The 229289-nt window shown below is 38.9% G+C and overlaps 4 protein-coding genes across 9 annotated transcripts; 1 reads left to right on the plus strand and 3 right to left on the minus strand.

Annotated features, from left to right (window-relative positions):
• Positions 1 to 2210: 2210 nt before the first annotated feature.
• On the minus strand, positions 2211 to 23851 carry PSMA6 (proteasome 20S subunit alpha 6). Of its 2 annotated transcripts, none has more exons than XM_082839188.1 (7): positions 23702 to 23851; positions 9943 to 10037; positions 9400 to 9481; positions 8514 to 8669; positions 5858 to 6036; positions 4488 to 4582; positions 2211 to 2430 (listed from the first exon to the last, which is right to left on the minus strand). In XM_082839188.1, exons 1-7 carry the CDS (start codon positions 23775 to 23777, stop codon positions 2373 to 2375), a joined length of 741 nt encoding a protein of 246 aa, XP_082695314.1. In that variant the 5' UTR covers positions 23778 to 23851; the 3' UTR covers positions 2211 to 2372. The 2 variants fall into 2 exon arrangements, with proteins under 2 accessions (XP_082695314.1, XP_082695315.1); XM_082839189.1 differs by lacking the exon at positions 23702 to 23851 and adding an exon at positions 23444 to 23685.
• Positions 23852 to 40126: 16275 nt separating this feature from the next.
• On the minus strand, positions 40127 to 168443 carry PRORP (protein only RNase P catalytic subunit). The gene is made up of 8 exons (XM_082844645.1): positions 168238 to 168443; positions 166191 to 167472; positions 164421 to 164468; positions 163804 to 163936; positions 113821 to 113928; positions 44471 to 44619; positions 41576 to 41771; positions 40127 to 40381 (listed from the first exon to the last, which is right to left on the minus strand). The coding sequence occupies exons 2-8, from the start codon at positions 167177 to 167179 to the stop codon at positions 40250 to 40252; spliced, it is 1755 nt and encodes a 584-aa protein (XP_082700771.1). The 5' UTR covers positions 167180 to 167472; positions 168238 to 168443; the 3' UTR covers positions 40127 to 40249.
• Positions 168444 to 168487: 44 nt separating this feature from the next.
• On the plus strand, positions 168488 to 194308 carry PPP2R3C (protein phosphatase 2 regulatory subunit B''gamma). 2 transcript variants are annotated; one of them, XM_082844659.1, is made up of 13 exons: positions 168488 to 168613; positions 175056 to 175183; positions 177986 to 178090; positions 179034 to 179146; positions 179556 to 179653; positions 180845 to 180915; positions 183982 to 184114; positions 185322 to 185377; positions 185455 to 185530; positions 186321 to 186457; positions 189265 to 189402; positions 191604 to 191663; positions 193491 to 194307. In XM_082844659.1, exons 1-13 carry the CDS (start codon positions 168556 to 168558, stop codon positions 193677 to 193679), a joined length of 1362 nt encoding a protein of 453 aa, XP_082700785.1. In that variant the 5' UTR covers positions 168488 to 168555; the 3' UTR covers positions 193680 to 194307. The 2 variants fall into 2 exon arrangements, with proteins under 2 accessions (XP_082700785.1, XP_082700786.1); XM_082844660.1 differs by lacking the exon at positions 175056 to 175183 and having other exon boundaries at positions 168550 to 168613; positions 193491 to 194308.
• FAM177A1 (family with sequence similarity 177 member A1) lies at positions 192762 to 221356 on the minus strand. 4 transcript variants are annotated; one of them, XM_082844689.1, is made up of 6 exons: positions 221091 to 221289; positions 214825 to 214998; positions 199445 to 199511; positions 198246 to 198343; positions 196155 to 196387; positions 192762 to 193351 (listed from the first exon to the last, which is right to left on the minus strand). In XM_082844689.1, exons 1-5 carry the CDS (start codon positions 221253 to 221255, stop codon positions 196181 to 196183), a joined length of 711 nt encoding a protein of 236 aa, XP_082700815.1. In that variant the 5' UTR covers positions 221256 to 221289; the 3' UTR covers positions 192762 to 193351; positions 196155 to 196180. The 4 variants fall into 4 exon arrangements, with proteins under 4 accessions (XP_082700815.1, XP_082700816.1, XP_082700814.1 ...); XM_082844690.1 differs by lacking the exon at positions 192762 to 193351 and adding an exon at positions 221312 to 221356 and having other exon boundaries at positions 194476 to 196387; positions 221091 to 221214; XM_082844688.1 differs by lacking the exon at positions 192762 to 193351 and adding an exon at positions 194476 to 195501.
• Between the last annotated feature and the right edge of the window lie 7933 nt (positions 221357 to 229289).

Genomic DNA, 229289 nt, shown 5'->3' on the forward strand with positions numbered 1-229289 from the left:
AAGTGTATAAAGAAAAAAATTAAATGTGCTCAAAACTCCACCATAAATAACCAAAATAATTTCCACAAGAAATAATCACTGTTCACATTCTGTTGTTTTCCTTCTACTGCTTCCTTTCTGCCAGTGGTTCTTTATTGGGAAACAGACTTCTTTGAATATCTGATGAAAGCTACGGGTCTCTCCCAGAAAATTAAGACATGCACTAATCTTTGAAGTTTCAGAGTTTTTAGGGGCCTCTATGGCCCATCCCAGAAATGCCCCACAAAAGGCTGTGACACTTATCCACCAGCTCTGGTTGACATTATTTACACCACACTTTCAGGTGCGTTAGGCTTGCACAGACTGAGCAGGCTTTCCTGGCTTTAGAGAAGGCCTGGGACTTCAAAGAAGCAGAGAAATGTACGAATTAGTTGGATATCCCAGAATGTAAAATAAATGGAGGTTAACAGTCATCCTGGGTTCGCTCCTTGTTTCAGTGGAAGTGCCATTATGGTGTTAGCTGTTAAGACTTGTTTCTTATATTTTGGAAATGTAATAGATGGTTGGAACATATTTAACCTTAGCATTTCTGACTCTTTAAGGGAGACCTTGAAGATCCTTAATGTAATAATTTGGTTGTGGCACAAATCTGAAGGTTGGATTTGGGGCTAGTGAGGGAGCTGAGTACCTGGTTTGCTGTTCACATATGATCTAAATGGTACAAAGCTGTTTCTTCGTGTGGGTACCAAGAGAAAGAGAGCCATGTGTCTACCCACAGGGCTTCGCATTCACGAATGTCTCGACATATCCCTCTGAATGTCAGTATTCAACTATGTATTTCTTGCTAGGAGTTTATCAAAATTCCCTTTGGGTAAAGATATTTAAAATTTTAAGATATTTTTCTTAGCATTTGTATAAGATTTCCATGTTAAGTGTTAGCGATCCCAGACTGTGTTAAAAACAGAATTAGAGCATTTAATGTTCGCATACTTAAATGAATCTCTTCTATTTCTTCCAGTTCTTTTAAGCATAAAATAACCAATTTAACATACTTACTCAAAACCCTCAATTCAGCTAGATTTTGCTTTATTATGTAAAAACTTATTTTCCTAACAAATGAGAAAATTTTCATTTTCTATCACTAGAAGATATTTTCTTATAGAAAAATCCAGTTATTTGCTAGTCTCTCACCACTTCATGCAGAGCCCCCTTTCAAAATGAGAGCAGCACCTTTATAGAACCTAATGGATTTGGATGGGTAAGCCCAGGGCAGCAGCCCCTGAATCGGAAGAACACTGCTTCCCTTTTAGGACACTTTACAACTCATGACTCAGCTCTGAAGAGGATGTGGTCGGTGAAGTTTCCTGCTTCTAGTGGTCCCAAGTTCACATGGCCTCCCCTTTTGCGGGCCTGGTGGCTGCAGAAACAAGGGCAGCGGACTCCAGGGACTGGCATTAAACCAGCAGCCATGCTCACCTGCATGAGGTAACACCAACAGCACCAGTCTCACCCAGTGCAAATGAAATGTATTGGCCTTAGACATTCCAAGATTTTTGGATCCTCCGTAACTATTAGTGGCTGAGGTCACCAGGGAACTACTCTGGGAAGTTTAAAACCTTAATTCTACACATTAAAAAAAAAAGATTATTCAGAATATAGTTTACTCTTCTTTTTCCCCTAATGTTGTTTATGGTGGTATCTCTACTTTACTATAGGCCAATTCCTTAAAGTCTGCTTTAAATAGTTAATCTCAAGGCAGCATAGAAAATATACATATTCTACAACTTTTCTAACCCTATTGTTTCCCAAAGGTAACTACAATTTCTGCTCTTAAAAATATTCGTTCTTATTGAGTATAGATTAAATGTGTATCTCAACTACTGAAGATCAATAATGCTAATCATTTTACTATAGTTAAAACCTCCAATGCAACTTGGAGTCCAGGTTCAGGAATGAATGAAGAATTGTAAAATAAAGGCCTTGCCTCACATGCCCACTTACTATAGTCAGAGCAAGTTTTGAAACCAGAGTTTTAGTTTGCAATTTATTATGCCATATAGCTATAGCTTAAATTTCTGGCTAGTAAGTTCCTTAAGCCAAAGAAACTTGGATCTCTCAACAAAATGAATAAAGCTACAATGTGAAGATAGTGAAAATTTATTTAACTGTCTGCATGTACCAAAGACTTAATAGTTAAAATTGGAGGTAAAAAAGACAGGATGCGATTATTTTCCAAAAGCACTGTTTTTATTTATACAGAGTCCTAACCACTTCAGTGGCAGGAGGAGTGGGAGAGGTTCCTTTTTCAATTCAGGGGCCCCCATAATGTTGGTCTGTTGTTACGAAACACACAGGCAAGTGGCGTCATGGATTTGGTAAACTAACTACAATGTTTAGTCTCTCTCTGCTAGAGCAACAAGGTGAGCATCAATCTCTGCTTCTGTAAGAATCCTGGAAGGCAAAGGGAAAAAAACCCCACAACTATTTACTTTTTGAAAACTTTTTATTATGCAAAATTCAAAAAACACACAAAAGTAGGATAGTAATGAACTCCTGTGTACCTATCACCCAATTTCAACAGTTATCAATTTATAGCTAATCTTTTAAAAATCAATACACCCACCACTCATCCCTTCAGATTATTTTGAAGGAACTCCCAGACATCATATCAACTTCATCTATAAACACTAATGTTTACCTCTTTGACATCAGATCTAGAATTAGGTCTTTTGAAAGAAAAACCCTTTTGGTTGCAATTATGATAGCAAATATTTAAATTAAATATAAAACTAAACTATACATAAAGTATTCTATTATAGCTCCTATGTCAAAATGCTTTTACACCTACTATAACTCAAGTTTATATCAGCCAAGAGACAAGAAGGCACTCCATGTTGAACATGTTATTTTCTAAATGATGTTTGCCCCAAAGAAATAAAAACTGCTTGGCAATCTTTAATGTGACCCATTACTGGTGAACTTTTTTTTTTTTTTTGCAGTACGCGGGTCTCTCTCACTGTTGTGGCCTCTCCCGTTGCAGAGGACAGGCTCCGGATGCACAGGTTCCGGAGGCACAAGCTCAGCGGCCATGGCTCACGGACCCAGCCGCTCCGCGGCACGTGGGATCCTCCGGGACCGGGCACAAACCCGTGTCCCCTGCATTGGCAGGCGGACTCTCAACCACCGCGCCACCAGGGAAGCCCTACTGGTGAACTTTTAAAAGTGAAATTTGTCAAAGTGACATTTTTGAGTGCAAACTGGGGCAATGTAATTAATTTATACAGTTGTGTATACTTATGTTATACATTCTAGTTATTATTTAAGTATACTTACCATCACAGAATTTATAAATGATACAAGAGTTTTTCTGAAGACATACGATCTTTGGTTTCTTACTTATTTAACTTATTTAAAGATTTTAAAGGTTATAGGAGGGTCTCAGAATAGAAAATAAGAACTATTTGTAGATCCTTTAGAGAGATTGCTCCTGCTGGAATTTTACTGCTTTAAGAAAAAAAAAAAAAAAAAAGGCAACCTTTTCTAAGGGGGACAGAAGGGAATTCATTTCTGTTTTTTAAAAAAATTCTATAAATTTTTCTTAAATTTTTCATGTTTATATCACTTGCCTACAGGCAACAAAAAGAACAAATTAGAAAAGAAAAATGTACTAACATAACTCTTCAAGGTCTGGTTAAGCTTAGTTTACTACCTTTTTTTTCCCCACCCCTAACAATGACAATTGTGTCTTTATAACTGTGACCTAAGAGTAAATACACACCGTAGTCAACATGCGTTCCAGCAGGTTCCCTGAATCTGTGGATTTAACTGAAGCATTTTTTACTATTCATGAGAGTATCCAGGTTCATGGTAAAAGTCAATCACCACACAGGGCTGCTGGGAGGATTAAGTGAACTGATATATGTTAAGCACCCAGTATAGATTTGACTCATGGAAGCTGTGAAGTTGATTTGTGGGAGTTAGTCACTTAGTGAGTAAGAACAGACAAGGATCCAGCATCTGCAATTCAATTAGCTGTATGCAAAATTCAGGGGTTTCAAAGATATCCAAATAGGGTCTGAGGTACATCAGTATTTCATACTGCTCTTCAAAGCTCCACTTAAATAACCACTAAATAATAAAAGCTCCATCTGAAAACTACTAGTTTGGGAGCTGAATTTCTATTGGCCTTAAGCTAAAAAACACACACAAACACTTATGCTCAGTTTACTTCTCAGATAAAGGAGGTTATTTTACATCACCTCTGGTATTAGATATAAAATAAATGAAATGAGAAGAAAAGCAGTTTATGTCTGTCTTAAGGAGACACCCAGTAAGTTTTAAAACAGATCTCTCAGGTGCTGAAAAAAAAAACAAACCTAACTCTAGTTCAAAAAAATTCTTTCCTCAAGTTACAGGACAAATGAACCAACACACCTCCACCTTTCTAGACTAGAATTTATCACTTGGCAAACTTCTTTAAGTACCTGGCCGACAATAAAATAACTCACCTGAATTTAGGATTTTCAACTGTAACTACTCCAACTTCTATTTCTGAAGGTTTGAAATCAATTGATAGAACAGTAGACAGGCATGTAATTGCAGTCTGAAAAAAAGTATCAACATTAAAATAATATAGTATTTTTCGGAGATTCCAAGATTTTTCTCATTCCAAACTTACTCAAGTCATGAGTTAACCACAAGCTATTCACTTTTGCTCCATGTTTGAGGTGATGTAGTTCTACAGCCACACAGATTGCTTAATTCTAACATGTTGCCTGCCAATGACAAGAAACTTGTTTATACCAAGTCGAACTATAAACTAAAGGGCTCCAACAACAAAAATAGGGTGATTTACACAAAAGTCTGTTTGCCTGGTGATCACTACATGCCAAACAATGCTTATTAGCACTTGGAGTGAGATGGGGAGAGGATAAAGATGAAGGATAGTCTTCTTTCAAGGAATTTACAGTAATAACAATTTAGGAATGTTTTAAGTGGCTTTGTACCCGATGTGATTAATTACTTATGTAACTATGAATTGCAATTAAAAAAAAAAGGAAAAACCTTTAAGAAACATTTGAACAGTGCCTCCCAGATGAGAACTAGCTTATTTCCTGTTAGTGTATGATAATACTGCCAACCAAACACAAAGGTATTAGATGGTAATTCTTCCTTTCTTGTTTATCAGAATCATGTTGTTAGTCTTTAGAATTGCTGTATCCCTGACCCTCCTTTCCACAATCCACTAAAATTCTGTTTTTAACTTCTTGGCAGTAAATAAGAAACTTCTTTAGTCTAAGGTTACTAAATATTTGTGTAAGAATTTTGTCTTGTCCTGTCAATTTAAAACTTCCCAATCATAATGAACAATCCCCTCAAGAACCCTGCATAAAAGAGCTCTACTTCTGTGTCCCAGATATAATTTCTCTGCCAAGTCATCCTGTGAGCATATTCTTTTACTGTGAAGATGTCTGCTTCCTTGAAAATTTGGTGTGTGGCTGCTTTTCCTTTAGGACCATAAGAGCAGCATTACTGACTCAACTTTTTCACTTCTGCTTCCAGTTAGCGTAAGCCTAATTTGAATCACAACCATGCAGGTCTTTGGACCTGGTCTTGACTCCTATTCTTAGTTATAGTTTCCCATTTTATATGTGTTTTGTTGAAAGCAGTTTCAAATACATTATGAAATGAGATGGGGAATTAGATGAATAAAAGCAGTCCTCACTGTTCCCATGTGACATCGATTTTACTATTAACCTGACAAATTTGTATATCATGACATAACCCAGGAACAGCCTATACAGATTGTCAATTCTGCAATGATCCTCATTATTCTATATAGCATAAAAAAAAGGTCAGTTCCTTTCGGCTAACTTACTTCCACTGTCTGTTCAAATGTCCAATCAAATTTCTTCTTCACTTTTTTTTCAAGGAAGCTGGTTGACTCGGTTTGTTTAACTCCTGCTGCAGTGGCTTTAAACCCACAGTAGTAACCTGCAGGATCACACTTGTACACCTGAGGGCCTTGTTCTTCATCTATACCGATTAAAATCATACCTAAACAGAAAGACAGACCCTCATTAAATATCTTATGTCTTTATACAACAAGATTTCTTCTCTCTTGGTATTGCCACATAGCTGTTGTTAATCATTACTCTGGCCGTCTATTTTAAGATTTTTTTTTTTTCCTGACAACAGTTTTAATGGGTGACAGTAAATGCTCAATAAACGTGGAAATTAAATGATGTTACAGAAAAGGCAACTCATGAAAGCAAAGAAAATCAGGTTAGCCAATTCCACCATTCTTTTAAAAATATTTTTTAAAGGATGTGTTTTGTTTTAAGAAAACTAATAAAACATAGGTTATCACCACAGATAAATAAGGTAACAAATTTCTATTATCCAAAAGGTTTTATCACGGATTTTTTAAAGGTGTTAATGATCACAAATGTAATTTACAATTTTCTAATCCTTGCTATTACCCAAAGCATGTTCCTTTGAACCCTAATCCCTCAAGACGTTAACTGGTCAAATAAATTTGGAAAATATACTTTTCACATATTTCTTTTAGAAAAAATAATATACAAAAGCATATTAAATGTTCTAAAATCTTCTGCTGTAGGTTGACCTACTTTAGCTCAGTAGTTCTTCAGTTTATTTGACCAAGAAATACTTTTTCTTGTATAATTATGTTATTATAATGACATACAATTAAAATAAACAACCACCACCAAACTTCTTTCTACTCAGCAGAGTAGGTAACAAAGTATTTAAAGAATGGCTTAACCCCATTTGAACCTTTTTTATAGTGTCTTCTTACAAGATTTGGTATTATTCAATGACTCTATTCACATTTATAGATGTTTTATAGAGTAATGAGGAATTTTGAAGCTTATTTTATTGATAAACACTATGACAGTGATCAGCTATCCATTTTATTCTAATGTTATGTTACCCTGTAATTTTCTTTACATTTTATACTTGAGCTGTGATACAAAGTACAAGGGCACCACCAAAGAGAGATCCACTTACTTCTCTGGGGGGGAAAAAAAGAAACACTTCTTTACTTCAGGGTCTTGCAAAACGAGCAGGTTTAACAGATAAGGAAATGAAGGGCAATCAAGGCAAAAGGAACATGCACAAAGGTACATGAAAGGTCAGGGCACACCCAAGGAATGACAAAAGATCCATGTATTACAGGAGCTTCAGGTGAAAGAGAAAGCAGAGCTTCAGGTCCAAGAGGCAACTTGGGAGTAAACTGTAAGGGGCCTTGCACATCGTATTAACAACAAAACAACAAAATTTGATTTTAGTATGATAACTCATGTAGGAATATGGAACAGACTAGGAAAGAGTAAGGAGGAAGAAAGGCAGTAAATTAGGTGGCAGAGGCAAAAGACAATGAAAAAGTGACAGAGGAGATGGAAGGGACATATTCTAAGGTAAAGCTTGATGACTAAACAGATGACCAGGGAAGGTGAGATGGGGGTAGAACAGAAGTTGAGGATGAGAGTAGGAAAAGAGCAACGATTTCAAGTTTGAAGTATCTGTGGGACATGAAGGAAGAGACTGGGCTAAAGCTAATGAGGGAGTGACTGGCATACAGGTAGTAAACGAAGCCATCAAAGTGGATGAGATCACCCAGAAGAACAAAGAGGAGAGAAGGACCAAGGAGAGAAACCCGATGAGCAACAACATTTAAGGGACCAGCAGAAGACGATAAGCTAAGGAAACTGAGGAGAAGAGTATCATTGAAGAAATCAAGGGAGAATTTTTAAGTGACAGGTCAAAAATAGGGTCAGATGCTAAAGAAAAATCATTACACTGACTGCTTTAATTCTCATAAATGAATGACACAATGTCAGGAACAAACGTTGAATTTTTCAGGCTAATTTATTACATTAAATCTCAGATCAGTAAAGCTTATTCCTCTCCCAATAAAATTTTACTTGTTTTTTTTTTTTTGCAGTACACGGGCCTCTCCCATTGCGGAGCACAGGCTCCAGACGCGCAGGCTCAGCGGCCATGGGTCACAGGCCCAGCCGCTCCGCGGCATGTGGGATCTTCCCAGACCGGGGCATGAACCGGCGTCCCCCGCATCAGCAGGCAGACTCCTAACCACTGCGCCACCAGGGAAGCCCTACTTGTTTTTTAAAGAAGAAATTTATTCTAAATACATGAATCACAGGCATATATGTGTGAGCCTGATTCTTTAGGGTGGTCCAAAGAAACAACTACATTGTTAAGATGCCTAATTTAAGCGTTTCCATCAAACTAGTAATCTAGAATTGCAGTAGAACCTCCATTACAAAAGCCTAATAGCATCTAAAGTTTAAAGGTAGTGCCTAAAATACTGTTGTGAAACCTATCCTTCCATCACTGATTTATTATAAAGATTTCCTCACCTTTTATAACTTCCAAACCACATGTTCCAAACCCAAGTGTTACTGAAATAACTTTCTTTATGCATGTTTGCTAAAAAAAAAAAAAATCATAATTCATCAATTATTTGGGAGACTTCTTTGCATACTTACAACAACCAAGAGGCCTCATTTCAGCATTCTGTGTGTAGACCTGAGAAATATCAGCAATTCTTTTACACAGCATGTCCACAGGAATCTCATAACCATACTTGTATTTCCAATTAGCTGCTTCATAGCGTGCCCTCTGTACCTGGGATCTGCTGTCAGCTTAGAGCATAAAAAACAAAGGTTTACTTCTTTAGAAGGAAAGAATGAACCTCAATTCAGGTAATTTTTCCCAATATATACATATATCTCCATTATGACTTAAGGAAAACAGAAGTGGTCCACTATGGCTTTTCCTCCCATCAACGTATAATGAATGACTCAGCAATAAGTATGTGACAAAAAAGGAAAAAAGTTTAAAAAATGAAGTTCTATATCCAGCACTGCACTTTTATGCTGAGCCCTTCATCAGCTGTCAAAATAGTTTCTAAAAGTGTCTAATAACTCCCCAAAGACCAGGTTTTAAGGAAAGAAAATAATATTTCTCTCAATCTTTTTTTGGTGGGCTTGAGTTTTCCCTTGATTTCAGAAAATAAAAACCCAATGTTATTTTTATAATCCTCACCTCCTTCTAACCAGTGTCACTACCACCAGGTTTGAGATATACTGACTTATGTCCCCTTAAATTACTAACCATATCTGAAATAAATCATCTATGAGAGGGACCTCAGCTCAGTTTCCCTGACTGTAGCATAGAGGTCTAATTCTATTATACTTATGGTTTCAAAAAAGCTCACAATACTCCGAAGATATTGATACTAGCCTTGGAAGACTGCAAATCTACTCATATCACCTGAAAATCAGATACTAAAGGAAGCCTTTTAAAATTAATACAAAACTCAAAAATAATCTGAAGAAAATAAAAAATCTAAGTAGGTATTAAGTCAATCACCTGTCATTCCTGTCATCACGCAGCCGATGTTTTCGGTTATCTTGAATAAGTGAGTCACTGTGCTGGAATCCAATAATTTGTCCTAATGAACAAAATAAATCAAGATAATTTTAAAAATCACACGTCTCTGTGTAGTGACAAAAAAATATTATGGAATGATAACAATGAACTATATAATAAATGTCTTCTGCTCATTTTACAGTTAAAAGCAATAAAAAATGGGGGCAGGGGCACAACTCTGTTTTCCTTTTTCAGATGATATGTTTCCTGTGGGCAAGAATTATAGCTCACCAAAGTGTGTTTTGAGGTCCCTGAAAACAAAAGACCTAGAAATCCCACTGTGCTTATAATCATACCACAAAGTTCAACTTGTCAATTCTGTCTACTCAGTTAAATTGTCAATTCTTCTTGGATGACAGACAGGAAAGCAGGGTCAAAGTAAAAACAATGTTAACATATATAATAATATACCCTTGTACAAACTCATGAAACATTCTTGCATTATATTCTGCAACAATTGGCTATCTTGGCAGTACTACTTACAGGTACTTTCTTCTGTGTGACAATTACTGCACAGTCTTTCCCTCTGACAGCTACTGATGTAAGGCCACCTTGGTTAATAGCCTTAAAAGCATATTCTGGAAAATAGAACAGTTTTTTTTAAGAAGTGAAATAAATGATCATAGATTCATACAATGGAATAACAAATAGTTATTAAAAATAAAGAGCTTTATGAACTAACATGGAATGCCATCCAATAAATGCAAAGTCAAAATAATAATGATAATAATAAATCGTAATTAAACCAACTCCACTTCTTTCCATTTTGATCATTTTCATCAGGTACAAATACCAAATTTCCAATAAACATTTAATTAAGTTTTATTATATCAAATCTTTATCAATTACGTTTTATCATTTAAAAAGTTTGTTTTGTAGCCATTATTTCTACCAAGTCTGGTTTCCCTGGGTCAAATTTAGGTGATCTAAATTTTCTCAAGATTTACTATTTCTGTTAACTTTTGGTCAATAACTAATTGACTGTATGCAGTTTTAACTGCTGTTAGATTACTTTGCCTTTTTTTCCCCCCCTACCAAATTGAAATCTTCTGGATCATGTTATTTGCAATTTTCATGTTACCTACACTATAGGATTCTTTAGTTTATCTATAACAAACTTCAGCTTGTGCACTTCTCTAGCTGCTGTCAAATCATTCCCATGTTAAAACAGTTGAACTGAAGTGGTTTATAAAAACAAACTACTATGGCACCATGTGGTTTAGCTGATAATGACTGCCTGTGGAGAGTAGAATTACAGATGAGACTATCCCTTTCTACGCTGTATATTTCTGTAATATTTAAACTTAATATAAACATATATTTTGTAATTTGGAAAAGAGCAACAAAAATCAATATATGCTCACTGTAGAAAATATAAAGGATAATGTAAAAGAAAAAAATTACTCACTACTCCAATTGTTATCTACATTTGATGCATAATAGATGCTTTTACTCTGTGCGCCAGGTCTGAGGCCTGGTCTTATTTGGTTCAAAAAGCCACTGGTGATGAAGATCATCTGAGGAAGATACTACCTATGACACCAAAGAATTTCCTTTAATAGGAGCTGTGATAAAAATCCTTTGCCAAATATTTCTAAGTGGCCACATATTGAAGAGAACAAGAGTAAAAAGACTCTAGAAAAATCACCTCAAAGAAAATCCTCAGATCTAACTTACATTTAACTAGCTAATTACAACAGCTTGTTTTTACCATCCCATTACACCACAAACAACTTCTAAAATATAATGTTTCATAATGCTTCTCAGTTCTGTTTCTCATATGGTCAATAAAGCCTCTACCAGATCAACCCTCCACAGGTAAACTATAAACTCTAGACAAAACTACCCAAAGACACCAGAAAGAGGCCAAAAGAGGCAGATTCCAAAGAGGGAGGCAACGCTTGAAGATGGCAATGGACTGGGGCGAGCTCCCCATTTTCATGACTTAAGCTTGCATGCAGGTCCCAGTCAGGGGTAAACACCCACAGAAAACTCCGTCCTTTTGGCCTGAAGAGCTGGGGAACAACTTGGGGAAGTAACCACAGCTGCTGGAAAATAAGGAAGAGAAAGGAGAAAGCCAGAGAGGGAGAGCCCCAGCTTCTACGTTGCCCAAATCTCTAGCTGATTCCATAACCACATACGCAAAAGACAGACTCCAAGCAGCCTAGCTAGGATAAAAGAATTGAGATTTAAGCTGCCACCCAAATTAATCGCCTGCTAGAACAAATTAGCGCTCTTTGGAGGAATATAACAGAATCTAGTCTTCACAACCTAACATTCACAAATGCCCAGGATATAATCCAGAATTACTCAACATACCAAAAAAGAAACCAAACCAAACCAAACAAAACATAGTTAAACATGATCTACTTAGAAGAGACCAACCCTGAGATGACCCAGATGTTGTATTAGCAGGCAAAGTTATTAAAACTATGTTCAATGACATAATGAAAAATATTCAAGATGAAATAAGAAATCTAAGTAAATTACAAAAGAACCAAATAGAAATTACAAAACTGAAAAATACAATATCTGAAATTTAAAAATTCACCAAGTGAACTTAACTGCAGAATGGAGATACATGAAAATGAGTCAAACTATCCCTCTTTTTTTTTTTTTGGCCATGCTGCATGGCATGCAGGATCTTAGTTCCCAGACCAGGAATTGAACCTGAGCCCCCTGCAGTGGAAGCACAGAGTCCTAACCACTGGACCACCAGGGAATTCCCTATCCAATTTTAAACAAGAGAAAACAGATTTAACAAGTCTGTGGGTCAACATCAAAAGGTATAATGTGTGTAACTGGAGTCCCATACGGACAGGAAAGCACGAGAACCCCCCCCCCACCAAAAAAAAATCTTTAGAAATAATGGCTAAAATGCTCCAAATTTGGCAAAAGACATAAAATTTCATACTGAAGAACCAGCAAACTCCAAGCAGGATAAATACAAAGAAAACCACACCTGTGCACTCATTATAGTCAAATTCCTGAAAACCAAAAGCAGAGAAAATTTTGAAAAACAGAGAAAAAGAACAAATTATACACAAGAGAACAATGATTTGAATTCCATGATTGCACCTGAAGACAGTGGAACATCCTTAACGTGTGGAAAGAAAAATCATCAATTCAGAATTCTATATCCAACAAAAACATCCTTCAAGAATGAAAGTAAAATAAACATACTTTCAGACTTGCAACAAAAACACTAAAAGAAGCTCTTCGAGCTAAAGGAAAATGATACCAAAAGAAAACTCCAATCTTTAGAAATGAGGAACATCAAAAAATGGTAAATATCTGGATAAATATAAAAGAGTATTTTATTCTCTTTAATTCTTTAAAAATAACTAACAAGGGCTTCCCTGGTGGCACAGTGGTTAAGAATCCACCTGCCAATGCAGGAGACACGGGTTCAAGCCCTGGTCGGGGAAGATCCCACATGCTGCGGAGCAACTAAGCCCGTGCACCACAACTACTGAGGCTGTGCTCTAGAGCCCACAAGCCACAACTACTGAGCCCGCATGCCACAACTACTGAAGCCCATGTGCCTAGAGCCCATGCTCTGCAACAAGAGAAACCACCGCAATGAGAAGCCCACACACTGCAATGAAGAGTAGCCCCCACTTGCCCCAACTAGAGAAAAGCCCTCGCGCAGCAATGAAGACCCAACACAGCCAAAAATAAATAAATAAATAGATTTATTTAATTTATATATATATAAATACTTAACAAAAGTTACATTTGTGGAGTTTTTGAAATATGTACATGTATTACTTATAAAAAAGAAAGGGAGTAAATGGACTTTCAATGTTTCAAGGCTTGCACATTTTATGTGAAATGAGAAATATTAACTGGGAGAAGTTAAGCATGTATATTATATTCCTTAGAACAACACTAAAGGATGCTAAGAAGTAGCCAAAAGGCTAATAGATTAAAATGAAATTCTAAAAACTGTTCAAATAATTGAAAAGGAGGCAAGGGAGGAGGTACTGGGGAACAAATAAACAAACAAACAAAACAAAGACAAACAGAAATAAAATAGTAAATTTAAATCTAACCATGTCAACAACTGCATTAAATGCTAATGGATGAGGGGACTTCCCTGGTGGCGCAGTGGTTAAGAATCTGCCTGCCAATGCAGGGGACACGGGTTCAAGCCCTGGTCCAGGAAGATCCCACATGCCGTGGAGCAACTAAGCCCGTGCGCCACAACTACTGAGCCCACATGCCACAACTACTGAAGCCCGTGCGCCTAGAGGCCATGCTCCGCAACAAGAAAAGCCACCACAATGAGAAGCCTGCACACCGCAACAACGAATAGCCCCCACTCGCCCTAACTAGAGAAAGCCCACGCGCAGCAACAAAGACCCAATGCAGTCATAAATAAATAAATAAACAAATAAATGCTAATGGATGAAATACTCCAATTGAAAGAAACTGACAGATGTAGAGAACAAATGTACGGACACCAAGCAGGAAAAGCGGAGCGGGGGAGTGGTGGTGGTGGGATGAACTGGGAGATTGGGATTGACATACATACACTATTATGTATAAAACAGGTAACTAATAAGAACCTGCTGTATAAAAAATACATGAATACATAAAATTCAAATAAAAAAATTTTAAGATTAAAAAAAGCAGAAACTGTCAGAATGGATAGAAAAGCAAGACTCAAATATATGCTGCCTACTGGAGACACACTTTAATAAATGGATGAAAAAACGTATACCACGTAAAAGTAAACATCAGAAAGTTGGAGGGACTATATTAATATCAGATAAAGTAGACTTCAAGACAGAGTATAATCAGAAATAAAGAGGAACATTTCAAAATGATAGAAGAATCAATTCATAAGAAGACATAACACTCATAAATGTATACACACCTTTTAAGACTACTTCAAAATACATGAAAGGAAGATTGACCAAATTAAAAAAAGAAATGGACAATCACACCCAGTTAAAGGTTTTAACACTGGCACTCAGCAACCGCTAGAAACAAACACCAAAAAAGTAGACATACATGATATGAACTACACCATCAACCACCCTGACCTAGGTGTTTTCTGTAGAATACTACTGGCAATAACTGAAAAATATACAGGCACATGGTATTAACAGTACATGGTACATTTACCAAGACAGACCATATGTTAGGCCATAAAACAAGTCTCAATTTTTAAAGTGCTGAAATCCCTATACTTAGGGAAAATTTTAAATTTGAAAATTTAAAACCACACTTCTAAATAATCCATGCATCAAAGAAGTAATCACCAGGGACATTTTAAAATATTTTGAACTGAATGGTAATAAAAATGTATCAAAACTTGTAGGATGCAGCAAAAGTGTTCAGAAGGAATTTTACTGCTATGGTGGACAGATCCTAAGGTGGCCTCCCCTCCACAATACCTGCCTCCTGGTATTCACATCTCTGTGTAATCCCCTCCCCTGAGTGTGGGCAAGATCTCTTAACTTCCTTCTAACAAACTAAATATGGCAAAGGTGATGGGATGGTACTCTACTGATTACATTATATAGACTCCACCTTGCTAGCAGACTCACTCTTGAGATTCTTCCTGCTGGCATGATAAGTAGCTATGGGGCAAGAACCACCGGTGGCCTCTGGTGAACAGCCAGAAGGTAGTTGGGGCCCTCAGTCCTACACTGCAAACCTAAGTTTCCACTTTAAGAAGCTAGAAAAGGGCAAAGTAAACCCAGATTAGAAGAAAAGAAATAATAAAGATCAGAAATCAATGAAATAGACAAAAAAGAGAACATGAGCAAAGTCAAAAATTGATTCTTTGAACAAAAAACAATAAACCAATGGGACTTCCCTGGCAGTCCAGTGGTTAAGACTCTGCACTCCCAATGCAGAGGGCATGGGTTCAATCCCTGGTCAGGGAACTAAGATCTCACATATCACAAGATGCGGCCAAACCAAAAACCAAAAAAACCAACAAAATTATAAGCCTTTTGGTATGTTGAAAAATGGTCCCCAAATGATATCCACGTCCTAATCCCTGGAACCTGCAAATACTACCATATATAGCCAAGAAAAAAAAAAAAAAGAGAGAGAGAGAGAGAGAGAGAGAAATCTTTGCACATGTGATTAAGTTAATCTTGAGATGGGGAGATTATCCTGGTGGGCCCTAAATGCATTTCTATTAAGAGACAGAGGGAAACTTTATACACACAGAGGAGAAGGTGCTATGAAGAGGGAGCAGACAGATTTGAAAATGCTGGTCTTGAAGATCAGAGTGATGCAGCCACAAGCCAAGAAATGCTGGCAGCCTCTTGAAGTGGACGAGACAAGGAATGCATTCTTCCCTAGAGCCTCCAGAGAAAGCATGGCCCTGCTTGACAGCTAGATGTTGGTCTGGTGATACAGATTTCAGACTTCGGGCCTCCAGAACTGTGAGAGAATAAATTCTGTTGTGTTAAGCCTCCAAGTTTGTGGTGATTTGTTACAGCAGCCACAGGAAACTCATACAAACCTCTAGCCAGACTAACTAAGAAAATAAGAGAATACAAATGACCAGTTACCAGGAATAAAAGAAGAGTTATCACTATACATATTATAGAGATAAAGAAACATTAGGGACAATCACTTCTATACAGATATATATTTGGGTCACCATCCTTGATCTCACCTGATTTCAGTTCCACATTTTCAACTCCTTGCTGTGTTATTACCTGATTGTTCGGAACACAATTCTGGCCTAAAAAGTATTCCATCTATGGTTATACAGGGCTATTAGTTTGCAATTTTTACCATCTCTCCTCTTACACTGTACTTTTTGCTTAGAGACCTTGACCCTTCCCACACCCATGTCTGCTGCTTCAGGTCCTCTCTGGACTGCCCTATCACTCTTACTTCCTTCCACCTAGCCAATGCCTGCCCTTCCCCTCAAGCCTCTTCCATTTCCCATGGACACTTTCTCTGATTGTCCCAGAAGGGACTCTTCAACCCTTTCTCTGAATTCCCATAGTATTTCCTATCTCACCAGTAATTTTAGCATTTTCAAATGTGTATTTCCCCCTCCACCACCAAAATGGATAGTCAAAGAAAGCAGGAACCAAGGAATTTTAAAATTACACTTGCAACCAGTAGACACTAAGTCAAAGGTTGGCCATGGACCCAATCCAGCTTACTCAAACTGGTTTAGAATACACAGTTTTCTAGAAAGATTTTGATTAACTAAAAGTCTGATAAAATAAAATCAGGGTTTAGTTTTTCTTAGAAAAAAAAAATTCTGGTATCTTTTGACCCTCATTCCCACATAGCAACTGTCCTGCAGAGGAAAAATCATCTAGGGCTGGCATGTGTTTTGCAGTTTTTCACAGTTCCCATCACTCCTCCTCCTATCTCACCAGCCGGTTTCACTCATATGCATTACTTATCTGGTCTGCTTAAATAATGCAAAAGATAAAAGGCCACAAAAGAAAGAGCTACAGCCCTCACCATACAATAAAATTTTGTCCCACAAAAAAAAAATTTTTTTTACACATAGAAAATGTTTCTGAATAGACAATGTGCCTATGAATTAGCCAGGATTCATTAAAGGAGTCCTAGTCCTCTCTCCCTCTCTGTATAGAGTAGTGCTGTCCAGCAGAACTTTCTGTGATGATGGCAGTGTTCTACATTTGCACTGTCCAATATAATAGCCATTAGCCACATGTGGCTACTGAGCACTTGAAATATGGCTAGTGCAATGAAGGAACTGAATTTTTAATTTAATTTAAAGTTCTTAGTTAAGAATATCATTCCTGGGACTTCCCTGGTGGCGCAGTGGTTAATCCACCTGCCAATGCAGGGGACACAGGTTCGGGCCCTGGTCCGGGAAGATCACACGTGCCGCGGAGCAACTAAGCCCGTGCGCCACAACTGCTGAGCCTACGTTCTGGAGCCCGTGAGCCACAACTACTGAGCCTGCGTGCTGCAACTACCGAAGCCCATGTGGCCAAGAGCCTGTGCTCCGCAACAAGAGAAGCCACCGCACTGAGTAGCCCGCGCACTGCAACGAAGACCCAACACAGCCAAATCAATCAATCAATCAATCAATCAATCAATCCTGCTCTTCATCTCCTACTTTCTAGTCTCCTTCACTGCTTCCATCTCTCCAGCTGACTCCTTAAATACTGGTATCCCCCAGAATTCTATCATTTCTCCCTATCACTAGATGATTTTATCCTATATAATCACCACTAACTATGTCATCTTTAGCTCTGAACCCACATTTGCAAATGCCTATTTCTCCCACAGGCATGGCTGAAATTAAACTCCTCTTCTCTATAAACCTCCTTCTTTTTTTATAGTCCTTATCTCAAATTACTAACCACTCAAGTTTTCAAGCTGGGTACCATTTCTGACTCTTCACTTCTGTCTCATCAGAGAAATGTCCACTCGTATCTAGGATTTGCTTTAAAACAGTCCAGCAGAGATGGGAAAAGTATATGGGAAAACAAGATTGATAAAATGCTGACAACCGCTGAAGCGGGATTATGGATACATGTGGGTCATTTTATTATTCTACCTACTTTGGTTTGAAATTTTCCATAATAAAATTTTTAAAAATAAAACTCAAGGGATTCCCTGGTGGCGCAGTGGTTGAGAGTCCGCCTGCCAATGCAGGGGACACGGGTTCGTGCCCCGGTCCGGGAAGATCCCACATGCCGCAGAGTGGCTGGGCCTGTGAGCCATGGCCACTGAGCCTGCGCGTCCGGAGCCTGTGCTCTGCAACGGGAGAGGCCACAACAGTGAGAGGCCCGTGTACCGCAAAAAAAATAAAAATAAAAAAATAAAACTCAAGAATCTCCCCTTCTCCAGCCTTTCTCTCTCAATACCTTATTTCACTCATTAGGGCTTATATGGATTACTGAACAAGCCTCTCCAAAGTGGTCTTCCTGTCATCTGTCCCCTTCTACTCTAGTTCTACACTCAACTCTTCTATTTTACTTAATAATTTTGTCGTTCTTAAAGATTTCTGCCGGCTATGTCCAAAACCTATGGGACAAAGTCCAAACTCTAGAATGGCATCCAAATCTCTTCAAAATTTTGCTACAATCTACTCTTCCAGTTATCACTGTCTGCTCCAACCACACTGACTGACCAATACACTGGTCTCCCTGAATTTCCTTATCTAATCTCCATGTAGATCAATTTATATTCTCTGAGGAAACTTTCCTGGCTCTCCCTGTGAGTGTCACTTCCAAAAGTACCCTTTTTTGCACAGATATTTTAGTACTTACCATGGTGCACTGCACTGTAATTTTCAATAAAATTTTGTGTAAATGAATCCCCATTACAACACTATCACCAGCATAAAATAAGTAAGCTACAAAAACACATATTGTACAGCACAGGGAATATAGCCAATATTTTATAATAACTATAAATGGGGTATAACCTTTAAAAATTGTGAATTACCATGCTGTACACCTGAAACTTATATGATATTGTTCGCCAACTATACCTCAATTTAAAAAAATTTTTAATTAAAACAATTTTAATTTAAATAATACCACCATAAAATATGTATGTTACAATAATTTCCACAAAAATGGAAACTGCCAAGTAAAGAATCTAGAGACAATAACTAAAAGGTATCTTCTAAAGAAACACTGGGAGAGTAAAAAGTAATGTCACAGTTTATAGCAGAGGTGAGCATGAAGCCCAATTAAGAGAAAATAGTTCATAGGCAGCATTTAAAAGGCATGTTTAGTTTTTAAAAGTCAGAATTCACATGTCAGAAATAATAATTAAACACTTTATCTCCATTACTAAAGATTTGTGTTTTTGGATAAAATTTCAGAAACTTACAAAACTAGCAAGCACTGTTATGTTAATCTCAGTAATCTGTTATTGAATGTCCAAGATTATGCAGGAAAATGACAGCCCATTTCTCATTTTTTAAATGGGAAAAACTATAATGAATTTATTATTTTAAATGGGAAAGATTATAATGGATTTAAGTTACATATTAAATTTCTTAATTAGTAACTTAAATACATAGTATATTACCTATTATATATGTATTAGATTGAACCACACGAAAGAGCTATTTTTATAGGTAAAAACCAGTCAAACACCAGCAGTTTCACAAGGTTCAACCTAACAACAAACAGGTTAGAATGAAAACTGCTTCCTTGATTACAAATAAAATGGTTAGTAAACAGTTGTTTGTATATAGAGACCTCTTTTCCACAGTAATCTCTTACACACTCTGCTTCCTCCTCTACAATCTTCCTCAACACTTTCCCAACTTTTCCAGGACTCCGTATAACACTAGGAAAAAACAGGGGCTAAATAAAAGGTACTGTGACAAAATGTTCAGGACAAGCACACAATGCCTGACAATGGCTCACAGTATGAGCTGCTCAGTGTGATGCTAGCGACAACAGCGATGCACATCCCATTTATGGACGCTCATTTCGAAGCATCTACAGGTGATTCTGAAATTCTGCCAATTATAGGAACGTAACTCAAGATTTATCCCACCCATAATTTTGTCTAAAATGCTGAACTGAGATGGAAACTAAATTTCTGGTGCTCAGCATGATGTAGGGTATACGGAAATAGAAACAGAAATGTTGTACACATGAAACTTAATGTTATAAGCCAATGTTATCCCAATAAAACACAAATCTAAAATTAAAAAAAAAAAAGAGAGAATGCAGCCCTAATGACACCTTAATTTTCAGCCTATGTGACCCTAAGCCTACCAGACTTCTAACTTACAACACTGGGAAAAAAATAAATAGACATTTAAAAACAAACAAAAACCTGTACTGAATTTTGGAAAATATGATTTTTTCCCATATAAACATGGGCTGGAAAAATAATGTATGGTCCATACATTCTTCAAAGTTTGGTTATCAAAAAAATAAGAGATATTCTACTGGGGAAAGGCAGGTATTCTGCAGGATACGTCTACATTCAATTTGAATGCTGTATGACTAGAAACTTTTTGTTAAGATTTTTTGAAACTGCCATTCTGTCTTTCCCTAACCTTGTAACTTAAGCAGGAAGTGTGTCATTTCACAGTGTCTCCAAATATTACACTCCTTAAAATGGTGATGTTCAAGCAGATGGGGTCATTAGAAATCTTGGCGTTTGTGTGTGTGTCGGGGGAGGAGGATATGAGGTTGAAAACATAGCAGTGTTTGATCCCATTATTTTTGTGTAGTTTTAATATGTATGTATTTATGAATATATATACACGTATGTATACATATACACATTTAATTTCAAATCAGATTCAAGAGGTCATGAGAATTCTGGGTTGAGAAACACTACTTTAAAACAAGAATTTTTTTTAACAGCAAAAGAAGCAAACAGTAAGTACTCCTCAATCCATTTATTTGTGAAACTCCTGATTCCATTTTTATCAGCCACTTGTTTCTTCCTGACAGTATCCCTCACAGAAACATTTTACTGAGCACTTACTATGTGACAGACACAGTACTTTACATCTATTAGCTCATTAAATCCTTAGAGACTTATAAGGTAAGTGGAATTATTATCTCTATTTTACATATGTATAAAGTTTTCCTAGTTGGTGTGGAGCAAGGACTCCCCAGGAATCCTGGCTTCAGTACACAGTACCACTTCCAGATTAGCAAACTGTCCTCTCCAGTCTGTCTCTACCAGACCATTTCTTTCCTTTCCTTATCAGCATGCTCCCTTCTTAGAAGCAACCAAGCAGTGCTCACTTTCATCTGGGAGGCAATTCAAGTGACTGCTCCTACCTCCCTTGCCAGGCATATCCAGCAAAAGACCTGCAAGCAGAAGAGAGGCCTGAAAGTAGTCAGGCTTATGGGCCTTCGTTTCCCCACTGATAAGTGCTCTGTATATAGCGCTACAGGTTTTCTACACACACACACACACACACACACACACACACACACACACACACACACACACACACACACACACACACACACACACACACCCTACCCCTAGAATACATTCATTGAGAGAAAATTTTCAAGGCACAGGTAACAATCAAAAATCTTTCTCTCTACTCCTTGGGAACAAACACTGCCAACAGTTTGTTTATGATTATAGTTAGCATTGTAACTTTAAATTTATACCTCTATTTTTTAAAATTTATCAACGTTAGACTACATTTATCTTTTGAACCCCAACTATGGAAGATGAGGAGCATACTCGCCTTTCCATTCCCTTGTCATCTCTCCATTTTTCTTATATTATTTTTCCACTGTTATGGTTAACAATTGCACTTTATAATTCTTATACGTTTTGTCTTTGGCAGATTCTAAAGTTTATAAACTAATAAACAGTACTTACAACATTATGACAATGTACATATATTTCACTAGAGAATCAAGCATGGATGGACAATGAAAGAAGAAAATAGAGCTACTAATTTAATAGACCAAAAATAAAATAAGCCAAAGAATCAAAGAAAAAATAACATTTACTAAGGACTTAATACTGTGCTAAGCACTCTACATGTATCATTTTATTTAATCCTCAAAACAACCATATAAGGAAGGAATTATTAGGCCAACTTTGCAAACAGAAACTAAGGCTAAAGTTATATCACTTGCCCAGGTGAGCTAGTATGGAGGAGAGCAGGAATTTGAATCCAGGTATGGCTCCAGGGCCTGAACTCTTCACCACTACACTGCTTGCTCCTACTAACTATTCTTTCACTTTCCTTTTCCTAGCAATGTCTAATTAGTGCCCTGCTTAGCAGAGGGAGTGTGTTATACAACAAGACAGAGCTTAAAATTATTCTGTCTAGATATTTAACTTGTTTTGAACTACATGCTCTATTCTGAATCTTTTAAAACCATTAAAATGACACTATATTCAGCCTCTCTACTCACCAAATCTGGGAAGCGTTAAAGCCTACGCTTTATGGCTAGATTTCACAATATAGTATACAAAAGCAAAGTGTAGGTCTAAGTGACTTTTCCTGTTTGCATATTAAAAACCATGAAATAGAACATTCAAAGCATAGTCTAACATAGAAAAAAATCTTTAAAACTCAGGAATGAAACTTTAAAAATGAAACTTCCTTGAAGATACAGTTATCATCTCTCTGTTCTATCTTAGGTCATATTTTTCAATTGGGGATGAGTTAAGGGGTTACTGAATTAACCAATATGATGTTGTTTCTTGCTACGTTATATCCAGTATAGAGCCATACAGTAGACTGCTTTCATTCCAAGTTATCTTTATTTCTAAAATTTACAGGTGAAGAGAACCTCATTTATAGGCCAACTCTCTCCTTATGATTTCCAAGCACAGACGATTTTATCACTGTCCTCGCCAAGGCACTGAGGTACTAAATTCACTCAAAAATGAAACCATCACCGGCCAGTTGTAAATCAGGTTCTCCTGATACTGAATTCTCCAGGGCAAGGGGTTAAGGGTCCGGGGTTATAATCATTCCCTAAACCCTGACACCTTTTCGATCCAACAAAATATATTACTATACTGAATAACTGTAACTACTTTAGGGTTTATTTCCGTTGAAGCTGTTCAGGAAACAGCTAGTTCACCATACATCATCTACAATTCAGAACCAGCTTTTAAACTATAGTAGCATTCAAACAGATGTGGGTCAAGAGAAGTGCTAGTTTCAAGAGCAGCTCTAGAACTGACAGCCACTCATCCTGTCCACCAGTTTTTCCAAGATGTCCTGAACTCTGTAGGTATTTGTAATTTGGCGCTTTTTATTTTTCTTTTTATCCGTTTGTTTACGTATCTGTCACTCCCTTTAAGCTGTGAGTTTCAGTATAGGTGAGGGTGTGACATCTTTGCATCCCCCAGGACCAGCACAGCGTCTGGCACACAGAAGGCTCTGAATGCCTACGCGGAGTTAACCACAGGACCAGGAAGTCCATGCTGCAAACAAAGGAAAACGGAGGGGCGACGTTTTAATTGGAAGGTCAAGGAACCAATTACCCATCAGAAGATTACAGACGTTGGGCCCACTCACGTCAAACAGCCCTACCTTCCTCAACGCTTTACAGTGTCCAGGCAGTGCGGCCGCTTGCCCTGGAGAGCCCGAGGCCTTCAGCCTTCGGGCTCCCATCTCTGCCTGCAGATATCGGTGGGAACATCACGGGACTCGACCTGGCCTCGGCCCTCCTCCCGTCCCAGCTCCGGCCATGCTTCAGCCCGGGACTAAACTCCGGCCGCGGCTTCCTGCTCTAGGCCGTACCATGACAGAGCAATTCGAGTGGGCCAAAGGCAAACCCGGTTCACTCACCTACTTGGTAGAGCCGGCCCTCGGGGGAAAAAATGGTAATGTGGCGGTCAAAACCAGCGCTGGAGCCACGGGACATGGTGCACCACTACTCCAAGCACAATCCTGGGGCCCCGTAGCTCCCGCACCAGGTGTACAAGCCCCTCCGGACGTTGCAGCGACTGCTTCCGGGGCACTGGCGGGCTTCATCCGTTCTTGCGCCCCGAAGTCACGATTCTAGCGTCAGTTCCCGCGCGCCTGAGAACTCCAAGGCCCCGCCCCTGGTGGAGGGTGGGGAGAGCGGACCAAAGGCTTTCGATGTGCGTATGCGCCAGCCCCGTGTGTGGGCGGCTTTAAAATGGTTGGTGAAGTAAGTTCTCGTTGAGGCGGCTTATAGAGCTTTCATCTAGAGAATGAATTGACTATAGCAAGAACAAAAAAGCTTTCCGGGGCCAGGAGTAGTGAGTTGCCTGTCTGTGGGATCGCGTATTTAACAAGTCTCTCGTTAGTTTTGGCACCTGTATATCCAGCCTGGCTCTGGCTTGCTGGCGTTCTTCTAACCTCTTTACCCAGACACTTTCCTTCCTGCTACTAGAGGGAGAAATAAATGGATTGCAGCTGCTCCTGCAGCAGCCGTTAATTTCAGGTATAGAAGGGAGCGGGTTCTGCTAGCCACTCCAGAGCAGAGTTTTCTGGCCAGGCAAGATCTTCCTTTGGCCAACAGCCCCCGACAGTTTTGTCTTAAAAGTGGAACTGGGGTTGAAATATAGGTATAATACAGGAATCAGTAGCCTTGATTGATAATGAACAAGAACCGAAGGGAAAGGCTCATAGCAGGCCGGCGTTAGATGAACTAATGAGAATAATACCCAAGCAGGCGAGGTAGCTCCGGAGAACAGCAGGTGGCTTTTGGAACTGTAAAATGTGCCTATTTTGACCTACCTCAAGGCACGCTCCTATTTAGTGAATATAAAATGCAAAACAGATATTAAGCTAGTGTCGCCCGCCCCCTCTGCCCAGTAGTTTGTGCGCCAGGAAGGCCAGGTATACCAAGATTTCTGGCACTTCCATACCAGCTGTAATGAATACTGAAGTAGGGATTCTTACCTCTTTAATGTATTTTCTCTTAAACTCACTTTCCATTTAAAAGAAAAAATTTGGTAAGAGTTTGTTATGGAAGTTCCGATTTCTCAAGAGTGTTTTTTAAAAAATAAACTTCTATTTCATTACTGAAAAAGAAAATTCAAAACTGAAACTCGATTAAGAAAATACTAAGTGCAGACATCATCTCTGGCACACGGGGTACTTTCCAGCTCTGGCTGATTCCCAAGTGTACTGATAAAAGTTGTCCCTTGCTTCTGGTTTAGGTCCCTATCCTCAGCACCAACTCCTCCTGACCTTTTGAGTACTTTTTTTTTCCTCAGACACTGAGCAAGCCTCCTAAACTGTAACTCCTACAGTTTACCTGAAGAGTCATAGATAAAATGAGTTCTCTGTAAGGCTGCTTGGAGGGTGAACTCATTCAACAGCACCCTCTATGCTGATATTTCCTCAAAACTAGGTCTCTAGCTGGATCCTTCTCTGGTGCTGAGTCTTCTCTAATCGCATATATGACATTTTTCACATTGAGACACATGGTACCTCAAAACCCAGCATGTTTAAAACAGAACACCTGGGGCTTCCCTGGTGACGCAGTGGTTAAGAATCCGCCTGTCTGTGCAGGGGACACAGGTTCGAGCCCTGGTCTGGGAAGATCCCACATGCCGCGGAGCAGCTAAGCCCGTGCACCACAACTGCTGAAGCCCGCGCGCCTAGACACCGAGCTCCGCACCAAGAGAAGCCACCACAATGAGAAGCCCGTGCACCACAACGAAGAGTAGCCCCTGCTCGCCGCAACTGGAGAAAGCCCGCGCGCAGCAACGAAGACCCAACTCAGCCAAAAATCAATCAATAAAATAAAACAGAATACCTCATTCCATCTCTTTTCTCCCAAGACAGTTCCTGTCCCTCATACCACACTTTCCAAGTCCTCAGAGCCAAAACCTTGCAGCAGCCTTCAGTTCCCCAAAACTTCCTATTCTTTCCCCATGTAGTCTTTTTTGTAACACAAGCTTTTTAAAAATTATTATTTATTATTATATTTTTGGCTGCACAGTAGCATCTCTTCCTGTTGATCCACATTCTTGGAATCATTTTCTTGAGCAAGATCTCACTGGGTTGCTTCTCTGCCCAGATTTCTTTGAGCTCCTGAATCAAAATCAGCCTTGAGCTTAGCTGACCTTGTACCTATCTTTTCAGCCTTGTCTTCCACTTCATCCTCCTATTTCCATTGCAGGGCTACATTCCACAGCACAGCTTTGAGAAGCACTACCTGATATCCTCCTCAGGCTCTCCCCTTCCCCCGCACTCCTGTGCCTCCTGTAAGGACACTCATTCCCATCTCGTCATCTAAGAAGCTCAGGTCCACCAATCTGACTCTTTGCCCCTATATGCCTAGTGCGTACAACTTGAATCTTTTATTAGCCTGAACCAAATGAAATGACCATTTCTGTAGGTCAAAAGCGTCAAACATTGGTAATCATATGGTTTACCTTAAAGAGTTGTGTGTAGGGGCTTCACTAAAGACTGACAGGGCAGAGCCTGAATACTTTTTATCTCTGTATTCTCTACCACCCCTGGCGTGGGGCTTGGCTCATAAAAGTTCAGTAACTGACTGTCAAGTTGAACTAAAAACTGTAGAAAGACAGGGAACAATTGAGAAATGCTTTCATAGCTGCCTTTCCTTCCCACGTAGACACAACCCGCTGTGAAGCACCCCTGGGTGTTCCCTGCCATGCAATGATGAGATATTTAAAATCACATACACTTCAGGCTGTGAAAATTATTTCACACATTCAAACAAATTCTGATCCTCCGTTGAGGTTGCATTTAAGCTGGGCCCTAAAAGAGGCATAGGATTTTGGATGGCATATACACATTAATACCCTAAAGGATACTTCCTGGAAGGAGCCGACCTCATTTTCAATACAACACAAACTGAAAGCTAGAATTAGAACATCAGGCTCCTTGAGGGCAGTGGCCACATCTGTTTTGCTCCCCGGTGTACCCTCAGTGCCAAACAGTACCTAGCATGAAGGAGGTGCTCCGATCATTCACTGAATATGCATTCTCACTGTTTGGGTTTTCTACTATGTTGACCTGTTTTTATTTGAAGAGATTTGTGAATAAGTGAAAAATACAAATCTCAAAACCTAAAAGGCTAGAGATTTTATATTAGAATTTGAGGTTTTTCCACAAGGCCAATGGATTCCTCCGGGAAATCTTTCAGAAAGACGAACCCCTTGCTGATTCCATTGCTAAGGGAAATCCCCAGGAAGCAGACTTCACGAATATGTGCCTTGGGTACCAAGCAGCAGCTAATCTACTCACCCAGGTGGACTTCCCCCTGGGTTGGGGAGCTTTCACAGAAGTCTGGGGACCAGTGCTCCTGCAGCTTTACCACAAGCCTATGGGGGCAGACTTGCTGTGTCTGTATGGAAAATTTGACCTTCCTCTCTGTTGGGCCACCAAGTTAGACTTTCTGAAATGACTCTCTGGTTTTTTGAAAACTTTTAGAGATGACTTGACATCTCGTGAGTCTTGGAAAATCTCCTGGGGGCCTCCATTTGACAAGGCCCACATTCTCCCCTGGGGGTGGAGGTAGGTGGAAGGTAGGGGTTACCCACAAGGCAAAGGTAAAAACTGGCAGTGTAGATTCCCAGTGACTGCAGACATGCTGAATCACATGGTGTTTAAAGGCAAGATAAGAATTTAGCCCTTAGCTTAAGACGCTCTGCTGGTGGTTTCAGTGAGCCAGGGAATATAAAACTGAAGCTTATCTGTGTTTCCATGTGATATTAGCAGGTGTTGAAACAGTGGTAATAGAGTATCTTAGGAGAGTTAGGATTCCCTGATGTCAAGGGGCCCCAGAGGTCAACTGTGGCCACAACAGAGCTAGGGATGTGGCAGTTCTGTGTGGACAGTAGAAGGGAGGTAGCTCCCTGGTCAGACTTTGAGCCATCAGGTGCCTCCTCAGGGGACTGAGGGCAAGAACCTAGTTCCATTCGTATTTCTCCCTATCTGTATCTTTCTCATACCAATAGAAACCCTAAAGCTCTTCCTGTACCCCAGTAGCTATGGTTGGCTACCTAGGAGTTGTCAATCTGTTTGAGTCTCGGGGAAAAAGAAAAGGGTGATTTCTTTGTACTCCAGTTCTATAATTTATGGGCAAAGGAGAGGGACAAATGGGGCATCAAACATGGTGTGGGAAGTGCTACCGTGACATATGAGGTACTTGGTTATGCTTCTACTCAAAAGCTCTTCAAACCATATTCCAATAAGGCAACACTCCCCAGCGCTCTCTCCCACAACACCTAATGTGGTTCTCTCACCCTCCAATACCAATGGTGGGTTCAATATGGTGTCTATCAACATAGCAGTCATACAGCTATCATTTCCCTGCTACTCCATCCTTTCCTTTCCAGTCAATATAATTCTGTGTCTGGATTCTGTCAGTCATCTCCAATAATGATAATGCTGTCCTTTGATTTGAAAGGGAATAAACTTGTAGCAGCTCAACCCAGAGGACATTTAACTAAATCTCTCCAGGAACCACTTCTAGAGAGCCAAAACCTTTAGCTTTCAGGTCACTCTTGATTTTTAGCTATAACAACTTCAGTATAAAGTTGTTATACCTAAAACAACTCTTACAACTTTTGATGTTTCTCTTGTTTTCCCAAACTCCCCCTTAAATGAAAACCCAATGCTTGACTGATGACTGAGCTCTTGTTTCTGAAAGCCAAGGACTTTGAGAAACACTAAGAATTCTCATGGGTCTCCCCAGAATACTGGAAGAAGCATTGGAAGACCCCAGCTGGCTTGGGCTTAACCGTTGGTGGTTTTTAACATACAACTTCCCCTTAAGCATGATAACACAGGAAGCCTTTCATAGCTTGAGAGAACAGCAAATGTTCCAGTGAAAAATAAGATGGGGAAGGGAGGGGTCTGAGTCCTGAACATGGTCAGGCTTTGCTTTGAGTGTCAGAAGCACTGGATTTGAATCTGAGCCTTGTCAGTGATCAACTGGTGGCCACCACCTCGGTTTCTTCTCTCAAACAGGTGAGCACGCTGTACCCACCTTAAAGGCATGGAGGAAAAAAATATTAAGCACAATGAAAATAAGTCACCTACTAATAGACTTTAACTCAGCTTCTCTCTTTGTGAAAGGAGGGGACACTGGTGAATAAAGCCTGGATCGTTGGCTATTTTGTTTTGATCTATCCCTAGTACAGAAGGAAGCCAAGTACTGCACCAGCCTGTACTGCACTCTGCTATTGTTCAGAAGTGAAACTCATTCTGTTTTCTTAACTTAGAAAGCAGCCAATTCTTACTCACCCTATCCTGCATACATGCAGCCTCACTCATGACTGTGGACGGGGATGGGAATCGTAAGCATCAATAAATTCACTGAGGGCTTCCCTGGTGGTGCAGTGGTTGAGAGTCTGCCTGCCGATGCAGGGGACCCGGTTTCTTGCCCTGGTCCGGGAAGATCCCACATGCCGCGGAGTGGCTGGGCCCGTGAGCCATGGCCACTGAGCCTGCGCGTCCGGAGCCTGTGCTCCGCAACAGGAGAGGCCACAACAGTGAGAGGCCCGCATACCGCCAAAAAAAAAAAAAAAAAAAGTTCACTGAGATTTTCACACCCATGGTGTATCCCCACATCTTGGTGTCTTTATGAATGTTATTTGACTTTATTCACTCTGCTCACTACCCCCAATCTCACCCCACACCCATTTCAGCCCCCTAATCGGGTGGGGAAAGGGTGGTGCAGAAGTTGGTCAGGCACCGAGAGGATGAGTCAAGAACAGAGAGGAAATAAGACTCAACAGCCTTCCTTTCAGCCTGGAGACACTTCCTCTTCCTTGAGGTTTCCTAATTGGCTTCCTCTAATTCCTGTTTTCTTACCGCAAAATTAAGTCATCTCTGGTGCTCAGAGGAGCCAAGTTCTCTTGAGACAACTGGGGGAGAGAGCAAGTGAATGAGGTGTCTGATCATTATAACCAATATTTTCAGGCACTAATTGAGAAACTAGTTCTTGAGAACCCAGGTATTGATGGGAAAGCAAGAGAGTGCTCCAGTGTTATGTTCTACTTGCTTTGAAAGTACTTGATAAACCTCAACTGAGATCCGTGAATTTCACCCAGTGTGCAATTCATCCACCGTGGTGAAACAAAGGCAATTTCAAAAATCAACCATAGACAACAGACTAAAACATTTTCAATATTAAAAACTCTGCAATGATGTCTTGCAGGTGCAGAGCAAATTTTATTCCAGTTTTCATGGTCCATGTACAAAATAGATGCCTAATAAATAAATAGTTAATTCATTTAAGACGCGGGGAGGGGTTTAAATGGTATAATTAAAGAGGGTGGCATTGAGAAGTTATCATTATTTCTTGAGGGTCAGTTGAAGCATCAGACACCAAAGAGTATGTTCCTGAGCCGGCACACACACAAAATACCAAGGAGCAAGAGGGGAATTCACTCAAAGGAGAAGTGGGAATCAGAGGTAAAAATCAGGAAGACATTTTCAAACAACTTCTCCAAAATAATTCAACAAATGTTTATCGAGCCTCTTCTAGGGGTAAGCCAGCTGGGCTGGCTGCTCTGGAGACACACAGATGAACCAGACGGAGAAGAAATTTCAGTGGGGAAGAAAAATGAAACCCAAATGAGAGCAATACTAACACGAAGCAGCACATGATATGTAAGGCAGTGTCCAACAAAGCGCTGCAGATGGGAAATGACTTTGGCCAAAGGGAATGCAAGCCACCTGCTGAAAGAAATATATCCGAGCTCAACTTGGGAGGAGAAGCACTCTGACAGGTGTGTTCGCTATTAGGAACAGTGTGAGTGGCACCATGATGCAACATGGACTCGGGGTGGCAAGAACAGAGAAGCAGAGGAAGAAAAAAAGAGCCTGTGTTTAGGTTACGGCAGTGGCTTAGCTTGACTAGGACACAAAAATGTTCTGGAGTACAAATGCAGGGAGGAGGCCTTGAATGCCAAGGAAAGGAACTTCTGCTCTGGTTGGAAGGCAGTGGGGAGACATTTGACATTTTTGAGTAAGGGAAATGGCATGATTAGAATTATGCTCTCAGAAGATAAACTTGGTGGCAGTATTTATGATGAACTGTAGACGGGGATATCAATCAAGAGGCCATTGCTAATAGAACCAGTGACTGTTTGTGAAGGCCTGAACTGGGGTAGTAGTTACAGAAACGGAAAGGAAAGAAGGTGCCAGAGACTTTTTAATAGCTCTCCGCCCATTATAAAAAGTGATACACTATTCATAGCAATTACTATTTGTAATAGGCAAAAACTAGAAGCTATCCAAATGCCCATCAACAGTAGAATGGATAAATTGTGGTATATTCACACTATAGAACATCACATAATAATGAAAATGAATGATACAATTACATGTGACAACAGAGATGAACCTCCCACAATATTGAATGAAAGAAGCCAGCCACGAAAGAGCAGAGCCTGACTGATTCCATTTACATAAAGCACAAAAACAGGCAAAAGGAATCTATACTGTTGGAAGACTGGACAGTGGTTACCTTTGTGGAGGCAAGAAATGATGGAAGTGAGCGCAAGGGGGCATCTGGGTTCTGGTAACAAGCGTGATGAACAGACTGTGATAAAACTACAATCTGACTTTTGTTCTCCCACTCTTCCTTTCATTTTTCCTGCCTCTAGATGAAAACTCGGGTATGCTCCCTTACTTTTCCATTCCTCTTAGATAATATGCAGTGCTACGGTTACTTTAACAAATGCAGTATCGATTCAGAAATTAGAATATCCAGTTCTATACCAATAGATTCCAAACAGCACTGCATCATTTGTATTCTGTCAGCTTAGGTCGGCTTCGCACTAAATCTTCCAGTGGAAAGGGGTGGGGGCATGGTTGACTTGTCCTCCCTAATCACTCCTGGCTCAGCTCCACCCCGACCTCCTTCACACCCTCCACATGCCCCGCCCCAGCCAAGGTGGAGGATGGGCAGTGGAGGATGGGTAAGGGTGGGTGGCTCAATGCTTTCTAGGCCAAGCAGATGTTTATAGCTGGAGTCTCTGGTGAGCCTGACAGATGGTTAAAGCTGATCCTTCTCCGCTTGGCCACTCTTCTAAGGCTCTTCAGTGGTTCTCTGCTGAGCCCATCAGTTTTTATATGTAGGTGGCCACTTGCACTCCTTCTTCAACCCCTGGCCATCCCGAAGTTCCCCTCCAGCCCAAGACAGCCTAAGGCAACTCTCTTCCCACCTATCTGGCCCCCATCAGGAAACCTGCAGTGCCAGGCAAGTCCAAGGCAGTAGCCCTCTCTGGCTCGTTTCCAATGTCTCTTGTCAGCCCTGCTGTCATCCTGCAGCTTTTGCAGAGTCAGGCCCATCCACAGAGGCTTCAGCTTTCTCTGAAGTCCTGGGTTCCCCAGACTGCAAGAGGAGCTCCAAGTATTCCTACTGAGGCATCTTTCCCGGGGTCCTGGGGTCAGAGGGTACCTAAGGAACCAGGAGCCTGGCCACAGCTCTCTACAAGGAAACATCTTTATCTTTTTCCTTCCTCTGACTCTTTGATATCTTTGGCCTGGTTAAGGGGCCGGGAGTTGTGAGGCAGATTCTCCTTTATTCTTTTTGTAAATTCTGCATATGTACTGTCTGCCCCACACTCACCTGGGAATCTTGGTTATCTACTATATTTGTGCCTCAGTGGAAACTGAGGCAGAAAGAGTCCTATTCTAACATCCTATTACACATGTAACAATTCAGATTGTGCAGAAGATGAAGACAACTAAAAATCAACCACAATCCCAGCATGCAGAGATACCTATTAACATTTTGGAATCAACAAAATATTATTTCTTTCAGATACTTTTCTCCAAATGTCTCTTTCCTTCCTTCCTTCCTATTTAAAACATGGGATCATATTAAACATACTATTTTGTAGATGTTTTGTCATTTAACCCATGCCAACACACAAAGTATCATTTTAATCACTGTAACGTTTAAAATTATATTTATTTCTTCCCTCCCTTGTTTTGAACATTTCGTTATTTCCAATTTTGTTATTATTATCAATAACATTATTATGAAGAATATCTTCATGTACAAATTTTTTAAAAAAGGATTATTTCCTTTGGAAAGGTAGTTAAGAGTTGAATAATTAGACTACGACAGACATTTTGAAGATGGAGTCAACACAATTTGCTAATTGATTAGGTATGTAAGTAGGGGGAAATGAGCAGGAAAAAATAACATAAAGTAAGGCAGGAGGTCACTCTGTTGGGGTGAAGATGAATTGTTTTCACTGTGGTTGAGTAGAAATGCTCAGCTGCAAATGTAGAATTGGAAAGAAAGCAGGGCTAGAGATGGCTCCTTCCTCTGAGAAGTTTGGCTGTTAAATTATCCCTAGGGAAGCACAGTTTTGTCAGGCTAGAAGCCAAAAGTATTGTAGTTAGATGGGGGAATGAGCCCATGGAAAGAGATTACCTGAGAAAACAACTTCTCAAGTTAGCAAGAAAGGATAGTATGGAGGCAGTAGAAAAAGTAACCTAGAAGAGGGAGAAAAGGGTGAGGAAAGAAAGTTGCTAGAAAGGGCAAAAATTGCTGAAGAGTCTCTTAACAGATGGCTTTTAGTTCCTGCTTAAGTCATCTGCTGAGAGTGAGAGTGGCCAGGTTATGATTCAGGACCTAGAATCATGAGTGTTGTACTATTATTATTATTTTTAAATAACCTTGGAGCTCATTTGAGACTGCTCAAAATACTACTCAAAAATATGGTCTGCAGCCTTGGCATCACCAGGCACACCAGACCTGAATCAGAATCAGCACTTTAAACGAGATCCCATGTCCATTAGAGTTTGAGAAGTACGCTGGCACCCTCTTCCCCACTGAAAAGGAAATGGAGGCTGCAGGAGATGAGCTCTTTTCAAGTTAAGATGGCAAAAGTTGGGAGAGCTCCTTCGGGGAATTAACAGGGAGTTCACTGAAAGGTGAAACAAAGGACCTTCAAATGGGAATGAAGTACTAGTAGCATAATTTCGTGACTTTTCTAGCAATACTATGCGATAGGAGAGGAGAAAGTGGAATGGTATGGGGCTACCCAAAGTTTGGTTTAGAATTGATAAGATGGGTACCACAGGAGGTGAAATGAATGAAAGAATCTGAAGTATTACTGAAGTCATCCATGAAATGAGTGGTTTGAGGATGGAGTGGGGTGAGTAACAAGGCAAGCAAAGCCAGATGCAGATGGATAAGAGAGGCCTCTAGGTGAGGAAGGAATGGGCCTAAGAACAGATCTAGGAACTGGTGGTCGGGATGAAGGAGTGGAGCAGGTTAAGGAGGTTGTAGGCAAAATGAAGAGCTCCAAAGTCTGATATCCTGAAAGTGGAGCACTTTTAAGTAGTTTAAAAGATCCAGGTTGGCATCTCACAGGGGGCCGAAAATCATCAGAGTTTAAGTGGATAAGAAACAATGAGACCAGAATATGGATGGTGTTGAAATCTCTGGGGATAGTGGCAGTGGGAGTGGGAAGGAAAAAAATAATCTACTGACATTCATAAAGCACAAACTGTTCAGTACTGATTTCCTCACAGAAACCTCCCTTGCTGTATCAAAGAACAAAAAGAGCCAGATGATTTACTTAAAAAAATAAAAAGCTCCCTATCTGTGTCAAGCAGCAAAACTTCCTCAGGCTTTCTCTTCAAATACTTGGTCTGACCAGAGTTTATTTCTTTAGGAGTTGGAGATCAGAGGGCCTAACTTGGAAAAGACCCATTTCTTCAAGGATTTGAGAACTCCTGCCAGAAGAGGGCTGAGTGCCAAAGGACACGATCCTTAATTTGAGCCAGTAGCTATCATCAGGGTGACAGCTTCCTGGAACACAAATTTCCTTCTGAACACAGGAAACCTGGAGGAATAGTTTGTGAGTATACAACCATGCAAATAGTATTTTATGGTATACAGCAATGCCCTAGCTTAACCTGACTGCCTCGTTTTATGAAGTTATATTATGATGTTCAGAGTACATGAGGAAGAAGTGACAGAAGACTATGAGAACAAGGAAAAGTTTCATTTTCTGTCAGGTGGGAAAAAACCTTATTACAAAAGAGCTTATAGAGAATGAGTGATCCTTAAAAAATTATATATACATGTGTGTATATATATATATGAAAGGCATATATGTGTATAAAAACTTAATAGCATTAGACTACTCAGCTTTGGAGCAGAGGATAAAAATATTCAGCTTTGGATTCTAGGACAAGGTCACTGAAAAGGGGAAGAAAATACAAGAATGATTTATTTTTAAAGAATTAGTAATACAGTACATCTTAAGCAATGAGTCTAGGTGAGGGACTTACCTTTCAGACAACCTGCCATAACCACTTCCAAAGGAACCTGTTTCATGGAGGTGGAGGCCCCATATTATCCTCCCAGGCCGGATGCCACTCTGCCCCAGAGAGCCAAATGAGAAGCAGAATTGTCAGGGAATTCCGGACACTGACATTCTTTGTTCTGATGCAGTCATAGAAAGCACAAAAAATCTGTTTTAATAATGGACTTTCATAAACAACAAGGACCTACTGTATAGCACAGGGAACTATATTCAGTATCTTGTAATGACCTATAATGGAAAAGAATCTAAAAAAGAATATATATATATATATATATCTGAATTACTTTGCTGTACACCTGAATCATTGTAATTCAACTATACTTCTATTTAAAAAATTTTTAATACATAAAAATTAGAAAAAAAGAAAAAACACGGACTTTCAATATTTAGATGTGAACTAAACTTGATACTTAGTAATGTTCTAACCCAGCTGAGACTGATACGGCAATCTGAACTGGTCTCCTTAAAATGAATTTATGTCTCTACCATATTAGAAATTGTGATTTCTCAAGTATTTGCTTCTTGGGCTGAATTTTAACTAACATCAAAGAGACTAATGAGGTAATCATTTAAATATGGATGAAATTAATTCTACACCAACTTTCTTGTCAGAAGCTACCAGAAACCCTTCACATAACACTGCTATTTATAATAAATTATCATGGTTATTTTAATAACTTAATCCATTTGATAACAGTGTACTTCTGAGAGTACTCTGGTAGCAAAACAATTTTTAGCTGTTATCAGTGACTAGATAATTGTCTTCCTGTTTATTTCAATTCCTGGTTGAAGGCAAGTTGTATATGTATAGTCTCTGGAAGCATCTGTCAGATCAAGTATTGCCAACAGAGACAAAACTTGGGGAGAAAAGTCCTCAGGGAATCTTTTTAAAAAAAATTTATTTATTTTACTTTTATTTATTTTTGGCTGCATTGGGTCTTTTGTTGCTGTGCGCAGTCTTTCTCTAGTTGCCGTGAGCGGGGGCTACTCTTCGTTGCAGTGCGCAGGCTTCTCATTGCGGTGGCTTATCTTGTTGCGGAGCACAGGCTCTAGGCGCGTGGGTTTCAGTGGTTATGGCACACGGGCTCAGTAGTTGTGGCACACGGGCTCAGTAGTTGTGGCTCGCAGGTTTAATTGCTCTGCAGCATGTGGGATCTTCCCGGACCAGGGCTCGAAACCGTGTCCTCTGCATTGGCAGGCGGATTCTTAACCACTGCGCCACCAGGGAGGCTGCCCTCAGGGAATCTTGAAACACCATAACAGAAACATGATAAGAGAAAATTAAAGATTATTTCTCAAGATTTACTGCATTTACTTACTCATTGGTGTTCGCGTCTCCCGTTTTTTGTTTTTGTTTTTTTTAGTTTTGTGGCATTTATTTTCATTACATACAGAGAGAATATTCTCACCATCTCCCATATTTTCTTTCATCCTGCTGGTTTGAATGGCTTCCTCTAAGTAGGTCTCTGAATGGAACTTCCTTCATTTATATCACATGGACTCAAGCTTGTCATTGGCTGGGATAAGGCAGGGAACGTTTGGTCTCTCTCCTCCACCCCCACACCCCACCTCCTGCCCAGGTGCCTTTTACTCACATCCTTTCTTTTTTTATTTTATTTATTTATTTATTTATTTTTGGCTGCACTGGGTCTTCGTTGCTGCACACAGGCTCTTCGTTGCAGTTGCAGGCTTCTCATTGCGGTGGCTTATCTCGTTGCGGAGCATAGGCTCTAGGCGCGCGGGCTTCAGTAGTTGTGGAGCACAGGCTTAGTTGCTCCGTGGCATGTAGGATCTTCCCAGACCAGGGATCGAACCCGTGTCCCCTGCACTGGCAGGTGGATTCTTAACCACTGTGCCACCAGGGAAGTCCCTTAGATCCTTTCTTATCCTTGTTCCCCTCCAGCCTCCTGTAGGGCTGTGGGCTTTAGAGATGCCTCATTTCCCACTACCCCTCATTTCCCAGCTAATTCCCACCTAGGGTTGCCGGATGTAGCAAATAAAAATATAGGAGGCCCTGTTAATTGTGAATTTTAGATAGGCAGTGAATATTTTTAGTGTAAGTATATCCCTGCAATACTTGCGACGTGCTTATATAAAAAATTGTCATTTATCTGAAATTCAAATTTATTTGGGAGACCGTATTTTATCTGGCAACCCTACTGTCACCCTGGGGTTATAGGAGGCTCCAGCAGCTGCCTTGTCCCACTTACTAAGAACTCTTAGTTCTGCTTAAGTCCCAGCCCTGAAAGAACCCAAATCCAAATCCCACAATTTCATCAGAGTGGTCTATGTTCCTCCACTCCCAGTCATTCCCACAAGGATTCCCTTAGATGTTTCTCACTCTAGAAATTTCAAGTTGCTGAAGGATGGGCAAAGTACCTGATCTACACTTCATTTAGCTTTGCCCTCAAGTATCCCGAATAATTTTGATTTTTAGCAAAGATAAGACTCACCATGATAGGCCAGAATTCAGGTGCCTACATAACATACCCTTCCTTTCCATGCCTGCTCTAGAATGAAGCTATCAGGGAAAAAGAAATCTAATGTGAACACATATGCATTTTATAGCAACTTAGGACAGTTTTTTTAAAAAGCAAGAAACCTGCTAAAGGAACAGGGAAGCAGTAATTATATTCAAGTGCAAACTTGAAGAGAAAAATTCATTTAATGTGAAGAACAAGGCACCTGAGGTGAGGTAGTCCCAGCGGAGCCCTGGGAGAATGAGCTCAGGCTTCTCCTTCGTGATTTTCTCTTTACTGGGTCTGAGAACAGCAGGAGGAAAAGAGAGTATAAATTCAGGAGCATGCCAGAGGGAAGCACAAAGCATTTTAGACACACTTTTCAGTGGCAGAGTCAGTGCCCTTTCAAAGCTTTCATTGTTCATGGCTGGCCAACTTTAAAGATACTCTCAATCCAGGGCACAGGTTTTTAAAGAATTCCTTCTTCCCACTGTGTCTGGGACCTTGAATTAGACAGGTAGCTTTTGTCTCACTCAGGTGATCAGAATACAAAAGGCAGCCTAAGTGTTGGGTACCAGCTGCCTCCATTCAGAGAATCCCTGAACTCTCCAAGGTCCCGTGTCAGTGCCATTGATTCTGAGCGCCCTAGAATTGCCCTGCTCCCGGACAAGTGACAGATGCACCTCAATTTACCTCAAGCAGAAATTAGGGTTTTGTTTTGGAATGGTATTAAAGAGTTCAAAAATAATGTAGTTTCTCTAACCCAATTTTCTACCCTGATGAGCCACCATGGAAACGTGGGCCCTTGAAGAGGTCATCCTGCCTGTTCCCTTCCTCTCATTCTCCCCACTTTCTCTTATGTGGCTAACAAAGTTTCTAAATCTACATACCAGATGCTCTACCATTCAGTCTATCTGAGTTTTTATGAACTACTCTAGTCTAAGTTACAGTGTACAGTAGAAGAAAGACTATTTGACTTGAGAATCAGAAGAGCTGGGTTATGGTTGAAATGTCTCTACTAACTAGCTGTGGGATCCAAGGGAGCCATTGCATCTTCCTGGATCTATTCCTGCTCTATAAAATGCGACTGTTGGACTTTATGTTCTTCAAGGTTCACTCCTGCTCTGAAGTTCTACGATTTTTTTTGTATCCTCTCCCATCTCTAGAGCAACTTGTGAGGAATTTGCATTAAGCTTTTAGACAAGCTTATTTAACAAATGCTTTCTTTCCTAATTTTCTTAAAACTAGGGTAGTTTCTTAAAAAAAGTTTAGCTCGCTGCAAGCACAGTGTTCTAAGTAGGTAGTTCATGAAATCTAGAAAATAAACAGGTTGGATTTATGAGAGCTTTCCGATTCTCAGCATCTTTCAATGCCCTCAATTTATCAGGCACTTGTCTGGAGAGCCCCTTCCTCTAGGGGGCAGCAGTGTTGACTCCAACAATGGGGTAAGGAGGTAAAACAGCCCCTCCTCTGTTTTTCCTGGATTGTCTCTCTGTGCATAATACACACCTTACTTATATCCATGTACATTGTTTGATATAAATGAAGTCATTGTTTTTTCATGTAAATAACTTTTATGCTAACATACTTTTTTCAGTTACGTTGTTGTAAATGCATCAATTTTAAGTGTTTAGTGTGATGAATTTGACTAACACATACATACACCTATGTCAGCACCACTCAGAACTTTCCATCACCCCCACAAAATTCTCTTGTGCCCTTTTCCTCAGGCAACTAGTATTCTGATTTTTATCACCATAGACTGGTTTTGTCTGCTCTTGAATATCAAATTGTATAGTACGTATGAGTAAGGAAAGAACTGTTATGAAGTGTTACAGACACGAATATTTTCAGCTAAAATCAAGGGAGTAAAACAGAGAGGCAACAACTTACTCACTTTGGTAAAGTAAGTCAAACTTGATAAAATGAAAATAATCTATATACTTCAGAAAGCCCTCATACCAAGTGATGGAATTAATAGTGTTCACAAAATGTTGAATTAGTCTGGAAAAGGCATTATAGGATGAAGAAGAAACATTCATAATCTAAAGAGAAGGAATTGCCCCCTTTCCTCCAACCCAAATCATTGGGTGATAAGTAGAAGTTGCTAATACACCTCTGACATCTGGGCCAGCTCATCAGAGAGGACCACAAGTGATTCAGTGTCGGAAGGAGATAACATGAGAGGATGAGATGATATCAGAAATGGAGAAAGGGTTTACAAACAACCCAGAGCCCAGGGCCAGATGGATTGGTTCTGCTATTGGTGGACCTGGAAGGGTAGCAAAATGGATACCAGAAGACCCTGTTGCCCAAGTAAGCGGAATAGCTGGCTCAATAGGAGAAAGGTAGGTATCACTCTGCACCAAGTTCCCCAACTTTGGATAAGCCTCAAATCCTAACAAATGTTAGGGGAAAAAATGCAACCGGTTATGAAAAGATATATCTTATTTAATTAAAAAATCAATTTATTGATATGCAAACCAACTGGACCAAACAGGACAAACTGGATCAGACAGGACAGAAGCAATGCTCTAAACAAGCATCAACCATCAACTTAAGAGCTCTGATGTCAACCAGGAGGACACCCAAACACAAGTTTAGCATGGGGGTAAGAGTCTTTATGTCTTCCGGTGAAGGCAAAGCCATTTGGTTGGCACTTCGTAGGAATATCTTTCCACCACGTCGTCATCATAAGGTATGTGCCACGAGTCTCCCGTTGTTTGCACCACGGTGTCATAGATGAGAATATGCTGTTGAATTTAAAAGGGAACCACACATTGAGAACAACACTAAAGGAATACCTAGCCATTTCCCTTTCTCTTCTGACAGCTTCTCAGTTTGCTTCAGAGATGTATTCTCTGTCTTACTTAACAATGGATTTTGAAAGAGCAGCTAATTCTGTGAAGATGAATGCCGGGCGTGGGGGGCCGTAGGGGGTGGGATAAATTAGGAGTTGGGATTGACACATACACACTACTATATGTAAAACAGGTAAACAACAAGGACCTACGGTATAGCACAGGGAACTACACTCAATATTTTGTAATAACCTATAATGGAAAAGAATCTGAAAAAGAATATATATATATATATATATATGTGTGTGTGTGTATACACACACACATATATGTATAACTGAATCACTTTGCTGTACGCTCGAAACTAACAGAACTGTTAGTGACTGTATCTCTGTGGTAATTTGATACCATATTTCCTATAAATGTTGTTTTACATATTTTTTGACCACTGGACCATATTTATCATTGGCTAGTGTATTTTTCTGTAGTAACTCGCCTTTAGATTTTCTCCCTTTGCTTTCACACAGGAGGAATCCTTGTACTTACAGGTATTTAAACTAGAATCAAAAAAGAACTCAATTGAGACTGTGCCACAGCAGTGGATTAAACAGGAAAAAGGAGTTATTTAGCAGAAATAGAAGTTATGATGAACCATAAGGAATAAGGAATTTTGAGCTATTGCAAATAAACAGGAGAATAAAAAACACATATGAGGATTTGTAATTGATGACATAACTCATGTCACAACTGATGACATTCCAGGTGTTTTCAATATGTCAATTAACGTGGGGTTGGCCTATGAAAACTTTGCTCTGGCAGACTCTGTGTTTCTAGGATCTGGGTAATTCCAAATACCAAACTAAAGCTGAGAAAAATAAAACATTGAGGGACTTCCCGGGTGGTCCAGTGGTTAAGACTCTGTGCTCCCAATGCATGGGGCCTGGGTTCGATCCCTGGTCAGGGAACTAGATCCTGCATGCATGCCGCAACTAAGACCCAGTGCAGCCAAATACATCAATCAATCAATCAATCAATATTTAAAAGTAAAATAAAACATTGAGAACTAGTTGCAACATTCTTTGACTATGCCGCATTCTTACTATCTACTTGGCTCTGCTGACATTACGTAGAGAACAGGTAACATACCTGAAATGTTATTTTTGATCCCGGATGCCTACTAACAATTGCCAGCTGATGTCCCTGCTGCCACTTAAAGAACAGGCGTTGGGTCTTGGCATCAGGCAGACAGGCCTTGTGGTCCCGCATCAGATCTTTTGTGATAAATTTGCAGTGGTCCCCCGAGTGCAGTGTGGCATACAGAAGGAATGGATCGTCCTCTGAGCTGAGTCAGGCATAAGAAAGAACACAGTCAAGCACACGCCCAAAGAGGCAAAGAATAGCATTCTTCACCATGCTGTTTTCTTACTCACTTTCCTCAGAAGTGTTCTGCTTTCCTAACTGACATGATCTCAGTGATACGTAAGAGCCGCCTGCAAGTCCTAGCTGGTAGACAACACTATCTAGAACACAGATGGAAGGCTAAGGGGAAAGGAATGCTAATGCTAGGGATTCTTAGCAGCTCAACTGGGCTCTTCCACTAGAATGGAGGACTCTAACAGTAATTCTCTCTTCATACTCAAAAGCTGGGTCTCTGTGTTCCCAGGGTGTGTTTCCTATCTGCTTCATCCACCACAGAGCACACCTTTCCCCATCTCCTTTCCTCACCCAAATTCATAATACTAACAGGGCAGGATGACAATTTCTTGCAAAAGTAAGGGGCTGACCTCAAAGCGGAAACTGGCTATCCCCAAGCAGCTTCTGGGTAGTCATCCTGATCAGCACCCAAAGGCACCTCCAACTTGAGAAGAGGCAGGAGCACAAAGCCGCCAATGGGCCCTCAACATCAGCGCTGACCACTTGAATACATGTGCTGTAGAAACAGTGGTGGCTACCTTGGCTCAGGAGATTTGGACAGCAACATGTGATAAGCCCTATGCCTTGATCCAAATGACCCGAAGTGGACCCTTTAAAGTTTACCTTATACTGACGTATTTCAAGTGAAATGATAAAACAACTGGGATCTGTCTGAAAAATCTCCAGGAAAAAGAGAGAGGAAAAGAAAAGAGAAAACATGTGGAAGTTGTATGGAGCAAGGTTAACAAATGATGTTGACTGTTGGAGCGGGGCGACAGCCACGTGGGGATTCACTATACTGCTCTCTCTACCGTGTGGTTGAACAGGCTTCTTCGGCACATTAATGGAAAACAGAGTTAATGTTACAAATGTAAATACTCAAATCCAAAGCCATAGAATGTCCCTGAGTCAATCTTTACAACTGGGTTGGGAACTTCAGTGTATGCAATAAATACAGGCTCCAAACCAAACATGAGACCAATTTCCAACAGGCTTCTTGGTTATAACACTGCATTTATCCAGTTCTTCCACCTAAGAAGAATAATGATGATGGTGACAGCAACAAACATACACACCTGCCATGTACTTGGTGCTGTATGATTTGCAAGTTATCTTCTCATTAATCCTCATGAGGGTTGCATATGAAGAAAAGAAAACAGAGAGAAGGGAAACGCCTTCCCAGACAGGAAGCGGCAGGGCCATGATTTAAACCTGGGTGGATTCATTCCCAAGCCTGAGCTCTTAAGGTTTACCCAGTATTGCCTAAGGTGACTGCATGAAGAGCATTATTATTGTCTTATAGTCCTGGAGAGATGGAAGCACCCCCCTCCCATGAATAAATAAAAGGGCTTAGCTAAAGAAAAATGGGATTTGGTTTGGGATCTGAAGCAGGGGTTAGCTTCCAGCTTTGTGCACTGAATGCCATTTGACCTTTCTTTTCGGGGGAGGAGGGGAACGCGCTGTGCAGCCTGCAGGATTCTTAGTTCCCCGACCAGGGATTGAACCTGGGCCACGGCAGTGAGTGCCGAGTCCTACCCAATGGACTGCCAGGGAATTCCCCCATTTGACCTTTTTAAGAAGAAATGATTTGGGGAATACTGACAAACCTTGAAGTTATAACATTCAATCTAATGAAACCTAGACTTGGGGCTGAGGTGCGCTCATTATCCGTGCAAAGTCGGAAGTAAACCTTTGTCGGCATGAACAGTGTGAAAACCTAAACGCATGCTGAAAGTTAATACGTGCTGTTGTGGATCTGTGCTCCTTCCGATCAGCTGCTTTTTCATACTCTGTGGACACTGTATATTTTGTCGCTGACCATGTTTTCCATGTTCCTTTGGCTTCCTGGGAAGCTGTAGCTCATAGCAACATTCCCTTTACATTGAGAATAAAATCCAGAGCCCACGAGGAACTCTGCAATGTGGTCCCTGCCTTTTCTCGGACCTCAGAACTGACTACCTTCCCTCTTGCTGCCCCCAGCCCATCCACACTGGCCTGCCAGCCTTCCTCATTCCTGCCTCAAGCCCTTTTCAACACTTGCTGTTCCCTCTGCCTGGTAGCTTCTTCCCACCACCCTTCGCCCTTTCTCAAATGACTCACTCGTTCCCTTCAGATCTGCCCCCTCCCAAAGGCTTTTTCCACTCCCCTCTGACCTATCCCCGACCTAGTCCCCTTCCAGCTCCTTACTCTGCTTCATGGTCTTCACAGTTTTAATCACTGCCTGGAATTACATTACCTGTTTATTTGTTTACTGTTAAGTCACAAGAGGGCAGGGACTTGGTCTTGTTCACTGCTGTTTCTCCAAGAACACAGAAGGTGCTCGTATTTGTAAAATATTTGTTAAATGATCTATTTAGGAATGTATGGCATGCATTCTGTGTACTAATCTCATTTTGGGCTTTAATTTATTTCTCCTTTAACCAGATTTCCTCATCTATTTAAGTTTATCCTGTTGTAAAAACTATATTTTTGTAAGCTGTCTTAATTTTTTTTTTTTTTGGAATGAGGCTGAATATATATACATACATACATACGTACACACACATGCACTTTTAAAAATGGCAAAAAATTGGTAACAAGCAGATGACTGAAGCCTAGTGTAACTCACTTAATAACTTCAATACCTACATGTTGTCAGCAAAAAAGAAGCTGGCTTGCTTTTGCACCTTTTCCATATCATCCTTCCTCCACCGGGAATTCTGCTTTAACATATGCTTCCGGCCCAGGACCAGCACGTGAAGATTCTGCTTGGCTAGTTGAGAGACCACATCTAAGAGCTAAAAAACACAAAGCCAGTCCCCAAGAGGGTCAAGGGAAGAATCTCAAGTAAGGGGATTGATTCTTGCAGATGGTAATCTCAATGGTCAAATAGTCTTTTCCGGTAAGAGGTGAGAAAACATTCCTTAAAATAACAGTCCATCTTTGCAAATAAGCATGAGGAAAATGCTCCCTTGTCACAACTTAATGTCTAACACCTGCCCACCGGCCAGGCTACACTGGATACCTGGGGAGGTTTCTAAGCATAGACCGTGTTCCCTAGAGTCCATGGGGATAGAGGCAGGGGGACTAAGAAGGATGGGGTTTGGTTCCTACACACTCCCAACCTTGTTTCAACCCAAACAGCTCAGCTTTTGTATACAGTATTTATATATTGGTATTCTGCATAGGTTTTCATTTGAGTAAAGGGTTCTACTTTTTTTTTTTAAGTTTGTAAATGGCCAGAATACCGACTTTTCAGTCAACTTTTCCATGTCATGACTCTGCTGAGACTGCTACCTTTCACTGAAATCCCTTTTTCCCCCCAAAGGTCTGTCAATTTCCATTCTCTAGCTTATTTTCCACTCAGTGAATCTACTCCCCATTCTCTCCACTTTCCACATGTCTTGTGCGCACATGAACTCCTCTCAAAAGTTTACACTGGGATTTTTAGTAAATCTAGTACTTTGGTGAGCTTGCTTACATTCATTATTTCATAAGGAAAAGTCCATAGATTACTTTTATGTACAACCTATTACACTAAGCTATTAATGGATATTACTAAGTATAATATGTAAAAGCTAATGAAAAACTATAACTTAAGTTATATAATAGTGTATCAGAAGTATAAAAGTTCTGTAATTTATAAAAACTGTTGGGCTGGGACTTCCCTGGTGGTGCAGTGGATAAGAATCTGCCTGCCAGTGCAGGGGACACTGGTTCGATCCCTGGTCTGGGAAGATCCCACATGCTGCGGAGCAACGAAGCCCATGTGCCACAACTACTGAGCCCACGCACCACAACTACTGAAGCCCGTGTACCCTAGAGCCCATGCTCTGCAACAAGAGAAGCCACCGCAATGAGAAACCTACACACCACAACCAAGAGTAGCCCCTACTCGCCGCAACTAGAGAAAGCCCGTGTGCATCAACGAAGACACAACGCAGCCAAAAGTAAATAAAATTAAAAAAATTTTTTTATTAAAAAAAAAACAACTGCTGGGCCTACGAAAATCACCAGTTGAAAGTCACTGAAGAAATCCTTAATTTTCTTGGGTCTTGGTTAGAAAAGGCATTTTCTCTAGTCTAGCTTCCCCTTACTCATAAATTTCTTCCCATGTAGACTTTCAGGATATTATTTAAAATTCTCTGATCAATAAAATTTCATTTATTTATTTGGTCAGTTGTCAAATATTGCTTGAGTACCTGTTATGTCTAATACACATGCAGACTCCTGTTAGCCTAATAATGAATTAACAAGGGCTGAATTTTTAAATTACTGTTTAATGCTTTGGATTTATGTATTTTTTTTGCCCATCCAACTCCATTACTAATCTTATTATTTTAGGAAACAGTAGTGAGTTTTATTATCATGAATTCTTAGTTCTAGAATTAAAGGACAGAATAGACACAAGTTGGCCATTGAATGTGAGCTGATACTCAAGCAGAGAAGTGTATCAAGACCAGTGTGAGGACTCTGACCCAAAGCTTTATGACCAGTAAAATAAAATTCTTCCCTTCAAAGCTATGAATAATGGCTTCTGTGTTCATTCAACAGTTATTTCCCAGGCCTCTCTATGTATAAGGCACATGGTAGGTATCACAGCTTACAAAATTTTGAAAGACATGGCCCCTGCCTTTAGTGAGGGAGTGCCTAATAATTTTCTTACCCAACTGTCAAGCCTGGGAAGATGGCTCTACATATACTGGATGGTTAATGAACATTTTCTGATTAGCTGAAGAATATGCCTACCTCTATTTTTAATCTATCATAAAAGTAGCTCATTATTGAAAACTTGAAAAATATAGACAAGAAGGTGAAAGAAGAAATCACTCATACCTCACTACCCAAAGACTGCTAACATGTTTTTGCCAGTCTATTTATTCTATGCATTTTTACATAATCTTATAAGCCACTATTTTAAAAGTTGGGTTAGTAATTAAAAGTAAACATCTTCACTAAAAAACTTCGGTTCATGGATTCAAACACCCCAAAAGACATTGAGAGTACATCTCCTTCAAAGTGCATTTATAACATTCCTTTATTAAAGCTATGCTGAGATTACAGATTATTTTCAACGAGCCCAGATACAAAATGACAACTGGATTCATTAAGAGGAATGACGATTGCTTTCTAAAAATTCCTATATGAATTCCCACAAAGTTATTGTAAAGATACAAAAAAAAATCAAACAAAACCAATTTTTGATACTGATTCCATGCATTTGAGAAGACATGGCTTAAAGAAAAACACAATTGGGTCTTCACATCTATACCTTGGTTTAGATAAATAGCCTTGAGTTTACTAATATTAAGTTAAATGTAGGGGCCCAAGGACCAGCAGAAAAGGCTTACCCTGAGCTACTCTGAGGCACCATCTTGTGGCTGAGAGGTCTCTACTAGTAGCAGCTCTCTGAGAATGATACAAACAAGGGAGAATAAAGACACAGGAAAGAAAGATGAGTGTATGGAATAGAGGCACTTGCCTGAAATTCTGTGGACAATCTAGCTATGAGCCTACTTCCTCTGGGGTAAATTCCAAGGCTGGGTCCAGTGGGCTGGGTCAGAGTCATAGGTATACTCAGAATAGTAAAGAAAAAGTAAATTCACCTTAATTCTATGTTAGATAAAAAATAAAATGGGGAGAAATTTCCACTTCTGGGAAGATGGAGTGGATGTACTTTTCCCTATTTCTTCCACCACGTACAACTAAAACCCCAGATGTTATATATAAAACAAACGTAAGACTTTGAAAAGTAGAGACAAAAAGGTAGACTGGCTAGGGACCTTGGGACATGAGGAATGACATGTTGGTGTTGCTTGGATTTCCTTTTTGCCTCATATATCCTATACTTGGAGATCAAGAAGGCAGCAACCTGGAAATGCCAATGGATGCAGACAAAAAAAAGACCAACAAAGGCCAGTTCTCACTAGCCAAAGGACCAGAAAAGACGCAGTCTAGCAACACAGAAAACCTGCTGGAGTGATAACACCAGGAGACTGTAATGTTATATGTGTGTGTGTGTGTGTGTATACACATGTAGTACCTAGAGCAACCATTAAAAATGCTATACAGGGGCTTCCCTGGTGGCGCAGTGGTTGAGAGTCCACCTGCCGATGCAGGGGACACGGGTTTGCGCCCCGGTCCGGGAAGATCCCACATGCCGCGCAGCGGCTGGGCCCGTGAGCCATGGCCGCTGAGCCTGAGCGTCTGGAGCCTGTGCTCCGCAACGGGAAAGGCCATAACAGTGAGAGGCCCTACCGCAAAAAAAAAAAAAAGCTATACAAAGAGTATACTCAAAAACATGATTAAAAAACAAAACAAAATACCCACTATAGACACATAAAAATGGAATTCTAAAAAAAGTTAAAGTAGCCCATAGGAAGGCAGGAAAAATAAAACAGAAACAGAAAACAGAGATGATAGAAAACAAAAAATAAAATGGCAGGCATAAGCCCTAACGTATCAATAATAACATAAAATATAAAGGGTTTTAATACATCAATTAAAAGACAGAGCACATACCAGAATTTTATTCCTTTTTAAGCCTGAATAGTATTCCATTGTGTGTATATACAACATTTTGTTTATCTATTCATGTCGATGGATATTTGGGTTGTTTCCAAAACCCTCCTTCCTGAACTTATCCTGTAATGAATATTCCTATATACGAGGCATATTGATTATAGCTATCTTGCTGGAAGAACTGGCATAGAACTTCTAATGTCTGTAGACATCAAATCCCAAAGACTTTAGAGTTTTGAAGATCTACAGTCCACACAACTCAGGAAATGTCAGAGACTGCAGAGGGGGAGGTAAAAAGTTAAGAATAGGGAGAGGAAGTTACACTTGCTATTTAGGATTACTCAGAAAAGCTCTTGCTCTCATTGGCCTCTCCCACCTCTCAGGCAGCTTTTCTATTTCCTGAGCATCCCTATGCACTTATTTCTACCACATGTAGCTCTGCCAATTGTATTTTTACCCTAAGCTCAGGAACTACCTTTCAGAAGTTTTACACCAAAAGTAAGTCACTTATGATTAATGTCACTTATGAATTAAAAAAAAACAACAACCCTCTTATGTATTCCTACCAGACACAAAACAAATTAGAATAGAAGCCAAACCAGAAAATGTTTGCACCAAATATTAAGCTGCAATTTGTTTTTACTCTTCTGGTTTTTGGAGAATCATCCTTTAGACATCTTAAGGAGCAATGTGGGAGGGGAGGTGGGTGAGATCTGATTCCAGCTTAACCTTGAGCTACTGAATACCCAGAGTTCTGGAATCAATTTGGAATTTTAAATATTCTCTAGAATCAGCTGTACTGTGCATTTTGCTCTACTGTGTGGCTCAGATTCCAGACTCCTTAGGCAAGTCCAGAACTGTCCTCACCATCTCTGGGTTCTCCAGGTTGAGAACATCCCAGAGTGGATCTTTTTTTTTTTTTTCCCTTTAGTATTTATTTATTTGCTTGCACCGGGTCTTAGTTGCAGCAGGCAGGCTCCTTGGTTGTGGCTCGCCAGTTCCTTAGTTGTGGCACACGGGCTCCTTAGTTGTGGCATGCAAACTCTTAGTTGTGTCATGCATGTGGGATCTAGTTCCTTGATCAGGGATCAAACCCGGGGCCCCTGCATTGGGAGCATGGAGTCTTTTTTTTTTTTGCAGTACGCAGGCCTCTCACTGTTGTGGCCTCTCCTGTTGTGAAGCACAGGCTCCGGATGCACAGGCTCAGCGGCCATGGCTCACAGGCCCAGCCGCTCCGCGGCATGTGGGATCTTCCCAGACTGGGGCATGAACCCGTGTCCCCTGCATCGGCAGGCGGACTCTCAACCACTGTGCCAGCAGGGAAGCCCCAGGGAGCATGGAGTCTTATCCACTGCACCACCATGGAAGTCCCCCAGAGTGGATCTTGGCTTCTTGTCATCAGGACTGCCCTAAGCTCAAGGAAACTCTTCCACATCTCTCTCATTTAAACCTAATCCCTGTTCAGAGTCTCAAAGGGAGGATGGCCTTTTCCAGGATACCGACCATTCTGTACACATGGATATTTGTCACATACTCCTTTATCCTTCCTATGAAGGCCCAGTTTGGTCTTGGATGAACCCTGAGGACGATAAGTCAGACACAAAAGGATGAATATTGTATGATTTCATTTATACGAGTTACCTAGAGTAGTCAAATTCACAGAGACAGAAAATAGAATGGTGGTTGCCAGGGGCCAGAGAAGGGGAAATAAGGAGTTATTGTTTAATGAGGACAGAGTTTCAGTCTGGGAAGATGAAGAAGTTCTGGAGATGGATGACGGGGATTGTTGCACAACAACGTAAAGTACTTAATGCCACTGAATCATACACTTGAAAATGGTTAAAATGATACATCGTACGTTACGTATATTTTACCACAATAAAAAGTTTTACTACAGAAAATTTTAAATACAAACAAAAATAAGCAGAATAGCATGATGTGCCCATCACCCAGCTTCAATAATTATCAGGTCATGGCCAATCCAATTTCATCTATATCCGCACCTACTTCTGCCTCGGATTACTTTGAAACAAATCCTAGACATCATATCATTTCAACTGTGAATATGTCAGAATGTATTTCTAAATATAAGGACTCTTAAAAAAATAAGCATAATACCATTATCACATCTAAAAAAATTAACAATAATTCCTTAATATCAAACATACAATCAGTATTTACATTTCTCTAGGTTACATACTTTTTAAAAAAATCGGCATCTAAAAGAACTCCATACATTGCGATGGCTTGACTGCAGTTAAAGAAATGCAGAGGCTAGTCTGATGGAAGTTCCCACATTTAGATTTTGCTAACAGCATCCCTGTGGTATCATGTAACATATTCTCTAGTCTTTCTATGTTTCCTATAAATTGGTAGTTAGACCTAGAGACTTGATCAGATTCAAGGGTTTTTTGGGTATGTATGAGTGTGCATGTGTACATTTAAAATTGTGGCCCTGATAAAGTGAAAAGGTCAGGTCATTCATCAAAAATGAACAACTTCTCTGTCAGTCACTAGGCAGAGGGTACTGGGGATGCAGATACCGATATAAAGACACATTTATCCCTAGCCTCCAGGAGGTTGCAGTCAAATGACTGTAATGTGATGTAAAAAGTGCTAAGGAGGAGGACAAAGAATGGGCACTTAAATCAGACCAGGGGTAGGGACAGTGGTCAGGGAAGTCGCCACAAAGGAAGCAACGGCTGAGCTGTGTTTTCAGATGAATTAATCCGGGCAAGGAATGGGAGTTTCCAAGGACAAGAAGCAGCATGTTGAAGGTGGGGGCTCTTTATTAGCGTGCTGAATTCAGGGAACCGCCGAGGTGTGGGAGGTTGACACAGGGAGTGTGAGATATAAGGCTGGAAATGACTGTAGGGGTCAGATCACAGGGGTCCGTGTAAACCATGATAAGGAATCTTTTACCACCTGAAAGCAGTGGAGAAAAACAAAGGATTTAAACAGGAGCGTGACATGACTACCCATTTAGAGAGGTCAGAATTGTGGATTGTAAGAAGGCTGGACTAGAATAGGGAGATCAAGTAAGGGGGCTTCTGCAGTAATTCAGGTAACAGATAATGAGAACTGAGGTGCTGGCAGTAAGGATGGAGAGAAGGGAGCCCTCTGTGAGTAAAGCAGAACTGATCAGACTTAGTCATTGACTGAATGTAGGAAACAGGGAGAGGAATAAACCAAAGAAGAGTTGGACAACTGGATGGATGATGGATGGCAGCGAGACAGGGTCTACGAGAGGTGGAGCTCGTGATATCCCCAGGCGGGAGATGCCCAATGGGCAGCCAGTCAGGTGACTCATTTAGGAGAGGGCTTTGAGATAAAATAAAGATTTGGCGTCATCAGGAAACACATATGGGCAGGCGCCATCAGCAAATGGAAGAGGTCTAACAGACTCAGAAGGAAAGGAGCAGAGGATGAAAACTGAGGAATACTATTACTTAAATGACAGAGTTATAAGAAAAGCCATTCATGGAAGCTGAGGAATGGCCAGAGAGATAGAAGAGAACCAGGAGACAGTGACCAGTCTCTCAGAAAGACTATAAGGAGCGTTTCAAGAAGGAAGGCGAGATGAGGCATCAGCGCTACAGAAACACCAAAACATGGCCTGCACCCCAGAGGCGGCACTTTGATGATGCCATGGGGGGCAGGATGGCGAATTCACTTGGTTTCCTAAACTCTCTATATAAAGCTGCAGTCTGCTTTGTCCAGAGAGACTGTCTTACAAGCACGGCTCTTTTTTGCTTACCAAAAATCACAATCAATTATGCTTTTCATTTCAGATACTGAGTGGTGTGGCCTCTTTAGAACCTCCAACCTTCCAGAAGCTTCACTGAGTAAGGAAGAGGTTTTGTTTTTGTTTTTTTAAGATGGAAGAGACTTGAGAATGTTTCTCTTCTGGTCAGGAAAAGTCAATAGCAAGGTAGAGGCTGAAGATACAGGCATAGAAGGGATAATTGCGAGAACAAGGTTCTGAGAAAGGGGGAGATCTAGAGAACAGGCAATGAGAATACCTCTTGCACCGAGGTGAGTTTGAGCACAGGCTCGTTGGTTTGATTGCGTGGTTGGTGCACCTGTGTGCGGTGACTACGTCAACACGTGAGGTCATTCCTCCTGATAGCTTCCATTTTCTGTGTGCCACACGTGAGTCAGTGGTCCAGGGAGGCTGGAGGGGGTGGTAGAGGAGGCTTGAGGGCTGCCTGTGGCGCAGATGAGATGCAGCTGGCGCGAGACTGAGAGTGGGAGCCAAGCGGACTGCGGATGTAAAAGCGCAAAAGCGCAGGCGAGGCTGGAGGTGGCAGCAGCGGGGACAATGGGGAGATGTACAGCCCTCTGCATCCTGGCTGCAGTGTGGGATAATGATCGGGATAACAATTGATCGGCTGCCCCTTGCTCCACGCAAACATTTGGTCAAAAGGCATTTCCAGGTGGAACCATAATGGAAACATCAGTCATCTAATATCACTCTATCTATTTACTATTAAAGATACCAGTCCAAATTGATATTTACATAGTATAAGATCTGTGGTTTGGGGTTCTGGCCTGAGTCAGGAATTCCAAATTCCTATCTCATTTATTTGTTCAGATCTCTTTAATTCTAAAATGTGAATAAGGTGCCCCCGACCCTCCTTAACAGCGTTGTCATTTATCAAGTCATCATCAACAAACATGTAAAATGTCATCACTCGCAATTTGTAAAATGAAAAGATTTTTGGAGAAATGATCCAAACCACCTGGCTTTCAGGCCAGGCTCTCTCTGACAATGTCTCTTCCTTTTAATGACTTCAGGAAACACCTAGGGGTCTATTTGATAAGGTGGTCCCAGGGGGCTGCATTTTAGTGCTGAAGTCTGTTTCCTTCCTCAACTACCTCTCTCTCCACCTTCTGTCCAATCTCCCTGCCCCCCTTTAATGAATCAGTGAGGGAACTGTGAGAAGCTCTACTTATCTTAGCCTTAGGAGCAGCCCCCCAATTCTCTTCTGCTGTTAGAGCCCAGCACTCCGTGGACACTGCACCCAGTGTCATTCCCTGGCAGCTTCTGATGCTGCTATTCGATGTGTGAAATGAATGAGTGTCAATTGCTCTCAGGAACCAAGGAAAGTTTGAAGATTCTTGCACTCAGCCCTGGAGAGTTTTCTTTAAAGGACCTGATATAGAAGGGGAGCTTGATTAAAGTAGAAATTATTCTCCCTGGAAACAGTTAGAAGCTGTTATAGGTGCAAATTGCAACCAGGTAGCATGTTTGAGGAGCAAGGCCTCATGCACTCGATGGGTCTAAGCTTTTGGAGGCCTCACTTTTCTCAGATAAAGCCATGCAAGTGCTCACACCAAGGAGGACACGAGGTGATTTCATCTTTGAGCTGCCCCCTCTTTACACACACACACACACACACACACACACACACACACACACACACACACACACCTGTAGTTCAGCACCTGAGCTGGGGAAGGAAAGCAGATTAATTTTAAACAGAATGTTGACATTAAAGAGACTATTTTGAGTTATTTATAAGTAGAAAAACTTAAAATTCCATAAAAAATTAAAGAGAAATTCTTAAAACAACCACAAATAGCCTGCATATTGTTCCACATGAAAAGATACCAGTTACACACTGGTCATTTGGAACCCTAAAGCCGGAAACATATGTCCACTTTTTATGCTATTGCTTCACTAAAGACAACCTCATGGCAACATGGGGCGTGAACTAGGATGGATGCTCCGGGGGGGTTTCCTATTGGAGTCTGGGTGTCTTGCAGGATATGATGGTGTTAAGTCAAAGGCAGACAAGAGAAAGTAGGAAAAGAAAATAAAGACTCTTTGGATCATTTTCTTTCATGCATTAATTAATTTTGACAATTGTTTCCTACAAACTAAGACAAAATGAAACCACTTCAGGGCACAATGATTGAGGAACTCTATGGAGGCAGTGTTGTCAAACTCAGAAGACCACAAACACAGTGTTTGTAACTGATGCACTGTGCATTCCACAAAGTTAACAGCAGAAGAAACAAGGGAAGTCATAACTTATACTAGAACAATGGAGTTTTCTACTTGTTTCTATGTTCCTACAGGCTGCAGGTAAGCTAATATCCAGTTTCATTCTCTTCTTTGTCTTTGTTCCTTTCACTTTTCTCTTGAACTAAGTTTTGGAAAGAGAATCCCTGTCTTAGAAATAGTCCTTGAGTGAATGCTGAATTCACCATTTTTCTGTGTACCTCTGGAAATGCCACCAAGGAGGAGAGTGCAGGAAACTCACCAAGGTTGTGGCTCAAGGCTCTCACATGTTTTCATCTGCCAGCTACTCACTGGTAGTCTCAGTCTCAGTTCTACGTTTGAGAGTTACTGCTGCTTGCCAGAGAGAGTGGAAGGAAGAAATATCACTCTTTACTTAAAGGTCAATGATATTTCCTTGCTGAACTGTTCAAGTGCTGTATACCGTGTAAGATCCAGATGAGCATTTAATGAAGATAGGAGTATTGGAAGAAGGTGAGAAAAGGAAGTGTTTTAGAGAAGCAGCAGAAGCTGGGATGAGGAGAGAGGGGGAAGCTTTCACTGGGTGGTATTCAAGGAGTGGAAATTTCATAAGCCTGGTGGCATAGTTCCAGAAAGGAGAGGCTGACACTGAGCTGGAGTCCTGCTCCCACCTCTGGGACCATGTGCTTTAAGCACAGATTTAAAACTCTGATGACTGACTGAGTCTATAAAGCTCTTTCAATCTCTTGGAAGAAAGTATATACACAAAATACTACTACTTTATTATGATGTCATAAATGATCCCACTGGTTTATATGAGACTCACCGTGTCCTATATCCTGCTTTCGTTAGTCATTGATATTTTAGGGAGATTTCAATGATCTCATATTGTCTTTAATCAATGAAACAATTCTACTAAGGAAGAGAAATGCCCTTCCTGACTTGGGAACATCCTGTCAAGTGTGGGATGTGTTTCCTGCCTGCCATGTCTTCTCCAGTCTATGCCATTAGCATCCACACAGTTATCCAGCCTTTTGGAAAATGATTAAACATTTTCTAAATGTTCAGAACATTAAGCTGGATGGATTTCCCCAGCCAGCTGAGAGTCAGAGCTGACTAGAAGACAGCAGATTTGGCTCCTGACTCATGGTGTGACTTTTCTCCAAACATTTACATGCATTCTTTGGTCTTTTTAGTTTTTCTGTAGAATATCTGTTTCCTTGATCACTGTGAGGCAGGAAAGGATAGTATTTTGAAGACTGAAAACTAATTTCAGGAAGATTAAATTAACTTATTCTGATGCATATTAATTTCCACTTTTAAAAGTTAATTAGGGCTTCCCTGGTGGTGCAGTGGTTGAGAGTCCGCCTGCCGATGCAGGGGACACGGGTTGGTGCCCCGGTCCAGGAAGACCCCACATGCCGCGGAGCGGCTGGGCCCGTTGAGTCATGGCCGCTGAGCCTGCGCATCCGGAGCCTGTGCTCCGCAATGGGAGAGGCCACAACAGTGAGAGGCCCGCATACCGCAAAAAAAAAAAAAAAAAAAAAAAAAAAAAAAAAAAAGGTTAATTAAAAACATCCTAGGGTTCTAGATCCCGTCCATGTACAGGGAATAATTTGTTCACACTGGGAAAGTATGTAAACACTTTCAGGCTCATAAGCCACCATTTAATGACTAAAAGAGAAAGAATATGATAAGTAGGGCTCTGGAGGACTGAAATTTTGTGTAGCTTCTCCATGCCTGCACTGCTTCACACAGCTTTTGTCTTGGTGCAGAGCCATACACAATTGTACATTATAGCAATTTGCTTTTTTTTCTGGAACAGCCCTGTCAGTTCAAAACATATAAAACACCTAGGTATATAAAAGATACCTTGGACATCTCCAGTTAATGTTCCAAGCTGTCTATCTGTACAGTAGAAGGGTTTACACAGTAAACGAAACTAATAGAGACATAAAAGAGACTTTTCCAATTTATATCTACTATTTAATAGCATAGTGATTAAGTAATAAAATAGTAATAGTAATTAAGAGCACAATCTTTAGCATCCAGCTGCCTGGGTTCAAATTTTGGTTCTACGAGGTCAGAGCTGTGTGGACCTCTGTTACATTTCCTCTTGAGCCTCTGTTTCAACATTGGTAAAATGGAGATATAAACTGGCTTATTATGGAGATTAATTTCGATGCATGTAGATACAAAGCACATGGAAAAATATTCAATAAATATTAGCTATTATTAGACAGTACAGTCTGGATTAGTAAATTTAGACCTCCCAAGCCCTACTGATCCCCCCAAACACCCCCCCGCCGAAAAAAGAACAACACAAAAGGAAAAGGAAAGGAAAGAGAATAAAATTTTAAAAGAGAAAGAAAAGAGAGACTCTTTTGGTATTATCATAGACTTGGGTGATTTTTGTGTTTATCTCTCAACATGTTGAGTAGAACATAAACGTTCAGGTTTAGAAGGCAAAAAGAACATGTGCATCTAAACTTAATCCCACTTGAAACTCCCAATAAAACTCCCAAAAAACTCCCAATAAAACTCCCAAAAAACAGAGTCTTTCTAAAATGACAAACCCACAGAAACATGGAGAATAAGAGGGGAGACAACATCAGTAAAATCTGGAAGCTAGAAAGCAGACAGACAAGTGGTAACCAACCCTGCAGATCCAACGGAGTCAAATTTGAAGATGGGTCAGCTAAGATCCAACCCAACCTCTCAAGACTCCAGAACTAGAAGCAAAGGGGGGAGGCTAAATGGGGGTGTGCGGTTAACTAAGGAGAATCAGGTAAAAGCTGCTGAAGAAACTTTAGATTCCCAGATTTGTGTGCCCCTGCCCCCATCCATATTGCCCCTGCTGGGGTAGGGGAGGGAAGTCTGAAGATTCATTACGAGGATGTGGTAAGTCAGAGGAAATCTAGCCTGGCATACCAAGTGCATGTGACAGTGTGATCACCATACTGAAAGTAGAGATTAAGTGAATGCATGCATACTGAAAGCAAAATGCAGAGAAACTCAGATTTTCCCCCCGTGATTGGCCCTCAGAACGCTGGCAGGAAGGCCTTTACCCTGCAGTCAGAGGACTGAAAACTCTCCTTTGGGGAATGTGACCAGTGAAAAAGGAAAAAAAACCTAAAGATTCTGATTATTGGGAACTCCCCAACAAATGACCCACCCAGTTCACCCGGCTGGTGAAGTCAACTGCAACAAGCCCCACCTACACAGTCAGAGCTTCCAATCAGCTCTTTAGATCATCTTGAACCATAAGCAGACAGCAAAGAATTATCAGACAGCTGTGGAGAGCCTGCAAAATGTTAGACTCTAAAACAACTAAAGAAAACAAAAACCTGAAAAAGCGAAGACTACAAAAGGAGAAGGCAAAACCCCCAAAAAAACCTCTCATAAAAATTCTGTAAGGGAGACTTTCAAGATGGCGGAGGATTAAGACGTGGAAATCGCCTTCCTCCCCACAAATGCATCAGAAATACATCTACATGTGGAACAACTCCTACAGAACACCTACTGAACGCTGGCAGAAGACCTCTGACCTCCCAAAAGGGTCTTGGTGCTCTGGCTATGTGTCAGGCCTGTGCCTCTGAGAAGGGAGAGCCAAGTGCAGGACATTGGTCCACCAGAGACCTCCCGGATCCACATAATATCAAACAGCGAAAGCCCTCCCAGAGATCTCCATCTCAATGCTAAGACCCAGCTCCACTCAACGATGAGCAAGCTCCAGAGCTGGACACTCTATGCCAAACAACTAGCAGGACAGGAACACAACTGCACCCATTAGCAGAGAGGCTGCCTAAAATCATAATAAGGTCACAGACACCCCAAAACACACCACCGGATGCGGTCCTGCCCAACACAAAGACAAGATCCAGCCTCATCCACCAGAATACAGGCACTAGTCCCCTCCACCAGGAAGCCTACACAACCCACTGAACCAACCTTAGCCACTGGGAGCAGACACCAAAAACAACGGGAACTACAAACCTGCAGCCTGTGAAAAGGAGACCCCAAACACAGTAAGATAAGCAAAATGAGAAGACAGAAAAACACACAGCAGATAAAGGAGCAAGATAAAAATCCACCAGATCTAACAAATGAAGAGGAAATAGGCAGTCTACCTGAAAAAGAATTCAGAGTAATGATAGTAAAGATGATCCAAAATCTTGGAAATAGAATGGAGAAAATACAAGAAACGTTTAACAAGAACCTAGAAGAACTAAAGAGCAAACAAACAATGATGAACAACACAATAAATGAAATTAAAAATTCTGTAGAAGGAATCAATAGCAGAATAACTGAGGTAGAGGAACGGATAAATGACCAGGAAGATAAAATAGTAGAAATAACTACCATAGAGCAGAATAAAGAAAAAAGAATGAAAAGAATTGAGGACACTCTCAGAGACCTCTGGGACAACACTACATGCACCAACATTCAAATTATAGGGGTCCCAGAAGAAGAAAAAGACTGAGGAAATATTTGAAGAGATTATAGTTGAAAACTTCCCTAATATGGGAAAGGAAATAGTCAACCAAGTCCAGGAAGCACAGACAGTCCCATACAGGATAAATCCAAGGAGACACACACCAAGCCACATATTAATCAAAACTATCAAAAATCAAATAAAAAGAAAACATATTAAAAGCAGCAAGGGAGGGCTTCCCTGGTGGCACAGTGGTTGAGAGTCCACCTGCCGATGCAGGGGACACAGGTTCGTGCCCCGGTCTGGGAAGATCCTACATGCTGCAGAGCGGCTAGGCCCGTGAGCCATGGCCACTGAGCCTGTGCGTCCGGAGCCTGTGCTCCGCAACGGGAGAGGCCACAACAGTGACAGGCCCACGTACCGCAAAAAAAAACAAAAAAGAAAAAGAAAAACAAAGCAGCAAGGGAAAAACAACAAATAACACACAAGGGAAGCCCCATAAGGTTAACAGCTGATCTTTCAGCAGAGACTCTGCAAGCCAGAAGGGAGTAGCAGGACATATTTAAAGTGATGAAGGGGAAAAACCTACAACCAAGATTACCCTACTCAGCAAGGATCTCACTCAGATTTGACAGAGAAATTAAAACCTTTACAGACAAGCAAAAGGTTAAGAGAATTCAGCACCACCAAACCAGTTTTACAACAAATGCTAAAGGAAATTCTCTAGGCAGGAAACAGAAGAGAAGGAAAAGACCTACAATAACAAACCCAAAACAATTAAGAAAATGGTAATAGGAACATACATATCGATAACTACCTTAAATGTAAATGGATTAAATGCTCCAACCAAAAGACATAGACTGGCTGAATGGATACAAAAACAAGAACCGTATATATGTTGTCTACAAGAGACCCACTTCAGACCTAGGGACACATACAGACTGAAAGTGAGGGGATGGAAAAAGATATTTCATGCAAATAGAAATCAAAAGAAAGCTGGAGTAGCAATTCTCATACCAGGCAAAATAGACTTTAAAATAAAGACTATTACAACAGACAAAGAAGGACACTACATAATGATCAAGGGATCAATCCAAGAAGATATAACAATTGTAAATATTTATGCACCCAACATAGGAGCACCTCAATACATAAGGCAAATGCTAATAGCCATAAAAGGGGAAATCAACAGTAACACAATCAATAGTAGGGGACTTTAACACCCCACTTTCACCAATGGACAGCTCATCCAAAATGAACGTAAATAAGGAAACACAAGCTTTAAATGATACATTAAACAAGATGGACTTAATTGATATTTATAGGACATCCATCCAAAAACAACAGAATACACTTTCTTCTCAAGTGCTCAGGGAACATTCTCCAGGATAGATCATATCTTGGGTCACAAATCAAGCCTTGGTAAATTTAAGAAAATTGAAATGATATCAAGTATCTTTTCCAACCACAACGCTATGAGACCAGATATCAATTACCGGAAAAAATCTGTAAAAAATACAAACACATGGAGGCTAAACAATATACTATTAAATAACCAACAGATCACTGAAGAAATCAAAGAGGAAATCAAAACATACCTAGAAACAAATGGCAATGAAAACACGACGATCCAAAAACTGGGATTAAGCAAAAGCAGCAAAAGTTCTAAGAGGGAAGTTTATAGCAATAAAATCTTACCTCAAGAAACAAGAAACATCTTAAATAAACAACCTAACCTTACATCTAAAGCAATTAAAGAAAGAAGAACAACAAACCCCCAAAGTTAGCAGAAGGAAAGAAATCATAAAGAGATCAGAAATAAATGAAAAAGAAATGAAGGAAACAATAGCAAAGATCAATAAAACTAAAAGCTGGTTCTTTGAGAAGATAAACAAAATTGATAAACCATTAGCCAGACTCTTCAAGAAAAAAAGGGAGAAGACTCAAATCAATAGAATTAGAAAGGAAAAAGGAGAATAACAACTGACACTGCAGAAATACAAAGGATCATGAGGGATTACTACAAGCAACTACATGCCAATAAACTGGAAAACCTGGAAGAAATGGACAAATTCTTAGGAAAGCACAACCTTCTGAGACTGAACCTGGAAGAAACAGAAAATATAAACAGACCAATAACAAGCACTGAAATTGAGACTGTGATTAAAAATCTTACAAAACCAAAAGCCTAGGACGAGGTGGCTTCACAGGCAAATTCTATCAAACATTTAGAGAAGAGCTAACGCCTATCCTTCTCAAACTCTTCCAAAATATAGCAGAGGGAGGAACACACCCAAACTCATTCTATGAGGCCACCATCACCCTGATACCAAAACCAGACAAAGGTGTCACAAAGAAAGAAAACTACAGGCCAATATCACTTATGAACACAGATGCAAAAATCCTCAACAAAATATTAGCAAACAGAATCCAACAGCACATTAAAAGGATCATACACCATGATCAAGTGGGGTTTATCCCAGGAATACAAGGATTCTTCAATATAAGTAAATCAATCAGTGTGATAAACCATGTTAACAAGCTGAAGGATAAAAACCATATGATCATCTCAATAGATGCAGAAGAAGCTTACCACAAAACTCAACACCCATTTATGATAAAAACCCTCCAGAAAGTAGGCATAGAGGGAACTTACCTCATATAAAGGCCATATATGACAAACCCACAGCCAACATCGGTCTCAATGGTGAAAAACTGAAACCATTTCCTCTAAGATCAGAAACAAGACAAGGTTGTCTACTCTCATCACTATTATTCAACATAGTTTTGGAAGTCCTAGCCACAGCAATCAGAGAAGAAAAAGAAATAAGGGGAATCCAAGTCGGAAAAGAAGAAGTAAAGCTGTCGCTGTTTGCAGATGACATGATACTATACATTGAGAATCCTAAAGATGCTACCAGAAAACTACTAGAGCTAATCAATGAATTTGGTAAAGTAGCAGGTTACAAAATTAATGCACAGAAATCGCTTGCCTTCCTATACACTAATGATGAAAAATCTGAAAGAGAAATTAAGCAAACACTCCCATGTACCATTGCAACAAAAAGAATAAAATACCTAGGAATAAACCTACCTAAGGAGACAAAAGACCTGTATACAGAAAACTATAAGACACCAATGAAAGAAATTAAGGACGATACAAACAAATGGAGAGATATACCATGTTCTTGGATTGGAAGAATCAACATTGTGAAAATGACTATACTACCTAAAGCAATCTACAGATTCAGTACAATCCCTATCAAACTACCAATGGTATTTTTCACTGAATTAGAACAAAAAATTTCACAATTTTATGGAAACACAAAAGACCCCAAATAGCCAAAGCAATCTTGAGAAAGAAATGGAGCTGGAGGAATCAGGCTCCCTGACTTCAGACTATACTACAAAGCTACACTAAACAAGACAGTATGGTACTGACACAAAAACAGAAATATAGATCAATGGAACAGGATGGAAAGCCTAGAGATAAACCCACGCACATATGGTCACCTTATCTATGATAAAGGAGGCAAGAATGTACAATGGAGAAAAGACAGCCTCTTCCATAAGTGGTGCTGGGAAAACTGGACAGCTACATGTAAAAGAATGAAATTAGAACACTCCCTAACACCATACACAAAAATAAACTCAAAATGGATTAAAGACCTAAATGTAAGGCCAGACACTATCAAACACTTAGAGGAAACCATAGGCAGAACACTCTATGACATAAATCACAGCAAGATCCTTTTTGACCAACCTCCTAGAGAAATGGAAATAAAACCAAAAATAAACAAATGGGACCTAATGAAACTTCAAAGCTTTTGCACAGCAAAGGAAAACATAAACAAGACGAAAAGACAACCCTCAGAATGGGAGAAAATATTTGCAAATGAAGCAACTGACAAAGGATTAATCTCCAAAATATGCAAGCAGCTCATGCAGCTCAATATCAAAAAAACAAAAAATCCAATCCAAAAATGGGCAGAAGACCTAAATAGACATTTCTCCAAAGAAGATATACACATTGCCAACAAACACATGAAAGGATGCTCAACATCACTAATCACTAGAGAAATGCAAATCAAAACTACAATGAGGTATCACCTGACACCAGTCAGAATGGCCATCATCAAAAAATCTACAAACAATAAATGTTGGAGAGGGTGTGGACAAAAGGGGACACTCTTGCACTGTTGATGGGAATGTAAATTGATACAGCCACTATGGAGAACAGTATGGAGGTTCCTTAAAAAACTAAAAATAGAACTACCATTATACCCAGCAATCCCACTACTGGGCATATACCCTGAGAAAACCATAATTCAAAAAGAGTCAAGTACCACAATGTTCACTGCACTACTATGTTAAAAAAGAAAAAAAGTCTGTTTCTGAATACACTGTTATCTCACAGGATTTTTTAAAAATATCTTTATTGGAGTATAATTGCTTTACAATGCTGTGTTAGTTTCTGCTTTATAACAAAGTGAATCAGCTATACATATACATGTAGCCCCATATCTCCTCCCTCTTGCGTTTCCCTCCCACCCTCCCTATCCCACCCCTCTAGGTGGTCACAAAGCACCGAGCTGATCTCCCTGTGCTATGTGGCTGCTACTCACTAGCTATCTATTTTACATTTGGTATATATGTCCATGCCACTCTGTCACTTTGTCCCAGCTTACCCGTGCCCCTCCCCGTGTCCTCAAGTCCATTCTCTAGTAGGTCTGCGTCTTTATTCCCGTCTTGCCCCTAGGTTCTTCATGACCACTTTTTTTTTTTATATTCCATATATATGTGTTAGCCTATGGTATTTGTTTTTCTCTTTCTGACTTACTTCACTCTGTATGACAGACTCTAGGTCCATCCACCTCACTACAAATAACTCAATTTCGTTTCTTTTTATGGCTGAGTAATATTCCATTGTATATATGTGCCACATCTTCTTTATCCATTCATCTGTCAATGGACACTTAGGTTGCTACCATGTCCTGGCTATTGTAAACAGAGCTGGAATGAACATTGTGGTACATGACTCTTTTTGAATTATGGTTTTCTCAGGGTATATGCCCAGTAATGGGATTTCTGGGTCGTATGGTAGTTCTATTTTTAGTGTTTTTAGGAACCTCCATATTGTTCTCCATAGTGGCTGTATCAATTTACATTCTCACCAACAGTGCAAGAGGGTCCCCTTTTCTCCACACCCTCTCCAGCATTTATTGTTCGTAGATTTTTTGATGATGGCTATTCTGACTGGTGTGAGATGATATCTCATTGTAGTTTTGATTTGCATTTCTCTAATGATTAATGATGTTGAGCATTCTTTCATGTGTTTGTTGCCAATGTGTATATCTTCTTTGGAGAAATGTCTATTTAGGTCTTCCGCCCATTTTTGGATTGGGTTGTTTATTTTTTTGATATTGAGCTGCATGAACTGTTTGTATATTTTGGAGATTAATCCTTTGTCATTGCTTCATTTCCAAAATTTTCTCCCATTCTGAGGGTTGTCTTTTCATCTTGTTTATGTTTTCCTTTGCTGTGCAAAAGCTTTTAATTTTCATTCGGTCCCATTTGTTTATTTTTGGTTTTATTTCCATTTCTCTAGGAAGTGGGTCAAAAAGGTTCTTGTGTGATTTATGTCATAGAGTGTTCTGCCTATGTTTTCTTCTAAGAGTTTGACAGTGTCTGGCCTTACATTTACGTCTTTAATCCATTTTGAGTTTATTTTTGTGTATGGTGTTAGGGAGTGTTCTAATTTCATTCTTTTACATGTAGCTGTCCAGTTTTCCCAGCACCACTTACTGAAGAGGCTGTCTTTTCTCCACTGTATATTCTTGCCTCCTTTATCAAAGATAAGGTGACCATATGTGCAAGGGTTTATCTCTGGGCTTTCTATCCTGTTCCATTGATGTATATTTCTGTTTCTGTGCCAGTACCATACTGTCTTGATTACTGTAGCTTTGTAGTATAGTCTGAAGTCAGGGAGCCTGATTCCTCAGCTCCGTTTTTCTTTGTCAAGATTGCTTTGGCTTCGGGGTCTTTTGTGAGAAACAGACTTTTTTAAGAGGAAGAAAATAAAGAGAAGCCCTTGGGAGTTAAAACATGACTGCCACCATGAATAATAATAAGTATAATAACAAATAATAGGAAGAGAACACTGAGGAAGTCTCCCGGGAAAGGAGCAAAGAGATAAAAAATAAGAAATTTAGAGGACTAGTCTTGGAGGTCTGACATCTGAGTAACAGAGAGGGAGAGAGAACAGGGAAAACAGAAGGGAGTCATCAATGAAATAACCAAAGAACATTTCCCCAAACAGAAAGACAGTAGTTTCTAGAATGAAATAGTCCATTGCATATCCAACTTAATGGATGGCAAACAGACAATACCGAGTTGTTCTACTATAAAATTTTATTACACCAGAGACAACGGTATGATTCTAAAAGCTTCCAGAGGGGGAAGAAAAAAGCAGATCACACAGAAAAGATCAGGATTCAGAACGTCTTCGGACTTCAAGGGTAACTCTGGAAACATGATAGACTGTCTGTAAAATTCTGAAAGAATGTATCTCCAGGGGGCTGTCATCTAATAGTGACAATACTGCCTTTTCCTCACACAGCTGGGGTTGAGTTTTGCTACACAGTTTTCAAACCTAACAACGACAAACAAGAATATTATTTACACCATTGTCAGGGTGGTGTTACCTGGCTAGGGTTAGGGGTGGGGTAGGGGAAAGAAGAGGTTAGGAGAAGAAAGAATAGGTTAGTCAGTGCACTTAGGGAGCTTCCTAACCCAAGTGGTGGGTATAGGGGTGTTAGTTTTATTATTAGTCTTTACATTATACATTTACATTTAAAGTCTTCTTTATACTTGATATGTTTTACACACACACACACACACACACACACACACACACACACAGACTTTGTTTTATGATCCACAAAAAGCTGCCAATATTCTACCATTTTTGAAGTACAAAAATAGCAACCTCATATGTTTAAACCTAACAGTTCAGGCTCAGCAATGTACCTTACGCCCTTGAGGCAAGTTAAGAGCCTAAGTTTCCCCACAGGCAAAAATGCAGAGTGGAAAAAAAAAAAAACCCACGCAATTTAAGAGTAATGAACTCTCATAACTGTATAACTCTCCTATTGTGTATGTACAATACTATAATTCCTGTCCTCTAAAAAGTTAAAATGTAAGACTCGAATGGGGAAATTCCTTTGCGTTTCCCAGAGAAAAGATCTGGCAAGTACTATATTCACGTAACTACAGTTTAATGTAATAACATAACAATGAGGACTTAGGAACAGTTTTTAGAAATCCCCAAACCCTCACATTTCCCTCACTTCTGCTTTTCTTAGCAGAAATGGGGACACAGAAACTGGAAATGACAGGAAGCAATAATGGGGATGTGATGTGGGGGACAGATTCAAGAGGAGGAATTAGATATAAAAGGAGACAAGTGTACTTGATATTCTCTAATCAAGGAGGAGACATGGGTGGACCAAGTGTGTTCTTGGGAGAAGAGCTGTTTTGAGGCTCTTTTTTCAGGCATATAGATTAAAAATTCACATAAATCAAAAAGTAGAATCTTTGACTTGTCTCCTTTTAGCTCTGATTTACGGGGCAATTATGATGCACCTTACATGTCTTTATATACATCATCACTTCATCCTCATAGATGTCCCATGAATTTGGTACCATTGTTACCACCCTGCTCCAAATACCTTTTTAATATGAGGTAACAGGCTCAGTAAGGTTAAGGAAGTAGCTCAAGGTTACAGGCCAGTAAATAGCAGAGCTAGGTTTCAATCTGAGGTAATTCTAATCTCAAACCCACTTTTGTAATCTGTAACCTTCTTTTACAATATAAACTCTCAATCCTAACTCCTTTCTTTTCAAAATGTTCCCTTCTTAATCCTGCTCCTTATTCTACACCTAACTGTTACTATGATTTTTCTAGTAGCATCTACTGCCCCATCCTTCCTAAGTGAGTTGTGGGAAATCCCTAGGTACTTTTGTTTGAAAGACTAACACTGTGTTTCTCACACTGGGCTATACACAAGCAGCACTTGGCAGTATGCTGGGGGTTCGTGAAGCCACAGGATAAACAAGGCATATCCTCCTGAAGTGACAATTTATTGCAGGTTTTATTTTGGGGGAGAATCTTGGTTTTAATTTGAAAACAAACAGAGATGCTGTGATATCTTTAAATGCAAGATCTGCACTAACTTCTAGGATAAAACAATAAGGTTCCAAGACACTTTGTACTTGCATATGACTTGATTTCCTTTATTTTCATTCAATATGAAACACCTTCACACTGACATGTGTCAAAAAACAAACCAAAATAAATACCCCCAAGTACTTGAGACTGTACATTCCATTTCCAAGGTAACAATTTCTCACATTAGTAGCACCATCTCAAAACACAACTGGTTGCCTTAGAAACGGCTGTGACTATGCACACGTGCAATAAATGTATCTATGTACGAATGGGAATAAACAGGTTAAAAAAAAAAAAAGCCAAAACCTGTTTTCAAAGGACTGATTTTCCAAAATAGAAACAGGTAAACTGAAAAAACCCACCTGGGTAAATCTTAAAACAAAGAAAAGAATGGTTTAAAAGTTGACCACTATCTAGAAAGGAGTAGCCACAATATTTTTAAAGGATGCTAAAATTAGAATGTGTATGTACAGAATGCCAAGAAATAGTTTGAGTAGTAACTTTAGTGTTAGTGAAATGATTTATGAACCATCAACTCTATGCCAGTCCATATAACATTCCTGGTCAAGCACTCTGTTTCAACAACTTTTCTTTTTTTTTTTTTTAACAGAGGCCAGAGCAGAAGGCTCTTGGTTTTCCTTAGTTAGACAAGGCAGGACAATTCATGTGAGTAGGGAACTTGTTTCAATGTGACATGCTACTGAGTTGGTATGACACTGATATGGCTTCATTTACATACTGCTAAGAGGCAATGTATGAAATGCAGAAGGAACAATGTGTCATGTATCTGTCACCTGTCAAAGGGAACAAGTATCCTGTTTATAAGACATAGATCAAGCATCTAATACTTGAATATACTGCGCTTGGGAGTTATCACAAGAAAATAATTTTATGAGCTATCTTAGCTCAAGCTGCCATAATAAAATACCATAGACTGGGTGGCTTAAACAACAGAAGTTTATTTCTCACAGTTCTGGAGGCTGGAAGTCTGAGACCAGGGTACCAACCTGGTCACAGTCTGGTGAGGGCTCCCTTCCTGGCTTGCAGATGGCTACCATCTTGCTGTGTCCTCCAACGGCAGAGAGACAGCTCTGTGTCCCTTCCTCTTCTTATAATGACACTAAGCCCACCACAAGGGCCCATCCTCATGACCTCATCCAAACCTAACCACTGGGGGTTAGGGCTTCAACATATAAATTTGGTGGGGGTGCACAATTCAGTCCATAGCATGAATCATAGAGTCTTTCTTGTGCTCATCCATTCACTGCCCGATCTAACCAACTCGTTAACATGCTGCCAAGCTGGCATTCAAATGCTGAGAAGAAAATGGGCTCCAATTTGATCATTAGCTTAAAAAAGAAAACAACTTCTGTTTTCAGGGAGGCAGAACATCTCTGAAAAAAGCACAGGATGTGGATTCAGTGTGGTACTAGACAGCTGTTACCCCCCTGCAAGTCATTTTTAGCTTCTGAGCTAGTTTTACGTAAAATGACAAAAATGCAACTACTTACTCCATAGAGATGTGTGAGGATAAAAATCATGTAAGAACTATGAAAGGGCTTAGTAAGCTGTAAAAGGCTACATATTGTTATTGTTAGGCCATGGAAGCACAAAAATGTGGTACTGCGAGAAATACATGTTGGTTGTTTATAAGTCACCCAGTTTATGAGTTTTCTGTTATAGCAGCACAAACCAACTAATACAAGGACTAAAATTTGTTCACTGGAATTGGTAATTAGGAAATTACTGGTGGCCTCAGCGAGTGCAGTTATAATGGAGCAATGGGGGCTAAGCCATCCGTTAGGAGTTAAAGAATAAATGGGTAGCAAGAAAGAAACTGTATGCCAGTCTTTTGAGAGGTTTAGATGAGGAAGAAAGAGACTACAGCAAGCTAGCTGTTTATGAATTAGTGATTAAAGCAGTGGCAATCCAAGAGATCAGGGAATCAGAAAAGCATGTCACAAATAGCTCAGAGTGGTATTTCAAGAAAGAGGGGATAAATCAATCTGTTACAGAAGAAAGAACATGGATTTTGGAATGAGGTATATCTAATCCTGTGACTTTGCCACTTACTGGCTATGAGACAAGATACTTAACCTTTTCTCATCCTGAAGAAGGAAACATCACTACCCATAGGACTGTTGTGAGAACTAAATGAGATACTGCATATCAAAGTGCCTAGCACAGGCACCTTCTGCTTGATCCAGAGAAGGTACTCAACAAATGTGAGCTCTCATTTCCCCATAGAGGTCACTGGTAACACTAAAAAGTGTCATTTCAATTTAAGCAGTTAAGATGTATGCTAAGTTGCCCAGGGTTAAGGCATTCCGTTATGAAGTATTAAAAATAGGAACAAGAATCGAAAGAGGAAAGGATTTGAGAGCATTAACCATGTTTGAAGTCTAAAAAGGATGAAGCAAGTAAGGTACCAAGAGTGAAGTGAGGCTAGGGGAACAGGAGCCCTCATGTCTTATATGTGATTCGCCCACATCCAAAAATTACTTGAAATCGAGGTCCCTCATTGGTCTATAAAGGATAAGATTTACAACAGAGATGAAGTTTTAGGAGGCTGGACATGGAAAAGATCAAAGGACAAACAAGGCCACTTTAGGGAAGAAAGCTGGTGGAGTTGACATCTGATGTTGATCATTTCAGCAAAGATCTGGGAAACAAAATATTTGGGAAAGTTAGTTTCCTTAGCAGATTTGAATCCAAACATCCTTGAGACTAATTATTAGTGAATGTGTATAGTACACAGCTAGGGAATTTGTGCATAGAAAACATTCCCTAATTGCACAATCTCTAAACCTTTCCATCAGACTTTAACTATAACGATGTGCAAGTAAACATACGTATCAAATTTTCCAACCCTACATATGCAAAGAATTATTCTCTTCAAACACACATTTCATTCTAATAATGAGTCTTGACATGACCGCTTTCTTAGATAAATTCAGTTATTTTCCAGATTGGTGGGGGGCAGGGGTATTATTAATAGGCATTTTTAACTCCATATTTTGATCACAAGGAAAACCTGAGCTTTAAAGAATTTAGAACTGAGCAGTCACAAGGCAAGATAATGGTATAATGGAATCCAATGCTATTCTTTTCCCAAATTTCTCTTCCTAACATTGGGCTGGCCAAAAAGTTCGTTCGGGTTTTCCATATTGGGTTGGCCAAAAAGTTAGTTCGGGGTTTAAACCCGAACGAACTTTTTAAGCCAATCCAATACATACATGAAAGACAACTTTGTCTTCAAAATACAGGGCACAGACTCCTTACCAACTGTACATTTACTGGTCACAAATCAAGGTGGAAGAACCACTACACAGCTCAGGAAAAAAAAAACAAGATGCTGTAATTATTGTGAGGGAGAAGAAACTAGAAAAAAATCCTGTGTTTCATGATACAAAGAAAAAAAATTAAAGAACTCCTCAAGGCAAAGAAAAAATCCTTCAATTACTACTGAAGATAAAGAAAGAAGCAGTATGTGAATTTTACAGTGGCTTAACACAGGTGGTCTGAGGAAAGACAAAGGTTGGTTTCCTCACAAAATCCTCTTCCACTCCACAGGAGAGGAATGCATGCTTTCCTTAGAAAAGAGTTGTACGCTGGCAACTGCTGGAACATGGCAACTGACTGACTTTACTGTAGGAAATGAATTTTGACAATCAACTAAATGAAGCGTGGTAGACAGGACCACGTGTGGAGCTGAGCTGGCTGTGCACCGTACGACTCTGTGGGCAAAACATTCACACAGACGAAAACATGACAGGCACCTGTGGAGTTATGCACAGCAGCAACCCTGGTGGTAGGCATGCATTAAAAAACAACATGAGCTCCATGAGGACAGGGAGTTTTCTCTATTTTGTTCACTGCTGTATCCCTGGCACAAAGAACAGGGCCTGGTGCTTAAGATAATCAATCAATATCTGCTGAATGAGGGAGTGAATTAATGAATGAAAGAACAGGGCAAAACTTAAGTTTGAGAGCAGAGAGATGAAGTATATGTTAGAACAGGATTCCTTAGGATTGGAAGATATTAAGTGGGTCAAAAAAACTCCAGGACTTTGGAATGGAATTCCTACCTGTTATGAAAGAGGTGGAGGAAGGAACCAGTTTGGACTGTCTTGCCACATGTTACTGTGCTCTGGCATGGACTTACTAAGGGCTGAGCTAAAATTACATAATAAAGAGGGGTGGAAAGACCATGAAGCATAGATGGGAGATTTTCTTCTTAGGTAACGGGCTAAGTATGTCAAGAAAAGTTCACTCAATGGCTTTGTTTCAATCAAAAGCATCTACATGGCCATAACCATACAGGGAGATGGAAGTCAGATGAAAAGATATGATTTTTATTATAATATGAACCCACTCCAAATAAATTCTTAAACACATGATCAAGTAAGATAAACACTGCAGAAGTGATCTGTAAACTGTTATATGCAACCATAATGTTAGCTGTTTTAGTATCCAATTAACAGAAACACAGTTCATAAAGATTAACCAGTTAATTAATGCCCACTGACCATTACCTTGAGCCTTAGCATACATGCATTTATATAAAATAGGTAACTTGTACTATTCCTTGATTTTCATTCTGTTTTATTTATCAGGTTTCAACTAGACCTAAAGCTCTGTTTCTTTACAACCCTCAACTCATCTTTACATGATCCATAAACATATACAGAATTTCTAAGGACATGGGCTATGGCTGATTCAGTGGAATTTCTTTTAAAATTCCCAATATTTAAAAAAAAATTTCAGCTAGAAAAATATATTTCAAGAGAGCTGATGCCTCTATATATGTCCTCTTATGACTCCTCCAATGGCATATCACAAACAATTCATCTCAACAAGGAAATCTGCTAAGTTGCTCTAAATTCTCAGCAACGCATAGGGACTTAACCACATTTTTCTGTTCACAATCTGTTTTCTGCCAGGGTTTTTTTGGCACACACCATTTGTAATTTCCATTAAAACAACACAACCAAACAAAAACAAAAACACATAGCTCTTCACTGCATAAAACAAAACAAACTAAACTCTAGTAGCTTCTCTGGGAGGAAGCATTCCCACTCACAGCCACTTGATGTTTATCGGGCTATACTAGTTGAAACCTGTGAGAAACAGAGTGGGAAGTTCCCTGTAACCAAAACAAAAAATGTTACAGATACTTAAGTGATCCTTAGCAATACTTTTCTCCTGTCCAGTATATGTTTAGGAGTTTAGTAGGTTACACAACCTACTAATATAGGTATACTAATATAGGTATAAATAAAAGACAACTGGTATATATTCTCCTCAGATGTGGTAATGTGATATATCAAAGAAGTAAAGCTTTAATTTCACTTTATTTTTCTATGGGTAATATATTCACATGGTTCAAACTCCAAAAGAAACCAAAAGTTATTCAATGAAAAGTTTCTCTCCCACCCTATGCCCCAGCCACATAGTTCCTCTCCCCAAAGGCAACCAATGTTAACCATTTCTTGGGCAGCCTTCTAGAGAGTCAAGAACAAACAAGTGTGTGTGTTTCCCTTACCCTCTTTTACACAACTGGTGGCATAATGTATACCACTTCTAGGTAGACTCTTAGGCACTTCTCCCACTATGCCATGGATAGAAAATAGGCTTCTTCTTGCGTGTCTTTTTTGATAGAAAAGCAGCTTCCTCAAGTGCTGTGTTGTGAAGGAGTTTGAGACCAGCAGACTTGGGAGGAAAGTATTTTGTGATTATTTTATATCTGCTACAACCATCTATTCCTGTTCTATGTCTTACTGTATCTTCTACATGCCTCTATCATAGGAATTGCCACACTTTATAATATACTTGGGAAGGGTGTCTGAGGGTAGGTACCATGTCCTTTCATGTGCATAATGCAGGATACCGACCCAGCACAGTGGCTAGCATATAATTAACATTCAATAAATATTTACTGAAAGAATCCCACAGCAAAATTCCCAATGTTTAGGGAGAACAAGAGAGATTTTCATATCCCTGAATGAGCTTCTTCCCTCCATGCAAAGATAGACTTGATTGACCCTAGAACTATAAATCTGTAATGAAGGTGTATTTGAAACATATGTGACAGTGTTTCCCCATCCCTGTTAGAATTTACAGCAATGTCATCTGGCACTCAATCTGCTTGGGAAAAAATACTCATACAGAACTACACAGGATCCTATCATGTGCATAATCAACTAGTTTCCAATCACTGCCATCTAAAGAGAAAATGGTTGTATAACATCTGATTTCTGAAACCAAAGTGGGGTGGGGAGGGAGGTCAGGTGATGGTGGAAGAAAACTGAACAGAAACATCCTAAGTGAAAAAGAAAGTTTACAATTGTCTAAAAAAAATCCAGTGAGTGAGAAAAATTAACAAAGAACATTTCAAATGAACTTTACTCATTAAGACTCCATCTGCTAATCATTCTCAAATCTCTTGTATGAACTTATATTTTCCACCCATACTGCCATCTACAGTACGTGTAGGAATCATGGTATTTTTTAGGGGGCAAGTAACTGAAATGAAAGCCTGGCATACTATATAGGCTGCCATCATCATACCCTTTTAAATATATGCATTTATCAAAGTTACATGTATATTTTCTCATTACCACATGTAAGGAAAGGCAATAATACTCAGAGGGCTGGTTATTATCTTTTAAAAATTAGTATCATAAATCTAGAGCTTATAACTTTAAGTCTTTAAATTAAATGTTATGTAACCATGAACAATGAAGAAAAATAATTTATAATTTTGAACTAGAGTTTAAAGAAATGTTTTAAATATGCCCCAATTCCCATTTATTTCATCTTGTTGTGAGATACAAATTGGGACTCTCCAAGGAGAAGTAAAAAGAGTCCCCGTAAGAAGTAAAAAGAATCTCTTATTTTTGGTGGGATTCCTCTTTTCTGACCAGTAGGTTAACCTAGGGATAGACAGGACAGAAGAGGAAGAAGAATATCAAAAGCAAACAGACTGACTTTAGATTTACAGGTGAAAGCTGGAAAAGCCTGAATGAAGGTGTCCTAGACCACAGATGACTTTCATGCTCCCAAGAGGACATTAGGCCAATGTGTTATGTTATCATAACATAACTTTTAAGGTAAATAAGTGGACTCCATTAAAACTAATTTTTAGAATTAAAAAGAAATTTGATTTTGGAGATAACCAAAGATAACCAATAATATTAAGAAGACAATGAGAATTTTTCTGCTTTGTTCAACCAACTATTCTCAACTGGGTATTAAATTTCATCTTTCTTCTCAAATTACATCATAGTAAGGTCACCATGTGTTGATAACAGAAAAAGAAATCAGCTGATATTTATTACTTTTCCCCCACTCTTCACCCCCTACCTCCTAAGTACAACTTGGCTACATGGTGCTATTTGAATAGTGTTGTCTGGATATGGAATCACCCCTCTTCTTTCCCATCTCCTAACTCTAGCTCTCAAAATCTGACCTAATTGTCAAGACCCGAATTAAATGTCGATGTCTCCATAAAGCATTCTTTGATTCCTCCTTAGCTAGAAGTACTTTCCTCTAGCCTATGCATTTTTTAAAGCTCTTCTCTTAAACATTTCTTAGGGCCCTTATAAATACTCTACATATTAACAATTTAAGTACTTACAGGATTATAAACTCCTTGACAAAGAGAGAACTGCATTTTATTCATCCTTCCATGTCAGTACCTAGCACAGTGCCTGGCACAGGATAGGAAATCAATCTAATAAATAATATATGTTTACATTTTAAAGTTTATATGGCTCATAGTAAGCCAAATAGTTCTTTTGAGAAACATCACGGCACAAAGATCAACAACAAAGGATCTTTGTTAAATATTTCTTGGACAAGGAAAGCTAAAACCTATGGCAACTCTAGTAAAATATACACATTTAAACTCATGGTTTTTATGAGAGTAATAAGTAGTGTCATTCAGTCACCAGCAGTTTGGTGACAACTTAATGTTACAGCTTGGTGGCGCTTTGGTTAGGCTAAGGCATGTGATTTACCAGGAGCTAAATTTCTTAAGCTCTTTTCTAATCATTACTTTAATTTATAGATTAGACAGATTGTACTGTTGCCAGGAAGATGTCACAACTACCAGAAAGGAAAGCATAAACAAATTTTAAAACATGCCAAAGCTGAGAAGAAAGGCAAGTGTTAAACAGAATCCTTAGCCTTATGTTTACTGATTTTGTTTCTTGGGGCACCCTTTGCTAAAGTAGAAAAATGCCGTACCAAAGTATCCAAGCCCTCATAGATTTATTCAGAGCCCCTAGTAAATTTATGTATGTGGTATGTTATACTATATGAAATTAACTATAAAAGAGTTTCTATTAAAACAAGATTAACACACTTAGAAAAGAAGAACAGAAAATCTATGTAGAGACATAGAAAAGAATTAATTTCTGATACTAGCAAAATGTCCATGGAAAATAAAATTAGATGTGAACACGGATAGATAGAAATAACCAGCAGGCAAGAATTATAATTAAGCTAAAAGAGAAATAGATGAAAGGACCTCATTAGTCTAACCCTGGACATAATCAACAAACGTCCCACAATCCCACAATACACCACAACCAACAAAAAGGAGCTTGTGGTCAAAAGTACACAAACAAGAGCTAGATACAAACCATGTTGCGTGGGAGAACCAAACAGACAACAAATAACAGGGAGGGAACATTATTGTAATTAGGTAGCTTTGGGGAAAGATATAACTAGGAAGCTCAAGGTGCTACACAGATGACAAAGTCCTTAATTAGTTTCTTTGTTTTTTTAAGTAATGTTTCATCTTCATCAGGTATTTTCTGGTGTAGGTTGTAACATTTTTCTCCATTGGAATTTTAGGAAGAAAATAAATTGGAGAGACTGCATTAGGTAGTGTTTAGAGAACAGACTCAAGCCAGATTTCCTGAATTCAAATTCCAGCTCTCTCACTTACTAGCTGTGTGACCTCAGGGATGTTATTTAACCTCTCTAAGCCTCAGTTTCCTCATCTATAAAATGGGAACTAATACTAGTTCCTCCCTGATAGGAGGATTTGTTTGTTATGAGGATTGAATAACTAATTTAATGAATTAAGTTACTGTTTATAAATCACCTTGGATGTGTATCTCACAGTAAGTGCCATATGAATGTCTGCAAAATAAAATCTGTCATAAATAGTTTAGATTTCATCTGATGTAAGAAAAAGTTTGGCCCCCATGATTGAGAAGATCTCCAGATATATATATATCATGATGCCACTAGGCAGAACTTTAAAAATTCTCTATTTCTGAAGAAGCCCCGCTTTGACTTTATTTTCTGTCCTTCTTTCCCCACCCCCATGATTTCTAACTCTGCCTCAATAATGATAGTTAAAAGGTAGTTATCCAGGAAACAGTACACCTCTCGCTCAAGGTTCATAAGTGTTCATTTTCTCCAAATCTGCCATGCTGCACAGGAAATGAGAGGGGAAAAGAGGACATATATCCTCTTTTCTTATTAGATATATGACAGTAAGCATTAAAGCTGATGATAGGGTGGAGTTTGAGGTCTCAACAAGATTATGTAAAATCAAGAAGAGCTCCAACATAGAGGTGCTGGTGTGATACCTAAAGAATAATATAGTAGAGCCTTTAAATAATTTATCAGCAAAAAATCAAGTAGATGGAGAGCAGGCTAATGGCCTCACTCCTAATAACAATCTCTAGAACATGAATAACAAGAAAAGTAAACTTGAAAGGTTAACACAAGAAGGCAAGTGTCACTGAGACTCATGACACTGGAAAGGTATGTTCTATTTTAATGATGCTATCGTGGTCGACACACCATGATGCTTTCCTAATACGGATTACAAAACAGATATAGACACAATGTACAGTAGTAACGGGAAATGTTACCACTCCCAGCACTGGGGAGAGGTTTCATTCTGGTAAAAGTAGAGCACCTGATAAGTTGATACCATATTGACAATTTCATTTCTCAGAAAGCAGAGGAAATGACAGAGAAAACTGCTATTCAGGACTGACAGGGAGGAAACTGTAGGTGATGTAGGAGTGACAAGAGCTTCAAAAGAAGTGATGGTGCTTGCTAGCTTGGACTCTGTAATAGCAAAGGAAGGAAACCTTTCACATGGGAGGACCTTAGACCCTGAGAGAGTAAATGTCAAAGTGTTCAGAGATCGGATGGCGGTAATTCCAAGCTAGAAACTCTTAACTGGGAGTGTAACCTAAGACAAATGGAAGGTAAGGCTTTAAAAACAAAATTATATGCTATTGACTCGAATGAGGAAAAAAGGAGGGAAGCAACTAAAGGAAAAAGAAAAACAAGTAGAGATGCATTTATTAAAGGATGAATGCATAAAGTGGCACAAACTCACTATAAAAATAACAGGAAAGGGCTTCCCTGGTGGCGCAGTGGTTGATAGTCCGCCTGCCGATGCAGGGGACACGGGTTCGTGCCCCGGTCTGGGAAGATTCCACATGCCACGGAGCGGCTGGGCCTGTGAGCCATGGCCGCTGAGCCTGCGCATCCGGAGCCTGTGCTCCGCAACGGGACAGGTCACGACAGTAAGAGGCCCGCGTACCACACACAAAATAATAATAATAATAATAAAATAACAGGAAAGTTAGTGCCCAGAATGAGGTAAATATTTTTTTCCTACCACACTGTTTTTTTTCCCTTGCAGGTCAGAACTGCTGGTTATGTTCTGTCTATGAATGAAGAGCCCAAAGAATTAGAGCTTCAGCCTGGGAAAAGAACTTGGAAGTCCAAAATGGGGAATAGGCAGTATATGTTAGGATGTTGGTGGTATCGAAAACAGGCTATTTTACGGCCAACAGAAGGGTCTACAGGGACCTTCAACAGGGACATGCTAACTTGGACTGAGGGTGCCAGGTGCTCTATAGAAATCGGGGAGTTAGGGCTGGCCCCATCAGTGGATCTGGTGAGGAGTACCCATATTTCTCTTGACTTCTCCCTAGGTAATTGTTATTGTTAAGCTTCTTGTTGCTTTTACCGAATATGTTTAAATTTTTATTTTTTGAGTTTTGCTGAGGTTCTTGAACCAAACCTGTAGTACTGCTGCATATATGCCAATTTGGGGAGCCATTCTTTCCAAAGACTGGAGTTTGGGCACGGGTTCGTACTGAATAATGTCTCTGAATCTTCCAGCTGTTTCTTGGTAAACACTGTTTCCTCCATGGATACCTCCGGTACTTGCCTTTAGTGAGAGCCTCTGAGTCTGGCATTCATTAATCTCTGCTGTTCACACATTCAGGTCCAATGACTAGTTATTATTATTATTTTTAAGTTATGTACAACAAAAAAGTCTTTTTATTTGTGCTTGGACAGTTAGTTCAATATTAAGAAATGACAACTAAAAATAAACGTTCAAAATTATCTTCAAGTTAGAAATTCTAGTCAAAAGACTGAATGAGAAAAGAAGTACAAGACAAGGGAAGTGACTGAAAAAAAGTTACTTCAAATGAGTTCATTTTTCTAGGCCTGGGTGAATTTCAGCCTAAGACACCAAGAAAACTTACATATACAATCATGCAACCATTACTGGTTTTCTCTAAAGAAGGGAGAATGGAAGTCTGGAGATAAACAAAGATGATTGTTGATTTTCAAAAAGGAAGGAAATATGGATCTTGAATACAACACCACCAGCTCAGGAAAGGAGCAAGACCAAGGGGAGCCAGAGCAGTAACGTGACCAAGGTGATGGCATGGGAGGGGCGTCAGACAGTGCCTCTGGGGCCAGCCTCTAGAGGCGTGCCTGTGCACGCACGCGCACACAGTCACAGTAGGGTAGGATACAGACCTCCACTGCCATTGCTGTGAGATATCTCTAACCACATCTGTGTCTTTACACCCTCTAGGGTCAAAGCCCCAGGACAGAGAGCCCAACTGGCTAAGCATGGATCTTATGAGTATGTCTTAGTAACACGGCTGGGACCAGGGTGAGGTGACTGAGGAACTTGCATTGGGCACAAAATTTAAAGGGGCACCCAAAAACTCACTAATCAAGATAAGCAGTATTTTAATGCAATATATTTTAAAATCAAAATTGATGAAAAAAAATCCATGATGAACAAAATATTAAAATTTAAAGAAAGGCTCAATAACACTGCCATGCCAAACCGTACGGGTGCCTAAAGCAAAAGGGAAAATCAATAATACTGATCCTTTCTTCAAACTTTTCATATTTTGTTTATCATGGATGTTTTGCATTAATTGTGATTCTTAAAAATACTGCATTAAAACAGTTCTTAATTACTGCGGATTTTTGGCATTCCCTGAAATACTGTCACTAAGGTAAGTGCCTCATTCTCCCCACCCCAGCCCCACGCCTGCCCCTAGTTTCCAGGGAGCAGCAAGAGGGACTGTCTAGCGCCATCTTTGATTTCCCCCATGGGAGGCCTGGCTCTCCAACAGGAGGCGAGTGTGGATGCTCCTTCTGCCTGGAACACTAATCTATCCTGCCTCCTTCCCCTCCTTTTGATCTTTAGGTCTCGGTTTAGATATCTGTTCTTCACTAGTGGTTTAGGTGTTCCTCCGCTGCCCTAGCATCTAATAGTACAGCATATCAAAATACTTATTGCCAAATACTTATCAGTGTTCCACAATTTGTTTACAACCTCCCCCGACTACTACCTTAGATGGCATGGATTCTAGGATATCCACCCCTGCATCACTCTAATACCTAACAGAGTGCCTGGCACGTATTAGGCCCTCCATACATATTTGCTGAATGAATGGCATGGAAGCCGTGTCACAGGGGATAAACTGAAATTAAAAGTGTTGATTTTGGCAGAGAACAGACTCAGGGAAATATAAATAGCTGTCCTCATCTATCTGAGGAAGGAGGCTGAGATTGCTATTTCTCAATCTTCTGTCCACTCCCACTCCTCCTGGAGGGGATTCATTACACTTCCATCACAACTGGCTCACAATGGCATTAAGTATTCATTAAGTCTGGGATTTTTTTTTTTTTTTTGGAGGGTGGTGGTGGTAGTACATATGCTAGAGTGGATCTTGTACGTTGGAGAATACCGTGTCAGAATGGTGAAGAAGCGGTACCTGTGTTATTCGCCTTCAACCTGAAAATCATGGCATCAGTTGTTCTTGTCCCCTATAACTCTGCAGGAGAGACCTAGAACACACTGTGCAATACTATCGTAGAATAGGTTTTGGCTCAACATGAGAATCGTTAACCTTTAGAGCTATTCATAAACAGAATGAGTAGACACGTGAAATGATGAATGAGCCATGACCACAAATCTTGCAACTTCTTGTCAGCATGCCGCAAAGTGAACCTGGCAGAAACTGGAGTGACAGTGGAGATGCAGTATTGAATAGTGAGCCTCAAAAAGACATATCCGTGTCCTAATGCCTGGAATCAGTGAATGAGACCTTATTTGGGAAAAGGGTCTTTTCAATTGCAATCAAGTTAAGGATCTTTGAGATGAGATCATCCAGGATTATCCAGGTGAGTCCTATATCCAGTGACAAAAGAGACAAAAGGAAAGAAGGCAGGAGGCACAGAGAAGGCGGTCACATGAAGACAGAGGCGGGGGAACTTAGCCAAGTAGACTTGTAAGGTGTTCTAAAGCTAAGAATCTTTGTTTCTAGTTATTTCCTGCCTAGTGGAAAAAAATAATAATAACAGAGTCCATGTGGAAAGCTACCACTTAGGAGAGTTTTTCTGCAATGTTACCAGAAACTGATACCTCTACTCTCCAGACAATAGACAAGAGGAGATATACTTTGATACAAGCAAGGAGGCATACAGAAATTCACCAATAAATTAACTATGATGTTACAAAGTTCACAGTACCAGCCTATCTCTAGCAAATACATGAAACTGTGTCTAACATGTAGGGTGCCATTAGATGGGTGCTATCCAAATGTCATGGTCACTCAGGGAATGGTAGCTAATCCAAATTATGCAGGTGAGAGCCGAAGTATGCTCTTCTGAGGGGCCACAAAATACTTTCCAAGACCCCAGTGTCTAAACACTGTCAAATGTAGGCCACTAGCTTTCATAAATGTTTTATGTCCCTTTGTAGAAAAAAATGTCACTATAGGTCCATCTCACTCTATCCTTAACTTGCTGTTAATTTACAAAATGGGCTTATAAAAGTCTGTGAGTACTTCATGAGCTTTTGAAGAAAATGTGAATACTCCAAAATAATGGTGTTCCAATTTCACACCTATTTTCTGGTTGTTAATTAAAAAGGGGCATAGTACAACTAAAACAAAGGAACATACCTTGACTATATGGCACCAAGTAGTGTTTTTTACATCTCTAAGTTATTTTTATAAGACAAAATATTTTGAATAAAAAGGAATATTTTTCTCCTTCCATTAAAGTTTTATTTGCTGATCACAAAACTATTTTATTTAACAGCCTAGTATGTGATGGAGCTGGGTTGCACACAGATAATAAGTGATAGATCCAAACCCCGATACCTTTGCTCTGAGCTCTTAACCAGTCTGTCATCCTGTCTCTCAAGTTCTTATTCGGTTGGTGTTAGAATAAGCTACCCTTGTAATAGGGAAGAACATATCTAACTCCACATTGGATTTGTTTCTTTTACGTTAACCTTTGTATTCTATTGCTTTTGCTACCAGTTAATCACTAAAGGGATGTTGCCTGTAGCTTAAAGTATATATAATGGTTTATTTCTGGGAACCCTGCCTGCTATGCCTGCATTAAACTAAAATACCTTTGTTTAAGCTCACAGGAAACATCCTGACCAGGCCCACCTGTGAATGGCTGCAGAAAAGAAGAAATTAAGACATCCCCTCTAGAGTCTGGCCAGAACCAAGAAATATTTGCGACAGCTTACTGCTTTTTTGCTTTACCTCTTCACCTTTCTCTCTGTTCTATAAAAGAAACTAGCATCCAAACCAGGGCAAGATGGTTCTTTGGGGCACTAGTCCACCATCTTCTCAGTCTGCTGGCTTTCCGAACAGTCACTATTCCTTGCCCCGTAAGTTCATCTTCTATGTCCATGAGCCTGTTTCTGTTTTGCAAATAAGTTCAATTGTATCATATTTTAGATTCCACATATAAGTGATATCATATGACATTTCTCTTTCTCTGTCTGACTTACTTCACTTAGTATGATAATCTCTAGGTCCATCCAGGTTGCTGCAAATGGCATTATTTCATTCTTTTTACGGCTGAGTAATATTCCATTGTGTGTGTGTATGTGTGTGCGTGCCCACAGACAGAATAACCCAGGGGTTCTTAATCTTGGCACTACTGACATTTTAGGCCAGATAATTCTTTGTTGTGGGGTTGCGTTATTTATTATAGGATGTTTATCAGGATCCCTGGCCTCTATGCAATTAGATGCCAGTAGCATTCCCTCCCCACCTTCCTCAACTGTGAAAACCAAAATGTGTCATGGGGGCAAAATCATCCCTCAGTTAAGAATCCCGGAATTGACAAAGACAAACCAACCATTCTAGTTCCAAGATGTAAATTCCTATCCCCATCCTGTTTTCTTCACTATCTTTTCTTCTCTACTTCCCAAACTAGAACCAAATAAAAGCCTTCCTTTCTACCCACTAGCTCTATAGCTTGATGCTATATCAGAAGCATCCCTTATATCAGCTTATATCCCTTATATCCCTTATATCCAGGCCCAACCCCCGGGCTGTGGACCAGTATGTAGAAGATGAACTTATGGTTACCAAAGAGGAAAGGGTCGGGAGGGATAAATTAGGAATCTGGGATTAACAGATACACACTACTATATATAAAATAGATAACCAACAAGGATCTACTGTATAGAAGAGGGAACTATATCAATATCTTGTAATAATCTATAATGGAAAAGAACCTGAAAAAGAATATAGAACACACACACAAATGAATCACTTTGCTATACACCTGAAACATTGTAAATCAACAATATGTCAATAAAAATATTCATCTTTTTAAAAAAGAACGAAGATGAAAGGGGTAGTGAGTGAAAAAAATTCAGCAGAGAAAAAGAAACTCTGTAGCTCAAAGCTGGCCAATTAGAATGGGAAGCAGAAAGAAAGAAAGAGAGAGAAAGAGAAAGAAAAGAGGGAATGAGAGAGAGAGAAAAAGGTGGGGGGGGAGAGAAAAGAATAACCACCTTCCTTTTACAGTTTCTGACACATGGAAAGAAGAACAGAGCATAAGAAAGGAAAGCCAAATGAAAGTCTTTCTCAGAATTAAAAGTAGAAACAGGAGAATCAAGACTAGTCTACCTAAAGGAGGCTAAATGTAATGAACTTGAAGTTACACAGTTCACCTGAATGCACAGTTACAGGCATGTGCATAGAATGCTCTTTAACACTAAGTAAATACTGTAAATTACAGCAAGGTATTCTGGTGAGGTTTGTGGGAAAACAAAACAAAACAAAACACCTAAGGGATTAAGCTAGATTGAGAATATCTGTGATATGAGTATTATAAAGTATTTTAAATTATTTTTTAAAATACATAACAGGTCTGTTATATATATTTTAGGAATAAGTGAGTTAAAAAATGTAATAATCTACCTTTAAATTAAGTTTACCTAACCTGACTTCCTGGACCAAGGTGGCCAAGATTCACCTACTTTACTAAGAATAAATTTAGGAAGAGGCAAGATTTTCTAAATAAAAAAAGCAAAGAAAAAAAGATTTGACCACTTGAAAACTCAAAACTTCTGTATACCAAATATCATAAACAACATTAAAAGGTAGATTGGGAAAATATTTGCCATAAATATCATAAAGGCTAATACACTTAATTTACAAAGAGGCATACAAAGTAAATAAATATTAATAAGCCCAACAGAGAAAAGCATAAACATATGAACTGACAGAAATGACATGAATTCACAAAACTGTTAAAAAACATGAAAAATGTCACCCTCATTGTTTTAAAAATGCACATGAAAACAAGATACCCTAGATTAAATGCAATCCCTATCAAAATCTCAGCTGGCTTCTTTGTAGAAAATGACAAGCTAATCCTAAAAAGAAAAACAAAGTTGGAAGACTCACTCGTTCCGATTTTAAAACATACTACAAAGCTACAGTAATCAAGACTGTGTGGTACTGGCATCAGGATAAATATATAGATCAATGAAATAGAATTGAGGGTCCATCCAAACAAAAATAACCATATTCAAAAATCAACTCAAGGGACTTCCCTGGTAGTCCAGTGGTTAAGAATCCACCTTCCAATGCAGGGGATGCGGGTTCAATCCCTGGTCAGGGAACTAAGATCCCACATGCTGTGGGGCAACTAAGCCCGTATGCTGCAACTACAGAGCCCACGTACTCTGGAGCCCACACGCCACAACTAGAGAGAAGCCCGTGCACCACAATGAAGAGCCCACATGCTGCAACTAAGACCTGACACAGCCAAATAATAAAATAAAAATAAATAAATAAATACTTAAAAAAAAAATAACCCAAAACAATAACAAAAATCAACTCCAATTGATCAAGATCTAAATGTAAGAGTTAAAATTGTTGTGACCTTAGATTAGGCAATGGTTTCTTAAGATATGAAACAAAAGCAAAAATAACAAAAGTAAAAATTAGATAAACTGGACATTATCAACATTCAAAAGTTTTGTGCTTCAAAGGATACCATTAAGAAAGTAAAAAGAACCACAGAATGGGAGAACATTTTTGCAAATCATTTACCTGATAAAGGTCCAGTATCCAATATATACATATTTTGGATATATATTATTTATATATATATATATATATATATATAAACTCTTATAACTCAATAATAAAATTATAAAATTAACTCAATTTAAAAATGGGCAAAATATCTGAATAGCGATTTCTCCAAGGAAGATATGCAAATGGATAATAAGCATATTGAAAGATGATCAACATCATTATCCATCAGGGCAAATCAAAACCACAATGAGATACCACTTTACATCCACTAAGATGACTAAGATAGATAATAACAAGTGTGAGTGAGGATATGGAGAAACCCTTATACACTGCTGGTGGGAATGTAAAATGGTGTGGCCATTTTGGAAAACAGTCTGGCAGTTCCTCAAATGGTTAAACAAAGACTTACCATATGACTCAACAATTCCATTTCTAGGAACATACCCAAGAGAAACAAAAATATATGTCCACACAAAAATTTGTACACAAATGTTCATAGTGGCATTACTCATAAGAGCCCCGAAGTGGAAACAATAAAATTGATGAATGAATAAACAAAATGTGGTATATCCATTCAATGGACTATTATTTGGTGATAAAAATAATGAAGTAGTGATACATGCTACAACATAGATGAACCCTGAAAACATTATGCTAAATAAAAGAAGCCAGCTGTGGTGATCATTTCACAATGTATACAAGTGTGGAATCATTATGTTGTACACCTGAAACTAATATGGGTTATATGTCAATTATACTTCAATTTTAAAAAAGAAAGAAGCCAGACACAAGAAGCCACATACTGCATGATTCCATATATTATCTGATCAGAACAGGTATATTTCAGGAAAGCAATCTGACAAAGGTATCAAGAATCTTAAAATGTTTATAGCTTCTGACTCAGAAACCTGTACATATTATGTGATAGATTTACATACAAGATATTCTTCATGCCATTATTTTTAATATTAAAAATATGAGAAAAACCTAAATATTGACTAATAGGAAAGTGGTTATGTAAATGATAGTTTCCAAAACACATTTAATTCTATAGGATGTCTTACCAGATGGGAGAAATCAAAAGCAAAATAAAATCTCTCTCTCCCTCTCCCTCTCTCTCTGGTGATATGATATAGAAAAAATTGAATGAGACAAATAAAAAAAAATAGAAATACACCAAAACGTTAACACTGACTGGTGAGATTATGTGTATTTTTTATTTTTTTCTTTGAAACTTTCTTATTTGCCAGATGTTCTAAAATCAACATATAAAAAAAAAGTTTTTAAAAGTATCAATAACATCAAGAATTGGCTTCTATCACCTCAACTAAATAAATTTAAGGAATCAGACACTTTTCTCAAAGGTTGGGAGTCTGAAGATACAAAATTAAGCTGAGATTCCACCTCTGTTCAGTTCCTTTCAAGAAAATGCTACAGCACTCAAATACCACGGCACCCTCTTTTGGAAGAAATGCATTGTTCTTCATTGGGAGCCTGCTGAAATAACTAAATTTTTAGAGCTGAGAGTCTTTAAAGATTATTAAGCCTGATCTCCTCATTTTATATAAGGAAATTAGGGTTCAAAAAGAAGAGACCACCCAAGATCATAAAGGGAGGTAGCAGCAGAGTTGGGAACAGAGCCCCATATCAGATCCTAACCAGAGCTTACTTTTTCTGATCTTCCCATTCTTTATTCAATAAATATTTTAAAGATAAAAAATAATAATACTCTTCCAATCTTGAGTAAGTATGAAGGCCTATACTCAACAGGCACTCTAGGCACCCAGCCTTTAAAAGTATTATTTTAGAAAGACACGTCCATTCTTGCCTGTTGCTTGATACAAATTAGAGCAAGAATTTATAAACCTCACAACTTCTGCAATTGTCTATTAATAATACATCTTCTTCTAAAAAGAAGCAACAGTAGATGACAGAGTAAAATCACTCTGTTTAATTCTAGAAAATAAAATCTTAATGAGAATTGACTCAATATTATTTCAGGGCTTCTGAGAAAATCTGTTACTATATAACTGAACTAGTGTACTGGGATATTATTCTGGAGTAAAGTCCTAAAATTTCATTATTCAGGCTGGCTGATGAATGGCAATTTATAAAAGGAAAGAAACAGTACATAACTCTTTTCCAAAAATATAAAATAATATAGGTTTGCCATTTTGGCTTTTATCATTTTCCTACTCCTAGATCTGAGTAGTACCCTGCTTCCCTGACAGACAGTATTCTTTGAAACACCCCGTGTTTTCCTCTTAATTGAAAGATGATTGAAAAAAAGAAACAAATGAATATTTTGACAAGTGATGAGTAAAGGATAACGTGTAGTTTTTATCATTAGCTGCACTGACGGTCTTTAAAGCATACAGAGCAGATGTACTGGGATAAGATACTCTTGGCTGATAATTATATGTCTATTGATGAATCTGTAAAGATAATCATTCATTCTTCTGACAATACTTATTGAGCAGCCATTATGTGCAAGGCATGGTTTTAAGTGCTGGGAATATAGCAGTGAACGAAAGGGGTAAGGTCCCTGCTCTCATGGAACTTACATTCTTGGGAGGTGGGAAACTGTTAGAAAACAAAAACAAATAAATGAACAAGGCGATTGCGAAGTATGAATAAAACAGGTATCTACGAAAAACATTAAAAATAATCTTTCCAGTGTTATACACCCACTAAGAAATGTTCATCAGTTCCACTGTGGCAACCGAGCCAGTCCTTTACATATACCATTGTCCATTAAGATGCAATGTGATGTGGGCATGAAGCCTACAGTGACTTGCTTTGCTGAAGAAAACTGGAGGAGGGGAACTGTTTTGCTCTTTTTATCAGAAACTCAGTAGGCATGTCTTAGTCTTCCAGAAGTCCAAATCAATCTATTTATCCAATATCTAAAGTAGGCACCATTTCAGGTATTTCTAGCTAGTCACATGTGTTGATTTTTCAAGATAATTAATACCTACCAACCATGAGCCTCTTCCTGCAAAATTCTGCCACTGTCAGAATACTAGCTATTCTTGTCACTCTTGCTGACTTCCCAGTCTAAGTCTTCCCTATGAGTTGGTCAAGACCCACAAGCTAAAAGCTAAAAATAAAAACCACCAGATGTATCTGAAATCAGATATAATTTATATGACCTGGGGCTTTTCCTTATCCACTTTCTGAATGAAAGACACCATTTGAAAGCAGAGAATGAGGGATTTCCCTGGTGGCGTAGTGGGTAAGACTCCATGCTCCCAATGCAGGGGGCCTTGGTTCAATCCCTGGTCAGGGAACTAGATCCCACATGCATGCCGCAACTAAGAGTCTGCATGCCACAACTAAGGAGCTCTCGAGCCGCAATTTAAAAAAAGGAGCCTGCCTGCCACAACTAAGGAGCTGGCAAGCCGCAACTAAGAAGTCCGCGAGCCGCAACTAAGACTGGGTGCAACTAACTAAATAAATAAATAAATTTACATAGGAAAGGAAGGAAATAGAATAGCCTAAACATTAAAAAAAAAGAGAGAGGGCTTCCTTGGTGGCGCAGTGGTTGGGGGTCCGCCTGCTGATGCGGGGGACACGGGTTCGTGCCCCGGTCCGGGAGGATCCCGCATGCCGCGGAGCGGCTGGGCCCATGGGCCATGGCCGCTGGGCCTGTGCATCCAGAGCCTGTGCTCCGCGACAGGAGAGGCCGCAGCGGTGAGAGGCCCACATACCGCAAGAACAAAAAAAAAAAAAAAAAAGAGAGAGAGAGAATGAGATGAAGCATCTTCATGATCCAAAACTAAATAAACATTTTGTTAGTGGAGAAAGGAAAAATACAGATTCATTTTTGAGAAATAATTAACAGAGACTCAATTTACACTTTATAAATAGGAACATTTTTCTAGTTATTCAGAGCTCCAAAAACCCTTGTAATTTCCGAAGTGATAAGGGTACTAAGGTCATCTTTTGTTCTAATATTTGGTCTTTGATCCCAGTTCCTGAAACAGAGCTCCTAAATCCCTTGGGATTTCCAGGGTGTTAGGCATGTCTTTTGTTCTAATGAGGGGGGCTCCTGGATAGCTTCAGGATGGGGGCTGTTCACCAGGAAGACAAGCCACGTTTAGAAGCTTGAAACTTTCAGCCCCAGCCCACTTCCATCCTCCAGGAGGGGAAGAGGAGCTAGAAACTGAGTTAATGATTGATCATGCCTATGTTATGAAGCCTCTATAAAAATCCTAGAAGACGGGGTTTGGAAAGTTTCTGGGCTGATGAACACGTCTAGGTGCAGGGAGGGTGGCACACTCCAACGCCACGGGGATGGAAGCTCCTGCACTCAGAACCCTCCATACTTGGAAATATCTCTTCACCTGGCTGTTCATCTGTATTCTTTATCACATCCTTTAATATGATAAACCAGTAATCGTAAGTGTTTCCTTGAGTTCTGCGAGCCATTCTAGCAAATAACAGAACTTGAGGCGGGGTCATGGGCACCTCTTAATTATAGCTGGTCAGTCAGAAGTACAGGTGACAACCTGGGACTTGCAGTTGGTGTCCAAGGGGTATGGGGAATCTTGTGGGACTGGGCCCTTAACCTATGCGGTCTGCACTAACTCCAGCTGGTGTTAGAATTAAATTCAACTGTAGGACACCCAGCTGCTGGTGCAAAGAATGCTAGATGTGTGGAAAACCCATACATCTGGTGTGAGAAGTGAAGTGTGGGATGTTCTATGTGAGTAGTAAAAGGGAGACACAGAGAAGTGTGTTTTTCCTATAAACCCCTCAACTCATTTCATTTTGGCTGCTGGTCCCTTCCTTCCACCTCCATAGCTCACTCTGTGGTCACCAATGATCTCCATATCACAGTATCCAATGACATTTCCTGATCCTCGTTCGCCATGATAGTTCTGCAATATTAAAAAATGCTAACCTCTGCCTCCCTTTCGAAACACTGTTCCCTTGACTGCTGTAATAACACACTCTTCTAGTTTACCTCCAACCTCTGCAGCCACTCCTCCATCTTCTTCGCAAGCTTGGCCACTTCTACACAGATGTAGAAGTGCACAGACCCTTCTTCTGAACTCTAGGCCTATATTCCCAACTATTAGGTATCTCCTTTTAGATACCCCAAAGGCATCAAACTCAACACATCTTAAGGCAGACAGACTCATGATTTTCCTCCAAACTTCTTCCAACCTCTCTCAGGAAATGGCATCACCATCCATCTACTTAAATGAGCCCACATCTTGGTGTTGTCCTTGGCTGCTTTCTCTAATTCATACACTTCCATGTAGCTCATTATGAGATTCTCTCAGTTTCATTTCCTAAATATTTGTAGATTCATCCACTTCCTACTTGTCTCTCCCTCTCTAAATCTTTCTGTGCTTCATTCTAGGTGAATTTCTCAGTACCAACTTGCAATTCATAAATTCTTTCATTGTAGCCAGTCTAGAGTTTATCATGTCTACTGAATTCATTATTTCAATGACTATTTTTCATTCAAGATATCTGATTCTTTTTAAACATCCATCTGCTCCTGTTTCATTTCTGCTTGTTTTTGTCATATTCTCTTGCTCGTCTTAAATGGAATATATTTATTTGATCTGAGCATATTAAACATACTCGCTTTAAAATATTTGAAACTTTCATCAAATTAACTTCATCTGTAAATTTATCGTTTTAAAATAAAAAAAAATTTAGTGAATGAAAGATTCTACAGTACTTTACAATTACAAAAGTTTCACACACATGATTTCATATGATCCCACAATAATGCTTTCTTTTTCCCTACCCCTATACTGCCCCCTGCCCTGTAACCACTACTGTAAATTTATGACTTAATTGATTTTGTTGGTTGCTTATCTTTGCATTAATTTTTTCACATTTTTGAATTTTGGTTTGCAGAGTCATTTGCATTTCAAGTTAGAGTTTTTGTTTGTTCTTTTTCCTCTTTAACACTTTCTCTCTTCTTGACTTCCTCTATGCTGATCTAATCCTTGCTTAAAAGTTTTGGGAGTACTCGCCTCCTTAGTTCCTGAGTCCTTTGTTGAGACTGGTCCCTGGTGCACTGCCAGGCTATTTCTTGCCTTTACTCCTGGGGCTTGCAGCTAGTTACAGGTCACAACTTCAAATGGTAACGAAAAGGTTTTTTTCTTGCCCCAGCCTCCTCTGCCACTTTGAGGAGCCTTGCTCTTGCCCTATAGCTTTAAGCAATAAATCTGCCTTTGCCCACATCTCGCATGGCACACTTTTAGTCTTTACTACCCCAAAGGAGTTGAATTCCCTGCCTCTATGTCTCTACTGGGACTCAGGATGAAGCAAGCCTGTGATTTTGGCTCTACTCAAGATTTTATGTTTCTAATGTTTTGTTTTGTTTTGGGGGTTGGATGTATCTTTTTGGTTTTCTGTTTCTATATTTCATCTATCATTGGTATGTATTTGGTGCAGAGGTGGTACATCAACGTATGAATTTATGGAACCACGTTGACTGGAAATCACAGATCCATTCTTCACACTACAGCTAGAATTCTACTTTCAAAAATGAGAGCCTGATTATGTCAGTTCCGTGCTTCCTATCACTCTTAGGATAAAGACACAAGTCCTTAAAGTCTACAAGGTCTGGCCCCTAGGCTCCTACCACCCCAACCTTTCAGTCCCTCATATGTGCCATGTTCCTCCCCTAACCCTACCCCAAAGGCCGTTGCACATGCTCTTCTCTCTACCTAAAACACTCTTTCCATCCTTCTTTGTTATCTTTCTTTACTTAGTTAAAGCCTACTCATCCCTCTGATCTCAACTCACTTGCCATTTCTTCAAGGAAGTTTTCCCTGATCTCCTTGTCTAGCTCAAGTTCTTTTTCTTAAATGCCTTCATAGCACCATGTACCTTTTTTTGTTGTTTGTTTGGTACCACTTATCATAACTGCAATTTTACATGTATTTCTATGATTATTATATTAATGTCAGGCTATAAACTCCACGGGGGCAAGGGTCATGTCTGTTTTTATTTACCACTGTATCCCCAAACTAGCTGCTGAATGACTGAAAGAAAATTCTAACTCTTCAACATGGTATTCCAGGTACTCCAAACGATAGCCACAACCACCCTACCATACAAGCACTACTAGCTACTAATACCAAACAAGTAAGCTATGCTCCAGCTATTAGTGGCCTACTATTCTTCAAGTATGTCTTTATTTTCTGCCTCTGAATACTTATGGCTAAAATCATTGCCTCTGCTTACAACATCCTCTCCACTAACTCAGCCTGATGAAGATTCATAGCAAATGCCACCTTGTTCATGAAGCCTTTCCCTAATCTCCTTATCTATACTTTATTTATGGTGTTAATATTTCCCCTCATATATATATACATATATATGAGTGATATATATATCTATGATATAGATAGATAGATAGATATATCTGTCACATCCTCTAGGTTGTAAGTTTCCTAAGGGCAAAGGCCATATGGCCATTTCCACAACCACATACAGTCACTTAACATTTGTTGAACTGATCTTGGGCATAATTAAGCATAATTAAGCTTATTTTTGTTGATTTGTATAAGACACCAATTTTATTAGAAAGTGGCTATGCTGTATTTAAACTTCATCAAACAAAATGTTATACTAAAACAAACCCCTTTTGGTTTTGAGTTATATAAAATAAATGTTTGGTTGTTTTGTGCATGTTATACTGAAATAAAAATAAGAACACATGGAGAGGGGCTTCCCTGGTGGCACAATGGTTAAGAATCCACCTGCCAATGCAGGAGACACGGATTCGAGCCCTGGTCCGGGAAGATCCCACATGCCGTGAAGCAACTAAGCCCGTGTGCCACAACTACTGAGCCTGCACTCTAGAGCCCACGAGCCACAACTACTGAGCCCGTGCACCTAGAGCCCATGCTCCGCGACAAGAGAAGCCACTGCAACGAGAAGCCCACGCACCACAAGGAAAAGTAGCCCCAGCTCACCACAACTAGAGAAAGCCCGTGCACAGCAATGAAGACCCAACACAGCCATTAATTAATTAATTAATTAATTAAATTTAAAAAAACACTTGGAGAGGACAAAAGGACATATTTTATGGTTTCTAAGGTGACACAAATAAATGTAAATAAAGCTCTATCAATGTTTTACTTATTCTTTCTGCTATTAAAACTTAGAATATCTTAATTTCTAAATGGGTAGCAAGAGCTTTTTTTGTTTTGGGAGGGCGGGGGGTAGGGGGGAGTGGGGGGGAGTGGCAGTGTGGTGATAAAGAGAGTGGAGCTGCTCCCTTCCGGAGCTGGAAAGCACACAGGTTAGTGGCCACAGGGGCACTCGCATTTTGAGACCATGCCATATCCCATGAAAATCTGGAGAAGGGGTTCCTTGAGTTGACAGGTCTATGTTGGTGAATTAAAGGAGAGAAAAAGGACACAAAAGATAAGTAATCTCAGGGTGTAAGGCTCAGCAGGTACAGAATAGAAAACCCAATGGATATAAAAAAAGAAAGAAATCAAGTCTCAGGACAGCACAGAAAAGCAGCAGAACAAAGAAACAGTGGGAAAGATTCCTACCTATTCCTTCTACAGCAACACACCAAAATAACTGCATGTCTTTTTAAGAGAAATACATAAAAAGTGATCTCTACCTATAATATATTTATAACCTTGCTAAAGAGAAATCTTACACACGAGACAATCATCAGAGAATTCCAAGTAATCTTTAAATGCTAAATATAATCTTGCAGTTACATAAAATAATTGGGCAGATGTGTCCGTTTCACTAATACAGCTAAACTAGTGAAAAACACAGGTAGAGCTAAACAAAATTGATGCAAAATAACCAAAAGTGTTCAGTGTATCAAGTGTGGAAAAAAGGTTTTAAGTTCTAAAGCATTTCAAACCACAGAAAGGGTAAGTTCTTTTCTCTGTATTTCCACTGACTCTAAAAATAAACCCCGATTATTTTCCAGATTATAAAAGAAATATGAGTTCATTATTTAAAAAAATTCTAACACTACACAAATGCATCATAATGAAAACCAACAATCTATATAACTATTTCCTTTGGAGGTAACCAGTGTTATCAGTTGGGTAACAACCACTTTTTGATTACTTGAGACACAGGAATAGGAGAGCTGCTCTGAACAAGTTATGCTATTATTTCAGTTTCTCCTTTGACCTGTACCCTTCCTACGCCACTGCTAAGGAGGCAGAAGAGGAAAAAGAATATCCAAAATACATGCTGATCTTCCACAACAGGCAAACCACAAACAAGATTAACCCCTGGAAAAAAAAGAAAAAAAAACCAAAGCTGACTGGGCAAAACTGTTATACTATGTGGCAGAAACAAGTATTACTTGATTTTGAGAAATGGAGTAATAGTAGAAAAAACACTATCCTTTCCTTTTTATTACCCTCAATAATCAAAAAAGGGGATAGCATTTTTTCTTCAAAGAAAAAGGTTTTATTTTAGAATAGTTTTAGATTTAGCAAAAAGCTACAAAGATAGTACAGGGAGTTCCCATGTGCCCTGTACCTAGTTTTCTGTGTCATCAATATCTTCTGTTAGTGTGGTACATTTGTCACAATTAATGAACCAGCATGGATACATTATCATTACCCAAAGCTCATACTTTGTTCAGATTCCCTTAGTTTTCACTTTCTGTCCTTCTTCTGTCATAGCATCCCATCCAGGATACCACATTACATTTAGTTGTCATGTCTCATTAGACTCCTCTTGGCTGTGACAGTTTCTCAAACTTCCCTTGATTTTGATGACCTTGACAGTTTTTTGAGGAGTACTGGTCAGGTATTATGTAGAATGTCCCCCAACTGGGATTTATATGATGCTTTTCTCATGATTAGACTGGGGTCATAGGTTTGGGGGAGGAAGACCACAGAGGTAAAATGCCACTCCCACAACATCATAGCAAAAGTAGACACTATCAACATGACTTATCACTGCTGATGTTAACTTTGATCATCTGGCTGAGGAAGTGTTTGTCAAGTTTCTCCACTGTGAAGTTATTCTTTTTTCCCCCTTTTCATACTGTAATCTTTGGAAGGAAGTCAGTGTGCAGCCCACACTTAAAGAGGGGGCAGTTATGCTCCACCTCTCTGGGGGCAGAGTATTTACACTAATTATTTGGAATTCTTCTGCTCGAGTAATGTGTCTGTTCTCCCCCACTTAGTTATTTATTTAATCATTTATTTATAGTAGTATGAACTCATGGATATTTACTTTATACTTTGGGTTATAATCTAATATTACTTTATTTTGCTGTTCACTTAGTTTACCTTTGGCAATTACAAGCTTTCTGTTCACTCCCATGTTCCTTTGACATACCTCCATAATTGTGTGTTTTTTTAAGCACTTCCTCACTTCTGGCACTACAAAATTCCCTACTGGTACAACATTCTTTTTTAAAAGCTAAAAAACATAGCTAATTAGGTAGGTCTGAAATAGAAACTGTTTTAAAAGGAAAATTTTATCTTAAAATAAGCATTTTAACACAAAATTAATGATGAATAAAGTGGTACCATTGTAATAATAATTAAGTAAGAATAATTTATATAGATTCAAAAACATGCTTAAGTAAATTTACTACTCACGCTGGAATTGCTGCTTGTCAGACTTAACAAATATTTTTTAAAATTTTTAGTTGAAGTGAGTATTATACTTTCACTCTACCTACCACATTCCTGAGAAGCGTATTTTGAAATACCGTCATAGAAGCAAAGTACACACAATAATGATTCACAATCTCAACACACCCTAAATAGTTATCACACAAAAATTATCAGTGACACATCAAGAGGAGGATCAACTTGCCATTAAGATTTTGCCAGAGAGAAAACAGATTCGGGAGCTTGGCAATGCTGTTTTCCTAACAATGCTGTTTGAAGATAGCCAATCAGTTGACTAATGCAATTGGGAAAATGTTTCAAACACTACGCAGAGTATACCTTTTGGGGATATTTGGAAAGAAAAGGATATGAGGCCAAATTCATTACAGAAACTTTGCCTGACTTCCTTCAAAGTCTTTCTACTTACTTCTTTGATCACTTTACTAAAAACCCACTTATCCAACAGCTGATCATTCATTTCATTAGCTATTGGTACATGTAAGAATAATTCTGAGTGGTGTAGACTATTCCAGCAGTGGCATGACAAGACAGAACTCTTACAAGTGTCAAGCAGGTGAAATGGGTGGAATGGCACATGGATGGAAGGAAGCATCTAGTCAGTTTGGCATTATTTGACCTAGGGCAATGTGACTTCCCTGACATCATGTCATGAAAGCTAAATAGTAAGAAAAAAACCCAAGAACCATTTTTTGTGTTCTTCAGTGAATTCTGGATTGGCATCATCCATTAATGCTTATTTATTTCCCTATGTCATTTGGCGGGGTGGGGGGGTTACCCTTGACTAGCTAGATGTAACTATTTTAAATAAACATAAGGAGTCAAGATTAGGTCTACCCCCCCCCCCATGTAATAAACTTATAGATTAGAGAATTCTTATAAGCTCTTCCTGAACCCAAATGAAATAGGACTTAAATGCTGCCACCAGATGAGTTGCCTTAAGATTCACAGTCCAAGTTTATGGTTTCCACTGATTAAAAAAAAAAATCTTCAGGCTTTTGAATACATACTAACAGTGACTTATTTGGGTGATTATTTCAGATGCACTATAAAGAAACATGCAATTCCATTGGTTTGATACGCCATATAATTACTTTCAGTCTCAGGTTTTCTCCATTTAACATATTCTCTTTGGGCTATTTAACAGTTTTTTAGAAGTCATACTCTAGGTAACTTTAACCATCATAATGCTAATATAACTACTTGATAACATAACTGTTGGTTATGGAAACATGACAAACTTCTATTCTGAAAGTGGAAGAAGTATATTATTCTTAGGAACAGGTTTTAGTACTTTAAAATGAGTTTCATATATTTAGTTTAAAAAATAGATTCCTAATCTAAGAATCATTTAGACTTCTAATAGTTTTGAGTATTTGACTTATACAATTGCTTGTTTTAGTAAAGCAGTATGAGTACACTTCTGAGCAAACGTTTTTATGCAATAGTGGTTCTCAAAACGTGGTCCCCAAACCAGCAGCATCAGCATTACCTAGGAACTTTTAAGAAATGTAAATTCTCAGCTCTACCCCAGACCTTCTGAATCAGGAACTCTGGGTGCAGGGCCAGAAATCCTGTTTTAGCAAGCCCTCTAGGTGATTCTGATGCACACTAAAGTTTGAGAATCAATATTCTAAAGTATAGCAGAAACACTAGTGGTTAAGTTTAAAGATTTTAAATTTTCTTATCTTTAAAAATATGTGTTTTTTTTAAAGAAAGGTAATAAGTACTCATAAATATATATAATTCTAGAAAGTAAAAAATGAAGTCCCTTCCTGGATTAGAGTTTAACCTGGAATAACTGGATTAATAATTGTTCCTGTAACCCCTAGCCTTAAAAACACTGAAAGAACCACTTTTAAAAATCCACTGGAAAGAAACTATTGATAAGTAGTTGACTAAAATTAAAATGCTTAGACATAACCTCCAATCACTTATTTCCAATCATTAGTAATCAACAAGATGTATGAAAGTAAACTGGGAACAATGACAAGTTTTTGATTGTAGATTTCAATATAAGAAAAAGATTACTCAAACACCTTCTCAGAGTAGACATGGGGACAGCCTTCTTTGAAGGCGATAAAAGCAGCATGACCCCCAAGTTTTGAGACCCAGTTACAAGACCTTCTACCTCTTAAGCGAGCCCTTAAGAGCTAGTCTTTAAGCACGAGAAACAATTATATGGAGAAGAGTATTAAAAGTTAAGAAGGTGTAATAAAAATTTCACTTAATCTAACATTTGCCCTTGCAAACATAGTAAGGAGTTTCCTTGCTACCATAACATTATTGAAACATAATTTCAAGTACAGCTGGTGTCAAACTCCAAATATTTCTATAGTTTGGGCAAAAAAAAATATGCCCAGAATTTACAAACACAAAAAAACCCATCGAGCATAGTTTATTTTATTTTAGGTTCTTTATGGTATTGAAACATTTACAAGAGGTTGTGTAAATCAACAGAAAGAAATAAAATAACTTGGGTGGCAGGAAAAAAATGAGAACTCACTGCCAAGTAAATGCTACTGCTAAATGACTTTTTTTTTCTTTTTCTCTTTTTTTTTTTTCAAATGACTTTTAATGGCTAATACCCTTTCTTCCTCCATTTTTCTCTCACTGTAGTAAAACCAACTAAGAGATGGCAATCAAAACAAATTCTGCAGTGCTTCTACCAAACTACTTTCTATTCAATGCCCCAAGCATGCTGTAAGAATGAAAGCATTAGGTGCTGATGTCTGGCCATAATTCTTTTAAATTACATTATAAATTTTCTTTCTGTGGAAGTCATTTTAACCAATTCTTAGTTATCTACAAAAATAGGGAACAGAGTTTTGAACAGCTAGCAAAATTAACTAAAATGATGTACTTTCCCCCCTGTACACTCTCTACTAGAGGAGCTTATGAACAACTGAAAACCCCAAATGCAACCTGCAAAAGGAGCAAGGGGAAAAAAAAACGGACTGACTCCTGGGGAGGCCTGTGTGTCGGAGTGGGAGTGCCGGTGGGGGGCGGGGAGGAGATGACAAGAGCGAAAATGCAGGATGAGAAGCTTTCTACTTTATACCCTTTGTTTTCTGGGTGAAAGCTTAGGATGTTGTCCCTGTCCCCTCAAGGCAATCTCGCATCACCCATTATTAATAATGACTTGGTGGCTCAAAAGAAAAATCCATCTAAAAATGAAAGTTGTGAAAGTATGTGTAAAGTATGAGTTATGGAGACTTTAGAATTCCTACTTCATCATTCTGGGAAAAACAATCAATAAAAGCATCAGTTCTTTCCACATAAAACCACAGTGAAGGAATTTGATATTGAAAAAAGGAATCTAGGCACAGACAGTTTGCACTGACATGATGAAACTCATTTCTGACTCCTGGACTTGACCACTGTTAACAAGCAAGACATCACCAGCTTCAGTGCGGTAGTCATCAGAGCTGTTAAAAAATACTAATCCTCTTTCTCCTTCCAGGCACATGGTAGGACTGCCTTTCCTATGCTGCTGAACTCAGGTGTAGCTATGTAACCTGTATTAACTGGTATCATATCTGAGCAGAAGCTTTGGGTCAGTGTGTGCTTCACCACTTTCCCTTTTCCCTTTGCCACAGTGACTGGCAATATTTCAGAAAGTTATTCTGGGTCCTGGAATGAGAATGGTGATGACAAAGATGACCTAAAATGGACATATAGCATGAACAAAAAAATAATTCATTTTAAGCCAATGAAATTTTGAGTTTATTTCTGCAGCATTACCTAGCCTATCCTGACTAATATAGTCTGTCTTTTGTTTTCTCTATGTTGTTAATATATTTCTCATTTACTTACTCTACAGAGAAGTTAGCTATTTATTTAGAGACTCAAGTTTAGGTTCTAAGCATCAGTTCAAAAAGAATGAATGAGGACACGGGGAGGAGGAAGGGTAAGCTGGGACAAAGTGAGAGAGTGGCATGGACATATATACACTACCAAATGTAAAACAGATAGCTAATGGGAAGCAGCCACATAGCACAGGGAGATCAGCTCGGTGCTTTGTGACCACCTAGAGGGGTGGGATAGGGAGGGTGGGAGAGAGACACAAGAGGGAGGAGATATGGGGATATATGTATATGTATAGCTGATTCACTTTGTTATACAGCAGAAACTAACACAACATTGTAAAGCAATTATACTCCAATAAAGATGTTAAAATAAAAAAAAGCATGAAGACCCCAAACTGAAAAAACTACAAGAGTAGATGGTCAGTTATTTAAATTAGGAGACTAAACACATCATAAAAAACTACTATGCTTTTATTTCTACAGAGTTAAGACCACAGACAACTAAATGAACTCACAGGGTTGTTGTGTTTTTTTTCTTTTGCATTTTCCTTCCCTTTCTTTTTTAAATTTTTTTGGCTGTGTTGGGTATTCATTGCTGTGCACGGGCTTTCCCTGGTTGCAGCGAGCGGGGGCTACTCTTCGTTGCGGTGTGTGGGCTTCTCATTGCAGTGGCTTCTCTTGTTGCGGAGCACAGGCTCTAGGTGCGTAGGCTTCAGTAGTTGTGGCACGTGGGCTCAGTAGCTATGGCTCACGGGCTCTAAAGCGCAGGCTCAGTAGTTGTGGTGCATGGGCTTAGTTGTTCCGCGGCATGTGGGATCTTCCTGGACCAGGGCTCGAACCCGTGTCCCCTGCATTGGCAGGGGGATTCTTAACCACTGCGCCACCAGGGAAGCCCTTTCTTTTGCATTTACTGGACTATGTGCCAGGCACTGCAATAGTGCTTTTCAAGGATTAGCTCATTTAATCATCACATAGGAACCAGGAGGTTAAGTAACTTAGCCTAGGTCACATAGCTACTGCGTGAAGTAAGCTGCCAAGAATAAAACTCAAGAAGTTTTCAGTTAATCCTGAAAAGCAGATAAGTTATTTCTAACAGGTTATATGAACTACTGTATATCCATTTGTTCATTCTTTCAGTCATTCACTAAGCATCTCCTGAGCACTTACGATGTTCAAGGCCCTTTTCTCAGTGCTGAGGATAAAACAGCAAGCAAGGTACACAAGATCTTCAATCTCAGGGCATTTGCATTGTAATGGAGGACAGTAACAAAGTTAACAGAGAAATGTATAGGTAATTATAGATACTAAGTGCTATGAAGGAATTAAATCAGTTATCTACTGCTGTGTGATATATCACTCAAAAACTTGGATTAAAATAATCTCTTACTGGGCTTCCCTGCTGGCGCAGTGGTTGAGAGTCCGCATGCCGATGCAGGGGACACGGGTTCGTGTCCCAGTCTGAGAGGATCCCACATGCTGCGGAGCGGTTGGGCCTGTGAGCCATGGCCTCTGGGCCTGCGCGTCCGGAGCCTGTGCTCCGCAGCAGGAGACGCCACAGCAGTGAGAGGCGCACGTACAGCAAAAAAAAGAAAAAAGAAAAAATTTCTTACTTTCTCACAATACTATGGGTTGGCAATTTGGGTTGGGCTCAGCTGGATGTTATTCTGTTCCATGTGGTATAGGCTAGGCTCATTCATGTGCTCACAATCATTTGGCAGGCTGCCTGGAGGTTGTCAGTCCCAGATGACTTTACGCACACATCAGGAGCCTTAGTTGGGAAGGCTGAGTTCTCTCTCTCTCCCCCCACCCCCCCCCTCTCTCCATGTGGCATCTCCTCCTCAATGAGACTAACCTTGGCTTATTCATAAGGTGTAGTTCCTAATGAGTAACAGCATAGCTGCATGGCCTTCTGAGCCCAAGTCCCACATGTCACTTCTGCTACATTCAAAAGGCAAGTCATAAGGCAACCCCAGATTCAAGAGATGAGGAAACAGACTCCATCTCATGATGAGAGAAACTGAAAAGAAACTGTGGCCATTTTTAATCCACCATAGAAACAAATAAGGTTGTTGTAACTGAAAATACAGGCATAGGTTAGGTGAGCAGAGTGGGGTTACTTTAGAAGAATCAGGGAAGATCTTTGAGATGCTGATAATGATCCAACTGTTTGAAGAAGGAAACATATTAAAGGCTGAAGGAATACCAAGTACAAAAATCTTGAGGAAGGAACAAGTTTGGAATGTCTGAGGAACAGGAAAATTTCTAGTGTGTCTATAATTCAGTGAAAGGCAAAGAGAAAAAAACCAGAGATGAGGCTGAAAACAGAGGTAAAGATCAGATGATGAAAATTACTATAATCCATGATAAGGAACTTGGATTTTATCCTAAGTATCCTGCAAAGTCAATGAGGCAAGGATGAAAAAGCAAGGAGGCCACTTAGCAGTTTAGGTGAGAGATGATGTTAATAGGGATAGAAAGAAGTGATTAGATTACAGGATATATTTGGGAATCATGACCATTAAAACTTGTCAGTCAACTGGATGTGGGGCTAGTGAAAAAGAGTAGTTGAGGTTACAATCCTTGGAGGATGGTGGTGCCAATTACTCACTCACTTGAGCTTAAAAAAATGTGGATACAATTTAGTTTCTACCTCTCATTATGCAGTGCTTTTCCTCAGAAGTATTTGTAAGAGCCCAAATAACATGTTGTTGAGAAATGGCTGTTCATAAAAAAATCCATGCTGCTCCAAAAACATAGTTTATTAAATTAAAAGAAAAGAAATCAGATTCAAGAAAATCCAAAACACTAGACCTTGCAGGTAATGAAAAAGGAATGTTAGTCTAAGTGCTACATAAAGGCTGGCTCAAGGGCTGTACAAGGGTTCATACCTAACACTTTCTAATCTAGTCACTGTTTCTCCCAAATTACAACATGTTCTGGAGAACTGAATGTTACAAAACCATTTTGCAATACTTAAAATCTTTTAAAAAAAATTCTTATCCCATGTATTTTGGGTAAACATTATTCTCCATTTTTACATTCCAAGTAAATTTTTAAGAAAAGAATCATACACAAACACAAGAATCACTCTCAATAGACAACAAAATGCAAAATATACTATGAATTTCTTGTTTAGATAACATAACCATCAGCCTAATCATGTTCCAGCATTCACAGCATTTATCAGCCTATAGACATACCCTCACATCTTAAAACAGTATCTGGCATGTAACAGTTGCTCAATAAACAGCAACTGATTCTACATTGTAATTCCCTGCTAAGATGCTCTAACTGTTCTTCTCAAAATGGAAGCTATATATCAATAATTAACCTGCCAGTCACTCAGAACCCTTCCCTCTTCTCAAAAATACAAATACAAACCAAAACCTTTCTTCTTCTGAAAAACTGCAACCAAATATATATATATATATATATTTGCTGTACGCGGGCCTCTCACTGTTGTGGCCTCTCCCGTTGCAGAGCACAGGCTCCGGACGCGCAGGCTCTGCGGCCATGGCTCACGGGCCTAGCCGCTCCACAGCATGTGGGATCTTCCCAGACCAGGGCAAGAACCCGAGTTCCCTGCATCGGCAGGCGGACTCTCAACCACTGCGCCACCAGGGAAGCCCCAAATAAATATTTTTGAAAAGCAGAATACACTTAACACTTGAAAAACATCTAAAGGTGAGTAACAAGTCTTATTTTGCCCAGATTTACTAAAGGTTCAACAGATGAATTAGAAAGGGTCAAGCCTAGTCCTGTCTAAATCTCACTATACTCTAAATTATGTTCGTTTACCATCTACTGAAGATTGCTTCTTTAAAAGGGAACCCTCCTACACTGTTGGTGGGAATATAAATTGGTGCAGCCACTATGGAAAACAGTACGGAGGTTCCTTAAAAAACTGAAAATAGAGTTACCGTATGATCCAGCAATCCCATTCCTGGGCATACATCTGGAGAAAACTCTAAATTGAAAAGATACATGTACCCCAATGTTCACAGAAGCACTATTTACAATAGCCAAGACATGGAAGCAACCTAGGTGTCCATCGACAGATGAATGGATAAAGAAGATGTGGTGTGTATATATACAGTGGAATACTACTCAGCCACAAAAAAGAATGAAATAATGCCATTTGCAGCAACATGGATGAATCTAGAGATTATCATACTAAGTCAGACAAAGACAAATATCATATGATATCACTTATATGTGGAATCTTAAAAATGATACAAATGAACTTATGTACAAAGCAGAAACAGACTCACAGCCATAGAAAACAAACTTATGTTACCAAAGAGGGACGGGGGATAAATTAGGAGTCTGGGATTTGCAAATACAAGCTACTATATATAAAATAGATATACAATAAGGTCCTACTGTACAGCACAGGGAACTACATTGAATATCTTGTGATAACTTACAATGGAAAAGAATCTGAAAAAGAATATATACATATATAACTGAATCACTTAGCTATATACCAGAAACTAACACAAAATCATAAATCAACTATACTTCAATTAAAAAAAAAGAGATTGTTTCCCTAAAAATGCAAACACTAAAATGTAAATAGATAGCTAGTGGGAAGCAACCGCATAGCACAGGGAGATCAGCTCCGTGCTTTGTGACCACCTAGAGGGGTGGAATAGGGAGGGTGGGAGGGAGATGCAAGAGGGAGGAGATATGGGGATATATGTATACGTATAGCTGATTCACTTTGTTATAAAGCAGAAATTAACACATCATTGTAAAACAATTTTACTACAATAAAGATGTTTAAAAAATGCAGACACTATAAATTCAAGAACTAAAACTATATAACTTTAGAAGAAAAGATAGGCATAAATCTTCATAATCCTGGATTAGGTAACGATTGATTGATTGATGCATGCATGCACACTGCACAGCATGGCATGTGGGATCTTAGTTTCCCAACCAGGGACTGAACCCGAGCCCCCTGCGTGGAAGCACAGAGTCTTAACCACTGGAACACCAGGGAAGTCCCAGGCAATGATTTCTTTAGATAGGACACCAACAGCAGGCAAAAAAAAAGACAAACTGGACTTCATCAAAATTAAAAACTTTTGTGCTTCAAAGGATACCATCAAGAGACTGGAAAGACAATCCAAATGGGAGAAAATATTTGCAAATCATATACCTGATAAATCCCTAGTATTCAGAATACATGAAAAAATTACAACTCAATAAAAAGACAAGTAATGCTATTAAAAAATAAGCAAAGGATTTTAATAGACATTTCTCCAAAGAAGATATATAAATGGCCAATAAGCACATGAAAAATGCTCAACATCATATACCAAATCAAAACTACAATGAGATACCATTTCATACCTACTAGGATAGCTATAATAAAAAAGACTGGTAATAACAAGTGTTGGTAAGGATGTGGAGAAATTGGAATCTTATATACTGCTGGTGGAAATGTAAAATGGTGCAGATGCTTTGGAAGTTTGGCAGTTCCTTAAAAAGTTAAACAGAGAACTACCATATGACCTGGAAATTCCACTGCTTAGGTATATACCCAAGAGAACTGAAAACATGCTCACACAAAACATGTACATGAAGTGTTCACAGTAGCATTATTCTTAATAGCCAAAAAGTGGAAATAATCCAAATCTCCACAAACTAATGAAGAGATAAATAAAATGTGGCATATCCATACAAGGGAACATTATTCAGCAATAAAAAGTAATGAAGTACTAGGACTTCCCTGGTGGTCCAGTGGTTAGGAATACACCTTCCAATGCAGGGGATGGGGGTTCAATCCCTGGTCAGGGAACTAAGATCCCACATGCTGCGGGGCAATTAAGCCCGTGCGCTCTAGAGCCCGCGTGCTACAGCTAGAGAGAAGCCCATTGCTGCAATGAAGATCCTGTGTGCTGCAACTAAGACCCAACACAGCCAAATAAATAAATAAATATTTTTTAAAAAGTAATGAAGCACTGATTCATGCTACAATATGGATGAAATTTGGAAGCATGCTAAGTGAAAATATGAAATGTCTAGAATAGGTAAATCCATGAAGACAGAAAATAGATTAGTGGTTACCAAGGGTAAGGGGAGAAAGGAATTGAGAGTGACCACTAAAGGGTATGGGGTTACTTTGAGGGGAATGAAAAATATTCTGGAATTTGATATCAATAATGATTGCAAAACTCTGTAAATATACAGTTGTCCCTTAGTATCCAGTGGGGATTGGTTCCAGAACCCCTGGGAGATACCAAAAGCCATGGATGTTCAAGTCCTTTGTACAAAAATGGCATACTTGGCCTTCCATATCTGAAGATGCACAACCAGCAGATTCAGAGGGCCCACTGTACTAAAACTCACTGAACTGTACACTTTAAAAGGATGAATATTATGGCTTATGAATTATACCTCAATGTAGGTACTAAAGAAATGACACATTACTTGATCAAAATCCTAAACTGTGCCAAAAGTGAAATCTAGTCGGGGACTTTACAATCTCCAGTTCCATTCAGTATATCCTGTAATGGTATTAAGACACCAGAAACTACAAGATGGCCATGGATTTAGTAATAACTTTTAAGCAAAAAACAAAAAAGTTTTCTTTTTCAGTAACAAACAAAATCATATATTAATCATATAGTTCCATGCCGTATTTATGTTTTCAGAATCACAAGTAACATTTAAATAGGAATCTTCATATCTGAGTTAAAGGCTCTTCTGAATTACTTTTGGCCATAGCCGCTCTATGACATGTAACATACATACTACTCTCCTGAGAACCTGTGTTCTTCACCTTTACTTTTGTATCACTTTTAAGACCAACAGCAAAAACAGTGAAGAATACTGGGGGTTTGCCTGCATTTCATATTTGATTATTGCTTTTTCTTTCAATGAATGATGCCATTCTGCAAAAATCGGTTTTAACAACCTCTCCTTGCTTTAAAATTCTGTACGTTATTCTGAGAAATGTGTCAATTACCACCACCTTTTACTGCATGGTTAGAAAACCCTCAGCAAATATTTAAAGTTAAGATTAAGGTTAAAATTAAACAACGTGTGGAGCTGCCAATACAACTAACTCAACTGAGGTCACAAGTGGATGAACAGACATAGCTGTGTACAGCTAAATGTGCACATTCCCAGGCAATGACAACCACCAGTAAGTCTCAACTCTACAAGGTGACTGGCAAGTTTCTACTGACACCAATTATAAGACATAATCTGATTTCAAAAAAAATTAAAATATAAAAAAGTGCATATGAAAATTGAGAAAACAAGTTCACAACCAGAACTTATTTTTAGCTCCTTAAGTCACTATCACCCCTAAACTGTATAGGCTCTGAGATCAAGATATGTGATCAAGGTGTACTCCCTAAATAATGAATGTAAAAATGGTCTTTTCTAATTTATGAACTTACAGAGGACAATGCTGGATACATAATTGACCATTAATAGAAAAGGACCAAGAAGAATTTGTCACATATTATGTAGAGGGTCCATGGAAAAAACATAAAAACCTGTACATTATTCCACAGAAGAAAACCTGGAAACTTCTTCACACAAAGATGAAAAACTCTAGAACTAAGATTCCTAATCTTTCCTTTGTGCACACTTAAAGGCAACTGTATTAAGAGAGAGAAAATACTAGCAAACAGAATCAAACAGCACATTAAAAGGATCATACACCACGATCAGGTGGGGTTTACCCCAGGAATGCAAGGATTCTTCAATATATACGCAAATCAATCAATGTGATAACTATATTAACAAATTGAAGGAGAAAAACCATATGATCATCTCAATAGATGCAGAAAAAGCTTACGACAAAATTCAACACCCATTTATGATAAAAACCCGCCAGAAAGTAGGCATACAGGGAACTTACCTCAACATAATAAAGGCCATATGACAAACCCACAGCCAGCATTGTTCTCAATGGTGAAAAACTGAAACCATTTCCACTAAGATCAAAAACAAACAAAGTTGGGCTTCCCTGGTGGCACAGTGGTTGAGAGTCCACCTGCCGATGCAGGGGACACGGGTTCGTGCCCCGGTCCGGGAAGATCCCACATGTTGCAGAGCGGCTAGGCCCATGGGCCGTGGCCACTGAGCCTGCACATCCAGAGCCTGTGCTCCGCAACAGGAGAGACCACAACAGTGAGAGGCCCGTGTACCCCCCCCCAAAAAAAAACCCCAAACAAGGTTGTCCACTCTCACCACTATTATTCAACATAGTTTTGGAAGTTTTAGCCACAGCAATCAGAGAAGAAAAACAAATAAAAGGAATCCAAATTGGAAAAGAAGAAGTAGAGCTGTCATTGTTTGCAGATGACATGATACTATACATGGAGAATCCTAAAGATGCTACCAGAAAACTACTAGAGCTAAGCAATGAATTTGGTAAAGTAGCAGGTTACAAAATTAATGCACAGAAATCTCTTGCATTCCTATACTCTACTGATGAAAAATCTGAAAGAGAAATTAAGGAAACACTCCCATGTACCATTGCAACAAAAAGAATAAAATACCTAGGAATAAACCTACCTAAGGAGACAAAAGACCTGTATACAGAAAACTATAAGACATCAATGAAAGAAATTAAAGACGATATAAACAGATGGAGAGATATACCATGTTCTTGGATTGAAAGAATCAACATTGTGAAAATGACTATATTATGCAAAGCAATCTACAGATTCAGTGCAATCCCTATCAAACTACCAATGGTATTTTTCACAGAACCTGAACAAAAAATTTCACAATTTGAATGGAAACACAAAAGAACCGGAATAGCCAAAGCAATCTTGAGAAAGAAAAACGGAGCTGGAGGAATCAGGCTCCCTGACTTCAGACTATACTGCAAAGCTACACTAAACAAGACAGTATGGTACTGACACAAAAACAGAAATACAGATCAATGGAACAGGATGGAAAGCCCAGAGATAAACCCACGCACATATGGTCACCTTATCTATGATAAAGGAGGCAAGAATGCACAATGGAGAAAAGACAGCCTCTTCAATAAGTGGTGCTGGGAAGACTGGACAGCTACATGTAAAAGAATGAAATTAGAACACTCTCTAACACCATACACAAAAATAAACTCAAAATGGAATAAAGACCTAAATGTAAGGTCAGACACTATAAAACTTACAGGAAAACATAGGCAGAGCACTCTATGACATAAATCACAGCATGATCCTTTTTGACCCACCTCTTAGAGAAATGGAAATAAAAACAAAAATAAACAAATGGAACCTAATGATACTTAAAAGAAAGAAAACCATAAAGAAGACAAAAAGACAACCCTCAGAATGGGAGAAAATATTTGCAAATGAAGCAACTGACAAAGGATTAATCTCTGAAATATACAAGCAGCTCATGCAGCTCAATATCAAAAAAACAAACAACCCAATCCAAAAATGGGCAGAACACCTAAATAGACATTTCTCCAAAGAAGATATACAGATTGCCAACAAACATATGAAAGGATGCTCAACATCACTAATCATTAGAGAAATGCAAATCAAAACTACATTGAGGTATCACCTCACACCAGTCAGAATGGCCATTGTCAAAAAGTCTGCCAACAATAAATGCTGGAGTGGGTGTGGAGAAAAGGGAACCCTCTTGCACTGATGGTGGGAATGTAAACTGATACAGCCACTATGGAGAACAGTATGGAGGTTCCTTAAAAAACTACAAATAGAACTACCATATGACCCAGCAATCCCACTACTGGGCATATACCCTGAGAAAACCATAATTCAAAAAGAGTCATGTACCACAATGTTCACTGCAGCTCTATTTACAATAGCCAGGACATGGAAGCAACCTAAGTGTCCGTTGACGGATGAATGGATAAAGAAGATGTGGCACATATATATAATGGAATATTACTCAGCCATAAACAGAAACGAAATTGAGTTATTTGTAGTGAGATGGATGGACCTAGAGTGTGTCATAAAGAGTGAAGTCAGAAAGAGAAAAACAAATACTATATGCTAACCCATATATATGGATAAAAAAGAAAAAAAATGGTTCTGAAGAACCTAGGGGCAGGACAGGAATAAAGACACAGACATAGAGAATGGATCTGAGGACATGGGGAGGGGGAAGGGTTAGCTGGGACAAAGTGAGAGAGTGGCATGGACATGTGTACACTACCAAATGTAAAACAGATAGCTAGTGGGAAGCAACCGCATAGCACAGGGATATCAGCTCGGTGCTTTGTGACCACCTAGATGGGTGGGATAGGGAGGGTGGGAGGGAGACGCGAGAGGGAGGGGATATGGGGATATATGTATATGTACAGCTGATTCACTTTGTGATACAGCAGAAACTAACACACCATTGTAAAGCAATTATACTTCAATAGAGATGTTAAAAAAAAAAAGGGAGAGAGAGAAAGCGGACAAATAAGAAGTTCAAGAATATTTCCTTTCTGGGTTATTTTATTAAACTTTGTTTACAAATTTTAGAAATGTTTGATCTAAGAAATCTGGGTTAAAACTGTCCAGCGCTTTTCACATAGCAGATTCATGGCACAAATGCAACTAAATAATTGAGGCAATCATGTAATAAGCAACTTTGAAGAAATGTGTTGTATTTGGGCACTTTTATACACTGTTGGTGGGAGTATAAATTGCTACACTCATTTTGGAAAGCAATTTGGCAATATGTAGTGAGACCTTTAAAAATATCCTTACCCTTTGACTCAAGAGTTCTATTTCTGGGAATCCATTCTCAGGAAATCATCTGAAACGTGCACAGAGATCTTCTTCCAAGCATTATTTACCATGGTGAAAAATGAGAAACAATCTAATATGCCCAACAACAGGGAAATGATTAAAAAATTGTGGTAATCCATAAGATACAGTTATTTTAGAATATTTACCAAGAATGCCTTTTTACTTTTCCTGATGGTGATTTTTTTTAATTTTAAAGTAATATATACTCATTGTAAAGAAAATTTTAAAAACATAAATGAACAAGTAAAATCCTCTTATTGTCTTATACTCTATCCCCAACTCCTAAAGTTAACTATTGTTAAGTTTTTTTGTGTAATTTCTAGAAATTTTCTAGTCAGATACAAACTTACCTAACAAACATTTATATATGGGTAATCCTTTGGTTTGCTTTTAACACAAGTGGGGCCATATTCAGTTTGTTGCTCTTCAACTTTTTTCTTACACTTAACTTTGGGTATCGTTCCACATCAGTACATACAGATCTCCCTCATTCATTTAAAATAGATGTTTCAACATATATCAAGTCCTAAGTTGACAGATATTTAGGTTGATTACACTTTTCTGCTTACAAACAATGCTGTAACTAACATATTTGGACACATAACTTTATATAGTAATGTGAATATATTCGTTTCTAAGAGTAGAATTTCAAACCTTTTAGGCATCCAAAGTTATTGCCAAATCACCCACCAAAAAAACATTGTACTGATACCCTCTTCTCTACCTCTCCAAACCATTCAAAATACTGGATACTACCAACTTTTAAATCTCTGCCAGTCTGGAAGACAAACATTTTAATTTGCATAACTAGAATTATGAATAGGGTTAAGCCACTTTTCTACTGCATGGTTCATCTTTTTCTTATAGGCTTATAGAGACCTTGGTACAGTCACGAAATTAGTCCTTTGTCACATGTATTGTAAACAATTTTTTTCAGTTTGTTTTTATTTTTTTATTTTTATTATTTTTTTTTTTGGTGGTACGCGGGCCTCTCACTGTTGTGGCCTCTCCCCTTGCGGAGCACAGGCTCCGGACGCACAGGCTCAGCGGCCATGGCTCACGGGCCCAGCCGCTCTGTGGCATGTGGGATCTTCCTAGACCGGGGCACGAACCCGTGTCCCCTGCATCGGTAGGCGGACTCTCAACCACTGCGCCACCAGGGAAGCCCTGTTTTTATTTTTAAACAATGTTAATAGTATTTTTTACTATCTAACAAATTTCTCTATTCCTCCCATTAGGGTTCCTGAATTTTATATATGCTTCAAACGTCCTTCCATCTCAAATATTTTTAAAAAGTACATGATTTCTCCTATTCTTTTTATAATTTCATTTTTACTGAGAGCTTTCAACAACTGTAAATTAAAATATAGATATATAATTATTTACACAGTTGGAGCCCAATTAGGTAAAAAAAAAAATAGAAAAATACAGCAAGGAAATAAAACATTGACAGTGATTATTGTTGAATGTTAGGATTATATATGATTTTCTTTTCTGTAACTTCCAAATTTTCTACAAGGAACAGAACTTACTTTTTTTTTTCTTTTTTTTTTGTGGTACACGGGCCTCTCACTGTCGTGGCCTCTCCCGCCACGGAGCACAGGCTCCGGACGCGCAGGCTCAGCGGCCATGGCTCATGGACCCAGCCACTCCGCGGCATGTGGGATCTTCCCAGACCGGGGCACGAACCCACATCCCCTGCATCAGCAGGCGGACTCTCAACCACTGCGCCACCAGGGAAGCCCAGGCCTTACTTTTATAATCATAAGAAAATAACATTTCTTAAAATCAAATTTTAAATTTTTCTTAAGTTTTTGATGGTACTGGCTTCAATTTTCAATCAAGTATTGTTTGAGTACCTCACCTAGAGTCAAACAGTAATACTAAATTTAATACTAAGGCAGAGATTTGTATTTTCTTTTAGCTCCATTGACATGGATGACACAACAGGAGAAAATCTTAAACTGCCAAACGGGTTTGCTAAAAGCAAGAATTACGGTTCCATTTGCGAAGTTACTTTGAATAGTAATCACAATAATAGTTACACCTATTAGGTACTTAGTATGTGCCAAGTATTCTTCACTACATCTTTAAGAGATGGGTACTATTATTATGCCTATTTTACAGATTGGGAAACTAAGGCACAGATAGGTTAAATAACTTGCTCAAACTATGAAAGCAATTAAAAGTGGTAGATTGAATATAAAAAGTCTGGTTCCAGAATGCCCATTCTTAATTTCTAAACTAAAATGCTACTTTAAAGTTATTTAAAATGCTATTAAATGCTATTCAGGTGGCATCTCTGAGTCTCCAAGCTGAGATTTCCCACATATAATGCCAGTGCACTACCACACATAACAGTGCTCTGAAAAGCTGGGTAATAACAATTACTTGTCACATAAACTATGGCTTACATTAAATTATTTTAAGAGTAAAAGCTAAAAGTAGTGGCAGATGCCTATGATTTCCCTGGCCCATCATTTGATCTCTGCCTCTCTGCCAAAATCTGCTAAAATCTTTAAAAATGTGCACATTTTGGGCTTCCCTGGTGGCGCAGTGGTTGAGAGTCCGCCTGCCGATGCAGGGGACACGGGTTCGTGCCCCGGTCTGGGAAGATCCCACATGCTGCGGAGCGGCTGGGCCCGTGAGCCATGGCCGCTGAGCCTGTGTGTCCGGAGCCTGTGCTCCACAATGGGAGAGGCCACAACAGTGAGAGGCCCGTGTACCGCAAAAAAAAAAAAAAAAAATGTGCACATTTTTCTCCCACAATGCCAGGGAATGTGTTTACTACATCATCTTCAACATGGTACCTGCATAAGTTATTCCCATTTGGGCTATATATTTCTGGCAAGCCAATTTTTAGTGCTTTGTGTGAAGCTGAAAGTCAAATAGAAGGTAAACAAATAGGAAACTTCTCATTCTCACAGTTTAGATGGGAATGAACTCTTCTGATTCTGAGCTGTACCATGCATTAGTGATAATAATTTCATACTTCCTATTCTGGCTTTGCTTTTGTCAATGTTACTGCTTCAAAGGGCCCTTCAGGTACCTAAGAGATAGAAATATTTTCAACTTACTTTTGTGTTTTTTAATAATAAAGGAGAAAAAGTACATACTTGACCATAAGAATGTAGGCACAAATGTAAAGGAAAGGCATACACAAAATTTTCTATAAATCTACCTTGTCCTTTTTTAGTAGCTGTAAGCTTTTTTGAGTACAAATGGTCAAATTGGACTAGTAGCAACTCTGAGAAAAAGCTTTTAAGTTGGCAGTAATTTTTAAGAAATAATAGTTTAACTACAGATGAATGGCCATAGATTGCCAGGAATAAGAGCCACAAGTCTGAAACCCAGGAACTCTCTACAATCAACTTTTGATGCTATGACTGCTTTCTAAGGATTTACTGAACAAAATTGACCTTAATTTTCTAATTTTCTAATCTGTAAAAATGGGGATTAAAATAATTGCTCACTAGTGCTATAAAAAATCATGATATTCCTATTAGAAACTACTAGGATACTTAGAAATTGACAGAACAAACAATTACCTTACAAAAAAAAGAACTGCTTAGGTTAATTTATGAACATAGTATGTTTAGAAAAACACAAATGTGAGTTATGATTAATATCTCTTAATAGTATATGTTGATAAATTTCAAATGGAGGGATGTGATCCACAGGGACAAGATAGAGTAACCCCAAAGAGTAGAGACCTAGGAGAAGGTTAACTAAAGGTTACACAAAAAGGGCTGAACTGGCCCTTTATTACATAGACTTTTTAATCTCTCACGCTTGCCCTGCCTGTAAGAGCCACTTACTTGCCAGAGATGAAAACACTGAATCTTAGATGACTGGTTGGTCACTTTTGGGAACTTATTTTTAGAGGAAGGTAAAATGGGAAACTAAGAGACCCAAGGAAGACCACAAATGGGTACAATAAATATTTCTAGAGATTTGGAGTAACAAAATAAAACTTGTACTTACAACTTGAGATTCACGAGCTTTAGGAAACATTTTGGCAACATTGAGCCCATCAATGACAATATCAAAAGGAGGATGGTATTTTACAAAGTCCTGAAATCTCTTAAGTTCCTAAAAAAGAAAAGTCAGATAAAATATTAATAAGAACCTAGTAAGGTCTTTATTATAAACACACTGCTATGACTTTCATTATTGTTCTGGTAAGTCAAAATATTCATCCCTTAAAAATACACACACACACAGATGCTTTCAAAATGAAATCTGAAAAGACCAGCCTAATAGATACAACTGCATGTAATTATCTGATACATCTTATAATCTCATAGTGTTTTACACTTCACAAAGTACTTCACATGGTATTTCATTTGATCTGTAACCAGTTATCTAGTCTGCTACACTGACACACATGGTAGTCAGATGAGAATAAAATGTCAAAATCTCTATGCCCTGTTCTATAAGCCAAGGAGAAGCGAATCTCAGATATGCCAGTCTATCAGTGCAACCATGTTGAAAAAACAAGACTCTATAACTTGTACTCCTCTCTTGTCATCAAGAGGATTTGGTTACTTATGGCTATTGTGAAGAGTTGAAAATTCATTCATTCATTCAACAAACATTTGTTGAAAGCCTCATTCTATTGAAAATGGGCACTGTTGTTCATGGTGTCCATAAATTGTTAATGTGGCTACACTGAGACACAGGTTTCGCTTCCATCACTGTAATTTTATTGCAGTGGTGACAATGAGACATGTAACATATTTTTTGCTAGGCTCATAAGTAAAAATTGGATATAACAAGGCTTTTCAATATTAGAAAAGATGAAGGAATAAACAGCAATGTGCTTGCTATATTTAACTTCTGGGGAAAAAAAATTTGTTGACCACCTATGTGCCCAGCAGTTACCAAAGAGACAAAAGCCCAACTTAATGGAGCTTGTACTTTAATGGAAGGAGACACAAAATAAACAAGTTACTATATTAAATGTCAAATGTGATGAGTGCTATGGATGGAAGAAAAGGAGGAGAGGGAGCTCCACTCCTGGTAATGAGATGGAGTAGTCTGTAATGGAGTACCAGATAATATAGTATTTTCTATATAAAAAATAACTATTTGAAGGTGCTAGAGAATGACCAAAAGCAAGCAGAAATTGGAGGGCACAAAACATATGAAAGAAGGTTTGATGGTTTTAAAACATGTCTGAAAATTCTTTGACACTCCTCCCCCCTCAAAAGGTAGAGTCTAACTCCCTTCTCTTGAATAGAGGCTTTTCTTTGTGACTGCCTCAATGAATGAGTGTGGCAGAAGTGACACTCTGTGACTTCCAAGGCTGGGTATTAAAAGGCAATACAGCTTCCATCTGGCTCTCCCTCTTAGGATGTCTGCTCTTTGAACCCAACCATCATTAAAAACCAGGCAGAGGTCATGGGTCATGTACAGGTGTTCTACCTGACAGTCGAACTGAGTCCCGGCCAAAAGCCAACACCAACCATCAGATCTAGAGAGTGAGGGAGATTTCAAGATGACCTTAGCCTTCATTTGATTACAACAGTAGAAGGACCAAGCAAAAATCACACAACTCAGTTTAGTCAAACCCTAGAACCATGAGATGATATAATCATAATAATAATAATAGGCGACTGTTTCTGTTTAATGCCACTACATTTGTGGTGGTTTGTTATCTATTTACAGATAACCAGATAATAAGTGAACTGCAGCAGGAGAAATTTGCCTGTATGTGGCTTTTTGCCAGAGGGCACTCTCTAGTCAGCATGGTTGGCAGGGGCAGCTGGAAATCAAGCAGAAAGCCACAGACTGACTGGTTTGAGAAATCAGAAGAGTTTGAGGCTGCCAGAGAGGCTGGGAAGTTACAGAAAGAATGCTAGAAAAGAGGGAACTGCAAAAATCTGTGTATAAATCTGCCCAAATCCTTGGCTAACTCTTGATCTGTACATGCGTGGAGGAGACTCCAAGGAGCCCAGCAAAAAAAACAACAGATGAAAGACTTAAAAGACTCGAACAAAGATTTCAATTATTATCCACTGCAAGAGTGGCAGAGTCTGGAGTCTCTAAGTCTAACCAAGTTTAACAGTCTGGTAAAGCAGAAAATCAATAACCTCCAGAGGAAGATAATGGAATCCAGAGCCTTTGCAAGATGCCCCTCACAATGTCCAACATACAACTTAAAAAATAATAAACATGAGAGGAAATAAGAAAATGTGACCCACAGTCAAGAGAGAAGAAAGTCAACAGAAATCAATCCAGGTCCAGATGCTGGAGTTAGCAGGCAAGAAATTTAAAGTAGCTACTATAAATAGATTTAAGAATTTAAAGGAAAATATAGTTATAATGAATGGAAAGAAAGGAAAAAAACAGAAAATGGAAACTATAAAAATGAACATTCTAGAGCCAAAAGGCACACATGTGGAATAAAATATTCACAGGGTGGACATTACAGATTAGGGATGGGAAAAGTAAGAGTCAGTGAACACAAATGACGGAGCAACAGAAATTATGCAACTGAAGGAAAAAAGATTGAAAGAAAAAGATAAAGCCTTAGTAACCTGTGGGACAATACCAAACAGACCAACATATGTGTCATTCGAGTCTAAAAGGAGAGGATGGAGAGGAAAGAGAAAATAGAAAAGGGAATCTGAATAATGGCCAAAATTTGATGAAAAATATAACTTATCTAAGACGCAGAGCAGACTCGAAGCAGGATAAATACAAACAAAATACAAAGCAGGATAAATCAAAGATAAATCAAACATGCAGGTGTGATATATATGACAACAATAGCATAAAAATCAGGAAGTGTTTGGTAAATGGAATTCTACTGCTACAAGGTTCCTACATTTTATGTGAAATGGTGTAATCTAAACTCTAAGTGGACTAGGTTAAAGATTCATATTATAATCCCAACTCACATATTTAAAAATAATACAGAAAAGGCATAGATAAAAAGCCAACAGAAGAATTCAATGAAATATTTTTAAAAATTAAATTAACCCAAAAGAACATGAAAGTAGGAACAGAGGAACCAAAAAAAATTTTTTTGGATAAATATAAAACAATAGCAAAATAAAATATTTAAATTCAACCCTATCAAAAATGCTGTTTATAAGAGACATACTTTGTTTTTTCTTCCAATTTTATTGCAATATAATTGACATACAGCCCTGTATAAGTTTAAGGTGTACAGCATAATGATTTGACTTACATACATTATGAAATGATTACCACAATAACTTTAATGAACATTCATCACCTTAATATACACAAAAATTTTTTAAAAAGAAAAAAAAAATTTTCTCGCGACAAGAACACTTAGGGTTTACACTCTTAACAACTCTTATATTTGACACACAGCAGGGTTAATTATATTTATCAGGTTATACATCATATCTCTAGTACTTATCTAAATAACTAGAAGTTTGTGCCTTTCGACTAACTTCATCCAATTTGCCCTCCCCCACCCCGTCTCTGATAACCACAAATCTGATCTCTTTGTCTGTGAATTTGTTTGCTTGTTTGTTTTTGAAGTACAGTTGAACTACAACTGTATGTTAGTTCCTCATGCACAACATAGCGATTTGCTATTTCTATATGTTTCAAAATTATCACCACGATAAGTCTAGTTACTATCTGTCACCATAGAAAGATGTTACAATATTATTGACTACATTCCCCACACTGTACTGTTAACACCCGTGACTCATTTATTTGGTAACCGGGAAGTCTGTACTTCTTAATCTCCCTTAATCTATTCCTCTCCGCCGGACACTCATCCCCTCTAGCAACCACCTGTTTGTTCTCTGTATCTATGACTCTGTTTCTATTTTGTTATGTTTGTTCATTTGTTTTGTTTGTTAGATTCCATATAAAAGCGAAATCATCGAGTATTTGTCTTTCTGTCTGACTATGTCACTTAGCATAATACCCTTTAGGTACATCCATGTTGTTGCAAATGAAAAAATTTCATTCTTTTTTATGACTAATATTCTGTTGTGATATATACATATATATACGCATGCATGCTACATCTTCTTTATCTATTCATCTGTTGATGGGCACTTAGGTTGCTTCCATGTCTTGCCAATTGTAAATAATGCTGCAGTGAACACTGGTGTGCATATATCATTTCAAATTAGTGTTTTTGTTTTCTTTGGATAAATACCCAGGAGTTGAAATGCTGGATCATATGGTAGTTCTAGTTTTAGTTTTTGAGGAACTTCCATACTGTTTTCCATAGTGGCTGCACCAATTCACATTCCCACAAACAGTGTAGAAGGGTTCACTTTTCTCCACATACTCACTAGCTCTTGTTATTTGTTATCTTTTCGATAATAATCATTCCAGCAGGTGCGAGGTGATATCTCATTGTGGTTTTTGTTTTCAATTCCCTGGTGACAGTGACGTTGAGCATCTTTTCATGTGCCTGTTGGCCATCTGTATGTCTTCTTTGGCAAAACATCTATTCAGGTCCTCTGCCCACTTTTTAATTGGGTTGTTTGTTTTTTTAATGTTAAGGTGTATGAGTTCTTTGTATATTTTGGATATTAACCCCTTATCTGATATATTGTTTGCAAATATCTTCTCCCATTCAGTAGGCGGCATTTTCATTAAGTCATCAGTTTCCTTTGCTGTGCAAAAGCTTTTTAATTTGATGTAGTCCCATTTGTTTAAAATATTTGAATTCAACCCTATCAAAAATGCTGTTTATAAGAGATGTACTTTAAATATAAAGATATGGATAAGCTGAAAGTGAAAAGTAGGAAGAAAATACATATCATGCATCAGTATGCTTAAGAAAGTCGGAGTGGCAACACTAATTTTAGACAAAATAGATTTTAAGAAAACGAGTATTACAAAAAATAAAAAGGTACACTTTGTAATGACAACAAAATCAATATATGGGGAAATCATATTCATAAATAAGAACAGAGCTTCGAAATACATGAAGCAAAACTTGACAGAAGTGAAAGGAGGAACATAAATGTCTATAATCATAGATGGAAATTTCAACTTTTCTCTCCACAATTGATAGAACAAGTAGATAAAAATCAGCAAGGATAGAGAAGACCTAAACTACTATTAACCACTTTGACTTGATTGATATCTAAAGGACAATATATCCAACAATGGCAGAATATTTCTTCCTTTTAAGTACACATGGAACACCAAGACAAACCACAGCTCTAGGCCATAAAATGAGTCTCAATACATTTAGAAATATTAAAATCTGAAAGAGTATGTTTGCTGATTACTCTAACATACACACACACACACAAAAGTGGACCCTTGTACACTGTTGGTGGGAATGTAAATTGGTGCAATGACTACAGAAAGCCAACAGCAGTAAGATATCTAGACAAGTTCCAAGTATTCCTGAATAATACTTCTAAATAACCCATGGGTTAAAAGAAAATTACACAGGAAATTAGAAAATATTTTGAATTAAGTGACAGTAAAATATTAAATATTAAAATTCATGCCTGCATTAGAGCAATACTTAGCTTTAAATGATTACATGAAAAGAAGGTCTAAAATCACTGATCCAAGTTTTCACTTTAAGCTAGAAAAAGAAGAGCAAATAAATTTCAAGAAAGTAATAATAATAATAAAGAGTCAAATCAGAGAAACAGAAAAGTAAGAAAACTAACAAGGGAAAAAGCTGGAGGATAAAACGAACCCCCATCCCTATCTCATATCACACTCAAAAATTATTTTGTTATAGGTAAGTCTAAACCCAAAAGCAAAAACTATGAAATCTAAACCTAAGAGCCAAACCTAGAAGAAAAGAGAATTCTGCATAACATCAGGATAGGCAAAAATTTCTTGGGCAACACAGTCATCACCAATATTCACACAGTATGCCTCCTGATACGATGCCTCTGACAAGGATACAACAGCATTTTTGTGCTATTCTTGCCAAAAACGCATAGCCTGAATCTAATCATAAGGAAATATCAGGTGAACCCAAACGGAGAGACATTCTGCAAAACACTAGGTCTATAGTTTTCAAAAAAAATCAAGGTCCAAGAAAGACAAAGATAACTGGGATTTTTGTTGCAGATGAAAAAAGACCAAAGAAACATGACAACTAAACCCAATGTGTAATCCTGGAGTGGATCTGGGGGAAGGAGAAACTTACAAAGGACATTATTGTGACCACTGACAATTGTGACTGAGTATCAACTGCGGATTAGATAATATCATTGTATCAAAATTACAAAGAGGAAGAACCCTCTTTGTAAGGGGTTATTGGCCTCTTTAGGCCAATAAGCACATGATTAGACACTCAACATTATTAGTCACTAGGGAAATGCAAATTTAAAACCACTGAGAAATCATTATCCACCCACCAGAATGACTAAATTTAAAAGACTGACCATAATAAGCATGTGGAGCAATTGGAACTTTTAAATATTGCTAATGGGATGCAAAATACAACCACACTATGGAAAACAATTGGGCAGTTTCTTATAAGGTTAAGCATACATTTATCCTATATCTCAATAATTCCACCTTTAGGTATTGAAAGAAGAGAAATGAAAACATGCGTCCACAGAGACTTGTATGTGAATGTTAATATTGGCTTTATTTGTAATTGTCCCAAACTGGAAACAATTCAAGTGTCCATCAACTGGTGAATGAATGGAAAAAAATGTGGTATATCCAGACAATGTTATACTATTCATCAATAAAAAGAAACTACTGATACACACAAACACATGAATGGATTTCAAAAGTATTATGCTAAATTAAAAAAACGGCAGACATAAAAGGCTAATACATACTGTATGATTTCATTTATATGAAATTTAAGGCAAAACTATACCAACGGAAAGCAGATTAATGGTTCCAGGAAGGAGGGAGAGGGAACTGACTGCAATGAATACAAGGGAACTTTTGGGGGATGATATACTTGGTCCCATATCTTGATTATAGAGGTTATGACACACCTGCATGTATTTGTCAAAACTCACTGAATTGTACACTGGCAAATTTTTTATATGTAAATTATACCTTAATAAAGCTGATTAAAAACAAAAGGAAGAAAATCCTAGTAGTAATAAATATTTCACCTTTAAGATAACCATTGGTCCATATGCATGCTTTCATATGTCACTTGACTTCTTTAGCTTTTCTATCCCTGCCGACTACAGTTGTGCGGGACCATCCTCTTTCCCTTCTACTCAGCAAAACACTTTGTTTTAAAATTTCTCTGCTCAAATATATTTCCTATACAACGTTTAGAAAGTTCCAATTCATATCAAAACTAACTAAATATTAGTTGGAATGGGAATACTATTTTTTATAAATGGAAATAAAACTATCAAGGAAATTAAAACAGTTCACATACAACATGACCATCTCTTGTTTCAGTTTGAACGAACCAAGGAAAACAAGTGCATTAAATTTCTAAAATTCAGGTTTCACTAATAATTAACATTAAAAAGATTTCCCATTATACTTCCAATTTATCATCTTGGTGCTGCTCTTGGTATTCATTATATTCACTTCAGGAGTAATGACAAACCAAGGTAGTTCAGTATTACTGGAAAAATGGACATCTGTAAAAATGAAGAGTTAAACTAAATAGATAGCTTATAAAATCCCCTTCCAGTTCTGATATTCTATGTTAACCACTCTTGGAAATCCCTTAAAACCACAGAATGGAAGAGGGTATACTGGAGAAGTTTTGTTCCAAAGCTGAGTCTCAGGAACCTCTGTGCAATCACAGGATGTGTAAAATATAATCTCATCCAAAGATTATCCTCCCAATCCATGTCTTCTAATAGACAAACAGAAAAATCCAAGAGGTTGGGTGGTTGTTGTTTTTTCCCCATTACTAAAGCTCTGCTTAGTAAATATGTTACTAGTCAGGGAGTAATACTTTTACTACTTTGTAATACTTCCAGTGGGTCCTCAAGATACTCACTTTCCGAACTAAACAAATTTATGTCATTGCGCACAAAAGCCCTTGAATAGACCACGCTGAAAAGGCGTGAAAAAGAAAGAGTTGACCTACTGAGACAGCACACTAACTATGGCATAGGGCAATACAAATATGCAGGCTTAGCTGTTTTAATGGATGGTAAATTTAAGCAAAGAACATTTCTTTCTAGGGCTACTACTGCCAGAGTTGTACTTGACTGCAGACTGGCTTATGATCTGGGGTATGAAAATCCACTAACCTTTTGATCATTTGTTTCTTGGCTACTAATAAAAGAAGTTTTAATTAAAAAAAAATAATCTCATGGAGACATAATTCATATACCACACACTTCACTAGTTTGAAATGTACAATTCACAGATTGTGCCACATCACCACCATCTAATTTTAGAATATTCTGTCCCTCCTAGAAAAACTCCAGGAATTCCTTGGAGGTCCAGTGGTTAGTACTCTCTGCACTTTCACTGCCGAGGGCCCAGGTTTAATCCCTGGTTGGGGAGCTAAGATCCTGCAAGCCATGCAGCACTGACAGAAAAAAAAGAAACAACTCCATTCTCATTAGCAGTCAATCCTCATTCCCCCACCTACCACACAGCAACCACTAATCAATCTACTTTGTTTCTATAGATTTACCTATTCTGGACATTTCAGATAAACTAAATCATACAAATATGTGGTATTCTATGACTGACTTCTTTCATTCAGCATATTTTCTTTCTTTTTAAAAAAATATTTATTTATGTATTTATTTGGTTGCACTGGGTCTTAGTTGCAGCATGCAGGTTCCTTAGTTGTGGCATGAGAACTCTTAGTTGTGGCATGCGTGTGGGATCTAGCTCCCTAACCAGGGATCGAACCCGGGTCCCCTGCATTGGGAGCGTGGAGTCATCCACTGCACCACCAGGGAAGTTCCCTCAGCATAATATTTTCAAGGTTTAACCATGTTCAGCATGTATCAGTACTTCATTCTTTTTTACTGCCAAGTAATATTTCACTGTATGGTAATACCATATTTTATTTACTTATTCATTAGTGGATGAACACTTGGGTTATTTCCACCTTGGGGCTATTATGAAAAATGGTGCTATGAACATTTGTGTACAAGTTCTGCATGGATGTATGTTTTCAATTCTCTTGGGTATATATCTAGGAATGAAACTGTCAAGTTACCAAATGTGGTAATTCTGTTTAACTCATTGAGGAACTGCCAAACTGTTTTCCAAAGTAGCCGCACCATTTTACATTCCCAACTGCAATGTATGAAGGTCCCAGTTTCTCCACATCCTCAACCAAAACTTGTTATTGTATGTCTTTTTTATTATAGTCATGCTTGTGGGTGTGAAGAGGTATCTCCCTGCAGTTTTGATGTACATTTCCCTAATGGCTAATGATGCTGAGCATCTTTTCACATGCTCACTGGTCTAAAGGGAGTTCTTCATTTTTGTAACATACAGGTTTTATAAATTCAACATATATCTCCTTCAATAATTGTCACAACTTCAATTGTCTTAACTCATTTTATACTTTTAAGTTTAAATCTGAGAAGTTTAACTGCATAGGAATTATAAAAACTGTACAAAAGAAATTGTAAACTCAGATGACTACAGGAACCAGGCAGGTGATATAAACAGGTAAAACAGGCCAAGTCTAAGAAACCATAAGAGCAGGAAAAATGATAATTAGCAAATACTCAGATCTCATTGTCGAAGATTCGACAGAAGGAGGTGACGGCTATGACCAAACTGGAGAATGGAGGTCCCTTATAAAGGAAACAGCCCAGTGCTCGGTCCAGATAATTGTTGCCACACAAAAATAAAGACGCAGGGTTAGCAAAAATAAAGACCCAGTGTTAGCAGATTTGATATTCGAAAGAAAATTTAAAAATCTGGCATTTTGAAACATGTGAAATAACTTTTTAAAAGAGTAAAACACAAAGACACTCAAACAAATAAACTAATATGGGCTAGATCTCACCCTTAGGCCACAAATTCATAATACATTCACTTGGTCAGTGAGTCAACAGATTTTCATTAAGTACCAAATGTATGTGCAAAATAATGTTCTTATTCCTAGGAACAGAAAAGTGAAAACATTTCCTGCCCTCAAGGAATTTATATTACCCAAGGAAACAAGCAATACCAAGGTAACAAATACTTAATTTCATGTAGAGAAAAGTGCCTTGAAGAACAATTAAGCCAGGCAGGGTACTAGCATCACCTTCCCTAGTCCCTCTCTATTTTAGATTTGGTGAAGGCCTTTCTAATGAGGTGACTTTTGAACAAAGACCTGAATGAAGTGAGGGAGTAAACCATGCTCCCTCTGGGGGAAGTGCCCTCTAGGCAGAGGAAAGAACCATGAAGGCCCTTAAGAAACACCAAAGAGGGCTTCCCTGGTGGTGCAGTGGTTAAGAATCTGCTTGCCAGTGCAGGGGACACAGGTTCAAGCCCTGAGCCGGGAAGATCCCACATGCCGCGGAGCAATTAAGCTTGTGCGCCACAACTACTGAGCCTGTGCTCTAGAACCCACAAGCCACAACTACTGAGCCGGCGTGCCACAACTACTGAGGCCCATGCTCCTAGAGCCTGTGCTCCGCAACAAGAGAAGCCACCACAATGAGAAGCCCGTGCACCGCAACGAAGAGTAGCCCCCACTCGCCGCAACTAGATAAAGCCCGCACGCAGCAACGAAGACCCAACACAGCCAAAAATAAACAAATAAATTTATTTAAAAAAAAAAAAGAAACACCAAAGAGCTTAGCATGTTTGAGGATTAACAACTAGGCAATTTGGAAACTCAAAGAATAAGTATAAAGTCTTTATGTAATTATAGTTTGAGCTTAAATTTAAAAAAAAAACTTGCTTATTGCTACAACATGGAAAAGAGTAAATAAATGAAAAAACAATTCTAAAACAGCTAATCAAAAGTTTAAATTCTTTATCTTATCGGCCGGCAGTCCCCAGCCTTTCTGGCACCAGGGACTGGTTTCACGGAGGACAACTTTCCCACGGATGGGGGGTGGGGGAATGGAGGGATGGTTCAGGTGGTAATGGGAGCGATGGGGAGCAGCAGATGAAGCTTCGCTTGCTCACCCGCTGCTCACCTCCTGCTGCGCGGCCCAGGGATTGCAGACCCCTGTCTTATCCAACCTCTTATTAGAAACAATGAAGTAGAACTGATATTTGTTGATTTGTGGTTGTTACCTAATCACAAATGAGTAGCAGAAAGATCCAAAGATGAATAGCAAGAAAGAGAAATAAAAGAATGGCCCTTATACACTAGATACGTGAGATCTAGAATGGAGGTGACTCCAGCTCCTGCCATCAAAAAGCTGCCTTCATAACGAAAAATAACTCTCACAACATACGTGGCAGTATAACTTGACTCTTCTACTTATTATTTCTTCTACACTATGGATGAGAAAACAAACAGGTTAAGCAACTGATTTTTCTCAACAAATGATATGCAAAGAGGCACTAACTTCTTTTTTAGCTTTCCACTTAGATGAGCTTAAATTTTTTCAAATTTTGGGGATGACGATCTATATGTTTTTGACAGTTTACTTCTATTCTGAGACTTTGATACAAATTTCACAAGGAAATTAAAAACAGATCTCTCTCATTTATTTTGTTTAATTTCCTACTCTAGAATAGCAACTAAGGGGAACCAGGAGGACTACAATAACATATACTCAAAACTGTATTGCATAAAAGAAGCAGTGATCCTAACATGTCAATTATATCCAATGTACTGAAACATCAGATAATATTTTCCAAAGATTAGAAGAAACGGAATATCAAAACAACTGGCTTTAGTCACAGTGGATATGGAAAAACAGGGGAATACCAGTTATTTTGGTTAGAAGCACTGTTCTAAACATGGGAACAACAGTAAAAAAATGCATCTGTGCATCAAATGGCCAAATTTCTTCATGTGCCTTCTTAAAACCATGGGATCCAAATAAATCCTCAATAGAAAGAACACTAGCATGACTGCCTTAACTTAGCCTGAGAAAAACTAAGTCACAGGTCTGGAAAATGTCACTGCAACCTCATAACTAATAATTTTAGAAAGTTTATAACAATTTAATAGCAAGTTATATTTTAGTTGTTTTTTTATTCAGTAATTATAATTACTATCATGTAGAATCCTATTTAAAAATACTTACAATTTTATGTGAATTTTCTGATTCCAGTAAGATGAAAAAACAAACAAAAAAACCCTTCCTCCTAGGAATATCTAAAAAGGCTGGATAAAATATGACAAAAATACTTAATACGTGGTGAACTTTTAAGAAAGGAAGTGAAATAAATCTCTAATTGCCAGAGATGAAGCCAGATCTGAAAATCAGAATGGTAAGGATAAGAGGTGATGTTAATGTTGTCCAGGAAGGAAGCAAAAAACAGAAATGGACTGGGTATCAGCAAACAGGGGCTTGGCTTTTGATACCCCCAGTGGAACTGGAGACCTATCAAACCTTGGGCCCAAATGAGGGGGGAAACTGGAGTGAACTCCGCAGTAAAAGAAGAACCTCTACAAATGAGCACATTGAAGTCCAAACATAATACACCAGCTTCTCTATCTCTACTAGGGGTCTAAGTAGGAAAAAAAAAATCTCTTAAAATAGGAACTCCAGGAATTCCCTGGTGGTCCAGTGTTTAAGACTCCATACTTCCACTGCACGGGGCACAGGTTCGGTCCTCCATCGCGGAACTAAGATTTCGCATGCCGTGTGGCACAGCCAAAAGTATAATAATAATAATAAAAGAAAAGAAAGAAATAGAAACTCCAGGCTTGTATCTTAAGTAAGTTTGAAGCACAAATTTAGATAAACTATATGACACAAATCATCATGTTCCACTGAAAAATTACGTAAAAACTGGTTCTGCTCCAGTAATATCTCTGGGACATTTGGCAGAAGCAAGCACAAAACTTCTCTGGAGAGACACTATCAACAATCCAGACAACAAAAGAATTCTCATAGAAAAAGCAAACCCCTCTAAAACTGACCTCACCAATTAAAAATTGTAAAAGACAGAGTAAATAATCCACTATGTGTGAGAGTCCTCTGACACAACAGAAGGATTAGAGCCCAAAGAACTCAGGATAAAAGATAACAGAAAATAGTTACTCAAGTCCAGGAAGCACAGAGTCCCATATAGGATAAATCCAAGGAAAAATACGCCAAGACACATATTAATCAAACTGTCAAAAATTAAATACAAAGAAAGCATATTAAAAGCAGCAAGGGAAAAACAACAAATAACACACAAGGGAATCCCCATAAGGTTAACAGCTGATCTTTCAGCAAAAACTCTGCAAGCCAGAAGGGACTGGCAGGACATATTTAAAGTGATGAAAGAGAAAAACCTGCAACCAATATTACTCTACCCAGCAAGGATCTCATTCAGATTCGATGGAGAAATTAAAACCTTTACAGACAAGCAAAAGCTGAGAAAGTTCAGTACCACCAAACCAGCTTTACAACAAATGCTAAAGGAACTTCTCTAGGCAAGAAACACAAGAGAACGAAAAGACCTACAATAACGAACCCAAAACAATTAAGAAAATGGAAATAGGAACATACATATCGATAATTACCTTAAATTGTAAATGGACTAAATGCTCCCACCAAAAGACACAGATTGGCTGAAATGATACAAAAACAAGACCCATATATATGCTGTCTACAAGAGACCCACTTCAGACCTACAGACACATACAGACTGAAAGTAAGGGGATGGAAAAAGATATTCCATGCAAATGGAAACCAAAAGAAAGCTGGAGTAGCAATTCTCATATCAGACAAAATAGACTTTAAAATAAAGACTATTAGAAGAGACAAAGAAGGACACTACATAATGATCAAGGGATCGATCCAAGAAGAATATATAACAATTGTAAATATTTATGCACCCAACATAGGAGCACCTCAATACATAAGGCAAATACTAACAGCTATAAAAGGGGAAATCGACAGTAACACATTCATAGTAGGGGACTTTAACACCCCACTTTCACCAATGGACAGATCATCCAAAATGAAAATAAATAAGGAAACACAAGCTTTAAATGATACACTAAACAAGATGGACTTAATTGATATTTATAGGACATTCCATCCAAAAACAACAGAATACACATTTTTCTCAAGTGCTCATGGAACATTCTCCAGGATAGATCATATCTTGGGTCACAAATCAAGCCTTGGTAAATTTAAGAAAATTGAAATTGTATCAAGTATCTTTTCCGACCACAACGCTATGAGACTAGATATCAATTACAGAAAAAGATCTGTAAAAAATACAAACACATGGAGGCTAAACAATATACTACTTAATAACTAAGTGATCACTGAAGAAATCAAAGAGGAAATCAAAAAATACCTAGAAACAAATGACAATGGAGACACAATGACCCAAAACCTATGGGAGGCAGCAAAAGCAGTTCTAAGAGGAAAGTTTATAGCAATAAAATCCTACATTAAGAAACAGGAAACATCTCGAATAAACAACCTAACCTTGCACCTAAAGCAAATAGAGAAAGAAGAACAAAAAAACCCCAAAGTTAGCAGAAGGAAACAAATCATAAAAATCAGATCAGAAATAAATGAAAAAGAAATAAAGGAAACGATAGCAAAGATCAATAAAACTAAAAGCTGGTTCTTTGAGAAGACTGATAAACAAAATTGATAAACCATTAGCCAGACTCATCAAGAAAAAAACGGAGAAGACTCAAATCAATAGAATTAGAAAGGAAAAAGGAGAAGTAACAACTGACACTGCAGAAATACAAAAGATCATGAGAGATTACTACAAGCAACTCTATGCCAATAAAATGGACAACCTGGAAGAAATGGACAAATTCTTAGAAATGCATAACCTGCCAAGATTGAATCAGGAAGAAATAGAAAATATGAACAAACCAATCACAAGCACTGAAATTGAAACTGTGATTAAAAATCTTACAACAAACAAAAGCCCAGGACCAGATGGCTTCACAGGCAAATTCTATCAAACATTTAGAGAAGAGATAACACCTATCCTTCTCAAGCTCTTCCAAAATATAGCAGAGGGAGGAACACTCCCAAACTCATTCTACGAGGCCACAATCACCCTGATACCAAAACCAGACAAAGATGTCACAAAGAAAGAAAACTACAGGCCAATATCACTGATGAACATAGATGCAAAAATGCTCAACAAAATACTAGCAAACAGAATCCAACAGCACATTAAAAGGTCCATACACCATGATCAAGAGGGGTTTATTCCAGGAATGCAGGGATTCTTCAATATACGCAAATCAAGCAATTTGATAAACCATATTAACAAATTGAAGGAGAAAAACCATATGATCATCTCAATAGATGCAGATAAAGCTTTCGACAAAATTCACCACCCATTTATGATAAAAACCCTCCAGAAAGTAGGCATAGAGGGAACCTACCTCAACATAATAAAGGCCATATATGACAAACCCACAGCCAGCATTGTCCTCAATGGTGAAAAATGGAAAGCATTTCCACTAAGATCAGGAACAACACAAGGTTCCCCACTCTCACCACTCTTATTCAACATAGTTTTGGAAGTTTTAGCCACAGTAGAGAAGAAAAGGAAATAAAAGGAATCCAAATCGGAAAAGAAGTAAAGCTGTCACTGTTTGCAGATGACATGACACTATACATAGAGAATCCTAAAGATGCTACCAGAAAACTACTAGAGCTAAGCAATGAATTTGGTAAAGTAGCAGGATACAAAATTAATGCACAGAAATCTTTGCCATTCCTATACACTAATGATGAAAAATCTAAAGGTGAAATCAAGAAAACACTCCCATTTACCCCTGCAACAAAAAGAATAAAATATCTAGGAATAAACCTACCTAAGGAGACAAAAGACCTGTATGCAGAAAATTATAAGACACTGATGAAAGAAATTAAAGATGATACAAATAGATGGAGAGATATACCATGTTCTTGGATTGGAAGAATCAACATTGTGAAAACGACTCTACAACCCAAAGCAATCTACAGATTCAATGCAATCCCTATCAAACTACCACTGGCATTTTTCACAAAACTAGAACAAAAAATTTCACAATTTGTATGGAAACACAAAAGACCCCGAATAGCCAAAGCAATCTTGAGAATGAAAAACAGAGCTGGAGGAGTCAGGCTCCCAGACTTCAGACTATACTACAAAGTTACAGTAATTAAGACAGTATGGTACTGGCACAAAAACAGAAAGATAGATCAATGGAACAAGATAGAAAGCCCAGAGATAAACCCATGCACAGATGGTCACCTTATCTTTGATAAAGGAGGCAGGAATGTACAGTGGAGAAAGGACAGCCTCTTCAATAAGTGGTGCTGGGAAAACTGGACAGGCACATGTAAAAGTATGAGATTAGATCACTCCCTAACACCATACACAAAAATAAGCTCAAAATGGATTAAAGACCTAAATGTAAGGCCAGAAACTATCAAACGCTTAGAGGAAAACATAGGCAGAACACTCTGACATAAATCACAGCAAGATCCTTTCTGACCCACCTCCTAGAGTAATGGAAATAAAAACAAAAATAAACAAATGGGACCTAATGAAACTTCAAAGCTTTTGCACAGCAAAGGAAACCATAAAGAAGACAAAAAGACAACCCTCAGAATGGGAGAAAATATTTGCAAATGAAGCAACCAACAAAGGATTAATCTCCAAAATTTACAAGCAGCTCATGCAGCTCAATAACAAAAAAACAAACAACCCAATCCAAAAATGGGCAGAAGACCTAAATAGACATTTCTCCAAAGAAGATATACAGACTGCCAACAAACACATGAAAGAATGCTCAACATCATTAATCATTAGAGAAATGCAAATCAAAACTACAATGAGATATCATCTCACACCAGTCAGAATGGCCATCATCAAAAAATCTAGAAACAATAAATGCTGGAGAGGGTGTGGAGAAAAGGGAACACTCTTGCACTACTGGTGGGAATGTGAATTGGTACAGCCACTATGGAGAACAGTATGGAGGTTCCTTAAAAAACTACAAATAGAACTACCATATGACCCAGCAATCCCACTACTGGGCATAGACCCTGAGAAAACCATAATTCAAAAAGAGTCATGTACCAAAATGTTCATTGCAGCTCTATTTACAATAGCCCTGAGATGGAAACAACCTAAGTGTCCATCATCGGATGAATGGATAAAGAAGATGTGGCACATATATACAATGGAATATTACTCAGCCATAAAGAGTAATGAAATTGAGCTATTTGTAATGAGGTGGACAGACCTAGAGTCTGTCATACAGAGTGAAGTAAGTCAGAAACAGAAAGACAAATACCGTATGCTAACACATATATATGGAATTAAAAAAAAAATGTCATGAAGTACCTAGGGGTAAGACAGGAATAAAGACACAGACCTACTAGCGAATGGACTTGAGGATATGGGGAGGGGGAAGGGTAAGCTGTGACAAAGCGAGAGAGAGGCATGTACATATATACACTCCCAAACGTAAGGTAGATAGCTAGTGGGAAGCAGCTGCATAGCACAGGGAGATCAGCTCGGTGCTTTGTGACTGCCTGGAGGGGTGGGATAGGGAGGGTAGGAGGGAGGGAGACACAAGAGGGAAGAGATATGGGAACATATGTATATGTATAACTGATTCACTTTGTTATAAAGCAGAAACTAACACACCATTGTAAAGCAATTACACTCCAAAGAAGATGTAAAAAAAAAAGAAAACAGAAATATCTAAGAGAAAATATAAAATAAGTATAAAAATAACTAAAACATAAAAGAAGAATCTGAACTTAAGAAAATACAGAGACCATGAAAAACTGAAGAGAAAAATTTCAAAGAGAAGTTCTAAAATTAAAATTCCAAAATAAATGGAATTAAATGGACATAAGCCCTAACGTCCATGAGCTGGTGAATAAATAAATTGTGGTATATTCATCCACTGGAATACTACTCAGCAATGAAAAGGAACTACTGATACATGTAACAACATGAACTCAAAACATTATGTTTAGGGCTTCCCTGGTGGCACAGTGGTTGTGCCACCAGGGAACCTGCCTGCCAATGTAGGGGACATGGGTTCGAGCCCTGGTCTGGGAAGATCCCACATGCTGCAGAGTAACTAGGCCTGTGAGCCACAGCTACTGAGCCTGCGCATCTGTAGCCCATGATCCGCAACAAGAGAGGCCGCGATAGTCAGAGGCCTGTGCACTGCGATGAAGAGTAGCTTGCCGCAACTAGAGAAAGCCCTCGCACAGAAACGAAGACCCAACACAGCCTAAAATAATTAAATAAATAAAAATTTTGTGGGCATACAAAAAAAACCATTATGTTTAAAACTAAATCTAATATATTGCAAAAACAAAGATTATGTTAAGTGAAAGATAAACCAAAAAAATTACAGAATATATGCTTCTATTTATACAAAATTTTTAATAAAGGCAAAACTACAGAGACAGAGAGCAGGTCAGTGGTGACTGGAGTTGGGAGTAGGAGTAGGGACTGACCTCAAAAGGACATGATGAAACTTTTCGGGGTGATAGACGTATTCTAAAACTGAATTGTGGTGATGGTCAGACAAGTGACAGATTTACTCAGTCACTGAACTGTATACCTAAAATGGGTCAATTTTATGCTCTGTAAATTATTGAAACATTTGGGGAAAACCCCTCAACAAATGGGTAGAGAGAACAGACACATCGCAGGTGAGAAATAGTGAACTAGAAGATAGATCTGAAGATGTTACCCAGAATGCAATTTGGAGAGATAAAGAGATGAGTGACATGGAGGAGAGAGTGAAAGGACCCAAAAAAAGTCTAACAGGAATTTCAGGAGAAACAATATTTGAAGATATAAGGCCTGAGAATTATTCAGAATTGATTCAAGACATGAAACCTTGGATTCAGGAAGCTCAGTGAATCCCAAGCAGGAAAAATAAATACATTCATACATACCCATCATAATGAAACAACAGAAGTGAAAAAAAATTCTTAAGAGCAACAAGGTGGATGGAGATGGAACAAAGATTGGACCAAAAGCAAACTTTTCAACAGTGACTAAAACAGAGGCCAGAAGACAATGGAATACTATCTTCACAGTGTTGAGGGAAAATACTAAATTCTCTATAGTTAACCTACCATTCAAGTAAACATTTTCAGACAAAGAATAAAATAGTTTACCACTCTTATCCTGTCACTGAAAGAATGTTACTCAGGAAGATGCCCAACAGGAAGTTTGGGGTTCAGTGAGAATGCGAGGACTGGAGCTATACAGATCTGTTGAGTCACTGGCATACACGTGGTAGAGAGGCATACAGAGGAGGGGGTGAAAATGAACAGGGGGAGTGGATTGAGTAGGAAAAGAGGAAGGAAGCTGTGGGAACCCAGAGCCCTGGGAAACACCAAAAACTCAAGGGATAGGCAGAGGACAAATTGTATTATTGTCCTCTTAATGTAAGAGGACAAGCTCAGTTGCATATGTAAAGAAAGAGCAATGAGCTTTAGGGAAAGAACGGTAACAGATGCAAAGGTATCTGGTAAAAATAAAACAGAAATGCAAGAAAAAACAAAATGCAACAGAATTAAAATCTTCATTGAAAGCATTAGAGATTGGAAGTAATACACAAGAACATGGATTTTGTGAAATGCAGCACAGACTTAGAAAAATTCTATTAGAATGAAGAGGAAAAGAACAAAAAGATAAGAGAAAGAACATTATAGATATGAAGGACAGAGAACAGAAATCCAACTTAAGCCTCATAAGGGTGCTCTCAGGAATAAATCAGAACAAAAAGATGAGAACTAATCATTTTTTTAAAAATTTCCTAAGACAAAAATATGTCTTTAAGGATGCATGAGATTCCGGGAAACTTAATGAAAAAATTCACCTAGTCCTCTTCCCACAAAATTAAAAATTTTGAAGTTGAAGAAAAAAATCCTATAAACATCCAGGCCAAATAATAATAATAACACAAAGATACTTAACAGTGCTTTCCATGTGCTATGTAGATCACAAAAATACAGAAAAACAAGAATTCTAAGTGCTTTCCATATTTTAACTCTTTTATTCCCCTATCAATGGTATCAATATTATCATTTTCCCCACTTAACAGATTAGGAGACTAAAGTACAGAAAAGTCAAGTAAATCACATAACTAGTAAGTGGTAGACTTGGATTGGAAAACTAGAAATCCATGTTCCCACCTGAGGTATAGTGGAACACAGCAACAATAACCAAGTTGGGAACCCTAAAAGCCAGAAGACAACAAAACAACTGTTCGAAGATGGTAGAAGAGTCCTCACGTGGACCTGAACCTCCTGGCACCTGCCTTGTAACAGATTTTCCTTTTCCTGAACAGTACACATTAATAAGCTGTGGCCTATGTTTTTAAGAAGGCATGCCAATCAACGCTACTGCCCTTCCTTACAAGGCACTTGCAAAATGGGAGAGAAATGCAAATGCCGTTCATGAATTCTTTTGTTGAGAAATCCTACTTGCTTTGATGTAGTCTCCCTAGTTTATTTAGGGAGAGAGAACCCTCCTTCTCCTGCTCCCCACTCCAAAAAAGACTAATAAGGACTATTGGGATTTCACTGAAATGGAAATCAAATGAGGTATTTTTTCAACTGTAGGTCACAACCAATTACTGGGTCATGAAATCAATTTAATAGGTTGCAACCAGCATTTTTGAGGTCATGATTAAATAAGTTAACATAAAATGCAGTCCAACACATGTAGCAAGAGGACGTAAATGTTTTTGTCAGTTATAAAATGGGTTGTTACATAGAATGTATTTTGTACTTGAGTTGTGGTCAAAAATGTTTAAAAGACACTAGTAATGGGACTGTCATATATATAAAACACGATTTTGCCCCAGGGAACATTATTAATATATTTTATCATAGGCCTATAATATTTACCCTTGACAGTTTATAAAGAAAGAGCCAAAATCCCAGTTCTAAGGATTAGCTCTACCACATATTAAGACATGTTACAAAACTACAATAGTCTATACAGTGTGGTCATGTGCACAGATTAATGGATGAGAATAGAAAGTCCAGAAGCTGACCCAAATATATATGGGAATTTGATATTTGATGAAAGTGGCATCCCAAACAAGTGGGAGAAAAGATGGGTTGTTAAATAAATGGTGTTGACATAACCAGGTAATTAACTGAAGGAAAGAAAAAAAATCAAGTTGGAACCCTACCACATTTATACCAGAAAAAATTCCAAATGGATCAAAAATGTAAAGGAAAAACAATAAAAGTAGTAGGGGGCAAAAGAAGGCTTGTATTTGTGTTTATTCATTCTTAAATAATCTTGTAAAGGAAAAGACCTTTCTAAGTATGAAACCCAGGGGCCATAAAAGAAAAGTTTGATATATTTGACTATTTTAAAATGTGCATAAGGAAAAAAGTTGAAATTCAAATCACAATTTTTCAAATAAAGAGCTGCTACAAAATCAGTTTAAAAACCTCAATAACTCAAGTGAAAAATGGGCAAGACAGAAGCAAGCACTTTGCAGAAAAGAAATACAGGTGGCTTTTAAAGCTATGGAAAGATACCTGACCTACCCATTAAGAAAATGGTAAACTAACCTTATACCGAGGTTCCATTTTTCTCTTCAGATAGGCAAAGATCAAAATGTTTGATGACACACTGGAACACAAGGGTGTGGAGAAACAAGACTTCTCATACTTTGCTGATCAGTATGTGTGTATACTGATAAATTTTCCATGAAGGCCAATGAAAATTGATACATCTCCACTGCCCTAGCAATTCAATCTGCAGGAATCTTACAGCTGTGTTAGAATATGTGAGAAATTACAAATGTCTAAGGTGATTCACTGTTGCATTTCTGTAGTAGTAAAAGTCTGAAACAACCTAAATATCTATTAACAGAAGACTGAACAAGTAATTAAATTATAGTCATTCGACAGGATGGAAAACTATACAGCTTGAAAGAGAAAACAGAGGAGGAAGAGGAGAGAGGAGCAGGGGGAAGGAGGAAGAAGATAACCTATTTTTGTCTTGAAATACAAAATGATAGCCCAGTATCAACTGAAAAAGTTTCACTAAAGAATTCTCAACCATCTAGAATCACGAGTTAAAGACATGTTCTCTAGCAGCCAGGTATATTTCCAAGTAGATTTTCCTACTAAGTACCCCAGGCAGAATATATTTACTCACAGGATAAAGTTATTTCTTAAATCTTGCCTGGGCTTTGGGGAAACAGATCTTATTCAGGTAAAGATAGTTTAGAAATTATATGTATAACTGATGCACTTTGCTGTACACCTGAAACTAACACAACATTGTAAATCAACTATACTCAAATAAAAATTTAAAAAATAAAAAGATAGTTTAGAAATTAAACTAAGAGGTAGAACAAAAAGCTATATTCTTTTTAATCCCACTCCCCTTCCCTTTCATATCATATCCTGACAGACACAGAGAACAGCTGAAAGAAAAGCAAAAAGACAATATATTTTTCATCATAGAATCTTGCTCCCAAATTAGAAAGGAACAAATCAGGCAAAGAAAGGCAATAACATGGCTTGGATCCCGGAAACCCAGAAATGCTGTTAACCACTTTTTTGTCTGTTTGTTTGTTTTGGGGGTTTTTTTGTTTTTTTTTTTTTTGCGGTACGCGGGCCTCTCACTGTTGTGGCCTCTCTCATTGCGGAGCACAGGCTCCGGACGCGCAGGCTCAGCGGCCATGGCTCACGGGCCCAGCCACTCTGCGGTACGTGGGATCTTCCTGGACCGGGGCACAAACCTGTGTCCCCTGCATCGGCAGGCAGACTCTCAACCACTGTGCCACCAGGGAAGCCCCCACTTTTTTTTTTTTAATTCTGCTTTCAGTTCAAGGAGTTCATCCATGTTTACACATCCTGGAAATCCCCTATGCTTCACAACCAACCAGGAACCGGCTCTAAAACACCAACTTAGTGCCTAACTTCTCCCCGTCCTTGGAAGCAAACACGCAAAATATTTAAGTCCTTTCACTGGATGATCCCAAAACAAAAGAAAAGTATGGCACAGATAAAATTCACTGGAAATCTTTTCCCCCCAAAATCAGAAAGTAAACACTTATTTTTCAAATAAGGGAGAGAAAAGTCTTGTAGAAAAACTGAGCACTATACATAGATAAAACTTAACTCAAACTCCTCAAAAAGATTGCCAGAGAAAAGCAATTATGAAAGGTTGCCCATGGCTCTTTTGAAGAGTCTTTATAGATGTTTCATTGTTCACCCTGAAAAAGTGACCAAATTCAAAATGTTTCCTTTAACAATAACCTTGGATACAATTTTATTATTATCCTCCTCAGGTACATACAGGAGCCCTCAAAGCAGCTGTGAGGATGCTAAAGGAGCCTGGAGTAGCAGTGATAAGCCAGTTTGGGTTTGCATATTCTCTGCTGGGCCATTCACTAGCTGATATGACTTTGGTCAAGTCGCTTCACTTTTCTGGGCCTCGGTGTAAAGTGGCGCTACTTACTTCAAAGGGCTTTTGTAAGGACTCAATAAAATTAAATGAGCTGACTATAAATAGTCTATACTACAAAAGCCTCCCCATGTGCTTTGGTAAGCAGGTAACAGTACGTTCTACCAACAGTTTGTCACCATCTCTAACTCTTCGGGTTTTAAAACAGGATACCAGGAAAATAACTTTGCCTGTTTCCTGTTCCTGACTCACAAATGGGTTTCTGTCTTCATATGGTGGCAGAATGTTTGAATCCCTAAAGTAGTAATAACCCAGCTGCCTCCACATGTGTAAGAAAAGCATGTCTACATGTCACTTGTTCCCATGTATTCTGATTCAAAGGCCAAAGAGACCATTCAGCCCATCCCCATCAGAAAAGCTAGATCCACTGCTCCTGCAGTACACATGTATGTATAGATGATTCATAGATCAAGTGTTTCCTGCTGGGGATTGCCTGTAGTGCATCCTTGCAGATTACTCTAAACTTTACAACATGCATATATCTTTGGATTGGATCCTCAAAACAATGCTGTGAGAAAACTGAGATGCAGAGGGGAAAAAAAGACCAACTTAATGACTACATAAAAAACATACAACCTCTATTTCCGACTCCTACTTAACTCATCACTTCTTTGAGCTGAATGAGCTATTTATTTTGTTTATAAAGCAGGAACAACAATTTTTCAGTTGTACCTGCAAAAGCCACCAAAGTTTAAAATTTTCTCATAGCCATGAAGCAGAATTTACTATCATCTATACTCAATTTTATTGCCAATTTAAAAAGAAAATGGTTTGAGCTATCTTTTTGTCCTCTTTTAAAGAAAAAAAAATCAAGAATAGAAGAGGAAGAATAGAGAAGGGAAAAATTTAGATCCTGGAATTTCTAGTGCTTAAGTTAAACAATACTAAGTCTGACTTATGTTAAATAAGCATATAGTAAATCTTTGTGCATTGCAGTAGTAAGAAAGTAGCCTACGGAAGCTGTCCACATGGAGGGCAGGGAAAAAACAGTAAGTAATTTTACTCTGAAAGAAACTCAGAAGGTGAAAGGGTCAAACAGTAAATGGAAGAGGCAAGAAGACAGGTAGAAATCTTGGGGATATCCCAGGAACACTCATTAGCTCAAATGACGTGTCCTGTACATCTCATCAGTGGTTTTCCCTCCCATGTCTAACTCATACAAATATCAAATAACTTAACAGCAAAGTACAACTGGAATATGAGTCATCTCACCAGTAATAAACGAGATTAAGGGAAATTCTATTTTCCTGTGAAATCTGACACAGTTTGCATGTGTTTCATTATTCCTGCTAGCAATTACTGCTAATTCATGTCTGCACACCTTTTCTTGTGCTGCCATTAATTAAGCAAGTAAGTATTAAGTATTAAGCACTCTTCCACCCTCAAAAGACATACACCAGACTAAAAGGGAAGTAGAATTACTGGTATAGCGTAAACAGCATGTGTAACTGAATCCAAAGATCGGGGTTTGAATCCTGACTTCGTGACTCAAACTGTGTGGCTTTGGCGAGTTAATGAACTTCTCTGAGCCTCAGTTTCCTCTCTGTAACGTATATAAAATACTCCTCCCTTCAAAGTTATTGTAATGATTAAAAGGTATAATTAAATAAATAGTAAATATCACATAAGAAATATAAACCTTGGATGATTTAATATATAAATAATACTTATTGCACACCTACTGGATGCCAAACACTGTGGAGAGTACAAAGTAGGGTGTCCTGTTCCTCAAAGAGGGACAGGAATGTACTCCTGTACATTTTAGATGAACAGAAAAAGCAGAGGAAGAAAACAGCAGTGCAGTCCAGAGCCAGTGAGTAGCCAGCTCCGGCTGAAGCCTGCGTTTGTAAAGAACAGTAGTAAGAGATGAGGCTTGAAAAGTAGGTTGTAGCAAAACTGTGGAGGAGTTACTTTCAGGGTAGGAACGGAAAACTGCAGAAGCTTTTTGGGCAAGGGAATAATATGATTAAACCAGTGTTTTAAAAAGATTGATTTAGCAAGAGTATTAAAAAAAAAAAAAGATGGAAGGAAGAGTATAGACACAAGAAAACCAGTTAGGAGGTAACACAGACATTGAGGTTTAGATGCTACAAGGCCTAGACAAGATAGAAGTAGTGGAAATGGAGCAGCAGAAGCAGATATGAGAAGTGCCGCACAGTAGGGTTATTAACAGATTTGACACAGAGTTAAGGATATGAGAGGAGTCAAAATCAGTTTTAATCTCCTCAGTCTGGGTGGCAAAGGGGAAGTCACAAAAGGAAACTCAACAGTGTGTGATCGGAGGCTAGGAAAGAAGCATTTATGAAGAATTTGATCTCTGACACATTGAATTTGAATTCATAATGGCATATTCACACAGAAATGTCTCCCAAGCAGAAAACAATCTGGGAGTCACTTGGATAAGAAGGAACTAAAGCTGAGGAAGAAATCCCATCAGAGTCACTCATAAAGGCTCTGGGTCCTCTTCCAGGAGAAAAATATACACCCTCACTGCAGGAAAATGGGTTTCCTCTGGTGAGGAGAGGACGCAGAGTCCAGGAAAGCCCAATATTCATAAAAGAGGCACAAAGATTGTGGCATAAATCTTTGTGAACAGTGGTGTCAGCCTAAGTATAAAAGGTCTGTGATGGGGCTTCCCTGGTGGCGCAGTGGTTGAGATTCCGCCTGCCGATGCAGGGGACACGGCTTTGTGCCCCGGTCCAAGAAGATCCCACATGCCACGGAGAGGCTGGGCCCATGAGCCATGGCCGCTGAGCCTGCGCATCCGGAGCCTGTGCTCCGCAACGGGAGAGGCCACAACAGTGGGAGGCCCGCATACCACAAAAAAAAAAAAAGAAAAAGGTCTGCGATGCAACATGAATTAAGATAGAGAGCTTACCTTGAGTGGACACTGTTACTGTCTAGTCAGCCCCACTGGGGGCTCCAGGGGCCTAGGGAAACCACGTTGAAATATACTGCACCTGCTTCTCTATCTGGCCACTTTCTGATACATTTCAGCATTCTTAGTTACATAAACTAGGAATTTAATCTAATTTTACCCTGGATGTATGTGTGGTGTCTACCTGCTAGTCCATAACCCACCTGAAACACTGCACGCATATGTACACAAAATGTTACCAACATTTCTGGGGGTTCAGAATCCCATGGAACAAAACCTGAAAACCAAGGATTAATCATAAAACAAGGAAAGGAAGAGTTATGGTCCTTTCCTCTCCCCCACAAATCCATTATCATTCCTCTACTCATAGGGGTATTCTACTTTAAAAGTTTTACTGGAGTAAAACTCAATATTGATTTGGAACACAATAACAAGAAACACATTTGGACTTAAATACTAGTTTAGCTTCACTGACAACACTGCTAATAGTCAGGGACAATGAATGCTGTGCTTTGGATCTGATCATTCGGCTCTGCTAGTTCTGGAAGTGGTTCGTCTAGTTATTTTGGTAGTTAACAATAATCAGTTCCTTACGGATAGCATATCATTTATGTTGTTACACCTTAAACTAATACACTGTTATATGCCCATTATATCTCAGTGAAACTGGAAAAATAAAATAAAATTATAAACGTTAAAAATTAATAATAATCAGGGGCTTCCCTGGTGGCACAGTGGTTGAGAGTCCGCCTGCCGATGCAGGGGACACAGGTTTGCACCCCAGTCCGGGAAGATCCCACATACCGCGGAGCGGCTGGGCCCGTGAGCCATGGCCACTGAGCCTGCACGTCCGGAGCCTGTGCTCTGCAACGGGAGAGGCCACAACAGTGAGAGGCCCGCGTACCGCAAAAAATAATAATAATAATAATAATCAGTCCTTGCTTTCTAATCATCATATGGCGTTTCTCTGCAGGCCCAGAAACCTTGTACCATCCACACAATAGTGAGCAACCTGGGAAGAGGTCACTTCAACACTTTCTATCACTTCAACACTTTCTTATCTCCAAAGGTCTGGCCCATCTTTAAATGTAGTGCAAGCCCCCAAATATATTTTGAAAAAATGAATCACAGTTATTAGGTCATGAGATATTGACAACGATTGCAGAAAAGGTATTAACTTATGATAAGGCCTTTCATCTTTCACCTAATGTTTAATAGCTCCTGAGCATTTACTAAGTTCTTTTCATTTCCCAGTGACAATGTATGTGGGCACATACCTGATGAGGCCTTATCTCATTTCCCTGAAAAATACCTTCTGCTCACTTTTCTCATTTTGGAGAATTTTACAGGTTAAATAATCAGGTCAACCCAAAACATAAGCATTTATATGGCATAAATCTGCCAAGAAAATATAGTATTTTTATTAATATAGCATAATGTAATTTTGCCATTCTTCATTTTTCAGTCAGCTTGCAAAGAATCACATTGCTAATTACAACAATGGCCCATCAAGAGGGATGCCTGCCTTTGAAGAAGCCTCGGTTTATCTGCTAATTCAAATCATCTGAGCAAATCTACCACTGGCACAAATGCAGGGAGCCATTTTTTTTAAAACTAGTGTTTAGGGGCTTCCCTGGTGGCACAGTGGTTAAGACTCCACCTGCCAATGCAGGGGACACGGGTTCAAGCCCTGGCCCAGGAAGATCCCACATGCCGTGGAGCAACTAAGCCCATGCGTCTCAACTACTGAGCCTGCACTCTGGAGTCCACAAGCCACAACTACTGAGCCCGTGCACCCAGAGCCCGTGCTCTGCGAGCCCGTTCTCCGCAACAAGAGAAGCCACCACAGTGAGAAGCCCGTGCACCGCAACAAAGAATAGCCCCCGCTCACCGCAACCAGAGAAAGCCCGCGCACAGCAACAAAGACCCAGCGCAGCCAAAAATTAAAAAATAAAAAATAAATAAATTTGTTAAAAAAAAAAAACTAGTGTTGAAATCATCTGTGTAGGTAGCTCAATCCATACACATTCCACTCTTTCAATTATAAGTCTCCAAAAGAAAAGTCAGCACTCCTAAGTGCAGGAAATCACATTTTACTTCCCTGCAGCTGCTGCACAGCTGAGGAAAATGCAAAAAACAAAGAGGAAATGTGCCTGGAGAGCTTATTAACAAAGAGTGGAAATCCCCTTCCTCCAGATCTCCCAATTAGCACTGCTGAGGATGTATAAGCTCTCAGGTTCAAATTTCCCTTCATGGAAGGCCTAACCACCCAGAATCAATCAGGAGCTGCTGTCTGCACTAATGGCTGGGGTAGATGCACACTGGAGCATTCCAGATTGCCACTTTAGCTATAGTTTTCACTACATAATGGAATAACATGTACAGGATTTTTTAAAAACTCCAGAACAAATATTAATAGCCCTTTTGCAAAGCAAAAACAATGTGGTTCAGTAGGACATCTCTCTCCAGCTCTGATCTAAATTTCATCTCTCACACATTTCATAAATGGAAACAGAAATATGTTACCATGTGCAAATGACATGACAATTTTCAGTCTTTTTAAAATACTACTTGACTAAAGAAATGGACTTCCACTTTCTATGGTTACATTTCTAAACTACTTTCATCTTTTATAATGAGTATGGGGAAAAATATTACAGGAAGATGTTGCCTCTGCATGAAATTCACTAAGGATGCATTATTTTATAATCTCCCTCTTCATAACTTCTATTCTGAAAGCATATAAGCATTTATTTAACATGTCAGTTTTTTTTAAAGATTTTTACAATGGAAATTTCAAAATATACAAAAGTAGACAGAATAATATAATAATAAATCTCGATGAATCCATAAACTACCTTCATCAATTCATGGCCAACAAGGCCAACCTTGTTTCATATGTAACCCCACCTACTCCACCCTCCATTTCCCAGTTATTTTTGAAGCATATCTCACCCATCACATCATTTCACCCATAAATATTTCAGTGTGTAGCTCTCAAATATTTATGGTTTTGGGGGGTTTTTATTGGCCGCACCACATGGCTTGTAGGATCTTAGTTCCCCGACCAGGGATTGAACCCTGGCCCTCGACAGTGAAACAGCCAAGTCCTAACCACTGGACTGCCAGGGAATTCCCTGAAATACAGAGTTTTAAAACACAACTCGGGACTTCCCTGGTGGCACAGTGGTTAAGAATCTACCTGCCAATGCAGGTGACATGGGTTCGATCCCTGGTCCGGGAAGATCCCACATGCCGTGGAGCAACCAAGCCCGTGAGCCACAACTACTGAGCCTGCGATCTAGAGCTCAGGAGCCATAACTACTGAGCCCACACGCCACAACTACTGAAGCCTGTGCATTCTAGGGCCCACGTGCCACAACTTCTGAGCCCGAGTGTTACAACTACTGAAGCCCGTGTGCCTAGAGCCTGTGCTCCACAACGAGAAGCCACCGCAATGAGGAGCCCACCCCACGCACCGCAACGAAGAGTAGCCCCCACTCACCACAACTAGAGAAAACCCGCACGCAGCAACGAAGACCCAACATGGCCAAAAAAAAGCCCCACAACTCACTGGCATTATTACACCTAAAAAAACCCAACAATTTCTCTTCTTTTTTTTTTTAATTTATTTTTGGTTGTGTCAGGTCTTAGATGCAGCAGGCGGGCTCCTTAGTTGCAGCCAGCAGGCTCCTTAGTTGCGACATGAGAACTCTTAGTTGTAGCGTGCATGTGGGGTCTAGTTCCTGACCAGGGATTGAACCCATGTCCCCTGCATTGGAAGGCAGATCCTTAACCACTGCGCCACCAGGGAAGTCCCAACAATTATTTCTTAACATCTCCAACAACTGATGTTCAGATTTATTTGACTGTTCAGATGAGGAATTAATGGCCTAAGACAGTCCATACACTGCAAATGATTGATGAATCATAAATTGCTTTTGATCTATAGGTCTTTTCCCTCTCCCTCTCCCTCTCTCTTGCTCTCTTTCTCTCTGCTTACTATTGATTTATTGGGAAAAACTAGGTTGTTTATCTTATAGTTTCCTAGCTTGGATTTGATGATTGTATCTCTGAGGTATAATATTGGATATGTCCCATATATTTCCTGTAAATTAGTAGTTGGCTTTAGATGGTGATCAGATTCAAGTTTGATATTTTCATGTACCAAATTCTTAACTCTTCTATCTCCTATTTCTTGAAACCCTGAGGGAGAAGAACCACTTGCTAAGCTTCAACCTATAGCTAACAAGTAGTGCTGGATAATAAGGAGGTGTCATGGGCTCTGCTTGAGACCTACCAACTTATACTCTGTGATGACTTATATGGGAATAGAATCCAAAAAAGAGTGATTATACGTATATGTATCACTGATTCACTGCTGTACAGCAGAAACTAACACAACATTGTAAATCAACTATACTCCAATAAAAATTAATTTTGAAAAAGATATTAAGGAAAGGCAGTGAGGTAGACTAAACAGCTTCATACTATCAAAACGTCAGCAATGATTTGATGTCCCTTTCCTCCTTTCCAGACTGACATTGTGCTAGATACAGATTCTGCACTTTAAGTCACCTAAATCACAGCCTCCTCTTCTACCCTGTACTATCTTCAGGGCTCTGCCCTCATCTCTGCCCCCATTAGGAAAAGATGACCTTATCTGACTTTTCTTAACACATAACTAGGTTGCCTGGCAACAGTCAGAACAAGAGTCATGAAGCAACTTTCCCATGGTTACTATAAAGATGATGTTAAATGAGTTAATAGTTGTAAGGTACTTATAGTAGTGACTAGCATATAATAAGCCTTATATAAATGTTTGCTTTAGAAAAAAAGCATTTAAAACAAATTAAGCAGAGTTAATATTTGAAAAGATCTCTTAGACTTCTTCAAAAATACAAGTATACTCCCTTCTACCTTATACTTTGGAGGAATAATGTGTTTTACATACAAGTAAACATTCCAGATAACTAAGGCATGTTCCTTTAGACATCTAATTTTATTTCATTTTAATCTTTTAAAGTGAAGATAATCCAAAATGGAAACTGTTGTTAGAAATGCACTGCATACTTTATCAAATGAAGAAAGAACACTAAACGATATCTTACTAAATTTCTTAGGGACCCAGCATTTCATTACGAACACAGGGAAGTTTAATAGGGAACAGAACTCAGATTTTGGAGACAGACAGACTTGGGTTCTAATCTTAGCTCTGCTACTAACCAATTTGGCTCGACAAAGCCACTTAACCTCTCTGAGGCCTAGCAAAAAAGAGATTCTGCCTTCCTTGTAGGATTAACAAAAGGATCAGAAATAACAAAGACCCTAGCACACTGCCTGACACATAGCAAGCATTTAATAAATGGCAACTATTATTCATTAATTGAACAAATTGAGCATTTTATGCCAAGCACTGTTCTAAATTATAGGAATACTGCAGGGAACAAAAATTCCTACTCTCATGGAGCTTCTATTCTAATATGGAGAAAAGATAATAAAAGCATATAAAATATACAGTATGCCAGATGGTGGTAAGTGCTATGGAGAAAAATAAATCAGGGACAGAAAACGGAGAGTGCTTGGGTGAGGGTATACATGCAATTTTAAATAGGGTGGTCAGGAAGAACCATTCTAAGAAGGCAATATTTAAGAAAAGAGCTGAAGCAGGTAGACGAATAATCACACAGATATCTGGAGGAAAGGAAATAGCTAGTGCAAAGGTCCTGAGGCATAAGCATATCTGGCAGGACCAAGAAACACCAAGGAGTCCGGTATGGCTGAACGCAGTACGATCCAAGAGGCTAACAGGGGTAGGATTGTGAAGGGCCTTACAGGTCACTGTAAAGATTCTGTGTTTCAGCCTGAGCTGGAAAGCTACTGGAGAGTTTTAAGCAAGGGAGTGACGTGATCTGACATGCACTGAAAAGGATCACTCTGACTGACAACAGGGTGCTGGGAAACAGGGACAACAGTTAGGAGGCTACTGAAGTTGTCTTGTCTAGAAATTATGGTGCCTTGGATCACAAAGTGGTAGTAGTAAAGTTGATGAGAAGTGTTCAGATATATCCTGAAGTAAATCAACAGGATTTTCTGGTAGATTGGCGGTGGGGTATGAAGGAAAGAGGGGAGTCAAGGTTGACTGCCATTTTTGATATCTGAATAACCAGAAGAAGAAAGTTCTATTTACTGAGATAAGAAAGAATGCAAGAGGGGCATCTGTATAAAGATCAGGAGTCTGGTGCTGTAGAGAATGGAGGAGGCCTTTGTCATTATTCTCAACATCTCAGCAGCTGCTCTTTCACATTGGTAGTTTTCTCTTCCCTCAGAAGTAAGCTGTCAGCCTTCAGTACCCATTTGCTATCATTTCTAATCTTCTGTCTTATTTATACTATTCTATTCTCTAGGAAGAACAAATGAAAAGGCAATAAAAATTGATACCTTTAGTCAACAGTAAAAGAAAACTGAATCAGAAATCTGAGGAAGCATTTTCCAAGCAAAAAAATATATATATCACTTACAAAATGTTTACTTAGAACTCAAAATACTTTTTCCCATAAATACAAATTTATAAAAAATGACTTGGTTTCTGTGACAAACTATATCATGGGGCTACAATATAACAATAATAGTAGTAGCCTTGGACTTTCCTCATGGCGCAGTGGTTAAGAATCCACCTGCCAATGAAGGTGACAAGGGTTTGATCCCTGGTCCGGGAAGATCCCACATGCTGCGAAGCAGCTAAGCCTATGCGCCACAACTACCGAGCCTGCGCTCTAGAGCCCGTGAGCCACAACTACTGAGCTCACATGCTGCAACTACTGAAGCCCGCACGCCTAGAACCTGAGCTCCAAAACAAGAGAAGCCACTGCAATGAGAAGCCCGCACACCACAACGAAGAGAAGCCTCCGCTCACCGCAACTAGAGAAAGCCCGCGCGCAGCAATGAAGACCCAAAGCAGCCAAAACTAAATAAATAAATTTATTTTAAAAAATAATAGGGCTTCCCTGGTGGCGCAGTGGTTGGGAATCTGCCTGCCAATGCAGAGGACGCGGGTTCGTGCCCCGGTCCGGGAAGATCCCACATGCCATGGAGCGGCTAGGCCCGTGAGCCATGGCCGCTGAGCCTGCGCATCCAGAGCCTGTGCTCCGCAACGGGAGAGGCCACAGCAGTGAGAGGCCCGAGTACCGCAAAAAAATAATAAAAAAAAATAATAATAATAGTAGTAGCCTGGATCTGAGGGAGAAAAGCTCACAGGGTGTAAAAAAGACCAGGCTTTCTTGCCCTTGGCCTAAGAAAAAAATAAGTTTCTCCTCGCACACTCCTCCCCCGTTCAAACTTCCTCAACTAAAGGTGCTTCTGTCCCTCTGCCTCCAGCACTGTAATCTACATGAGACCTTCCACTCGAGCATCCTCTCCGGAGCTGCCCCCAGTAAATGTTCTCCATGTCTAAAAATCACCCACCCAAATCTAAAACAGCAGCAACCAACCACACCCACACACAATTCTTCTTCCCTTGTAAAACAGAACTCATCCAGCTATCAGGAGGAAATGCACTGCTTCAAGGTAATTCTCATAAAAATGATTGGATCCCAAGTGGTAGAATTTCAGCAAGTGCTATCTTAGAGCAAATGAAGGACGAAGAAATGGAAATGTTTGATGTTAAGAAGGCCACTGCAAGGAGTCAGACTGCTTCTCTTTTCACATTTTTACCCTTCCTGGGCTTCTGAAATCACTGATTTGTCTAGAAGTTTCACATTTTTGGCCACAATTCTTGCACCAATACACCTGGATGATCCAGAGATCACATGCCTGTTTTCTAGTTTTTAATTGTGGAGCTGAAGAAGAGGAAGTAGGGAAGAGCATTAGTGATTAATTATGTACTAGGTAAAATGTTCGCAAGTTGAGGACCATTTATCCATTAATGGGCTTTTTATAAACAGACTTCAAAACACATGGTTTTAAAACTATACTTTGCAAATCGTTAAATTTCTCAGTTTTTTTTAACTACCAAATCCCCGAAGTTTGCCATTTACCACTCAACATTTTTTTTTTTAAATCTGGGGGAAAACCTCATATGCATCTTAGAGATAACCAAGTCTTCAAACCCACAGAAGATGAGAGTGGAAGGTTCTGAAGATTGTGATGAAGAGCTCAGCTGGTTCACATCTTTCATAGTTTGCAGCTGCCACTCTCAATTAAAAAAACAAAACAAAAAACCTACATTAGATCAGTTTTTATACTGACATTTCATTTGGGTCACATGTGCTGTCTTAAATCTGTAGTTAAGAGAAACACCAGAAGGCCTCCCTTTTGTCAATTAACTGAAGAGATATTATCAAGCAGAACAAATGGTTTGATTTAAACTTAACCCTAAAAACTCAATTAAATGTACTACAGGCAATTTGCCTTCCTCCAATTTCTTTTCTAGAAAACAGAATCCCAAGTCATTAAAGTCTTATTTAAGAAGTTCTAAATCACAGGATTATGGGGGACTGCTATTATGATTAAAGTTTCATTAAAAGTTACCCAAAAATCCGAGTCACGGCACCAAAAAAGAAAAAAACAAAAGTTACCCAAAAAAAGAGCTCCACTAAAAGTTCAAAATGAGAGGACCATAGTGGGCTATGGGCTACCATTTCTTTCTTTTCAGTTGTCTATTTCAACGGAAAATTTTTTATAATTAATAAATATTATTTTCCATTTTGGAAAGTGAAAGATGATGAAATAAAAATAAGAACTAAAGAGGATAAAAGAAACTAAATACAAGATATGCTGAGTAGTAAGATTGATTGTTTTTGTTTTGTTTTAACTTCCTTTGTAATATGTTTGTATAATAAAATTGAGGAAAATAAATTTTACTTAAACTTTTCAAATAGAAAGAAAAAGGAAACTACATCTAAAGCAGAGTATTTCTAGAGCAGTGGTTCTTCAACTCTGGTGTAAGGACCCCTGGGCATCTTTAAGACTTTTTCAAGGGATCTGTAAGGTTAAAAACTATTTTTATAATAATACTAAGATATTATCTGCCTTTTTCATGCTCATTTGCTCACAAGTGTGCAGTAGAGATTTGGTATAATATCAGAGAAGAATAACAATAATTATCTGGAAATGCCAATAAAATACTTTCACCCTTTTAGACTACCTATCTCTATGAGCCTCCATTTTCTTCATATGCTTCCACCAAAATAACAAATCACAACAGACTGAATACAGAAGCTGATATAAAAATTCAGCTGTCTTCTATTGAGCCAGATAATTTAAAAGATTTATAAATATGTAAGACAATGCCTCTCTTCTCACATACTGCTTTTGTTTAGATGACAGAATTATTATTGAGAAAAGATATTACTTGTGTTCACAAGTAATAGTTTTTATATTGTTATTTTAAATTAAAAATATGTTTAGGGCTTCCCTGGGGGCACAGTGGTTAAGAATCCACCTGCCACTGCAAGGGACACAGGTTCGAGCCCTGGTCTGGGAGGATCCCACATGCCGCGGAGCAATTAAGCTTGTGCGCCACAACTACTGAGCCTGTGCTCTAGAGCCCACGAGCCACAACTACTTAGCCCATGCGCCACAACTACTGAAGTCCGCATGCCTGGAGCCCATGCTCTGCAGCAGGAGGAGCCACCACAATGAGAAGCCCACGCACCGCAACGAAGAGTAGCCCCCACTCATGGCAACTAGAGAAAGCCAGCACGGAGCAACAAAGACCCAACACAACCAAAAATAAATTAATTAATTAAAAAATATATATATATTTTTTCAAGTTTCTCAGTTTTAATTTCTAATCCAGTAATTATCAAATGGTACAATCCCACATGAACAAAAGCTCTCAGGAGTCCTTAATTTTAAGAATGTAAAAAGGTCTTAGGACCAAAAGGTTTGAGAATTGCTGTTCTAAAGGATTTCCTACTCTATAAGAAAAATATCACTCTACAAAGGAGTATTTCTTAAGATAAGAGATAGAAAGAAAGTTGCTTAAAAATGAATTTACAATTTATAGGACAAATGATTAAGCTCAGATTTGCTTTACAATTATCTGAGTGGCAAGGGAGGAACGGTGGGAGTATAAATGAAATAAGAGTGGCCGTGAGTTGATAATCATTGAGCTAGGATTTTGTTATTCTAGTCTCTCTACTTTTGCATATGTTTCAAATTTTCCCTAACAAGAAGATTAAATAAGGACAAATTCATACCTGAACAGCTGAATATGAAAAAAAAGGCTGTAATTTAATGTTATTGTTAGAATGAAGGAAAATGAGAGGGAAAAAAATCTTACTGATATTAAACTAACACTGTCCACATAGCTCCAAATTCACCTTTTTTATCTTCATTGATGTCAATGAGTTTCATGTAGTTGAATCAGTAGTACACAGATATTATCTGCAGTTCTGCTTCACTTACTTAAAATTTACATATACAGCTCCCCTCTTTATCTACTATAACTAACTTGACAAACAAAAATTACACAGATATCTTTCAGTTTAAGAAAGATAAAGAAGCTCATCAAATCCTTTAACCTGACTGACCTGGCTACAACCTAGAATAATCTTTTACATGTTACACTATTGCCATCTGCTGGTTGTGATGTCTAAGCACAGTAAATTAAGGTTTTAAAACAGAAAAACTAACAGTTTGCCTATGACTATGGTTTTCACCCAAAATTATCCTGTAGAAAAGAAGCTGTCATGCACACATTAGGGTTCTTCAAAATCTCACACTAGAAGCAGTGGTTCTGACCCCACTGCACTTTAAAATCAACTGGGAGTTTTTGAAAGCCCTGATGCCTGGGCCCCAAACCAGAGCAATTAAATCAGAATCTCTATTTTGTGAAAATGAAAGGCAAGCCAGACTGAGATAAAATATTTGCAAAAGATATATCTGACACAGGACTTGTACCTAGAGTCACTCTTACAACTCAATAATAAGAAAACAACCAAATTTTTTAAATGGGCGAAAGATCTAAACACCACCTCACCAAAGAAGATATATGGACAGCAATTCAGTACATGAAAAGATGCTCAACATTGTTAGTTATTAGGAAAATGTACATTAAGACCACAATGAGATACCACTTCACATCCATTAGAATGGCTATAAGTGAAGAGACTGACCTTAATGTTAAGTGCTGGCCAGGATGTGGAGCAACTATAACCCCCTCACACTACTGGTAGAAATATAAAATGGGACAACCACTTTGGAAAAGTTTGGCAGCTTCTTAAAAAGCCACACACATACCTACCATAAGACACGGCCATTCCGCTCCTAGATGTGTACCCAACAGAAAGAAAAGTTGTAGTGGGTTAAATAGTGTCCCCTCTAAAAGTCATGTCTACCTGGAATGTGATCTTATCCAAAAGGGGATCTTCACAAATGTTATTAGTTAAGATGAGGTCATACTGGGATAGAGTGGGCCCTAAATCAAACGGCTGATGTCCTTATAAGAAGAGATGACACATAGGGAAGAGGAGGAGGAGTGGAGTGATGCAGTTAAAAGCCAAGAAACACCAAGCACTGCCAGAAGCTGGGAGTTTCTGAAGCTAGGAAAAGGGAAGAATCTCCCCAGAGTCATCAGAAGGAGACCAGTCCTGCCAACACCCTGATTTCAGACTTCTAGCCTCCAGAACTGTGAGAGAATAAATGTCTGTCATTTTAAGCCACCCAGGCTGAAGTACTTTGTTACAGCAGCCCTAGGAAACAAATACAAAAGCACAAAGTACAGGGCTTCCCTGGTGGCGCAGTGGTTGAGAGTCCGCCTGCTGATGCAGGGGACACGGGTTCGTGCCCCGGTCCGGGAAGATCCCACATGCCGTGGAGCGGCTGGGCCTGTGAGCCATGGCCACTGAGCCTGCGCATCCGGAGCCTGTGCTCCGCAACAGGAGAGGCCACAACAGTAAGAGGCCCGCGTACAGCAAAAGAAAAAAAAAAAAAAATGCACAAAGTACAAAGATTAGCTTTATTTGTAATAGCCCCGAACTGGAAATAACCCAAACATCCATTAACAGGTGAATGAATTTACAACTGGGATACAGCCACACAATGGAATACTACTCAGCAATAAAAATGAATGAATGAGACACAAAACATAAGTGAATTCTCAAAATAATTATGAATTAAAGAAGTCAGACAAAAAAAGACTATATATTATATGATTCCCATGGTGTTTATCTGAGGTGGCAAGAGTGAGTGGTATGTGGGTACAAGAGGGAGTCATTATAAAGTGGCAGGAAACTTTTGACGTTGATAGATATATTCATTATCTTGACAGCACTGACAGTTCCACAGGCATATACACGTGTCAAAACACATCAATTTGAGGGGAAGATGGCACCAGGAATCAATCTCCCTAGACAGACTAGACAACAGTGCACTGACAGAATCTGTCTGATCTTGTAACAATTTGCAACTCTGAAGTCTGTTGAAGGCTTGCAACTTCCAGGGAAAGCCTTAAATGATGAACAGTGGTTAATCAGTTTTAGCGCTTAGAACAGCAATAGCTACCCACCTCTCATCCCAAGCCACATGGCAGGCAGCTGACATGTTCCTGAAGCAGTCTGCTCACAGCTTATGGGAGCCAGGGTGGTCAAAAAGGACCCTGTCCTCCAAATATTGGGGATTTGTGCTCTGATTGCAGACTGCTGCTTCTGATCACAGAGATGCAGACAAAGAGGTATAATCATCAAGAAAAAGAAAATTTGAATATACCTATAACTAGTAAGGAAAGGGAATCGGCAATTTAAAAATCTCCCAACAAAAAGAAGTCCTGGACCTGATGGTTCACAGGTGAATTCTACTCAACGTTTAAAGAAGAACAAATACCAATCCTTCTTAAACTTTTCCAAAAAATTAAAGAGGAGGGAACACTTCTCAACTCATTCTTCGAGGCCAGTGTTAACTTGATACTAAAGTGTCTTTAAACTACAAGAAAGGAAAACTATAAATACTGATGTAAAAATCTTCAACGAAATACTAGCAAGCAAAATTCAGCAGCATATTAAAAGGACTATTCACCATGACCAAGTGGGCTTTATTCCTGGAATGCAAGGATGTTCAATATATGAAAATTGATCAATATAATACACCACATAAACAGAACAAAGGAAAACAACACATGATCATCTCAAATAATGCAGAAAAAGCATTTAACAACATTTGACACTCATTAAAAAAGCAAACAGAAAAACAAAAAATACTTGACAAACTAGGAATAGAAGGAAATTAACTCAACATAAAAGCCATATATAAAAACCGACAGCCAACATCATACTCAATGGTGAAAGACTGAAAGCTTTTCCTCAGGACTAGATCAGGACCAAGGCAACGATGCCCCCTTGTACCACTTCTACTTAACACACTACTGGAAGTTCTAGCCAGAGCAGTTAAGCAAGGGGAAAAAAAATAATAACAAAAGGCATCCAAATTGGAAAAGAAGTAAAATTTTCCTTGTTTGCAGATTATATGATCTTATATAGAGAAAACCATAAAAGTACACACACACACACACACACACACACAGTCAGAAGTAATAAATCAATTTAGCAAAGTAGCAGGATATAAAGTCAACACACAAAAATCAGTTGCATTTCTATAGACTAATAATGAACAATCTGAAAAGAAAATTACAGAAGCAGTTCTATTTATAATAGCATCAAAAAGAATACCTAGGAATAAACTTAACCAAGGAGGTGAAAAACCTGTACAATGAAAACTACAAAACACTGCTGAAAGTAAATAAATGGAAATAAATCCCATGTTCATGAATCAGAAGACTCAATACTGTTAAAATGTCAACATTACCCAAAGCAATCTACAGAATCAATACAATCTCTATCAAAATCCCAATGACTTTTTTTGTGTGTGTGTGGCAGAAATAGAAAAACCCATCCCAAAATTCAAATGGAATCTCAAGGGACCCTGAATAGCCAAAACAATCCTGGAAAATCAAAAACAAAACTGGAGGAGCCACGCTTAATGAGTTCAAAACTTACTATCAAGCTACAGTAATTAAAACAGTGTGGTATTGGCATAAAAATAGACATACAAACCAATGGAACAGAAATAAATCCAGACCCTCTCATATATGTTAAAAATGACTTTTAACAAGAGTGCCAAGACCATTCAATTGGGAAAGGGCAGTCTTTTCAACAAATGGTGCTGAGAAAACTGGATATCTACTCACAAAAAAATGAAGTTTGACCCTTACCTAATACCATATACAAAAATTAACTCAAAATGGAGCCAGGACCTAAATGTAAGATCTAAAACAATTAAACTCTGAGAGACAAAAACAGAACAAAAGCTTCACAACATTGGATTTGGCAATGATTTTCTTAGATATGATGCCAAAGGCATAGGAAACAAAAGAAAAAATAAACAAATTGGACTTCATGATAATTTAAAACATTTTGTGCATCAAAAGACACTATTAACAGAATAAAAAGGCAACCCACAGCATGGAAGAAAATATTTGCAAATCATATATAGGGAAAAACATCGAAATACAGAGAAAACTCAACAACAAAAACCTAAAACTCAACAACAAAAACCCCAAGCCCCATTCAGAAATGGGCAAAGGACTTGAATGGACATTTCTCCAAAGAAGACAGCCAAATGGCCAATAAGCACACGAAAGGATGCTCAACATCACTAATCATTAGAGAAATGCAAATCAAAACTACAATGAGACACCACCTCACACCCATTTGGATAGCTACTACCAAAAAGAAACGGAAAACAACTAGTGTTAGCAAGGATGTGGAGAAATTGGAACCCTTGCCCACTATTGGTGTGAATGTAAAAGAATACAGCGACTGTGGAACACAGTATGGAGGTTCCTCAGAATATTAAAAATAGATGTAGCATATGACTCAGCAATTCCACTTCTCAGTATATATCCAAAAGAATTGCAAGCAGGGTCTCAAAAACCCATGTTCATAACAGCATTATTCACAATAGCTAAAATGTGGAAGCAACCCAAGCGTCCACTGATGGAAGAATGGATACACAAAATGTGGTATAAGCATACTATAGAATATTATTCAGTCTTAAAAAAGAAGGGAATTCTGTGATACGCTACAACATGGATGACCCTGGAGGACCTTATGCTAAATGAAATAAGTCAGTCAAAAAGACAAATACTGTATGATTCCACTTATACGAGGTACTTGTAGTCAAAACCATAATGACAGAAAGTACAATGGTGGTTGCCAGAGGATGGGAGGAGGGGAGAATGAGGAGTTATTGTTTAATAGAGTTTCAGTTTTACAAGATGAAAAGAGTTATGGGGATGGATGGTGGTGACGGCTGCACAATAATGTGAATGTATTTAATACCACTGAACTGTACCCTTAAAACCAAAATCTCTAGGGGGTGGGGTCTGAGCATCAGTAATTTTTAAACATCCCCTGAACTATTATAACAAGCAGCTGAGGCTGAGAACCATCTCATTAAAGGGTGCCATCTCATTTATTTTGTTTTGAACAAAAGCGTACTACTTGGTAAAAACATATAAGCCTGAAACAATTTTGATAATGCTCTTTTTAGATGCTTATGGAGGTGAGCTGAAATCATACATTTTTCTTAAGTAGACAAACTCAACATGGATTAGTACTTACTCCTTGGTTTATACCTCACATTCCCAAATTATAAACAAGCTTTAAAAAGTAATATTGAAAGAAGTTCCAGCTGTTTGTTCCCAGTACAAAATAACTTAAAATGCTGAACACAATATAGTTTTAATACATATTTGCAATGAATGGTGTTATAGACTGAACTGTGGCCTCCTCAGAATTTGTATGTTGAAGTCCTAACCCTTAGTACCTCTCAATGTGACTGTATTTGAAGATAAGGCCTTTAAAGAGGTGATTAAGGTAAAATGAGATTATAAGGATGGGCCCTAATCCAATCTGACTGGTGTTCTCATGTGAAAAAGAAATTTGGACACACAAAGAGACACCTGTAGATGCCTGAGCACAGGGGAAGTCTTTGTGAGGACAAACAAAGAGGGGGGCCATCTGCAAGTCAAGGAGAGAAAAAAAACCTCAGGAGAAACCAAACCTGCCTATACTTTGATTCTTGGAACTGTGCAAAAATAAATTTCTGTTGGTTAAACCACTCCGTCTGTGGTATTTTGTTATGGCCGCCCTAGCAAATTAACACACATAGTATGCAAAAAAAAAACACAAGATGAAAAATTTGTGGGAAATGACACTCTGGAGCTGAACCTTACCCTGGGGCACATGCCACACCCTGAGAGCCCTACCCTGGATCTGGACAGGGCCCAGAATGGCTTGTCCTCTGAAATCTTAGTCTCAAATTTTTAGTCACCTGCTCTCTGACCTCAGCCTTCCAGTTTTCATTCCTTTATTGTCACTGTACCTTCTCCTTTACTCCACAGTGAGACTACGAGCCCGAGCCCTCCCAGACAAGTGCTCTCTGGCCTTATTTCCTTCCCTATCTAGTTTGGGCCCCATGGTGATTGTGTTAACTATTCTATCAGAACTACCTTCCTCTGCTCCCTATTACGTTGCCACATCTAACCAACAAAACCCAAAATCTGAACCAATGCTACCTTTTGTCTTCACTACTACTCTGGGTGAGCCATGCTCCGTTGGAAAAATATTAAACCACGTATTTACGGAGAGCGATGCCTACAACTTCAATGATTCAAGTCTCAGCACCCCACTCCCTGCCACATCCTTCTGCTTGAGTTAGCATCTCTGTCATTCCTCTCAAGCACCATCCCAAGCCTTCTTCACTCTCTCTAGTCCTCCACTGATGCCCATCTCTCACCTTGCATCCCACTGAACATAGCACATGTCATTACCCTCAGCCTTCTTGCCTCCCATCTATATCTGTATCCACACCCATCTTCTTTCTTTTCTAGTCTCAGAGAGGTTTCTTTCATTTCTAACCTCCCCATCTGTGCTTTTTGGCAACCCCCTCCTACTTTTGAACCTTGCTCATCAGTAATGCATTCTCTCTACTACTTGTCCTGCTTATTCAACATTTTTATCTTTACTGACAACCCTTTCTTCACCTTATGAACATGCACATCTCTCCCATCTCCCTAAACCGTCCCTTGACCTCTACCAAACTCTAGTCACCACTATCCCATTGCCTTCTTCCTGTTTTCATCTAAACTTCTCAAAAGGAGAGTTTAACCTCAATGTGTGTTCACTCAGTTGTTATAACCTGGCTGGCTTTGGCCCTCGGTGTATTATTGACACTGCTCTTCCTAAGATCATCAATGACTCCTTACTTAGTTCTTTTTTTTTTTAAGATTTATTTATTATTTATTTATTTTTGGCTGCATCACATCTTAGTTGCAGCACACAGGATCTTCCTTGAGGCATGAGGGATCTTCCGTTGCAGCGTGTGTGTGGGCTCCTCTCTAGTTGTGGCGTGCGGGTTTTCTCTCTCTGGTTGTGGCGCACAGGCTCCAGGACCGCATGGGCTCTGTAGTTGTGGCATGCAAGTTCCAGAGCGTGTGGGCTCTGTAGTTTGCGGCATGCAAGCTCTCTAGTTGAGGCATGCGAGCTTAGTTGCCCTCCAGCATGTGGGATCTTAGTTCCCTGATCAGGGATCGAATTTGCATCCCCTGCATTGTGAGGCAGATTCTTTACCACTGGACCACCAGGGAAGTTCCCTTACTTAGTTCTGAAGTGGTATCTGCTCATTCTCTCAAAGCATGCTATAGGACTGAGGGGAAAGGAGAGACCTTTTCCTAGTCCCCACTGCGCCTTCAAAGTTGCTACTTCTCCACCTCAACTGAGGCTTATGCTGTTCATATATACCAGGGGTCAGCAAATTGTTTTGTGTAAAGGGCCAGATGGTAAATAGTTTAGGTTTCGCGGGCCCATGGTCTCTTTTGTACCTACCCAACTCTGCGGGGCAAAAGAAGCCACAGACAAGACAGGCATACATGTTTGGTTCAGTTCCAGACCACCACAATAAAGCAAATATCACAATAAAGAGAGTCATACAAATTTTTTGGTTTCCCAGTGCATGTAAAAAGTTATGTTTGTGGAATCTAAAAAAATGGTACAAATGAACTTATTTACAAAACAGAAATAGAGTTACAGATGTAGAAAACGATCTTATGGTTACCAGGGGGGAAGGGAGAGAGGGATAAATTGGGAGATTGGAATCGACATATATACACTACTATATATAAAATAGATAACTAATAAGGACCTACTATATAGCACAGAGAACTCTACTCAATACTCTGTAATGGGACTTCCCAGGCAGTCCAGTAGTTAAGACTCCACGCTCCACTGCAGGGGGCATGGGTTCGATCCCTGGTTGGGAAACTAAGATCCTGCATGCTGCACAGTGTGGTCAAAAAGAAAAAAACAAAACAAAACAAAAAACAATACTCTGTGATGACCTATATGGGGAAAGAATCTAAAAAAGAGTGGATATATGTATAACTGATTCACTTTGCTGTACAGCAAAAAGTAACACAACATTGTATATCAACTATACTCCAATAAAAATTGTTTTAAAAGTTATGTTTACATTATACTGTAGTCTATTAAGTGTGCAATAGCATTATAGCTTTAAAAAATGTACATACCTTAGTTAAAAAATCCTAACCATCATCTAAGCCTTCAGTGAGTCATCATCTTTTTGCAATAGTAACATCGAAGACCATTGATCATGAATGACCATAACAAATACAATAATAATGAAAAAGTTTGAAATACTGCATGAATTACCAAAATGTGTCAGAGACACAAAGTGAGCAAATGCTGTTGGAAAAATGGCACCAATAGACTTGCTCGACGCATTGCTGCCACAAACCTTCAATTTCTTAAAAAAACGCAATAGGGCAAAGTGCAATAAAACGAGGTATGCCCGAATAGAAATGAATGACTGTAGCTGTGTTCCAATAAAACTTTATTTATAAAAACAATTGGTAGAGGGACTTCCCTGGTGGTCCAGCAGGTAAGACTCCACACTCCCAATGCAGGGGGCCTGGGTTCGATCTCTGGTCAGTGAACTAGATCCTGCATGCACACCGCAACTAAGAGCCCATATGCCACAACTAAGAAGTCCGCATGCTGCAACTAAAAGATCCCGCATGTTGCAACAAAGATCCCACATGCCGCAGCTAAGACCCAGTGCAGCCAAAATAAATCAATAAATATTAAAAAAAAAAAAGTGGAAGGGTGGACTTGGTCTGTGGGCCATAGTTTGCTGACTCCTCTTTGCTATCACCTTGTGTTGTCCCAGGCATCTGAACGTTTATTAAGAATTTGGCACCGGACTCAGAGACTTCATCACCAGCCTGGCAGTTGGTAAGCATTCCATAATGTGGTTGCAGTTATTATTTTTAAAAATTATCATATGGACACTCTAATTAGCTCTGTGGATGACCACCTAGCAATTTAGGCTCTCAGTTTCTTCATCTGCTTAACTCTCATACTCTGGATTTTTTCACCACTCCAGATACCTCCGTCTCTCAAATCGAATCGCTAATAGACACTAATCACTCTCACTCCGTTTATGCTTGCTCTCCAACCTCACTGAGATTCCGGTCCACTTTTATCTCCCTTGTCTCCTTATCTGTGAGCTCCTACCCATCTTTACTTCCTTCTACCAACCTTGATCTCATGGTCCGTTAATTAAGCCACCCTCTCACCTACACCCTCAACTCCTGTCTTCCCTTTTCCCTCGACGGTACCACCCTAGCAAAATCTCATCCCATCCCATCCAGCTGCCTTCTCTCTACCTAGATGGCCCGGGACTGCTGAAAATGGCTCACAGATCAATGCCCTTACAAGTGTAGTTGTTGGGACTTCAGCACCACCCAGAGATACTCTCCTCAGTTCTCCCACAAATAATCCAAACTTCCAAGGCTTAAAATTGTCCTTAAGCGCTCTCAGACTATCAAACATTCTCTCACTTTCAAATGACCAATTTGAAAATTCTCCGGCTCTTCAGAGAAAAACTCTTTGCTGTACCTACACACTTAACTTATCCACTATTCTTAATTTGTTTCCTCTAGTCCCAAAAAGAGTTGGTTCTACTTCAATCTACCAGAAATGCTCTGGATCCATCTCTGCCCCTTCTGCTTCACCAATATTACCAAAGCTAAACCCTGAACCAATCCAGCCATAAGCCTTCTTTCACTGCCTGTTAACCATGGATATGGTTCTCATCCTGAGCTTCTCCATCTTCAAATTGGTGATATCCTTTCAAGATTGTTGAGTGCTGTGAGTGTAACAGGCCTACAAGTGCCTGACAATAGGGTAATCATTCCATAAATGGTCACAATGTTATTATGTTAAATCAATAGCTTAAAGGTGAAAGGCAGATGACAAAAAAATGGGATACAGAATTGGGGAGCTGCAGCGAGGAAAGGGGAGAACACCTGGAAAGAGAAAAGGAGACAATTTCTCTTGTCATAAAATGTCCCAATCCTTCTGTGAATATATTCAGTTGCTTTGTGAATTATGGTAATTAAATGTATAACTACTCTTTGTTATTCTCACCAGTCTGGAGCCTGAAACTCCTCCTGCAGTATAACATTCTCCGAGGAGAACGTTTGCTCTGAGTTCTAAATCTTTGTCAGCAGAGAAAATTAACAAATCTTCCTTCTATTAGTCTAGAATTACAGTCAGAAGGAATCATTAAGAAGAAATTATGGCAATGTTTAGCCATTAAGAGTCTTAAACAAAAGTATTCAACTAGTGATTCCATGACTGGGGCAGGAGCAATTCAAGGTGAAAACCTGGGACATCTTGTGCCAGAAAGCACAGAGATGCTCAAAAACTGATTGGGGGGCGGGTTTGCTAGGAGGATGTCAAAGACACACAGGAGCTGGCTTGGCAGGGGTTCCCACAGGCCAAATTTGGGACAATTTGAGCATCAAAAGAATAATGACGGTAATGGAGTCTAACACAGTTCATCTTAAAAAAAAAAAAAAGAACTAGAAAATCATCACTTTGCACCATTCCGAAGGCAGAGCTCATCTCCGTCATGTGAAAAACACTGGGTGAAGAGTTAATGGGTGACAGGATATCTGTGTAGTCTTGAAGTATTACTCCACAGATTACTTAATTTTTAATTTAAAAATTACAAAGGGAAATTATAAAGGAAAAAAATGCACCTTTACAGTGGAGACATCTGGCAGTCACCCTCTTAATCAAGTGGTGAAACTTAGCATCAGCAACAGAGAGCAACCTGATATTATGTGACTGCTGTGATGCAGTAAGAAGCACACAGCATTGCCTGTGTAACATACCCCAAAAGCTTTTACACTGAATTAATGAAGAGAAAGCCATCAGACAATTAGTCCACAGTCTTGCTACTCAAAAGTGGTCCAAAGACCAGAATCCCATCACCTGGGAGCTTGTTCGAAATATAGAATCTCAGACCCCACTCTGGACAAGTGAGTCATAATCTGCATTTTAAACAGATCCTCAAGGGACTCTGAGGTACAAAGTTTGAGAAGCCCTGAACAAGACAAACCACCCAGACTTTTCAAAAAAAATCAATGTAATAAGAACAAAAAAAGGCGGGGTTGCGGGGGAGGCGCTGCTCTGGATTTAGAGAGATATAACAACCAAAAGCAATGAGTGAATCTTGATTCAGTCCTGGGTCAGAAGAAAAAAGTTATAAAATACATTTTGGAGGAACAACTGGGAAATTTTGAATATGCAGTTTTTATTAAATGACAATGAATTAATGTGAAGGGTCTTAAATGTGATAATAGCATTTAATTACATAGAATGTTCTTATTCTTAGATACAGGGAGTTCCCTGGTGGTCCAGTGGTTAGGACTCCAGGCTTTCACTGCTGTGGCCCGGGTTCAATCCCTGGTCGGGGAACTGAGATCTCGCAAGGTGAGCGGCACGGCCAAAAACAAACAAAAAAAGACGATACATGCTGAGATATTTAAGGTAACATGTCTACCAACTCACTTTTAAATGGTTCATAAAAACACACATAGAGGACTTCCCTGGTGGCGCAGTGGTTCAGAATCCGCCTGCCGATGCAGGGGACACGGGTTCGTGCCCCGGTCCGGGAAGATCCCACATGCCATGGAGCGGCTGGGCCCGTGAGCCAAGGCCGCTGAGCCTGCGTGCCCAGAGCCTGTGCACCACAACAGGAGAGGCCACAACAGTGAGAGGCCTGCGTACCGCAAAAAAAAAAAAAACACAAAAAGAGACAGAAAGCATATGTGGAATAATAACTGGTTACTCTGACAAAGAGTATGTAGGTGTCCATTGTGCTATTTTTTAACTTTTTCTTTAGGTTGAAAATTTTATTAAATAAAAAGTTGGAGGATGGGAAGAATGTTCAATTAGCCCACAAAAGAAATGTAAAGTCTTTGGTAGCAAACAGCATGATTTACACAACCCTGAATCTATCTTAACGCCTGCTTCCAAAGATAAACATTAAGTGTTCAGCAGATATTGGATGAGAGAAAGGAAATTTGTTGAAATCATTTTAGCTGGCAGAAATTCCTAAGGCATTAAGAGCTGCTACAGCCAGTCAGCTATCAAGTACATACAGAACTACGAATTGAATTTTCATTCAATGAGAGGCAGCAGAGTATAAAGGCAAAAGTTTTGGGGTCAGTCTGACCTTGATTTTATTAGTGGAGTGTCCTAGGGTATATTTAACCTCCCAAAGTCTCAATCACTCTATCTGTAATACAGAAATAAAATAGTATCTTATAGGGTAGTGTAAGGGTTAAATAAGATACAAGATAATGAATATAAAGCTCTTAGGATCGTTTAATAAATGTTAACTATAATTTTATCAATAAAGTCAGCTAAAAGGTATTCCATAAAATGAAGAAAATGTTTTCACGGACCAGATTCTGACTTTATTCTGAGGATTAAAAGTCTTCCTAGTAGGGGCATTTTCTGATAATTTTAAGTCAACATGAGAAGGCAGAACAATTTTCACTTCTCTTTTTTATTTGGTATCTTGAAGAAAAAGCATTCAGTGAGATGACAGGCAGCCTTTCCCCAAGGATAACCCTTCCCCAAGGTAAAAGCATTTTACTTCAACTTAATCTTAGTAAATCCACATAAAGCACTGAAGATTAGCAAAATAAAGCTATTAAGAATGACTTCAAGAATCAAATTCGATAAAAAGAAGACTTGGAAATAATTTTGTCACGCTACCTTAAACTCTCTTGACTAGAAAACTTGTGTGAAACCATAATGCTTTCATGGGAGTTTACTGAACAGTTTTCTGGAAGCACCTAGACAAAGAATAAGCATCTATCTTTTTGGCTTAAGTGCACTTGTGCGCAGATGAAATAGGATTGACTTCAATAGATGGATGACAGTCTAACCCAATTATTCTATGAAAGTCGAAAGCGATCTCTCCTAAAGGTTGGCAACTACGGCCAGTGTGCCAAATCCAGCCCACAACTTATTTTCAGGAATAGTATTACTGTATTCATTTATGTATTTTCTGTGGCTGTTTTCACTACAACAGCAGAGTAGAAAAGCTGCAACAGAGACGTTATATCCCACAAAGTCTAAAATACTTATTATCTGGCCTTTTACAGAAAAAAATTGTTGACCCCTGCTCAAGACAAGCAACCCAGGAATCAACAAGACCTGTTCCAGACTCACCTGAGGTGTCGTCTTTTTGTACTGGTCACCTCCATCTATCACATCCCTCATTATTTTTTCCTTGAGAAATTCATACTCTTCTGAACTCAGGTGAATAGACTCTATAGTTTTTCCACAGCCCAAACACTGACCACTGTAATTACAATTAAATGTGTTAAATAATGTCCTGGAAAAGAACTTTTTCTACAATGAATAATTCTAGGACATGAGGAAATTGGAAGGTAGTTTAAAAAAGAACATTATAATCTTTGCGATCATCATACACATCTCACTTTTTGTAATCCAGATAATGTAACAAAATAGTGTGCCAGAAAACCCAAAAGAGTAGATGGCTGGCACCCAGACAAAGTTTTTAAAGTCATTCCTAAAACACAACTGGGTCCCAAATCTCTAGGGAAAAACATTTCTGAGGTGTCACACCAGGCTCACAGCACCTACTGAAAGAAACATTTTGAGCACTACAAATTCTCCAAATGCAAAACTGTGACTTTTTTCTTGGCTATCCTAACTAACTTAATTATCCTGTTTCTAAGGTATTCTTAAAATTTTTAAAAATAAGTAACAACAACCTACTAAATCTGAATCGAACAAATTAAAAATAAAACATTGGCTTTTACCTTTGCTGGACTGTGGTGAACTGTCCTTTCCAATGTTCTCCAGGAACACTACAAAAAAGATTGCAAAACCAAATCACCAGAGGGTCAAATCCCTACTGAACAGAAAGATATTCACTGTATTTAAAAAATCCGTAGGAAAGAGCTCTGAGAAGTTCTGGATACTTCCTTAGAATGGCTCAATTAGAATAGTGGTTGCTAATACTGTGATGGGGCTAAGTAACTGATGGTACTCTACTCTGGATCTCCTTCCCTTTGCTTCTCTTGTCATCTGACCCTCATCTTTAACTCGAAATCTGTCTTCACAGGACCTGCCCAGAAAGCAGCCCAGACCTCTAAATCAAAACTCAACTCTAGGGACTTCCCTGGCGGTCCAGAGGTTAAGACTCTGCCCTCCCAATGCAGGGGGCACGGGTCCTGATCCCGCATGATGCACTGCCCAGACAAAAAAAAAAATTTTACTCTAACTTTCTCCATAAAGCTGCCAGAGATTGTTCCTGGCCCAGAGTAATTTCTTCTCTTACACTATCATTTTATACACCACTCTGAGATAACTATCTACTATTGTATTCCCAATTAGGTCGTGAATGCCATTATAATAGATCTTACATCACGGATCATGCACAGTGCTAAGCCTAAATTGGAGGCATTCAAAACTACTTATTGGTTTATTTGCTCAATCAACTTATCCTTTCTTCTTTCCTCTTACAGATAATACCATCCATTCCTATTGATTCTACTGACTTCTCTCCTTTCCCAGTTCTTAATTCAAGATCTCATCATCCCTCATTCAAACCTACAATTGCCTCCAAACAGATCTCCCTGTTTCAAATCTTAATTCCTCTCTAATCTTATTTTCTCACTGTTTTGTCAGTTACTTTTTAAAAAGTACTCCAAGACCAGCACTCTTGATAACATTAAAATCCAAAATCCTTCCCATTCCAAGATTTTCACAACTTAGCTCCTCTGTGGATATTCAATAAATGTGTTAAGAAAGATAATTAAGCATGATTGCTACTTCAAAGCTCTGTAAAGATAATATATAGTAGAAAAGCAAGAGAAAAATAGAGACAAAAGGAATGAATCTGTAGGAAAGAGCCTGAAGCCAATTAGTGGTAAAGAAATAAGAGAACAAAAGACTGAAGCAATAAATCAGCACGCACACAGCCAGTAACATGAATAAAAGCAAAGGGAAAGCAAAGGACAGCCTTGGAGAGAGCACTCAAATGATGGTATGATCAAAAACAGGAAGGATAAAGATTTTCTTCTTTAACACATATCAGGTTTGAGCAGGATTCCTCTCTCCCCTCTAACTATTCAAGCTGGTGAAATGCATAGATTAAACAGAATATATATGTGCACATCATACTAGTCACTAGGTTTCAGAAGAACTTCTGAAAATACTAATATGACCCAAAGACAGCTCCAGTTTTCTTGCTATGAACTCCAGCCACAAGTGCTATTTGAAAATATTCACATCATACTAGACACCTCAGAAAACAAATGATCCTTCTAAAAGGAAAAAATACACAAAAACAAGTGTTCTATAATTTCCCTTTTATGTGATCAGTAGAGATTAGCACAACTTATTTACGCTGCTACTTTTTTAAATGGAAAGAAAACTGTCTTAAAGGGCAAACAATCTTACTAAGAGACAGAAGAAAGTATAATCTGACTAGAGTAATTCTCAGCAACTAATAAAAAAAAGAGGAGGCTAGTTTTAGGCAACGGTATTAAAATAAAAATATACATATAAACAAAAATCAAAATTACCTTTCAAACCATGTTTTTATACTGTGTGCAAATGACTCCCCAGGATACAGCTGATTATTTCTTAGATACAAAAGAATGTCTTGCAGTTTGTTTGAATACTGATCACCTTTCATGTCTTTTCCAAAATCAAAGAAGGCTTTTAATGTTTCCAACATAGGAACAATATCATGACCTAACAACTCCTGATACAAATTCCAAGCTACATTTACATCTTGATGAAAGAGGGCTCCCTGGATACAGTCATCATAGTTCTTTTTTGAAGGAATCATGACTTTTTTGATGTCCTCTAACAGCAGCAAGGCCTCTCTCCATCTGTCTGTATGGATTAATCCCCGGATGAGAAGAGTGTACGCTCCAGATTCTAAACGCTTGTATCTGTCTTTCATGATTTCATAGACATCAATAATTTCTGATGTCTGCTTATGAAAAACGCAGAGATACAAATACTTGACCAGCAAATCATAGCCTACAATACCATTGTTTTTTGCAGCTACCCAGGCCAGCACAGATTTGGCCACATCGACAGAGCTACGGCATTTAATCATCTGTGAAATGATCCAATTTTCAAAGTTAGCCTTTTCTTTGAAATATTCCTTCAGTTTATCCCACTCCTCTGAATTCAAAGGTTTTGTCGGGAGTTGAAAAATGTTCTTCACAGGTGGCAAGACGTGCTCTTTACTCGAAGGATTCATCTGTGATCTCTTCTTAGCCGCTCCAGCTGCAAACATGTGAGGAGAATCAGCAGAACCTTGCTTACTACTGCCCTCATCTTTTTTCCTGACATATCTGGCTTTGGCAACCAGCAGATTCATTGCTTTGGTATTTTGTGGAGACACCGTTTTAAGAGAAAACCACTTCTCTTGGTTCTTGATGCCATAACAGTCTTTGAGAAAGAGAGAGAGAAAAGAGTGGCCTGGGCCTAGCCCAAGGTATGGGTTGCTCTTCCAAAGTTTAGGAAAGCTTCGAATACCAGTGAAATAGAAAGCCATTATGCAGTTAAATCAGCACCAGATTGTGAGAGAAATGTTCAAAAAGCCCCAACTTCTACAGCATAATTAAGGGATTTGAGGGTAGGGGGCGGAGATCAAAGCGCAACTTTCTAAAAGATGATTTTCAGCTTCTCACAGACAAATCAAATGCTTTTGGGGCTAGCAGCAACGAAGCTTAGTTGACTTCTCTCCATTAAACAAGGATATGGGGACATCCAACCTTGGTCGCAAGTTCCAGGACGAGGGGATCGAGAAGGAATCCTCTGGTGCCTGTTACATTCCAGTCCGCGAACCTGAGGAAAATGCACAAAGAAGACCAGCCAGTTGACTCACGTGGATCACAACTTTCCTTGAAAAGGGACCGGATCCCACGGGAGCCAGGCTGCAGAAGGGGCGAAAAGTCGGAAGCCCCCTACCCGAGACCCACCGGCAGCCAGGACAGAGGCGAAAGCCCGAGTCTAGGGGCCGTGGCCGCCAAACTCGTCAAATAAGGAAATGGGAGTGGGGAAGGGGCAGAGAGCTGAGCCGAGCCAGCGATACTAGTAAGTAAGGGAGGTCCACGAGAGCACCACCTACTGTGTACGGATCTATCACAAACGGAAGTTTACTTGATTCAACCACTCACCGCAGCACTCACGTACCATACAACCATAAACGCGGCGGAAACTACCCCGCCCACAATGCACCGCGACGGCGCGGCCGCGGAGGCCTGGCTGAGCCAGAAGCAGGCCTTCCGCCCGGCCTGACGGCAAGAAAAAGGCGACTCTGAATCTTTTACTGGCAGGAGGGGGCACAAGCGGCTGCTGAAGGCGCCTACTACATTCAGGGAGACTTTAGGGCTTCCACATATCCGCCATGAACAATGAAAAGAAACTGTGAAATTAGAAAGCTCGTCCCTCGAACCGGAAGAGCCAAAGGACTTCCGGAATCACGTGGCGCACAAGTGCCAAAGGGCCAAGATGAAATAAAATTTGATGAAAGATGAAATAAGATGAAAATAAATTTTAAGATGAAAATATATTTCAAGATGAAAATAAATTTACAGAAAATAAATTTACCTGTATTTGTGCTTTCTCCTCCCCTTCACTCCTGCGCCTTTAAAATACAGCGTGGTGAAGCTGGAAAGCTGCCTTAAGGAGGCTCCCTCTCCGTTTCTTTCACGTCTGCTCTCCCTGCTGTTAGCGTGATCGCCGTATTCTCCGCAGTGGTTACGATGATCGATTTGGCCGGGTTAGCCGACTTCCGCCCGCGTCCAAGATGGCGATTAAGCGGCCTTCATAACCTTTACGGGGCTGGGCAGTGTTGACGCCGGAGCTGGCAGGGGGTGGAGCGGTTAGTAAACAGCAAATGCGGGAACTGCTGGGCCGGAGTCAGCCATGGACTGGAAAGAAATTCTTCGCCGGCGGATAGCGACGCCCAACACCGGTCCAAACAGTGAGTTTGGGAGGGGCCGCCCGCAGAGAGAGCCAGGCTCTAAACTCCGGGAGGTAGTGGGGAGGATGGATGGGGAGGAGCAGCACCTGGGAGCTGTGCCTTTCGCTTCGGTAAAACCTCTCCTGACAAAGGAGGCTGACTGGGATGTGGTTTAGGGATCCAGAGAGTTTTGGGTTTTTTGTTTTTGGGTTTTTTTTTTTTTTTTGCGGTACGCGGGCCTCTCACCGTCGCGGCCTCTCCCGTTGCGGAGCACAGGCTCCGGACGCACAGGCTGAGCGGCCATGGCTCACGGGTCTAGCCGCTCCGCGGCATGTGGGATCTTCCCGGAGCGGGGCACGAACCCGTGTCCGCTGCATCGGCAGGCGGACTGTCAACCACTGCGCCACCAGGGAAGCCCTCAGAGAGTTTTGACCCACACTTCGCTGGGAAGGGATTTGCGGGAATGAAAAGCTACCTTAGCCACGCACTTGCATGGTCCTGACCTAGACTTGTGAGGGATAATTGAGAGTCCTGGCGCCATCAACCCTTTGATCCTATTAGAACCTATAATCCATTACCCCTACCGCCTTTTTATTGTCACACTTTTCACTTCCCTCCTTATCCATTTTAGACTTAATCCATTTTTCCTTATCTCTTTCCCTCTGCGTCACGTTTGTTAATCAACCTGGTTAAAACTATCTTTACTGCTTCACAACTGCATCCAGGACAGCTGAAAGTGGTTAGAGAAAAACGGAACCTTGGTGAATTTCCTCACTTTTAATTCATGTCCACTAACCTAAAGTAGGTGTTTCAGTCATTCATTTACACTTCTTCCGCGTTACCCTAGACATTCACTCTCCTACACTCTAAGGCAGCTCCTTCTCATCTCCCAAACCTCTAATCCTCGGTATGTCCTATCTACTCCTTACCTTTAGCTGATGAACTAGTATATACATTTGAGAAAGTAGAAGCAATCAAAGAGGAGTGTCACCTGTTCCCATTTACCATTTCTGTCAGCGCCCCCCCACTCCCCACCCACTATAGGCAACCGTGCACTCTGCCTTCACTGTTAAAATGGTGAACTGGCCAACCGTCCCTGTACTCCAACGCTGGATCGCGTTTCTTTCTTTTATTCACTGACTTCACTCTGGCCTTATCCTCTCCTTTATACACCATCAAATTTTCTTTCTCTACTGGTTCATTTTCATCAGCTCTGACAAACATGCTGTAATATCCCCCATCATTTAAAAAAAAATCATTTGATCTCACAACCCCCTCCAGCTTTTGCTACACTTCTCAGCACCCCTTATAGGAAAACTTCTAGGAAAATTTACCTGTACTTGTGCTTTCTCCTCCCCTTCACTCCTAAACCCACTCCATCGCATGTCTGTTATCTGGATAACCTAGGCTATAGCAGTAAACAGAAATCCTTGTCCTTGTAGAACTTACACTTCAGTGTTGGCAGAGATGATAAAATAGTAAGTAAATCGTATAGGTTTTACTTCTGTTGAAGGCTGTTTCTTTCATCAGTGTGCTAGACCCCATTTTTGCCTCCTCAAGGATGTACTCCTACAGTCATCCTCTGTCTCCTGCATCATGAGATTTTCTCTCATTCACTCCCATCAGCATATGAACATGGTGGTATTTCTCCCACCTTAGAGAAACTTTCTTAACTTCCACCTGTAGCTATGCCTCGTTATAGCAACACTTGTTAAAAGAGTTGTTGGTTGAATCTGTCGTTGTCTCTGATTCCTGCTTGTCATGATCGTCAGTGATCTTCACATTGTTGCAGTGCTCAGTTGTCCTTATTTTACTTGACCAGCCAGCAGCCCCTGCCAGGAACATAGTAGGTCACTCCCTCCTCCTACACATACTTTCTTCTCTTGCTTTCTGGGAGACACACTCTCATAGTTTTCCTACTACCTCACCAGTCATCCCTTCTCAGTCTTTGCTTTTTCTTTCTCTTCCTCCCAAGAACTTAACATTTGAGGGCCCAAGGCTGAGGCCTTGGTCAGTGTCTATTCTCTGTCTACACTCACCTTCTTACGATTTTAAATAATGTCTATTTGCTAATGTCTCCCTAATGTATACCTCTAGCCTGGACCTCATCCCAAATTCCAGGTTCATATATCTATCAATAATTGTCTACCTGACATGGCCACTTGGATCTAACATCTTAATCTTGTCTGAAATTGAACTCCCACTCTCCTTCCTAACTTGCTTGCTCGTGGTTTTCCCCATCTTAGTTGCCGACAATCGCATCTACTCAGGTCAAAACCTTTGGAGACATCTTTGACTGCTCTCTTTCTCCAAAACCCACATCCAGTGTGTCAGCAAATCCTGGGACTAAAAAGAAAATATATCCAGAATAAATTTACTCCTAGCCACCTCCATTGCAGCCACCCTGGCCCACGCCACCGCCATCTGTCACCTGGATTACTGCATTAGCCTCTTAATTCCTTCTGGTGGCTCTCACCCTCATCAGAATGAAAGCCAAGGTCTTTCCAAAGGCCTAGTGGCCTGCCCCCCCATTATCTGGTGTCCCTCGTCTCCTGCTATTCCCTCTGGCTCATTCTGCTGCAACTGCACTGGCTGCCTCCCTCTTCCCTGCACACACCAGGGACACTCCCATTTTCGTGCGTTGGCACTGGCTGTTCCTTCTTCCTGGAATGCAGTTCCCCCTGGATATCTGGATAGGCAGCTTCCTCACCTTCTTTTTTTTTTTTTTTTTTTTTTTTTGGTCAATTTTATCTCAGTGAGAGAGTCAGTATCCCTGACACTGTTGAAAGCTGCATGTGTGTATGCACTCATGCACTCACACATATACTTGTGTATCCCTAGAATAGTTGAATGATGTAATTAAAGTGACTCTTGGGATTTGGGCTCAGGTGATTGGATGATAGTGGGACCACTTACTGAGATGGAAATATGGAATTAGAAGAAGAGTAGTAAGGTGAGGGATAGGGAAAGTTATTCTAGGTATGTTGGAGCATGAGGATGAAAATATTTTGTTTTGAATGCGTGAGTTTAGTGCAATGTCTGGGTTAGTGACATAGGTTTGGGGCTTAGAGGTTAAACTATGAAAGTTGAAATGATAGAGGAAGAAGATTAAGAAAAAAGAAGAGGGACTTCCCTGGTCGCGCAGTGGTTAAGAATCTGCCTGCCAATGTGGGGGACACGGGTTCGAGCCCTGGTCCGGGAAGATCCCACATGCCGCGGAGCAACTAAGGCTATGCTCCACAGCTACAGAGCCTGTGCTCTAGAGCCCGCGAGCCACAGCTACTGAGCCCACGTGCCACAACTACTGAAGCCCGTGCGCCTAGAGCCCGTGCTCTGCAACAAGAGAAGCCACCACAATGAGACGCCTGCGCACCACAACGAAGAGTAGCCCCTGCTCGCCACAACTAGAGAAAGCCCACGTGCAGCAACGAAGACCCAACACGGCCCAAAATAAATAAATTTATTTAAATAATAATAATAAATAAAATAAAAGTGGATATATGTATGTATATAACTGATTCACATTGCTATACAGCAGAAACTAACAAAACATTGTAAATCAACTGTACTCCAATAAAAATTGGAATAAAGACAGACAATAAGTAGATCAGTTAAATAAAAAAAGAAAAAAGAAGAAATAGCCATAAAATAGGAGAATCAACAGAGTGTGGTCCCATAGAAGCTACAAAAAGTTTAGAATCATGGACAGTATCAAATTTAACAGAGAAATCAAGGACAGGTGTGTCCATTAAACTAAACAATTAGGTCACATGTTGCCCTGGCAGTTTCTGTAGAGTGGCAGGATTGTATAAAGAGATAGTGAGAGGTAAGAAAGTAGAGATCACCAACACAGGCCTTTCATTTGAGAAAGTGGATGAGGAAGAAGGAATTATGTGTGGCAACAGGTAGAAAGGAAGGAGTTTTGCGGAGGAGATGGGACAATGAGGGGTTAGCCTTGGGTGAGAGAAGAGCTACGTTTTCCCCTGAAACTGGCAGGAAGAACGTAAGATGCAGATTTGATACCTTCCTGTCCTCCCACTCCACTTAGATGTTTGTGGGTATCCATGCCCAGTAGACTCAGTTGTTGGTGAACTGGGTGGGATTCTCATCTGTTGAGGGTGAACACAGGGGGCTTGAGGAATGTAGTGAAAGTCTGGAGCAGTCAGTCACCAAGAGGACATCAGGCGCAAATAAAATATGTATTGGTGGTTTGGGGAGGCTGAGTTATTAGTAACCATGAAATAAATTTGTGGGACCAAATATTTGCAAAATTTGGCAGTTTTCTCCAGCACCATTGAGCATTAGTAAACAGATTATAAAATTGGTCCAAGGTTAAAAATTAACAAGGCAGATATGGCAGAAACGCAGGCAGGAGTTTCGGGGAACAACTACACGCATGTTGGGAAGAAAGTGAGACCAAGAAGAGGAAAAACTTTTGAGAAAACAGATCACAGAATTGAAGATCTCAATGAGGCTGAAGTGCAGTGAGGTTTTGGTAACCATAAGCTTGTTTTCTATGTCTGAGTCTCTTTCTGTTTTGTAAATAAGTTCATTTGTATCTTTTTTTTTCATATTCCGCATATAAGCGATATCATATGATATTTGTCTGACTTCACTTAGTTTGATAATCTCTAGGTCCATCTATATTGCTGCAAATGGCATTATTTCATTCTTATGATGGATTAATATTCCATTGTATATATATACCACATCTTCTTTATCAATTCATCTGTCAATGGACGTCTAGGTTGCTTCCATGTCTTGGCTATTGTTAATAGTGCTCCAGTAGTGAACATTGGGGTGCATGTATCTTTTCAAATTACAGTTTTCTCCATATATATGCCCAGGAGTGGGATTATAGGATCATATGGTAACTCTATTTTTAGTTTTTTAAGGAACCTCAATACTGTTCTCCATAGTGGCTGTATCAATTTAAATTCCCACCAACAGTGAAAGAGGGTTCCCTTTTCTCCACACCCTCTCCAGCATTTATTATTTGTAGCCTTTTTGATGATGGCTATTCTGACTGGAGTGAGGTGATACATCATTTTAGTTTTGATTTGCATTTCTCTAATAATTAGCAATATTGAGCATCTTTTCATGTGCCTGTTGGCCATCTGGATGTCTTCTTTGGAGAAATGTTTATTTAGATCTTCTGCCCATTTTTTGATTGGAATGTTTGGTTTTGTTGGGTTTTTTGGGGGTTTTTTTTTTTGGTATTGAGTTGTATGAGCTGTTTGTATATTTTGGAAATTAATCCCTTGTTGGTCTCATTGTTTGCAAATATTTTCTCCCGTTGTGTAGGTTGTCTTTTCGTTCTGTTTATGGTTTCCTTTGCTGTGCAAAAGCTTTTAAGTTTAATTAGGTCCCTTTTGTTTTTATTTCCAATACTCTAGGAGATGAATCCAAAAAGATATTGCTGCGATTTATGTCGGAATGGTCTATGTTTTCTTTTAGTAGTTTTATAGTCTGTGGTCTTACATTTAGGTCTTTAATCCATTTTGAGTTTATTTTTGAATATGGTGTTAGAGAATGTTCTAATTTCATTCTTTTACGTGTAGCTGTCCAGGTTTCCCAGCACCACTCATGGAAGAGACTGTCTTTTCTCCATTGTATATTCTTGCTTCCTTTGTCATAGATTTATTGACCCTAGGTGCATGGGTTTATTTCTGGGCTTTCTATCCTGTTCCATTGATCTGTATGTCTGTTTTTGTGCTAGTGCAGTGAGGTTTTGAATAACAACCAGAAGGAGAGAAAATTTTTGAGAGTATATTAGAGTTTAAGATTTCAGAACAGGAACAGGTAAGATCTGTGGTCTTTTTGAGTGAACAGAGTGCAGTAGAGGTGGAAGCCTTCAGAGTTGAGGGGGCACCTTCACCCACCTAAATGTTTATTCTTCCGTAATGATTGCAGGTGAAGAAAGCTGTGCACCAGTCTCATGGTTCATGGTGGAGGAATGGCTAAATGAGATGGCCATCTGCCAGCAGCAAGCAGGTTGGGTAATAGCACCCTGAGGTGTGAACTTCAGATAGGTAGAGGAATAGTGACTATGACACTGAAACTCCCATGAGGTCAAGGGCTGTGCCTGCTTTCTCGCTGCTCTAGCCCCAATGTCTAGTGCAGTGCTCTGTTTGGAGTAGGTGCTCAGTGAGAACTTTTGATTGAATGAATTAGAACATGTCAGGTCTATAAGAGAGGCAATGACTTGAGAAAGAGACAAGTATAGTGATAAAAATAAGCGGAGGGAGCATCTGAGAACTGGTTGAAGATGTAGAGGAGGCCGTTTCCGTTGAAGATAGTGATTCTTGGTATTTCAAGAAAGTTAATATAGATGCTTAGTGTCTAAGTACAATTGTGAAGGCCTTTTTTGTACTGTAATTAGACCATAGTGTATAGATGTCTTGAAAACAATATTGTTTGATTTTAAAAGTGCTTTCCCCTCCTTAACGTGTTTTGTTACCAGAAAAAAAAAGTGAACAAGAATTAAAAGATGAAGAAATGGATTTATTTACCAAGTATTACTCAGAATGGAAAGGAGGTAGAAAAAACACAAATGAATTCTATAAGACCATTCCCCGGTTTTATTATAGGGTAAGTGGTATCTAAGCAAATGTCTTGCAGAGTTTGTAAATGAAATGTAATTTTTCAAATGGGATTAAAAATCTTATATTTTATAAATAAACAAATTGATTATATTTTAAATTTTGTACATTTATTGTTTCATTCTAGTTGACCTTATTATTTTTGACCTGATTAAATCTTGGTTTTTCATATAAGTAGGTATAAAAACACAAAGTTGTTATTTGCCACTTTTTTTGAACTGTAGGCTTTTTCCTTCCTCCTAATTTTTATTATGGATGTTAGTAGTAGGTATTCTTTTGGATTATGTTGCCAGGCTTTCTATAAGACTTAGATTTACTTGGCTGATCACAATTTTTAACTTTGTCTTTTACTCATAAGGTGTAAAATGTTTTGCTCAAGGCTAAACTGAAAAATAGATTGAGAGTGGAAAACAAATTTTAAGAGTTATACTTAATTATATGTTTCCTTGTGCCAAAATGGTAAAGAAGGCTTTGAGGAGGGTTATAGATAAAACAGTAAGACTTTAAGAAAGATATTTACAGCTGAAATTGAAGGCTTCTGAAAAGAATAAGTCCTATTTAGTATTATGGGAAATGTAACTACTATAGAAAAGTTAACTTTGGAATTTTAGCTGAATATCTCTTAAACCTGTTACCTCCTAAACTCAATTAATTACAACATTATTTGCAAAGAAAGTAAATATTTTGTTTTGCTTGCATCAAGGAGTGAGGTAGATTATCCAGATAATTTTAACTTATTTCTTCAAGTACAAACTTTTTCGTACTTGTGTACATGTGAACCATTTTACTGGAAACTTTTTTGTAATACTATATGTCTCCCAGACTTTTAAGAATTATATGACTAATACACGTTTGTCATGGAAAAGAGAAAAAACAGGTAAAGTTGATATTTTCCCATAATAACTTTGCCCAGAGATGTAAATAAACATTTTTACATGAATCCTTCTACATATTTCTATATATGTGTGTGTGTGTGTGTGTGTGTGTGTGTGTGTGTGTGTAACAAAAATGGGGTCACATCATACATACTGCTGTTGCTTTTTTGCATTTCACACTTTCTTAATCAGAGGCAGTTAGACAACTGAGAATTTTTTATAGTCTCAGGGAGTGGGAAGAGGACTGCCATTTATTGAGTGTCTACGTACTTCAGAGCATTTTATATTCATTATTTCATGTAATCAGGATTGTGAAAGCATTATCTTACTAACCCAGGAACAGCCCTCAGATGCTGACATTACTCCATTCCCGGGACTCAACTTTCCTGTATTTCTAGTACCAACCATCCCCTTGTGTTTTCTGAGGGAATCCCCTTTTCCCCCATTTCCATCTCTTCTCTGACCTCTTCCAGATCCCAAATGGTTTCTGGTCTGCAGATGTGGATTTGTGGGATGTTCTTTCCCTTGTTTCTTCTTCCTCTACTTCCACTCCACTGCTTTAGAGAAACCACCTGTCATCTTTGGTCACCACTTCTCTCCTTGGCTGGTTAGCTGGTTGACTAGCCACTGGAGCACAATCCCAGTCTCAGCCCCAGCCTCACCTCCTAATGCATATTCCTTCTCCATCCCTTTTGATGGGAGGGATGGCATCTTAGTTCTTAGAAATAAAAAGTGAAAACCATAGCCCCCAATTTGGACTGTGGGTTACTTAGCTACATTTAATGGGGCAAAGTTACAGAAAAGTAAGAAGAAATCCTCAAAGCAAATTGTTTGAAGTTGTTAGAATGAGTCATTTTAAAGCCCTGCTTAGGGAAATCACCACAGAAGGACGAACCTCTGCTTTGGAGGCCAACTAGTAGACATCGGCTTAATTATCTCTAGGAAGTAATGTGACCCAGTCTCAAAAAGCATACTTGGCTAAAACTGTCGCTCTTCAGCCAATCCTAATTTAGTTCTTTATTAGTCTAAGGTTACAATGGGAACAGTGCTCTACAAATATAAAATGAAACTTGAGCTACATTGAGAAAATAGGAAAAGTGGTGGTCATAAAGTAAAATAAGAGCATGACATTCGGATACATTTAGTTTGGGGATGGTTATCCTACGTTGAACATCTGTCATAGTACTTTACTCCTAGCAGTCACTAGGAAATAGCATTAAAGTCTACTTAATTGGGAGAGGTATCTAACTACCCAGTGATGGAAATGAGATGGAGAAGAGAAAATACACTAAATCCCTGATGTCAGAAGACCCAGATTCAAATTTTGTTACTTTAGTTGCACAACTTTGAGCAAGTCATTAACATTAGGTGTGAAATTGAGGGGACAGAGGAGTACAGGGAACCAAACCAAACGACTCATAAGAAATTAAGACAGACTTGGACTCTGAAGATTTAAATCTTTAGTCTGGGACTGGCTAACTGCATATGTATTCTTGATAAAGTCATCCATCTCTTGATTTCCTCACCTCTAAATTGAGTATGATGAAATGCATCTCACAGGGCTAGTAGGATTAAATTAGAATGAGTGTATTGATGCCTGATATATTATGGGCACATACTAAATGTTGTGTTTAATTTTTAAGTAAACCTGTATGGATCTAAATAAAGAAACTTGGGCTAGATGGTTAGCCTTTTCCAGGCAGAACTGGCTTCACTGATCACTGAATTCTCTGTGGATCTCTTTTTATTAAATGAACTTTTTAAATAAATGATGACCTGAAATTAAGCAAGATTGAGATACAAAAAGTAATTTTGAGACAGTAGTATACATAGTTTTTTATGAGGCCAAATACATTTTACATAACCCAATAGTCTAGAATTTAAGTGTAGAAATTAACTCTACAGTGTATTTTTAGCTGCCAGCTGAAGATGAGGTCTTACTACAGAAATTAAGAGAAGAATCCAGAGCCGTCTTTCTACAAAGGAAAAGCAGGGAACTGTTAGATAATGAAGAATTACAGGTAAGAATGGAATAAAAGGTTGCTTTGGAGGTTCACCATTTCTTATTTGTACTACATGTGTCATGTGGGATCTTGGGGTGCCTAAATGGAGCCAGTAGTGCAGTGACTGAAAGCACAGGCTCTGTAGCGATGGTTCCCACCAGAATCAGCTGCAAAGCTTGTGTGTCCCAAGGATAGTTTTGTATTGTTTTTTAAAGTGCATAGGTGATTTTTTTTTTTTTTTTTTTGCGGTACGCGGGCCTCTCACTGTCGTGGCCTCTCCCGTTGCGGAGCACAGGCTCCGGACGTGCAGGCTCAGCAGCCATGGCTCACGGGCCCAGCCGCTCCGCGGCATTGTGGGATCTTCCTGGACCGGGGCACGAACCCGTGTCCCCTGCATTGGCAGGCAGACTCTCAACCACTGCGCCACCAGGGAAGCCCTCCATAGGTGATTTTAATGTGTGGCCAAAGTTGAGAACCACTACTATAGGGAGTAATATTAAGAAGACTATCATCTCCTATTATCCTTTTGATTACTAATAACATGATAAAAAATAGCTAGCATTGGACTTCCCTGGTGATCCAGTAGTTAAGACTCCACGCTTCCAGTGTAGAGGGTGTGGGTTCGATCCCTGGGCAGGGAAGTTCCGCATGCCATGTGACATGGCAAAAAAAAAAAAATAGCATTTATTGAGTGTTTACTAAGTTCTAAAATTTTCATATACTGTTCCTCTTTAATCTGTGTAACTATATGATGTAGACACTGTTATCCTTACTTTACAGATGAGAATTGAAACAGAAACTTTAAGTCTACTGTCCAAGATCACAGAGCAGGGCTGGGATTTAAACCCTTGCATTTTGACCCTACAGTAGTCTATCACTTTAATGGAAATAACACATTTAACTACATTTTTAAATTTTGTGCAGTTGATTATAACATCTTAATTTCTGCAATTCTCCTAAGAACTTATGGTTTTTGCTGGACAAGCACCAGACACCACCCATGATTGGAGAGGAAGCAATGATTAATTATGAAAATTTTTTAAAGGTTGGTGAAAAAGCTGGACCAAAGTGCAAGTAAGAATAATATGATTAACAAAGGAGTATGTTATGTTAAGCATTTTAAATGCCTCAAGTAAATGTTAATGAAAATTTAAGTCAATAATATGATAATTTGAGTCAGCTTTTCATTAAACTAATAAAGTTTAATAAAATTATTTACAGTCAAGAAAATTACATTGGTATAAAGTTATTAAAAGAAATAATATAGCTTATTTACAGCATTATAGGTCCTCATTCTTAAGACAATAGAATTAAAGATGTATGGCTTAACATTTTCAGTTTTGAACTATAGTTCTCACTTTGATTTTTTTCCCACCACTTTGATTTTTAATTGTTTGAATTTATGCTGTTGTCTGCTAAATCATACAGAAGTCATTTTTATATTACATTGGCAGATGATTTAATCTTTATTTCCTTTCCTTAGGCAATTTTTCGCAGCAAAAGTCTTTGCTAAACTCCTTCATACAGATTCTTATGGAAGAATTTCCATCATGCAGTTCTTTAATTATGTCATGAGAAAAGGTGATTTCATTTTCATTGTACTTGAACTCCTTCTATCTGGGAATCAAGTAGGTTTCCAGTCAGTGCTTTTATAGTATCCCTTCCATGTCAAACAACTCTTAGTAAATTTGAATAACAGAATTCTTGTCTTTTGACCAAGATTTGTTTTCCTATTATTATGATTCTCTCCTGGAACTTACTAGAGCTGAAAGTTTCTACCATACATTTGGGTTCATTATTATAAAAAACAAACAAAACAAAAGCCTCATGTATCTTGAAGATACTAGCTAACTAGATATATCAAAAGCTGAGGGGGCTTCCCTGGTGGTGCAGTGGTTGAGAATCTGCCTGCCAATGCAGGGGACACGGGTTCGAGCCCTGGTCTGGGAAGATCCCACATGCCGCGGAGCAGCTGGGCCCATGAGCCACAATTACTGAGCCTGCGTGTCTGGAGCCTGTGCTCCGCAACAAGAGAGGCCACGATAGTGAGAGGCCCGCGCACCGCGATGAAGAGTGGCCCCCGCTTGCCGCAACTAGAGAAAGCCCTTGCGCAGAAATGAAGACCCAACACAGCCATAAATAAATAAATAAATAAAAACTGTCAACAAGTAAAAATAAATAAACACTAAAAAAAAAAAAAAGCTGAACCAAGAGTTTTAATGGATGGTTATTTGAAATACTTTAATTCACTGGTAATTTTATTTTGCCAATATATTACAGGTTGAGTTGCCTGAGAGGATAATTTCAAACTCACAACTGTAGCATCATCTCAAGGAGTATTTATTAAACAAGTTGGAATTGTTATGATTCCTATAAGTTCCATAATGACCTGTCAAGTCCTGTGTGTACCAGCTTTAATATTTGGTTGTGGTAATTAACCTCAGTAGAATAAAAGCTGCTTCATTAAAGGCATAATATCAGAACTCCTGTTTTGGTGGAACACCAGTATTCTCAAGGGCATCAACTTTACTGTCACTTTAGGCATGGTAGAATTGTTGATATCTGCAGTTAATTCTATGGTATATTTATTTTGTTTCAAACAATTTTTGGATTAATGAGATAAGTAATACATGTGAGAAAAATATGTTTATAGAGTCATTAAATTAGCTTGTCTCTCTAATCTATCTCCTTTTATGCATATATATATATATATATATATACACTAAAGGATAAATCTTAATAATTATATTTCATTTTCTTTTTTATTGTCAGTTTGGCTTCATCAAACAAGAATAGGCCTCAGTTTATATGATGTTGCTGGACAAGGGTATCTCCGGGAATCTGTAAGTATTAACCTACTTTAATAAATGCTAGACACCAAAATGCTAAACAGTAGTTATCACTGGGTGTTGAGATTACAGATAATTCTTATTTTGTTTTTGTTTCTCTGCTTTGTTTGTTTTTACAAATAACGTGTTACTAAAGAACTTTTTAAGTGTATATTGGTCACAAAAATTCCTTTCTAAATTCTTTTTCTCCAACCTTTAAAGAAAAAAAAGCCTTTTAAAGGAGAAGAAAAGAATGTAATGTTTTAACTGGATTAAAAATCATTGAAGAAACAGTGAAAAACTTTTGGTTATTCATGAGTGTTATCAGTGTATGACTGTTTTAAAATGTAAGGGCCAGTAGTTTTTCCTTTTTTAGGAAATATAAGAAAAATAATGTGACTATAGTCCCACCTGCAGGTTTGGGTTGTAAGGTCAGTTACCAAGAGGCTATTTATTTCCCATTAGGCACTAATTTGGTTATCAACAGGTTATCAACAGAGAATTATAGCCTCATGATCCAAATCACTATTCTTGTAAGTGTGGGTATCTCAATTATATGGGGACTTCCCTGGTGGTCCAGTGGTTAAGACTCCGAGCTTCCAAGGCAGGGGGCCCAGGTTCGATCCCTGGTCGGGGAACTAAGATCCCACATGCTGCGCAGCGTGGCAAGCAAGCAAATAAATAAATAAGTAAATCAATCAATCTATATCTTCTTTTCAGCTCAGGCTTTTTTTCCCAAATATATACAAAGGGGTAAGGGAGTTATGCATAAATATGAACCAGGTTAATTAATCACTTAAATAAATATTCAGATATAAAATTTAAAGAGATGTAAATTCCCTGTTATAGTTTATGTTTCCTGTTATAATTTGTTGCACTCTGTTTTATCCAGATTTCTATAGATAGAATCTGTTAGCTCATACTGGATATTTACACTTAAAAACCTTTCTAGGGCCACAGTATAATTCTTGTCCTTTAAGGTTCAGATCAGCTTGACAGTAAAAGGTTCTTGCAAGATGTATTGAACAGCAGTTGATACTTACTCAGGTCAGATATTGGAGTACTTCTATAGCTCTGAGAATTCTTGTCAGCCATTAGTTGGTTTACAAAACAAACTTTTCTTGCCTCTTCCCATGAATGGAAACAAAAATTGAAAGAAGAATGGGAGGAAGAGAGAGAAAAGCAACAGTATATCTCTGTAGTTGTGTTTAAAAGGGAGTAATGTTCCCTTCTCTCAATGAAAGAAAACATTTCTCTCAAAGAAAAGAAGTAACTCTCCTAACCTTGGCACTTTGCCTTTTGAAACCAGATTTTGTGTCTCCCTTATTTAAAAGACAGTAATTTCCAGAGCCAACATCTGTAATTTGAGTAGTATAGGCAAACTCTCATTCACTTACTAAATCTTATTAAATAAGCAATTACCAAACACTTATTTGTGCCAGGTACATTGCTAAGCCTTACTCTTATGGTGCTTTTTTCCTAGCAGAGTGGGGAGGCAGACACTAAATTATCAGCAACATGATTTCAAAGAGTGACAAGTTCTAAGGAGAAAATAGGGTACTAGGAAAGTGTATGACTGGGGTTGGGGAACTATTTTAGATAAGATGGAAGAGGTGCCTCTTTGAGATAGTGATTGAGTTTTAGCCATGAAGGATGAGAAAGAAGCCAGCCTTATGAAAATGTAATACAGAAGGAACAGCAAGTTCAGTGTCCGCAAGGCACAGTTAAACCTGACCTGTTCTAGGAGCAGAAGGAAGCCAGTGTGGCTGGAGCATATGAGCGAGGGTTAGAGTGACAGGAGGTGAAGTTGGAGAAGTAGGCAGGGCCACATATTGGGTTGTTAGACCATGATAAAGAGTTTGGATTTTATATTGAGACTAATGGGAAGACATCAGAATTTTTTTTTTTTTTTTTTTTTTGCGGTACGCGGGCCTCTCACTATTGTGGCCTCTCCCGTTGCGGAGCACAGGCTCCGGACGCGCAGGCTCAGCGGCCACGGCTCACGGGCCCAGCCGCTCCGCGGCATGTGGGATCTTCCCGGACCGGGGCACGAACCCGTGTCCCCTGCATCGGCAGGCGGACTCTCAACCACTACGCCACCAGGGAAGCCCAGCCATCAGAATTTTTAAGCTGAATCTGTCAGGATATGGTTTACATTTTATTTTATTTATTTATTTTTTGGCCATGTGGCTTGTGGGATCTCAGTTCCCCGGCCAGGGATTGAACCCTGGCCACGGCAGTGAAGTTCCGGGCTCCTAACCACTAGACCACCAGTGAACTCCCTGGTTTACATTTTTAAAAATTACTGGATGTGTGGAGAACGAATTGTAAAGAGCCTAGAGTCAAAGAAGAAATAATTAGGAAATTACTCTGGTTGTCCAGGTGAGAGATGATAGTGGCCCAGACCAGGGTGATGTCTGTAGAAGCCAGTAATAGATTAATTTAGTATATATTTTGGACACACACACCCCAACAATGACAAAAAGTTGCTGCTGGATTAGATTTTGGGGGTAAGGGGTGGGGGCCTTGGTGAAGAAAAGGTAGGAACCAAGTTTAACTTTTTTACTTTGAATAAATGGTGGAATAGGGGAATATGGGTGAGGACCAGGGTTGGGGATAATAAGAGTCCAATTTTGGACACACCATGTTTGAGATGCCATCTGTTCTACAACTAAATTATAAAGTGTCTCAAATGAACTAGAAGCATTATACTTTACAATGGATAAAGCAAAAGTAATGAAATTATTAAAATAAATATAAGAAACCATGAGAGGCTTTTAAATATATAATCTTGGAATAGGGAAAGCCTTTCTAAGTATGACGAAGCTCAGAAGTCTAAAAAACAATAAGTCCAGCTAAATTTTTAAAAATCTGAGAGCAAAGACCATCATAAACAAAGTTAAAAGAAAACAACAAGCCAAGAAAAATATCTGAAACTCAGTCACAAATGAATTTATTTCATCATTCATATAGTTTTAATACTGAATAATTTTTAGGACTGAAATTATATTCCAGTATCTCATGAAGAAACAAGATCAGACATTTAACCCTTTCAAGTTTTATTTTGTTTTGTTCTTTCAGGATTTAGAAAACTACATATTGGAACTTATCCCTACTTTGCCACAATTAGATGGGCTGGAAAAATCTTTTTACTCCTTTTATGTTTGTACAGCAGTTAGGAAGTTCTTCTTCTTTTTAGACCCTCTAAGAACAGGTAAAAGAAAATCTTATCTAACTTAGATATTATGAGATTATCGTTACTTCTAAATCTCAATAACTAGAGAAAAGTCTTTAAAATGTTATTTATTTTCCTAACATGTTATTGCCATTAATATATAAATCTTTTGACATGTAGATCTTTTGATTTACTTGTGCCAACCATAATCAGCTGTGTGACAGTGGGTATATCACCTAACCTTTTTACAATGTTTTCATCTCTAAAATGAAGTATATTCTCTCCAGATCTAAGAAGCCAGGTATTCTGATATAATTTGCTATCCCTGATAGGTAATATACTGGAGCATTATTCTTTTTGATCAAAAATATGAATTGGGAGATAGGAGGACCATTTAGCCATGATGTGTTTTTCTCATTTTCAAGTTAACTATCCTATATGAGGATCAGATTTGTAAATTTTGCCTCATTAACAGTACATTTATCAACTATTCTAACCTGCTAGGCTTAAATACATGTGTCTGGGACAGAGGCCCAAATCAAAGCCCCTGATACTCCTTCTGTCCTTGAAACTGCAGCTGTGAGTCCATCACAGAATGGGGTAGCTGTCAGTTTTTTTAAACGCCTCCATTATAGGCACACACACATCTTTTTCCTTGGAAATTTACACAATAATAATAGCCAACAGTTTTGACTGTTTATTATGTACTAAGTACTGTGCTAAGCATTTTACATAGATTCTTTCATTTTCTTCTCATAACTCCATTAGGAAGGTATTATTACCCACATTTTATGTGTGAAGCAACTAAGACTTAGATGGATTGCATGTTTAGGAGTGGCATTTAAATCCCATCTCTCTTAACCACGCCTCTCTACTGCTTTCTATTCCAGAACCTGCAAAGGAAAACTGGAAGCAGTCTCCTTATTTGACTACTGACAGTATCATATCCATAACCACAAAAAAATTAACACAACTTTTTTTGGAATCTGGTCTCAATGTAATTTTGGAATTTCTCAATTGGATGTATATAGTTGGGGGTATATAGGTAGACATACCTATATGAGATTTTATTAAATATTCCCTGCAGATTTCCCTTTTCACAGAAATACATAGTAAGGACTTTGGAGCATGAGAGCTAGGAAGTTTAAAATATCAATTGTGCGGTTGCTCTTCTAAAATAATACTTTTATAAAATTGAGTTGCTCTTGTTTTTAAAATTAAGTTATTGTGTTTATGTTCTTTAAAGGGAAGATAAAAATTCAAGATATTTTAGCATGCAGCTTCCTAGATGATTTATTGGAGGTAAACATGTTTTTAAACTACTTAATTATATCACTTCACAGTTGCTATCTTCTAATTATGTCTCTATGCTCATATAGTTAAGGGATGAGGAACTGTCCAAGGAGAGTCAAGAAACAAATTGGTTTTCTGCTCCTTCTGCCCTACGGGTGTATGGTATGTTCCTATAGTAATGCTATAATTTGAATTATCCGTTCCTCAGTTAATGTTTCATTAACTGGTGTTCAAAGGACAGTTTTATACATAGCCTAATTTACCTTAAGATCAAAGTATTCTAATTTCCTTAAGAGCTTATATTCTAGATTATTAAATTTTACTTGTTTAAATACCAGCGTTTTATATTTTTGTCACTCTTATTTAAGTTAGTACATTTCTAACACTTTAACATAAAGAATGTAGTTTGACTTTTTTATTGTTGACTCAGGAACATTATTATGAACATCACCTGTGATCTTGCATTGTGATAAAATGCTACTCTCAGGGTCCACAGAGGGGTGTGTTTTAGGGCCTAGTTTGCTTTTTTTCTTGAATTTCATTAGTCTGTTTCATTGTCCTTTTGGGTGGTCTTGTGACTCATTTTGGCAACCTTGACCTCTGCTTTCAAGTTCCAGCATTTCAGTGATTTATGTTGGTTGACCCCTACCTCCATCTAATTTAGAATCCTAGGAAAGTTATAAAAGGTTGCAAACTGAAAACAAGTAATGATGTAAGTGAAATAGCATAAAGGCATGACCTTTATGATGAGTTTTCTTTGACTGGTTCTGGCTTAACAGTTGTTCTGATAGAGATTGCAGGGATAGCAGATGTCTACCATGACTGTAACATAATTAGTTTAAAAATCAGAATATTAACCAATAAAAATAACTTTTTGTTAGTGTTTATTCTTTTGTCTTTTAGTTAGAACTTTATTTTGGTCATATGTGTCTTTATCATCTTTCTCCCCAAGGCCAATATTTGAATCTTGATAAGGATCACAATGGCATGCTCAGTAAAGAAGAACTCTCCCGCTATGGAACAGCAACCATGACCAATGTCTTCTTAGACCGTGTTTTCCAGGAGTGTCTCACTTATGATGGAGAAATGGTAGTAGTTTAAATCTCTAAGTTTTAAAAATTTAGGCTCCCACAATTTCCAAAAGCCTTTTTTTTAAAATTGAAATATAGTTGACTTACAATGTTATATTAGTTTCATGTATACAACATAGTGATTCACTGTCCTTATAGATTACATACCAAAGTTATTGTAAAATATTGACTATATTCCCTGTGCAGAGATTTCATTATTTTTTATGGCTGAGTAGTATGCCATTGTATATGTATACCATATCATCTTTATCCATTCATCTGTCGATGGACACTCAGGTTGCTTCCATATCTTGGCTAATGTAAATAATGCTGCTGTGAACATTGGGGTGCATGTATATTTTCAAATTAGTGTTTCCATTTTCTTCAGATAAATACCCAGGAATGGAATTGCTGGATCATATAGTAGTTATATTTTTAATTTTTTGAGGAACCTCCATAATGTTTTCCGTAGTGGCTGCACCAGTTTGCATTCCCACCAGCAGTGCATGAGGGTTCCCTTTTCTGCATATTCTTGCCAACACTTGTTAGTTATCTTTTTAATGGTAGCCATTCTGACAGGTGTGAGGTAATATCTCATTGTGGTTTTGCTTTGCATTTCCCTGGTGATTAGTGATGTTGAGCATCTTTTCATCTGCATGTTGGCCATCTGATGTCTTCTTCAGAAGAATGGCTCCTGGGCTTCCCTGGTGGCTCAGTGGTTAAGAATCCGCCTGCCAATGCAGGGGACACGGGTTCAGGCCCTGGCCCAGGAAGATCCCACATGCTGTGGAGCAACTAAGCCTGTGCACCACAACTACTGAGCCTGTACTCTAGCGCCCTCAAGCCACAACTACTGAGCCCACGAGCCACAACTACTGAAGCCCGTATGCCTAGAGCCCGTGCTCCGCAACAGAAGCCACTGCAATGAGAAGCCCACACACTGCAACGAAGAGTAGCCCCCGCTCACTGCAACTAGAGAAAAGCAACGAAGCAGCAACAAAGACCCAAAGCAGCTAGAAACAACAAATAAATAAAATAAAATAATAAAATAAATTTATTAAAAAAACAAAAAGAAGAATGACTCTTCAGGTCCTCTGTCCATTTTCTTAATCACAAAAGCCTTTTTCTTGATATGATACAGCATTATTTTCATATCAGTGTATAACAGTATCTTAAGAAGTATGAACTGATCAAATTATTTGAGATTTAGAACCTTTGATCTTAAGGTAAATTTGCTTAAAAACATTACTTCCTTTATGGACTCAGGGCAAACAGAAAATTTTAATATTTTCATTTCATTGTCGGTGCACCTACTGTAGAGAAGTGTGGACTAGTAAAAAAAAAAAATCTGAAAAACAGGTAAACCCTATTGACTATTTTCATATAGATGGTTCATTCATTAAATTACGAGGTCAGAGATAGTACCACATATGCCATGATTTAATTTAAATCTAAGAATCAGGTAGTATTACTCTAAGTGGCTACCTTAGCAGCTAAAGATTTGCTAACATGCACCTGTCCTTTTATCACAACAATGCAAAATACTTGAGAAGAAAATTCTAAATAGCATTTTTAAGTCACCATTCTTGCTATTAAAAATACGTGTTAAGGATCTGATAACTTTTCCAAACCAATGATGCTTAAGAAATGGTCATACTGTCAGAAGAGAATCAGGGTTTTAGGTTTTATCATTTAGCTTTAATAACAGTTTTCTAAATAATACCATCGTTAGCCAACTGCAGAGGGAAAGGTGCAAACTCTGCTTCGTGACTCCCACAGCTGCCTACAGTTAACAGTGAGGAGCTTGGAGTATGCTAATAACCTGGTGAATAAAGAAAATCAGAAGCTACAGTTAGGCATGGAGTTTAGACCATGATGAGGCTGCATCTCTAGCTCTTTATACTACAATTTATGCAGAAAAGAATTCTTAATCTTAGCCTAAGAAAATCCTTTCCAAGATTATAAACTTTTCCAAGTGAGAATCTCCCACGTACTTTACTTTTATTAAACATGCAGAAAAAGTAATCTGTGACTATCCCTTTTTCGTAGAGAAAGCTTTCTGTTCTGTTCGTGTCTTTTCAGCCTTCATTTGTACTCTCTTGCCCCCTTTTTGGATGAGAACAGTGTCAGATCACTGTAGAATATCTGGCACTCTTTTTTTAAATAAATTTATTTGTTTATTTTTGGCTGTGTTGGGTCTTCGTTGCTGCGTGCGGGCTTTCTCTGGTTGCGGAGAGCAGTGCACAGGCTTCTCATTGTGATAGCTTCTCTTGTTGCGGAGCACGGGCTCTAGGCGCGTGGGCTTCAGCAGTTGTGGCTTGCGGGCTAGTTGCTCCGCAGCATGTGAGATCTTCCCGGACCAGGGCTCGAACCCGTGTACCCTGCATTGGCAGACGGATTCTTAACCACTGCACCACCAGGGAAGCCACTCTGGCACTCTTAAGATGACTTTTTGGAAATCATCTGAATTAAAGTTTAAAACTAGTTCAGAATGACCACACCGAAATGAAAATACAAATTTAGTGGCAACATGCAAAGGTTAGTCACTGTCTGTCCATTTCAAAAGCCTAATGAATGAAAATTATGGCTTAACACAGCAAATCTCTCATAAGAAAATGAGCTGTGCCCCCTCAAACTGTCCTGTACAGATAAACTGCTATGTAGAATTCCTAGAAACCAACATTAAGTATATATTAAGTATGGATTTCTCGTTTCATATTTTTAAAAAAATTGCCATCTTTGATTACAAACATCTTCAAATCATCAGTCACTTGAAAAGTTAATTACAAATAAGGCCTCTAATGAATGTCATTTTCTTTTCTATAGGACTATAAGACCTACCTGGATTTTGTTCTTGCATTAGAAAACCGAAAAGAACCTGCAGCTCTGCAATATATTTTCAAATTGCTTGACATTGAGAACAAAGGATATCTGAATGTCTTTTCCCTTAATTATTTCTTTAGGGTAAGTCTCATTTGTGTAAATGTCTTTGTTATACAATTTGGTTTAAATTACCTACCCAATGACAATTTTATCTAACTTGGGATGTTTAAATTTAACAAAAGCGTTTTACCTAACAGATTTCAGAAGGAAATCAAGTCAGGTTTTAGTTTTGTTTTTTTCTATTTTTAAAAACATAAATGGGCTAAATCAATACTGATTTGGTTAGTCGTAGAATACCAAAACGTGTGTAAATAAACGTCAGGGGCTATTAGCCAGTGGAGATACAAACATACCTGAGAAATTGTATGCTCTTGGTGATTAAAAACTAGTATGTAAAATCCTACAGAAACTTTAATTATACAGTACAGAAAAGGTAGCTCCTTTCCACAGGAGTTTTGCACATCTGGTACCTGTAGATTCTTTTAATTGCTATGCTGTAAAAAATATAAATTTAAAAATTGGCTAGAATTGTGGGTTGCATTTCAGTGTGAAACAGATTTGCTGAAATACTTATTCTGTGCCGTAGGTGGTCTCAGAGAATAGCATGATGAGCTCTGAAGTGGAATTTGATTGTATTTTACCTGATAAGCATTCAGCTGCAGCAGGTGTAAATGTAGGAATGTCTTCCCTTTTAAGATAAATCCTAACACACCATTGTAAAGCAATTATACTCCAATAAAGCTGTTAAAAAAAGAAAAAAGAAAGATAAATCATTCCTCAGTTTGAACGGTGACTTTTCTACTTGATGGAAAGGTTTTGTACAGTAGTGTTCCATTCCATTGCCACATTTCTATAGCTAGTTTTCAGAAGACCATCCCATCTGATTTTTATATGGTTAAGATTGATAGTAAGAAGAAATTTTTTTTAAACAATAAAAATGACATTTTCACATCTTTGTCATAAGAAGTTTTCCCCCAGAGGCTTTTTCTTTTCCACTTAAAAAATTTTTGATACTTTTAAAATAACTTTGATTTCTGAGTTTCAGAGTATACATTTCATAATTTCATGTTAAATTCCCTGAAAAGCTTTCTATTATGATTTTGTAGGTAGTAATGACTGCAGATTATTATAAGGATAAATTACAATCCCAGTATTAGGATGCATTTTTTAAAAATTGAATGCTACATGGGCTTATATCAGTGGCTCATCTGAGAATATCACCCATCATAGGGATGTCCCCCACTTTAGGCAGACCTATTAAATGAAAATTCAGTTTTAGGAAAACAAAGTAAATATATCTTTTGGAAGCTAAATACTCAATCCCTTTTCATAAAGATTTTTTATAGTATCCTCTACTCTTTGAATATTAAATTTTATTTATTAAATACATTGAAAATATTTCATACCTTTATTTTATCAAAGTTTATTTAGGCTTGGTTGTATGGGCTAAGGTAAAAAGTCACTGGTGCTGAGCCCTACAGTCCTGGACTGTTCTTAGAGCCTTTGTACATCAGTATCCCAGTGAAAAAAGCTGGGCCCAGATGGTGCACTCTAGATCATTCCATCCAGGTCTCCTGCTCTAGTAGCTTCGAGTGTACTCAGATTCTCATCTGCTGCAAAGAGATGCCCTGTGCACATTCTGATATCAGTGGCACTACAGAGTAGGCACTTGGAACATATTATTTTCCAAGAATTTTAAGCTTCACATTTTCCAGTGAATGACTCCCACCTAAAACATTTGTTAGTTCAACTGCATCACAGTAGTTTCTCAGTCAGTATTTTTTTGTTAAAGTTCATAAAAGAGAAGAGTTTGAGGGAGGTTTATGTCCATTTTTTCTGTCAAGTAGAAAAGAAGGTGTAGGGTGGGAGGGGAGGTGGTGGATTGGGTGCCTTAAAGAATGGTGAAGGTATGAATAGCGTTCCTGGAAAACTGGAGAAGCAGGTCATAACAGAATTGCTAGGCCTGTTAAAGGCCCATCTGGGGTTGGAGACCATTCCTATGCAATAGTAATCTGTACCCTTGTATACTTTTTTTATGAAGTTCTCCATAGCTAAGGTGTAGGTCTAGAAAGGTTGATGGTTACACTGATCCAGTGTTTAGGTTTTCCTCAGCAGATGTGAAGCAAGGTCAAGGAATTTGAGAATATTGGCAAGAGCGGTTAAAAAGATGAGGCCTATGGTCTGAAAGGATAGGAAATGGAACTGGAAAGGGACCATGGGACAGGACAGGGAATGTTGCGTATTTTGTTTTTTATTTAAAGATTTATTTCTACTAAATACAGGCCATACAAGAACTAATGAAAATCCATGGACAGGATCCTGTTTCATTTCAAGACGTCAAGGTTACTTTTTTTCTTTAATTTACATAACACCACATAATCATTTGCATTAAATGAAGTTTTTACCTGAAAGCAACTTATGAAATACTGAACCAAATCAAGTATTTGCTGTTATTTGTTCTGAATTAATATTTAAATCATTAGAAACTGAGAACATACTTGGACTAATGATTTGTGCAGTATAAGATTTTAGCATTGTCAGTCTCATGTTCTCATTGGAAGCATTCATTCATTTTGATTGAAAACTAAGAGAATCAGTACAGCCTGTATCCTTTGGTAGTCTATTCCACTGTAAACTGAATTTGGGGGAGCTATTTAGGTTCAGGCACGTTTTTAGTCTGCTACTTCAAAGAGCTTGCTTGCTTTGGTATCTAAGGAAACATCAATATTACGGTATGAAAACTACCACTATTTGAAATACATGCTGCTACTTAGCATTTTAGTAATCAGACTTTTACCAGCTATGAACCACTTTGAGTATCCAGTATTGGTTCAGGTGAAGTAATGTAATAAAATAACCCATCCAGTTTTAACCAAGTATAATGAGATAAAGGGCTATTTTGGTTTAATATAAGTGAGAAAAATTTGGAACTATGCAACTGGCAACTTAAGAACTAGTAATTTTCAACTGCCACCAACCTGGAAAGGGAAGTTTCATATACACACAAGATTAAAAGTTCATGCATTTCGTTTACCTGAATTGTTCTAACCTTTAAAAATGCAATTTGCCTCTTTAAATGCTATTAGATACTTTGAGTGATTTTACTACAAACAGATTAGAAAACATGTACTAATTCCCCGTAAGTAATCTTATAGTACACGTCATAATATAGAAGAGGTTCTTCCATATATTCCAGTCATTTTTAGCAGTTTAGTGTCACTGTGGATGATTAGTTCTTTAATACCGAGCTCCCCCCACCCATTCCAGGTCCAGAGTAAAAGGCTGACATCTTTATTGGAAATGAAGCTTTGTCACTGTCTTGGCTCTAAAGCATTTAAGTTTTTACTTTGAGCCAAGTTTGCACTTAAATCAAGGCCTTGCTTTATCACCAGTTAGAAGACAACAGAAAAATATAAGTAGTTAGTTAACATATATTCAAAGAACACTGCATTAGTTTTGCTGCTAATTAGCTATGCAGCTTAAACTCTGAGCTTCAGTTTCTCTGTAAGACACATGCAGGCATACCTTGTTTCATTGCATTTCTTATAAATTGAAGGTTTGTGGCAACCCTAGTCAAGCAAATCTATCGGTGCCATCTTCCCAACAGCATTTGCTCACTTGGTGACTCTGTGTCACATTTTGGTAATTCTCACAATATTCTATTATTATTATTATTATTATTACATTTGTTATATGGTGATCTGTGATCTTTGGTGTTACTACTGCAAAAAGGTTACAACTCGTTGAAGGCTCAGATGGTGGTTAGCATTTTTAGCAATAAAGTATTTTTTAATTAAGGTATGTATATTTTATTAGACATAATGCTATTGCACACTTAACAGACTACAGTATAGTATAAATATAACTTTTATATGCACTGGGAAACCAAAAATTTCACATAACTAGCTTTATTGCAATATTCACTTTATGGCGGTGGTCTGGAACTGAACTCACAGTATCTCCAAGGGTATGCCTGTACCTAAGGAATCTTCCAATAAAATTTTGTGCATATAGAGAAGAGGTGGATTGCCTGTTAAATGAAAAAGAAAAAATTGGAACAAAACATTTTACATAAGCTCAAGTGCCAGCCCTGAATTTTAGATCACTGTATGATAGAAATTAAGTGAATCAGATATCAGATTTCATTGTATTTTTTTCCTCTCTTGCAGGATGAAATCTTTGACATGGTAAAACCAAAGGATCCTTTGAAAATCTCTCTTCAGGATTTAATCAACAGTAATCAAGGAGACACAGTCACCACCATTCTAATTGATCTGAATGGCTTCTGGACTTACGAGAATAGAGAAGCCCTTGTTGCAAATGATAATGAAAACTCTGCAGACCTTGATGATACATGATCTCTCAAAGACTAGACTGTATTCATTAAAATAAGCTTGAATGCTGCATGTAAAACCTTTGAAGCAGAATCCTTAGAAATGGTCTAAATAAAACACTTCATATGTCTATAGAACACAGCAAATGTTCTGGTTATTGGAATTTTGGTTGTAGTGGTCTAGAAGAAATGGGACCAAATTAGGAGTCAGTAAATTCTGGTTTCTCTTAGCTCAAATATGGCAAGTGTGAGCTGGTGAAGGTAGGAGTCCACTTTGAATCTGTATAATCTTTAGAAATAAAGGAAGTTTTAATGGAATAGTTCTGACATTAGTCACTAAGAATTGGAATACTTGAAAGATGATAGTTTAAATTATATCATTTAACCTTGAATATTCTAAAGTATTATGTATATCAAAGATTACAGACTTCCCCATTCATCAGAGTAGGGCCATTTCATTTCTGGCAAGTATTTGGACATGATGTTTATTTTAATAGAATGTTTCAATAAAAAGTATTCAAGTTAGTATTTTACTTTAATTAAAATCATTGTTATAAAAAACATTTGTCTACCTTTATTAACCAGCACAGGGTTACATTTTACAAAACTTAACTCCATTTTGTTAAGGATTTTTGTTAGAGAATTTGTTAACTAAGTGTAAAGATTCTCAGTTATACTGTTTAATTTTTAAGAGATGAAAGAAGAGAGTAGAATATCATGAACTATGATTCAGAAGGAATAGTAACTATTAAAAGGGTTGAAAAGGAAGAAAAAGTGAAAGAGGCTTAAAAATAAGACAAAACCATTTAATGCATTTATGGGAAATTTTATAGTTTGCATAAATAAAAAGTATAAAAATTTAAGGCACAGTGAATAACTATATAAACATTACAAACTGGCCACTGTTGGACAAGTAGAAAAAGTAAAATTCAAGAAATGTAAAACCTTCATTAACCATTATCTTCCTTCTACTACAATCAGAAAAGTTTCTGAGTCAACTCTTAGATCTAGTGCCTCTAGGGAGAGAAGATTCAGATCGCCTTTAGATATGCTTGCCTTTACAGGATAACCAAATAAATATTTGAGCTTGAATATCTTCTCAAATGAAGATAAAAATTATAGGGAACACATCAGATTAGCATTGTTTAGAGCTACTAGTAAACTATAATTTATGATATTACATAATCTGACAATCCTTTAAGCACTAAATTATATAGTTTATACCCATGGCCAAAAAGATCACCGTCACATGCCATGAACCACCATACCATGAATCCATGTAACTGAGGATTCCTAATGAAGAATTATCTTTCCTAAATTCTTCAAATTTCAGTTGAAGAACTTAGTGGGCAGATGTTCATGTTCATTGGTAACAGACTTCCATAATAAGCCCACTGTAGCTATGTTGTTTCTTTGAAGCTATATAGATATAGTTAAGATTGAAAGCTTAATGCTATTTAGAAGGCTATTAACAACCATAATCCTAAAAACTCTTTAAGTTTGTGAATAGGTTTTTAAGAGCAGCATATCTGAAATACTCTACATATTTCTCCTTATCCACATTTAGTTATAAATCTAAGTCATACAGATATAAGATCCTGAACACATATAGAAGTATTTTCAAAATTAGTTTCATATTATACTTTTGTAAGGTCTGCTAATGGCACAGTGGGTACAGAGATGGCCAACTGGGTCAAGCCAACCATCCACTGTTGTTGCTTCGAAGTGGTGAATGACAGGTAACTTCATTATGCTACCATTGCACATTGTACAATATTTAACAGTGAGCCCTGGAGGGTTAAGTCTTCATCTGTCCCCCAATCTTGACCCATAGGAGGCATTCAGGGCTGAAAGAGTGACATAAACAGGATGCCATGTGGGTAATCACTAGGTATTACCATCTGAATACAAATACATTAAGATTAACCTTCATTAAAAAATGGAAACCCATCTTAAGATTTGGTGGCGTTATAAACTCAATCACCTTCCCATGAAATAAAGTTAATTCTCAAGGAAAGAAAATTCAAAATGCTTTCATCTTGCTCCTTTTATTACACATTCAGTGAACCATCCTTAGTATGAAATGAATGGTTAGATATATAAATGTAAGAAAGACATAACATGAGAAGATCTAGGAGAAAAATCCTCATTTAAGTCTGAGACTATGAATATCAGCTCCAGTTAGCCTTATTCAGCAACTTACCTATTTTTTTTTCTTACACAAATAACAGACAAGCTTGATAATTTAACTCTTCTTAATTGGTGGTTAGGGTTCTAGAATGTCCTTAACTTTTTTTAAAAGATCATTTTAAAACCAAAGCACTAATCTGACAGTAAAAGCATAGTACAAATATCCAAATTTCAGATCTGGCTTTTGCTAGATAGAGCCTAAGAATAAAGAAACATTCTTCCCTTTCCAGATAACTTAATAATTTAAAATATAAATAACTATTAAGTCCCACTGAATAGAGAGTGTGAAAGTTCCTGGTATAAAAACTACCTTAGAAGTTTGATGGTCATTTCATTCTACGGAGGGACAGAGACTGGATTTTGTTTGCTCTCCATAATTACTTCACAATCTCCCTCCATTTCAAAATTGAGATTCACAAATGAACTGGATACAAGTGTTTCTGGTTGATCTGACTGAACAATGGAATCAGCCTGCAGCTTATTTTGCTGGTATTGTCTTTCTGCTTCTTCAGACATCCTGTTTTCTTCTTCTTCTTCTTCCTCCTAAAAGGAGGAAATATCAAGAAGAGTTGAAATACAAATGTCCAAAAGGAATAGTATTTTTCTCCCACTTTCAGCTGCTTATGCCTTTTTTTTAACCAAAACATTAGTGTCATGTCCAATTCAGTTTCATCCAATTAAGACAAGACACACTTCTCCTTCCCCTGTTTCCAAATTGAAATGAAAACTATTGTATGAAGTATATGTAGTGAAGCTATTTTTAAAACACAGTATAGCACTGCTTTGATGAGACCTGAATTAACTTTGACATGGGCTGGATCTCTTCAGGTTAATTCTAATCTAAATAAAACATTAACTAATACTGTATCACTACAGTTACAGGGTGTCAGCCTATTCAGTGGAATAGGGTGGTCTATTCACTTAAGTGATATAGCATGGTTAGTGTTCCCATAAGCACCTAGTAGACAGATAAGGCAGTCCCTGCCCTCAAGAAGTTTACAATCTAGGAATGAAGTTAAGACATTTAAGAAGAGTATTAAAACAGAAAGGAATAACCACTATAGAGATTTAGAGAGTAAATAACTTCTAGTTCCAGAACTGCTAAACTGATGGAGGAAATGGTGGCATTTGCACTGTTCCCTGTAGTACGGTGAGTCAGTACAGAGTGAGTAACCTGTCAGGATGATTAATCTAGAGATTTTCTGAGAGTGAAGGAGAAAGACCATTTAGGAGACTATCACAATAGTCCAGATGAGGTAATGAGGCTCTAAACAAGGCTAGTAGAGTTAAAAACACTCATTTGTTCATAAAACATTTTTGAAACCACATAACAAATACAGTCAGCTGAGCTGAGCTTTCTAGATTCATGCTTCTACATTGTAGCTTTACCCGAATTGCCCTCCTTGTTTGCTTGAAGGAGTAATGAAAGATTCTAATATTTATTTCAAGCTCACCAATATACACTCTGTGCTGCCCTAAGCATTTTACATATTAACTCATTTAATCCTTAGAGCAACCCTGAGCATGGATGCTGCAATTTTCCTCATTACAAAGACAAGGAGGGCTTTCCTGGTGGCGCAGTGGTTGAGAGTCCGCCTGCCGATGCAGGGGACACGGGTTCGTGCCCCGGTCTGGGAAGATCCCACATGCTGCGGAGCGGCTGGGCCCGTGAGCCATGGCCGCTGAGCCTGCGTGTCCGGGGTCTGTGCTCCGCAACGGGAGAGGCCACAACAGTGAGAGGCCCGCGTACCGCAAAAAAAAAAAAAAAAAAAAAAAGACAAGGAAACTGCAGCTTATATAGGTTAAGTGTCTTGCCCAAGGTTACAAAGTTAGAAGTGGCAGAGCACTTGGTTCTCGAGCCCACACTCTTAAATGCTAAAGCTTTCTCACTCTTTAAAGGTAAACTCATTTCACCCTCACCCTAAGACCTCACGACATCTGCGCACAAAATTGCCTCATAACTTTGTGCCTTAACAACTGGCACTTACACATTTCTAGTATTGGTCATTTCCCGTGCATCAAACCCATTCCACTTCTCCCACATCCAGTCTATGTGTCCTAAGTACAGAGACCAGGTCTTGTTTCCTCATCTTAAATTTGGAATAATAATTCAAAGAGAGGTGTGTGAAGATTAAATTAAATAACATATCTAAGGCACCTCTCACAGCAACTAGCACATGAAATCTAGCTTAATTGTGCACATAGATTGTAGGGGAATTTCAGTATTAAAAAATTCTAAAATGTATGCTAATTTGATAAAGAAATTAATGACTCGAGAATGAAATGCCTAGTATAAGGGAGCTATCTTTGGGGCAGCTAGAGGATACATGTCTTCATTATGCAACCCATGAAGTCCACAGCAAACCAAACTGAATCAAGAAAATGTAAAAAGGAGACACACCTCCTTCTTCATCCGGTAATACTCATCAATGGCATACTGGTATTTTGGGGTGCTGATGCCCAAAACAGATGCAATCTTCTCTCCGAGAAAGTCACACACTAAAAATACAAAAGTTAAATGACTTACATAATTCCATAAACATTTCTTGAGCCCTTTCTATGCGCAAAGCACTGTAAGAATACAAAAGTTACACTCCCTGCCCTCGGGGAGATAATGAACATTCAGTACATCTCCTTTGTGTATCTTCCTTGATTTCCCCAAGAAGCACTAGTGGCTCCTTCTGGGCTCCCAATACCACTGCTCATACCTCTTACTATAACACTTATCACCAGGTGTTATAATTATCTGTTAGATGTCTATTTCTTCAAGAAAAATGTATACTCTCAGAGGGCTGGGATATCACTAGGCTGGGAGAAAGGAATGGATTATACTATAGCACTCACTGAGCGCCTGCCACATGCCAGGCACTATGAAAGGTTAGACTCAAAGAAGTTGAAGAACTGGCCCAAGCGGACAAAGCAGATCCAAAGTTCAATCCAGATCTGAATGTAAAGCTCATGTTCTTTTCATTATACTAGACTGTCTAGCATATATTGAGAGCTCAGTAAATGTTTGTTGAATGAATTATTATTCACGTTTAGATCTAATGAAAGGCATAAAGTGGTAGAAGCTACGGGGGAGTTAAAATGGGAAGCAGAGGAAAGCTTTATGATTTAAAACACATATTTAAAGTTAGCATGATTAAGTCATAAGTTGATAATTCATTTCCTTCAAATATGACTTAGTTATATCTCAACTTAAGAAATGAAATATTAATCAAATAAAACATAAATGAATTATAACTACAGGCTTTAGAATAAGCAGTTAGAATGAGAACAATATCAGGGAATCAAATGGCAAAATAGCAAAATAACTGCTAACAGGAAAGTTTCAAGAACATGAAAATTGTATCTAAATTAATATAGCTATTTTTTAGTCCTTTTTTAAAAGCATATCCAGAAGCTAAAAAATGTTTTAAGATGAAATACTAGTTAGATTAATATCTTCCAATGTGAGCTAGCTAGCTAGCTAGCTGCTGAGAAGGGAGTGACTAACCCCCAATTGTTTCTCCTTCAATTTTGAAACACCCTATTTAGCAAAGCTCCTGTTCTGGGAGCATATTATAGTGGTTATACAATATTCAAACAAAAAAATAATACCTGAGAGGGTTGATGTGGCAGCACGAAGCATGTAAAACCATAAGTAGGGGCCCCAGGTAAGTTTTGTCTGCAACAAGAGGTTAGGTTAGCAACATTCACACCTAAATTCATTCTATACATTTAGGCCAGAAAGTAGTGAAATACTTGGTGGACACTTAGAATATTCTATAGATGATACTATAAACAGAGTACAATCCAATAAAAAAATTAAAAGCTTTGTAGAGAGAATGTCACAAAGACATTTTACATTCACCCATACAACTATCACCACCTTAAGTCCACAGAATAACCAAAAAAAGCAGCAGCCACTGAAATGGAGTTGGTTAAGTCATAACCTTAATTATTTATGAGTTATCCAGAGCCTTCCTTTCTCCTGTCTTGTTGCTTTTTTGTCTTCATTGTTCAAAAGCACACCAGAGAGTGCGTACAGTCAATGGAAAGGGATCTAAGAAATCATACAGTACAACACACGTATGATTTAGTGGGGAAGTTAAGGTTCAGAGAAATTAAGCAGATTAAGGGCACATTAAATGAACTTTTAATGGTGGGAAAATAAATAACCAGTAAGTGGCAAGATGAGGTTTTTTTGTTGCTGTTCCTTCAAGGATTAAAAAGGGACTAGAGGGCTTCCCTGGTGGTGCAGTGGTTCAGAGTCCGCCTGCCGATGCAGGGGACATGGGTTCGTGCCCGGGTCCGGGAGGATTCCTATTCTGCGGAGCGGCTAGGCTCGTGAGCCGTGGCCGCTGAACTGGCACGTCCAGAGCCTGTGCTCTGCAACGGGAGAGGCCACAACAGTGAGAGGCCCGCATACCGCAAAAAAAAAAAAAAAAAGGGACTAGAGCATATAACCCAAGAAAAGTTTAGTATCTATTTGGTAGGCTAGGACCACTGGCAGAATGCAATCTACACTACACACCTGCATAGTTAACCTTGGTAATTCCATAGAATACTTTTGTGAAGCTTGCCACATAGATGACAGTTTGCCTCTGTGGATGAAATCAGTAATAGGAGCATGATTCATCATACCAATATTTTTGTTTATGAAAAGAAAACATAGTATAGAGCCTACAATCGATCAAACACATTAGTAATTATTTGAATATTGGTTCCAGGGAGAGAAGGAAAAGATAAACCTGTCCATAATCTTCTTAGATAAGATATGCTGATGATTATAAGGGCGTTAAAAAAGCATATACAAGAATATCTGTAATACTGAAAACTGCAGACACTGGAAATGACCCTTTTTTCTCTATTGGTGAAATGGAAGTATCTTCCTTTTCCGCTGTCTAAAGCTAACGAAGTTGCCAATTTCGGTGTTATTTCCTTTCTTGCTGGTTAAGGAAAATTTTTCACCTCAGGGTTTTCAAAGTCATTTTGAGTGGCCACTGTCTGTCTTAACAACTTCTTATGCAAATAAATTTAAAATAAAGTTCTATATTTTAAATATTTTTTTAAAAAGGAGTATCTGTAAGACTGGGCAGATGGGCTAAAGCAGAGAGGAGTAAACATGTAACATACTCTTTCAATGAAAAGTAGGTATATCAATTCCTGTGATAACATTTCTGAAAAGACACACAAGTAAGGTAGCTCCTTAGTTTCTCTTTACACAAGAATGGATGTCCGAATGCTGGGAAGATGGCGGAAGAGTAAGACGCGGAGATCACCTTCCTCCCCACAGATACACCAGAAATACATCTACAAGTGGAACAACTCCTACAGAACACCTACTGAAGGCTGGCAGGAGACCTCAGACCTCCCTAAAACAAAAAACAGACGCCCTCCAGCGACCTACACGCAGAGGCAGGGCCAAATCCAAAGCTGAGCCCCTGTGAGCTGTGAGAACAAAGAAGAGAAACAGAAATCTCTCCCAGCAGCCTCAGAAACAGCAGATTAAAGCTCCAAAATCAACTTGATGTACTCGGGATCTGTGAAATACATGAATAGACAACGAATCATCCCAAATTGAGGAGGTGGGCTTCGAGAGCAAGATCTATGATTTTTTCCCCTTTTCCTTATTTTGTGAATGTGTATGTGTATGCTTCTGTGTGAGATCTTGTCTGTATAGTTTTGCTTCCACCATTTGTCCTAGGGTTCTATCTGTCCATGTTTTTTCTTTTAAATTTTTTTCTTAATAATTAATTTTAATTTTAATAACTTTATTATACTTTACCTTCTTTCTTTCTTTCTTTCTTTCTTTCCTTCCTTCCTTCCTTCCCTCCTTTAGACAACAAATCATCCCAAATTGAGGAGGTGGTCTCTGAGAGCAACATTTATGATTTTTTCCCCTTTACCTCTTTTTGTGAGGGTGTATGTGTATGCTTCTGTGTAAGATTTTGTCTGTATAGCTTTGCTTCCAACATTTGTCCTAAAGGTTCTATCCGTCCCTTTTTTTTTCTAAATAATTATTTTTTAATTCAATAACTTTATTATACTTTATTTTACTGTATCTTCTTTCTGTCTTTTTTCCTTCCTTCCCTCCTTCCTTCCTTCCTTCCTTCCTCCCTCCCTCCCTCCTTTCTTTCCTTCTTGCCTTCTTTCCTTCTTTGCTTCTTTCTATCTTTCTTTCTTCCTTCCTTCCTTCCCTCCTTTCTTTCTTTCTTTCTTCATACTTCTACTAATTCTCTCTACTTTTTCTCCCTTTTATTCTGAGCCGTGTGGATGAAAGGCTCTTGGTGCTCCAGCCAGGAGTCAGGGCTCGGCCTCTGAGGTAGGAGAGCCAACTTCAGGACACTGGTCAACAAGAGACCTCCCAGCTCCACATAATATCAAACAGCGAAAATCTCCCAGAGACCTCCATCTTAACACCATCACCCAGCTTCACTCAACGACCAGCAAGCTACAGTGCTGGACAACCTATGCCAAACAACTAGCAAAACAGGAACACAACCCCACCCACTAGCAGAGAGGTTGCCAAAAATCATAATAAGGCCACAGACACCCCAAAACACACCACCAGACGTGAACCTGCCCACTAGAGAGACAAGATCCAGCCTCATCCACCACAACACAGGCACTAGTCCCCTCCACCAGGAAGTCTACACAACCCACTGAACCAATCTTAGCCACTGGAGGCAGACATCAAAAACAGCGGGAACTACGAACCTGCAGCCTGCAAAAAGGAGACCCCAAACACAGTAAGATAAGCTAAATGGGAAGACAGAAAAACACACAGCAGATAAAGGAGCAAGATAAAAATGCACCAGACCTAACAAATGAAGAGGAAATAGGCAGTCTACCTGAAAAAGAATTCAGAATAATGATAGTAAGGATGATCCAAAATCTTGGAAATAGAATAGACAAAATGCAAGAAACAATTAACAAGGACCTAGAAGAAATAAAGATGAAACAAGCAATGATGAACAACACAATAAATGAAATTAAAAGTACTCTAGATGGGATCAATAGCAGAATAACTGAGGCAGAAGAATGGATAAGTGACCTGGAAGATAAAAGAGTGGAAATAACTACTGCAGAGCAGAATAAAGAAAAAAGAATGAAAAGAACTGAGGACAGTCTCAGAGACCTCTGGGACAACATTAAACGCACCAATATTCGAACTATAGGGGTTCCAGAAGAAGAAGAGAAAAAGAAAGGGACTGAGAAAATATTTGAAGAGATTATAGTTGAAAACTTCCCTAATATGTGAAAGGAAATAGTTAATCAAGTCCAGGAAGCACAGAGAGTCCCATACAGGATAAATCTAAGGAGAAATACACCAAGACACATATTAATCAAACTGTCAAAAATTAAATACAAAGAAAGCATATTAAAAGCATCAAGGGAAAAACAACAAATAACACACAAGGGAATCCCCATACGGTTAACAGCTGATCTCTCAGCAGAAACCCTACAAGCCAGAAGGGAGTGGCAGGACATACTGAAAGTGATGAAGGAGAAAAACCTGCAACCAAGATTACTCTACCCAGCAAGGATCTCATCAGATTTGATGGAGAAATTAAAACCTTTACAGACAAGCAAAAGCTGAGAGAGTTCAGCACCACCAAACCAGCTTTACAACAAATGCTAAATGAACTTCTCTAGACAAGAAACACAAGAGAAGGAAAAGACCTATAATAACGAACCCAAAAAAATTTAGAAAATGGGGATAGGAACATACATATCGATAATTACCTTAAATGTAAATGGACTAAATGCTCCCACCAAAAGACACAGATTGCCTGAATGGATACAAAAACAAGACCCTTATATATGCTGTCTACAAGAGACCCACTTCAGACCTAGAGACACATACAGACTGAAAGTAAGGGGATGGAAAAAGATGTTCCATGCAAATGGAAACCGAAAGAAAGCTGGAGTAGCAATTCTCGTATCAGACAAAATAGACTTTAAAATAAGGACTATTAGAAGAGACAAAGAAGGACACTACATAATGATCAAGGGATCGATCCAAGAAGAAGATATAACAATTGTAAATATTTATGCACCCAACGTAGGAGCACCTCAATACATAAGGCAAATACTAACAGCCATAAAAGGGGAAATCGACAGTAACACATTCATAGTAGGGGACTTTAACACCCCACTTTCACCCATGAACAGATCATCCAAAATGAAAATAAATAAGGAAACACAAGCTTTAAATGATACATTAGACAAGATGGACTTAATTGATATTTATAGGACATTCCATCCAAAAACAACAGAATACACATTTTTCTCAAGTGCTCATGGAACATTCTCCAGGATAGATCATATCTTGGGTCACAAATCAAGCCTTGGTAAATTTAAGAAAATTGACATTGTATCAAGTATCTTTTCCGACCACAACGCCATGAGACTAGATATCAATTACAGGAAAAGATCTGTAAAAAATACAAACACATGGAGGCTAAACAATACACTACTTAATAATGAAGTGATCACTGAAGAAATCAAAGAGGAAATCAAAAAATACCTAGAAACAAATGACAATGGAGACACAACGACCCAAAACCTATGGGATGCAGCAAAAGCAGTTCTAAGGGGGAAGTTTATAGCAATACAAGCCCACCTTAAGAAGCAGGAAACATCTCGAATAAACAACCTAACCTTGCACCTCAAGCAATTAGAGAAAGAAGAACAAAAAAACCCCAAAGTTAGCAGAAGGAAACAAATCATAAAAATCAGATCAGAAATAAATGAAAAAGAAATGAAGGAAACAATAGCAAAGATCAATAAAACTAAAAGCTGGTTCTTTGAGAAGATAAACAAAATAGATAAACCACTAGCCATACTCATCAAGAAAAAAAGGGAGAAGACTCAAATCAATAGAATTAGAAATGAAAAAGGAGAAGTAACAACTGACACTGCAGAAATACAAAAGATCATGAGAGATTACTACAAGCAACTCTATGCCAATAAAATGGACAATCTGGAAGAAATGGACAAATTCTTAGAAATGCACAACATGCCAAGACTGAATCAGGAAGAAATAGAAAATATGAACAGACCAATCACAAGCACTGAAATTGAAACTGTGATTAAAAATCTTACAACAAACAAAAGCCCAGGACCAGATGGCTTCACAGGCGAATTCTATAAAACATTTAGAGAAGAACTAACACCTATCCTTCTCAAACTCTTCCAAAATATAGCAGAGGGAGGAACACTCCCAAATTCCTTCTATGAGGCCACCATCACCTTGATACCAAAACCAGACAAGGATGTCACAAAGAAAGAAAACTACAGGCAAATATCACTGATGAACATAGATGCAAAAATGCTCAACAAAATACTAGCAAACAGAATCCAACAGCACATTAAAAGGATCATACACCATGATCAAGTGGGGTTTATTCCAGGAATGAAAGGATTCTTCAATATACGCAAATCAATCAACGTGATATACCATATTAACAAACTGAAGGAGAAAAACCATATGATCATCTCAATAGATGCAGAGAAAGCTTTCGACAAAATTCAACACCCATTTATGATAAAAACCCTGCAGAAAGTAGGCATAGAGGGAACTTTCCTCAACATAATAAAAGCCACATATGACAAGCCCACAGCCAACATCATCCTCAATGGTGAAAAACTGAAAGCATTTCCACTAAGATCAGGAACAAGACAAGGTTGCCTACTCTCACCACTCTTATTCAACATAGTTTTGGAAGTTTTAGCCACAGGAATCATTGAAGAAAAGGAAATAAAAGGAATCCAAATCGGAAAAGAAGAAGTAAAGCTGTCACTGTTTGCAGATGACATGATACTATACATAGAGAATCCTAAAGATGCTACCAGAAAACTACTAGAGCTAATCAATGAATTTGGTAAAGTAGCAGGATACAAAATTCATGCACAGAAATCTCTGGCATTCCTATATACTAATGATGAAAAATCTGAAAGTGAAATCAAGAAAACACTCCCATTTACCACTGCAACAAAAAGAATAAAATATCTAGGAATAAACCTACCTAAGGAGACAAAAGACCTGTATGTAGAAAATTATAAGACACTGATGAAAGAAATTAAAGATGATACAAATAGATGGAGAGATATACCATGTTCTTGGATTGGAAGAATCAACATAGTGAAAATAACTCTACTACCCAAAGCAATCTATAGATTCAATGCAATCCCTATCAAACTACCACTGGCATTTTTCACAGAACTAGAACAAAAAATTTCGCAATTTGTATGGAAACACAAAAGACCCCGAATAGCCAAAGCAATCTTGAGAACAAAAAAAGGAGCTGGAGGAATCAGGCACCCTGACTTCAGAGTATACTACAAACTACAGTAATCAAGACAGTATGGTACTGGCAGAAAAACAGAAAGATAGATCAATGGAACAGGATAGAAAGCCCAGAGATAAACCCACACACATATGGACACCTTATCTTTGATAAAGGTGGCAGGAATGTACAGTGCAGAAAGGACAGCCTCTTCAATAAGTGGTGCTGGGAAAACTGGACAGATACATCTAAAAGTATGAGATTAGATCACTCCCTAACACTATACACAAAAATAAGCTCAAAATGGATTAAAGACCTAAATGTAAGGCCAGAAACTATTAAACTCTTAGAGGAAAACATAGGTAGAACACTCTATGACATAAATCACAGCAAGATCCTTTCTGACCCACCTCCTAGAGTAATGGAAATAAAAACAAAAATAAACAAATGGGACCAATGAAACTTCAAAGCTTTTGCACAGCAAAGGAAACCATAAACAAGACCAAAAGACAACCCTCAGAATGGGAGAAAATATTTGCAAATGAAGCAACTGACCAAGGATTAATCTCCAAAATTTACAAGCAGCTCATGCAACTCAATAACAAAAAAACAAACCCAATCCAAAAATGGGCAGAAGACCTAAATAGACATTTCTCCAAAGAAGATACACAGACTGCCAACAAACACATGAAAGAATGCTCAACATCACTAATCATTACAGAAATGCAAATCAAATCTACAATGAGATATCATCTCACACCAGTCAGGATGGCCATCATCAAAAAATCTAGAAACAATAAATGCTGGAGAGGGTGTGGAGAAAAGGGAACCCTCTTGCACTGTTGGTGGGAATGTGAATTGGTTCAGCCACTATGGAGAACAGTATGGAGGTTCCTTAAAAAACTACAAATAGAACTACCATATGACCCAGCAATCCCACTACTGGGCATATACCCTGAGAAAACCGTAAGTCAAAAAGAGTCATGTACCAAAATGTTCACTGCAGCTCTATTTACAATAGCCCGGAGATGGAAACAACCTAAGTGCCCATCATCGGATGAATGGATAAAGAAGATGTGGCACATATATACAATGCAATATTACTCAGCCATAAAAAGAAACAAAATGGAGCTATTTGTAATGAGGTGGATAGACCTAGAGTCTGTCATACAGAGTGAAGTAAGTCAGAAAGAAAAAGACAAATACCGTATGCTAACACATATATATGGAATTTAAGAAGAAAAAAAAATGTCATGAAGAACCTAGGGGTAAGACAGGAATAAAGACACAGACCTACTGGAGAACGGACTTGAGGATATGGGGAGGGGAAGGGTGAGCTATGACAGGGTGAGAGAGAGTCATGGACATATACACACTAACAAACGTAAGGTAGATAGCTAGTGGGAAGCAGCCGCATGGCACAGGGATATCGGCTCGGTGCTTTGTGACCGCCTGGAGGGGTGGGATAGGGAGGGTGGGAGGGAGGGAGATGCAAGAGGGAAGAGATATGGGAACATATGTATAACTGATTCACTTTGTTATAAAGCAGAAACTAACACACCATTGTAAAGCAATTATACCCCAATAAAGATGTTAAAAAAAAAAAAAAAGAATGGATGTCCAAGCAAACAAATACAGTCAAGAAAACACTGTATATTTCTGACTCCCTGATAAAAACCTGCTATATCTTCTACATTCAGTGCAGGAGGCATCTCTTAGGTGGGGATAAGGGGCTCTGTTTAGGGGCTCTGTTTAAGATGCTCTGACTTTAGTGTTTACTTTTTTTTTTTAACAGCAAATGGGACAGTACAGATACATAGGGAATGGAAGCAATTTCTATAACACATAATAAGTGATAAGGCCAAGAAACTAGTTAGAAAAGGACTCAGCATGCTTTTGGAGAAAAGCATGCATTTCTCAGTGGACCAATCCTCCTGGGGTTGTTTCTAGAGAGAACAATTGCTAATATCCAGGCTGCAACTACCAAAGAGTCAAACCTGCTCCAGAGCTGAGACACTGGATAAGGATTCCTGAATACCATCTATCATTATCACACAGAGTTATACAGAATGAATGGATAGGGCCCTTTGTGCAGACACTGATCCAGAGTCTACACTGGAACCCTGCCACCACTGCCAGCATCACTACCGCCACCACCATCCCAGTAACAGAAGAACTGGGACAAGATCTTGAGTCTTTAAGACTTCCAATTTATGAGCGCAAACTCAAGTAGATTCATCCCTTTCTTCAAAAATTTAATTATCTATTTCTTCCTGCATAATTTTCCATCTCTTCCTTAATAAAGAACTATTAAGACTTGCTATCTTTTGTTTTGAAACAACTTATTTTTAAATTATAAAAGTAACGCTCATTTATTGCAATAACACAAAATGGAAAAAGTATAAAGAAAATTTAAGTCACCCATTTTTCCACCGTCCATAGATAATTATCATTAACATCTTAGTATATTTTTCCCAGTCTTTTCCTAAGCATATATGTGTTTTACAACATTGCTATACTTTTTCTATCCTGCTGTTTTTCCCATTTACTATATTGAAAATATTAAGCATATTTCCCAAATGCTTAAATTCTTAAGGGTGGAATAACTAGGTCAAAAATATAGTCATTTGGAAAGCTCTCCCTTCACAATGCAAAACTTCACACCAGAAAATTTACCAATAAATATTCAGCAGTCATGTATGAGATTGTCCATTCCCTTGTACCCTCATTACAGTATATTGTTCTTTTCCTTTTTAAAAATTTGATAGGCAAAAATGAGCCCAGATAATTTTGAGTTCTGACTATATTAAGAAAAGCATCAGTCCATTTATATAGGTAACAGTTATGTGCATAATCAAAGTTTTTAATATGTATAGTTAGATACACACATATACACATATTTAAGGAACCCTAAGCGAAACTAAATCAATGGTTAAAGGAATTACTGGAAATATGTTTACTCTTAACGTTCATCTAAGGTAAAATCTAAGGAAAACAATTATAAGATTGTAAAAAGATCTAGGTCTCCATTTCTTACTTTCTATCAAGTATCATATGCCAGGAGTATTATTCTTTTATTTATTTATTTTTGACTGCATTGGGTCTTTGTTGCTGCGCGCGGGCTTTCTCTAGTTGCGGCAAGAGGGGGCTACTCTTCATTGTGGTGCGCGGGCTTCTCATTGCGGTGGCTTCTCTTGTTGCGGAGCATGGGCTCTAGGCACATGGGCTTCAGCAGTTGTGGCTCGTGGGCTCAGTAGTTCTGGCTCACGGGCTCTAGAGCACAGGCTCAGTAGTTCTGGGTGCACGGGCTTAGTTGCTCCACTGCATGTGGGATCTTCCCGGACCAGGGCTCAAACCCGTGTCCCTTGCATTGGCAGGCGGATTCTTAACCACTGTGCCACCAGGGAAGTCCCAGGAGTATTATTCTTAAATCTTTATTTTAGATATCAGGGTTTTTCTTTAATTGGGTCTGTTCTACATATCTACTATGTAAATATACAATACCTTTTCCAAATTCCTGTGTCCTATCAGATTTACGATGCATTAGAAGCCAATAGAAATTGGAAAGTCTGCTTTGCACATTAAGTGATGCTAGGTCTGTCTTTAATTATAAACAGCTGCTAGGATGAGTATTATCTTAAAAAAAGACAAGTGTTGGTGAGTATGTAAAGAAATTAGAACCCTTGGACGCTGTTGGTGGGACTGTAAAATGGTGCAGCCATTATGGAAAACAGTAGAGCGGTTCCTCAAAAAATAAAATACAAACACCAAATGATCCAGCAATTCCACTTCTGGGTATTTATCCAAAAGAACTGAAATTAGAATCTCGAAGAGGTATTTCCACTCTCTTGTTAGTGGCAGCATTATTTACAGTAGTCAAGATATGGAAACAACCTAAGTGTCCCCATTAAAGAGGAAACCACTATCTGCAAGTTTGCTTTATGACCAGAAGTCTACATTAAACTACAGCATTAAAAAGAATGATGACTAACATTAACATGTGCATGCATAAGTAATAAACCAAACGAAGATATCTATAGTTCAGGCAGCAATTAAAAATATCCAAAAAATGAATTGTATCTCTTTTAGCAAAAGATTTAAGTAATTGTTTTTTTTGGCCTTGGTTAACTTAGCCAACATAGATAGTCCTATTTGCTAATTATAAATTCTTCATGAATGGTACCAGATTTTTTTCTGAAAATTTTATGTAGAAGTGAAGTATAATGTCAGCTCTCAGCTTTCAACTAAGTTTATAACATAAGCTTCCTACTGGCAGTATTTATACACACACACACACACACACACACACACACATATATATGGTATTAGTATATAATAGCAGCTCCTCGTTGCCTAAAAAAATCACTATACTCTAGGAGACACAATTACCACCAAGGAAAATATAACTTTAAAACTTCAAAATGGATATTTCAGGAATGAAGCCAAACAAGTTAATTTCATAAACTTTCAAATGATTCTTGAATAAGGAATGTAGGGAAAATTGTTAAATTTAGTCATGGGTTTTCAAATTCCAATAGAGTTCTAAAATTACCTTTTTAGCGAGATTCCTTGTGCTACCTACTGTATTTGCTTTGTTATCTAATACTACCTTACATGTATATAGTTCTTAGTCATTTTTCAATGAGTCTTCATATGTACTATCTTTTTAATCTTCAAAAACAATTCTTAATGTAGATGAGACAAAGGTTATCTTTTTTTTGTAGTCGTGAGACCTGAAGTGCAGTGGGAGTAAGTCGTCATCACAGGGAGGTGACTACTCCAGGACTAAGCCAGAACTGAAACCAGCTCTGACTATGCATGCTGCCTCCCAGCGAAGGAAACAGACAGGTTTCTTATCACCCAGGTTTCTTGTCTTAGTTTAGGCCTAAAAATTCAAATAAATTCGAAAGACAACATACTATATACAAGGTAATTAACTATTTTAAGAGTGGATATGGACTTACAGCACAACAGCAGGAGGAACTCTGTGGACCCACTACCCAGTGAAACTGGTGAAAATTATTTAAAATAAACATTTAAACCCTCTGGAAATGGTCCTAAGGATATACTACAAATGAAAAAAACATCTATTCAAGAAAATAAATAAAAATTTGACAAGAAAATGAGAGTATGAAGTAAGTGAACCAAGACCATTGGCCTTCCCGGCAAAGTGAAGTGGAAATTCACTGCCAGACTGGTATAGCTAAGAACACAGGGCTCCTTCTACTCCCAGCTTCCACTGGAGCCCGTGTGCCACAACTAGAGAAAAGCCCACACACTGCAACAAAGAGCCCGTGCGCCACAATGAAAGATTCTCAGCCATAAATAAATAAATAAATAAATATTTTAAAAAACAGGCGGGCTTCCCTGGTGGCGCAGTGGTTGAGAGTCGGCCTGACGATGCAGGGGACGCGGGTTCATGCCCCGGTCCAGGAGGATCCCGCATGCCGCAGAGCGGCTGGGCCCATGAGCCATGGCCGCTGAGCCTGCGTCCAGAGCCTGTGCTCTGCAACGGGAGAGGCCACAACAGTGAGAGGCCCGCGTACCGCAAGGAGAGAGAAAGGAAAGAAGAGAAAAAAAAAACAGACAAGGGATCTGAATAGGCATTTCTCTAAAGATGATATACAAATGGCCAATAAACAAATGAAAAGATGCTCAATATCACTGGCCACCAGGGAAATGCAAATTAAACCATAATGAGCTGCCACTTCACACCCACAAGGACAACTAGAATAAAAAAGATAGTAACAAGTGTTGATAAGGATGTAGAGAAATCAGAACCCTCATTCAATGCTGGCAGTAATTTTAAATGGTGCAGCCACTTTGGAAAACAATTTGGTGGTTCTTCAAATGACTGAATACAGGATTTCCCTGCTATCCATAAGTAGAACATTCCTATGAAACCTTTCATAACGCAAAATTGTGTAAAGTAAATAAGTGATTACCTTAGGACACATCTTACTAAACAGCTGAACAAAATAAATCGAAACAAAGCACAAATGCTCACAGATACAGTTCAAAGCTATGGCGGCTTGATGCTGTGATGCTGAGTATAGTTCCCCTGGGAAGGAGCTTCAAGGTGCCTCTCTCACTGTTCAGGGTGCCCACCACCTCTACAAGGGCTCACTGCAAAACAAATTCTGGACGCTATTTTTGCTTTTTACCTTTTTTCATAAAAGTGAAAATCCTCTTCGGCTTTCTTTCAGTTAGCGAAAAGAGGTACTAACGTAGGTTTTTCATAAAAGCGAAGTGGTGTAAAGCAAACTTTCAAAAAGCAGGGGATACCTGTATAGAGTTATCATATGACCCAGCAATTCCACTCATAGGTACATACCTAAGAGAAATGAAAACATACGTCCACACAAATACTGGTACACAAATGTTCATAGGTGAATTATTCATAATAGCCAAAAGGTAGAAACAACCAAATGTCTCTGACCTGACAAACATGGTATATCAAAAAAAGGAATGAAGTTCTGACACATGCTATAACATGGATAAACCTTGAAAACGTTACGCTAAGTGAAAGAAGCCAGTCACAAAAGATCACATATCATACGAGTTCGTTCATATGAAATGTCCGCAATAGGGAAATCAATAGACAGAAAATAGATTAGTGGTCATCAGGGGTTGGGGAGATGAAGGGTAGGGAGTGATAACTAAAGGGTACTGGGTTTCTTTTTGATGTGATGCAAACGTACTAAAAATTGATCGTGGTAATGGTTGCGTCTATCAGTGAATATATTAAAAATCACTGCTGCAAATTTTAAATTGATGAATGTATGCTACGTGGACTGCATCTCAGTAAAGCTTTTTTAAAGACTAAACCTTTAGGAAAGTAGTAAGGATGCATTTTTTCTATGCAATGTCTTTATTACTGATTCCTATGTAAATAGAGGACTATTTTTGAGACAAAGACTTTTTAAACCATACATATATACACAAATTTATACAGACAAATAAAAACCCCTTCAAAGTAATTTAAAAGAAAGACATTTATTTCAACAATTCTTCCACTGCATGAAACACTTCTACAATATTCTGCATGCATTTGGAATTGCCTTCAGAGTATACTGCACAGTCCTTTGAATATTGTCCATAGCAGAGAATCTGGATCTGATATTGCTTTAATAACTAGAATTTATTTAGAACCAAATCTGATGAAAAATTAGTAATAACATTTTTTAAGCCAAATCTAAATTAATAATTCTCTATTCTGCTACTTTGCTTTATTTTCTTCATAGCATTTTCCATAGTCTGATAATTATAGTATATACTTGCTTATTGCCTTTCTGCCCACTAGCATATAAGAGCAGAAATTTATACTGCCCATTGCTGTATCACCAGCACCTAGAAAGTCCATAAATATTTGATCAACTGAACTCTCAAAATGACTACTTAGAAATGCAACACGTCTTTTAAAAAAATGTACAGCTAGTCTTATAATTTTACAGTTACATCTTTTTGTTTTGTTTTTGTTTTTAATTTCTTTTTGGCTGTGTTGGGTCTTTGCTGCTGTGCGTGGGCTTTCTCTAGTTGTGGCCAGCGGCAGCTACTCTTCGCTGTGGTGCACGGGCTTCTCATTGCGGTGGCTTCTCTTGCTGCAGAACATGGGCTCTAGGCACGTGGGCTTCAGTAGTTGTGGCATGCGGGCTTCAGCAGCTGTGGTGCACAGGCTTAGTTGCTCCGTGGCATGTGGGATCTTCCTGGACCAGGGATCGAACCCGTGTTCCCTGCATTGGCAGGCAGATTCTTAACCCCTGCGCCACCAGTAAAGTCCCCAGTCACATCATTTATAACTTAGAAATTCTTAAATTTAGCTGGTGAGGGGCTTCCCTGGTGGCGCAGTGGTTGGAAGTCCGCCTGCCGATGCGGGGGATGCGGGTTTGTGCCCCGGTCTGGGAGGATCCCACATGCCGCGGAGCGGCTGGGCCCGTGAGCCATGGCCGCTGGGCCTGCGCGTCCGGAGTCTGTGCTCCGCGGCGGGAGAGGCCACAGCAGTGAGGAGCCCGCGTACCGCAAAAAAAAAAAAAAAATTTAGCTGATGAGGAACATAAAGTTAAGAACTGTATACCTCTATCTTCTAATGAAAACTTGAGGCAAGATAAAAAAGAACTGACAACTTCTAAGCTTTAAATGGAAACCATCATGGTGGTACATACAGTCTTTAATACAAAGGGACTGGAACTCAAGTACGCCGTTTAGTGAAATAAATCTTAAAGAAACCTATCCACACTGACAAAAGAACTCTGACACTCAAAAATAAACTATGCAGGCTACTGAAATACAGAAAATACTTCCATCCATATTGTGTAAAAATACTGTTTTCTACCAAAATCATAATGCATAATTTTATAATCAGAATACAGTTTATTTAAACCTCAAAGGCCCCTTCTATTCAATGTTTAAGGGAAAGAGGGACTTCCCTGGTGGTCCAGTGGTTAAGAATCCGCCTTCCAATGCAGGGTACACGGGTTCCATCCCTGGTTGGGGAACGAAGATGCCTCATGCCACAGGGCAACTAAGCCCTCACATTGCAACTAGAGAGAAGCCAGCATTCCACAACGAAGATCCCGCGCAACCAAGACCCGACACAGCCAAAGATATAAATAAATAAATAAATATATTTTTAAAAATGTTTAAGGGAAACAAATCAGTCAAAACAAAACCCACTGACAAAAGGAACATCGGTATCAAACCTACCGGATCAACAGTAGGCAAAACATCTTTCTTCTCCAGGCCATCAACTTCATCTTCATCTGTGCTGTATTCTTCCATTGTTTCACCACTAACAAAGTGGATGACTCTCCTTGGGACTTTCTTCTTTTTTCCTATGACTCCCAGTTCTACATTTTCAAAGCCTCTTTCATTACTCATCTAATGTCAATAATAAATTAAGAAAAGAAGAGTTTCGAGTGAGATTAATTTTCTTTCATGTAACAAAAAAAATTTTTCGGTTGCTTTATTTTAGGGAATAAAGAAATATAAGCCAATCCTTAAACAGTTTTTAAACAATAAAACAGATCATACACAGAAAAGCATATCAACAGCGTAAACGAAGAGTTTAATGAATAGTAAAGCAAACCTCTGCACACTCACTGCCGAGGTTAAAAAACAGAACTTAACCAATTAAACTTTTTAAGTCAAAAGCTAAGAAATCAAGCAACACACTGCAAGTCATAGCAATTCCAATGTCGTATAATATGTGAAGACATGCTGGACATCAATAATTTTAAAGAACAATGCTAATTACGGAGGGATTAATGTGTTGATATATCAAAGGAAAATCATATAGATGCATGTACATATGTTAGATACGTAACATAAAATGTTTGTATAAGGTAACCCTGCTAAGTCTTTGAATTTGAGCCTAGCTACATGTGGGCAAACCAAAACCAGTTCAGCTTAATTCTGAACCTCTCCTTTTCCAAAATGGGAGTCCCGAAGTAAGATTCCTTTTAGGTCCAAGCAGGTACCAAAACTGAGTAAATACTGCTATAGATTAAAAGTAGACTTTTGAAGAAAAGCATGCCACAACCAAAGACATTAAAATTCAAAAAAATTTAAAGCACTGTGCAGGCCAAATAAAACTCATTTGTAAACCAAATCTGGAGAGCAGGCCATCAGTATTCTATATCTGAACTTCTACATTCCTCAGTCACTAATATATAGATGACAACACAGTTTTCCTGCTAGTAAAAAGATTTAACAAATTTTAAAACTATAATAGTCTATGGAATTCTAATTACATCCAAATTTCATTCCAAGGGAAATACTAATTTTACCTCACACATATAGGCCAATTTTCCAAACTCATTGTAAATGCATTGTGAGGGAGAGGATGAAGAGCTTTTCCTTGTCTTTTTGCCTCAAGTTTAAATTCCTAAGAAAACCTTTGTTGTATCTTCTTACTAGAAGATTTCAAAAAGCACAGTGCAAATAATTGTAAAGAAAAATCTGGCAACAGTGGTTACCCTTGGGGTTAGGTACAAAGATGGGGGAGGAGGTACAGGTAAAGGAGTGGTCAAGGGGGCTTTTTATTCTTTTTTTTTTTTTTTTTTTTTGCGGTACGCGGGCCTCTCACTGTTGTGGCCTCTCCCGTTGCGGAGCACAGGCTCCGGACACGCAGGCTCAGCGGCCATGGCTCACAGGCCCAGCCGCTCTGCGGCACGTGGGATCCTCCCGGACCGAGGCACGAACCCGTGTCCCCTGCATCGGCAGGCGGACTCTCAACCACTGCGCCACCTATTCTTTTTGTATTTTGTTGTTGTTTTACTTTCATGATGAGAATATGCTCTGGTACAATTTTAAAACTAAACCAAAGCAAAATGATACAGGACTACAGGACTGCCATGATTAGAGTCCATATCAGTGGGATTGTCCAAGATAGTCCAGAGTTCAAAAATTTCATCCTCTATAAGGATTTTTACACTTGTAGATATGACCACACATAATTTAAACCCATGATTGTTGTTCAACCCTAGAAAAGTTCTTTGAACTGCTTTTGCAGAGATGGAATTGTACTGATAAAAATAGTGGACTAGAATTGCCCAGTTATGCAAGTATATGTAACTTTATTTTTATGCATTTTTTCCTCTTAATCCTCTAAGGTTCTTCTTAGAAAACAGATATGGCTGTTCTCTGTCCTTCACTTCCCAAAGGTAAGTTTAGTCATTAGCCAGGATTTGAATCCAGGTATATCCAACCCAAAGAACACACGCATTGTTCCATGACACACATGGACATCACTGGCAGCAACTATAACTGCTGTAGAGCAAACTGAGACCATGAAAACCTTGACAGCATGGGCTACCTATGGATCAACCAGAAAAAACAAAAACCACAATTCTCCCTAGCCTGTCCTGAGGTTTCAAACATATCCCAGCCCTTAATAAAGGAACACCAGCCCATTCATTGTGTCCATAAATAAGATGAATAACAAATGGTCCACCCAGGCCAGGTCCACCCAGGCCATCTTTCTTCTATCACCAGTCCCTAAGCATAGTGAGCCGTTCCTACCCAATCTCATTTTCCCCCTTCATATGAGATTTGGTTTATAGTTGTCCTGACACCAATGTCTCCTTTTGGACCATGACTTCATAGGCAAGGAAAAGTCAGAGCTGGGTTAGATGTCCAGTTATCATACTAACTGGATGGATCTGATGTGAAAGCAACAGTCCCAGTCAATGAACAGAGTTGAGCCCTTTCACAGTACATCACCCTGCCTTATTGCACTCCCACCCCACCCCCATCAGAGCAAGCAGCTTCTCATTCTCCCTCTACCAATCTCTCACTGGCTTAATTTGTCTTTTCTAAGACACAGGCAAAGGAGAAGGGGCGTCTCTCATTGGGTTCAGTACCTTGTCTTCCTTAGACAACTTTAATAAATAAAAACGTTCTGGCTGGGTCATAATAACAGGAATAAACTTATCTACTAACTCCATTAACTGACTCTTGGCTATATTTTATCCAAAAGGTTAAAAAAAAAAAATCTACAAAAGTGAAGGCTGGGGCTTCCCTGGTGGCACAGTGGTTGAGAGTCCGCCTGCCGATGCAGGGGACGCAGGTTTGTGCCCCGGTCCGGGGAGATCCCATGTGCCGCGGAGCGGCTGGGCCCGTGAGCCATGGCCACTGAGCCTGTGCGTCCAGAGCCTGTGCTCCGCAACAGGAGAGGCCACAACAGTGAGAGGCCCGCGTACCGCAAAAAAAAAAAAAAAGTGAAGGCTGAAAGGTGATTCATATTTTTCATTCTAATACCAAAGTTATTAGTCAAGTATAAACAAACCTTTGAGTAATATTCTCTATACATAATACGTAAATGGTATTTTATTTGTTCTAATCACATTTCATATAAAGATTTTTATTAGAGCTCTCTTTTAAAATTTTAATATTAATTTTTGATACAGTAAACCCCAAGTTTTACATTTATCATCTTAAGCAGGACTGAGTAATTTTTCCCATAAAGGACAGATAGTAAATATTTTATGCTTTGAGGGCCATGTAATCTCTGTCACAACTACTGAACTCTGCAAAAGCAGCCATGGACAATACATAATGAATGGGCTATGTTGCAACAAAATTTTATACAAATCAGTGGCTGGTGGGATCTGGCCCATAGGCTCTAGTTTATCAACCCCTCATCTTAAAGAACCAGATTGTCAAGTAAAAAAATCTGTGAAAGAATCTATGCCATATGATCACAACCTCCACTTGGCAAAGAGGGGAGTGTGGGGTTAGTTAAGGGAGGTATTGATGGGTAAAACCAACCAGAAAATAATTTGATTCAAAATTTCCAAAGTTATAAATGAAAGTTATTCTCTGAATTTGAAAACATTTCATTTTTACAGATAAACAGTCAGCCTGCAGGTCAGAAAATTTTCACTGTCAATCATACAAACTCTACTTCAACAAACTCCAAAGATCTGAAAAGACAATTTCCTAACACCAGGAAATTATGAGATGCAATGTCAATTAACATTTTATTACATTTTATGGTTAACAGTACTGTAAATCTGCTTATCTTGTTCCTTGGGGCCTGTTTTTAGTGGCAATTTTCTTTTCACATACTCCCATAGCACCCAGAACTTTATAAAAACATGTATGACACTTGGAATTTACTCTGCGTCACCTTCCCCAAATAGGTGATCGGCAAAATGGGAGTAGGCACAGTGCATATCCTTCACTGCTCTATCCTTTAGCCTACAGCTCCTGGCACATCGTAAGTGCTTGGTAGCAGGGGTGCTAAATAAATAAATGAACAAGTAGTACTGAAATTTTAACTCCTTTAATAATATTGAAGCTGAGATTCTGGTCAAAAGTCTAGTCAGATAAGCTGCTGAATGTCCTGGTTTGAGGCCTAATTCTGAGCACAGACCCAAGCTCCTAACTCTTCCTTCCCTACCCCTTCCTTGGGTCCCTTAGACCCAAGCTCCTAACTCTTCCTTCCCTTCCCTTCCCTTCCTTCCCTACATGACACTTGGGATTTCTCAGTTCTGACAAACCAATGAAGGAGTACCGGATGGCAGCCTCTCCTGCCACCCAAGTCTCCACTTCACTGGCCTCTCCCCTCTTACTGTGGTCAAGTAGGCATAGATTTGGGGTTCCTGGAAATGTCTCTGCTTCAGGAATGTGAATGAGAGAGCACAAAGGGAAAGTTAGAAAACTGTTTGTATAGTATGAACCCATTTGTGTTTAACAGGAAAGATTATATATGCATAGGCAATCCCAGAAAGAATACACCAGAAACTTAACAGTTACTTTTGGGGAATGTGAATGTGAGAAACGGGTGATGGGAGTATTCCTATGACTTTTTACTTTTTGCTCTATGGCCTTCTTTACGTTTTATTTATTTTATTATTTTTTAACCAAGAGTGTGAAGATAACATATTAGCACTAAGCCACAATAAAGAGCCTCTCTTCAAACAACATTTATCTGGTAAATCAGTATAGGTTTACTTTGCTATTAGAAAGACTGAAAGCTGAAGTAGTGATGAAAACAATTATAGTAACAGAAGGAAAAATCAAATGGAAAATACATCAAACGCTGTGGACTAAAAAGGTTCAGTTCAAGTACACCTGTCAACAACAGGTGTCGACTCAACTGAACATAATAAGTGGGCTTCCTAATCAATTAGCATTTTCCCTGAATTCCTTCTTGCAGGTTACCTTCCCCCTTCTTAAGTAGGAGAAAAAACAAGTCCACATAAAGACTAGCCTGAGAAAAAGCTTTTGTTAATGCAAACTACCTCTTATAATATTAGAACTATACTCACATTGGGGCACCATTCTCTAGGAATCTGTAGTTTGGGGGAAATGTCTTACTAACATTCAGGTAGTTAGTCTCAAAAATGAAGCCACTGAAAAGCTTTGTTCTCACTGAGGGTGGGAAGATTTCTACACAGAAGCAACTCAGGTTTTTAACATCAAAACTGTATACTCCTGAGCCGGTTTCAGGTAAAGCCATTTCTTCATTAGTTTTACTTGGCCAAAGATCCTACACTACTACTTCAGACTACCAAATCCCAAACAAAACAAACCTCCAAACCTTACCTAATGCTCTAAACTTATGCTGTCCAATAGAGTAACCACATGGGGCTAATGCTCACTTGAAATGGGGCCAGTTCAAGCTGAGATGTGCTGAAATACACAAAGGATTTCAAAGACTAGTACCACAGAAAGACTGTGAAATATCTCAGTGATAACTTTCATATTAATTGCATGTTAAAATGGTTTTCGACAAAATTGGGTTAAATAAAATAGAATATTAAAATTTCAATTCATATTAACTACATGTTGAAATGTTTTGATAAATTGGGTTAAATAAAATAGAATATTAAAATTAATTTCACCGGTTTCTTTTTAGTTTTTTAATGTGGCTACGAGAAAATGTACAATTTAAAATGCGGCTGGCATTATAAGTCTATTGGACAGCGCAGCTCTGAGCCTTAGTTACCTCCCTGGTGAAATGGGGATAACTCACACCTCATGCAGAAGTTATAAGGATTAAGTGGTGCGGGGGGGAAGCCTGTAAACGCATAGCACCCAGTTGCTATTTGCTAACCAAAGGGCAGATGCCAAGTCAGGCACTCCCACAAAGAGAGACTGAGAAGTGATCGCAGCCGGCGTCACCTGGCTTCCAGCTACTCCAAGGACAGCCTTTCGCGGACACGCCTTCCTTCTCGCGCTCGCAGACCCGAAGCTGCAACCTCACCCCTCGAAATCCGAGGCCGCCCCGGAGTCTGCGGCGCTGTCAAAGGAGGCGATGCCCAGCGGCGCTCCGACTGCGGTTCGTCCGCCCCTTCCCTCAAGCCGACGCTCGGAGCCGGGGACACCGCGAAGAGGAGCCCCGGGACGCACCTCCGGCGGGCGGCCTGCTCGAAGGAAGGCCGGGCAGGCCAAAAGGGCAGGCGGCAGGCGAGGCAGACAGGAAGCTGGGCTCTCCCGGCCTCAGCCTCGGCGGCCGCTCCTACCTGCTGTGCCGATTCCCTGAACGGAGCGGCGGCCGCAGCTCCCGAGGCAACCCCTGCTTCTCCTCCCTCTGCACGGCTCACTGGCTTCCGGTCCATCGTTGTCGCCACCACAGGACTGCAGGCGCTGGCGAGATACAAAGTAATGGCCGATAAGCCCGCTTCCATTCTCCGCGTCCCCGCCCAGGCGCGGACCGAACCCGCTGTCAGGAAGTGGGACTTACCGGCAGCGCCAGCCTAGCGCCGAGCCCGGCCAAGCCACTGCTGGAGGGACGGGACGGGACGGGGCGAGGCAAGGCGGGGCGGGGCGGACCTGAGGGTGGGGCAGGCCCGAGGGGCGGGGCCTCTGGCGTCCCCGCCCACCCGGCTCAGCTCCCGGGGCTCGGCTGAGCACCGTCTGGACTGCACGACTCCCGGTTCCTGCGGGGCGGGACGGGACGGGGCGGGGCCTTCTGCAGTACAGTTTCCGGCCCGGCCCGCGTCCCGAGCTCGCAGACTGGCACCACCAGTGACGTCATGCCTCGTACCTGTACCTGGAAGCCGGCTTCTGGATCTTGGCTCAACCGCTCACCAGCTGCATCCTGGGCAGTCACCTCCCAGACTTTGGTTTCTGCACTGTGAAATGTAAACGGCTGCGTAGTGTGCTTCAAAGCCTTGTGACGAGATGTGGTTGCTGAAAATATATTTTTTAATGAACGGCTCATGCTTATTCCATTTCTCATGTGGATGACAGTCTAGTCAAAATACCCTTGAAATAAGAGCCTCAAAGGCGAATTTTGCTTTTACACCTGTCTGAAGTACTTAAGTATATGTAACTGTAGAAAAAGTTAAGTGAGACCTGAAGGAGAGCAGAGGGCTAGCAAGCTTCCATTTTAACAAATGTGAGGAATAATTTATTATCTGTTGTGTGTGTGTGTGTGTGTGTGTGTAAGAGGGAACATTTCAGACTTTTCAGATTTTTCCCAGTGTTCAACCAAATAAAAAAGTCATGATTGCAATGATTATTGCATTACTCTAGTTGGAACATTTCCATGTAAATGGTCTTTAATTGTAGTTTTAGTATGAGCGTTTTCAGGCAATTTTCACTAGTTGTAGAGGTCAAAAATAAAATACATTCTTTTGGCCGTGGAGGAGGGGCTTCATTCGATACCCTAGATTCCATTTTCATGCCAGGCAAATGCATAAATGCTCCCCAGAGTAATGGCCCAGCATATCTTCTATTCAGCGTGGCAACAGCAGGCCCAACACCCATACAACCTTAATTCTTCCTTTCTCTCCTGTGCAAAAGGTCTTTTTCCTTACTCTCTGCTTAGTATTTTTGTACACTTTCTATCCTGCATATGACTATGATAACCTAAAAACCAAACTGAAAACCTTAAAAACAAAAGTTGATTATTTGAAAGCCATCTATATATTTTTTAATTGGATGGAAATTCATAATGTATATTCTGGTAATAAAATCAAACTAGCTTGTTGCCAAGGTTCACAAGTGCTGTCTAGTGACATTAGCATGGGATTGAGACAATCCAAAACAGCAAAAACTGCATAAGTTGAAAAGAAAAATAAAGAACCAATTGTTAAAGCCTTCATGAATTGGCTTTCATAAACAAGACAGTTCTACATTACAAGTATTCAAAAATCCCTTTCCTTTTACTGGCAAGAAGGACAGTCAACAGCTTTTATCATTAAAAATTAGTGGAATGTTTATAAATGCATCACTTTATTTTGCAAAAATGGCAATTAAATATCAAATTACAATTTTCACTGCTGAGGCAGAACTTATTTTCATGGTTTACAAGTACATTTCTTAGTTTACTGAAAATTCAAAATGCAAGTCACATTCCAGCATGAGCCAGAAGTATTTCCTAAGAAGAGTTATTTTTTAACACAAATATCCAATTGAAGAGCAGTCTTTTGCAAACAAACAACTCATAGCAACAGAAAAGCATAGAAATTCTAATGGTTTTATTTTGGGCATTGACATTTTTGTCATTATTTCCAGACTGTCATAGATCAACTAAAAGTGGACAACAAAGCAACATGCCAAATTATTCTCTCTTTCACTTTGTAGTATAAGTTGTACTGTATTACTATGACAAAAAATAAATTCAGGTATTACTATAATTTATTTGAAAACATAACTGTTACCTAAATTTAGTTATCTAATGATCCATATAGAGCTAAAAAGGTAAATTTAGATCTACCTATTTCTGTGAATGGCTGGGACAACAAAGCTGAATAAAATTCAATAACAAAGAGAGTCCATCAAATAAAAAACAAGACTTTCATATATATTTTAGTAGAGAATATTTTTAAGGTTAACCCACTCCTCAAATAGGGAGATATGGTTTCATAATCAATCATGTGTAAGGAAAAATGTTAAAAAAAAAGGTGTTAAAAATAAAAATGCACTTTAGGTTGATTTAAAGCAATGGCCACTCCTGATTTGGTCAATTTGGCTAATAAGCTGTCTAAAACAAACACACAGAGAAATGCAAGACCACTAAAATCATGAATTTGCAGCTGCAGCATCTGACCACTGCCACTCAGCAGCTACCTCAACGGAAAGACCAAAATTCTCTTCAGGGTTCCTTCTAAGCCCAGGTCCCTGCCACTATCATAAGTGGCCTGGCCACTGGAAGAATTGCCCAAAGTTAAAAAGAAGGCCCTATTCGCAGCCCAAAGCCACTCACTCTAACCCTTTTCATGAACTTTCTGAGAAATTTGAGAAGCACCCCCCTTTTGTAGACACATGGTGCTCTGAGGAAAGTGTTGGGATCTTCCTGGTACTTCCACTAACACCATTGGGAGAATTGGACTTTTTTTTTTTTTAATATAGGATCTGAAGCTATTACCACTCTTGTGGACACAGGAACAATTTTGTCTGTCTTGAACCCCACCAGCCTCAAGGGGCTCTTCCTTATAGTACTGAAATTGTCCAAATGGTGTGAGTTCCCAACACGGTTATGAAGGTAAGCAAGTTGGCCCCCTTGCCTTTTTTTTTTTTTTTTTTTTTTTTTGGCTGCCTTGGGTCTGTGCAGTTTTTCTCTAGTTGTGGCACATGGGGGCTACCTTGCTGTGGTTCCTCTTGTTGCGGAGCACGGGCTTCAGTAGCTGTGGCTTGCGGGCTCTAGAGCGCAGGTTCAGTAGTTGTGGTGCACGGGCTTAGCTGCTCCATGGAATGTGGGATCTTCCTGGACCAGGGCTCGAACCCGTGTCCTCTGCATTGGCAGGCAGAGTCTTAACCACTGTGTCACCAGGGAAGTACCCCCCCCCTTGCCTTTTGAGATAGGTTCTTTGCAGGGAACTCATCAGTTCCTTCTTGTTCCTTCTGTCCCAGTACACCTTTTGGGCCAAGATCTCCTGGAAAAATTACAGGCTAATATTTCCTTTTCCCAAAAAGGAGAAATACACTTGCAATTGACTCCTCAAGGTCTACTTCCAGCTCTAGTCCTGATATTGAGATTCCCCTCCTTGCTTCTGTCTTGTCAATTCCCAATCACAAGGACTTGTTAGATTCTGTTCCTTCTACCTTATGGTCTACCTCTTCAAATGACATAGAACACATTCATTCGGTGCTATCAATTAGGATCCAGGTAGATCCTAATAAACCTTTGCCTCACCTCAACAGGTCTCAGGCCTGAGGCCCTAGAATGAATTCGTCGCACTGTCAAGGCACACTTCCACAAGGGCCCCGTAATCCCATGCACCAGTCCCTGTAGCGCACCAATCCTTCCCATGGGCAAATCTCATGGCCAAGGTTGGTATTTTGTTCAAAATCTCTAATCTGTAAACAATAGAGTCATATCACGTTACCCCACAGTCCCCAACCCTCACACCACCCCCAGTTTAATCCCTCTGAGCACACAGTTCTTTACCGTCATAGATTTACATAGTGCTTTCTTCAACATTCCTGTCCATCCAGATAGTCAATACCTGTTTGTCTTTACTTGGGAAGGACATCAATATACTTGGACCACTATGCCTCATGGCTACACAGAAAACCCTACTTACTCTTCACAGATATTGAGACAAGACTTGGCCAATGTGAATTTTGCCCACAGCTCTACTTTACTTCAATATGTTGATAACCTTTTGTTATGTTCCCTTACTGAGGAAGCACGCCTCAAGGACAGCCTATACTTCCTCACTCAGCTAGCACACAAAGGCATAAGGTCTCAAGGAAAAAGCTCCAATCTGTTCAAACCCAGGTAAGATACTTGGGTCATTTGCTAACCCCTCAAGGGCTAACACTGGATCCTACATGTGTCCAGGGCATATCTCAGTTTCCCGCTTCGTGCCACCAAGTGCCAGTGAGATGCTTTTTCTTGGGCTAACAGGCTATTGCAGAGTTGGGTTCCTAATTTCTTCTTGTATGAACAACTCATTTTTCCCTTCTAAAGGATAGAGGCCTGATCCTCTTGTTTGGAATAATGAGGCTGAATCAGCTTTTCAAACTTTAGACACTCGGTTGGCCACAGCCCCTGCTTTAGGACACCCTAATTATTCTCTTCACTTTCTATTCATTCATGAAGTTAGCAGGAAACACCCTTGGAGTGCTCATTAAGCCCATGGGGGCAAACAGAGACCTACTGGGTTTTAGAGACAGTTGGACCCTATAGATCGAGATCTTCCACCTTGCCTCCAAGCAATAGCAGCCACTGTTGCCCTTCTGCAGGCTACAGAAGAGACAGTTATGGGGTCTCCCTTACAGGTGTTTGTCCCTCACTCTATTGAGGCACTCTTGAAGTCATGTCACACACACTTATCTGCTAGCTGACTGATGTCCTGTGAAATCTTGCTTTCCTCTCCAAATGTCACTTTGTCTTATTGTAACTCCCTAAATCCTGCTACCCTCTTACCATCAGCAACAGACAAAATCTCACATGATTACATAACCACAACTGATCTTTTGACTAGTCCGTATCCAGATTGCAAGAAACACCTTTAGACAACCTTGACATTTCTTGGTTTATCTATGAAATACTGCTGGACAACTGAAATCTGGATATGCTATCACTACTCCCTTCACTATAACAGAATCCAATGCTCTGCCCCTCAGTTTCTTCAACCCAACAAGCTGAACCATACACACTATTTGCACCTGCACTTTGCCCTCTGGCAAATGTGCTAACGTTTACACTGATAACAGGTATGTCTTTGGAGTAGCTCAGGATTTTGGAATGCTTTGGAAACAGAGAGGTTTCTTGAGCTCAGGGGGAAATGAAATTGAAAACGGGCCCCTTTGTTAAGGTTTTGCTAGATGCAATCTTGCTGCACAACAATTGGCAATAAGTTGCAGGGCATTCCAAAGACAACACTGAGGAAGGAAAGGGAAACTGACTGGCCGACAGAGTTGCTACGGCTGCAGCATTACAAGATTCAGGCTTCATAAAGAAACCTCCTCCCATTGGTCACTCTATTCACACCAAGTTAACTATATACTACTTGGAAGGACACCCAACATTTAAAAGATATTATCAACTCCAAATGGATTAAAGGCCTAAATGTAACACCAGACACTATAAAACTCTTAGAGGAAAAAGAAGGAAAAACACTCTTTGACATAAATCACAGCAAGATCTTTTTTGACCCATTCCTTAGAGTAATGAAAATAAAAATAAACAAATGGGACCTAATTAAACTTAAAAACTTTTGCACAGCAAAGGAAACCATAAACAAGATGAAAAGACAACCCTCAGAATGGGAGAACATATTTGCACACAAAGCAACTGACAAAGGATTAATCTCCAAAATATACAAACAGCTCATTCAGTTCAAAATTAAAAAAACAAACAACCCAATCAAAAAATGGGCAGAAGACCTAAATAGACATTTCTCCAAAAATGGGCTGAAGACCTAAATAGACATACAGATGGCCAAGAGGCACACGAAAAGATGCTCTACATTATTAACTAGTAGAGAAATGCAAATCAAAACTACAATGAGTTATCATCTCACACCAGTCAGAATGGCCATCATTAAAAAATCTACAAACAATAAATGCCAGAGAGGGTGTGGAGAAAAGGGAACCCTCTTGCACTGTTGGTGGGAATATAAATTGATACAGCCACTGTGGAGAACAGTATGGACCTTCCTTAAAAAACTAAAAATAGAACTACCATATGACCCAGCAATCTCACTACTGGGCATATACCCTGAGAAAACCATAATTCAAAAAGACACATGTACCCCAGTGTTCACTGCAGCACTATTTACAATAGCCAGAACATGGAAGCAACCTAAATGTCCATCAATAGAAGAATGGATAAAGAAGGTATGGTACACATATACAGTGGAATATTACTTAGCCATAAAAAGGAACGAAATTTGGTCATTTATAGAGATGTGGATGGACCTAGAGTCTGTCATACAGAGTGAAGTAAGTCAGAAAGAAAAAAAACAAATATCGTGCATTAACACATATATGTGCAATCTAGAAAAATGGTACAGATGAACCTATTTGCAGGGCAGGAATAGAGACGCAGACACAGAAAACAAATGTGTGGGCCTGGGGTGGGCGTCAGGGGGGTGGGATGAATTGGGAGATTAGGATTGACATATACACACTACCATGTGTAAAATCATTAGCTAGTGGGAACATGCTGTACAGCACAGGGAGCTCAGCTTGGTGCTCTGTGATGACCTAGATTGGTGGGATGGGGTGGAGTGGGAGGGAGGTCTACGAGGGAGGGGATATATGTATACATGTAGCTGATTCACTTTGTTGTATGGCAGAAACACAACATTGTAAGGCAACTATACTCCAATTAAAAGAAAAAAAAGATATTATCAGAGATGGGCAAGTGAATGCTACAGCTAAGGAACAGCAGAGGTGGGTTTCTGATGGATGCATACTTGACCAGCATCCTGGGCTTTGGTATGGGCCAAACAGCTACCCTGCTCTTTCTGGTGTCACTCAACAAACCATCTTAAAATTAATACATGAAATGACTGATTAAAGAACTGATAAAATGATAGCCTGGGGAAAACAATACTTTTGGAAACCTCCCACAGTAGCGACTGAAATATGTCAAAGGTATCAGATCATCCAAAATATGACCCAGGAAAACCTATTCATATTCTCAAGGCCACTTTCCTTTATCTCTTGGTTCCTTTGCTATCTGGCAATGGGATTTTATCTAGCTGTCTCTCTCTCAAAGATACAAATACGTTCTTGTGACGGTTTGTATGTATTCCCATTGAGTGGAAGCCTTTCCTTGCAGATGAGCAACCACGCTTGCAGTGGCCAAAATATTGTTGGAAAGGATTAGTCCTACTTGGGGAATTCCCTTGGAATTACATAGTGATAAAAGTAGCCATTTCACTGGACAAATTCTAAATGCTGTTTGTGAAATCTGGTCTATACTACAACATTTCTACTGCGCCCATCATCCTCAGTCCTCTGGTCTAGTGTAAAGAACCAATAGCATAATCAAAATACAATTGGCAAAACTCTCTGAGGCTATCAGTCTTCCTTGGTCTAAATTACTACCCATAGTTTTATTAAACTTAAGATCTACACCCTTTGGAAAATACAAGTTGTCACCATTTGAAATAATTACTGGAACACTTAGGATTCTTGACTCAGGGCTATACGAGCCCCTTCTAGTCAAGGGAGATCTTCTACATTATTGCCAAAGTCTCATTAAGACTAAAGAAAAATGAGCACCTGGTTGAAAAACCTTTACACAGTAAAGCGCTCCTGGGATATGAAGACCTAGAACATCACAATTTACAACCAGGGGACTATGTTTATTGGAAAAGACATCTTTTAAAGGATTCCTTGCAGCCCAGGTGGAAGGGACCCTATCAGGTACTCTTAACCAACCTCTGTGCCAATAAAGGCATTGATTCTTAGATTCAGGTTTCTCATTTCAAAAAGGCTTCCCCACCTGAATGGGCCTCTGAAACAGTTGGAGACCTCAAGCTGAAACTGACCCAAAAGTGAAGCAAACGACACCTAATATAGACAACTCTCCCAAGACTCCATGATTACCATTAATGAAATCTCTCTTCTTACCTTTGTTCTAATTGCCATTATCACAGAGTTGCTACGTCTCCTTCGATATGTAGTAATTGATGATATATCAACTTGCCACTCTCCTTCTTATACTCCTTATAGACACATGCTCAAGGAGTGAAAATTTTCATGCACGGGTGTGTGCTTGGAATGAAAGTTTAAAAGAAATGACCCAGGTC

Source organism: Leucopleurus acutus (assembly GCF_964270905.1).
Source record: "Leucopleurus acutus genome assembly, chromosome: 1".
Taxonomy (NCBI): Eukaryota; Metazoa; Chordata; class Mammalia; order Artiodactyla; family Delphinidae; genus Leucopleurus; species Leucopleurus acutus.

Coding starts and splice junctions, on each gene's coding strand:
- PPP2R3C (XM_082844659.1), top strand. CDS start 168,556: ATGGACTGGAAAGAAATTCTTCGCCGGCGGATAGCGACGCCCAACACC. Junction 179,654..180,844: donor TAATTATGTCATGAGAAAAG/GTGATTTCATTT, acceptor TTTTATTGTCAG/TTTGGCTTCATCAAACAAGA. Junction 186,458..189,264: donor TCACTTATGATGGAGAAATG/GTAGTAGTTTAA, acceptor TCTTTTCTATAG/GACTATAAGACCTACCTGGA.
- FAM177A1 (XM_082844689.1), bottom strand. CDS start 221,255: ATGGAAGCGGGCTTATCGGCCATTACTTTGTATCTCGCCAGCGCCTGC. Junction 214,999..221,090: donor TCAGGGAATCGGCACAGCAG/GTAGGAGCGGCC, acceptor TATTGACATTAG/ATGAGTAATGAAAGAGGCTT. Junction 198,344..199,444: donor TGCCACATCAACCCTCTCAG/GTATTATTTTTT, acceptor TTGTATTTTTAG/TGTGTGACTTTCTCGGAGAG.
- PRORP (XM_082844645.1), bottom strand. CDS start 167,179: ATGGCTTTCTATTTCACTGGTATTCGAAGCTTTCCTAAACTTTGGAAG. Junction 113,929..163,803: donor ACAAAAAGACGACACCTCAG/GTGAGTCTGGAA, acceptor TTTCTTTTTTAG/GAACTTAAGAGATTTCAGGA. Junction 41,772..44,470: donor TTCTTTTTTGCTGACAACAT/GTAGGTATTGAA, acceptor TGCCTGACTCAG/CTCAGAGGACGATCCATTCC.
- PSMA6 (XM_082839188.1), bottom strand. CDS start 23,777: ATGTCCCGTGGCTCCAGCGCTGGTTTTGACCGCCACATTACCATTTTT. Junction 10,038..23,701: donor GGGCCGGCTCTACCAAGTAG/GTGAGTGAACCG, acceptor TCTATTTTCCAG/AATATGCTTTTAAGGCTATT. Junction 6,037..8,513: donor AATGAGGCCTCTTGGTTGTT/GTAAGTATGCAA, acceptor CTTTCTGTTTAG/GTATGATTTTAATCGGTATA.